Raw genomic sequence first — 288,358 nt, 5'->3', positions numbered from 1 at the left:
TCCGTGACTGGACCTAATGGTCAGGGGTCCCTTTACCTTTACCTTTTAAGGCAAGCTAGAAAGCAGGTTTCAGTGAAATCAACAGAACATCCTTAGAATTTAAAATCTAGGTACTCTAGACTCACATCATTAGAAGTATCTTTTTAGATGCTATTTATATAAAACAGATATTGTCCAACTGTCATTCACCTCTTTTCCTTAGTTATGTTTAAATGCTGAATAAGGCATTTCTGTGCCACATGCCAGTTCTGTGGAGAGGAAGAATGGCTTGGCTCACCAGATGCAAGACATCACCTGGGTACTACTGTAAGCAGCAGCTTCAGATGTTCAGTATCTAATGTAACTCAGCACTTTATAATCACAGTACTGACATGCAGTACTACTGCACCCTTTATTTCTCCAGATAAAGATGGATTTTTCTACTCCTCTGGCATTTGAAAGCAAAGCGTTAAGAGATTTAAGATTTCTAGAAATGTTGAAAGTAGCTAAGGGAAATGCAAATTAAAAAAACAGAGGCTAGAAATGCTTATTTTCATATACAGTGGTACCTCGCTAGACGAATGCCTTGCTAGATGAAAAACTCGCTAGACGAAAGGCATTCGCTAGCGAAAGGCTGTCTCGCAAGACGAATTTTCCTATGGGCTTTTTTTTTTTGGTCAAACCGCTCTTCCCCTGTTGGTGCTTCGCAAGACGAAATTTTCGCTATACAACAGCACTCGCAGAACAAATTAATTTCGTCTTGCGAGGCACCACTGTAACTTTTAATATGTTTTATGTATAACTATGCAAATTAAATTGCAGAGTTTGATATGTTTACTGAACCCAAAGGCACCTAAACATCTTGGGTTTTGTGAAAACAGGGACTCTGGCTTTAATCTCCCCCACCCCAAAATCTTCGGCTGTGCAGGACTTCAACTGTGTTTAGCTTCCCTGCACCCTAATTTCAGCTTGTCATTGTGTTGAAATCACAGTTAATAACAAACTTCGGCTAATTTAACAAACCAGCTTCATAACTTGTGGTTTGAAGTTTGCTAGATGTTCAAGCCAGTTTGCTACAAATCACACGGTCAGGTTAAAGGCCAAAGCCTTCTTGCCTGTCCACTCAAGGAGGTGGTGTGACATGAAAACACTATCACTGTAACCACACAGCTGGGGGAGAGCTAAGAGATTTTGCTTTCTATTTGGACCGATTTGGGATTGTTAAGTCTTCTAGCATGACAAATTGTGTTTGACACTAGCTATGGTGGATTTCAGACAAGCAAAGTTCAAACCAGTGTTTCTAAAACAGGCTCATTTAGACGCATTACGTTGGTATGAACCACATATTTGTCTCCAAATGACACAGAAAACATTAGCTGGCTTAGTGAAGGCTTCTGTGGTCATCTTCCCAGCCACATGGGACAGGGAGAGGAGAGTGCATGTTCCTAAATCATGTCCCACTAAACCAGATATGGGAAACCTTTTGGCCTCCAAATGTCACTGAATTACAACTTTCATCAACCCTGGCCATTCTTGCTAGGGCTGGTTTGAGTTGCAGTTCAGCAACATCTAGAGGACCAAAGATTCCCCACTCCTGCACACTGCAGCACAATATGCAGTCAGCAACTAAGGAAGGAAGGGTATAAGAATAGCCTGGGGTCCCAGTTGCCACTTTCTAAACAACATGACTTTGAGCAAGACTTAGGCTCTTAAATTAGGTGGCATTTTTGTGTTGGTAAAATACGGCATTATTAGTATTTTGCACGTTGCTGACCTAGAAAAAGGTTATGGTATTTTCTTTACGCTTCTGAATCTTGAGGTTGCTCACTTTTGATGCTTCTGTATACAGTATACTGATGTTCAAGAGAAGCCAACTGGGAAACTGGAGATTATCTTGCATAGCAGTCAAGTCATTTCAGTTTGGTTGGCATCCTCCACACCAGAAATGACAGGAATATATCTATTTCACCTTTTAACATATTTAAAAGCCTTGTGTTGGAAGTTGGCAAATTAGAAAGGCTTATACTATGCATAAAAAGCCCTCCAGTAACAGACTACTCACCAAGAATCTTCCAGTGCTTTTAAGACGAGTTCTCCAAAGAGGCGTCACTCAAAAGCACTACGCATGACCAGCCCAAGCAACCTAATTTCCTCCACTGACTCCATTTTGTCTACCCAGTTACATTTAGCCTGGTGCAAAATGCAGCGAGGTTGTGCTCACCCATGCAGTCTGAATTCAAGTACTTAATCTATCCTGGATTTGGTTTCTCTCCTGGCTGCCAGCCTCACACTATGAGCTTGTTTCTATTGCTCCACCCTTTATTCCCCCTTTTCTGCTTTTTCTAGCCTCTGCAAAGTGCACCAGATACAGGGTGATAAGCTATCTTAGTCATACTCAAAGCAGTCTCACTGAAATCGGTGGATTTAAGTAACTGAACCCATTCATTTCAGTGATTCTATTCCTTGTACAACTTAGTTGAGCATCACCACTGCCATGACACAAAGAAAACCCTTCTGTAGAATTATGTACAAAAGTTGTGCACTGCATTAGAAATGTGCTACTTTGATGTAAAATCAATTAGGACTTTGATGAGACCATGTGTGGCCACAAAAATAAAAGTAGTTCTGAGTATTAGAGACTTCTTAACCTGTTCCCAGCACCACGCAGAACAAGCACAAAAAGTCAACAATGAAAGGTCAACGATTGTGTAGATGCCATCCATATGCATGAATGCAGAGCTAAAAATGTTTTCCTTTCAACTCCCCAAGAACCTTTCTACAAGTGGGAAGGGTAAGTGTGCATGTGAGGTGTGTTATGTGCCAAGGAAATACCAACAAAGTGCAAGCACATGTTTGAGACAGAAGATGGGGTGCATGTGAAAATGAAGTGGAATAGTTGTGAAAATTAAGTGGTGAAACAAAAAATGCCAAGATTTTCAGTGTATTAGTCAGATAGCACTGCACACGGCATAATTCAATGATGAGATGGAGATAAGCTAATGGCTTGTCCACCTATGCTGAAGCCACAGCAAGAAAAAACCAGGTAGCCCAACTTGACACAACAGGCACCAATTCCACTTCTGACAGCCAAAGTACATTGCCATTCACATGCAACAAAATGTTTCTTTCTGCAAGCATTTTTACAGCTACAATTCAAATGGAAGGCAGCTGTGCATTGGGGACTCCCAACATCAGTGATAAACAGATCTCACAAATCTGATTATTATTATTTTTGCTTTAATGAACGTAATACATTTTAAGCACTGAAAAAGCAATCTTTCCATCAACTAAACTTGTGAAAATGGTCAGTAAGGACAGGCTGATGGGATGACAGGCTGGACAGCACTAATACTCACAGCATCATCATTTCTATAAGGATTCAGTCTGTTATAAACTGCTTCAATCACACTCCGTCTAAAGCAAGCAAAGGGGGAGAAAAGGGTTTTAAAGATCAGCAATTTCCCAAGGACAATTGTCATTTGAAAACAGATATTGTCAAAATAGAAATACCTTTAAAAAAGAAAAAAGGAAAGGAAACCCTTACATATTTATATATAAAAATGTGTGCCATCTTTCTGCCAACTGACATTCAAGGTAGTTTACCAGAATTCCATAAGACCATCAACTCTCATAACAGAAAACAAGCAGACAGAATAAAAACACATCATTATACAGAAATAGATAAAAGCAGCAGCTCAACTATTTCAGTAGTAGCCAGTTGACTATTAGGAGACCAAACTAGGCAGGAGAAGCACAGCGAAACAAAACAAAACAAACACTACAGCAAATTGAACCAAACTACTAGAACTACTTACCAAAATCCCAAATAAGGAAAGCAACATTTATTTTTAAAGAATTAATCAAGTACCAGAGAATGTCAGCAGAATGAGAGGTCCAAGGACAAAAGCATAGCACCACAACTAGTTATCCGCACCCAGTAGGGCTTGAATTCCCAGCAGCCCCAATACAATTATGCCTCTTGAAAATCCCATGCTCAAGCAACTGAGCATGTCTTGAACCAGGGGTTGAATCCCAGTACAGTACAGATGTGGATAAGAAATTCCCAGTAATACCCATCAGTACAGGAAAATCTGGGGCTTCAGTAAAGGTTCATCCCACAGATGGTTTGGAACTTTACTGCCAAACTAAGATGAACAGAAAGAACCCCGAACAGAGATGTAAGATTTAACACTCTCAATTCATCTCGGGTTCAATGGTAGTCAAAATGTCCTGTATCTCAGTGCCCAATAGCCTAACATCTAAAATTGTCAGAATGAAGAACGATTTGACATTACAGCCTTGATTATATTGTAATAATAGACCTTTTTATTTAATTACATTTTAATCCACTTTTCTACCTAAAGATAAATTCAAGGAAAGTAAGAATTAAAGATTCCTTGAATTTCTTCAAAATCTTAACAGATTAGGTTCAAAGCTACCAAATTACAAAAAAACCTAAAATTGTAACAAGTTCAAAACGGAGCAGACAACAGCATTTAAACTCCATTTTGAGAAGCAGTGTCTAAGGGGAAATGGGAGAGATAGCTGCTTATTGAAAGGCAAACTTCCTTAGGCAGGCCTTCCATGGTCTCAGTACCAGTACAAAAAAGACCCCCACATTTGTGTCCAAACAAACATCTGACAGTGGATGGACAAAGGGCACAATCTCAACAAATGATCTTATGGATGAAATGGCTTCATGTGAGCAGAAGCAATTCTTAAAGATACTCTGGTCCCAAACCATTTAGACGTAAACCAGTGTTTGAATTGACCCTGGAAACAGATTGGCAACTGGTGCTGCTTTATCATCCAAGAAAGACAACTATGAATTTGGTGAAAATGCAATACCATAAAAACCAGCATTATACGTAACAAATAAAAACTAATTTGTTTAAGCCAGTCAAAACATATAAATAAAAATATCTAAACCATTAGAATCAAACAAAGATTTAAAAGTGGCAAATATTTAAGAACTTCAGTTAAAGGATGAGGCCACTCTTAAAAATAGCCTGACCTTTCTTCAGCTGTGATATGACACAGGTTTACTTTTAATTTTAGAATCCACCTCCCAGTCTGCCACAGGGTATCACACATGCCTTCATTTCCATATTTAATATAATTCCAAATTTGAAAGAAAAGGTTAGGGTTAATAGTCGTAATGCCCCTTAAAAAATATTTTGGTGCCCCTCCCTTTTTAAGAGTGGCCTTATTTAAAGAATTTTAAATCAACAGCAGATTTATGCAGGTGTAAACTCACTTGCTTGCCAATTCACCCCCTGGTGGAAGGTTTGGGATGCTCTCAGTTTGTAATGTACGCATGACGTGGACTAAGTCTGGCACTCCTTCGCCCTGCTTCTTTATGATCTCTGGGAATCAGAAGTACTTTCTTTGTAAATTCAGTCCAAATGCAATTGAAAAGATTTCAACATTTGATTTTATCTAAGACAGACTAAGATTTCAAAACCTTTGTCATATTGAGTATTGTATTTACAGTGTCTCAGGTACCATAAGAAAATAAGCAGGATGGAGAAAACAGTTCTACATTGGCATCTTTCCCATGTATTTCCTACAATAAAACTTTTGGAAGCATACAATATATTAATCTGATTAGATCATTATCTAAAAATATCAATGATACTCTCGAAGTAAGGGAGCTTGCTCTAAAAGAGCACTGAGATCTTAGGTGCTTATACTGCCTGAGATGAAAACAAATTAGTTATAAATTGATTTCACAGAAAAATGAAACAACCATTTTCAGTAAATGAAAATGATACACTCCAACAGACCAATTTTAAGAGTTTTATAAACTGAAATATTATAACATGAGTGACGTGATAGGAAACATACTATCTTGAACAAAAATAAGAGTTGTGAAATGACAAAAGATGCACTGCATAGGTAATAATGCTCAAAACTAATTTGCGCAAAAATTAAACCCCATTTTATGAATTGTTAAAATAATCAAGAATCTGATTTCAGCTGCAGCATCCTTTACTTTCAAGCAGTATTTGAACACCAAATATTTGAACACTTCAAACTTCTTAATCCATCTTAAAATCAATTAACAGATAATCTGCATTATTCAGAGAACATCAGGTGCCAAGATTTTAAAATCTCATTAATGTAACAAATCATAGGTCAGATATTCAAAAGTGTTTTAGACCACCAACTTAGGTTGTTTGTTGATTTATAAAATATAACTATTAAAACTGACAATATTAGGATATGAATATTTGCCTTTGAACATGTCACACCACTGGTCCATCTAGCCCAGCAGCAGTCTTCACTGAAAGTGGCTCTTCAAGGTCTCAAGCTCAGGTTTTTTCTACTTTGCTACTTGACAGCATTTAACTGATGACGTTAGAGGGATCAAGCTTGGAAACTTTCACTTGCAAAGATTTCATTTTGCAATCCAATAAACATCCATGATTATAATGGATGCTTTATTAGGCATACAATAGCTTTAATTAAAGTAGCAGTTTGGTATATTGGCCAGCACACTTGAGATTTCATGAAAACACCTGTAAAATGAGCTTGATGAGAAGTGCAGTTTTCTCAAAACTGCATGTAGTATCAACGTAACACCCAAAATAAAATAAGGAATGTCGTGCTACCAAATTTAACTTTTTAGTCTATAACAGTGAGGCACATGCAGACAATATGACACAAGAACACAGCCAGTGGAATAGGAGCACAAAAACAGATTTTCAGTAACCTTTCAGTCCCTGCAAGTTTTAGCTCAATTTGTAGGCTTAATATATAGTAGCCAATAGCAAATAGTCAGGGGGAAAGTCTTGACAGCTGTCAAAGTACATAGATATCAAATTTAATTCCCTATAAATGCTTCTCTTTTTTTTCCTTTTAAAGAAAGATTAGTGAATAGTGGCCAGGATCTGAAGAGCTGCTTAGGCAAAAGCAAGGGGCTTGGCATTAACCCACTGAAACCATCTATTCTCTTCTCCAAGGCCCACATGTCCATCACAAAAGCAGACTGCTTGGGGAGGGGGGGACAAGTTCCCTTGATACCACACTGATAGTTGCACAGTTCTATGGATCCTGGACAGTATTTCAAAGCAAATACTTTTATTTTTGTTTTGGCTAAACATTTTGAAGGTGAAGTACTAAGGCCAGAATCTGTATTTTACCATCAACTATTTAGGACAAAGGCTTCTAATACTGAAACTGAATAAAGAGCAAAGATATCAGATTTATTTTGCCAAGTTCTTTTATTGTGAGTTGTGAACATCTAGTATAGTCTACATCATTCTGATGCTATGTTATGTTTTGTACAAAAATAAAGGGATTAAAATTTATCTGAACTACACAGTTCAATAACCTAAAGCTACAGTACATTTAAAATACATTCTCCACTAAAATACATTTATACTCAATAGAAATATATGTACAATCCACAAATTATTTATGGCACAAATGGAACCAATCTGTTGGCCTTCATCTTGCAATATCTTTTTTGTGTCCATGCATATTGTAGCTTCTCATTAACTTAAAACACTTTCTCAAACTGCAGCACAAGAAGATTAATGAAAGACAGATGAATAGTGTTGACTTCAACTGCTCTTATCTAAAAGGTGGCTGTGGTTTTAGAAGTCTGAGAAACACTGTATTTCTACACGTGGGTGAACATGTTCTTGCATCCAAAGACCTACTTACTTCCGTCTTCTAAATGAGAGAAAATGTCTATACTGAAACATGTGTTTTACTGAAGATATATAGTCTACACTGAGGTGATCACACTCAATTAATTCACTGAAACACAGACATCTAGTTATAATAGTCAACATATACGTATTACAAAACGTATTTCAAAACAGTTTCCCCACCCAATCCTTAAAGTGCTGCATCTGTGCAAGCTCCACAAAAATTAACAAGAGCTTGCACTGATGGAGCAGCTTAAGGATCTTAGTAATGAAAAGCTCATACCAAGAACAAACTCAGTTGGTCTCTAAGGTGCTACTGGAAAGAATTTCCTATTTTGTTTCGAAAAGTTGAGGGTTTTTGTTTTGAAGAGCTGGGCTAGTCCCACAGGGTTGGATCCAGACCTGCTGATCCATGAAATGAAGAGCTCCCTTTCATTTGCAGAAGTGAGTTGGGTCCAGTGGAGGTTCCTACTCAACAAACTGGACACTCCAATGGGCAAAAGGTGGGAAGAAATTTCCATCAGTTACTCCTCCCCCCATGCAGCTCCACGCACTCTATTGTAGTTTTTTTGTGGCATACCAGAATGCCATGGGGAGTGGGGGGAGGTGAAGATCACCTCTATCTTCTTCTGCCTGCAAGAGCATACAGTATATGGAACTGAACTCTGTGCAACTCCAGATCCAACTCATTGTCTGTAATCCTTGAAGTATTTTTTTGAATAAACTTTTCAAATATGTAGTTTATATTGGATGTTGCAGGTGGGATTAGTATTATTTACTACACAATTACAGCTGAAATTGTTTGACATTGATATAAAATAGATTAGAACAGACAGCAGAATTCATAACTGCCATATATGTTTTTCTAAACAAGTCACCAACATAGCTCCTTCGCAAAAAGAAACAAAATTGAATGGTGAAATTAAGTATTTTTCCTAGTGCATTAGGTGAAAAGTACAAGCTCTTAGGCCTGGTCAGGCTGTAAATTAAAATGTGTCCAATCTTATAACTTGATTTACACCATTTCAGTAGCCATATAATGGTAAAACTGTTTTCAGCTACCATTTTTAAAATTTCAATTTGATATGTACAAAGCAAAATTGCTTACAGACAGGCCCGTGCAGAGCTTTTCTGAGGCCTGGGGCTGAAGTCTTGTTAGAATAAAGTTATAAACTCAAACAAAAAAAGCAGTCAGTCCCTTGTGGGGCACCCTGGCCAGCTTAGCTCTCACCCAGTGCCCCCCCCCTTGCATGGGCCTGCTTACAGATCTTCATTATATAGGACAATTTTAAAATTATAACTCAGATTTCACAAACACTAATTTAGGGCATTTTAGGGAGATTGAAGAAACAGGTTATTAAGCACATTTTGAATTATTCAACAGTTACATAGTCATTTTTATTTTCCTGTGAATTTATTCAACCAAGTAGTTCCGTTAGCACAAGAACTGTGCAATAGAACTAGCCCCCACGTCCCCTTCACAGCATGTTCACCCCAACCCTCCAAAACAGTTTGGGAGTCAGTACAGAGGGATGAGTAGGGGGAAGTTCTTTTGTGCAAACGGAAAATCTTACATATGTGGAACTACTTTGTTGGATATTGCACATAACCAGAAGACACCGGGTTGTAATCCAAAACTGTATGAGAGGAAGGCAACTTGTGCCATGGATTATTCCCTCCCACCTCAGTAGCTCCCTATAGCCCCGCCCAAGAGCCTTGCTTGAGGGCTGGAGGACCTATCAAATTTTGTAGGCTGTGTCGTGTCCAGGACAGGAGTATTTGAGGAAGAGGGGAATTGCCTGAAAGCTGATTCCTTTCACTGCAGCTCCATATACAGCCTACCAAAGAGGCTTTCTGGGGGAAGGGGGTACAAGGGGCTGCAGGGGGGAAGAGGTAAAGAGAAAAATACAACTATAGAGTTGGCAGGGGACTCAAAGTTAGTTTATTCAACACTGAAACCCATTACCAGAGAACAATTGCACATGTTGCCTTCCATTCACAGCACACTGAATAGAAACAGGCATGCTTGAAACTTTGACAGTTTCCAGTTCAGAACAGGTCCCAAGAATGCCTAAATTGATCTTTAACACGCCTCAGTTTTTAAAAGTAGGATAGGGAAATAATGCAAAAAATGTAAATGACAACACTGTATTAACTGGCAGCTCCCTTTAAGACTCCTCTTGTGCCAAATCCCCAAACTGCTTTTTGAACTCAGGAAAATTCAAAGAACAATTCAAGAGGGGGACTAAACAGAAAGTATTCAAAATGCTGAGGTATATTCACACTGCCCTTTGGATCGTAGCTATGGCATCTATTCACAAATTAAAGTCTAGCTAATTCCACTTACAAAGAAAGAACTAAGGTCAAGTTTCATTTATGAACATGGATTTTGTTACACACACACTCATCAGTGAAATGGTTTCAGTCATATGGGATAACAAAAAAGCCTATGCATACAAAGTGCTTCCACACTTATAGATGAGGATAAATTATTTTCCTTTCTTGCTGTAGCTCCTTATATCTATCAAATACTGCTTGGATGCCCAAACCTTCCTAAGCAACTTTTCAGGTGGGGCAAAGAGCTGCAGTAGAACAAACTTTTTGCAAATTCTGGTGCAGTTTTGCCACACTTTACTTTGGTTCCCAAGGATGAAAAAGTGTGGACAAACAAGAAAACACAAGTATTATTTTCTGATGCCTCTTCTCATTTGATCTATTAAATATTGATGAACATCTTACTAGGTTATTAGAAACATAACATTCCTTGCCCCCAGTTACCTTCTGAATACTATATATGCCACAATTTGTAACATTCATGGAAAGTGACTCCAAAACATGAATATCAGTGGTCACTAACTGCAATTCTCCCAGTGTAAAGAGAATGTGCTATAATAGGAGCATAATTAAGAATTACATCACTACTACTACGGAGCATTTGAATAAAACTTTCAAGAGTTCAAAGTGCTTCACATTCATAATCTTGCTGTATTTCTTACAACCACCCCATAATATCGTTCAGTATTATGATCCCTCTAGTTAAAATGGAAGGGAAGGGGGTCAAGAGTAGTAAGTTCATGGCCAAAATGAGATTGAATCAGAGACTTCCTAATACGAAGCTCACTCTCCTAGGCACTACATGACACCAATTCTCAGTAAACAAGCCATTGAATCAATTTAAGATGACAAAATATTAAATAAACAACATTTATGCTCAGCACAGTTAAGCGTCAACAGAATAAAAAAAAATAAAGTGCAAGAGATTTTTAAAAACTCATTCATTAATTAATATGGCAGGCGTAAAAATATTTCATGTTAGTGCATGGGACTTATGACTTCAGAGCCTTTAATCACCTTATGTTTAGGTCCATTACACTATATTATTATAATTATTATTATTATTATTACCACCACCACCATAATCAAATTTGTTGGTCACTTTTTTGCCACAGGCACTCAGCAAATTCAGTTTTTAAAAATCTAATTTTTACTTAACTCAACATTCACAATAAAATGGTTTCTTTATTTTGGAAATAAACATATATTACAACTTATAGTTTCAATACATACTTACTAAGTCCTGCTGAACATACTGGAACATCTAAGGAAACATGCACAGTATTGCACTGCACATGTTCAAAGGCACTATAATACAGTGTGAAACACCTTTTAAATTCATGTTTTAACCAGAACCAGTTTTGGACCATATGGCACAAAATTATATGAAACGCAAAATACCAGATTAAATTATCTATGACAGTACTTATTTCAAATTTACTATTACACAAGCATAACAGATATTAATAAACTATTAATTTAAATTTGATCATATTATGATGGCTAACTGTCTTCTCAGCAACCAGGATCAAAAATTGCTTACAGTCTAGAATTATTGCTGGCAAAGAGCCCCATCATAAATGTTATACTCAAATCTTTCTCCAATGTAAGGACACCTATTTTGACAGGACATACTAGACATATCCAAAAAGGCAAGAAAAGTACCTTTATGTGAGGTGTAATGCTGAATGGCACTTAAGAATTAAAGAAAAAGCTTATAGATGCTTAGGACTTAGCTGTTGGGCATTTGTTTAGAAATAAAATTACTTATTTTTTTTTAAAAGAGCCACCTTCTACTCTGCTTTCCAGGAACTTGTCCAGCTCTGCTTCTCTCTTCACTGCCTCTGGTAATACCTTTGGTGCATTTGGGAAACAGATCAATATCACACTCATGTTGTCTCGGCTTCCCTGGAGTGGGAGGGGTAGAGAAAAAGAAAAGAGTTTGATTTTCCAGCATACCGTTCACACAAGTCTGACAACTTTCTTTACATTAATACAATAAAATGCTAGTAATAATAACTTTCACCAATTTCTCATTCCATCACTGAATGTGAGAAAGTATCCATTTGCTTCTATAACTCTTGTTCAACAAAGTCACTTTGTTCAAAGCTTACATGAGTTATTCTGACTCCCCTTTTGGCAAAATACAGATTGCAACTGCAATACTAGTAACACAACAAAGCACACTGTCTCAGTGATAATATTAAAGGCATAGTCTCCAACTTCTTGCATACTTTTTATGAAAGTGAAGGTTAATGAAACAAATGAGGAATGGGTAGTTTAGCTAAGCTACAGAATAGAAAAAGAAACAGTTTTTCAACAAAAGGCCTATTTGGCCTAAACTAGATTAAACATCTGTTGCATGTATCTTTTGGCCTGCTCCCACCAAACCTCCATGATACAAATTTTAAGAAAAGTGTGGTGGTGGAGAAATATTAGTAAGTAAAATTAGAGGTGATGTCCAATTTGACTATATGAGATCAGTGGCTTAAAATAATTTACTAATGCAAATGTTTTTCTTCAAAGAATGTAGAAAGCTGCCTTATATAGTCAGATGATTGGTCCATCTAGCCTAGTATTGTTCACACTGACTGGCAGCAGCTTTCCAGGTTTTCAGATGCTGAGGATTGAACCTTGGATCTTTGGGTTGCAAAATGTTAACTGCCAATGAGCTACAGTCTTTCCCCTACATACAAAATCCAGCAACCTAGTAGCAAAGCAAGTTAGATTTAAGCATGTGTGTTCAATATTGGTCCCAGAGAGTCAAAAGCCAGCTAAAATTGTGACTGACAAGGTACCACTTTCAACACCAACCATATCCATCGTTTTCCAACACTACAACTAATCATACACATTTCAATATATCCCATATAAAACTTCTGGCTACCTTATACAAGCAGGTGTCGACTATCTCATTGCAAACCCTTTCAAGGTCATCAGTGACTTCAAGCCTTGATCTGACAAATTCACAAAGCTCTTCATTTCCCATAACATCCCAGATGCCATCACAGGCCAGTATGATGAACTGATCATCATCTTCTGATCTCTCAATTTCATAAACTTCAGGCTCAGGTGAGACAAGCTGCTCTGTAGGGCCTTTCCCATGGACACATTTGTAATCAAAGTCTCCAAGTGCTCTAGACACAGCGAGGGAGCCATTCACACGCTGAATCATGACTGAACCACCTGCATTCTGTATACGTTCTTTCTCCAGTGGATTATTTGGTTTGTGATCTTGTGTAAAGAAATAAACCTTTCTGTTTCTACAAAGTAATCCTCTAGAATCTCCACAGTTGATAAAATAAGTGTGCTGGGGAGAGATGAGGACTCCCACAGCTGTTGACCCGCTTCTGTCCGCACCATGCTTCTTCTCAGAAAGTAGCCTCATTTGTTCATCAATTTGCAGAAAACCTGTTCTGATTCCTGTCTTTACATTTTCCACGGATGGCGAAGCTCCACGGCCTTTAAAATCATGATTGCTTGTGATGTGATCTAATAAATGCTCGCAGCAGTATTTGGCAACTTGGGATCCAGCGTGTCCATCATACACAGCAAAAAAAGACCACCCGTCAAGTCCATTTGGTAAGCCAATTACAGCTGTATGTGCATCCTCCATCTCAACTCGCCAACCTTGCATGCTACTTAGCCCATAACGTAGTCCATTGCCCTGCCCTTGGGCATTGTGCTTCTCCATCTTTGGCTTATCTAAAAATGCTCCCATGATGTCTTGTTCTTTAAGATCTACAGAGACAAAAAGATCTGTTGTTAAGCTATTTTAAAGACTGTTAACAGTTTAACATGTTGCTTAAAGAAAACACGAACCTGAACTGCAGTGCTTACTATACGAAACAGACAGAATATGTTTAATTAACGTGGGGCTGAACTGTTCAGCTTTTGTGGCTTTGTGAACTTCACTCTTGGGAATAGTTTGTGTATTATTATAAATATTTAAATTGTTACTATGCAAAAGAATGGCTTGCCCTTTATTAATGTGGCTTTTATCAAAACATCTGCAGTAAGTGTAAATAAATCAAACCACATCTCAGACTCTTAAGAAATAAACAACCCTCAGTGGATTCTTGGTTGCACTGTACAGTAATATTTTCAGTCACCCATTTGTATACCAACACACCAAACCCAGATTTCATTAGATCAATCTTGTCATGCATTTGGCCAGTAACCATCATGGAAGCTACCTGGAATGGAACATCCCCAAATGGAAAGCAGCGAGTGTGTGTTTGTGGTTTTGTGCGTGTTTGTGTTTGTATATATATATAGTCATGATGGTGACTATACTGGACCAAAATCAATTCACTGGTTTCAAGACTGTGACATTTTGCCCTGTTCTGGGATTTTTAATGAAAAGCATGCTATGAGACCCCTAAATAAATGAATAAATCCATTTATTGCCCATCTATGGTGAAAAGTAATCTATAAATACTGGGAAATCTACATAAATAATTTTCTCTTATCTTTCAGTGAGTAGATTTCAAGGCTGCTTGTCAATATCCTTCTTAAACTGTGGCACCTGGAACTGGACCAAGGCAGAATAGAGTGGTACTATTACTTCCCTTGATCTGGACACCATACTTTCTGTTGATGCAGCCTAGAATAGCATTAGCTTTTATTGCTGCTGCTTCACACTGTTGACTCATGTTGAACTTGTGGTCTACTAAGAACCCCGAAATCCTTTTAACATGTAAGCCAGGTATCCCTCATCTTTTATTTGTGCAGCTGGTTATTCCTGCCTAATTTGTACTGCTACATCAACAGATGTGCTCCAAGGGGAAAATAAGAGGACAAAATTGACTGAACTGGGCTATGGACATAGTTGTGACTTAAGACTGTAAATCATACTTGCATCTGCTTAGCATCATTAATTTTTATGTTTTTGTTTGAAAGAGCACAGCTTGTACTAATCACAACAGGTAAATGGTAATGGCACACTGTTCCAGTATATCATACATCTTTAAGTGATGTTTTTCTTCACAGATTCTCATTGTTTATTCTACCTGAACCAATTTTAGAAACAAAATCTGTATTCATGCAATAGTTACTTAAGATGCATAGTTATTGAAGAAGTTTTCCAAAGAAATCATCCATCTATTTAAAAAATAATGTATCTTATTCTTAACACATAAAAAATTCTTTAAGCAAACATACAAATTCCACATTATATACAATACCCAAAGTGTTAAAGTGAAATAAAAGTATCCAACTATGCTTCAGTCATCTACAAATGGGGGTGTGCATACAATTTCAACTAACAACTGTACTGGAATGCTTTGAAGCCTCAAAAAATATTCTGAGTAAATTTCACACCTTTTAGAAAAGTAAGAGTTTCGTACAAGATGGCAAAATCTGTAGCTTTCCCCTTAGAAAAAAACTGAATGCAATGCATCAAATATTCAATCAACCAGGCCGCCAAACATCTGCAAAGCCACAATATACAGTACGCTGCATTCAGCCTTAAGATCAGGGATAGGCAACCTAAGGCCCGGGGGCCGCATGCGGCCCAATCACCTTCTCAATCCAGCCCATCGACGGTCCAGGAATCAGCTTGTTTTTACATGAATAGAATGTGTCCTTTTATTTAAAATGCATCTCTGAGTTATTTGTGGGGCATAGGAATCTGTTCATTACTCCCCCAAGAAAATATAGTCTGGCCCACCACATGGTCTGAGGGACGGTGGACCGGCCCACAGGTGAAAAAGGTTGCTAACCCCTGCTTAAGATAATATGTTGTGCATGCCTGGCATGGCATGGTCTCCCACACAGTGGAATATGAATGATCTTTGGATTTAACCATTCTATATAGATTTCAGGCCAGTTGTCTACACAATTAGGAAGTAACCCTGCTTGCTGGACAGATGTAAGAACCAGGGGAATAACTGGCCACAGATCTAGGTTTGGGGATGAGAACATAGAAGAGCCCTGCTGGATCAGAGCAAAGGCCCGTCTAGTCCAACATCCTATTCTCACCGTGTATGTAAAGCCTTTATTGCAACAGGAAACACTGGCTGTAGCACAGTGAGGGTAATTAAGGGACACTATTGTCATAAAGATGGAAGAACAGGAAATAGAAGAGAGAGATGAAGCAGAAATCTTTGGGGACAACAGGTTTAGACAGGGGAAAGAACAAGTACAAGAGCAGGAAATGCTGCCCGAATATGCTGTTTCATGTGTCTTTTTTATTTTATTGCTGCATTAGATCTCAGAGTGATTCTATTTGAAGAATCTTTTGTAAGCAGCTTTGGAGAGCTTCTCAGGGCTATAAAGCAGGATGTAACTACTCTGAATAATGAATATATAATACTAGGAAAATACACATGACTCTTAGACCTGAATTTATCTATTCTGAATTGTGGAGCAAAAAAGTATGTAATTGCTCACAGACTGTTGAAGAATTAATAATAATAATACCCCGCCCCTGGCTGGGTAAAAGATTTTTGACAGGTACTTATCAAGACCCCTTTCTTTTATAACCCTCTGCTTTTTAAGGAGTCAACAAACATATTTTTAATCCCTAAGAACCAAGCCTAGACAAGGCTGATAAAGCAGTGTTTTTCAACCTTTTTTGGGCAAAGGCACACTTGTTTCATGAAAAAAATCACAAGGCACACCACCATTAGAAAATGTTAAAAAATTTAACTCTGTGCCTATATTGACTATATATAAAGTAATTTTTCAATTTTTCCCACGGCACACCAGGCAACATCTCGCGGCACACTAGTGTGCCGCGGAACAGTGGTTGAAAAACACTGTGATAAAGCATCAGAAATTGCAGAATTTTTGGAGATGCATAAGCCACCAAGCCTAGCACTTCACTGTCCAGAGACAAGACTGCAACTTCCAAGCAAAGCATTCACTCAGTATTCCCTCATATCAACTCTTTCTCATACCCAAGATTGAAACATGGCTCCGTAACTAGATCTTGTATATCATAATAGAAGAAGAGTTTGGATTTGATATCCCACTATCACTACCCGAAGGAGTCTCAAAGCGGCTAACATTCTCCTTTCCCTTCCTCCCCCACAACAAACACTCTGTGAGGTGAGCGGGGCTGAGAGACTTCAGAGAAGTGTGACTAGCCCAAGGTCACCCAGCAGCTGCATGTGGAGGAGCGGAGACATGAACCTGGTTCCCCAGATTACAAGTCTACCGCTCTTAACCACTACACCACACAATGGCTAGGAACATGAGCTGTGAACAGTCTCAGTTGAATTATCACCTACCTTAGAAAAGTTTTAAGCACTACCAAAATATGAGATGAGCAATGAATACTTGAAAGAAACCATATAAACATTCATATGACCACTGAACACAAAGGGAAATCTTATAAAAACATGCCTCAATCCCTTATTAGCTGATATATTTATCTGTCTATTAGCTAAACAAGTATGTTGAAACTGTTATTGCATTGCCATTCACTTCCTTCCCAAAAGTCTAAAGTGGTTATCATATGATTGCAATTCCTCCAAATATAAGGGCTGGGATGCAGGTCAAATAATACATGAAGTCAGGAATGCATACATGGCAGTCTCTTTTTATATCATCATGGGATTATTCAAGAATGAAGGCCTTGTGTTTCACAGACCTGCAAGACTCAGGGAGAAAGTCAGGTCTGTGCATACACAAACACACACACTCCTCATTTTGCAACAGGCACCCTGCAATTCTTGGGTGCATCTGCTCTGCTCCCCTGCCCCAAATCACTTACATGTCCTAGTTTCTCCTATGGGTTATATGCTGTACTTATACGTATTCTTTATACAAGATCATGAGGTTCAAGTGGAAACATGAAGCAAACACATAAATGGTCAACACAATCGCACAATTCACTTGTTTCCAGGAGTCACAACTACAACCATGTCCACTGCATATATTTTATGAAAGAGGGGCTTCCATCTGATCTGGTATGGTGTTCCAGAAAAGAATGATGTCATCTAGAGATTTATTTATTTGTAGGATTTTCTCTAACACTTCAATAAATGTTTCTAGTTTACAGGATATGAGTTAGTTGCTGCACTCCTCAGGGTGACTATTCTCGTCTTGGGGCCAAAAATATTTGAATTAGCAAAATGTGGTTTGTGTAAACAAGAATCTGACCCGGTCTGCAGGGCAAACAAACCACAGCTTGCTGTTCAGATTTAACAGAAAACTATGATTTCCCACAAACCAAGAAGCAGCAAATGAAGTGGAACATTGAGGAGTATTCGTTTGTGTGAGCAGAGGGCCTGTTCCGATTAACACAAGGCTAGGGAATCTTTCCTCCTGCGATGGCTGCATCCGTTCAGGCATAAAATTTGTCAGGGGCCACATACCAGTGATGAAAGGGAGTGCCACTCCACAGTCACACACCCGATTCCATCAAGTCATGCTCACATGCAAGCACACCCATTCATTCTCTTTCACACATACCATCTATTCAATTCGCACACCAGCCCCTCACTACAATTTGCACTGAGAAAAAAGCTCCTATTCATTCCAATGGACCCCCCCCCCCCCGGCAACAAGCAGGGGTTGATGCAGATAGAAACCCTTGCTGGGGTAAGAGGGACTTTTACCTTTTGCTCCTTGCTATGGCACAATGTAATCCAACATGGTGCCAACATTCACTCCAATGGATCATTTCTTGACAAAGCAAATTGCAAATACCAATCCTGATCAAAGCCACATCAAGGTGCATAGAGTTAAAGCCCCACTACACCCCATGCCAGAGTCCCAATCCAAATTTGGCCCACTGTGCTCAGTATTTACTACTTTTCTGTGCTGGTTGAGGATGAAAAGAGAGCAGTAGGGATCTCAAGGAATGGAACCACTGTTATGCACTACACCTAGTGTCTCCACAGTATATTGCTTTTTCCAGGGTGGATAAAAATCAAAGATTTTTTTAAAAAATAAAAAAAAAATCTGATTTTTTTTATTTAAATTGGATTTTTTTGATTTAAATCAGATTTTTTAAAATAAAATGCTTTTTGGGGAAAATATATTACCATCCAAAGGTTATTCAATCATGAAATAAAGATTAGTTTTTTAATTATGTAGAATAAAGCTGTATATGTTTAATTTTTTGGTAAATAAATTCCATTAATCCATTCACAATGTCATTTATGCTCTTCCAGAGGTTTTTGTATGATTATTGGGCAGTTTCTCTGCCTACAAGATATTATCACGGATGCTTGGTTTACTTTTGCAGTTCTCAAAACTGAATTTGACTCAGCAGAGATCACATGCCTCTTCTTCACAGCAAAAATGTTATAACATGAACAGAGTTGAGAAAAAGACCGTAATCCTATTGTTCTACAAACCTATGAATACAGAATCAACCCCTTTAGTGTTAAGTTTCAAGAAGTTCAGTGAATAGAATAGAAACAATATTTTTCTGATTGTTTGGAGTGGAATGGATCTAATAAATCTATTTACCGGTAAATTGTTATTATTAAGGTAATGATTATTTTTCTCCTTCCTAAGTACAACAGAAAAGTTGTCCAAATATGAATGATTAACCTATTGAACTGGGGATAAAAAACTAATATGAAAAGTTGTTATTCTATAAATCTTCATCTACTTGCATATTAAAGTTATACCAGCAAGAATTAGTCTTTATGTAGAAAACTGTGATTTAAATCAAGACATACTGACTAGTGATTTAAATCAGTTTGATTTAAATCAAATCCACCTTGCTTTTTACCTTCAACAATAATTTTTCATATTTTATCATAGGTTTTTGAACTTTGTGCATCTAATAGGTTGTATAGTAGTGATACCTTACTATCATGTTTTGTTATATATTGGGGTCAGTTAGTCTACATGTAAGTTAGTCTGAACATTATATATTATCAGCAGCTAACCCAGGGCGGCCCAACTTTTCATACCAAGTGGTTGCAAGAGTCCTTCGGCATGGAACCTGAAGACTGCACACACCTTTTTTTGGGGGGGGGAGGCCGAAATCTGACGCCTTAGGGGGCTTACATTAAAAATATTTATTGTGGGGAAGATAGCAAAGAAACGGAAAAGAGAAGAGTTTCAGAAGGGACGATGTGAACAATAGAGTTATTCAATATTTTTAAGAATCAAAAGAGTTTGTAAACTTATCTCAATACATGTTGCAACAAAATTCTATGGTGATTTCAGAGTGTTTATATGGATTGTTTGTATGTGTATATAATGATATTCACTACTTTAGTATTTTATATAAGTAGGTGGTAAAGTTAAAAATGCTTTCACGAAATTAGCCATTAAACAAGAACTTTACTTCTAGGCAAGGAATGTTTGACCTGTGTAGGGAGGTGGGCTAATATTTTTTGGGCAGACTAGTAACTTTTTTGCCAAGGTGATTTGCAAGGCTAGGGTAAGTCAAAGGCATCATACTGTGCACAAGTCACCTATAGTTCCTGCTCAACTTGACCAAATAGAAATGATATATTAAAGTGCATCACCTCTAATTATCATTAGTACTATCATGAAAATGCATCTAATTCTACTGTTGTGGTAACAAGGTGGACTAAGTGCTTTGGGTCTATGTTCTCAGATCAAAGAACTCCTGTTCCACATATCAGAATAATACTGACTTTCCCAGCAGTTGCCTTCCAGCTAAGAAGTGTACACCAAGTTCTTCACAAGAAAGCGCACATGTACTCTTCCAAAACAATTTGCTGCTTATTTCTGGGTAAATGCCAAACAAGTGGGTACATGACATGAATGAGAAACACTTTCTGGATATATAGCAGTGGGAAAAGCTTCCAAAGTAGCAGAGCGTGTTTTCAGAAACCATGTTTCCCCCATGACAAACCACACAATGTTTCCAAAGTTAACATCTGTTTGTTTATGACAACAGTTCACATGCTCTTTATGTTAGCGCTAAGCATTTCTACTCATACACAAATCTCCAGAAATTATTCCAGAGAGCAGGCCTCTTGAATACAGAAAAATAACTAATGTTTTGCTAATTTATTAGCAATCTCATGATGGATAAAGTACCCAACAAGTACCACCAATGGTGTTGAAATGTATATGACAGAGACCCAAATATTTTCAGTGTTGCACACCATTCTATAAAGTGAAGTGATGACAAATTGTTATAAAGGGTATAGCAATGACTGCATGCATGCTTTCTGGAGGCACCCAACATCAAAAGAATAAATATAGCCCTCTAAAAGCATACTAAGACAGGAAAGCGTAGGAATAGATTGTCAATGTCATCACAGTACAAGATCAACAGGATGTCTTAACAGCTCTGTTCAAGTGCAAAAGTGTAAGTATATAATAAACATCTAGATAAGTGGCAAAAGTTAGATTCTGAACTGGCTAGTAAGTTTTGAAAACTCAGAAATGTCAGTTGACTAAGTGAAGCAAACTTATATATTCCATGTATGTGGTAGTCATGTTTGTAGCCTCTGAAGGAGCAGATAGGCATCTTGGGGATACTTCTGGGTTCATTATCACTTGAGGCTCAGGTGGCCTTGGTGGCATGGAGTGCCTTCTATCAGCTTCAATTGGTGGCCGAGCTTCACCCCTATCTGGACAGGGAAAGCCTAACTTCTGTCATCTATGCTCTGGTAACCTCTAGGTTAGATTACTGCAATGTGTTATACGTGGGGCTGCCTCTAATGACGGTTTGGAAACTAGCTGGTGCAAAATTCAGTGGCCAAGTTGCTCAGCAGGGCAAGTCAAGTTGAGCATATAACGTTCTGGCCCAACTGCATTGGCTGCCAATTAGTGCCAATTTCTGGGCCAAATTCAGAGTGCTGGTTTTGACCTATAAAGCCTTAAATGGCTGAGATTAAAATACCCCCTCTTCCCATTTGAACCAACCTGGACACTGTGATCATCAGCTGAGGCCCTCCTTCACGAGGTCATGAGGGTGGCAACATGAGAGCCAGCCTTTTCTGTGGTGGCTCCCTGCTTGTAAAAGCCTCTCCCCAGGGAGGCTTGCCTGGCATTTTCGTTACATACCGGTATATTTAGGCGCTAGGCAAAAATTGCTTTTTAAATTGTAAACCACTCTGTGATCCTCAGATGAAGGGTGGCATAGAAATTTAGTGAGTAGGTAAGTAGCCTCCCTAGCCTCCAGGGGTGGGGGTGCTATAAATTAATTAATTGATTGACTGACAGTCTGTGTTGGGAAACATATCCTGGTGCTCTATAGATTTTTTTAAAGCAAGGGCTCCAATGTTTTCTTCCTACCTCAAGCATGGAAAGTCCAAGCCATTCACCTTAGGATAGGGGGAACTTAATGTATTCTTATGCTTTGATGGTGTTTCCTGCTTGGCAGGGGATTGGACTGGATGGCCCTTGTGGTCTCTTCCAACTCTATGATTCTTCCCAAAGTTCTGATGGTTTCCTGCCTCTTAGAATGGAAGAAGAATGCTTCCTGCCCTGACATTATCATGTTCCCTTACAGAGTCCTGCACGCTTTCCTAACTGCAGCCCCTTTCTCCCTTTGCTTACAAATAAAAGGGTCTTCAATCATCAACATACCTACTCCCACCAGGGCGCCTAGCAAAGGAATAGAATTTAAATGTGTAGATGCAGATACCAGGGATAAACAAGTGAAGAAGGCCTTCTCTTCGGGATATATGCTTCTTCAAGTTCTCTTCAACATTATGTTGTTTGCTATCTGCATCATAAGGCCTGCTGTCAATTTTAGATCGTCCACCCACTGCATGGGTGACCATCACCTAGATTTTTTTTTTTTTAATTGTATGGTCTGCACAGTAGCACTCCTCTGTTACATCAGCCTGAGCTATCTCTCAGCACATGTCCTGCAGATGTGCCTTTTAACTTCAGACTTTTATTATTGTTTTTTGTCCTAAGCATATTCTTTAACCTGCTCTATTTCTCTAACTTGTCTGAGCTAAATTCATCTTCAGTCCTACCTTTTTTATTCTTAATTTAGTTTAGTTAATTTAGTGAGCACCGGTCCCACCCCTGGGGCAGATCAGACTGAACCCAAGGGGGCGCTAAGTTGTTTTTTCCTGAAAAGGGGGTGGCAGGCCAAATAAGTTTGGGAACCTCTGGTTTAGTTCTTCCTGTATTTATTTTAGCTATTATGACTGTATGTATCATCAACATATCGTAGATCCTCTGTTAAAATTAATTCCCTTCCCTGGAGAATATAGCTTTTAAAGCACATCTTTCAAGGCAAGCATAAATTAGCTCAGGTGATAAGCTATCTCCTTGTCTTATGCCTCTTTTCAAATGTACTGGATTGGTATTCATATGGAGATGATAAGTTGCTGCTGCCTTGTTTGCTATTTCTTGTAGTAGCTGGTTGCATCTGGTATCAATTCTGCAATTTTGTAATGGCCACTGTAATGCCCAGGTTTCAATAGTATCAAAGTCTTTTTCCTAGTCAATGAATCCAACATATATAGGTTTAGTCGTCACATTATTCTATCAATATTTTCATGGTTAATAGGTTATCTGCTGTAGAATATGCTGCCAAACACATAAACTTCATATTTGACTTGCATATAATGGGTTGGATCCAAAGCTACCTTGCATGTCCTTTCATGCAGAATTGGGACATAAAGTCTGTCAACTCTCCCCCTCCTGACTAGTCCACACCCTCTCGTGTTATTGGCAAAGTTTCTTGATTCTCAGCAACAGCTTTTTGTGTAGCTCTGGTGGCCATAATACTGGGTAGAGAAAGTTCCATTGTTAAAGTTTCCAAATTTCAGACAATATCAGAAGTGCCACTAGATTAGCCTGAAGTGGTTTGAATCTATTAACACTTATTTTTAATGTGTGTGTAAGGTGGTGCTGGTTCAATTTAACAAGAATAATGAAGCAAGGTAAAATGTTATCTTTCACTCAGTGTTTGAAACTCCGATTGTTCTAGGCCAGGCATAGGCAAACTCGGCCATTCAGATGTTTTGGGACTACAACTCCCATCATCCCTGACCACTGGTCCTGTTAGCTAGGGATGATGGGAGTTGTAGTCCCAAAACATCTGGACGGCCGAGTTTGCCTATGCCTGTTCTAGGCACATTTTGTGACAGGGAACTTCATTAGCATGAGCAGTTTCTAAGCTCTTGGTACAGTACTGCGCCTAAGATTTCAGATTAAAACTGCAGAGTAGAAGGAAAGAAAGACCTTTTTCTGCTTCCCTACTTCCAGCTACTCTTTTAAGACTGGAGAAGAGGCCCTTTTAACAATATTAGGGGGGTGGGCAGGGAAAGGACAAGACCATGTGAAAAATGAACATAATATTTAGCTGCAGTTCATTCATTTTCAGCTTTGCATTCTTGTTATTAAAAAAAATGGCTGGACATTCCGTTGTTGGGCCCATAACCTAGGTTTAAGGTGCCATTTAGCTTTCATACTTCAGTTTCTAACACAGCTTTCACTAGAGCAGGAGTGAGAAACCTGTTGTCTTCCAGATGTACTTGGACTCCCAACTTCATTTAGCCCCAGCCAACTTGGTCAATCATCAGAAGATGGTGGGAGTTACTGCCTAGCAACATCTGGAGGGCTATAGGTTCCCCATCCCTACATTGGAGTTTAGAGCAGCTAGTTCATCCAATAAGATATTAATCTATGTTAAGACATTTTTAAACAAAATGCTGACATCATATTACTGGTCATGATATAAACAAATTGTGTCTTCTGTTATTGATCCAGAAAGGCATATAATACCAGTCTTTTGTGTACTTAAGTCAGTGCAACTTCTCACATGTGTAACAGTTAAAATATTGCAGTCGTTAACAGTCATCAAGAGGTTTTCCACACCTATCAGCCAATCACCCATTCCCACCACCCTTCTGAGTAATACCCCTCCCCACTCCCTCACTATATTTAAGGGTCTGGTGACTTCTGTTTCAATGTATCTGAAGAAGTGTGCATGCACACGAAAGCTCATACCAAGAACAAACTTAGTTGGTCTCTAAGGTGCTACTGGAAGGAATTTTTTTATTTTTTATTTTGTTTTGACTATGGCAGACCAACACGGCTACCTACCTGTAGTTAAGATATGTGCAGCAATACTTGGATAAAAGCCAAAGTTGCTTATGGAGAAACATGAAAACACATTTACTGAGGTTTGCAAAGCAAACATAAAGGAGATAAAGAAGTAATATATTACTTTACCTAACTTGGCTCAATCTTAGCCAACTGAGGATAGTTTCATAGAATTGTAGAGATGGGAGGGACCCTTATCCAACCCAATGCAAAGCAAGAACCTCATGGCCATCCAATCTCTACTTTAAAATGTCCAATGCTGATATTTGATATTTAACTAAATTGTAGGTGTTGACAGATACTCAAATTCATTTTAATTTATACTACCTTTTTATTTAGACAGCATTTCAATTTCGAACTGATCCTATAAACACGAGGTACTTTCCCCCCCAAAGTTTATTAAACTATAGAGTTCTCTGTTCCAAGGAAATTTTCCTGGGTGACCTTAACTTATCTCTCAGCCTAACATATCTAATTGGCCAGATATGCATCTTATTTATTATTATAAGTACGTTGTTTGGACTCAATATGAGGCAGCTCACAAAAGATCCAAAAACACAAAATGATAATATAAAGATTACAAAAGAAAATATTAAGAACTAAAACAGCAGCAGAATAGACATCCAATCACTAGTTAGCACTAAATAGCCTTCCAAAGGTCAAAGACTCTAAACCAGTGATGGCGAACCCGTGGCACGCGTGCCACAGCTGGCACGCAGAGCTCTCTCTGCCGGCACGCCAGGGGCTGGGAAATGGTGGGGGGCGCCGCTGCGCTGCGCTGCACCGCGCCGCCCCCGTGGCCCGCCTGCGCCCGTCCACTTCTCCAGCTGGCCGGCGGCCCGCCCTCCGGAGGCTGAGGGCGCTGCTGCTGTGCTCATGCGTCCTGCCTCGTTTCTGCCAGCGCAGGCGCAGCAGCAGACAGCAGCAGTTTCCCTCCTTGGCGCCTGTCCCAGTGGTGTTTGGCTGCTGCTGCTGCTGGCTGCTGCTGCGGATTCGACGCGAGCGACGAGGACGAGGTAACGACAGCGACGAGGTTTCCCAGCAGCGGTGCTTGAAGCGAGGAGGAGGAGGAGGAGTAGTCTCGCCCACGGGAGCGCTTGGCATCCCCAGCCTCACCTGCTGTGCCCCGGGACACACTGTGCCCGGCGGCTGCTGCGCTCCGCTCTCCAGAAGCCCCCGACCGGCCCCGCAAGAGCGTTTCCTTGGCTTCTCTCCTGGGAAGAAGCTGCCTGCCCACTTGTCGCTTTTGCCTGCCGCTTTCCAAACTCTCCTCCCACCCCACCCCCTCACCGTAGCGGCTTTTGCATGGGGATCAGGAGGGAGGCTAGCCGGCAAGGGCTCCTGCAAGAAGCGTGCAGGGCGCTCCCTTTCACAGCCAAAACCCGGGGATTCCTTGATTCCTTGCTGACAGCCTGAGGGGAGACAAGGATTAAGGTTTTCTCCGGGGGGGGGGGGGGGAAGCAGGAGCAATCGACAGAATAAATGCCTTTAATGCAATGGCCATACATTTCTTTTTCTCTCCCCAAACACCCTATTTTGGTCTTGTTTGGGTATGGAGCTGCTGCTGAGAGCTTTGCACAAAGAGTGGCGCAAACGGAGACCCCATAAAGGAGAATCGTGTTGAGAATCGTGTTGTTCCTTAAAAAAACAGTGATTGTGCTGGGATCGCTCTACAGAACATCTATATGTCTGTTTTAATGGCTGAGGAGGGGTTGTTCGGTAGAGAGAAGGGTGGCTGCAGTTCAAGGAAAAGGGATTTCCAGCCACTGTTTGGGCTCAGGCCCCATTTCAAAATAAAAGCAAAGGAAGCCCATGCAGGCAAGCCCCCCCCCCCAATGTATTGTGTGGGTCTCCCTTTCCCCTGACTTGTGCGATTAATCTTAGGCACTACTGCCGAGATCTTGTTCTCTTCTTTAATGGCAAGGGGGAAGGAAGCAAGTGTTAAAAACAACAGTAACAGGGAAAGCCAATACAGCTCTACTCAAAAGTAAGCCCCATTAACATCAGCGGGACTTGCTCCCAGGTAAGGATTGCAGCCTAAAGAACCTAGGGTGCTTTTAAAAAAGTGTGTTTTAATATACTGTCATTAACATGGCATTTTATTTTTAAGCTTCAAGTGATTTTTTTCCTTTGAAAACTCTTCTGACTTTTGCATCTAAAACAGAAGTTACATACACCCAAGGCTGTATTCAGAGCTTAGTCATCCGAAAGCAGAGAATTTGATTCTAAAAGAATAGTGTGGCTTGAGAGCATTACCCCCCCCCCAAAAAAAACCACCACCACCTTGAAGGATTGTATTTGCTATTTTCAATACTATTCTTGGAGTGAATGATTCCCTGACTCCCAGTGGCTCAGAGGGGCAGGGAAACCTGGTATATACCAGCCCCACACGTCAGCCTTCAGGTGTTGTTCTGGCATATAATCATTATTACAAGTTGAGTATCCCTTTGTCTAAAATACATGCACATGTAGAGTTTATGTTTTTTTAAATAAAAAACTGTAACATTGAAAACTTTGTTATTGTGTTTTACTTTTAAGATTGCAGATGTCTGGACAACTGTAGGAGTTTTTTCTAACTAAAAACCTCGATATTCAGGTTTAATTGCAGTGTTGGCACTTTGAAATAAAAAAGTTGGTTTTCCGCTGCAGTTTGGGCACTCGGGCTCAAAAAGGTTCGCCATCACTGCTCTAAACCAACCATTAAAACACCAGAGAAATGGCCAAAGACACTGCCCAAAGATAAAGATGTCAGGCCATCAGACTAAAGCAAGAAGCTGCAACAAAAGTGATGATGATGCCAAAGCTAGATAAGTGACTATGTAAGGGCTTCTTAAAGCAACCAATGCTTTGAACTCTGTCCAGATTTAGGCAACAAATGAAGCTGAGCCAAAGTAAGAGCAAAACACTCTATGCAGCTTGCTCTTTGGTGCATTCTGCAACAGCTTCCAGACTAACATTTTACAGTTTGAGTGTTTAAAATTGTTTTTCAAAAATTAATTCTTTGGGATGTATCATATGAACACAGGAAGCTTCCTTATAGAGTCTAATCACTGGTGCATCTAATACAGTACTATCTACAGGTGGCATTTCTTTGAAGTCTGAGAAATAAGGTCTTTGCCAGACCTGCCACCTAAGCATTTTAATAGGAGAATCCAGGGACCTGATGTAGGGTCTTCTACATATGACTCGTCTGCCCTACCAACAAAATGAAGCCTTTCTAAAGATTTATAATGTAGTTTCATAGCATTTAACCAACTTTGGTTTTCTAATATAAATCTATTAGAATTTTATAGAAATATAATCTCACACCTGACAAATAGTCTAGAAGTCTACTAAAATTACTGATTACTAGATTGATGAAGGTACTGAAGTAAATCTAAAATTCTGAGCTCAGTCACTAATCCCCACAAAAAGTAGAAAGTGGACTTGGTTTCCAGTCTCACTAGATTAGGAACCCAGTTCTATACTTCCTTGCTCTACTGGTCAAACTTCATCCCTCCAATGCAGCATGATTCCCTATCTTGATACAGGACTGCTTACAGCAGGCACCCCCAACCTGTGGCCCTCCAGATGTTTTGGCCTACATCTCCCATGATCCCTAGCTAACAGGACCAGTGGTCAGGGGTGATGGGAATTGTAGTCCAAAACATATGGAGGGCCAAATGTTGGGGATGCCTGGCTTACAGGTTAGTGGTTTCTACATTAAGGAACATTTGACCCATTTACCTCACTTTCCCATATCATTTGTTGAAGCTGCTATCACATATATATTGTGTTACACCAAAATGAACAATAACCTACCTCACAAGACTGTTGAGAGTAGTTTTTTTTTAATTTAAATCGGATTTTTTTTATTTAAATCCACCCTGAGCCTTACTGACTAGTGATTTAAATCAGTTTGATTTAAATCAAATCCATCCTGACCATAGGTAGTTACTTAAGCGCACTAGAGAATGTGAGGACTCGTTATAGTAAAACGTGGGGTGGAATTCAATGCAGTGCTAAGTGGAGTATGTGTGCAGGGAGCAAGTACACTTGTGCAACAGTTACAGGTAGGTAGCCGTGTTGGTCTGCCATAGTCAAAACAAAATAAAAAATAAAAAAATTCCTTCCAGTAGCACCTTAGAGACCAACTAAGTTTGTTCTTGCTCATACCAAGAACAAACTTAGTTGGTCTCTAAGGTGCTACTGGAAGGATTTATTTATTTATTTATTTATTTATTTGACTTCTGCAACAGGACTTTCTTCTCTATCCTCCCCCTGCCCACCTCCTAAAGCTGTTCTTGGGATTCCACCAACCCTCCAGAGCAGGCTTAGGGGGCATAGGGGAAGGAGAGGGAAGATAGTTCTGCTGCAGGACTGGACCTTGTTCCACAAAAACAATTTAGTTGAATCCCGCCCAAGATAATTATCACTTAATCCTTAATATATTATATGGAAGAGAAGTCAGTAGGATTTGATTGCCATACAGTTGCTTCATAACAGGGAGTGAAAAGCATACGAGCTTTAACCCAGAATAAGCAAAGGCTCTCATAGGGGTTCCGGCAATAAGCCCAGCTCCAGTGGGTGGAAAGTGGTATGATGAGAGTTCTTAAACTATTTTGCCATGTTTAGTATTAGTGTCTAGCTGTCATCTGCATGTATAAATATTCCACCCATCTGGCTCTTGAAAGAAAGCAGAGACCCAGAGGAAGATTACCTGGCTATGCTATATCCTCACATATTCCCTATATTCTGCCAAACTGTGCTTCTAAGTACAGTGCTCATTTCTACTATTTACACAGCTTTATAAAGGGAAAGAAAATCTGACAGCTCAGCTACTTCCATTAGGGCTCTTCGAGGCTCACTCTTCTGAGGAGTGAAATCTTACCTTCACTCTTAGGGACTGACAACGCCTTCAACAGCACAAGCACTGCAGCACTGTCTGCAGACTAAGGGAAAATATGCTAGGTCACATTTCAATTACTACTGTTATAATGATGTTTAAGAGTCTTTTCAACTTCTTTTTCAACCTGAGAACTCAAAACACATGTGAGGAAAATGTGTGTCTATTAGGTTATGGTAATAAGCAGTGCCTTTTTTCTGGGGGGACGCAGGGGTATGCATACCCCTAAACATTTTGTGAATCTAAGTTTGGCCTCATTGAGGGGCAGTATTTCAATATGAGTAGGAAAATGAGTACCCCTAAGCATGTTTTTTTTTAGAGAAAAAGCACTGGTAATAAGAAACTGTTCTCTCCATGTTCCAATATACATACCTGCTTTAACAAAACACATGTTTGCAGAGTGATTCCTCAATAAGCTGAAGAGATTCAATTCTTGTTTGTAAGGAAATCACAAACTCTAAAACAACTAGTACGTCATAAGATGGGCTATCATCGCACGGAAGTAACTACACAACTTGCTGTTTTCTACAATGAAATCTGAATCCTAAACCCAAAATCTGTGCTTTTAAAAATTATGCCCTTTTATAGAACTTTAAAATGATCTGTATTTTAAACTACAAGCACCAGAAATGTGTATTCTTATCAAATTACTTAAATGGAAGACTGCATAATGGATCCAAAACTTAACAACCAAGTCACAGCTTTTGTGGCTCCCCCCCCCCATCTCTTTATAGCTAAGAAATGTCTCATGAAATCTGGGGGTGAGAAGGCTAAGCAAAATTTACACTGATCAGGAGTCAGGCTACTGTGCCATATATAACTTTATGCCCCTCCCCAACTACTAAAAGCAGAACACAACAAATATACGCAAACCTGCTTATGTTGCATAATATACACACACACAGGCTACAGAATTCATAGTTGCTTGGTGCAGAATCTGGAATATTGTTAGCACAAAATAGACAGAGCCAAAATCATAACAAGCACCATAAATAACTATAGCATCACTGTTCTGTTAAAAAAAAATACTTTGCAGACTTGAAAAAAATATAATAAATTACCTTTTGCATTTCAATGGGCAATAGTACAGCCCTCTGAAAACAACATCTCACACCCACTTCGACTATTCAAAGTATCACAAGAAGTGGCACATTTACATAACCCTTTTTTGTTTGGGTTCATTTCCCTTTCCCACACCTTTTTTCTTCTAAAAGAGACAGCAATAGCTGTGTGTGTGTGTAGGAAGGCAATCATTGAAGCAGACTGCTTCATAAATATTGCATATCTGAAAGTATATACCTAGCAAAGTGGATGATGCAGCAGGGTGGGGCGCTTTATAAATAGACTCATTTATTAAGGGTTCTCTGTGAATGATAGCAGAATGCTTTGCAGGAGGAGGAGAATGTGTGCTTATAACCATTATTAATAAATTCTGGCAGACAGCAAGCTTTTTCGCCCACCACCATCCCTCCAGGGGAAGATACAGACATCCAGCTACGTCATCACCGGATTGGGTTGGCATGAACAATGAACACAGAGGAATCAAATCCCAAACATTTGGCCGCCTTCTACACACACACACACACACACACACACAAACAACTAAAACCTTTCTGTTTCAGATTGCAGTGCTAAATAAATAAGTTCTGCCAAAATCAAATACAGGTAGCCTTCTTCCCTCCCACAAGGAAACGCGTAAAGACTTGCCTGTCAGATTTAGCACCCTGTATATACTAAAGGCTCAGCCTATTAGGGTGTTTAAAATAAACTGAAAAGAGCATGGTTTTGGTTTAGGAATAACAGAATCAGAGTTGGAAGGACCTCTGAGGGCCACCTAGTCCAACCCCCTGCAATGCAGGAATCTTCAGCCCAAAGTGGGGCTCGAACCAATGACTCAGAGAGCAGGGGTCACTTTGCTCTACGAACTGACTTACTTTTAAGGCCTCCCAATTCACACCCACCCACATACATACATATACTAGTAAGGAAAGGGGGGTGGGGTGGAATTAGCTCACCAACACCAGGAGCTGAAGACATTAAGTCTTTCACAGCTACCCTGGTTCCTTTCCCCTCTGCTGCTGCCTTTACCCCCACTCCCAAGCCCCCGTGCAGGATTTCCGACTGTAAGCTCCTTGGGGCAGATCCGTGCACTGATACATCCGATTCCCAGTTTGCGACCGTCTCTGCCCCTCCCCCAACAGCTCGTGTTTTAAAATGCCAGCTGCTGGCGGGGGGGGGGGAGGGTCGCCGGATCTTTTGAGGAGGATTACAACACAGAGAGAGACGCCTCATCCTCCCACGACACGCAGGCCGGGCGCCTCCTCGCCCTTCCTCCCCACTGACTTCCAGGCCCCAAGATCCAGGCGGCGGCGGCGGGCTCCTCCTCCTGCTGGGCCTTTCTCTCTCCCTCCACCCAGGCGCACCCGAGGCCTCCCCGGCCACCCTCGGGGCCTCCACTTACCCTACGGGAGAGGGGGCTCTGAGTGGGCGCTCCGAAGCGGCGCAGGGAGGAGGCCTGGGCCAGACCGGGCCGAGCCGGCGAAAGCGGCCTCTCTCGCCTCAGTTCATTCAGACGGGGCGAGACGATGGCGGCGGCGACTGCGACTGCGGCGAAGGCAGCCGCGGCCGCTGTTTGTGCTGCTGCTGCTCCTCCTCGCTGGCCCTAGCGGGGAGCCGAGCGCTCATCTCGCCCGGCCTCCCCGTCGCCCACCCCACCCCTCCCGCGGCGCACGCGGGTCTCACTCTTCCCCTCGCGGCGGCAACGGCGCCTCACGCGCTTTCCCGTCTTCGCCCCCCAACCACCACCAGCACCCGCCTCAACTCCGCTTCAATTCCCTCAGGCGGGCGGGCAACCGAAGCAAGCAAGCAAGCAAGGGTCGCGCACGCGCAAAGAGAACCACCCAGCGCGCGAGAGCGAGGGAGAGGGAGGAGGACGACGTAAGCGCGGAGCGGAGAAGACGCCGAAAGCGCGAGCTCGCCTCGCCACCGCGCGTGCGCGGGGTGAGTCGGCTGTATAACAAGGCAGGGGAGGCACGCCCGCGCGCGAGAGAGAGGGGGGGGGAAGGAACTCTCCCGCCGGCCTCCTTTGCCTGGCCTGCGTACGTGCCGTGCGTGCGTGCACGCGCAGTTGTTGTCTCCCCCCCTCCCCACTAAACACGCAAGCACGCACGCCGGCTCGAGCTTGCGCTCCCTGAGCGGCCAATGGGCGCGCAATCGCTAGCCTTTCCGCCCGCCTCTCCCCTCCGTCCGTCCAACCCCGCGGCCGCGTCTCCTTGAGTAGCAGCCTTCGACGGTCGTTGGTCGTTTTTCTTTTCCCCTTTCGTACCGCCGGCTGTGGCGCAGCGCGCGGCGAGAGCCCGGATGTTGGGGCTGGCTGAGGAGGGAGGCGAGGTGGAGTTGTTTGCTGAGGCCGGGTGGTTATTACATCACCCTCGTCCCTCAGCGGGCCTTCGCCTTCTCTACGGGCTGAGGGAAGCTTTGGAAATACTGTAGAGAGAAAGCGGCCAGGCGGGCGCAGCCCACCTTGCGCATCACACTCTTCTATTATTAGTAGTATTATATTTGTATTAGTGCTGGTGCTGGTGAAATAAATTTATGGCGCGGGGGGGGGGGGGGGAATAGCAACCGAAACATTTGCTGCTGTTTACATAATACACGCCGATTTCCCGCCCACCATGGATTGAGGGTGCAGCGCGTTCGTCGTGTTTTGTTCGCTAAATGGACATGCTTGTACAAAAAAAACCAACCCCGACAAAACGTTACTGGAGCCTCTTCCACAGCTTCTGGTAGAGAAAAAACAGGAATATTTGTGCCTGGGGTGCGAGTGGAGCTTTAAAACACGGCAGACCTCCACCAGAACAAGCAGCCCTACATGGCAGGTTAGAAATACAAACGGCTGAGGAAAAGGTAAAGTGATTTAGGAGAAAAAGCAGGAGCAGAACCACTGCTCAGGAAGGTAGAATTAATAATAATAATACAGGCATATACTGTACATGTGATAGTATCAGGAGACCCCACTAACTACAAGTGAATTGTATTTTATTTTTTGCCTTAACGTAGGAGAACTAATGTACAGGTACCTCAAATCCAGAGGACCACAAGTGGAGTTTATTTATCTAAAAGATTCACCCCTCACTTTTCCTATAAATAGTAAAAAGTGTGACTAAAGTCATCACTTGAAACAGTTAAAATTGCTAATTACCAAAGTCAGCACAGCATAAATAAAACAACATTCAAAAAGCATCAGCAGGAGACAGAGCGATGCCTACAAATAAGTAGTTCATCTTGAGCCAGCTATTAAATGCAGATGTTAGAAGCCAAAAGCCTTTGAGGAGGGGAGGGTATTTTGTCATCCACCAAAATTTATAGAGGGAACCAAGACAAACTTCCATCAAGAGGGATTTTCAGAACTGTGTATGCAACTATAGACAAGGACTATCTTTTGTTTCAGCCAGTACAGTAATGTCCAAATCTTAATGGCTACCAACCCTAATAGGGCCGGCCCAAGACATTTCGGCGGCTGAGGTGAATGAACCACAAAATGGCATCCCTCCTTGCCGCCAGGGAACAAAGGGTGAGTGAAGATCTACATTGGGATTTGCTGCACTTCTGGATTCTGCTACCTGAGGTGGTCGCTTCACCTTGCCTCTTGGGTGGGCCGGCCCTGCCTGATGCCTGTCTTCTACTTCCACTGGCAGAGGCTGTATGCTTTTGAATAGCAGGTGCTGGAAACTGCAAGAGGAGCGAGTTGCTGCTGCACTCAGGTCCTGCTTGCAGGCTTCCGATATGCATCTGGTTGGCCGCTATAAGAATAGCAGCCTTTGGCTTACAGTGGTATCACAGTACTTTGAATGTTTGGTGTGAACGTGGCCCCAGTGAGTCCCTAATTTGGAGTGAGATTTGAATTGTGGACAAGCTCTGGATGAGTATGTCAACAGAGAACATGAATGAGCTCTTGCACATTTCCTCCAGAGGGAAAGAAGAATGTTGCAACCATAGTCCTAAATTATTGGCAGGACTAGTTATACTAGTATTGCCAAAACATTAAAAAAAACAACCCACAGATCTCCTCTGGTATATGTGTGTGGATGCATATGAAAGAGATTAAGCACTTTTCAATAATGTTGTTTCCTTACCATTAAAACAGCCATGTGTGGCTCTGATCTCAGAAGTCCCCAAGCGCAGAAAGTATTATGGATGTTCCTTTTCTGAATTTGCCTGCTCTGGAGAATTCTTCGAAAGAGGAGGACAGAGTTTTACAACCAACTCTTTGCTATCTTTTAAAGATTGGTGGCTGTTGGGGCTATAAGCTCCATGCTGCAATTGCAATGCCAGCTATGTTGCAGTCAGAAGCAGAGCTAGTCGCTCGGGCACCCAGAGTAGCGCACATGCCAGGGGGCGGGGCGATCCGCCCAGGGGGCAGATTGGTGTGGCGGCGATCCGCCCGGGGGGGAGGCGATCAGCATGGTGGCAATCCGCCCAAGGGGCGATTGGTGCAGCAGCAAACCGCCCAGAGAAGATTTTGTCACCCCCCTCTGGGACGTCACCCAGGTTTAACCACCCCCACCACACATACACCCTTCCTACGCCCCTGGTTGCAGTCATGACAGATACTTCTGCAAACATATCAGATGTATTGGCTAAAATAGGGTGAAATTATTGAGTAGAATGTGGGCAACTGCAACAGGGGAGGCACACTGACATCGTACCCCAAGGCTATGGAACCTCCAGCCTGTGGATCAGCCAGTAAATTGGCCCACAAGGTATTTGCCCCCCTAACCACCTCCACTTGTCACTCATCTGCTGTCATGGGATGGTATAAGCTGATCAGCAAGTGGTCTGTGGTAAGTCCTGCTGGGCGCTCCCATACCCCCACCCTATGTGTCTGCTTTGACAGGTGGTGGGATTGTCCACCTATCAGTCATAGAATCATAGAATTGTAGAGTTGGAAGGGACACCACAGGTCATCTTGTCCAACCCCCTACAATACAGGAATCTCAACTGGATCACAGAATCATTGAATTGTAGAGTTTTAGGAAGTCTTTTAATCTATATCGGTAACTTTTATCTCTAATCTATTTATTATTATTTGTAATTCTTTTCTTTTTTGTAACTGGATGTTAGTTGTGTGTGTAACTTACCTTTTCTTTCGCTTTTTTCTTTTTTTCTCTTTTTGTAATTTTTAAAGTTCAATGTAACACTGTATGTAACTTATCTCCTTTTTTGCCTTTTGTTCTTTTTGTAACTTTTTGAGTTTGAATGCAATATTGTATGGATATTGGATTTTATTTTTAAGCATATTTCAATAAAATTGTTTTTAAATAACAAAAATGAATTGTAGAGTTTTAAGGGGCCTAATTATATCACTTGATATCATCCAGACGTCAGGTGATTGATGGGGCCCCAAACCTGTCAAAATTGGCTCACAGGGTGGGAATAGATAAATATCTGCCCCATTGACTTTCTGCCATATCCTAAACCTCAGGAGTGGGGAACCTCATGCTCTAGAGCAGTGTTTTTCAACCACTGTTCCGTGGCACACTAGTGTGCCGCGAGATGTTGCCTGGTGTGCCGTGGGAAAAATTTGTTTATTTGATTCCTATTCAAGAGAATTACTTTATATATAGTCAATATAGGCACAGAGTTAATTTTTTTAACATTTTCTAATGGTGGTGTGCCTCGTGATTTTTTTCATGAAACAAGTGTGCCTTTGCCCAAAAAAGGTTGAAAAACACTGCTCTAGAGATCAGTACAGCTACCCAGGCCTCTCTTTCTGGCCTTTGGTCCTTTTCCTGGGTCAAGCCTTCTCCGCAAGACCAGTTTCCAGGCTAAACCCCGCACCAGCTCTGCTCCAAACCCTTCCCGAGTCCTTTGGTGTGGAAACAATAGACGTTTGAATTCTGAAAATGCCTCTTGCTTGCCTGGATGTGTGTATGTGAAGCCTCTGGTTTTTGTATTGCTGGAATGTAGCCTACTGTTCAGAACTAATAGTCAAATCTCTTGGTGTGCCCCTTTACCTCTGGCTGTGCCCACCACGGATACGTGACCCTCAGGAAGTTGCCCATACAACAAGAATGTGGCCTCAAGCTGAAAAATGCTCCCTGTCAGTACTATACTCCTTTAGTCCTTGACAAGCTCTGGCAACAGTGCAACTTTACACCAAGCTTAGCTCCAGAAATTTGCCATCCATTGCCTGGAGATTTCCAGTAGGAGTCATTATTATTACATAATTTTCTTCATCGCTTTATATTCAAAACAATCTAAAAGAAAATAAAAACCAAATCCCGTAAAACATAGTTTCAGGACATTAGGCAAAAGAAAGGACAAGGAGCTTAGAAAAGACTACAAAGTAGAGATCAACTACAAAACAAACAAGCCACGTCTCAATATACAATATAAAAATCAAATACATTATAAAGGAATCTCAAAACAATATACAAAGTGTAGGTAAAAATCAAATAGGACACCAAACAGAGCCCAAACACGAAAAGTAAATAAATCTCAAAATGGTATACAGAATAAAAATCAAATACAGTACAAAGTATAAAAAGTTTAAAAATAGCATTATACAGTACAGTACTATTAAATCAGTGACTGTCTCAGAGAATCTAACCAATCACTGTAAAATGAAGACAGCTGACCAGATGCAACATTGGAATTGAAGTAAATACAGTAGTTGCAATTTTTCTCCCTCCCCCCAGTCACTTTCACTGTACAATACCGTAGAAACTGTGTTTTTATACATTTATAATGTTATTATTGTATCCATTTCATTCAGCTCCTAATTTTTTTTATTTTTCTTTTGACATCATTATCAAACGCTCATAGTGTTGAACTTATATTATTCTGTTATTATATTATCCTATATTGTTTTTGTTGTTCAATAAGAAATTTATTTATCTATTTATCTCTTCATCTCTTCTGACAAGAACTTCAGGCCACTGAGGAGGGGGGAAGTGAAGGAATGGCATGTCGGTTACCTTGGTTTGACACTTCTCAGAGGGTTATGAATACTGCATTGTTTATTTCAATGTTGCAAATGATAAGGGAGGAACCGTAGAGATTTAGAGTGAAAGGAGACAATGAATTTACAGTGGTACCTCAGGTTACAGATGCTTCAGGTTACAGACGCTTCAGGTTACAGACTCTGCTAACACAGAAAAAAAACGCTTCAGGTTAAGAACTTTGCTTCAGGATTAGAACAGAAATCGTGCTCTGGCGGCGCAGCAGGAGGAGGAGGTCCCATTAGATAAAGTGGTGCTTCAGGTTAAGAACAGTTTCAGGTTAAGAACAGACCTCCAGAACGAATTAAGTACTTAACCAGAGGTACCACTGTACGAGGTGCTGTTGCAACTCAGCTTGCTTGGAGAACGTGTGCTTGGCTTCCTAGAATGGAGTCTCTTGAGGCATCATCAGGCAAAAGCTGTGGGGTTTTTTTGGGGGGGGGGTGCTTCTTAACAATGTTTGCCTTGCATAGTTGAAATCATTAGGCCAACTGAAAAACACTTAAAGGGCTTGGAACTTCTTATGAAATGGAAGTTTTTAACACAAGAGGCTTGTTGGTAAACCTCTGGAGCCTTAGTGAGACCAGGATTCCACTCTCATCTCACCTGTTTGACTACTGATGGCCACAGTGAGTGAGCTGGCAGCAATTTGGGCCACAACTGACTTGCAGATGTGAGCCAATTGATGTCTGCTGCTGTTCTTGCAGCTTCCAATCACTCATAACACAAATCTGAACATTTGCTGCCGCCAAATGACTTTGCATGTTCTTCATGCTGTCTTTGACTCATGAGCAAATTAAAATATTTTTGAGCCAATGTGTGTGCAAACGAGAATGTTGGAATACACAACTGAGAAATGTTTATAGAAAACTTGAATCTTACAAAAAAATTACTGATTAGAATCTATCTCTAGTTGGTTCCACAGCAGCGCTGCTAAAGGAATTAAAGTAGATGTTCCGCATGGCACTTTAAGATCACAGTATGTTTCAAATCAATGAGGATGGACTATGCAGAAGTTCCCTAGTCCAATCCCAGGCACCTCCAGGCAGTGCTTGGAATAAATGTCTAAATGAGACCATGGAGAGCTGAGAACAGCAAAAGCAAGGTGGTTTCTCCCACTCCAGATAGGTTCATTCTCAGGGCAAGTATGGAGATAACCAGTGAAGCTCACCACAAAATGCTGAACAAATGGTATTTTTATCTAAACAGATGACTATATATATATATATCTCAAACAAAAACTGATCCAAGTGTCAACAGAAACCCTGCCCCGCTCTTGAAGGAGAAGTTACAGTTGTCTTTTAAAAGAGACAGCGGCTCACAGCTCCAGTGTCACATGAGTAGGGTTCCACTTGCATAAGAGGACTTGTCCCTTCCTTCCCCCAGTAGCCCTCTGTGCTCCCTCAAATCTGCAGCAGAGGGTACCTCAATCCTGGCCAGAATGGATCAAACAGAGGACTGCTGGGGGTGGGGTGATAGTTGGAGAGTTGGAAAGGACTCAAAGGATCCTCTAGTCCAACTCTATGCAATGCACAGAAAGACAGCTGGATACAACCCAGTAAGATGACAGCAACACATTAAAATAAAATCTCATGTACTTATGTTATTTTTGTATAAAATGTTTGGGGAGGTGTAGTACTTCTGGTGGGGGACATGTCATCCTCAAGTTTCCAGGCACAATTCAAAGTGCTGGTTTTGACCTAGAAGAAGAAGAAGAAGAAGAAGAAGAAGAAGAAGAAGAAGAAGAGTTTGGATTTGATATCCCGCTTTTCACTACCCGAAGGAGTCTCAAAGCGGCTAACATTCTCCTTTCCCTACCCCCCCCCACAACAAACACTGTGAGGTGAGTGGGGCTGAGAGACTTCAGAGAAGTGTGACTAGCCCAAGGTCACCCAGCAGCTGCATGTGAAGGAGTGGGGAAGCGAACCCGGTTCACCAGATTATGAGTCCACCGCTCTTAACCACTACACCACACTGGCTTAAATGGCTCAGGACTGCAATACTTGCCTCTCTCCATATACCCTGTTTCTCCTAAAATAAGACATAGCCATAAAATAAGCCATAGCAGGATTTCTATGCATTTGCGAAATATAAGCCGTTCCCCAAAAATAAGCCATACCCCGAAAATAAGCCATAGTGACGCGGCACCTCCCATTAAAACAGCCTGGGGAGGCGTGGCTATGCAGCGTACCGATGCGACACGGTTAAAATAAGACATCCCCTGAAAATAAGCCATACTGTGTTTTTTGAGCAAAAAAATATATAAGACGGTGTCTTATTTTAGGAGAAACACGGTACACTGTCCCGGACTCTGCGATCATCATCAGAGGCCCTTATTCGTGTGCCTCCTTGATGTAAGGTATGGAGGGTAGCAACACAAGAACAGGTTTTCTCTGTAGTGGCTCCCTGTTCATGGAATACTCCCTCCAGGGAGGTTTGCCTGGCACCTTCATTATATATATTTTAGGCGCCAGGCAAAAACATTCCTCTTCAACCAGGCCTTTGACAGAATAATATTCTACAACCTTTTAAATTTGTCTGTGGGAAGGTGGTGCTTATTGTTTTGCTGTTTTGCTTTACTTATTTACTTGTTTTTGTCCTGCATTTTATTCTGTGAACTCTCCTGAGATCTTATGACGAAGGGTGGTATATAAATTTAATAAATAAATAACTAAATATTAGTTTGTTGACATTTGGTCCCCACCCTGCACTCAGCGCTCACCTGTGGCTACTAGAAGCTGCCAGCATGTGACAGTGGCTACACCCTGGGAAATCGTCCAAGAATCATTACTTATGTAATCGTTACACACTTCGATGGTATGTACAACCTCTGTATCTTCTAATGCTTGATCATGCTTAATAATGTATGAATTCTATACTTTTTAGTCATGATATAACAGATTTATATTTGTAATTTCTACGTGTCAAATAGGAATCATTGTATTATCAGTTGTCTGTATTTATATTATATAGAACTATTAACAGATGAGGAAGCCCTTTGGGGCAAAACAAGGAAATATCCGGAAACCTTGTTCTGCCTACCCAGCTGCCTGGGCCGGCCGGCCTGTGTCTCTGCCTGGGCCAGCCAGCCTGTGTCTGCTACCTATACTAGCCAACCTCATCAGCTGTATTGTCCGTGACACTCCGGGGACCTTTCCTTAATCACATTTGAGGACTGTGTAATACAAGAATGTATTAAGAAAGGAAGAAATACCTGTATATCTGCATTGGATTTAATTAAATAGGTTCTATATCTATAAGGATTGTATATGGTATACATCATGGACTTGATTCGTATGTTAGGAAGTAACCAGTAAAGAAATTTGTTACAAGCCTCAGGAAAGAGGCCTGAGGCCTGTGACAGCCCCAGCTAGCATGGCCAGTGGTCAAGGGTGATGGAAGATGCAGTCCTGCCACACCTAGAAGGCCACAGGTATCCCAGCCCTGATGCAATGCTTGCTTCCCTTCTCAGCTTCCAAGCCCACACTGCTGTTCAAGGTACTTTTGGTGTGTCTTCTTCTGTCATAGGAGTTACTCACTCACGCCAGTTCCACGCAGGAGAGGAAAGGCATAATGTGTTGGATCAACCCAGAAGCTGAGTACAGCTGGCTTAAACAGGTTCTGTTATCTCTTCTTTCAAGGTCATGCTGACTGTTACTTTAGAATTGCTAGATTCCCTGCCATACCGCCACTTTCTGGCGAGGCAAACATGGAAACTTGTGATACATAGAACATAATCATCATCGCCTACAGACAGCCACCCAATCTAAAACAACTCCTCACCCACAATAATACAACAACAGGACTCAACATGGACACTGGTACCAGAGCCTGCAATAAACCCAGCTGATCACCCATTCCCACCACCCTTCTGAGTAATACCCCTCCCCACTCCCTCACTATATTTAAGGGTCTGGTGACTTCTGTTTCAGTGTACGCTCATACCAAGAACATACTTAGTTGGTCTCTAAGGTGCTACTGGAAGGATTTTTTTTTTTTTACTATGGCAGACCAACATGGCTACCTACCTGTAAATAGAACATAATGAAATTCTCATGATTCCTCTCTCACGCATATATGGCTTGGATGCACAATGTTTTGTGCTCTGCTGCAGAATGCCCAGTAGAGGGCGCACAAGTTAACCAGTGGAACATGACCCCAAAGCCTACAGCATTGGCCAAGACCAGGGATTTGGATCCTATTGTTTGCCAAACCAGTTGCTTGCTCTTCTTTAGGTACTGGGAATTTCTCCTTTGCAGGATTATGCAAGTGTCTGTACCCAGGAAAGGAGGCAACATGCAATAATATGCTTGTGCAAACATACTAGCTTCCCAGAAGGGAAGGGACCCTCCTCCCCCTTATCGCTGTTCTAGGAGTTACCCCATCGTCCCCCCAGAGCCAATGGGTGATGTGGAGGGAAGAGAGGGGTGAAGCCCCATTGCACAGGGCTCCTGCTGACTGGGATTCTTAGGTGAATCCTGAGTGTCAAACTAGGTTTGTGGAGACCTGGGTTAAAAGTGCCACTTAACCTTGTTGCTCACGGGGTGGGGGGCCTCCAGACATCATTTTTATTGTGCATTCATGATGATTTGTGTTCATGGCGGTATCAGGGAAGTTATACTCAGTCCCAGTTTAAATACTCTCTGTGCCTGCAGAATCTTTGGGGTGGGCTTTGTTTCCTGTTGGTAGATGAAGGAGCGTCTGCACCCCCGCCGTTCAGCCCAGACTTCCCTTACTGTGAGAAGTGAGGTTACAGGGAACCAGGCAGAGGGCCTTCTTGGCATTGGTGCCTGCCCTGTGGAACACCCTCCTGTCAGACGTCAGATAAACATCTATCTGACTTTTAGAAGACATCTGAAGGCAGCCCTGTTTTAATGGTTGATGTTTTATTATGATTTTATATTTGTTGGAAACCACCCAGAGTGGCTGGGGCAACCTAGTCAGATGAGTGGGGTACAAATAATTAAATTACTACTACTACTACTACTACTTCCTGTGGAAATCATGAAACCTTTTTGTATCACAGATGTTCCAGGGGCAAGCTGATTTTCCTGCTTTCGTTCATTGCAATACATTATGAACTAAGCTTTAATTAAGGCATAGGAGTTTATGCATTAGGCTGTGGGCTCTAGTTCAGGAAGGATTATGAATGCGGTATCAAATAATTGTTTGCCTTGAAGGTGGCGCAAGACTCTTTTGTTTATGAAACTTGCTGCATGCTTTTATCACATACAGTGGACACTCAGGTTGCGAATGCATGTGCGCATGTGCGAGCACCGAAACCCGGAAGTAACCCGTTTCGGTACTTCCAGGTTCAGTGTGTTTGTATCCTGAAAACATGCAACCCACAGCGAGCGCAACCTGAGGTATGACTGTACTTGGTCGGAGCCAATGTAGATCCTATTCTGAATAGAACCATTAAAATGAATGGACATGACTGCTGTTGCCCTCCGTCTGCCTCAGAAGACAATGAAGGTTACAGCGCCTGCTGTAAGACATGTTTTGTTGCAGGTGGGGCAGGTGAAGGCATCCAGTTTTGCTGCTGTTTAATCCTATTAATTTCAATGGTCTACTGAGTGGAATTCCAATTGCTGCAACAGATTACAATTATGGGAAGCAATATTATCTTAAACCACATTTTTCCCATTGACAAATCTTGGCACACAGATTATTTGGTTCATCAGGAACTCCCAGTAATTTAATACACTTTTTCTCATGCTTTGGAGAGGGGTGGGTAGGATAAAAAAATAATTCAAATGTATCTTTCAAAAAAAAAAAAAGATAACAAACTCATGTTTTTCACAACACCGGGGTGGTTAAATTAGCAAAATCTCAAAAAAGAGAAAATAGTACTCCTGTCAATTCCTTATCCTTTAATGCACTCACGTTATGATGAGCAGTTTATAGTGAGACAAGAGCTTGGGTGGTATTTCAAATTTCTTTGGGAGCAGGGAGCAATAAACACTGAATGAAACCAAAGCAGTAAACTACAGCCAAGACAATTGTGGATGGAAAGCCAGTATTTTGCCTGGACCCACAATAACAAGTTTGGGTAGTTGTGTGAAGTTTGACCATTGGCCTCCAAGAGTAATTTTTCTGCACACTTCTAACTAGATAAACAACCTCCAAGGGTTGTAGTAAGCAACAGGGTTCTGGATGCAACGAATTAAAGATTAACAGTATTTACTTTTAATTTCCAGTGAGAACCTACTGAAAGCAAGCTTGGGGAAAGCAAAGGAACATTTATTCTGTGCAGAGAATTGCCAGTGCTAGAAGGGGCCCAGCAGAAGGATGCTTGTAGATGCAAGTGTCCTTAAAATTGTTGAAAACAACACTGGCATCATCTGACACCACAGACCCTAGAAATTACCAATATATGAACATAGGGTAGTCGCAAAGTTTATTGTGCTAGCCAAAGGCCATTAACATAAGCCATGGGTGGCCATCAACACCTTGTGGTGCCCTTTCTTCATCCTGAATCTTCCAACAGTGGATGCCCACACGCGCTCTGATATTCCGAGATCGAGAAAAACATTTCTGACCGCAAGAGCTGTTCGACAGTGGAACGGTCTCCCTCGAGAGGTGGCAGACTCTCCTTCCTTGGAGATTTTTAAGCAGAGGTTGGATGACCACCTGTCACGGGTGCTTCAGCTGAGATTCCTGCTTTGCAAGGGGGGTTCGGCTAGACAAGAAGATCATCGGGATCTCTTCAAAGTATCTGATTCTACGTTGTGAAAGCCACAGGAGCAGGCCAAGCCGGGCTCCTTCCTTCCCTGGGAAGTTGGAAACCTTCCACGCCGCCACCCTCTGCACAGAATGCCGCGCGCGACGAAGGGGGCGGTAGCCACTTTCTTGGAGAACACCGCGCGCCGCAACTCCACCCCTTCGGGGGAGGCTCACCCCTGCATGGGGCCTCTTCGGCCCCACGGCCCCACCCTGATGGCAGAGAAGGGCGGCCCGCCTCGCCTGGCTCCGTCCCCTCTTGCCTCTTAAGGGCGGCGGCTGCTGCCTGTCGCCCACTCTTTCTCGCCATGGTGTGCTGGGATCTCGTTTGCGCCCTGTCGGCGGGCGGCCTCCTGATCTTCCTGATCATGGAGCTCACCATCTGCCTCCGAACTGACAGAGACCTCACCGTGCGGAAGGCGGAACGGTGGGGCAAGAAGCCGGGTAAGCGGCGGGCCGGGCCCGCGGCGCTCTGTTTCTCTCCCCGGAGCGCGCGTTGCGCTCCTCCTCCTCTTTCTCTCGCTCTCCTTCTTCGCTTCCCCTCTCCGTGTGAGACGTGGCAGGACGTGTCCAAACACTTCTCCATCCCTGAACGCAGAGAGCTGCCCTGTTCGGAGTCAGGGGTAGCCAACGTGGTGCCCTCGAGATGCTCCTCTTGGATGACCTGGATCAGCATGATCAATGGGTAGAGATTTTGCGCGCTGGAGTTGGGCAACATCTGGAGCGCACCAGGATCGCTACCCCAGTCTGCGCCCACTTGCAGCGGCTCTCTGCAGGGAAGCTCTCCAAATGTACCTGTTTTTAAGCTCTGGGTAGCAAAGCACAGGTTTACAAGTTCATGTGTATGCGTGCAATGTGGGCGTGCGTATGTGCAAAGGCGCACCCAGAAGTGTTGCTCCCTTGCAGGCGAGGGAGTGGAGCAGGTTCGGTTTGCAAACTTACCAACTTCCAGCAGCTAGGTATAAACCCTACTACTTAGGGCTGGTGGGAGGTACAGTGGGGAACTAATTTGGCAAAGTTACAGGTAGGTAGCCGTGTTGGTCTGCTGTAGTCGAAACAAAATGAAAAAAAAAATCCTTCCAGTAGCACCTTAGAGATGAACTAAGTATGTTACTGGTATGAGCTTTCGTGTGTGTACACACCAAAGCTCATACCAATAACAAACTTAGTTCGTCTCTAAGGTGCCACTGGAAGGGGAAAAAATTATTTTTCATTTGGCAAACACTGGCCTGCCTACAGCAATTTTCTAGGCATATTTTTTTGAGATTAAGCCTATGCAGTGGGGCAACATGGGTGTGGTCTTTCAGCTGGAAAGCAACTGCAACGTAGCCTAACGGCTATGATAAAAAAAACTGTGGTTTAGTGGTTAAGGGCTAATTAAGACAGTGGCTGTGGGCCACACTTACAGAATAAAAAATTGTTTGCACCACACAGAATTTTTTTAAAACAAGAAACACATTGGAAAACAACAAGAAACAACTCCCAGCGGCACTTGATTTTGAAAAGATATCTATTCATATTCGGCAAATATTTTATATTTTGATACTATACTATGCTACACTGAAATGCTTAGCCTACCATGCAGGGGTGCCGTGAGTATAGAATTAAGAGGGGGAGAACCATGCACATAGCACCTTGAGCTTCTTGGGGGGAAGGTGGGCTATGAACACAATAATTATTTGACCCTAGAGGGAAATGCCTTTATGCACACATCCGCTAACACTGTCCAAGACACCTTTCCTCAGTTGCTGCATTTGCTGCTTTAAAAAAATCTGGACAACCTGCAATCTTGCCTAGCTTGGGCCGAGGTAGCAAATCTTTTCCGCACAGCAACCAGCAACAGATGAAACAATTGGTGCAGCCACAGGATTGGAAAGGGTTTGGTTTCATAGTGTGAGATCGAGTTTTGGGATAGTCCTGTGGGTTTTAGTTTGCCGTCAGGTGAATCATAGAATCACAGAGTAGTAAGGGACCACGAAGGTAATCTGGTCCTATGGGGGCCATCTAGTCCAACACCCTGAGATCCAGGTATATTTTTGCCCAAAGCGGGGCTTGAACCCACAACCCCGAGATTGAGAGTCTCATGCTCTACTGGCTGAGCTATGTGAGTGGTGAAGTGTTTCTGTGAAATCAAACCACCCCATAGCCTGATTCAATACATGGCTTACTCAAAATTAAGCCCCACTGTCCTAAATCAGAAGGCTTTGTGTGTTCATCCTGTGTGTATATACGTGTGTATCTTAAAAACAAAACAAACCATTCCGCAGCAGAGTAGCTGCTCCCACCATGTAGTCCAGGGGGTAGGCGAACTTGGTGTCATCCGGATGTTGCTGAACTCGTAACTCCCATCAGCCCCAACCCACATAGCCAGTTGTCAGGAATGATGGGAATTGTAGTCCAGCTAATATCTGGAGGGTCATTGGTTCCCCAGCTCTGATGCAGTTTGTTCACTGTATTCAGCAACATGGATTTAAAAAGACAGAGTGCAGCAGTGAAAGAGAAATGTCAAAAATTCAGGCGATGGATAACCCTGAATAACTACTGTCCTCCATTCCTGGACTTGGGGTAGAATTCAGAGTAGCCCTAGCAGCCTTTCTCAAACTTGGGTCCTCAGCTGTTGTTGGCTACATCTCCCATCATCCCTGACCACTGGTATTGCTAGCTAAGGATTATGGGAATTGGAGTCCAGCAAAAAGTGGGGACCCAGGTTTGAGAAACACTGCAAGGAGATTGCTTTCTCAACGCAAGCTATTCTGCTTGCTTGATGGAACAATCTCCCCTTTCCTCCCCCAGCTATTTGGGGGGGGTTTCCCCGATCCTCCAGAGCAGATTTGGGGGAGGTAGGAAGGGCATGCAGGGGGAGGAGAGGGGAAAAGCCATGTTGTACTAGTGGGAGTCCTTGTTCCTGTTTTCTGCTAATGGAAATGAGTAGTTGAATCTGGTTTATGGTTACTATTTTAGTCACAACCCCTACCAAAATTGGAATCTACACTCCAGTACTGGAAAGAAAAATGTATGTGGAGCAAACACGTTTTTATTGACCTTTAATCATATTGGTTGTATGTACATTTAAGGGATAATAACCCGTTCCTTTCCAGGAGGGCTAAATAGGTTTAAAGGAAAGGTAAAATATTATATTGCTATTGTGCAGGGTGGATTTGGTTTAAATCAAACTGATGATTTAAATCACTAGTCAGGTGGATTGTGTGTGTTTTAAAGTTATTGAAAAACATACTCAAAAGTAAGTCCTGTTGCATTCAATGTGGGTTACTCAAAGGCAAATGGGGTTAGGATTTTAGCCTAAGGGGAGGAAATCTGGAAATACAGAAAGTGATTGTTGGAGCTAAAGGAACAGCGTATGACAGACGATTTGCAAACATCTGTGAAGGACAAATGCTTGCACGTGTGTTTCTTGGCAGCTGCTGCCATGCTGGAAAATTCTGCTACCATCTTGCACAACTCAGAACCCTCTTAGCTGAATGCAGCTCGTAAATTGCACCCATCCCACGCAGGGGCATTGTAATGGAAAAAATAACTGGGCACTGAAACAAAAAGGTGCAAAAGGAGAACATATACCCCAGTTAACAGTGGCCCATTAAAGTATGCTTCCCGCAGTTAAATTTATTTATTGCCTCCCTTAGTATCCGCTGCCATTTCTGCAGCAATTTGTGTTCTTTGCCTCTACCAGCTTCCTTGACTCTATTCATTAACCTTGCTGGCATCTGTTTGGCTCTGGTGGTAGCTTTCCTGATCTCTGCAACTGATGCGGGGTGGAAAACTGCCGGAGAATAGGGAAATCAGCAAAAAACAACAACAACCTCCCATTTTGTTTGTGGGTGCCTCCATTGGATCAAAAGCCTTTCCGTATCCAATCAAATGCCCCTCATTCAGAGGGGAGAATGTGTTGCCTTGGTATCTGTTACTTGGGCACGTTCCTTCTACATTGGCTCTCGTAACCCATAGCCAACGATGTCCCTCTGATTCTTCTAACCCAGCCTTCCCCAATCTTTCACCCTCCAGATGTTCTGGACTCCGTTCTTATCTGCGCTGAACCAGACAGAGCAGTTGCAGAAACTGCCTCCTTCATAGCTGTCAAGTTTCGGATTTGAAAATAAGGGATCAGCAGTCTCACCTATCCCTATGTCAGTGGTGGGCGGAGCCAGAAGCAAAAGTGGGCGGAGCAGCAATGTAAACTCCAAGCGGGCTCGGGCTCAGAGCGGAGCAAAGAGGAGGGCAGCCATGTGCTCCGCGCGATGGAGCCCCATCGTCTTCTTGTCTGATCCCATCAAAACAGGACAGGAAGCAGCAGCTGCTCAAAGGCAGCCAGTCTCCGCCCGCCAGCTAACCCTATTGGCCGGCTGAGGGGCTCGGTGGCAACGGACAGGGGCTGATGCAGGGGGAGGAATACACCCCCCTGTAAGCACGGGAAACGGCTCCCACTTGCTTTGAGGGCTGAGGCTTTTCTCTCCAAGTAGGCGAGGTCTTCCCACCCAGTCCCTGGCCAGCAGGGGAGGAGCTGCTTCCATTAAAAATGGGAAATTTAAGGGAAATAAAAAATAAGGGAGAGCAGCAGGAAACTGCTTGAAATAAGGGAGAATCCCGGGGAAAACGGGATACTTGACAGCACTGGCCTCCTTACGTGAAGCAGGTGGTTAAAAAGCAGTAGCAACATGCTTGCCTTTATGACGGTTGGATTGTAAATTGCAGACAGATGGAGACAGAGGGAGACTGTGGCCTTCTGGGGGATCAATACCACAGAGGGCTGGGCCACCTAATGTCAGGGCTAGACCCCTGTCCTCTTGCCAAAATAGTCCCCAAATGTAGTGGCATTGGAACTCTCAGATCTGCACTGCAGGCTTACATTGGCCGTGTATCAGTTTTCACTAATACGTTCCACCAAAGGAAATAGGCAATTGTAGTTGGGTGAAGCCCTTCGGCTGCCCTCACCTGGTTTAGCTGGCCAGTCAGAGCCATTCCGAGAGTGTGGCTGCTGTCGCATGGTGACACCTTCTGGGAGCCACAAGTGAGAGCAGAGTGCAAGAGGGGGAACAAAGGGGGACAAATTACCCCAGAAGAGCATGATGTGTCCTCGACCAGAGGTACTTTGTTGTTGTTGTTCAGTCGTTCAGTCGTGTCCGACTCTTCGTGACCCCATGGACCAGAGCACGCCAGGCACGCCTATCCTTCACTGCCTCTCGTAGTTTGGCCAAACTCATGTTAGTAGCTTCGAGAACACTGTCCAACCATCTCATCCTCTGTCGTCCCCTTCTCCTTGTGCCCTCCATCTTTCCCAACATCAGGGTCTTTTCTAGGGAGTCTTCTCTTCTCATGAGGTGGCCAAAGTACTGGAGTCTCAACTTCAGGATCTGTCCTTCTAGTGAGCACTCAGGGCTGATTTCTTTAAGGATGGATAAGTTTGATCTTTTTGCAGTCCGTGGGACTCTCAAGAGTCTCCTCCAGCACCATAATTCAAAAGCATCAATTCTTTGGCGATCAGCCTTCTTGATGGTCCAGCTCTCACTTCCGTACATTACTACTGGGAAAACCATAGCTTTAACTATACGGACCTTTCCAGAGGTACTAGCCTTCTCCTAACACCTCATACACCCCAAACACAAGAACAGGCCATCAGGTACCCTCAAACGTATCCTGAATACCTCTATGTTTCACCTTGAAATTTCTCCGCTGGGGGTCAAGGGCCTTTGTGCAAATAGGATTGCATCTAATCTTAATTGCCCAAAGGCCAGTGAGGATGTCACATGATCACAGCATTTGTTTTGTAAACAGCAGCCCAGACAGGGGAGTAGGGGGGTCAAGAATTAACCCTTTCTCTCCCGGCTACCGTCGCCTCTGTGAATTCTTTCTTTGCCTTTCCAGGGACTTTGGCGGCAATGGAAGCTTCCCTTGAAATGCAAACAGCAGCTTCCGAGAAGCAGTTTTTGTCATGACCAATGCAGGGAGAGAGAACCATGTTTCTCCTCTGAACCCCCTATGATCCCCTCCTGCAGCTGTGTGTGTGTGTGTGTGTGTGTGTGTGTGTGTGTAAGTGAGGGAAATGTGAGCCAACTCCTTGTCTCTTGCACAGTCCATGACTGTGCAAATGGTGTTTCATTTGTTGGCCGCCTTCAGACCTATGTGAAACAATGAGATCCACCCATAATTAAATCAAATAAATCTTTTAATAAGGGGTTAGAGCATGAGACTCTTAATCTCAGGGGTGTGGGTTCGAGCCCCACATTGGGCAAAAGATTCCTGCATTGCAGTGGGTTGGACTAGATGACCCTCGGGGTCCCCTCCAATTCTACAATTCTGTGAACAGGTAAGTGCTCTAGCCCAGTGGCAGAGTACAGGTGAAACTCAAAAAATTAGAATATCGTGGAGAGGTTCATTTCTTTCAGTAATTCAACTTAAAAGGTGAAACTAATATATGAGATAGACTCATGGCATGCAAAGCGAGATATGTCAGGTCTTTATTTGTTATAATTGTGATGATTATGGCATACAGCTGATGAGAACCCCAAATTAACAATTTCAACTTTGGGGTTTTCATCAACTGTATGCCATAATCATCACAATTATAACAAATAAAGGCTTGACATATCTCACTTTGCATGTCTTGAGTCTATCTCATATATTAAACTCCAGTAGCTAATGAAAACAATTGCTTACATAAATGGACTTTTCCACGATACTCTAATTTTTCGAGTTTCACCTGTATGTTTCTCGTCCGAACCCCCTACGATCCCCTCCTGCAGCTGCTCTTTCCATAAACTGAAAAGGGTGCACATTCCATTTATTTATTTATAAAAATATTTGTATACATCTGTGTCGTTTTTTTTTTTTTAAAAAAACCGAAGCAGTTTACAGCAATAGCAACATAAAACTGCACAATAAAAATGCCATTAAATAGTAAAACAACAACAACCAAACATCCATTAACCATTGCAGAAGGATGTAGTATTCACTGACTGCATGGACCTGACAGAATAGAAATATTTTCAGCAGGCATTTAAAAGTTGGCACAGAAGGTTTCTGCTGAATCTCCATTGGCAGGATGTTCCACAGGACTGGGTTCATGACACTAAAGACTCTGTTTCTTGTTGTAAAATGAGCCTCATCAACAGCACTCCTGCAGATGATCTCAGACTGACACAATTTTGCTGAGATTCCTGCATTGGAGGGGGTTGGACTAGATGATCCTCAGAGTCCCTTCCAACTCTATGATTCTGTGAACATCACAGGCAATATTGCTCTTTTTTTTTAAGTGTTTCCTCCATGTAAACCCCCCCCCCCCAAATGTCCTTTTATACCAGAAGGGGACAAGTTTTCCTATAGTCTTCTCTTCAGGGTTGCAGTTTAGGTCACAAGCAGGGGATTGTGTTTGTTTGTGTGTGTGTGTGTGTGTGAGGGAAATGTGAGCCGACTCCTTATCTCTTGCACAGTCCATGACTGTGCAAATGGTGTTTCGTTTGTTGGCCGCCTTCAGACCTATGTGAAACAATGAGATCCACCCATAATTAAATCAAATAAATCTTTTAATGTGGGGTTAGAGCATGAGACTCTTAATCTCAGGGGTGTGGGTTCGAGCCCAACATTGGGCAAAAGATTCCTGCATTGCAGTGGGTTAGACTAGATGACCCTCGGGGTCCCCTCCAATTCTACAATTCTGTGAACAGGTAAGTGCTCTAGCCCAGTGGCAGAGTACAGGTGAAACTCAAAAAATTAGAATATCGTGGAGAAGTTCATTTCTTTCAGTAATTCAACTTAAAAGGTGAAACTAATATATGAGATAGACTCATGGCATGCAAAGCGAGATATGTCAGGCCTTTATTTGTTATAATTGTGATGATCATGGCATACAGCTGATGAGAACCCCAAATTAACAATTTCAACTTTGGGGTTTTCATCAGCTGTACGTCATAATCATCACAATTATAACAAATAAAGGCTTGACATATCTCACTTTGCATGTCTTGAGTCTATCTCATATATTAAACTCCAGTAGCTAATGAAAACAATTGCTTACATAAATGGACTTTTCTACGATATTGTAATTTTTCGAGTTTCACCTGTATGTGTTTTCTCTGCAGAAAGTCCCAGGTTCAATTCCCAGCATCTCCAAGCAGAGCTGGGAAAGAATGGTGTTCGAAGTCCTGGAGTGTTGCTGCCAGTCAGTGTGGGCAATATTATTTATTATTATTTATTAAATTTGTTGGTCACTTAAGTTTGCTCAGAGCAACCCAAAGCAACTTACAACCAACCAACCCACCAACCCAAACCCCTCCAAATACATACATTAAAACCAAGGGGGAAAAGAAAGACATTAACATCCCACTTCTAAAAGGCCACAGAAAGTTAAAGGCCAAAGGCTTGGCTATATAGAGGAATGTAACGGAGGCACCAGGTGAGCTTTCCTGGGGAGAGCATCTCACAAATGGGGAGCTACCACAGAAAAGGCCCCTTCTCATGTTGCCATCCTCACAAACGCATGAAGGAGGCAAGCAAAGAAGAGCCTCAGATTATGAGTATAGGGTCTGGTTTGGTTTACATGAGGACTGGCAATCCTTGAAGTATTGCGGTCCTGAGCTGTTAGATTATCCCTGTCCAGAAAGGGGCAATACTGAGCTCGATGGTCTGTCTCGATATAAGGCAGCATCCTACATAGTACTGACATGAACAATAATAACATGGGCTTCATTCACCTTAGCTCCTGTAGAAGCCTTTGGCACTCATTTCGGCATGCAATAATGTATTTTGGGAAATTATCGCCAGTTGGGCGGGGTATAAATAGTAGAATCATAGAATTGTAGAGTTGGAAGGGACCCCAAGGGTCATCAGGTCCAACCCCCTGCAATGCAGAATCTCAGCTAAATAATAAAATTGTTGTCGTTGTCTTGAGTGGCACATGGGACAGCCAGCTTCACAGGTTCACTGTCATGCATAATAATTTATAGTAATAATTTATTATTTATACCCCGCCCATCTGGCTGGGTTTTCCTAGCCACACCGTTGCGGCTTCCATGATGGGGCGGGGGGAGGAAATGGGTTGTAAATGTGAAATAAAGTAATTTTTCAACGAGAAAAATTCTGTGCCAGTTTGGTTCCATGTGTGTTCCATAATGCTTGGTGTTTCAATAGTGGACAGAGCAAACACCTACATGGCCCCAGTTGCTAAAGAGAAGCCCAGGATGAAGAAAGTGATTTAGCAAGGAATCCCTTTGTTTGCCTTGTGGCTTGCAATTTCTGAGAATTTGGTGAGCACAGAGTTCTTTCTGTTGATGCAGCAAGGGAGATTAGTTTGTGCAGGAACACAGAAGTTTATGTTGTTTGGAGTTGACTTTCTTCCGTTGCCTACAGATAAACTGGATCTTGCTTGGCCAAAACCACCTTATTCATTCATGTATCTATTTGTCTATTGCGGAAACATACCCTGCTTGCTTCCTGGAGATCTCAGGGCAGCTAAGAAGCCACGATACGAAAAACAGCACTTCGACAATAAATTATAAAACATTCTCCAAAGAATGAAATCCCCCTATAAAGAATGAAAAGCTCAAATTGGAAAGCATGTGCGTGCCTGCTAATGAAAAAAAAAGGAGTTTGTGGCATGTTTAAAAGACAAAAAATGTTGCAGTTTAAAACATGGGTAGTCAATGTGTGATGTCCTCAGATGTTCCTGAGCTAAAACTTGCATCATCCCTGACCAGTGGCCATGTTGGCTGAAGGGATTGTAGCCCAGCAACATCAAGTGAGCAGCATATGGGCAACCTCTTGTGGAAGCATTTATGGTGTAGATCAGGGGTAACTGACATAGTGCCCTTCAGATGTTGCTTGACTACAATGCCCATCATCCTTTTGACTGCAACACCCATCATCCTTGGCCATTGGCCCTGCTGGATAGGGCTTGTAGGAGTTGGGAGTCTACACTGGCTACCCCTGGCCTAGATGAAGTAGACAGTAGCCCATGGAAACTGATTTATATATTAAATCTGTTAAGCCACAAGACTCCTTGTTGTTTTTTTTCCTGCAGCCGTCTAGCAAGGGCTGCTCCTAGGGAGTTTGCCCTAAAGAACAAAACTGCCTTAGCAAAAACAAACACTTGCTGCCTGTTGAAATAAACCAGCCTGTACCCGAATCAACCGATTTAAGTTACAAGAAAAGAGATTCCAACCAAACATGAGAAAGGACTTTCTGACAGTAAGAGCTATTTGGCAGTGGAACGGACTGCCACGAGAGATGGTGGGCTCTCCTTCCTTGGAGGTTTTTAAGCAGAGGTTGGGTGGCCATAGGTCCTGGATGCTTTTAGCTGAGATTCCTGCATTGCAGGGGGTTGCATGAGATGACCCTCAGCGTCCCTTCCAACTCTACAAATCTATGATTCTGTGTTACTACCTTCCAACCTCAATATTTTTTAGTATTCTTCCTAGGGATAGTGAGTGCAATGATCTAAATTTGTATCTTCGTATTTGTGTGTGTTCCTTTTTTTATTTAATTGTATTATTTGCCTTTTCTTTCTTTAATATATTGCTTCATTGTGTTGATATTATTTTTAAACAATAACAATTTATTTCTACCCTGCCCATCTGGCTGGGTTTCCCAGCCACTCTGGGAGGCTTTCAAAAGAACATTAAAAACAGAATAAAACATTAAAAACCTGTGTGGTATAGTGGTTAAGAGTGGTAGACTCGTAATCTGGGGAACCAGGTTCGCGTCCCTGCTCCTCCACATGCAGCTGCTGGGTGACCTTAGGCTAGTCACACTTCTCTGAAGTCTCTCAGCCCCACTCACCTCACTTTGTTTGTTGTGGGGGGGGGTAGGGAAAGGAGAATGTTAGCCGCTTTGAGACTCCTTCAGGTAGTGAAAAGCGGGATATCAAATCCAAACTCTTCTTCCCTAAACAGGGCTGCCTTCAGATGTCTTTTAAAAGTAGGATAGTTGTTTATTTTCTTGACATCTGATGGGAGGGCATTCCACAGGGCAGGCGCAACTACAAAGAAGGCCCTCTGCCTGGTTCCCTGTAACCTCACTTCTCGCAGTGAGGGAACCACCAGAAGGCCCTCGGAGCTGGACCTCAGTGTCCAGGCTGAACGATGGCAGTGGAGAAGCTCCTTCAGGTATACTGGGACGAGGCCATTTATATATATTATATATACCTTATATGAATTTTTGTGTGTATGCACCCACCCCCATTTATATATAGGAGTGGGTTGTGTATGCACACAAAACTTCACCAACCAAAGTTGCCCTGATGAAAAGACACCCCCTTAAATTACTGCACCCCTTCCTTCCGACAGAAAAGGAGCTGCCTGGGAAAGTTGTCTGGGTGACGGGATCCTCCAGCGGAATCGGCGAGGAGATGGCTTACCAGCTGGCAAAGATTGGCTCGCCACTTGCGCTCTCGGCGAGAAGGGAGAGCGAGCTGGAGAGAGTGAAAAAGAAGTGCATCGGTAGGATTTCGTTATCCCGAAAGCTTGTCTTTTATTTCTGCCTTTTAGAATATCTGTGCCTGCAATTCCCCCGCTGCAAGTGGGAAACCGTATTTTATGCATCGCAGAGGGTTGGTCTAGATCAGGCATGTCCAACAGGTAGATCGTGATCTACCGGTAGATCACTGGATGTCTGTGGTAGATCACCGGTAGATCAGTGGCTCCCCCCAAAGAAGCTAATTTTTTTTGGCTCCCCTAAAAAAAACTCCGCATATTTGCCCTGCACCCCTAAAATGACCTGAACCACCAAAAACAGGGCTTTCCTTCCTTAAAAAAGCTCAATGGCGCTTTCCTCCTCCTGAAAGAAGCTCAAAAACTTTTATGTGAACCCCAAAAAACAGGACTTTCCTTCCTAAACTGACTTTCCTGCCAGTTTTTAACTCTGTGAGTAGATCGCAATCTCTTGGAAGTTGGCCACCCCTGGTCTAGATGATCTGTGGGGTCCCTTCCAACAGAACTGCCAGTCAAGCAGCAACATAAGTTGTTATGTCAAAGCTGGCCCATGGGCTTTCTCACCCCTGCCCTGGGCCACCGTTTCCTGTACGCCTGTGCATGATAAAAGCACCAAGAGAACCTTGCTTTGCCCATCTTAACGCCCAAGGTTGGTGGGGATGGAAGTTTCCTTCCACGTCCAGATATCTATGACCTAAATCGGTTAGGCACGGGGCTTTTCCCCCAGCTGAAACATGCCGGAGCTCAGTTCCGGCACGTCTCAGGTGGGTGCCATTGAAGCTGAAGAAGGAGGCATTCATTGTGAGTTCCGGCACCTCTTTTTCTAGAAAAATAGCACTCAGTTAGGGTTTTAAACACAAACGCAAGCATATTGAATTGTGCCTGGAAGCAAATTGGCAGCCAGCGCAGATAAGGCCTCCCCTTGAAAATTCTTAGGATTTGCCTGCCCCTGAATATTAATCCAAAATTTGGTGGGCATTCTCATCCCACTTCTCCCCTGAGATATATATATTTTTTGGGTGTGTGTGTGTGAATGCAGCAAGCCTGCAACTTACGCACATTTAACTACTTGTGTACATTCAGCTTTACGCGCTTGGCAATAAAAGAAAAGGGGGGCAGAAATAGGGTGGGCATCCAGGAAAAAAGCCTTCGGCAATCCCACCTCTCTTTGCACCCAATGTGTTTTGACTCTACGCAATTTTGGTTTTAGGCACAATCCGCAGAATGTTACCCCTGTGTAAGTTGGGGGCTTACTGTACTTGAACCCAGAATGGTTTAGCTGCTCTTTTAACTGGCAACCAAATGGTTTAAATGTTCCATCCGTTGAACCCTTGGTGAGCTTGAGCTAAGCAGCGATGCTGCCCAGTTGTTCTGCTGATGCAACACACTCTTTGTTCCTCCCACCCACCTTCCCCCATCATTAAAGCATTGCCAAGTGGGGGAGAGGTTGTCAGCAACTTCTAACAGTGGCATCTTGCCAAAAAACAGGGGTTGTTTCCAAGGTCACAGAGTGATGGGCAGTTTATCTGTGGCAAAGGCAGCCACTTTTGCAAACCAAGCACAGCCCACATCGTATTTGCTCAACAAATGAAGGAAACAAGGTCCATGCCGATTTTGCTTATGGAGAACATTTAGAGATTTAATCATTAACAAGTCCTATTAGATGTTGTCCAGGGCTCCTGGATTCCGGTGTGTAACCGATGGAGAGATCAGGGTCAATTGCACAGACTGCATTTGAACGTCACAGGAGTCATTTTGCTTGGAAAAATACGGGGTCCCTGCATTTGCCTTCATGATTATCCATTAACTATGCAGTTTACAATCATTTCTTCTCTGTGGAGAGGAAGGGGGAGGCTGGCCCTTCAGCAATGTAGAGCATTTTAAAAAATGCAGAGGGTTCCTTCATGTGCCCACCAACCCATTTGCAAACCCTGAAAAAAGCTGCATACAGTTGAGTATGGAAATAAATTGAGAAACATTTGAAGGCTGATTTATGTTTTAAGACTGGGTGGGGGGGAGAGCTTTAATACTAAACACCCAAGGACTCCTTTCCCGCAGAAAACTAAACCAATATACTAAAGTGTATTAATTTAACCAGCGTATCTTTTGCATTCCCAAGTCATGTTACAGCTTTTTGGAATTTGAAAGCTGGAAAATTTAACACGCCTTACGTGTCCTGGTCACCATTTGGGCAGTGCAGAGCTGGTTTGACCAATAATTTAAGGCAGCTCCCAATGTTAGCATGACCTACCAGGGGTCATGTGCAATCTGCATGGTGATTCTGTGCAACACAGGCCATGTGAGCGCCTCTTGCATCCCAAGATCTGTGGGGCTAATGAAACAGAAGAGGAAGGATTGTTTACCACTGTTTCTAAACGGCTCCTCTTCTTCCTTCTTTCCCCGCCCTGGCTTAAAAAAACCCACACACATTTAGAGATCAGCAGCCTAACTGACAAGGATATCCTGATTGTGCCACTTGACTTGACTGACAGGAGTGCCCACGAAGCGGCGACAAAAACTGTCCTGAAGCATTTTGGAAAGGTAAGTCAGGCTTTCCTCGGTGGGTTGCTAGGGAGAGGGAGGAGCACCTGCCTTGGGTGCAGTTTGCAAAGGGGCAGAAAATGGGCATCAAAGGTCATTTGCTATAAAGTGCGGAACAGTTTGGCATCTTCAAGCCAGCTCTTCACGATATATCCGAAATTGGTTTTAAAAGCTGTCATAAGCAGCATGAGGCGGCTGCTGTTCTAGAAACTCGAACCCAAAGCCCCTTTCGGCACATGGAACTAGTCATGCAGTTGGGATCCTGAGTTCGGTTTTAAAATAATAAAAATATTTATATCCGGTATTTATATACCAGAACTTGCAAGCAGTGCACATTAAAGAACTCTGGTGCCTAAGTGTGACAAATCGACTTATGAAAAAAAGAAAGTGACTTTTTGCGGTTAGGAAAGTGACAGGGAAATGCACTGGAAAGTGTGGGATGAACAAATATTTGGGGGTGAAGATGCAGAAATGCCCTGAAGGAAAATGAGGATGTATGCTCACTGCTGTTTTACCTCCCTGCCAAAAAACCAGAACAAATGCTCAGTTAAGTCCAGATACCGTCTAACCTTCATGCAAGCTTTGCGCAAACAAATCAGAATGAATGCTCAATAAATAAGTCTATAAATAAAGCCCCTAGGATTACCTAATTCAACATGCTTATTTTCCTTTTACGGTACTTAGTAAAACAAAGCTGAAAAATTTGCAACTTTGCAATTGGTATCTGTCTTTTGAAATGGGGGATTTCCCACAGAAAAATCAAAGTTTCGGGGGTTTCCCCACCCTGTATCCCTGCAAATGCTTAACTTCTCCTTTGTTCCCAAAGATCGACATCTTGGTGAACAACGGCGGCCGTTCCCAGCGCTCCCTCTATGTAGACACGTCCATCGATGTCTTCAAGGCTATCATGGACCTCAATTACATTGGCACCATCTCCCTAACGAAATATGTCCTGGACCACATGATACAGAGGAAACAGGGGAAGATTGTCACCATCAGCAGTGTGATGGGCATCATGGGAGCTCCCTTGGCCACCGGCTATTGCGCCAGCAAACACGCCCTGCAGGTAAGGGTTCTCTTCCGGCCTCCGACTGCTCACGGTTTGTTTTGGAGACTCTTGCCTCTGCCATGGACTCACTAGGTGGCAAGAGTCTCATTACTCTCTCACAGACTTGGTCCCCCTTCCCCAGTGGCATGCGGTCAGTGGAGTAGCCTAGTCCCCTAAATGTTACCCTGGTACCCCCTTCCCAAAGCCCAGGAAGCTTCTGCCCAGCTTAGGGAGGGAAGTGCAAGGCTAATGCGTGCAACATCATCGTCCCCGCCCCACAATCACCTTTGCAAGCTGGTGCCTCTGGCCCTAACTGGTCCCCTGTGAACATTTCACTGCCCTGTCCCAATCTGTGATAGATGAGCTGACTTATACCAACACAGTACTGTGCACCTTGACTGGCAAAGGGATCTCCAGGGTTTCACACAGGGGTTCTCTCCCAGCCCTACGTCCAAAGATGTTGGGGATTAAATTTGAGACCTTCTACATGCACAGACGCGGGTGGCGCTGTGGGTTAAACCACAGAGCCTAGGGCTTGCTGATCAGAAGGTCATCGGTTCGAATCCCCGCGACGGGGCGAGCTCCCATTGCTCGGTCCCTGCTCCTGCCCACCTAGCAGTTCGAAAGCATGTCAAGATAAATAAGTACCACTCCAGCGGGAAGGTAAACGGCGTTTCCGTGCGCTGCTCTGGTTCGCCAGAAGTGGCTTCGTCATGCTGGCCACATGACGCGGAAGCTGCACGCCAGCTCCCTTGGCCATTAACGCAAGATGAGCACCGCAACCCCAGAGTCAGACACGACCGGACCTAATGGTCAGGGGTCCCTTTACCTTTTTTTACATGCACAGAAGATGCTTTGCCACTGAGCTATGGCCCTTGGTGCACCCTAGTGCAGGTTATCTGAGATTCCTAAGAGATTCTGTCCTGTTTGAGCTTGGGGGAATCATAGAACCATAGAGTTGGAAGAGGCCACAAGGGCCATCCAGTCCAACCCCCTGCCAAGCAGGAAACACCATCAAAGCATTCCTGAAAGAAAGCTGATACTTTTAACTGTTAGGCTCTTGTTGTTTCCCAGGGTTTCTTCAACTCTCTCCGACCTGAGCTCACTGATTATCCCGGGATAAGTATAATTAACATCTGCCCGGGGCCTGTGCAGTCACAGATCATACAAAATGTCTTCACTGAAGATATTGCAAAGGTAAGAAAGGTTGAGATGATTAAAGGACCGTGTTAACTGGGATTAGAAGAGGCCGTGAAATCAAAGAAATATAGTCAAGGGTCATTACTGCTGTGCGCAGAGTTCGATATCATGTAGAGTTGTCACTAAATACTTATAAAGCTAGTTTATTAAGTAGTTTAACCTAGAAGCCTCATTGAATTGAATAGTACTAACCTCTGAGCAGACACAGTTAGGATTGCACCGTAAAAATGTTATTCCTCCATAAGCTAATAACTCACAGCTTATTAATCGAAGCCAGAACAACAAAATCACACAAGGTTCTTCATGAATGGATTCCAGTGTATAGGCAGCTTCAAATAATCCTCCTTGGAAGCACAATGGAAATAAAATATATTTTTTTAAAAGACCCACAGCTTTTCCAACGCGATGCTCTCCAAATACAACTCCATGCTGGGGGGAGTTATGTGTTTTTGTCAGTTGTTCTGTGCGGGGCTGAATTTGGTGTCCCAGCTATGTTTTTATGAGTGGGTTTTGAAAGGCCAAACACAGTAGCCTTCACAGAGGCAACTCTGGTCTGCCGCTTGCACAGATCTTCTTTTGTCTTGCTGGCTATTCTGTAATTCTCTGGCAAGGCCAAAGTCTTATGTAGTCATAGCCCGTAAATCCAAATTGCTCCGGCTGGCCTCTCTTGTCCACTTTTGTTTTTTCTTTAAGCAAGAAACTTTCAAGTTGCAAAGCTGTTTCTTCTTAAAATGCAACGGAGCATCAATCACTGGCAGTGACTGAATTTATGATCAATGTGCCTGAACATTGTCCAGATAATTAAGCCTGAAAGAGTTCATTCCAAGCCTTTTCAGACAATAATATCTCAGCTCAAATAAGCCAGGACATTGTTAAGGTAGCTTTGTGGCTTACTCAAGCTGCTCGTAAGACAGTGATCCAGTTTAGGGGAACAGCTTTTTCTATCAACTCAGGATCACACAATCTAGGCCTCTTTCCTCATAAACCCCTGCCCCCAACTCAGGATAATTCTTCCCATGAACACTGACACCCTTTTTGGCCGTCCAGAACTCTCCCCGGCATTTTGGGCCCAGGTCTCCACACTGCGCCCCCCCCTCCCACTAAGGCAGGGATGGGAACACAGGGATTATGGAAGTTGGAGTACAACAAAGTCTAGGGCACCAGAGGTTCCCCAACCACGTCCTAGGGGTTGCCTTCAAAGATATATGACACACACAGACTTTGTTAGAAAGATGAACAAGCCTTGCTGAGCAAGCACACAGCCTCTTTGTTTACGATGGGAACATAAAAACCAGATCTTTGCTTACTAAGATGAAAGATGGTTTGTTTATAAAGATTTATATTCCACCCCTCACCATTAGCGATCTCATGGCAGGTCAAAACAATTTAAGACACAAAGAAGAAAGCAAAAAAGTACACTTAAAAAATCTTACCAGTCCATCTATTAAACATTACAAAGATAAGATTGTCCAAATGTGGTCACTGTAATAAATTCATTGGGTGTACTGCGAATTCTTGCTTGATTAAAACTCAGCATAAATGGACAAGGGCAAAATGCCACATTTTCTACTCTTAGCACACATAAGCCTTCTGAAAGTGGACTGGCATATTGAACTATGTCCCTTTTATGCTGATATGGTTGTATCGATGCCTCCATCTTGGGGGTAGCACAGGCCATTCCCATCCAGCTCACCTGCCTCCTAGCTCACACCTGGCACAGGTGTGGCAAACCTATTTGGCCTGGCCAGTTAGGTCTTAAACTGTGTGGGGGGGATTATAATTTATCTTAAAAACCATTGTAAATAGTTGTTAGTAGGATTGGAATAGCACTTGCAGTTTAATGGTGAATTTCGGACAAAATGGAGATGTAAAATATTTGGATTATTATAAAAGATGCAGGAGGAAATGACTAACAATAGGACCCACAAAGGGGAGGAGGGAAGTCCAGGAAATTCTTTGGCTTCTTGTTTTTATGTTGTATGTTGGATATGTGATTGTAAAACTGCAATTTGAAAAACCAAATAAATAATAATATTAATAAATCTTACACGGTAAACCACCCTGTGGTCCTCGGGAGATCACACGCTCCCATTTTCTGCAGCTTACTCTCCTACTCTCCTCCCCAACCCCCTGCTCTCCCACCCAGGCAAATGAAAAGGTTGGGGATCAGAGTCACAAAATGAAAACCGACCGTTGTGTTCGACTAACACTGATCAGCATGGCTAACGATATAAAGGAAGCCTGGATCAGCGACCATCCGTACCTGGCAGTCTGTTACCTCTGGCAATACGCACCTACCTGGGCATGGTGGCTGTTGAACCGCTTAGGGAAGAAGCGAATCGAGAATTTCAAGAGAGGAGAGGTACGTCCTTCAAGCAAGAGCTGTTCTTATGTCCCATTATCACTCTAGCCCAGGGTTTTGCAAACTTGGGTCTTCTGCTGTTTTCGGACTACAAGACCCATCATGCCTGGCCACTGGTCCTGCCAGCTAGGGATGATGGGACTTAAGGTCCAGCAACAGCTGGAGAGACCCAAGTTTGGGAAACTCTGCTCTAGCCTATTCAGCCAGAAACAATGTGTTTTGAAGGGCTTTGAAGGCTGAGTGTGGTATATGACCCCGTCTTCATTTGCCCCCTTGCAATGCATTGTCTCAACCCACTTTGTGGGCTGCTTGCTGCTCATCCTCTATATAGGCCAAAGTATTCAGATCAGTCTGTTTTTATTGGAGGGTTTTAAAATGAGAAATGAGCAGGATCCGGTTTCACGCGGTTTGCCAGAGGAGGTGGAAGAAGTAGGATCAGAACAAAAGGCATCCCCTTTCACACCTCTGCCTTTGCAGTATTCATTCAGGTTCCCAGAGTGTATTTTCAAAAGCTGCAGGGGAAGGGAGAGGGGAGGGGCAGGTGATGGCAAGAGCTCTGACCCAACTCTTTGGATCCTTCCTCAAGTTATACTCTCTTAATCCCATGATGCATTAAAGCTTTTAGGCAGCGAAAGTGGTCCGCTTTCCTACAGCCCAGTTGGAGGAGTGTTAAAAAAATATATGTTTTTGTTCTTTGTAACCCACCCATCTCACTGGGTTGCCCCGGACACTCTGGGCGGCTTCCAACAAATATAAAAGCATAACATTTTTAATATTTAATCAAACATTAAAAGCTTCCCTATACAGGGCTGCCTTCAGCTGTCTTCTAAAAACTGTGTATTTATCTCCTTGGCATCTGATGGGAGGGTATTCCACGGGGTGAGTGCCACTGCTGAGAAGGCCCTCTGTCTGGTTCCCTGTAACCTCACTTCTTGCAGTCAGGGAACCACCAGACCCTCGGAAGTAGACCTCAGTGTCCCGGCTGAACAATGGGGGTGGAGATGCCTCTTCAGGTATACAGGGCCTCTCCTTCGGGTATACTTAAGTATACATGAAATTAAGAGCAGTCTGGACTAAGTTGTGCTTTTTGTTCATTGCAGGATGCTGATATTTCTTACTACAAAAAATCTTCTTAAAGGAGCCTTCTGTTCTTCTTTTCACCAATACCAGCATAAGGAGGAGGAAGAGCCCCTGCTTTAAGCACACATTCTTTTTTGAAGATAAGGAATGGCGTTACAATATGTAACCCATACCTGTTCCACTATAGTCTCTTGAATAAAAAATGATTTTATAATGCTTGTTGATACTGTAGTGTGGTTAGCCACCAAAAACCTTTACTACCTGGCCTTCCATGGTGCTATCTTCTGCTGGTACGCTGGGGGGACCATTCAAATCTACACCCCACCCCAGCATCTTCTCATGGCCCGCCTTAATGCCTCGAGTGACTCATTTACTGTTTTTGCATCTTGCTTCATTTCAATACCTCAGGATACAAAAAAGAATGTTAGTATATGCAGGTCTCTCTCTCCAAACAATGCATTCTCAGGAAAACGTTTGTTAGGCGAGCGCTTGCATAAAGTCAGCCACTTCCATTGATTCCTATGGGGAAATTTCTAATGTGTTCCTGACCATCTAATTTTCACCTCAAAATGATTGGGGTGGGGACTGGAAAACCCTCTGAAAGCTTGTGAAAGGCAAATAAGGAAAGGGGGGAGAGCTCTCTATAGTTGTCCAGAACCCCTTCCTGCCTTGTTCTAGTGAAATGGCTGCTATCTACCAACAAAACACAAATAAGTAAGGCTTGTTTAAGACTGCTTATTTGTTTAAACAGGTCTGGCTGTTTAGATATCTCAATCTGCAGTGCGTATAACGAGGTTTGGGTACTAATTCCTCATTTTTGGATGAATTTTCACATAACAAGCATTTGGATAGTGGGACCTGCAGACACACAAAAGGGGCCAAGCTTTTATCTACCACCTCCATTCTCTTACGGAATGCTACTAAGGCAGGTGCTGTGTTCCTAAAGTGGTTTCCCCTATATTTACATTTACAGTGGTACCTCGACTTACGAAGATAATCCGTTCCGAAGGCGCCCTCGTAAGTCAAAATCTTCGTAAGTCGAAGGCGCCATCTCGGAACGGAAAAAAACTTAGCAAGTCGGAAAAAACCGCATTGAAAACCTCGTAAGTCGAGGTATCGTGCCGCCGTTTCCCCTTCGTAACTCGAAAATTTCGGAAGCGGCAGCCATTTTTCCACTTCCGGAACTGATTCGGAAGTCGAAAACGTCAGAAGTTGAGTCGCTCGCAAGTCGAGGTACCACTGTATAAAGAAAAGTACTTTGGCAGCAGTTAGATCTAATGTTGACTTTGAGCCTGGATCTCTCCCACGTGGCGATGAGATCGAAAGCTGCTTCAAATTTAAAAGATTAATTCAAATGAACCTTAAGCATGGCTTGATTATAGTTAGTAAAAACTTGATTATAGTTAGTAAAAACAAAGGTTCACGAGCTTACGGATTGAAGCTGGCTTCTTTCTGCTTTTCATCAAGGCTAGCCATTCAAATGTGGCAAGCTGCTGTTAATTAGAAGCAGAAATTTCAGAACTCCTTCCTGTGGGTGTGCAGGAAGGAAGGGGAAGGAGAGAGATTGCATGAAAGGGGGGGAGGGTGATTTGGGTTGCTTTTGAAGCACTTAGCCTCCTTTGCGCTTTGGCTTTATAAATGAGATACCTAGTAAGTCTCATGCCAAAATGTTAAGTGGAAGAGCAGGATGGGAAGATACTGAAAGTTAAAGGACAATTCAAACTTATGCTAAAACGAAGCAAAACAAGGTCAGAAAGCCTTTTCTACCCAAAGAAAACCCAGGTGTTCATTTCCATGTTCTACAGCAGTCATTGTAAAGCACTCTCGGGCAGGAAATATTACATGAGATTTGTCTTTTCACCTTGCAGGTACAGTTAAAAACCTGGGTTCCAAACCACTCCCTTGCTTATAGGAATTTTGGTCCCAGTGATTTCAGTGTTATCTAGAGATGGGCACATTAGCAGAGCAAGCTTTTCCACTTGCCAGGCGTATTGCACCATGAGACTGTTTGCACCAGAGTAAGAGTATCCAACTTGCTATATTTGAAAAGAACTCGCTGCAGGTTGAACAGATGTATTATTGAGCGTTTCTTCAAGTATCACTTTGACAATGCAAATAAAGCTATACAATATAAACAAGTGATAAAATCCAAGTGTGGTCTTTCAAAATCGGGTGGAAAGCCTTCATCCTATGTACATTTTTGTACTAACCTGTGGTTTCAAAGTATGTAAGCTGTGACCCGCCTGCTAATGCAAGTCACCTGTCAAATTACTGATTTTTCATTAAAAAAGACCTCGCAGAATACATCAGTGAGCTTATTGTCTGCTTTTAAGTCTTCTCCCAGCATCTCCCTCCATCAGCCCAACAGGATCAGAGGTTCAGACATTACTGGGGCTGAAAGGAGACACGTTCATAATACTCCTGCCAAAAAAACCCGGTCTCTTCTGCTGCCACCAACATCTTTGGCAACTTAAGTTTTCCTTGCTGCAAGAGTCAAGAAAATAAATGCAGTTTTTCTTTAGCAAACCGAAGGGCCCAAGTGTCAAGTTCTAGAGCAAAGGTACATGGAGAGGTTCGCAGGAATAAACTGGGTAGCCCAGGGGAGGATCTGCTGCTTGTATGGTCAGGTTCCTCAAGAGGACAGGATGAGCTTGGATACTGTAGCGTTCCTCGTCGTCGTTGGTGGCATAGAGCAGCTCCCAAGAAAGGTTTGCCCACTGCCCTCTAACAGCTTCGCTGTTCAGTTTCCCCACTTGCACTAGGAATTCCTGAAGGGTGAGGACTCTGCTGGTATAAACTCCCTGAAAGACAAGGCACATACTTAGGAAATCAGCACTCTTGTATATTGATTGCTGACAGCAGATTCTGACCCATTAGAGGCTTGTCATTGGAATGGGGAGGAAGGCAGTTTTTCACTAAAATATTCTAGAGTTTAGGGTGGGGGACACTTCAAAGTAGTGTGGGAGATGGTGATGGGGTTGCAGAGTGAAGGACCATAGCTCAATGGTAGAGCATCTGCTTTGCATGCAGAAGGTCGCTTGTTCAACCCCCAAGATCTCCAGGGAGTGTTGGGAATGTCCCGTGTCAAACCCTGGAGAGCCACTTCCAGTTGGTGTATAGGCAGTCCAAACTCTGTATAAAGCATCTAATAATAATAATAATAATAATAATAATAATAATAATAATAATAATTTATACCCCGCCCATCAGGCTGGGGTTCCCCAGCCACTCTGGGCGGCTCCCAATTGAATATTAAAAACAATACAGCATTAAACATTAAAAACTTCCCTAAAGAGGGCTGCCTTCAGGTGTCTTTTAAAAGTAGGGTAGTTGCTTATTTCCTTGACATCTGGTGGGAGGGTGTTCCACGGGGTAGGTGCCATTACCAAGAAGGCCCTCTGCCTGGTTCCCTGTAACCTCACTTGTAGTGAGGGAACCAGCAGAAGGCCCTCAGAGCTGGATCTCTGTGTCCAGGCTGAGTGATGGGGGTGGAGACGCTCCTTCAGGTATACTGGGCAGAGGCCGTTTAAGGCTTTAAAGGTCAGCACCAACACTTAGAATTCTGCTTGGAAACGTACTAGGAGCCAATGCAGGTCTCTCAGGATCAGTGTTATATGGTCCCGGCGGCTACTCCCAGTCACCAGTCTAGCTGCCGCATTCTGGATTAATTGCACTTTCCGAGTCACCTTCACAGGTAACCCCACAAAGAGCACATTGCAGTAGTCTCAAGTGGGAGATAACTAGAGAGAATGCACCACTCTGGCGAGACAGTCCGTGCCAGGTAGGGTCTCAGCCTGCGAACCAGATGGAGCTAGTAGACAGCTGCCCTGGATACAGAATTGACCTGCGCCTCCATGGACAGCTGTGAGTCCAAAATGATTCCCAGGCTGCGCACCTGGTCCTTCAGGGGCACAGTTACCTCATTCAGGACCAGGGAGTCCCCCACACCTGCCTGCCCCCTGTCCCCCAAAAACAGTACTTCTGTCTTGCCAAGATTCAACCCCAATCTGTTAGCCACCATCCATCCTCCAACTGCCTCCAGGCACTCACACAGGACCTTCACTGGTTCTAATTTAAAAGCGAGGTAGAGCTGGGTATCATCTGCATACTGATGAACACCCAGCCCAAACCCCCTGATGATCTCTCCCAGCGGCTTCATGTAGATGTTGAAAAGCATGGGTGAGAGGACAGAACCCTGAGGCACCCCACAAGTGAGAGCCCAGGGGTCTGAAAACTCATCCCCCAACACCACTTTCTCGACATGGCCTGGGAAAAGGGAGGAACCACTGTACAGTCATACCTCGGGTTATGGCCACTTCAGGTTGCGCAATTTCAGGTTGTGCGGCGCACCGAACCGGAAGTAACGGAACGGGTTACTTTCAGGTTTCGGCGCTCGCGCATGCGCAGAAGTGCCAAACTGCGCCGTGCATGCGCAGATGCAGCGGCACGGGTTGCGAACACGCCTCCCGCATGGATCGCATTCACAACCCAAGTGTCCACTGTATAACAGTGCCCCCAGCTTCCAACCCCTCTAGATGGTCCAGAAGGGTGTTATGGTTGATGGTATCAAAGGCCGCTGAGAGATCCAGCATAACTAGGAAACAGCTCTCACCTTTACTCTGAAGCACGCAAAGCAGGTGGACGAATTGATGCGATTTGGGTTTCTAAAAAACTGATGTTGAATCTCGATAAAGCGGAAATACTAAATAGATCTATATCAGACCATAACCCTGTAGCAATTTATATGAATTTTAAAAGACGTACCAAAGGAGAGACGAACGAAGAGTAAGTAAAGCGAAAGCAATTCTGAAGGAATTTTTTGAATTAAACGAGAATCAAGATACAGATAAGAAAATAATTTGGGACACGAGTAAAGATTTCATGAGAGGGTATGGAATACAGCAAATGGGGTTAATTAAGAAAAATAGAGATAATAATATTATGGAAATAAATAAACAAGTAAGAGAAAAAGAAAAAGAATTGGTAAAAAATCAAAAAAGTGAAGAAATGCTTCAGAGTATAAAGAATTTACAATTGCATTTATCAAACTTAATAAATAGAGATGTGGAAAAGAAAATTTTATGGATAGAACAAAGATATTTTGAACAGGCAAATAAACCAGGGAGAATGTTAGCTTGGCTGGTCAGAGAGACAAATAGAAAGAGTGGGAAATAAAATAATATATGGAGAAGAGGAAATTATGGAATTGGAACAAATTAAGGATAGATTTATAAAATATTTTAAAAAAATGTATACAGAGGAGATGACGGATGAGAGAGAAATACAGAATTATTTATTAGAATACAGAATTATTTATTAGAAAATAGATTACCAGAAATAAATGAGATGGAATATGCCACCCTAAATTTGAATATTAAAGTAGAAGAAATTAAGGAGGTAATAAGAAATATGAAGGCTGGAAAAATCACCTGGCCCCGATGGTATATCAGTAATTTATTATAAAAGATTAAAAGAGATAGTGGCTCCCAAACTTAAAATGATTATGGATGAGATAATAGATAAAGGAGAAATCCCAGAATCTTGGCAAGAAGCCTTGATAACTCTCCTTCCTAAACAGGGCGCAGATCCGAAGCTGACTAAAAACTATAGACCAATTTCTCTGCTGAACATAGATTATAATTTTTTTACCGGAGTACTAGCAAATAGGATGAAAACCATCTTAAAAAGAATCATAAAGAAAGACCAGGCCAGTTTTCTACCGGAAAGACAAATAAAAGATAACACTAGGATAATTACTGGTTTATTGGAATACGCTGAAATGAACCAGAGTAAAAAACAATCACAATGCTATTGGTGGATGCTAAAAAGGCATTTGACAGTATTTCGTGGCGCTTCCTGAGGGAGACATTTGAAAATTTGAGAATAGGAAATAGAATAATGAATGGAATTAAAGCTATTTATAAAAAGCAAAAAGCGAGGTTAATTATAAATAATGAAATTACAGAGGAATTTGATATTGAGAGTGGGGTTAGAATAGGATGCCCCCTATCACCACTCTTATTTATTAGAGCTCTGGAAACACTTTTAGGAGCAATAAGAGAAGATAAAGAAATTAGAGGTATAAAGGTAGGAAGCCATTGCTTTAAAACCAAAGCATTTGCAGATGATTTTAAGTTTTACGAGAGACCTCCATGGTTTTAAGTTTTAAGAGAGACCTGGTCTGAACAAAGACATTTAGTCAGACACGACTAAACGACCAAACAACAAAAAGTTCTTTTGCGCTGTTTTTAATAACACTCCTTTAAAAAAAACAATGTTCTTGTGCCTTGCAGCAAAACTCATGCATGAAAAATAGAAAAACCACTTACCATATTAGGGTCATGCCCCAAGGAAAAAAGATATGGCTTTTCTCGTAAAACAGCTTGCTGCCACTTTTCTTCAGACACCAGTCCAATGTACCAGTCGTTCTCATATTCTTCAAGACAGCTTAGCAGCTCTTTGAAACTTTCCACTGGTCCCAGACTTGCTTTGTCAACCAAAAGCTTAACTGTGTATCTGCAAGATAAACCATATAAGGACCAGTGAACCATGTGTAGATCTATAAAGCTACAAAATAATGCCACTCACGTGTGGCTGGAGCCATAGCTAGATTTGCCTAGGATTAATTATGAGCATAACATGCATTAATCGCACAGTAAGGTTATGTCTGCAACTGCTGATTTGGGGAGCAAATTACTTGCATGTAACTCGTTCAGCCATCATGGTTTCCCTAACCTGTCTGGCCAGTAGTTTCTGCAAACGCTCTTTAAACGCTCTTTGGCTAGACTGCACATTAGATGGTAAGAGGGCTACTGGATCAAAACCAATTTTTGAAGAAATATATTACAGCTTTCTATCCAAGCAGCCAGAGGGCGATTGCAGCTGCTCTGCCACACATGGCTTGACCAACTCATTTACTGAATGGTTCTGTTTTAAGTAAAAGAAAAAAGACATCCTTCAGCATGCACTCCATTCTATGACTTTTCCGATTAGCGTTCTTACTCATGGCTTCTTAAAATGTAAAGGCCAGAGCCTCTTGAGAACAGGTCATGAGCCTTATAACAATGCCCCTGTGATTTCAGAGTCCCATCTCACCCACAGAATACTGGAATCTTGTACATTTCTCCAAGAGACACACCCTTGGTTTTTATCTCCAGTGCACAGTCTAGATTTATGCAGTCCATGGCGTCCCCAGTAAAGGTATGCACATTCTTTTAAGGTTTGTTCAAGACTGTATGCACTGACCAGGAAATGTGCACAAGTGTTTCTTCATGGACAGATTATGTGCATTCACTATAACCCATGCTGAACGTGCACAGTGGCAAATTAGTGATTCGGCTCACAATACTATTAATCTCTCTCTCTCTCTCTCTGTATGTTTGTATGTGAATGCACAACTTTATAGTAGGGATGGCTAAAGCCCAGTCTGGGGGCCCAATGCAACCCAAATCAATTTTTTCTGCTCCTCCAAAAACCCCGTTTTTGGAGGTAAAAGAAAAAACAAAGTAACAGCACAGGGAGGGGGCAGTGGAGTCCAGTACCCAATGCAGAAGCAAATCACCCAATCCCCAATCATTGTTTATTGAATTTACATCCTGCTCTTCCTCCCAAAGGAGGCCAGGAAGGCAAACAAGTGATAAACCTTGGAAACAATTGCAATACAGATACCGGGCTGAGTTCAAGGTGTTGCTATTAGTATATAAAGCCCAGCCCTCGTTGGACTGGTCATGTTGTGCGGATGACTGATTATAGTCTTCCAAAGCAACTACTCTATTCCAAACTTTAAAATGGAAAGTGTGATGCTGGAGTGCTTCTTATCTACTTGACAAAAAAGAGGGCAAACTGCAGAAGGTAGAAGCGGAAATCTCTCATAGGAGCTGCAAGGCATGGCCTAATTGAGATACAGAAGGCTGAGAGTGCTGAGCTCTAGAAAGAGGAAAATACAGTTGTTTGGAAGTTAGAAGGACAGACTGCAAGCCCGTGCTTGGAGAAGCATAGGGCTGTAAATATTATGTTTTAATTCATCTATAAGTTTCTGCAAGTAAAGTTTTTGAATGTTAAAGTCTGAACATTTGTTTTAATTTCCAATAAAGGGTGCCAGTCATTTATGATGAGTTTCTTAGCTGCCTTTTTGCTACCCTTACTTCAGCAGTTGCTTGCCACAGTTACCTGAACACTTTCAGGGCCAGCTGAAACAGCTCCTGCTTTGCTACCAGCCAGTCCAAACAGACCGACCAGGGGAGGCCTCCATTGTAGGCTCTGAATATGTGGCCAGGCGAGGGAAGAACATCGTCTAACCCAAACACGGCAATGTAGCAGGACAGGGCACACTTGACGTACAAGTCTTTCAGAGTAGCATCTTTAACGATGTCCTCGAGTAAACTTGAAGGGTTTTCCTTCAAGTGGAAGAAGTCCAGCTGGCGAAGTACAAAATGGTACCAGTCTTCCGGGAACTTCTGCTTCATTCCATAAAGTTTGGCCACAGGTAAGGGTACAGTTCTCCACTCTTCAGGAATGCTTAACAGCTCAGAATAAGAGTTGCTAAACTTAACAGGGGGCAAATCCACGAAGGCCCAGTTCCCCCCAGTGTCTACAGCAGGAAGACCAAGGACAACAGGTTTGTAGAGTTTATTGACACTGGGTGCCTCTGGCAATTCGGTGTCTGTGGTGTGTATTTCGACTGAACCTGGGAGAGAAAAGAAGGGTCTTGGTGTGCTTCCTAGCGATGCCATTTTGGGTCCTTTTTTGCTGGGTTCATCATCAAAAAGGTTGCTGTCGTCAGTCCACTCATCTACTGATTCCACACTGAGGTGGTCATCATTTTTCCAGGAGTCTGGACTTTCTATTGCCTTGCTTAAAACTTCAGGTGGCTCCACTGAAGGCGACTTGTGCCTGGATTTGGGTGTTCTTTCATGTGTTCTGTGTGTTTTTGACTTCTTATAGCAGTATTGGACTAGCACCCATAAGAGGTTTTTCAGAAAATCGTCTTTCAACTGCCTCCGGTTGTCAGGCGAGTCAATAATTCCAGACAAGACGTTCCTGGCATCTGAATAGAGCTTCACAGGAAGAACACAACAAGGTGTTAAAATATTTAAAAAGTCATGGTTGAGGGAGAGGATCTTCCTGTGCTCCTCGTGTTCGAAGGCCATCTCAAACATTTCATCTACTTTGTGAGCTTCAGCGGTATGGCAGGAGGTTTCCTGCAATTCTAACCCCTGAAAATCAAACAGACAAAAAAAAAGGTTAAAATAAAACCCTGATTCAAGGACACAGAGTAATACACTGGCTCAGTTTAGATGGTCATCACAATAATAGTTTTTGCAGGCCCACTTCAAGCCATGGTTTTAAGGGTAAAACTAACAAAAAAATCACCTGATTTGGACATCACAACAAACATATGGATGGAGTAGGGGTGGGGAAACCATGGCGCTCCCAATAATACAACTCCCATCAGCATAGCCAGCATGTCCAAAGGTCAAGAACCGTGGGAATTTAGTGCCACAACATCTGGAGGGCTACAGGTTCCCTCACTATGTAGCCCTTCCCAAGTAGGAAGAAAAGCCCAACTGAGATAAAATGCAAATCCCGCTATCCGAACACAGAGTGTTCTCAGGAAATCATTCGTTGGGCAAGTGCATAATGAGTTGATGATTTCCATGGAAAAATTTGTAATGCGTTCCTGACTATGGAATCTTCACCCTGAAAAAACTGAGGAAACCTTGCAAAAGGCAAACAAGGAAGGAAAAATGCTCTCCCCCTTCCTTCCACCCCGTTTTCTGGCAAAACGGTCACTGCAGACCAGCAAAACACATAAAGCAAGGCTTGTTTAAGGCTGCTTATTTGTTTGCAGTCCTAAATGCAAGTCTGGCTGTTGGGATATCTGTATCTGCAGTGAATAGCTAGGTTTGGGTACCAACTCCTCACGTTTGGATAAGTGACTTTTTGTATAATGAATATCAATAGTTTCTGCCTCAGAAATAGCCTCATTCTTCTATCTTTCTGTTTTTGTTTTGCTTTGAAAAGACAAGTACAGCAGAAAACTCTACATTAGCTAACATCACACAATCTAATCACTGAACATTTACAGGTTGCAGTCAGCTTTAATGGGACACAGAAAGCAATGTCTTACAGCAAGATCATCTGCATGAGTAGATGATCAGCTTTCAGAGCCTGCAAACCTTGCATCATCACCAGTGTTTATTGTCATTAGTTCAACTGTCAAGTTTTTGTGATTAATTCTACTCCTTTTTATACACCTTGGGTAATCTCAGTGGAAAGATGGGGTAAAACACACACAGGCACACAAACAGTGAATTCAGGTGGTGGAGTGCTTATCACTTTGGAACAGAAAGGTGCTAATTCATGGTTTCTACATGGGACTGGTTTAGATCTGCTTTTAAATAACCCACGTGCTCATGATATCCAAACTCAGGGAACTGGTTTCCGTTCTAGTTAGTGAGCAAGTAGCTGAAACCACAGCTTCTTTAAAAATGCAAGCAGATGCGTTCAATCTCCTCCTTGCAAGAAAGGGGGTGGTGAGGGTATGAGCCTGAAGCCCATCCATGAGGCTTGTTCACGTCGTGAGAAACCAAGGTTTCGACCACACCTAAAGGATTGTAATTTAATTTTAAAAAGTGACAAGGACCTGTCAACTTCTAGGACATACATTATGTTGAGTCTCAAAAGAGCTAAATATCCTGGAGGAAGAGAGATTATTATGATAGAGAAGGGGTGAGTGCTGTGAGGTCAAAAGACTCCTACTCTATGAACTACCGGTATATACAGGTGATACTCAAAATATTAGAATATCGTGGAAAAGTACATTTATTTCAGGAATTCAACTTAAAAGGTGAAAGTAACATATGAGATAAACTCATGACATGCAAAGCAAAAGTTGTCAAGCCTTTATTTGTTATAACTGTGATGATTATAGTGTTTTGTTGCTGGTTGTACTCATAAAAACATGTTTCATTCTTTCCCTTGAACTGGGATTGTTTTGGGAGGAGTGGGATGTGGTGGGGTGAGTCTCCCACTAACCCTTCTTTGCCGGGGACGCTCACTTGAGTATAAGCCGGGGGGGGGCTTTTTTAGCATAAAAATGTGCTGAAAAAGTAGGCTTATACTTGAGTATATAGGGCTATGTATGCAACGCCACACACCTCTAAACACTGGAAACAGAGGGGAAGAGCAGTAGAAAGATAGTCAGAAGGCAACACAGCAATATTCAATCTAAAACTTGCTAGCAAGAACAGTTTCCGAGATGCAGAAAGGCTAAGCAGCTTTCTGAATGAATCAAGACACCTTGGGCTGGATTCAGACTTGTCATTCTGGGAGCAGAAGCACAGACACCCACCACAGGCTCCACTTCAGAGCAGCTTTCGCCAAGCTGGTACCCTCCATATGTGCTGGATTGCAACTCCCAGCAGCACCAGGCAGCATTTCGTAGTCCAAAACATGTGGAGCGCAAGTTTTGGGAAGGCTGTGCTACACTAAGAGGGAAAGTAAGGGGGTTTGGGGGCCAGTTTTCCTTCCCACCCACATTGCAGTCCCCAATGCTACTTCCCGGGCTGTTCTGAAGGGGCCCTCAACCCTCCACAGAGGTCCTGCAGAAGGAAGAGGGAAATTGTCACAAGATTCTTCTTCCCTATTTCAAGGGATTGGATAGTCCCGTGAAAAAAGTTCTGCCCCCAGACAGTCTGAATCCATTGCCCACACATGTAGCGTGTTTTCTTTTTTTAACTTTACCCCTCCTTGGGTCACTTTAGCAGATAGTTCGTGCACCGTGAAAATTAGAGCAACTTCTACTGACTGCCAAGGGGGGCGGGGAGCTACTCCTCTGCCACAATGGTACCAGGTAGGCTTAGCAATAGTCACCTTGATATTAAGACAACAATAAGTGAAGCCTCTTTCTAACACAAGGATCCATACCAGTCTGTCTTGGAATCGGCACAGGTAGTGAGATCCAGGTGAGCAGAGCCCTTTTGAAAAAGACACACACACAAAGAATTAATTTTTGCTGCACGATTGCTGAACAGCATTTTGAAAGGGACCCACAAGGGACATCTAGGCCAACTGCCTGCAATGCAGGAATCATGGCAATGGTAGTTATATTCACAGAAAAGTGGGGTTAAAGTAACAAACTAAATACATCAGGCTACATCATAGCCATAATCCTGAAATTGCTTACTGAAGCTCAGCTGTACATGACTGCAGCTATCACACTGACATGCAGAATTTCTACAAAGACACAGCTGCATGAGGTTACTGTTTCCAAAAAAAAAACAAAAAAAAAACCGTACAGTGAGAAAAAAGGACAAACCCTGACCCAAATGGCAATCCTCGAAAATAATGGAGAGATGGGGAAATTGTTGTGTCGACAGCTTACAAACAGATTCTAGCTATGGCCACTTGGAGACGCATGGATGTCGAGAGTTTCTGTTGAGGTTTTCTGCTTTGAATTGGTTGTTTCCATTAGTGGATACAGTAGTGCCGAACGGATCAACAAAATCTCACCTTTAACGATTACAGCAGGCATGTCCAACAGGTAGATTGTGATCTACCGGTAGATTAGTGGCTCCCCCAAAAGAAGCTAAAAAACTTTGGCTCCCCTAAGAAAAAGCTCAACATCTTTGCCCTGCACCCCTAAAATGACCTGAACCACCAAAAATAGGGCTTTCCTTCCTAAAAAAAGCTCAATGTTCCTTTCCTCTTCCCTAAAGAAGCTCAACAACTTTTATGTGAACCCCCAAAACAGGGCTTTCCTTCCTAAAAAAAAAGCTCAACAAAAAGGGGGTAGATCACTGCCAGTTTTTAACTCTGTGAGTAGATCGCAGTCTATTGGAAGTTGGCCACCCCTGGATTACAAGAATGGGCTGCCACACTAATAGCAATTGTTGATGAGAGACTTTTGGTAGACAAAGCTTTTGCAGTCATCCCAGCATGGAAGAGAGGAATCAGCTCTGCACAACTGTTTGTGCACAACTATTATTTGCAACTACACTCTTAAAGAGAACATTACTGAATCGAACCAAACCTATTTTGCCATAGAAGCAAAACTACTTCCCCCACATAACTGCAGGGGTTTGAGATGTGTCAGCTGTCAGCATACCACTGATTACTAAATTATCTCAGCTGGCACAGTTAAAACTACAGAGTTTCAGAATAAAGCAAGTACAATCTAAGAAACCTGCCATTGCATTAGTTAAAATTTAAAATAGCCTTTTCTATCCTGCTGAGCTAATAGAGTGCATTCTCTTGCTAACATTTTTGTAAAGGTTTCCTTAATTGTGCATAGCTGCCAAAACTGATAAAATACGCCTTAACCTTAAAACATAAAGTGATATCCTGCCAAGACATGTCTAGTCAAGGCCTCGCCCATTAAAGACCAGGTAATTTTTTCCTGATAATTAATTTTTAAAATCATTTAAATCCCAAAGGTATACATGCCCTAGCACAGCACTCTCCAATGTGAGCCAAAGAGGTTTCCTACTGCATTTCTTCCCTTACCTTTGAAAATGTCTAACATAGACCCCCCACCCACCCACCCATCAACCCTAGTAACAAAGAATAGTCTTCTTAAATTGCACCTGCTTATTATATCCTTCTACTGATATGAGAAAATCATTTTCCAGATCTGGTAACCACTATGGGATTGAACCATACCCCACATACCCAGAAGCCTCCATTTAGCTGTAGCAGCCTTTAGAGGCCACAGCTGCTACAATCATCTGGAGGCTTCTGGGTATGCAAGGCCCGATTCAAACTGGCCTCATATAGTCAGGTCAGTTTTCAGCACATGATAAAATGTGATCTAATGAGTGACAAAGTTGTTTTGAAGCTTACTTACCCAGGCTACCATTGGACAGTGCTGACTGCAATGCAGTAGTCAAACTTGGAATCATTTGCTGGTAATATATGGTGTCAGGACATATGCAGGCCGTCACACCCACAGGTCCCGGCCAGCTTCGGATGGGTCTTGGAAAGCCAATCAGAAATATTGGGAGACTGAAAAGGGGCAGCAAGGGGGAAGACAGAAGTGCAGACAGCAATATGAGGGTCAGTACAACTGGAAAGAAGACAATGTTGAGTGTAATCAGGGTAGCAGTGGACTTCCGGCGTTGCTTTTTCTCTGTCCATGATGTCAAGAGAACAGTAAGTGCAAACTGCAGTTTTGAAACAAACTGAAACAGTCGATCCCGGATTATTCCGACCTAGCAGGACAGAAATAGCATATCATTTTTTCTTTAAATTGTAGGCTCTTCTACAGCACTTCGTATTGCTAAAGTCGTTGGAATGCCCTCAGAATATTATTATCAAGCTTGAATTGGTTGTCACATGGTTTTCTGACCCTAACTCTGGTTTGAATCAAAATAGGAGTCTATTTGGGAAGGAATGGGGGAGGGCTGAAGGGCAATAGCACGTTTCATAAGAATTATTATTATTATTATTATTATTATTATTATATTACATACCACTTAATCCCAAACAGGCTTCTAAATGTCTTAAAAGAATAAAATGATACAAGTATTAAAATACAATTTTACAAATAAAAACAAACAAACTTCCATACATGTAGTAGTTTGAAAGCCCAAAATGGTCCAGAACATGGCTGCAATGCTAACTGGAGTATGTAGGTCAGATCTAATACCATCTGTCTGGGTTATCAATTTATCTTAAGAGCTACCCTGTATGGCCTGGGACCAGAGTATCTTAACAACCACTCCACACTCACATGAGTCTGCTGCAGTGCCACAACAGAGAAATCTCTGTACGAGGCTTTCTGCTTTCAATTTTTTGGCTTCCAATCCCCATTGGGGGGGGGGAGGCATGAGGCACAGGACCTTTTAAGTGGTGGCACCTGCTACAGAAACTTTCCCTGGCCCAAGTACTGCATGCCTTTTGGTGGGCAGCTAGGACGTAACATTTCGCCAAGAGGCATTTTCAGGTCTGACCTTTTAAAAACAGTTTTTGACCTTGCCACTGTTTGGATACCAACTCTGATTTGTTGTCCTTGACTTGTTTTTTTTTAATTGGCCTTTTAATAATTTGCTTTAATTTCTGCTTACTTGGTTCACCACCTTGGCTATATATATGTAATTAATAGAAAGGAGGAATAGAAATGCTGAAGGAAGCTACAAATAAAATCAGACTTACCAGCAAGAGCCTGATTCCTGTATCAATGCTTCTGTTCCACCAAAGATCAGTATTGAACACCAGCAACTGCACAATTGACACCACCACCATATCCAACAACGCATGCTCTGTATCCTGCCATACCTGGAAGAGTGATTACTTTATTGACTTACAATATGCTCATCTCACTCTCGACCTGAAAAGTTTAATACTTAAAATAAAAAGGGCTATATTCAACGCTAGAGCTCCATCTGTCCAATGGACTTCTGTGTGCACCACAGAACTGTGCCTTCCTCACTTGTATTTTGCAGCCCTCTCGTGCACCCCCAAAATCTGCTCTGGAGACCTAACAGAGAAGATTTTGGAGGTACGTGGAAGCACATGGGGACGAGAGGAAATGGAAGCCTATTAATAGTAATAATTTACCCCATCCATCTGACTGGGTTGCCCCAGCCACTCTGGGCGACTTCCAACATAATATAAAAACACAACTGAACATCAAGCATTAAAAGCTTCCTGATACAGGGCTGCCTTCAGATGTCTTCTAAAACTCAAAGTAGTTATTTCCCCCCTTGAAGCAAAATAGAAAATTCTTTCCAGTAGCACCTTAGAGACCAACTGAGTTTGTTCTTGGTATGAGCTTTCGTGTATCTGAAGAAGTGTGCATGCACATGAAAGCTCATACCAAGAACAAACTCAGTTGGTCTCTAAGGTGCTACTGGAAAGAATTTTCTATTTTGTTTCGACTATGGCAGACCAGCACGGCTACCCACCTGTAACTGGAACATTTCCCCCCTTAACACCCCCTGACATCTAATGGGAGGGTGTTCCACAGGGCAGGTACCACTACCAAGAGGGCCCTTTGCCTGGTTCCCTGTAACTTCTTGCAGTGAGGGAACAGGCAGAAGCCCCTCAGAACTGGACCACTGCTCATGCAGTGTTGGATACAACCCAAAGCACTTATTCCTCTGTTGTTGTTGTTTCGCAGGAGTTTCCCAAATGTTTCAAGTGTCTTTTTAAATTTTTTTAAATGTTGCCTAAAATTTGCTGGTCTTTCCTCTGTTTGCCATTTTTGTCCCATACAGTAATTCTCATATTACAGTGGTGCCCCGCTAGACGAATGCCTCGTTAGACGAAAAACTCGCTAGACGAAAGGCATTCGCTAGCGGAAGGCTGTCTTGCAAGACGAATTTGTCAATGGGCTTCCCCCGTTGGTGCTTCGCAAGACGAAATTTTCGCTATACGACAGCACTCGCAGAACGAATTAGTTTCGTCTTGCGAGGCACCACTGTATTATAGAAGTTTTTAAAAAAGGTAAAGGACTCCTGGATGGTTAAGTCCAGTCAAAGGTGACTATGGGGTTGCAGTGCCCATCTCGCTTTCAGACCAAGGGAGCTGGCGTTTGTCCACAGACAGCTTTCCGGGTCATGCGGCCAACATGACTAAATCGCTTCTGGCGCAATGGATCACCGTGACGGAAACCAGAAATGCCATTTATCTTCCCGTCACAGCAGTACCTATTTATCTACTTGCACTGACGCGCTTTTGAACTGCTAGGTTATAGAAGTACTGCCTTAGGCTAAGAACAACATGTGAAGAGCACCATGTGCTTGTTTTGTGTGACTTGATCTGCTTCCAAGAATCAGGTTTTCAATTAATCTGGAACATTTACTCAGGTCTCGAGGAAAATAAATTGGGATTGGGCAATAGAGCATTGGCAGTCAGATAAACAGCACCCATAATGGAGAGCAAGCTTTTTTTTCGTATCTCTCTCAGAATTCAAAGTTCAGACCATATAATTCCCCCATGTTCTCAACAGCACATACAAAATGGTGATATACATGGGGTGGGTAGGAGAGGGGAGAAGAGAAAGAAAAAAGTAGCAAGAAACTCAGACTTGGTAAGCTGAATTCTGAGCTAGATAATACCATACAAGACCATGGCAATATTCCAGACACAAAATACATCTAGATTTAAACACGGTACATCAAACCAGTAAGCTAGAGTGAAACTTGGCTAATAATAGAAAAAGCTCTTTATAAATAGTGCTCTATTAATGCTTTCCAAGTAGTCAAAATACTTTGCATGCATTATCTCAGTAATCCTTACAAACAACGTTAACACTGGCCAGTCTTTTACCCTCCACAGTACAAGATAGTATCTGCGGCAGAGAACAATCCCTTGTCTAAATCCAAACAATGACCAACAATGACTTAGGTCAATGTTACCTAAGAAATCTTTAACTAGAGATACTTAAATTTAAACTTGGGGCCATGAACATACAAGTCACATTGTCTACCACCAAATTACATGGATCGGAGACATCCCTTATTATGAACGTATATTCCCTTTCAGGAACTGGGAAATGTAATTCTCACATCCATTTGTTATTCTATCTTCCCTAAAAATTAAGTGCTTTTCTTACATGGTGCTTTTTAAAAAAAAAACAAAATACTTAAAAGTTACCATTCTAAAGCCTCTTGAGAATCCAATGGAAACATATACAGATGGAAGATGGTGCAGAGAATTGTCTAGGGAAAGAAACGCTATCATAGCAAATGGAGACACTGAAATTACAAGAGAAAAGAAATTATACACAATGCTTTTCCTTATACAAGAAGTATATACATAAGGGGCATGCTTCAGAACAGAGATTTTGCAACCATGATCTACAGAGTTTTGTCTATTTGGGATTCCCTGAGAAGGTGGAAAGAAGGCAGCAAAACAGAGTTCAACACAGTGCACTTAAATTTATGTATGCAGGTTAAAGTGGAATTATATACTCAATGATTATCAGGCCTTTTAAATTCTTTTATACTGATGTTATGAGGCTCTCAAGCGGCTGACGTTCTCTAGGTGACTCTCACTGGTCCCAAGATCTTATGAAAGGCCCAGATTGGCTTTTATCTCTGGCAAAAATCCTGCGTCTACAGGATACGTTGTTATGTTCTAACCTCTCTTCAAAATTCAGTGGGCAGACGTTCATCCCCCATTAGAAAATGTTTAACTGGGACCTTAGTGTTGTACTAACGGTTTTGACTTTTAATAACTGGTTCTTATTTTGTTTTAATGTCAAGCAATTTTATGTTTCATTTTGTAAGCTGTTTTGAAAATCTTATTGCAAGGGCCATTGACATAATGTCTTTGTCACTTTCTGAAGTCAGTGTAATCCAGTAGCCCTTTTGTATTGGACTGATCTGCCAATTGTTATAGAAGTGATATACTATAATTGCAGAACAAAAAAATTATAGTAAGTTTATTGTTCAGAAAATTTGGGGGGGGGGGGAGATGGGATGTTCTGAAACATTTGAAATCAGTTGCAACATGTAAAATTAGATATCCTGGTCAATTGCCTTTGATATTAAAACCTATTGTTTTTCATTGCTTCATATGTCTTAAACTCTACAGTTCTGTGCTAGATAATGGCCAATTCTATTCCTCTATATTGAAATTCAGTACACCAGCTAAATTGTATGTGTTTTGCATGATTAATTTAGGCAGTGAATCAGATATTATCTCCTAAATGCCTTCTTCTAGACTGGCACTGGGTTGGGGAACCCTTGGTGCTCCAGATATAGTGGGGACTCGCTTCACTCAACATGGCAAATGGTTAAGGATGATGGGAGTTGTAGTCTAGCAACATCTAGAGGGCCACAGGTTTCTCACTCCTGCTTTAGAATCTAAGAATTACCATTAAATTGAAGCTTACTTTTAAGTGAGAACTCAGCAATTCAGTATATTCCACAGAATGTGGCATTTATAAAGGAACACTTACTCAGTAAACCCTCAGATCATTAAGATTTAAATGCCTTGCTCCACTTAATGTGGGTTATTTTGGAATCTACGTGTAGAACATTTCATGGACTTTCTTCAGTCTCCAGCTTATACGTACGTAATACAGAAGGCTGCAGGCTCTCTTACCTACAGTTAGCAAAATCCTTCTGAGCGCACCAATTTTCTTAAGCCTCTTTTGTTTCTCCACAAATACATTCGCAGTCATGACATTATTTGGATAAAACGGGTTTCGCAACATTCCAAACAGGTACACGGCCTGAATCTCTCCAAGAATCCACGTAGCAAGGAGCAATGCTATCAGCAAATAGCTCATAACAGCCTGGAGGCTGGTTTTAGAAAATGCCTGAGGGCCAAGGAAGGAGTGCAACAGGCCAGCTTCCAGGAGAGCCAAAGTCAATGCAGTCAAATAGAAGACAAATTCCCGCCATCCAAACTGGGTCCCACAACAGCCAGATGCATTTGTAAACTTGTTGGAACCTAAGCAGTTGATCACAGTGCACTTGAACGCAAACCCAATCTCTCTTAAGTTAAGACTCAATGCAAATCCAAATCCAGTCATGAAGAGGACGGCACCAAGAGTGCTGGGGATGAAATAAGATGCAACAGCTGTTCCCACAGAAATCAAAAACATTAATAGCAGCCTAGAAAGGGGGAAAAAAAGATTTATTTGGTTAGGAAGAAGTCATAAACGACACCTGGAGAGTTGGGTCTATTTTAATCTTGGGAAGAGCCATAATTCAGTGGCAGAGCATCTGCCTTGCATACAGGTTCAATAACTGGCACCTGCAGATAGAGCTGGGAGAGACTCCCTGTCTGAAACTCTGGACAGTCTCTGCCAGTAAGTGTAGACCAGGCACGTCCAACTTCCAAGAGGCTGTGATCTACTCCCACTATAAAAAACTGGCAGTGATCTACCCATCAAAGTTGTTGAAATCTTTTGGGGGAAGATGAGCCAAAGCTGTTGAGCTTTTTTGGGGGGGGGGGTCAGGGACACACGATCAACCAGGATCGACCAGGGGCACCCCGTGATTGACTGGTTGATCATGATCGACCTGTTGCGACACCCCTGTGTAGACAATACTGAGCTAGATGGAGACCAGAGGGTCTGTATAAGGCAGCTTCACATGTTCATACCTTTCCATTCTACCACAAGCAGATCCAAGGATCAGCTTCTTCATCTATTGTGATTTTCAACAGAATGCTCTTTGTCCTATACACAATGTGATGACAACACAGGATACTGGAAGTCTGAGTTGAGCATCATATTAGTAATTCATCTCCTACGGAGTTTTGCAAACTGTCTAGAGGGTTTGGAAAACTTGCTTTGAAGCCTGTGTGTAGTTTAGGGCAGTGTTTTTCAACCACTGTTCCGTGGCACACTAGTGTGCCGCGAGATGTTGCCTGGTGTGCCGTGTGAAAAATTGAAAAATTCAAGAGAATTACTTTATATATAGTCAATATAGGCACAGAGTTAAATTTTTTAACATTTTCTAATGGTGGTGTGCCTCGTGATTTTTTTCATGAAACAAGTGTGCCTTTGCCCAAAAAAGGTTGAAAAACACTGGTTTAGGGATATAGCTTGGCTTCTGCTGAACTGCATGGTTTGTTTTTTTTAAATAAAGAATATATTGGCACCCAAGAACCTAACAAACTTGTGACAGCATAAATTATCTTAGACTGGAGTTCACTTCAACAGATATGCATAATGTTAACCCAAATTGGCAGATACGGTTGCAGAGGGTGAGGAATTTCAAGGAATGAATTCAGGAGGATGCAAAATGCAGGCCATTTCTTTCAAACCTCACTGTTTACAGCTCCATTAGGATAATGCTTCCTGCATCCGATTAAGAGGACTCTAGTTCATGAAAGGTTAAGCTGTAATACATGTCTTCGCCTTTAAAATGCCACAAAGTAAGTTGTTTTTGCTGCAACAGATTACTACTATTTGTTCAGCGCTTTTACAAAACAATTAAAATGCAGAATTTACCATGCATTTTAAAAAAAACCCATAAAACAGAATGAAACTGAAGAAGAATAAATGTCTATTCTTATGGCAAACTATGATTACCTTGTGTTACTTGACATGGGTGAACCGCCTAGACCGAGCTCCAACACTTGCTCCATTCCCCAGAGAAAAAGGGCATCCAGTGGGGCCAAAATTCCCAGAGTCCACAAAAATGGCAAACACAAAAACACAACGTGCAAAATCTGGTTTGCCAGTTTTAAAGCTGGGACATCAGCAATGAATCTGGACAAAAAGTGGAAATATGTATTATTTCTGGGACAGAAGATAAGGTTTTTTTACATCCAGCCGCATTGCCCCGCCCACCATTTTGCTAAAGAGTTTTTGAGCCCACTTGTGAATTGTTTCAATATACGTAACTAAATACAAATGTTTACAGAAAGATGTTGCACAAGATGGAACAGTAAAAAAGTACTGATTTGTTTAAAATATTATAACCTGGCCTCCATAGCAAAAAAAAAAGGGGGGGGGAGAATCTTCAAAGGCAGTTACTGCTGTAGGCAGCGCATAATTTTTACCTGTGAGTGAGGTCCACTGCGAAGAAGACAAAAATGTAGAAAGGTCTCATCAGAGGAACAATTTCGTAAGTGTCTAGTGCTTGGTAAGTAGCTGTCTCTGAAGCAGTATTGACAATTAAGGAGTACTCCCCAATGCAGACTGTCACCCAACCAAAGACAAAGATCATAACAGTTCCTCCAATGTTACCTCCATACAATGAGGCGATTCTATTAGGTAGAAGGTACCAGGTTCCTAAGCCACATAGCACCCCAGCGAGAAGTGAGTGAAAGATGATGTTAACTTTGTATTTCTTGCCTGGAATAATAAATTTGACTGTCTCTGAGCCCAGACAACTAGAGAACTCCCATTCATCTTCATCCGTTAGGGTACTGTGAGTATGCACTCTTTCCACCGAAGCCGTTTTCTGTCTTGCATACAGGCTTGCTGCCTGGACAGTAACAGCTGCAACTAGCATCAGTCCTCCAGAAACAGCAGCCGTAGAATAGTCTTGCAGAATACTTAGTTGGTAGAGCAGCATCCCCACACCTCCCAGAAGACATGGTAGCAGGAAGAGAAGAATCTGGTTCACGTAGACATAAAGAGGCGCAGGGTGTCCCAATTTAAACCGAGGGCCGCCCAAAACAGTCTGCGGAAAACGTTTCAGGAGGAATTCTTGTTTGTGGTCGTTCAGCAGAGGAACATCTGGGCCCATTCTCATTCACTCAGACATTGAATGAATCTCATTTTCTCTGAAGAGGAAAAGGGACAAAAGGAAATTTTTACTAATAGAGTGCCATTCTAAATATTGATAATAAAACAGCATTTCTCCCAAAAAATAAAGTGAAAGCCCCATTCTAAAAACCAGATTCTCCATAACCCTGATTGGGGCAACTTCAGGTCTAATAACCCCCTCTGGGGGGGACGACCATTGGGCATATTCTAGAGCCAGTGTGGTGTAGTGGTTAAGAGTGGTAGACTTGTAATCTGGTGAACTGGGTTCGCTTCCCCTCCCCTCCACATGCAGCTGCTGGGTGACCTTGGGCTAGTCACACTTCTCTCAGCCTCACTCACCTTACAGAGTGTTTGTTGTGGGGGAGTAAGGGAAAGGATATTGTTAGCTACTTTGAGACTCCTTAGGGTAGTGATAAAGCGGGATATCAAATCCAAACTCTTCTTCTTCTCTTCTACCAGCTTCTAACACCCTGTAGTGCTTCTTCCTCAACCTCCCCTCGCATACACCCCACTGTTTCCTGGGTGTGGCAGCTGTCATAGAATCACAGAGCTGTAGAGTTGGAAGAGATCCCCAAGGGTCATCTACTCAAACCCCCTGTAATGAATGCAGGAATCCTGTCTAAAGCATCCATAACAGATGGCCCCTCCAACCTGTGCTTGAAAAACTCCAAGGAAAGAGAATCTATAAACTCTTGAGGGAGGCCGTTCCACCGTCACATGCTGACAGCTTCTGGGAGCCACAGGTCAGAGTTGAGTGCAGGGTGGGGACCAAAGGTGGACAAACTATCCCAGAAGGAGCACAATGTGTTCCCCTCCGGAAGTACTACCGCTCCCCTAAGTCTGCATACACTCCACTTATGCTGCTCAACCACTTTTATATTTGGAAAAGCTTTAGGTCAGAAATGGGGAACTGGTAGCCCATGGGAAGATGCTAGACTAAAACTTCCATCGTCCCCCAATTATAGAACATGCTGAGTGGAGCTCATGGGATCTGGAGTCCAAAAACACCTGAAGGACCACAGGTTCCCCACCGCTGCTTTAGGGGAACTGTTTTGTATATTTATAAACAACTTTTCATGCATGAATAATTGCATAACTGACATTACTATCCAGCAGGCCATGCAGTATCTGAGGAACAACTTGCAAGTACAGAGTGGTTTCAGTGGGCTCAAGCATGACCACAAATCAAGACAATCTTATGCAGAGGGGAACCTTCTCCCCAGAAGCGTCTCACTACATTAGCTCTCTCCTGGTCAACTGCAACATGACATCTGCTTTTTCTTCTGGTATCTGTGGCCATAGAAGAAGCAGCACTACCCTAGACACTCTTTAAACCTCACCTGCCTTGTGTTGCTTAAGGGCAGCCTGCTTCATTTTAAATTATCTTTTATTACTAGCAAGAAGAAAAAAAGCAGAGTGATTTTTCAAATCTTCCTACTATAATATTTAATATCTTTTAAGTGTTTTGGTAGCCAGCATCCATTATCTTCTGCTTGGGAACCACCACAGGATTCACAAAATAAAGGCATCATTGCCTGTTACAAACTATGGACACAGGCCTTTCTGAATACCATGTACCACTGACAGTCATCTTACCCCACAGATTAGTGGTTTTTATGTCCAGCTGGTCAGTAATAAAATTTAAATTGCTGCATGGAGCTAAACTGTCCTAAGAGAGAACACATAAGAGCAGAAGTGAAGAACTTTAAGATACTGCTGGGCTTCAATAGCCCCGGAAGATCTAGATCCAGGTAGGTAGCCGTGTTGGTCTGATGCAGTCAAGAGATAGATAGATAGATAAAATAAAATTGTCCAGTAGCACCTTAGAGACCAACTGAGTTTGTTCTTGGTATAAGCTTTCGTGTGCATGCACACTTCTTCAGTGTTTCAGTTTATCTGAAGAAGTGTGCATCCACACAAAAACTTATACCAAGAACAAACTTAGTTAGCCCCAGAAGAGGTATTCAGCTTTTCCATCCTAGTTTTTCATGATGCCTTACTACTCTTAGGCTTGCTTAGCAGGGAGAAGAGGGCAACAGAATGGGAGTACAGGCAACCCACCATTTACGCAAGGGTTCTGTTCCGTTCCGAGGCACCATGTGTTTAAGCGAAACTGCATATATTTGAAACACCATTGTAAAAGCCTGCAAACACCCCGCTCAGCCCCCACAGTTCTGGTCCTTTTCTTTTTCGGGGCACTTCCAGGTTCAGTACAATGCACATTTGTGCGGTCACATACATATTGAGCGTGTGTGAATGGAGAGTTGCCTGTAATAGAACACCACACCGGAAAACCCTTGGTGACCTCGTGCCAGGGAAGAAAATTCTGTGGAATCTCCTGTGAAAACGATCTCGGGCGTCCAGGCTAGGAAGGATGCCCAAGTCCTCCTGAGAGAACCAGTGCCAGACTAGATGGACTAAGGCAAGACTTGGTATAAGACGCCTTCCAATATGGGCCCAAGATGTTGGCAAATCAGAAGCACTTCTGGAATGTGTGCTCAGATGACGGGTCCTTGCTGCTGGCGCCATGTGTGCACGCTGTAGCGACTGGCAACAGGGCCTTCAGCATGTTTGCACCAGCATTACGGAAGTCTGTCCCTTGGTTATTAAACAGGGACTTGATATTCTGTGCTTTGTAAGAGGATGATTTTATATTGCGTACGTTTATAATGCTCTTGTTCACTGGCCAGATAGGATTAGGCAATGCTATTTTTCTAGAAAAAGAGGTGCCAGAACTCACCATGAGTTGTTCTTTTATTATGGCAGTTCCCCTGTACACACCTGTGTATGTATGCCTAACAACTTATAAATGAGGACAAAAATAAAGCTTCCTGCTACTACCCAAAGATGCTACTACAGTGGAACCTCGGTTGTCGAATGTAATCCGTTCCAGAAAAACGTTCGATTTCCGAAACATTCGACAACCGAGGAGCAATGGACGGTCGGCAAAATCCATCGAAAAAATGGAGAAATGCATCTCGGAAGCCGTTTGACTTCTGAGGCGTGTTCAAGTAGGGAAGCATTCACTTCTGGGCTGCTGGTGTTCAAAAGCCGAAATGTTCTACTTCAGGAATCACAAGACAGAGAAACCAGTAGGAGAACACTTCAGTCTCCCAGGACATTCTATAAAAGATCTCAAAGTAGCTGTCTTAATACAAAGAAATTTCAGAAATAGACTGGAAAGAGAAGTAGCTGAATTGCAACTAATCACCAAACTTAAAACCATGGAGAAACCTGGTCTGAACAAAGACATTGGATTCTTATCTCATTATACATGACAAAGCTATCTTTAGCCATCTCACCCCTTGCCTTTCCCTGCAAGACTAATTGCAGCCGTTAAGAGTCAACAGGTTTTCCACACCTATCAGCTTATCACCCATTCCCAGCACCCTCTGAGTAATACCCCTCCCCACTCCCTCACTATATTTAAGGATGTGGTGACTTCTGTTTCAGTCAAAACAAAATCGAAAATTCTTTCTAGTAGCACCTTAGAGACCAACTGAGTTTGTTCCTGGTATGAGCTTTCGTGTGCATGCACACTTCTTCAGATACACTGAAGATACACTGTTTCAGTGTATCTGAAGAAGTGTGCATGCACACGAAAGCTCATACCAAGAACAAACTTAGTTGGTCTCTAAGGTGCTACTGGAAAGAAATTTTTATTTTGTTTTGACTACTTCTGAAGCGTTCAACAACCGAGGTCCCACTGTAACTGCACTTGCTTTGACAGCATTTATACTAAGATGTGTCAAGGCCTAATGTGGAAGAGGCAGGTATAATGAAGTCTGGTGCACAGTGCAAGCTAGATCCCATGGCACCACACACTAGCCCTGCTGCAAATACTGGAGAACCAGTCAGTGATTTAATTGCTCCCATTACATTAATAACTGCGTAAGAGTGTATGTCCATATATACAATTGTTCTGTACCAAAAGGTGCAAACCCAGATATTGGAGGGAGCCAGATTATGAACAAAAAGTGGAAGCCTAGCTTTCAATTCCAGCTCAGCATAGGTTCAGTTGAGGTTAAGTGATTGTTTATAAGCTTGAATGTAGGCGTACTTATTAGTTCAATGTTAAAACATCAACTTTCAGTTCCACTTTATAAACTAGAATGTAAACATAACTAAGTGTACACTGAGACACGCAGAAAGGCACATGTGGGAATCACACATATAAAATATAAACTTCCAAGTATGAAAAACAAAAGCCAATTTTCAAGCAAAGAGGCTTCTTGCAGCTCATCTTACAGGTGTCATTTGGGGATGGATGGGGGGCAGTTTATACCAATTCATCAAAAAGATTACAGTGGCTTTAAAAGGGATTCAAATTCACAGGGATTCAAAATCAAACCCTTTACCCACTGCACCACAACTGCCAACTTATCAGGATTTTTTTTTGATGCGGCCTACTTCTGTGCCTGCTTTAGCAGCCTGATTTACAGAAATCTGCAAATACAGAATGTTTCTCTATTCGCTCACCCCCATTCCTTGTGCAACAAACTGGTGTTAAAAAGCACATGGTGCAATTGGCAACCCGAACCAGCAAGTTGAGGCTGAGCCTCTCAAGAGATCTGCACTAAGCATCCCTTCTTGTAACCAAACAGAGGTCAACCCCACAGCAGAAACCAACATACCTGGGGGAGGTTACATTTCAGAGGCTGAAAAGAACTGCAGGCTTGCTGGATGGACGAAACAACCCTTTAAAGAGAATCCGCAGCCTTAAAAAAGAAGAAGGAAAAAACAAGTTATAAAGCGGAGCAATTAACAAGATCCGTTCTCCCGCACCCACCATCACTTGGCAACTGCAGAGGAACTAACAAACACAGAATAGGTTTCTATAGTGAAAGGGTCAAGTTGTCATAGGAAGGCCAGTGACCTTATGCCAAAGCAAAGCAAAGGGGCTGAGCAAGAGCCTGACCCTGGCCGGCAGCAGCATCAGCCCAGGAACTGCATAGCAAAGGCAAGAGGCTGAGCAAGAGCCCAGCCCTGGCTGGCAGCAGCCCAGGAGCCACATAGCAAAAGTAAGGCAAAGGGACTGAGCAAGAGTCTGACCCTGGCTGGCAGCAGCAGCCCAAGAGCCACATACAAAAGCAAAGCAAGGGGTTGAGCAAGAGTTGGACACTGGCTCGCAGCCACAGCAGCCCAGGAGCTGCATAGCAAAGGCAGGAGCTGAGGCAGAGCCAGACCCTGACTGGCAACCGCCTAGGAACCACATACCAAATAAAGGCAAAGGGGCTGAGCCAGAGCCAGACCCTGGCTGGCAGCAACTCCAGCAAGCAGCTGCCCGGGAGCCACATACCGAAGCAAGGCAAAGGGGTTGTGCTTGAGCCAGACTCTGGCTGGCAGCAGCTGCTTTAGCAGCCCAGGAGCTGCATGGCAAAGCAAGAGTGAAACCCTGGCCGGCAGCCACCACCCAGGAGCAGCAACACACGGAGGCAAGGCAGGGGCTGAGCAAGAGCCAGACCCTGGCTGGCAGCAGCAGCACCAGCAAGCACCTCCCTCCCTCTCCCCGCCCGTAAAAAAACCCAAACCAGCCGCTTTTCGGGCGGAGCAGAGGCCGAAAATACAACCACACAGCGAGTCCCGTGGCCAGTTTAAAAAAACATTTATTATTACGGCAAAAGCCTTGCATGCTTAGCCGGGTGGGGAGAAGAAGTCCAAAAGGCGGGAAACCTGACAGGAAGGCGGAGAAAAAGGGAGCCTGTGGAGGAGCTGCTCCTTCTTCGCGCCTTTTTCTCTCTCCCCTTTTCTCCTCAGGGCCGCCGCCGCCATTTTGGCCCCGGGAAAGCGGAGGAAGGGAGGAGGAAGGAGAGCGCGCAAATAGGTCTCCTCTGAGGGTAGGGAGCGGCCGTCGCCGACCCCGCGGGGACCCGCACCTCCTCCTCTTCCCCCCCCCCCCGATATCGATCAAGAGATATCGATCCATCGCCCACTCACCCAGCCGAGGAAGCCCGCCCTTCTCCTTCGCCCTCCCCGGGAGCCTGGGTAGAGGGGAGGGGGGGAGGAAAAGATATTTCTGTTTCTCTCTCTGTTATTTATTTATTTATTTATTTATTTATTTCTCCCTATCTTAATTTTGCTCCTTCCTGGGCTCCTGAGGAGGATGCCGGGCTGGGAAATGGCTTCTTCAGCGGCGATGGCGGCGGCGGCGATGGTCGGCCGTGGCGCCTCCCCTTCCCTCCCCTCCTCTCTCCCTTCCAGGGGGAATCAAAAGCGGGGAAGAAAAGAAAGGAAAATAAAATAAAAAAGGGGCTGCTTTATTAACAACAGGCTCTCTCACCTGGCGAATCTCAAAAGTGCAGATGAAGAAAGCGGGCCGGCAGCTGACAAAACCCTATTATTATTATTATTATTATCATTATCATTATACCGCTTTATATTTTCAAGGGGAATTTATTATTATTATTATTATTACCCCGCCCATCTGGCTGGATCTATACCCTCCAACATTTCTCCTATGAAAATAGGGACGTCCCATTCCATTATTATTATTCATTTCATTTCTATACACCTTTATATTTTTAAGATTATTATAATTAAAATTATTAATAATACATACATACATACATACCCCACACATCTTACTGGGCTGCCCCAGCTACTCTGGGCAGCTTCCAACATATATAAAAGCATAATAAAAAATTAAATAATTTTTTTAAAAAAATCTTCCTGATATAGGATTGCTTTCAGACGCCTCGGGGGTCAGATAACTCCATACCCTCCAACATTTTTCTGATGAAAATAGGGCTGTCCTAATGGAAAGCAGGACATTCATTCCAGGATGAAATCAGAAACCTGTAAATCGGGAACATCCCTGGAAAATACGTCTCCCCAGCCACTCTGGGTGGCTTCCAGCACATATAAAAACATCACCACCATTACAATTTCTATTTCTATTTCTATTTTTAATTTATAAATTTATATTTATATATGTTGGCAGTGATGCTCTTGTGACCCATGTTAGATCATCCCACGACCCAAAGTAGTGGGTCCTGGCCCCTCAGCTGATGTTCACTGCTTTACACTATTATTACTACTATTATTAAAATTGATTTACTGCCCTTTGTCAGAAGACCACAGGGCAGTTTACAACACACAACACAAATGTAACTAATGTCATAGTATAGAAGTCCTTAGTAAAAGGCATGCAGCATGGGTGCTTTATGGGTCATGGTTTGCAGCACATTAAAACATCAAACGAAACAATCAAGAATAAAATGTTACTGAAGAAAGTCAAATACAAAGTATACATTCAAAGCAACCTAATTAACAGGAAACTAAAACATCTTAATCGGGATGCGGGTGGCGCTGTGGGTTAAACCACAGAGCCTAGGGCTTGCCGATCAGAAGGTCGGCGGTTCGAATCCCTGCGACGGGGCGAGCTCCCGTTGCTCAGTCCCTGCTCCTGCCAACCTAGCAGTTCGAAAGCACGTCAAAGTGCAAGTAGATAAATAGGTACTGCTCCAGCGGGAAGGTAAATGGTGTTTCTGTGCACTGCTCTGGTTTGCCAGAAGTGGCTTAGTCATGCTGGCCACATGACCCGGAAGCTGTATGCCGGGCTCCCTCTGCAAGTAAAGCGAGATGAGCGCCGCATTCCCAGAGTCGTTTGCGACTGGACCTAACGGTCAGGGGTCCCTTTACCTTAAAACATCTTAAAGAGACTTCAAAACAAAACATTACACTGGAGGTCAACTGTAGCATACATACCGGTAATTTAATACACACAAAGTTAACAACAACTAAAATCTTAAACATTTCAAAAGAAAACATTGCTAAATGAAGTAAAATATAAAATATATGGTCTCTGGCTTCTTGAGCAGCCTCAGCTTTTGTAGCTGGAGTCAGTGATTCGACAATGAATACCGGTAAGTCAAATTTGGGTATTTGTGTTTGTTTCATAATATTTCATGGACTCAACTGTACAGTTGGAAGGGGACACAAGGGTCATCTAGTCCAGCCCCCTGCAGTGCCAGGAGTCTTTCACCTGATGTGGGTCTTGAACCCATGACCCTGAGATTGAGTTACTGAACAAACTTAATAGTTAAAAATAAAATTATTAAATTTACATAAATATTAAATTTAGCAAATTCAGGCAGTTATACACCACTTTGCTGTTTAAAATAACAGTGCCCTCAAAAACGGTTTACAATAGACCAAAATGAGGGAAAGTTTGAGACTTACAGTAATTAAAATGCCCAATACAGTACTGAAATGCTAGATGCCTTTAGGCAGGGGTCAGCAAACGTTTTCAGCAGGGGGCTGGTCCACTGTCCCTCAGACCTTGTGGGGGGGGGGCGGACTATATTTTGAAAAAATAATAATGAACGAATTCCTATGCCCCACAAATAACCCAGAGATGCATTTTAAATAAAAGCACACATTCTACTCATGTAAAAACACACTGATTCCCGGACCATCCGTGGGCTGATTTAGAAGGCAATTGGGCCAGATCTGGCCTCTGGGCCTTAGTTTGCCTACCCATGCCTTTGGGCTTTAAGGGAGAGTGGGAAACTAGTGGCATTCCAGATGTTGCCATCAACCACAGCCAGGATGGTCAATGGTCAGGAACTGTGGGAGTTGTCATAAGAGTTGGGGAAAGGTTTGGAGCAGGGTGACCGAAATAATCAAGGGGATGGAGCAACCCCCCTATTAGGAAAGGTTGAAGGGTTGGGGCTTTGTAGTTTAGAGGAAAGGCGAGTAAGAGGATAAGTTGACAGAGAAATACTACAAGGGTGCAGAAGTGGAATAGCTCGTTCAGTAGAGCATGGGACCCTTAATCTCAGCATCTTGGGTTCAAATCCCATGTTGGGTGGGAGGTTATTGCATTGCAGGGTGTGGGACTAAATGATACTTGTGGTCCCTTCCAACTCAACAATTCTATGATTCTATAGTAAGATTGTATCCCAAAGCCACAAACTGTAAAAGCCAGCATGTTACCAATTACCAATAAAGTCGCCATTTTTTTCTCTTTTCACCCCTACCCCTTTGACTGGTGCTGGAACTCACAATAAACACCTCCCTTGTTCTCTTAGAATAGCAACGACGTCCACCTGAGAGGTGCTGGAACTGAGTTCTGGTGAGTTCCGGCTGAAAAAAAGACCTGGACTTACAGTTCCCAGAAACCTTTAATAAACGACAGTGCCCAGAATTAATTTAGAAGAAAAATGTGCTTCGGATGTGCTTTAAAGGTACAGTGCGCACACAGCCTTAGTGGCATGGCAGCATATGCCAAAAACTCTATAGTGAAGGTGCCAGGCACACCTCTATGGGGAGGGAGTTCCACAACCTAGGGGCTGCCCCAGAGAACGCCCTATATGTCCTTTGCATTAGCTTCCACTGGATGAGCTTATCAGAGACAAAGCAAGAGAGGCAGCAAAATTACCAGCCCTCCTAACAGACTGTCCACCTATTGTGTCTCTGAATAAATCATGGCTTTTTCCAGTTGTGGGGAGACACACCCATATCAGAATCTGATGGAAGTGTGCTTCTTTCAGGGCAGGGGACTTCTAGACTTTCTAAAGCTTGAATCCTATACAGTACAAACATACTTCCAGGGAAGTATGGGATTACTTCTGAGTAGACATGCTTAAACCTGCACTATAAAGGTAAGCATTTGTGGCTGAAAGATGTATAGGATTTTGATTTTCAAAGTCCTCTGAAGTTTAAGAAGCATTGATTTACTCGTTTCAGGTCAAGGAGGATTATACTGTGAGGTTTCATGCACGAAATGTATAAATAGTTACAATGCTGCAACAAAGACCACTCATAGTAAGTTTTAATTGGGCCGATCTATTGTTTTTTCACTATGGGCTATGATTAGTTTTAAACTACTTCCTATAACTGAAACACTCAAATGAGCTTTTAAATAGGCCTTCATTATTTTCGTCCCTAACTTTACTTAATATGTTTGGACAGATTCTCACAGTTTCCGTTGCTAATACGATTCCCTGCAAATAGAGCAGAAGGTTCAGCAGAACAAAAGAAATGATCTAATTTTAGTAATGGCGCAAGCAAGGACTGTATAATCATGTGCTCTCCTCATCTAGTTTTTGAATGTCGAAGCCTTCTTCCCTCCCTGGATTGAGTTGAATTTGCATAATAAGTGCGCGAGTTGATATTCTTTTTAATCTGGCGTTTTATACAGCTTCTCGCCAAAGGTATAAGGGTTTTTGGGGTGTTGCTTACCTGATTTGAGACATATCCAAACCTTAGTCTAAAACTGGGCAATCATAGGCTAAAGAATCACATTTGATAAACAGCAGGGAGTCATTGTGCAATGCCATTGCACACTCAAATTATTATTATTATTATTATTATTATTATTATTATTATTATTATTATTATTATTCCTTCATTCCTTCATACAGTGCTATTGGTGAAGGCGATCTTTACAAATCTCGGCCTTGGGCAGCTCAGATTAATTTTTAACAGTGAAATCGACTACAGAAAGGGAGGGAGATGAGGTGGCAGCCGTAACAGAGCAAGCTTAATAACTTTCAGACTCCTTCGGAAGGTGGTGGATTCTCCTACACAGGAAGTTTCGAAGCAGAGCTTGGATGGCCATCTGTCATGGGTGCTTTAGTTGAGATTCCTGCATTGCAGGAGGTTGGATTAGATGACCCTGTGTATCCCTTCCACCTCTACAATTCTTTGATACAGCTCCCAGAATTATTTATGGAATAGGGTAAAGTCGCAGCTTACGTGGCAGTTATATAACAGAGAACGGATCTAAAGGCAAAATCGCGTATAGTCGAAACCCTTTGGGTTCAATGGTGAGCAGCATTGCCTAAGTCGCTTTTCCTGGTCTTCTCCCCCTTTCCGCCCCTATTATTTGTTTGTTTTTTTGTTTGTTATTTATTGTTGTTTAGTCGTTTAGTTGTATCCGACTCTTCGTGACCCCATGGACCAGAGCATGCCAGGCACTCCTGTCTTCCACTGCCTCCCGCAGTTTGGTCAGGCTCATGTTGGTAGCTTCGAGAACACTGTCCAACCATCTCGTCCTCTGTTGTCTTTGTCCATGGAGTTTTCTTGGCAGGGATACTGGAGTGGCTTGCCGGTTCATCCTCCAGGTGGATCACGTTTGGTCAAAACTCCACTGTGACCTGTCCCATCTTGACCTGTCCATAGCTTCCCTGAGTTATTCAAGACCCTTCGCCACGACAAGGCAGTGATCCATGAAGGGGTTTTATTTATTTATTTATTTATTTATTTAGCCACGTGCATAAAGTTTAATGCGCACAAATTAAACTTGTGTATGTTGCAGGCTTATTTGCATGTACATACAGAAAGCATTTGTTGATTGCAGACTGCCATTTATTTTCCAAATCCACAGAACACGGAGCTCTTTGGATGGTATACAAATTTAATAAATAATAATAACACCAGAACAAATTTCCCAGCTTTCTCCCTCCCCAGCTTCACTTATTCCTGCTGTATCCCATGTCTGCTAGTGACATGTAATATACTGCATAACAAACCTCCAAAGACAGAGCTTGACACTGGAGGAATCTTAAGGGGTATTAAAACCTGACCACGTTAATCTTCCCATGTGTTCTTCCAAGGCAACACAGGTTTGTTTGTTTTTTAATTAAAAGGAAATGCAGCTGTTTCTAATCAAGACGGCACAGAAAGCTGAAGGGAAGAGCCTGTTGCTATGGGATTTTATTTTATTTAAAAAAATAATGATTATTGTAGCAGATTTGCTCCATTGTTCATTCTTTTTGCAGCGGTGGTTGCCCATCAAAGGTTTGGCTTGAACTGCCTTGCAGTGCCCTCTTGAGGCCAAATGCTGCAACTTCATGGGCAGCTTTGTCCTTTTGTGGCAAGGATGCCCGAGTTTCCTTTCGTTGTCAGGGCTGGACCGGTTTTCATTAAACATCTTATACTAATACAGTATAACTCTCATTATTGCACTCACACATATTCTTCTTGTTAGACAGTGTTTAGACAACCTCTTTCTTCCAAGTTCTTTCCCAACACATCCTTTCCGCGTGGCCTTTTGTTTTAGCCCCTTAAAACTATAGCCTGCATGCACACGAAAGCTCATACCAAGAACAAACTTAGTTGGTCTCTAAGGTGCTACTGGAATTTTTTTATTTTTTATTTTGTTTTGACTATGGCAGACCAACACGGCTACCTACCTGTAACCCCCTTAAAACTAGTTATTAGGAAAATAAGGATGAAAAACATGCAGCTGTCAGGGATTCCAGACTGTTGCTATTTTGTGGGTGGGAACCATGGGATTAACATTTGCTCACATCACCTGACCTCTGCAGACAAATCCAAATGAATACTCAGTAAATAGCCCACGTTGTCTAACCTCCCTGTAAACTTGGGCCGCTCGCCCGAGGACATACTGTTTTTCCTCCTGGCAGACCAGAATACCCAGACAATGGAGAAGGTAGCCAGATTTGTTGAGAGGGCCATGAAATTGAGGGCTGCCAGCTGAATAACAGTGCCCCCTCATAATTAAGATCTCATTTATTCTTGTTTTAATTGTGCCGAATCCCGATTCCCTGTAAACTCTGCAAAAAAAACCCACCCTCTTTATCCAAGAGATCACCTACTTCCACGTGTGCCTGCCTATACTTTGAGATTACAACCAAAAGTCCTTCCTTTCGGTCCCATTGCCATCTGAGTGTGGTGGGTGGCTCTCGGTGGCGCCCCCATTTTTGGAATGCTCTCCCTAGAGAGTTTCGCCTCGCACTCACTCAGATGTCTTTCCAGAACCTGGCAAAACTTATTTATATTTTTATTTTCCCATGGTTTTTACTTTTTTTCATCCAATTTTTTTCAGGTTAGGCTAACATTATATTCAAGATGCCAGCTCAATTTTAGGTATATTTTTTGGGGGGGTGGGTTAAATTGTAAGCCACTCTGATAAGGCGTTTGAAGGGTTGCATATAAATATGACATAGCAACACCGGGACTTAAGCAGCCCAAACAGCAGCATCATCCCACCCACCGACAAGAGGGATGTATCTGCAGGCTTGGGAAACGTTTTGCGCATATATATATATATATATATATATATATATATATGCAAAACCCCTGCCCCTAAAACATCCAAATATCCACATGGACCCCATGATTCTAGGGGGTGCAGATTTTGCAAACCTTTCATAAACCACACCAGATGGTTGTTTCTGCCTCCAGAGCTTGGAAATAACTGCCCCTTTCTGCAAAAATATAACTTTGGGAATAGGTTTGCTGGGATTGGATTGGGGATGGTGACCCCACATCTCTTCCCCAGAGCGAAAAACAACAACACAGCCTCAGGCTTTTTTTCCCCAACCCACTTAGTGTGGTATGGTCCTGCTAGGAGCATTTCAAGGGTCTCAGTCAATGTGACTAAAAGAGCCTTGGAAAAATTCATCAGGCTCTTCTATTACTGGAAATTAGCACCTCTCTTCTTGGGGGGGGGGGCGCAGGGGGGAGTTATTGCTGAGAAACAAACAGGGCAAAGCATAATAAGTGCCAGGTTAAGAATATCACCTTAATCGCAAACATGTTCCCTGCGCCACTTAATACATTCTCTCCTGCCAGCTGTCACTTAAATATCCCTGTAAGGTCAATTGGATAAACCAAATTTTAAAGGCTAAAATCAGACACAAAGCCCCCCGCTGTTGTAATGGTCAAATGATTTGCTGTTTTGTAAGCCCTTGGTTGATTTATATATATCTGCGCACAACACACACACACACACAAAATAGCAAATAAGGGTTGCGGGAAGGAAACCGGAGGAACCCTCGAAGGTGATTTTCAGGCCTGAAAAGTGAAAGGGCTACACAAACAGCAATCAGAGACAATTAAGAAAACTGGGACAAGTGCCTCATTCTTTTCCCCCAACAGCCCCCACATGGGAAATTGCACTGTCCATTTCGCAGCCTTGTTGCATTTCAAATAAGGCCCCCAGCTAAGTCATGGTGGGGTTCCCCCACCACCACCTCTTTAGCCTCTCCAAGTCCAACTCCAATCAAAAGGTATTGCTTAAAATCTTCCTATTATGGCACAAATGAAAGGGGTGATTGTCTATGCTGATGAGTCTAGAAGATTGTCTTGGAAAGAATTGGACAGGTTTTTTTTGTCTCGAGCAGCTCCATTATAGCGTTATTGCAGAAGACTGTCTCTCTCCTGCACTCCCTGAACAAAAAAATAGAATAAGCAAGTAAGTGTTGAATAACAACATTCAGGTTGTGTGTTTGTGTGTGTGTGTGTGTGTGTGTCTTGGTGCTGGCATCCACTATGCAAAAGAAATACTGTGCAGCCTATATTACAGATTCTGTCCCGGAGCAACAGACTTTCCCATGACATACCCATTTACTCTTAAAATTATGAATCACGGCTTCAGAGAACCTGGGACTGTTACCGCACATATGATGGTCTTGCCCCAACAACTAGGGGCTCCTCCAACCTGTTTATTCAGCATTCATCCTGATGTGCTCGCACAAAAGTTATGCAGATATTGAACTATGCATGGTCTTTATTGAGCATTTGTTCCAATTTACTTGTGGCGAGGTTATATGACAAAAAAAAAACATTCATCACGATTTGCCTGGTGTGGGGTGTTAACATGTCTTTGCATTAATCCAGGTGTGCCAACCCCAAGGGGCTGAGGTGTCTTTGGCCCCCTCAAAATCTCTGGGCAAGGGGCCGGGGGCCCCTCAATTTTGAGCGGGTGGAGGAGGCCAGCACTCTGAAGATCCAATGCTCTTGCATTACCCTTTGATGAGACCAGAGAGCCAGACAGGAGAGTGCACTGGGCTCATCAGGAGGGTTGCGCCAGAGTGCTGAAGGTCGAGCACATGTGAGGTCATACATGTGTGACACGCCCCCCCAATGTTGGGTGCAACCCAGCGCCTCTGCATTAATTATTCATTTGCTCCACACTTTTTGATGCATTTCCTCATCAAACTGGAAAAAGTTCATTTAAAAAAGTGAAAACAAAATAAAAAATAAAAAAAATTCCAGTAGCACCTTAGAGACCAACTAAGCTTGTTCTTGGTATGAGCTTTCGTGTGCATGCACACTTCTTCAGATACACTGAAACAGAAGTCACCAGACCCTTATATATAGTGAGAGGGTGGGGAGGGGTATTACTCAGAAGGGTGTTGGGAATGGGTGATTGGCTGATAGGTGTGGAAAACCTGTTGATGACTGTTAACGACTGCAATTGGTCTTACAGGAAAAAGCAAGGGGTGAGATGGCTAAAGATAGCTTTGTCATGTATAATGAGATAAGAATCCAATGTCTTTGTTCAGACCAAGTCTCTCCGTGGTTTTAAGTTTGGTAATTAGTTGCAATTCAGCAACTTCTCTTTCCAGTGTATTTTTTGAAATTCCTTTGTAGTAAGACAGCTACTTTGGGATCTTGTATAGAATGTCCCGGGAGACTGAAGTGTTCTCCTACAGGTTTCTCTGTGATTCCTGATATAAGATTTATGTCCAAAAAAGTGGTGATGGAGTGCTTTAATCCACTTTTAATAAAGTAAGTTGGAGGGTGTGTAACCCCACAAATGAAGTCCCACCTTCAGGTGTCAGAATATATATATATATTTGCCTTTCACTAGCTTTAAGATAGATTTACATCATGTGCTGGAATGTTGAAAATGTCAAAATGTTATAAAAATTAAAGGTTCTCTTTAAACCCCCCCCCCCAAAGACATTGTAAGACTTAGGGGACTGTTCACACAGAGGCCTTTCTTATGTGCAAAGCGCAGAGTCTCTGCATTCAAAGGGAACTTGCAAACACACCCAGCACCCCGAGAGACCACCAGGGTGTGATGAACTGCATGTCAAAGCATGGCACAAGACTGCAAGGAAACAGCAATCTGTTGTTCAAAGTGCTAGTTTCAACCTTTAATGCCTGCGAGGGGAGAGACTTCGTCAGGCAAGGCCTCCTTCCACCTGCCTTGCCCCACCCTCCAGTCTCTGCTTCTCAATTTGTATTGTATTATTTTATGCACTGTGGCTTGCCATTGTTTTATTGATTGTAGTTTAGAAATTATTTATTGTAATTGTTAAGAGTGAATTTCTGTTTAATTTTTATATGCTGGTATTATTCTATTCTATTCCAATGATTGTTGAATGTTACATTTTTTATGTAGGTTGCTTATTTTAAAGTTATGTTTTATTATCACATTTTTTGTATTGCATTGATTGTTTATAAGATGCACATTCCTTGCTTCTGCAGCTTGCAAACCGCCTTGAGTATTGTGAGATAGAAAGACGGTATACAAATTAAAAGTGATGATGATGAGTGATGATAAATTCCTGAGCCCTGGATATCTTAAAGGACCAGCTCCTCCTTTATGGATTCAATCCATGGTACAACTTAGTTTGTGAAACCCCATTCATGACAGTGTTGCTTCAGTGAAGCTACCCTTCCATGGATAGCTCAGCTGGGAGACTCTTAATCTCATGGTCCATGGCTTCAAGCTCCACATTGAGCAATATGATTCCTGGATTGCAGGGGGTTGGACTAGACTCTCATGGTCCTTACTACAATTCTATAATTCTGTGTTTGGGACACTGGTATTAATTAAACCAGGGGAGCCACACACACACACACAAAGGGCTGAGGGCACATTTGGGAAAAAAAATTGGGCACTACAAAATGCCCATTTCACAGCAAGGGACACTGAGGCTCAACATCCACCCAACTTTAAACACCTACACTTCCCAGAACAACAACAAAAACTTCAAGTATACAAAAAAGGCACCTAGAGCAGCATCCCATTCTCACAGACAACTGGAAGAAGCCAGTAGTGAACGGAGAGTAAGACAAATAAGTCCTATTGAATTCAACCAGGCTTACTCCCAGGTAACCTGGGTTGGGACTGCAGCTGTATTATACATTCTAGCTGCCACATTTAGCTGGCTTTCAAAGCAGAGGGTTGCCCTTGCATAACCATGAGCTCCAGTAGTCTTTGCGCAACTTCCAGTCTTCCCTTGAGTAATGCAGCGGATCTATTTTTGGACTTGCACTGAGATGCAAAAGGATCTGGAAATTCCATTAATCTTCCATGCCTCCAGCTTCACCCAAAGCTCAAAGGGAACGAACCTTTGCAGTTGCCTTTATCTTTTTGATAGGTATTAAACTATTTAAGGATTCCAGTCTCAACACTTCTGCAGAACCATTGCTGTTTCCTCACTCTCTCACACACAGGCACATTGTTAATTCCCAAAACATCACCAAACCTCTGAGAGCTGATGCAAATGTCTTTTTAGAATGGGAGAGAGCCACTGTTATGATGCCAAGCCCAACCCGTCTGCTGTCCTGAGGAAGACTAAGATGAGGAAGAGAAAGAGGGTGTTTCATTTGGGGTAGGACCTTCAGCAGCTCCTCCTGGGCCTTCCCATTCTGAGGACGTAGACGTTCTGCCTTCCTCAGACTCTAAGGATGATCTGTCACCTCACAGAAGCAAAGGGTTACAGAACAGAGGCAACATACCGTATCTGTTTCTCTACCACAGAGAGCTACAGCTAGCTCAGCTTACTGGGAGCTCTCTGTGGTCCTGAAAGGGCCTGTCTGACTCTGAACACACCTTGCCAAGTCCAGCTACACAGTACTACAGACTCTTGAGCCTGGCTTGACCTGATGTTATAGAATCATAGAAAGTAGAGTTGGAAGTGATCCTGAGGGTCATCTAGTCCAACCCCTGCAATGCAGAAATCTCAACCAGATCTTGCATGACAGATCTTGCAAAACCTCCAAGGAAGGAGAACTCACCACCACATGTCTTACTTTCAGAAAGTTCTTCCTGATGTTTAGTTGGAATCTCCTTTCTTGTAACTTGAATCCGTTTGTTCGGGTCCCACCCTCCAGAGAAGGAGAAAACAAGCTTGCTCCATCCTCCATGTGGCAGCAATTCAGATATTTGAAGATGGCTATCATATCTCCTCTCGGTCTTCTCTTTTCCAGGCTAAACATACCCATTCCCCTCAACCATTCCTCATAAGGCTTGGTTACCAGACCCTTGATCATCTTGGTCGCCCTCTTCTGCACATATTCCAGCTTGTCAATATCCTTCTTAAATTGTGGTGCCCAGAACTGGACACAGTATTCCAGGAGTGGTCTGACCAAGGCAGAATAGAGCAGTACTATTACTTCCCTTAACCTGGACACTATACTTCCATTGATGCAGCCTAGAATAGTATTAACTTTTTTGCTGCTGCATCACACTGTTGACTCATGTTAAGCTTGTGATCTACAAATACCCCTGGATCCTTTTCACAGGTACTACTAGCAAGCCAGGTGTCCCCCATCTTATATTTGTGCAGCTGGTTCTTCCCGCTTAAGTGTAGAACCTTCCCTAAGTAAGTCTGCTACCAATTCCTCTACAAGTCATGAACCCCAGCAGAACAGGACACCCACTTCATTCTTACATCCACAATGTTTCAATTTTAGAGCAAGGAAGAAGCAGCACAAGATCCTGAAACTAGCCCCTGGAATGTCAAAGATGCACTTCTGAAGGGACACCCGACTCCTCCGAGCATCTAGAGCCCTCCACAGAGCTTCCACAGGTCAAGTTCCCAGAGCCCTAAATAGCCAATGTGGTGGTTATAGGGTATTGGACAAGGACCTGGGAGACCAGGGTTCAAATCCCCACTTAGCCATGAATCCCTTGGGCCAGTCCCTGCCTCTCAGTCTAACTCACCTCGCAGGGTTGTTGTGGGGATTAAATGAGGAAGGGAGAACTCATTGGAGAGAGAAAAATGTGTGATATAAATGCAATAGATAAACCCCGCTGCCTAGAAGGAGACAATTGCTGCATGAAAATGGCCTTTAATTGGGATGTTGCACCACTTAGAAGGTGGGGCTTCCCAAAGCCAGTTTTGATGCCCCAAATTGACCATGGAGGAAAGGATACAACAAAAGGCAAGTATGGGGAGACATGCCAGAGGCGCGGAAAGTTATTCATTTTTTTTAAAGATCGTTTATTTATCTTTTGTACATTATATAACAAAACTATACAATATATATTTCATAAACCAATAAGAAAAAAATGTAACATATACGTTCCATTTACAAATAAAAATAAAAGCTTTGTAAACAAGAGAGAAAAACGTCTGTTAGCTTGGTTATTGTTCTTAATTGTTATCCAATCCCTAGCTAATATTCGATTCTATTCCCTTATAAATTTTTACAATGGGATCTATCATAATTTAAATTATATAGACCAAACATAACATATCATTTGAGAAAACATATGTAAACCATCATAAAAAAATAAAAGAAAAAATAAATAAAGTTACCCTCACCTCCCACCCACCCCAAATTTTAGATAACCCGTACCAACACATATTCCACACCCATTCGACTTCCTGTCAAACCCAACCGTATAACTCACTCTTACTTGCGAGTGTATATCAATATGTCTACCTATCTTCACATACATTTTATTTCACGACGATATCAACCAGTACCAAATTTTCACTTCGTAACCTTCCTTCCCCCCCCCCCCGGTTATTGAAAAGCTGACATAACTATCCGTCCCTTACTATATTTCTGAACATATATATTCCACAACAGAGGACATTCAATGGAGGTGAATGGAGTGTGGAGGAAGACAAAGGAGGTCATTCTTCACACAGGCATGGCTGTGGATCTCCCCATTACCAGGCAGAATGGTGGCCGCCCACTTGGACAGCTTTAAAGGGCATTTAGGCAAAATTAGGGATGCGGGTGGCGCTGTGGTCTAAACCCCCGAGCCTCTTGGGCATGCCAATCGGAAGATCAGCGGTGCAAATCCCTATGGTGAGGTGAGCTCCCATTGCTCTGTCCCAGCTCCTGCCAACGAAGAAGAAGAAGAGTTTGGATTTGATATCCCACTTTATCACTACCCGAAGGAGTCTCAAAGCGGCTAACATTCTCCTTTCCCTTCCTCCCCCACAACAAACACTCTGTGAGGTGAGTGGGGCTGAGAGACTTCAGAGAAGTGTGACTAGCCTAAGGTCACCCAGCAGCTGCATGTGGAGGAGCGGAGACACGAACCCGGTTCCCCAGATTACAAGTCTACCACTCTGAACCACTACACCACACTGGCTCACCTAACCTAGCAGTTCAAAACCACACCAGTGCAAATAGATACTGTAAATAGGTACCACTGTGGCGGGAAGGTAAACTGTGTTTACGTGTGCTCTGGTTTCCGGCACAGTGTTCCCTTGCACCAGAAGCGTTTTAGTCTTGCTGGCCACATGACCCGGAAAGCTGTCTGTGGACAAACACTGGCTCCCTCGGCCTGACAGCGAGATGAGTGCTGCAATCCCATAGTCGCCTTTGACTGGACCGTCCAGGGGTCCTTTACCTTACCTTTACCTTAGGCGAAATTATGCAGGATAAGAAACCGCCATCCTGTGGCACCACCAATAACATGGGTGCTCCTTTTCAGACATCTCGCTGAAGGCACCACTATGGGTGTGACTGAGTGGGTATTGGGTAGAGACCTTCGTTTATGCATCAATGGAAAAAGTGACTCACCATATGTTTCTCAGCCCCTAGACACAAAGGCAAGAGGTCACCTTAATTGTCTTCCTACCGCATCTAGAAATTTTCCCCAGCAACTGGTTGTATATGTAGACTACATTTCTCATCTCCAAGCTTAGCAAAATACCTTGGTGTTAAAATGAAGGAACAACCCCCCCACCCATCCAAATAATTACATATACATAAGGTGTTTTTTGGTTCTTTCTAGAAGAGAAAGTAATGAGGGAAGACATTAAAGGCATCAAGATGGCAGTAGAATTAATGCAAAGAGGTTTTGGGGAGATTTGTTGGGTCTTTCCATTTGTCTTAACAGTCCAATTATGTACCACATAGCAGTCCGTATAACCGTCGTACGATGGAATTATCTTGCAATCAGGTTGCCCACAAAGACCCCAAGAGGATGAGAGGTTTTATTTTATTTCTCTACTCCCCCCCTCCTTTAAATCTCCTTAGATTTAAGAAGGTTTTGGGCAACCAAATTAATTGTTTTTTGGGGGGGTGGAATCCTCCTTTACGGATCACGCAGAGGATCAAGAGAGAGAGAGAGAGAGAAAACATGCCTTCTGTAGCTCCGCGAGTCAGATGTTCTTTTGGAGTTACAGTGATTTTCGCTTTTAATTCCTCATCTCGCCGACATGCATCCTGAAAGAATAATGAGGGCTGCGTTGGTGGGTTTTAATGCTCTTCTCTGCCAGTGTACTTTAGGAAATCTTTGCACTGCAGCTGCGATAAGGGCTGGGCTCTTGAGTGTCAGGTGGACTTTGAAAAGAACTGCAGTGAGCTGTAAGCAAACAGGAGAGCTCCTGTTCAGCTAATACACCCAGTTTTCGAGGCACAATACAGAACTGGTCTTCTATCTATTTCTATAACTATTTATATAAACCATGCAGTAAAAGCCACATTGAACTTTTAAAATCGGCTTACGAAACAGCAACTATCGTCGAAAGATGTTTATTACTTATTATTCATCATTATTTCTATTCATGGCAGTTTTCGCCCTTACCAGTTCCCAGAGCAGCACACTGCAAGCATAACACAAGCCTTTTAAATGGAGATTCTTATCCTAATTTGTATCTGCATTGGATTTGAAACCACCACCCCCGTACAAAATTGTCGTTATATGTGGAGTTGTTTTTAATTGTTTCTGTATTTATAGAGTGGCTTTTATGTATGGGTTGGGTTTTTTTTCACTTGGATTTTTCTTTCGAAATCCCCCCCCCCATTAATTCTAATTTTCCTGTGAGATATTCTGTGGGAAGCCATTCACAAATGGAATCTAGCTAACTAACCATCAGTTTGGAAAGCCAACATCAACTGGGGGAAACATTGAAACAGGTTAAAAACCAATATGCTGATTAAAGATGAGTGAATCTGCCAATTTTGGTTTCCTTCAGCGTCTCATTTTTCCAATCTAGAGTTCAGTTCTCCATATTTCCATTTGCTGGTCCCCCATCCCCCCGCAAAGTCCTCATCATGAAAATCTGCCATTTTAGTGTGAATTTCTCTCAATATACACGGCATGCAATTTTGCTTCATATGCGCATTTCTGCGAAGCAATTCTCCCTAATATAATGCAGTCTTGTATATTATTTTCACTAATAAATGCATTTTCGCACATGTGTTTTACCCTATTATATGTACCTCTGTACACATAACTTGGCTGGGGGACTGCACTGCAAGATTTGGAAAAGTGCACACGGTTCATTTCACATACCGTATAAGAAATTGCATATCAGGTAGGCTCACCTTCAAATACAACCTGAATCGAGATACTACCCCATCCTTCCCTGTGATGCATGTAGAGCCTAAACCGGGCAGCTTGAAAGGCAGCGCAGAACAGGAGGTTCTGCTGCCATCCCAAGGGACAAACTAGATGCTTTGCGGGGCAACCAAATTTTATTTGGCCCTGTTCATGACTGAAGAGTGAGTCTCTCTGCATATTCCTTTTCTCTTTCTTTTTGTATCAGAAGGGCAGCTTTTTGTTTAAGCAAGCCTACTGAGACATGTAATTTTATTGCTATGAAACTGTTGATTTTATCTGTATTTTGATAATTTAATTGTCTGCTGTTTTTTAAACCTGTTAAAATACTATTTTTAAAAAAACCAAAACAAAACCAGGGATACTGTATACTGTTACATAACTGCTTAGAGGTATTGGGTGGGTATCCAGCTAACATCAGTGCAAGGATTTGGATTTGCACAATGGAGTATCCCACTCAGTGCTATTTTTCAAGAAAAAGAGGTGTTGTGAACACCCCCCTCATTCTCTTAAAATGGCAGTGGCACCCACCTGAGCACCATTTTTGCTCTAGCTGAAAAAAGACCCTGGTTCCATTCCACTTCCTCCTGCGCTGCCCCTAAGTCTGTTCTAGGGGGTTTCCCCGACCCTCCAGAGCTGGGGTTTTTTGGGGGGGTGGGCATGGGACACATGCTAAATTAATAAGGGACTGTAATCAGGAGAAGGGGGAACAAAAGCACAAAAGTGGTCTTAGAATTATTGCAAAGAAGTCTAGGGAAGTTTCACTGGGTCTTGTGTCCAGTTCAGTCCCACACACCAATGATCACAAGAGGAGTACGGTGGGGTTATATTGCAACCAGGTTAAGTGCAAACACACTAAGAAGTTGAGAGGTTTTATTTTGCCATCGACACAGAGACCCTTCACACATGAACAAACAGTGCGCATATATTTAAAATAGCAAGCGGGAAGATTAATAAGGTCTCCGTCAGAGGGTAGTTCCACAAATTGGAAGCCACCACCGGGAAGGCCCTGGTGCTAGAAAGTGCAGACCCTCTCTCTCAACAGAGGAATCCATACAAAAGGGTCGCATCTCTAGACCACAGTTGTTATTATTATTATTTATTAACTTTGTATACCACCCTATCCCCACGTGTCTCAGGGTGGTTACAACATAAAATGACAAACACAACATACATAATAAAAACAAAAACAACCCAGTAACACACACACACCCAGCACTATTAAAAGGGCATTGGATGTCAGTCAGGGGGGAAAAAGTAAGGGTAAAGGACCCCTGACAGTTAAGTCTAGTCGTGAACGACTCTGGGGTTGCGGTGCTCATCTCACTTTACAGGCCGAGGGAGCCAGCGTTTGTCCACAGACATTTTTTCCAGGTCATGTGGCCAGCATGACTAAGCCGCAACTGGCACAATGGAACACCGAAACCAGAGCAGCACACAGAAACGCAGTTCACCTTTCCGCCGGAGCGGTACCTATTTATCTACAGTACTTGCACTTTTTGGCGTGGTTTCAAACTGCTAGGTTGGCAGGAGCTGGGACCGAGCAACAGGAGCTCACCCCATTGCGGGGATTCGAACCGCTGACCTTCTGATTTGCAAGCCCAAGAGGCTCAGTGGTTTAGACAAAGGCCTGGTTAAAGAGGAAAGTTTTTGCCCGGTGCCTAAAGTTGTATAATGAAGGCGCCAGGCGAGCCTCCCTGGGGAGAGCATTCCACAAACAGGGGGCCACTGCAGAAAAGCCTCGTTCTCGTGTTGCTACCCTCTGCGTCTCTCTTGGAGGAGAAACACAAAGGAGGCTTGCAAAGTTCTGGCTCCCAAAGGGAATTGTGCTCACAAGGGAGAAGACGGCTTACTCTGGAGCACAGTCCGGGAGAAACATCTCCTGCACAGCCCTTTCGGAAACAAACTCGTGCAGGAGGCCTCCTTTCCGGATCATGTCCTTTGCCTGCAGCCCCGTGAACCCTGTCGCAACCCTCCTGCTGGCAACAGCAACGCCGAGCACGCCGCTTATGCGGCTGAAAGATTTCATTTCTGCGGAAGCGGCATTGCCTAATAATCCCAGGGTTTTTAAAGCTCCGCAGGTGGAAAACAGGGGGCCATAAAAATTGGGTTATTTATTCCAGGGAAGGGATAAAGGAAGCCATTCGAAATAATGCTGGTTAGGATCTCTCTCTCTTTTTTAAAAAAGAAAGGAGACAATCCCTTCCAAAGTGAATTAAACCGCAAACTATGCCAATTTTGATTTCTAGCCTCGCCAGCCACCCCACACATTCATTTGGCTCCTGCTTGAAGGCCCTCCATTCTGATGTTTTGAGCCTCTCTTTATAGTCTCCAGCTTCTTTTTCACCTTCCTCCTCACAGTTTAACACAGATGTCTCGGCCCAGCCTATTGTTCCAATTGTCAGTAGTTTAAAAAGCCTCTGCAGTATTTTACTCTTTCCATTGTATCTCTGCTTCCCTGAGTGCTCTGCTCAACAGCGTATTACTTGTCTTGGCTGCGTTTTCTAAACCCATTTATGCCCCTCTCTTTCTCTCTCTCCCCCCCTCCCCTTCTCTAGACACTTGTTCATCAGGGAGCTTAAATTGACTTCTCTCCCATTTTGTTTCCTTAACTAAAAATGCACCATTAAGGCTGATTGAAGTCTTTTGAAAACACTTCATGAAAAATGAAAGGACCCTAAGAAATGAGGCTACCCGTGTTTGCAAATACCTGTTTTTCAGACAAATTGGTGGGAAGAAATCTGAAAGAATCGGGAACTTAACAACGCCATTGATAGGTGTTTATGCGCTCTCCTTATTTTCGCACAAATTGGAAAACCGGGTGTGAAAACATCATTTTCGGAAATGTGAAAAATTGGGGGGCACTCAGCAAGTTTCTTTAAATAAAAACACATCGGCTTGGGGAGGAGGTGGGTGACACCCAGAACAAATACTTGTATTGTTTCCCTAGAACACACACACACACACACACACCATATGGCATTTAATAAAAACATGTATTCAGCATTTAAATATTATCCTTGTCTTATCATCAAGGTAAGTTTTGAAACAAGAGCAACATATAATTATCAGGTATTTGAATCAGAGTTTTAGTTAATATTTTCTGTTAAAAGCAAAACATTTCCATCTGGAGGAAATTGTGTAATAGGAAGCAATTTAGCACATACTAAATATATTAGTGGATTGCGGTTTGGGCTTACATTTGTTAAGAATTGTTACTTTGCTGTATGGGCTACGGCTGATATGTTATGATAGATGTCACAAATTTATAAGGAAATGTCTGAAATTGTTTATTTTGGATATTTTACCCCACCAGCACTATGGAACGTGCCCTTTCCTGTGGAAAAGAGAACGATATTTCTTTTGCCTTTTTCGCTGGGTTGTGTTTTTCTCATTGTTCAGCTCTCCACATTTGTAGAAATTCATCAGCGTTTCAGTGCAAATTTAGTTTAATATAGACATTTTGTATGCAATTTTTCATTTTTTTTGTACATTTGCTGCTCATGAATTTTTATGCATATTTTACCCTAGTACACACATCACTTGGATAGAGAAATGCATTGCAAAATTTGGAGAAGTGCAAGTTTCGAAGTATGAATGAGATTCAGTTTGTGTATTGTAAAGTAAAAGTGAGGCTGGTTTTGCCTTTAAATATGAACTGAATCTAATTTATCCTTATTCTGTACTTTTTGGTAGGGTTGACTTATATACTCAGGTTCTTAAATGAGACTGCATTTTTGTACCATTTAAGATGGTAGCTTGTTTGGCAGTCGATTTTGGTTAAGAAGTGGGATATAAACATAGCAAATAAATACTCACATTTGGGGGATCTCTTGACAAGCACTTTAGATATTTTTACCGGCAAGTGCTATAACTTTCTCTTTTCCTCTTGCCCTTAAAAAAATACATCCTCAGCAGCCTGATATTAAATGTCAACCTGTACCATATATTGAAACAAATACACGTGATTGTAATCGTCTTGTAGACTTCTTAATTTATGTGGGCTGTTACATGCTTAAAACTGGTTTTCCTCCATCGAGTTTAAATGCAGTAATGTTCTTTAAAAATATAAAATTATTAAAAACAAAAATATTAGAATGCCTGAGAAACTGTGGCGTGAATCAAGCCATATGAGGAGCGGTTGAAGGAGTTGGGTATGCTTAGCTTGGAAAAGAGGAGACTGAGAGGAGATATGGTAGCCATCTTCAAATATTTGAAGGGCTGCCACATGGAAGAGGGAACAAGCTTGTTTTCTCCTGCTCTGGAGGATAGGACTCAAACCAATGGCTTCAAGTCACAAGAAAGGAGATTCCGACTAAACATCTGGAAAACCTTTCTGACAGTGAGAGCTGTTTGACGGTGGAACGGTCTCCTTCAGAAGGTGGTGGACTCTCCTTCCTTGGAGGTTTTTCAGCAGAGGTTGGATAGCCACCTGTCATGGATGCTTCAGCTGAGATTCCTGCATTGCAGGGGGTTGGACTAAATGACCCCTGGGACCCCTTTCCAACTCTACAATTCTACGATTCTATGAACCAGCTGCTTTAGAAATGCACACTTGGCTTTTGCCAGGGATGGAGGAACCTGCAATGTCAGTTTCTCATTTTTCCAGTCATAAGTTTGCTTCTTCACATTTCCACATCAATCTGCAATTTATTTATTTTTTTAAAAAAGTTCTTTTGACAATTCATCAGCACTCCAGTGAGGATTTCGCCTAATACAGCTATTTTTGCACACAATTTCTCCCAACACACACATTTTTGCAAATAATTTCCCCCAAATACAATGCACTTTGGTATGTTATTTTCAATGATCTGTGGGTTTATAGGCACACTTTATGCGTTTTTGTACACATTACCTGGCTGGAGAAATGCATTGCAAAATTCAGAGAATTGTGCCTATCAAAATGTAGCAGTTTCACATTGCTTTGGAAAGTGTGAATCGGGGAGATTCACCTTTAAATGCAAAATGAATTGAATTTCCCCCGCATTCCTACTTTCAACCAAATGGGTCCTCAAGACAAATTGGCAATAAATAATTATGCATTTGTGAAGCTAGGAAACAGAAAATCCCGATGGCGTCTTTCCTCCTTAAAGCTCAAGGCAACCCAATGTTTTTTGGTGCTCCAGATACGGTATCACTGAAGAAGAGGAAAATCCACTTGTAAGCCATCTGACACAAGAGAGGAGGAGGCTAATTCTGGTCAGCGGAGAGATTTGTAATGGAAATCTCTACCCGGCATATGGAAAAATGCCTCTTGCTGCAAAAGGAGGAAAATATCAGAAGGGATTATGCAAAGCTTAAAAGCATGCAAGTGCTTCCAAGGGATGAATGATTAAATTGAAAATGGCAGCCAGTTCATGAAGAAAACTGATGTTGCACTGTCTGAAAAACAAGGGACTGATCTGCATCAGAGGCTAGGTGAGGTTAGGTGGGTAGCTGGGTGGGTCCTTTTGGTGTTGGCCCCCTTCTCCTGTTCTTCTCCAAGGAGGTGGCAACACTTCTCTCAGACAGAAAATGCAAGGCCTTCAGCGTAGTGTCACTGGTCATAGCATTGGGCTCAGCTCAAATCCCCAACTCAGCCTTGAAGCTCAGTAGCCTGACCTGGAAATCATCCATCAGGCCTTGGCATGTGTCTGTGGTCTGTTAAGATTAGTGAGCGCTTCCCTTAGGCCTACTAAAAAAGCAAATGACACTTACGCTATAGGAGAATTTGCAGAGCGTGGAAGTTGACGTTTCAGCTGGGCAAATGTTGCATCTTGATTCCCACCCTCCGTCCCTCCACTTCCTGTTCTGTGATTTCTCTTGACCCCTGCAAGAGCCAATTGCACAGGGAGGAGGTGGAGGAGAGCCTCCATTGCACAAGCAGAAGTCCTTGTGCAGGGCTTCTTTGGACAGGGTTGGTTAGGCGAATCCCACCCAGAGATTCTGGGATGGCAATCCTGTCCAGTGCTATTTTTCTAGAAAAAGAGGTGCTGGAACTCACCACGAACAACTTCCTCGTTCTCTTAGAATAGCAATGGCGTCCACCTGAGAGGTGCCGGAACTGAGTTCCACCAAGTTCCTGCTGAAAAAGAAAGCCCTGGTCCTGTCCATGAGGCAGACTGAAGCTGTCACCTTGGGCAACGGAATCCAAGGGGCACCTCTGTGGGCACCTCCACCGCCCTAGAAGCGAGGAAAAGTTCCGGAAGCTTCTGGCGAGATTTTGTGAGAACCCTCATGCGACCTTCACAACACCCTGATAAGCAAGGCACACTTCCTCACATACTGGGGTCTCAGGAAAGGTTGTGTGAGAGCACTGGAGGCCTCCACGTGATTTCTTGGGGCTCTTGCACAATCTCAACCCCAGTAAGCTTTGGTAGAGGTGCCAAGGGCATCTGTGCAGGGCAGCACTTTCCTGTTTCACCACAGTGGTGAAATGGAACTGATGGCTCTTGGATTCTGGGAAATGTCCATTCTTTCAGGCAGTAGAGGCACGCCACAGAAGAGGACCTGGCTTCCATCGACAGCATCTCCATAGCAAGTGATGGCAAAGCTCCTTCTCTGCCTGAGACCCTCAAAACTTTCTGCTAGTCAGAATACTGGGCTACATGAACAGCTTGCTCTGACCTGGTATACGCCAGTCTCCCGTGTCTCTGACTCCATCCAATTCGCTGAAGACTGTGCAAATAACAACTGACTCATTATTCTGCAGCGTGTCTTCTGCTGCGGGGTTTACATAGCTGCCATGGCAGCAATGGCGACAAGTAGGCACAAATGTCATTGCAGCTGTGGATCAGCACAGTGTGCTTGCATTATTACAGGGACGCGGGTGGCGCTGTGGTCTAAACCACTGAGCCTCTTGGGCTTGCTGATCGGAAGGTCGGCGGTTCGAATCCCCGCGACGGGGTGAGCTCCCGTTTGTTCTGTCCCAGCTCCTGTCAACCTAGCAAGCTGAAAGCACACTGGTGCAAGTAGATAAATAGGTACTGCTGTGGCAGGAAGGTAAAGTATGTTTCTGTGCGCTCTGGCTTCCATTACGGTGTTTCTGTTGTGCGAGAAGCGGTTTAGTCATGCTGGCCACATGACCCGGAAAGCTGTCTGTGGACAAACGCCGGATCCCTTGGCCTGAAAGTGAAATGAGCACTGCAACCCCATAGTCGCCTTTGACTGGACTTAGCTGTCCAGGGGTCCTTTACCTTTTACCTATTACGAACACAAAAAAGCTACCGGTACTGGCAATGCATGTACGGTTGCTTCTGCAGGGTTGAGGCTCAACGAGACAGAGGTTTGGGTGAACCAGTGTCTCGCCAGTTATCCATGTTGTGTAAATGACTCTGAGCTGCATTTTACATGGCGCTGCCCTTGTAGACTGCTTGGAAATCGATGGCACAATTATTATTTTTTTAGTTTCCAAAATATTTTTTGTTGCTGGTGGCGCATCAGGCCAGCATAGCTACCCCTCTGAAAGTTTTGGGTTGTGTCTAACCAAGTTCTACTCAAAGCAGAACCACTGAAATGACTGAACCTAACTTAGTCATGTCCATCAATTTCACTGGGTCTACTCAAGAGTATGACTAATGTTTTAATCAATTTGTGGTTTTATTTTTCATAGATTATAAGACACACTGTGAAGTCTCTCGGATTGAAGAGTAGGCCACTAAGCAGCAGAATAAATGAAAATAGGCTAGGGGACTAAAATGGCAAGGGGAACTTTTAGATTAAGGGATTCAAAGTGGCCATTACCCACCTTGCCTGCTACTCTAGGGCTTATTGATTGCAAACATTAATTTTCCAAATTACAATTTCTGACTGGGGGGGGGGCGGGGATCTGTTTCCCTTCCACCCCCCCAGCTTTTGCAGAGAAACACGTACCTTCTTTCAATATTTACAGAAATGCTTAAAATAAAACAAATAGCCAACTCAGCTTTTGTAGCTGGAGTCATTCCAGACAGATGGGAAAAGGCCTGCAAGGCTGGGAGCAGGTTTTCCAGGACTCACGAACAAGATGGCCTCCTGTACTCACCATTCAATAGTGAGTCCCATTGGGTTCACTGGGGCTTGCTCTCGGGTAAATGGTAAATGACTGCATGTTCAATTGAATGACAGATTTAGGCATGTGGCTAAAATCATCTCAATATTTTTAACTGTTTGTAATATAAACGAAACGAAAACAAACATATAGTATTTTTCTTCTGAAAGGTTGTTAGCACAAAACAGTAGGTCATCCTCAACACACTTGCTCAGCTGTGACAAGTTGATTGAAAACAGAATTTCCAAGGCTTTATTAGACTGATGCTTTACAAAAAAGGTTTGCTTTTTCACGGCTGCATCTAAAAAAAAAATATCGGTTTGACCAGGAAGAACACTGCAAAGCTGAAATAACTAAAATCCATGAGTTGGTTTTTGTAAACTGGATATTAGGACAACTTTCTTTCAGCAAAGGGGGAAGGGAGAAGGGAACTTCCAACCAAACAAAACAAATTAATTAAGCATTTAAGACCCTGGGTTTTACAAATTGAAGCATTCCAACTCCACTGGTAAAGTTCTTCTGTAATACTTTTTCTTTTTAAATAGAATGCATGAAATATCTTCCAAGCCAAAACTGTCTTTATTATTTGAGGGAATGTAGAAAAGTGGGGCATTTGCCTTTAAGAGTTTCTCCCGTTAATGGAAGGGGAAAGAGCAGTGAGATCAACAAGCAAAGTAGCTAAGTACACTGAGGTCATTTGAAAGCTATGAGTTCTATAGCAGCGGTACAAGACAAACCTGTCAGCTTCCATCCCATTAAACAAGCTATGAGCCATGTGTTAGGCACGGCGTGATTATGGGCAAATCTCGACCGAGCTACACCCAAGTGTCTGCTTCTCTATAAATTATTCAAATCCTTTTATGCAAATAATGTTTCAAGGAAGCAACGGGGATCTGTAATGGCCGGGAGAGAAACATCCATTTAGAAGAATTAAAGACTGGGCAAAAGGTACAGCATTTTTATAGGCCAAGGCTTCTGAAAACTCTGCAGAATCGATACATTCTGAAAGGTTTGCAGCAGGACACAGGAGTGTACACGAAGTTACAGGTTTTGCTGTCCTCCTCTCCCTTTATCCAAGAGGAAACAAAAGATTGATGCGAGCAGACATCATCCTACTGGTTTTTGAAGTCTGGGAGGAAGAGGTTTGTTTGTGTGTGTGTGTTTCTCACACACAAATGCACTACAGCTATATCCAGGAAGTTTGGATAGATGGGCTTTTGTTTGTGCCGCCGTGAAAAACAAACCGTACCCTTTTCTGAAAAAGTACACCATTCGAATTTCGGAAGAGGGACGCATTGCAACAGCCACACACACCCTGTAATTGTTATCTTATTTTTTTAAAATATATATATATACTTGGAAAAATATACTAAATAGGACTTAAAACGAGAAGGCAGACCCCAAACAGCAAGAGGATTTGAATCAAGAGCTGAAAGCAGAGTGCTAGAAGCAGACCAGGCAAACAGAGCTTCACACACAAAATAATCACATCATCTGGAGGAAGCATTCCCCTGTATGTTCTTCCCTGTCACATCGTATCTGCAGATATTGCTTCGTTCCAAGTCCATACTTTCTGGAAATGGGAAAAACAACAACGAAACCATGTGCAAGTGTGAATGCAGAGGTAGGCACTCGCGGGGAAGAATTGTGCCAGCGGCCAGTAGGTGCGTAACCCCTTCCATAGCTGTCAATTCTTTTCCTGCAGATGCACCCCCCCCCCACTTGACTTCTGTTTCCAGAGTCCAGGAGAGAATTAGCCAGCACGGGATACCCTCCACCTCCCTACCAATTCCCTCCCGCAGTTACCCAGTATCTCTGAACCAAGGTTGGGGACCGCATCTTCTCCTTGTGGTCAGCATCTTGTTCCACTCTGAAGGCACTTTGGTATGACTTGTTTACTGAGCGTTCATCCTGAATGGTTTGCAGGGAGGTTAGAGGATGCGGGCTACCTGATGAGGATTCATTCTGATTTCTGTGCGGGGAGGTTAGATGATGATGCATCAAAGCAAGGGCTATATACCCAGTGCTTTTTTTTCTGGAAAAAGAGGTGCCAGAACTCACCATGAACACCTCCCTCATTCTCTTATAATGGCGCCCACCTGAGAGGTACCGGAACTGAGAGCCATCAGTTTCATGGAGTTTATTTCAGTTTTAATAAAAACAGTCAGTCATCAGGTGTGTCTGTGTGGGTGCTCCCCCCCCCCCCAGGCCCAGGCTATATATACTGTATGCACACCCTAAATCACACCTGATAGGCTAGTTCAAACTTACCTTCTGTAGCCGGATTGGACAGCTCCAATGGACGATCATATTACTACAGTACGTTCTAAAATCCTAGGATTTAAAGCTCCAGACATAAGTTTTTCTTGCTGGGAGAAGTCTGATCTTTTGGGACAGCGGGTTTGTTGTGCAAGAACTCCTAGTCAACTATAATCGTGTGACCAGGGGGTACTGCATGCGTGGCATAAATGGTTGGGTGTTTTTGCACACAAAAACACATTTTTGTTTCCCCCTGGCTAGTAGGTTTCCTTGAATAACAGTCTTCCAAAAGGTCTTATTTAAGCACTTTCTCTCCAAGTCGCAAGGGCTCCCCCCCCCCATCGACTTTGGGTATAATAATTTCTCCCTTATTTCAGGCAATGAAGATCAAACCTATAGATGGCATTCAGGGCTCTAGAAGAAAATAATCTCTGCAAGGAAGGCTGACATACATACATCTTTAATAAAATTATGACAAAAATGATCATGGCAGGATCATTCTGCCTTGTGTGTCTTGTTAAGTCTGAAATGAAGGCGCTTCCATACTGCAGTTTATTGTTGACTCTGTGCTGACCACAAATGCTTTCTTCTTCTTCTTTTTGCAGCATTCATGTGACATTTTCCTCATCAAAATGCCACCCCATATCCCCACCTTTACTGTTTTTACTGTTTTTGTGAGGGTGGGTTTTTGTGGGTTTCTTTTTAAAAAAAACACAAATTGGATTCCTCGCCGAAACGGTGAATTCCGATTAAATAGGGAAATAATATGGGATGACATTTTGAGGAGGGCGCCTCCATTTGGGCAGTGCAATGAAATGCTCACGCGCGAGAAAATGCAAGTCCGTGATAAAACCCTGGAAGATCAAAATTGTGAGCACCCTCCAACTTTTAATAAGTAAGTGCCAAATGTCAGCAGCTTTTTGATTCCTTCTAATCTTGGAGAAGACAAAATAAGCCTACCGTAATAATTTCCAATTTGGGAAGAATATGTATCAAATCATACATTTTAAAAAAAGTTGTTGCACCATTCAAATGGAGAATGCTGTCACTAGTCTTTTAAAAGTGCGAAGTTTTGCACACTTTTTCCTCGCAGGTATTAAATAAGAAACATTTCAGCCACAGTGAGGGGAAGTCTGGTAAATGCCCCCCCCCCCCGGGATCCCTGGCTGGATCGCAAACACTCCAGCAGTGGTATCGGGTATGGCTGCACACAGCTTTAACATTTTCTGACGCACCAAATCAGCTTGGCTGGTTGGTTTGCTCCCTCAAGGATGCTCTACCGATGTCTCCTTTTAAAAGAGCACCCCAACACTCAGCACCCATAGCCTCACGAGGGGTAGCAGCTCCAAAGAACCCAACGCAACCTCTAGCCCATCAGCAATTGGGTAGTGCAGGGAAGGACAACCATTGCTCTCTCCTCCTGGTATCGCTGGACCAAAATTCCCATAATCCCTGAACATTCAGCCATGCTGGCTGGGGCTGATGTGAGATGGAGTCTATAATCTGGAGGGCTGCAGGTTCCCTGCCCCGAAGACAGAGGGTCAGCTGGTTAATGGCCACAAAACGGGGCTCTTCAACCACCACCCCCCATTTCAGATGGCCATGCACATTCCATACACTCTCCTACTATGTGCCAGTGCCATTTCCAATGTGGCAACCCCAACATTTGCCAGCTTCTATGGTTCCACTGTGTTGCCGTGCTGTGCCCCCCTTGTGAGGACTACCACACCTGATTCCCCCCCCCAAAATATATATGCAAGGAACACCTTTCTTCAGTTCCACTGGAAGAGCACTTCTTGTTTTTCTTTTGCAGAATGCCAGAGGGTTTAAAGTGTTTGGGGGAAGTTATGTTTGGAGCTCGGTTGGCAGAGCATGAGACTTTTAATCTCAGAGTTGTGGGTTTGAGCTCCACATTGGGCAAAAGATTCCTGCTTTGCTGGGGGTTGGACTTAGAAGACAGCCCTGTTTAGGGAAGCTTTCAATGTCTGACGTTTTATCATTTTTTAAATGATTATTTTCATTAATTCTGTTGGGAGCCGCCCAGAGTGTCTGGGGAAACCCAGCCAAATGGGTAGGATATAAATAAATTATTATTATTATTATTATTAGACCCTTGGGGTCCCTTCCAACTCTATAATCACCAACTCACATTTTCAGCTCTCCGAATATATTATTTTCATTCATCACTTGTTACAGGGACAGTCTCCCATATGAATTCCATATCCTGAGCCGACATATTTTAGGAATGGATGTCAACATCAATTTATTCCTTGCTATTATCTTTTCTCCAAAGCCACCCCTGCCAACAATACTTCCATCAGAAAACCCTTATGCGACCGTAACAGTTACATCTTATACTCAACCCCCAGCACCATAAGGTCAGGTTAAGGGGACGAATGCTAGTATGGTTATCAATCCACAATCCGTCAACAGTTATGTATTAAATCTGGAATAAACATGGGCCCCCTATGGAGCCGCATCTTTTCCATTGATAGCTAAGGCACACCCCTGATTTGCAGTGCAACAGTGCTGAGGCTAAAACTATACATGGAGGTCAATTGTGTGATTGTTTTCATAAAGGTATAAATTCCAAATCGGCCTGGGCAGAGGAGTCAAAGTGTCAGAGGAGCTGTTAAATGTGTTGTTTGCCCATCTCCTCAAGATGTTTCTCTGGGGAGTGAAAATATAGGGGAGAAAACATAGTTTCCAGTAGGGGGAAGCATGGTGCAGCGGTACCGCTCACCTGACCTCCTGACCCCTGAGTCACTGCTGCTTATCAGGACGGAGAAGGGTGAAGCGCCAGGGAGGTTGGCTCAGTGCAAACAGGCCAGCAGGAGCACGGGATTAGCTCTATCTACATCACACTGACGTTCCTGCGACTTCTCTGTCTCTGGGTAAGCAGCAGCAACGCAGCTATTGGGAGGTCAGGTGAGCTTCACCACTCCCATCCCGCCATCGTCTGCTGTTGGTTATTTTCTGACACAGGTGGAAAAGCAGGCTGGGGAGGGAAGCGCTTTTGAGCAGACAAATGAGAGAAAGGGAGAGGGTTAAGCAGCCCCTCTCCCTGCCATTCTTCCAGCTGTTATTGGCCTCCCCGAAGGCTGCTTTGCATTCCAGTTGTTGTTTTTTTAAGGGTAGAACTGATTGCACTACCAATAGTCACATGTTAACTGGAGCCTAAGCGTCCCATTTGGTCCACAGTATCCTATTCAGTCCTGGATCTGGGGGGAAAAATCAGGCATGCTTCATCAACCTTAAGAAACTTAAATCAGTTCATTCATTTCAGTCTCTGATTGAAGATATAAAATGTGAAATTATGGAACAAATTCTCCTGGGGTGTAACTCAAATTGGGAAAGCAAACATCTGGATACAAATGTAAATCAGTGTCAAAACTAGTGTTCGTTCCTCTTGCAGCTATTTACAATTTGTTCGATCCTGGAAGTGCAACTGCACCGTTTCTGAAAGGAAAAGAAAGGAAGTCAAATGAGAAGGGTTATATTAATTCAAAACAGGGATGCTACAGGACTTTCTGTGACACAGGTGATGAACAGGTGATTTTATTTATTTGGTACATAAAAGGTAAAGGTAAAGGGACCCCTGACCATTAGGTCCAGTCGTGAACAACTCTGGGGTTGTGGTGCTCATCTCGCTTTACTGGCTGAGGGAGCCGGCGTTTGTCCACAGACAGCTTCCGGGTCACGTGGCCAGCATGACTAATCCGCTTCTGGCGAACCAGAGCAGTGCACGGAAACGCCGTTTACCTTCCCACCAGAGTGGTACCTATTCATGTACTTGCACTTTGACATACTTTCGAACTGCTAGGTTGGCAAGCACAGGGACCGAGCAATGGGAGCTCACCTTGTCCCAGGGATTCGAACCCCCAACCTTCTGATCGGCAAGCCCTAGGCTCTGTGGTTTAACCCACAGTGCCACCCGCATATTTGGTACATACTATTTCACTAATCTTGTGTAACTGAAGGCAGTGTATGCAAGGCTCTGACCAGACCCTCCTAAACCTCTTTAGCTTATGGAAGGTGGCTACATTGTGCACCCTCCAATAGAAATAGGCAAATCTGACTTTTTTGGATTCCCTCCATTTCTCATTTTTCTAATCTTAAACTCTGTTCTTCACATTTCCATAACAATCAGTGATTTAAAATGAAATCCTTGTGAAAATTCACCATTTTCGTGCAAACTTCTAATAATCTCATTTTGGTATGCAGTTTTGTCTAATCTGCACATATAATATACAGAGCAATTACCCCTCATATATTTTTTACACACTGGTTGCTTGGAGAACTCCCATCACAAAACCTGGAGAAATGCAAATTTCAAGGGATATCTGTTTGAGTTCACATATCGATTTGAGATAAATTAGATAATTCATCATTAAAACTCGAACAAAACTAAATATCTTCCCCACCACGAATCTCATACTATGTCCTAGGTTTCCAGAACTGATTGCTTACAAGATAATTCTTGCCATCTACCCATTAAATTTTTATTCTCCCATCTAAGCAACACAGCTGAACAACAACAACAAAAATCAACGATGCCAAGGGCCGAATTAACTAAGAATTCACTTCATTCCTATCATGTATGGAGGAAAAAAGGCGGAACCCAGAGCCACTTTTAACATCTCATATCAATGACCCGAGTGCAAAAATATGGAATTGACACAGTGCCAGATCAATGTGGTGGTTAGAGTTTCAAATCGGCACTTAGCCATGGCGTTCATTGGGCAACCTTTGGCTAGTTGCCCTCTCTCAGTCTTACCAACCTCACAGGGTTGTTGTGAGCCTAAAAGGGGAGGAAAAGAACCGCACATATCACACTAAGCCCTTAGAGTAGGGCTTGACTGCAGCCCCATCACCCCTGACCATTGGCCAGGCTGACTGAGGTTGATGGGAGTCACACACCATTTGGAGGGCCACAGGAACAGGAGCCTTCTCCCATGGGCTGAGGTCCCTTTAGCCCCCCCCCCAAATATTTGAGGGAGCTGGCCGCCCTCAAAGTTGATGGGCATTTCCATTCAGATGGTGTGCATGTGATCGATTATGTGGACTGTGGCTTACCTGCCCCCCCCATATTTTATTCAAGTCTGCACCCCTGGCCACAGGTTAGGCAACCTTAACTTAGGAGGACAGGTGCGATACAACCACTAAAACCCAGGCAAAAAATGAAGAGCTATCCTTGGCTCTTTAGAAGTCTTCTTCCCCTGCTGATACATGTATTCTGCATTTGGTCCTTTATTTTCAGCCAGAGGAGTGACATACGGGAGTCTGCAAAACGTAGCTCACACCAAGAGAAAGATTACAGGTGGGTAGCCGTGTTGGTCTGCCATAGTCAAAACAAAATAAAATAAAAAATTCTTTCCAGTAGCACCTTAGAGACCAACTAAGTTTGTTCTTGGTATGAGCTTTCGTGTGCATGCACACTTGAGAAAGACTGTGTGATCAGTCGCATACCTGCACTCTCCTTGCTGGTGTGGCAGGTTTATGTGGTTCGAGAAGGGCCGCTCTGTGGTGCCCCGTGGGCTGGAAGGTTGGCCGAGGCAGCTCTGACTTGCCTGATGGCGACCTCCGCATGAATGCTCCGAGGGTTACACACGCCCTGTGTGGCGTTCTTGGATTTCTTACCTGAAAGCGGAACTGTAAAATCGGCACTTTTCAAACTTAGGGACGCCATTGTTTTACACCAGAGGTTGGCAACCTAAGGCCCATGGGCTGGAAGCAGCCCATGAGGGTCGCTTAACCAGCCCATGAGTCGCACCTGAACCGAGCCGCCCACTCGCCGAGTCCCTGCGCGCTGCACTAAATCGGCGTGGCATGGCGTGGTGTAGGGACTCTCTTTTACAGCTCCAGAAATTGCTTCTGTGCATGCCCAGACACTGGAAATTGCGTCTGTGCATGTCTGCGGCGCCGGAAATCGCATCTGCGCTTGCCCAGACGCCGGAAATCGCTTCTGCACAGGCACGAATTTTGGGGTCTGGGCATGTGCAGGAGTCACGTTGTGCCGGCCCGGCCCACGGAGGATTTCCACAGGAGTGATCCGGCCCTTGCCCAGTAAGCCTTGCCGACCCTGTTTTACACCAAGGGAGAGGAGTCAAGTTTGTTAAAGGGAAAACAATACTGCAGGCAGCTAACTGAACCAGGCTGCTTCTTTGGGCGATTCTGCCTTTAGGTGATGTTTAGCTTGGGACTGGTCCCTTGCGCTGGAACTCAACTTGACCTCGACATTGCAGCGCATCGTTAAAACTGCGGAACTCCTTCCCACAGGAGGCCGGGATGGCCCCCAACTGGGATGGCTTTAAAAGGGGATTAGACAAATTTATGGTAAGGAAAATGTAAAGGACCCCTGGACGGTTAAGTCCAGTCAAAGGTGGCTATGGGGTTGCGGTGCTCATCTTGCTTTCAGGCAAAGGGAGCCGGCGTTTGTCCACAGACACCTTTCCGGGTCATGTGGCCAGCAGGACTAAACCGCTACTGGTGCAACAGAACACCGTGATGGAAACCAGAGTGCACAGAAACGCCGTTTACCTTCCCGCCGCAGTGGTACCTATTTATCTACCTGCACTGGTGTGCTTTCGAATTGCTAGGTTGGCAGGAGCTGGGACGGAGCAATGGCAGATCACCCCATTGCGGGGATTTGAACCGCCGACCTTCCGAACGGCAAGCCCAAGAGGCTCAGTGGTTTAGACCACAGCGCCACCCGTGTCCCTACAAATTCATGGAGGAGAGGGCTATCGATGGCCCTGATGGCTTTGCTCTGCCTCCGCAGTTGGAGGCAGCAATGCTTCTGAATGCCAGTTGCTGGGAACCACAGGGAGAATTTTTCTTGTGCTCTAATCCTGCTTGAAGGATTCTGGTTGTCCACTGCGAAAAGAGGATGCTGGACTAGATGGTCCATGGGCCTGATCCAGCAGGCTCTTTTCATGTTCTTACGTTCATCTAGACTCCCCATGACATTTCTGGGGGTGCTTATGTACAGTGGTGCCTCGCAAGACGAAATTAATTCGTTCTGCGAGTCGTTTCGTATTGCGAAAAATTCGTCTTGCGAAGCACGACCATAGGAATGCATATGAATTTAATTCCCATTGGAATTCCATTGAAATTTTCGTCTTGCGAAGCACGACCATAGAAAAATTCGTCTTGCGAGTCACCTAAAAATCGCAAAACCCTTTCGTCTAGCGAGTTTTTCGTTGTGCGAGGCATTCGTCTTGCGAGGTACCACTGTATTGGGTCAGAGACCTGTTGGGGACCCTGTTGTGCCATCTTAAACCAGCCAAGTGGAAGACCTGAGACTTAACCCAGAGAAAAATAGAGAGCACCATGGCCGATTTACACTCACCTTTGACGGACTCACTCCCAACCAGCTCGTCCACAGAATGAGGGACGATAAAGTCGCCCCCATACAAATAGTTGATACCCGCATTCAGGTTCACGTTGGCTATCTTCAGGGGACAAGGTTTGGGGAAAGTAGTTTGCAGCACGGGGAATCCATAGTCTATTGGAGAGTTGGCAAGAGGAAAGACCTACATGGTGAGACATCAGGGGTATTAGTAAGTCTCATCTCTCAGGCTCGGAAATGCCGCAAAGAAATAGGGAGGGAAAGTTACTTACCCCCCAACTACTATGGTCATGCGGCCCCCCCCAAAAAAAGTTAATCCCCTGGGCTAAAAAGGGTTCCTCAGTCCTGCTCTCATTTCAAAGCAGGATACATTTCCATTCTCCTTAGAAAAATATTCTACTATGTGCGAGACTGCCTTACAATTCAGACGTTTCCTCCCAGTGTCCAGTCTGAGGCTGTGACAATTTTATTGCTGCTGGTTAGCGCACTCACCCATTTTCCCCAAGCTCTCAGTCCATAGAGATCTGCCTTGACTCCATTTCCCCCCCTTTCACAATTCAATACTGCCTGCAAAACTACAATCCCCATCAGGCTTTGCTCCCCTCCTCTCTCACAAGATTCCACCACCAAGGGTCAAGGGCTATGTGTTTGCCTCAGTGCCCTCTGTAAAAATAAAAAATAAAAGCACGTTTCTGCCTTTCCCTGTTGGATTTTCCTGCAAGGTTCAGTGGATTATGTTGCCTTTGCTTTAGCATGAGCTGAAGCCTAACTTAGTCATGCTCGTTAATGTTAGTGGGTCTACTCTTGAATAAAACATGGTTGCATTGTCAATCCCCAAGTTTCCATCACGCCCTGCCTTTTTTTGTGAAAGATCACAGGGTGGAATTAAATGTCACATTACGACGAACATCCCACTTGCGCAAGCATTTTTGCTTGCCAGACAATTCCCCCTCTTCCCGGACCGTGTGCTGTTTTGCAGGCTCCCCCAGCACAGGTTTTTTTTCTTTGGCGGGGAGGAAGGAGGACGAGGCCCCATTGTGCAAATGGAAGTCCTTATGCAGGGCTTTTGCTGATGGGCCTCTTAAAGCGAATCCCACCTTTAGACCGTGACCAAAACACCAATGAATTTTAAAATAGCTAAACCCAGTTGAAATACGAGCCCTAAGAACCGGGCAGGAGATTTGAGAACTGGTGCACCCCCCCTCCCCCAGGTGAGCTCCCCCCCAGGATCACATAAAATTGGTTTGCAATATGAGCTGAGCTATATTTCCCTCCAAGGAGGAAGTAGATTGGCCCATTTCTAAACGTGCTCCGCTAATAATTTCTGGGTGCTGCCTCTGCAAGCAGCAAAGCAAGGAGATGAATGGGGTCCTTCTGAGCAGGAGGGGCCCTGTTGCATGCAGTTGGGTGCTGCCTCCCCTGTCCTGGTAAGGGAAGCAAGGGTGAGCCACAATTTTTTTTTAATGCTCCCCCTTTCCATTGAGCCAAGCTAGACTAGTCACCTACAGCTTGCTTCTGGGCCTGAGCCCAAGAAACTACAGGTGCATCCCTTTCAGAAACTGTCGCCAGTTTACGTTGATTGTGTTTAACACCAGTGCTTCCTTCTCCGCCTTCGGCTGCAGGGTTTAAAATTCGTTCCCACTCTTGCCGATACCGTTTTTATGTGCTTCTTAATATTCGACACACAGAAGCACCGCCTGTCCGTAACTCATACAGGTAGGGCTGAAGGAATGAGGAAAATACAACAGGCCCCATAGAATCAGGAGTGGGGAGGGGGAGCCCCACTCTACAGAACCTTGGTTCCAGGAGCAGTTTGGTGGGACTGGAATACAGTCATCCCATGGTTAGCTGTCGAACAAATCGGTTCCTGGGCGCCACAAACCCAGAAGCGAGTGTTCCGGTTTGCGAACGTTTTTCGGAAACCGAACGTCCGTTTCGGCTGTTCGCGTTGTTTTCGGGGCCAATCAGAAGCTGTTGGATTTCGAACGCTTTGGAAGTTGAACGGACTTCCAGAACGGGTTGAGTTTGAGAACCAAGGTACCACGGTACCAGCTAGGACTTCAACCCAAGGCTTGAATTGGATATGGACTTGGCAATATCCTGTAGGCAGGCAAAGCTTGCAGGGGGTGGAGCAAAAGACCGATACTATCCCACGTGACGCCACCATGTCCCGCCCCCTTTTACCAGCCCAACTTCTCCAGGCGATGCCATAAACTAGGGGTGTCTCTGACTTATAAAAGAGTCAGGCAGGCCCAGGAAATGCATCCGGCAGTAAAAATTTGCCGTCAGGGAAAGATTCCAATCTAGGCTTGCCGTACCATTGGATTGATTCAGGGGATCTTGGGAACAATCTGTACGTTATTTGGCTCAACCATTATAGCGTTTTTACCCTCATGTAAAAGTTTGGGTGGGGGCTAATGTTTTGGTTTTCTGCTCCCATTTCCAAAACGTTTCCGGAGCACCTTGGAAGAAAACAAGGCGCTAATGAAGATGCTTTCTTCTCCTGTGCGAAATTTCCTGCGACATTTAACACCAAAAACGTATTTTTCAAAGAGAAAACGACAGAAGATCTTGCTTCTCAACTTTCTAACAAGCACTTAGGAAAGAACAGCTTTGATGTCGCGAAGGAAACCGAGAAATCGTTTGTTGTTCCACTTCGGTGGCCTAATGAGATAATGCCTCAGTTCTGTTCTAGCTAACGAGGCAGAGCATCTTCACTGAAGCTTTCTGAGAAATCCCTCTCTCCTAAGAGAGGGGAGGCCTTAGCACTCTTTCGGCAGCTGCACTAATACGGCCATGTTTTTTATTTTTAAGTGATGTCCAACGTATAAAAAGCATAGGTCAGTTTGGAAATAAAGGCATTTACAACGTGCTTCAACTCGCTTCACAGCACTTAGAAGCCTTGTATACAAAGCACCACATCTTCAAACAGCAAAACACACACACACACACACCAGTGTTCATTTTTGCAAGGCAACCCGCCGAGCTCTTGGCTCTACAAAGAGGCAGGTGCTGCTTCTGATACTGTAAACATGGCAAAGATGTCGCCTAATGTGTTTGTCGGACTGGGGGCTTGGGGCATCATAAACTGAGCGAGTTTTCACGCAGGCTGGAGCAGCCTTCACCAACCGGGTGCCCTCCAGATGTTCTGGACTACAACTCCCATCAGCTCCAGCCAGATTTGGGAGTCGTGGTTGAAAACATTTGAGTGCACCAGGTTGGCGAAAGCTGGGCTAGAGACTGCGGGTGGTGGACGCTCCTAAATTACACCCCTAAATTTTAAAAGGCTATCAATAGTGTTGTAGTCAAATGACGTATGCACAAACATGTATTGCGGAATGGTACTCCTCCTACAAAGGAATGCTAGAATCACAGAACTGTAGAGTTGGAAAGGACCCCAAGGCTTATCTAGTCCAATCCCGTGCAATGAAGGAAGAGGGGTGTGAGGCCATTAAGCTCAGAGTCTAAAATAAGGGTGGGAGCCTGTGGTCTTGCAGGTGTCAATGGGCTCCAACTCCCACCAACCCCCAGCCAGCACGGTCAATGCGCGGGGGTAACATGAGGGGGGGTTGTAGCTCAGCACCATCTGCAAGGCCACAGGTTCCCCATTGCTGGTCTGAAATTAACTGCTTGCATATATACAACTTCTTGCGTACACACACATGCACACCCATAGAAGCTCTGGAAGCGCATTGCAGCGTACACAGGGACGGACAGTAATTAAATTGCATGCACTTCCTGACGCACGTATTGGAATCACAGCAGTTTAAAAATCTGGTGTGGTCTTGTTTACGTTACACAAGCATACAAACCTCCCGCAGGCAAGTGTGAGGATCTGACCTTACACCAAAAGCAGCAAGGAGAAGATTGTACCGCACATCATTCAGTCTTACCTCTCAAAGACTCACTCGACCGTTCACATAAACCAGTCCGCCATCCTCCTTCTTCCTCCTTCATCCCTCCTCTGCCATCCTCCTTCATCCTCCTTCTTCCGAACCCCGTCCTTTGCCCAGCCACATCCAATTCATCCTCACAAAAACTCTGCCAGAAATCACTTATTGGCTGTACCCATCTATATGTCAAGTAAGGTCGATGTGTGGTAGTGAGAGCTGGACCATAAAGAAGGCTCATCGCCAAAGAATTGATGCTTTTGAATTATGGTGCTGGAGGAGACTCTTGAGAGTCCCACGGACCACAAGAAGATCAAACCTATCAATTCTGAAGGAAATCAGCCCTGAGTGCTCACTGGAAGGACAGATCCTGAAGCTGAGGCTCCAATACTTTGGCCACCTCATGAGAAGAGAAGACTCCCTGGAAAAGACCCTGATGTTGGGAAAGATGGAGGGCACAAGGAGAAGGGGATAACAGAGGACAAGATGGTTGGACAGTGTTCTCGAAGCTACCAACATGAGTCTAGCCAAACTGCGGGAGGCAGTGGAAGGCAGGAGTGCCTGGCGTGCTCTGGTCCATGGGGTCACAAAGAGTCGGACACGACTAAACAACTAAACAACAACAACAAGGTCAGTGGGGACTAATTTGACTGTCCCCCGATAACTAGGGTGGCAGCGGGGATGGTTCACCCAGAATAAAAAGTGAATCGCAAGCATACGTTCAATGTCGTTTGCTGCTGCAGGAAAGTGTTTTTTAAAAAGAAATAAAGAGGGGAATGAACTGACTTTGCAAGTCCCGTCAGAAAGTGTTATTTTTGTTCTCTGGGTGCACAAGGATTATCGTTCTGGGTAGGTAACAGGACCCGGCAGGAGTATATGCCACCTTTGGAACTTAACGGTAGCTCAAGGTAGCTGTGCCCCTGTGTGGAACTAAAAAGCCCTCATTACTGAACTGTCATGGATACCAGCACCCAAACATGGCTGCCCCTGAATGTGACCCAAAAACATGCTGGTTATTTAAAAAGGATGGAAGAGGAAAAGAAGACACAAAAGGCAATTTCTGAGCTGACAGAATCACATCTGCCTCGGTCCTCCCCAAAATGGTAAGAGGCCTAAGCAGATCTTAATTATAATAACTGTGCTTTACTTGCTGTTCTAGCAAATGGACTTCAGCCCTTGCCCTCTCTTCTGGAGTGACTGTTACTCCATCCAGCACCTGAAGGTTGGGTAAGTGGAATACAAGGAGCGGGCGGTGGCAAATCTTGCGGGACACCTGGGATGTGGAGAGGAAAGAAGACAGTGGTGAAACCCAGGTGTTAAATCAAGTGCATTTTGCTCACATCCCTTCCAGAGTTTCAGGTTCGGGTTTAGGCCCTAGAATTAGCTAACAGATGTAACATAACACAGCGAAGACAGGTGTAACACAACACAGCGAAGACAGATATAACACAACACAGTGAAGACAGATGTAACATAATTTACAGTAAGTACCCATGGAGGGAAATCTTGTTTCTAAATTTGCTATATGCGCACGCATATGTCCAAGACAAACTCAGGATCTGCTTTCAGTCTTGTCCCTCCCATTGTGCTTTCTAAAAGGCATCATTTTAGAAGAGGAACATATACAATTTAATGACTACTGTCTTGCACTCAAAACATTTCCAGGCTTTCTCATTGATATATTTACTATCAAATGGTATATGACCTGCTTGGGCATACCAAAACACACAAAAAAACCCACTGTACTTAACATCATGAAAATGAGTTCCGAATATTCCAGAATGAGATCGTAGAATAACAGAACTGTAGAGTTGGAAGGTACCCCAAGGGTTATCTAGCCCAACCCCCTGCAATGCAGGTATCACAACTAAAGCATGCCAGGCCTCTTTGTGAGCACTTCAGTCTTAATGCAGCACCCTGTAAAGCACTTACTAAATAGATTGTGCATAATTAATGGGATGAAGGTAAACCTCAGCTTTACTCACCGGATTTCCGTATATCGAGAGCTCTTTAATGCATGGAAGACAATCGAGCTTTTCAAGTTCTGACAACTCCTGTCCCAAGATTAAAAAGGTTGTATTCAAGAGCCATTGAAAGCTTGTCTGCGGAATGCAAGCACTGACAGTCTTATGCAGGAATCTTCATGCAGCTTTGCTATGGAGTCCTTCGGGGATCACTTTGGGCAGGAATGGGGACCCTGTGCCCCTACAACTGCAACTGCCATCAGCCCTAGCCAGCCTGGGGAATGGCCAGGGATGATGGGAGTAGTGGTCCAAAATCTGGAGGGCTGCAGATTTCCCAGTCCTATTCCAGTCTATTCAAATCATGACTGCTAATTCCCACTTGACCATTTGTTGGCTCAATTGTTTCTTGACTGATCCTAAGAGATAGCGGCACAAGATCCATTGCAAATAGGGATGGGGCAGAAATTTATTTCAGTCCCCATTTAAAGGCAAGCCTACCCAATTCGCCCTTCCCAAAACAGTAAGTCAATCGAAATACAACCATCCTTTCAAATCTGCACTTCTCCAGATTTTTGCAGTGCAGTTCTCCAGCCAAGTGTACCAAAAAAAAATGCATATACCAAGGTAAAGTATGCAATGCAATGCTCACATAACATTTCATTGCATTAGGGAAAATTCATTTGCAAAAAACCGTGTGTTCTAGGCAAAGCTGGATACAAATATGTGATCATTAGGAGGAATTTGCTGATGAATCTTCCAAGAGGACTTTTTAAAACACGAATTTGCAAACTGATGCGGAAATTGGAGAACTGTACTTTGCAAAAATGAGAAATGGACAGAAATCAAAATGGATAGATTTTCTCTTTCCTATTCTTAACGGCAACAAGACAAGCTGAGTGCAGAATTCAGCACGAGAAACTTTTGCATCCAGCCTTCTCCAAGCTGGTGCCCCCCAGCTGTTTTGGACTGCAGTGCCTAAACATCTGGAGGGCACCAGGTTGGGGTAGGCTTGCTCTGCTCTCTCCCATCAGATCCACTGTACCTGAATTCTATTGAGGCCAAGGAAAAGCTTCTGCAGCTTCACCAAGCAATGCAAATTGTTCAGTTCTCTCAGGCGGTTCTCCTCCAGGTGAAGCGCCACCAGGGAGCTCTGCTTAGCAAACGAATTCTCATGGATTGCTTTGAGTCGGTTATGATCCAGCACCAATTCCTGTAGAAGCTGCAGGCCGTCAAGCCCCTCGATCTGGCTGATCTCGTTGCCTGCAATGGCAAGAGCAAAGGATGTGGAGTGTAACAAAAGCAGACAAGTACAACACTTCCTGTTTGCCCAGAGTGGACACACAGGGGGATGTTGCTACAGCCAGGAGGACTTCCTGCATGTGACCAGGTGGATGGGCGTGACCCTGTAAAAAGGGCCAGTCACACAGCCATTTTCCTCTTGCTCTGTTGACCTCTTCAGCTCTTGATGCTGTTCTCTTGATGTATTTTGCTGTCTGCTGGCTTTTAGCCAGCAGCACATGGGCTCATATCCCTACATGGGATGAACCCACTCTCTTTCCCGTAACTACAAGCTAAAGGCTGCCTTCAGGGAACCTACTGTGAACTGAATGTAAGTAAACTTATTGTTATACCTTTAAAGAAGACTGTTGTGTCTTTGTTCTTTTTAAGAGGGAACAAAGGGGATTTACCAGGATCAAACCCCATCTGGACAAGCCAGATTGGATTGCTTAAGTAAAGAGATTCAAATGAATCTACCAACTAGCTTCCTGCTATATACTGAGGAATATACTCTGCTACTGACTCACTAGCGTGAGTGAGGAAGAATAATATTTAATCAATATATCCTCTTCTATTATCCACAACATTCCCACAAAGGTGTGTGTTGTGGGGGAGGAGGAACACAATTGACAATTTAAGGCAAAATGTGGTCCAGGGACACAGGCAAACTTACTTTTAAAATAGTGACAGCCTTTTGATTAGGGACGTGGAGGAATGCATTTTAAACGGATTTATAAATGGAATTTGGCAGTTTCAACCTGACTGAGCATTGCCTGCACAAATTGCATTTTGTACTGAGCGCATTCATGTCTGAGCTGTTCATGCATTGTTGGTGGGTCTGTGTGTTTGTTTGCAGATACAAAATCATGCCCCAAAATTATGTGCATTATACATACATGTATAGAAGAATCAAGTCCCATGCCGTACAATATTTCTGCAGCATAATTTTGTATGCATATTAATAACACAATGCATTTTTATAGTTGTTGAATGCATTGTGGTATGCAGCGGTTTGCGCATGCGCAAACTCTGCAGAATGCTTCTGTGCGCCGCACGCGCTCCGGGTTGCACTTCCGGGTTACCGGAGTTCATAACCTGAAAAGTACGTAACCCGGAGCGTACGTAACCCGAGGTACGACTGTACTACAAGCTGAGTCTGCAACCAAATGTTGCTGTGCTCCAACTCAGGATTCCAGCCCAACCCTCAGACCTTTTTACAGACTTCTCTTCCACCCCCCCCCCCAAAAGATATCATATGAATACCTTACAATGACTGTTTATACTACTGTTGTTACTTACCCTGTAAGAACAGAAACTTCAGGTTTTTTAGCCTGCTAATCTGCAGCAAAGCCAAACTGGCAATCCCATTGTAGCCCAGATGGAGGACCTCCAAGCTTTCCATTATCGGAGACAAGCTGTCATTGCCCGCCACGTCCCTGAAACAACAAGGGGACCATGTCAGGGGTCAGAGCACAGCCACCAACTGCCAAGAAAGGAATTTACATACAGCTCCCCCCCCAACCCCACTGCACAGAGTTTTGCTAGAGCTTTGAAGCAGGGGTGGGCGAGGACACCCCGTTGCTGTTAAAACAGCGGTGCTGGAACCCCCACCATGGACTTCGGGGCATTAACATGGAAATCCACTCTTCCCCCAGCAAAATGCCTGACAGGAGGAAAAGTGGAACAGCTGGAAACCGCTGCTTGCTTCTATTTAGTAAAAGTTTTATGACGACCCCTTGGCAACGGCCCTTTGCTGCCAGGGCAAAGTGGAGCAAGGCATCAGAATGAAATACTTCTGCCGCTCTGCATAGGAAAAGTCAGGGCCCGGCCAAATGGAGGTTTCTTCCGAGGTTTTGGCACACTTCCACTTTACGGGTCTGGCATGCCAGCTTAGGTTAAGGGGGCATTTCAGACATTACACAGCAGAGCACAATTCACAAGTGTTGGTGCTGACCTTTAAAGCCCTAAACGGCCTCGGTCCAGTATACCTGAAGGAGCGTCTCCACCCCCATCGATCTGAGGTCCAGCTCCAAGGGCGTTCAGGCGGTTCCCTCACTGCAAGAAGCCAAGCTACAGGGAACCAGGCAGAGGGCCTTCTTGGTAGTGGCGCCCGCCCTGTGGAATGCCCTCCCACCAGATGTCAAAGAGAACAACAACTACCAGACTTTTAGAAGACATCTGAAGGCAGCCCTGTTAGGGAAGCTTTTAATGTTTAATAGACTATTGTATTTTAATGTTTTGTTGGAAGCCACCCAGAGTGGCTGGGGAAGCCCAGCCAGATGGGTGGGGTATAAATAAATTATTATTAATTATTATTATTATTATTATTATCACTATTATTATTATTACCCAGGAGTGTGTTCCTGGGTGCATTATCAGCAAGAAGCTAGAGCCATCCCTGGCCCCTTGACAGGCGTACCTGGAAAACCCACACATTTGTTTGCAAACTCACCGGTCATATTCCTACATCGTATCTTCAGATACAGAAGTGTGCATGCACACGAAAGCTCATACCAAGAACAAACTCAGTTGGTCTCTAAGGTGCTACTGGACAGAATTTTTGATTTTGTTTCGACTATGGCAGACCAACACGGCTACCCACCCGTATTTTTTAGGTGCATTGTAACAAAAGTTGGGTGCCAACACCCGCTCTCTGCCAAGTGGTGGCAAGAGACTATGAGGTTCCAGGCACTCACCCAGGGATTTTCTTCCATTGGAGATCTGAAGATGTAGCGGGGACTGTCCTAGCTTTAAGAAATATGGTTTATTCACCCATTTACACCTTCAGTCTGCATGGAAGGAGTCCAAATCACGCCCCTTAAGAGGTGCCACCCGAGGCGGCCGCCTCACCCTGCCTCATGGGCGGACTGCCTGTGCTCTGAAGCACAAAGAGCAAACACTTCCGGTGGCCATTGCTATGAGAATACTCATACACAGAAGAGGCCTGAGATGATTACTGAAAGCAGGCTGAAAGGGAGGACTTAATTGCCTTAAGAAGGAAAGGTCGTACTGATACCCCGCGAATCAGACAGTGGAATTAAGCAGTTTTTAATTAATTAAAGGGTTCAAGGACTTAATACCCCGACTGATAAGCCTGATTAAGTTCTTTCGGAGATATCAGACCTGCAAAACCCACACGTATCTTTTGCCAGATGTTTCTGAGAAAAGCACAAAAGCCTCACCATACACCTGGACCAAACTGACCGAGGAGAAGGCTGGACAAAGCAGTCTGATTTTCATAGATTAAGCAGATATAAGGGGCTCAGGCGTCTGGAACAAAAGGCTGAGATGCAAGGGAGATACCATTTGATTCTCTTCATGCCCCTGCCAGGAACTTGCCCACAGTATCTCAAGGCCTTCGTTTACCAGTCTGGGTCGTTCACACACCAGTTCCCCTCCTCTGCACCCCCACCAGAACGTGTCCCAGAAAAGGCTCCAAATGGAGCTGTTGACTAGGAGGACCCCTGGTGTCTGATTTGGGTAGCAGCCAGCCTCCACTGCAAATGCGTAGAACTGGTTCTCCCTCCAGAGACCAATCTCCTGAAGGGGAAGCATCATCCACCTGGGTTTCACAAAGCAACGGTGCTTCTAGATCGGTCTCAGAACACCCGTCCGTCTTCAGCAGCTCCTGCTGGACTTATCTACGACATACCTGTTGCCTTTGGAAGATCCTTGCTGTCCGTAGCCGCTGGATGTCACTTTCTGGTACAGCAGCTGCCTGTTGGTTAAGTGATTTGAAGCCTTCTGCCTAGGAAGGATCGACTCGATGTGATTGTAGTTGAGGCAGAGGACCTGCATAAAAAAGGGATTCGGAGGATATCAGGTGAATTCAGTTTGGCTGTAATTGACCCTCTGCATTAGGTTGGACCAGATGACCTTTGGGATCTCTTCCAACTTTATAGTTTTCTATGATTCTCTGACCTACGGTGGGGCAAGTAGTGCAAACAGGGAATAAAGACAGATCCACAGTTCTGACCTGCTTAGTCCTAGGATGTCGTGGACTGGTTAGATCCAGAAGAATGGTTGGAGTGAATCATAGAATCATAGAGTTGGAAGAGACCCCAAGGGCCATCCAGTCCAACCCCCTGCCAAGCAATTTTGTTGTTGTTGTTCAGTCGTTCAGTCGTGTCCGACTCTTCGTGACCCCATGGACCAGAGTACGCCAGGCACGCCTATCCTTCACTGCCTCTCGCAGTTTGGCCAAACTCATGTTAGTAGCTTCAAGAACACTGTCCAACCATCTCATCCTCTGTCGTCCCCTTCTCCTTGTGCCCTCCATCTTTCCCAACATCAGGGTCTTTTCTAGGGATTCTTCTCTTCTCATGAGGTGGCCAAAGTACTGGAGCCTCAACTTCAGGATCTGTCCTTCTAGTGAGTAATCAGGGCTGATTTCTTTGAGAATGGATAGGTTTGATCTTCTTGCAGTCCACGGGACTCTCAAGAGTCTCCTCCAGCACCATAATTCAAAAGCATCAATTCTACGGCGATCAGCCTTCTTTATGGTCCAGCTCTCACTTCCGTACATTACTACTGGGAAAACCATAGCTTTAACTATACGGACTTTTGTCGGCAAGGTGATGTCTTTGCTTTTTAAGATGCTGTCTAGGTTTGTCATTGCTTTTCTCCCAAGAAGCAGGCGTCTTCTGATTTCGTGACTGCTGTCACCATCTGCAGTGATCATGGAACCCAAGAAAGTGAAATCTCTCACTGCCTCCATTTCTTCCCCTTCTATTTGCCAGGAGGTGATGGAACCAGTGGCCATGATCTTAGTTTTTTTGATGTTGAGCTTCAGACCATATTTTGCGCTCTCTTCTTTCACCCTCATTAAAAGGTTCTTCAATTCTTCCTCACTTTCTGCCATCAAGGTAGTATCATCAGCATATCTGAGGTTGTTGATATTTTTTCCGGCAATCCATCAAAGCATTCCTGACAGGTGGCTGTCAAGCCTCCGCTTAAAGACCTCCAAAGAAGGAGACTCCACCACACTCCTTGGCAGCAAATTCCACTGTAGAACAGCTCTTACTGTCAGGAAGTTCTTCCTAATGTTTAGGTGGAATCTTCTTTCTTGTAGTTTGAATCCATTGCCCCGTTTCCGCTTCTCTGGAGCAGCAGAAAACAACCTTTCTCCCTCCTCTATATGACATCCTTTGATATATTTGAACATGGCTATCATATCACCCCTTAACCTTCTCTTCTCCAGGCTAAACATACCCAGCTTCCTAAGCCGTTCCTCATAAGGCATCGTTTCCAGGCCTTTGACCATTTTGGTTGCCCTCCTCTGGACACGTTCCAGCTTGTCAGTATCCTTCTTGAACTGTGGTGCCCAGAACTGGACACAGTATTCCAGGTGAGGTCTGACCAGAGCGGAATACAGTGGTACTATTACTTCCCTTGATCTAGATGCTATACTCCTATTGATGCAGTCCAGAATTGCATTGGCTTTTTTAGCTGCTGCATCACACTTTTGACTCATGTCAAGTTTATGGTCTACCAAGAGTGACCAGCTGGGGAACCCCCAAGGGAAGAAGGCTCAGAACCTGGGGAATGGTGGTGGGACAATGATGAGGGGGCAGAGGTCTCCCAGAACCAGAAGAGGCAGGGAAAGGGTGGAGAAGAGACATGCAGGCACCGTCTCCAATTGCTTGGGGGAAATCATGGAGTGGAGGGGACTTGGTAAAGGTAAAGGACTCCTGGACGGTTAAGTCCAGTTGAATTTGACTATAGAGTGTGGCCCTCATCTCCGCTTGCAGGCCGAGGGAGCTGGTGTTTGTCCACAGACAGCATGACTAACACCGTGACAGAAGCCAGAGCACACGGAAAAGCTTTCCAGGTCATGTGACCAGCAGGACTAAACCGCTTCTGGCGCAAGGGAACACTGTGACGGAAACCAGAGTGCACGTAATGACCGTTCCCCACATCAAATGGGGTGCGCATTTTGCGTGGTCGCGCGCAGCCCCCTTAGATCCCAGAGCACCACCTGGCAGTTCGGACTGGCACCACCTTCCCGGGCAGGATACCTGTGGTCTCCATCTACCCCAGTCAGCCGCCAATCCCGCCTGGGGAGGTGTTGCCAGGGGGATTGGCCAGGTGGGAGGAGGGACCACACAGTACACAATAGAGGGTGTAGCTTACCTGAGAAGCAGCAGTCGGCTCCAGAGCTTCTCCCACCCTCCACTCCCTCAATTAACGCTTACTTTGCAGGTTAACCTCTTTTCCACAGTCAAACAGGTACGCAGGTGCTCCTATGTTGAAGGGCCGGAAAGGAATTTCCCTGCATTGGCAGGTTTCGCCTTTCCTGTAGCAATTCGTCACAACTTTGGCGGTTGCAGGCCTTGGGCGGAATCCTTTAGTTATCTTCCTAAATGGGGGGGGGGGCGTGGGGCAGTGACTCCATGCCCCCAGTGCAGCGGCGATAACAGGGTTCCCGTTAAAGGGGCTTGGGGGGAGGCATTGGCCATACGCCCAGAGGTTGTCATTGCCCTCCCCCTCCAGCGGCGGCGAACTGGGGGGAGGGCTCTCTGCTTGAAAACATGTTCTCCAGACTTAGCCCAATCCCTACACATGCTGGATAACCCTGAAGTTACCCAGACCCCCGGTTGGGGGGCTGGGAAGGATAAGCGCCCAATGCCTGAGCCAAGGTCTTCCTACATCTGAATCTTAATAAAATTGTGGCCAATTTTAATCCCATAGCACACTGTCTTGTGTCATTATTCCACTCGGGGGCTGCATGGGGTTTGGGGGACTCCGCCTGGCCACGCAAACACAGTTTACCTTCCCGCCGCAGTGGTACCTATTTATCTATTTGCACTGGTATCCTTTTGAACTGCTAGGTTGGCAGGAACTGGGACAGAGCAACGGGAACTCACTCCATTGCGCGGATTCGAACTGCTGACTTTACGATCAGCAAGCTCAAGAGGCTCGGTGGTTTAGACCACAGCGCCACCCGCATCCCTGCGGAGGGAACTTAGGCAGCTGTGAGGAGGCAGGGACCTTCAGTCTCAGCAACTGCTTCATTAGGCCTGGCACTCCTATGCCGACCACATTTTGACTAATAAAGAGTTAACTTGCACAGTGTGATTGACTGCTGCCTCGCTCCTGACGCCAGCCTCTTGAACAGGGATAGGAAACCTGTGGCCCTCTGTATCCAACTCCCATGATCGCTGACCGCTGGTCCAGGCTGGCTGGAGGTGATGGGACTTGTGAATCAAATAACATTTGCAGGGCTGCAGGTTCCCCATACCTTCTCCAGAACTTCTGAGGCTACTACCACTGACTGCTACTATCCTTGACATTGCAAAGCAATGTATGAACTCCATAGCATTCACCCTCACGATAATCTCAGGCGGAGGAGAGAAAGAAGACTGAGACGGAGGACTGGAAACTGGGGCATAGTTGTAGTAAATGGTGGTAATTTTTTTTAAAGTAAGTCTGAAGTAGCCCACCAGGGTCAGCTATATCTGCACTCTATTCCCTGTAAACAACAGGGGAAGAATAGGAAGCATGGGCGACTCACCTTGATGTTAGGGAGGTAGACCAGGCCACTGAAAGAGGTGAGGTTGTTGTTCTGCAAATTCACACTGGTGATGTTCTTAAACTGGTCTGCTGGCACAAGATCCACCATTCTGAGTCAGACAAAGGAAAGAAAGAAAGAAAGAAGACATTTTGAGAGGGCTGGTGGTAAATAAAACTTGATGCCGTTTCCCACCCTGAGGCATACTCTAAGGAAGCACCGACAGAGCTTTTCTTTCCCTTTTCAAAGCAAATGGAAAACATTTTGAGAATTATAGGGACAGAACTACTTAAATCGTATAGAAATTTATTTATGTGTGCTGCTACAGCAGCGAGAATGTTGTTGTTGTTTAGTCGTTTAGTCGTGTCCGACTCTTTGTGACCCCATGGACCAGAGCACGCCAGGCACTCCTGTCTTCCTTTAAAAAATAAAAATAATCTTTATTGATTTTAATTACACATTTAAAAATAAGATTTACAGTCTCAGCCATACGAATAAGAGAAATAAGTAGAGAAAAAAGAAAAATAAAAAGGTACAAAAAGCAAAAAGAAAATTTAGTAAAAAAAAAGGGGGGGGGAGGATAAAATTGGTTTACATAACCAAACTTCTCACATACACTGCCTCCCGCAGTTTGGTCAGACTCATGTTGGTAGCTTCGAGAACACTGTCCAACCATCTTGTCCTCTGTCGTCCCCTTTACTCACCCCCAAATGGAAAGAAGCATAAGTCACAACAAAGGAAGAATGGATACAAAAACTTATGGAATATGCAGAAATGGCAAAACTTACCGGAAGAATAAGAAATCAAGATAACAAACTTTTTTTAAAAATAAAATAATGGAAATGGTTTATTGAATATTTACAGATAAATTGCAAACAGATAAAAACATTAGCAGGATTATTGTAATAACCTGCAGTTTTAACCAAGAGTATATATTTAAAATGGATAAACAAGTGAGCAAATTAAATGAATTCGGATATGCAGAAGATATAAAAAACAACAATAACTTTAAGGAACCACAGAAAGAGGGGGAAGGAAGTCAAGTTTTGAAATGTTAAAATGACTGTAATATTAAGGAAATGTATAAACCTGAAAAGTATAAATAAAAATTAAAAGAAAGAGAGAGGGGGGGAACATTGGTCTAGGAACATTACTCCAGGTCAGACCAATTGGTCCAGCTAGCTCCATATTGTCTTCTCTGACCGGCAGCAGCAGCCGCTCTCCAGAAGCTCAGACAGAGGCTTTCCATGTCTTCTGCTCATTATCTATTTAACTGGAGATGGTGGGGATGGAAACTGGGACCTTCTGTGTGCAAAGGCTGTGCTCTGCCATTGAGCTACACCCCCTCTCCATGCATACAAGCAGTGGCATAGCAAGGTCAGGTGGTACCCGGTGCGGAAAATTTCTCCGCCACATTGAATTTTTAAATAATTTTTTTGCCTGCAAAAATGGTTTGACTTTATTTCATATTTGGGGGAAGAAGGGAGCCAGGGTTGTTGAGCTTTTTTTGCGGAGATCTTGCACGCCTTGTGACGAGGAGTCTACGGACCGTTTTGAGAGCAGGAAGCCTGTACGTGCCAAAGCCACAGTGTCTCTCACAGACGTTGAGTGCCGCACAGCATTTTGTCACCCCCCTCAGAAGAAGAAGAAGAAGAAGAAGAAGAAGAAGAGTTTGGATTTGATAGCCTAGGGCTTGCTGATCAGAAGGTTGGTGGTTTGAATCCCCGTGACGGGGTGAGCTCCCATTGCTCAGTCCCAGCTCCTGCCCACCTAGCAGTTCAAAAGCACGTCAAAGTGCAAGTAGATAAATAGGTACCACTCCAGCGGGAAGGTAAACGGCATTTCCGTGCGCAGCTCTGGTTCGCCAGAAGCGGCTTAGTCATGCTGGCCACATGACCCGGAAGCTGTACGCCGGCTCCCTTGGCCAGTAATGCGAGATGAGCGCCGCAACCCCAGAGTCGGACATGATTGGACTTAATGGTCAGGAGTCCCTTTACCTTTACCTTTAAGGAGTCTCCAAGCGGCTAACATTCTCCTTTCCCTTCCTCCCCCGCAACAAACACTCTGTGAGGTGAGTGGGGCTGAGAGACTTCAGAGAAGTGTGACTAGACCAAGGTCACCCAGCAGCTGCATGTGGAGGAGCGGAGACACGAACCCGGTTCACCAGATTACGAGCCTACCGCTCTTAACCACTACACCACACTGGCTCTCAAGTAACACACGGGGCGGATTGCACCCACCTTGCTCCGCCCCTGCATGCAAGTCCAGCTTATACCAGTCCCAACCACTGCATGTTTCATACACACACAAATAAAGGCACCAGCCCTTTCATTAAAAGCAGCCAGCTCCCAAAAGCCTGGGGGAATAAGAAGGTCTTCTTCACATGCCAGTGGAAGGACAGCAAGGAGGGAGCCAGTCTGGCTTCTCTAGGGAGTTTCCCATCCCTAGCCAGGCATGATGGAAGCTGTACTCTTTAAAGGGATTCAGGGACAATTAGTGGTAAGCACCGAAGTGTGGTTTTAGGAACTCTGCTGACAAAAAGAGCTGGGCAGCTGCCTACAGTCCTTGTCACATGTTAAAATTATTACTGACCTGATCATAGAGGCCGTCCAATTTAATTCTTGCATTTTGCTGAAGTTGGAATGTCCCAGTCTTTCCGCAACCATATCCGCATTAAGTTTGCCCCCAAATAAATCTTTAGCGTTTTCAGTTTCAGCTGCTTCCTGCATTGAGGACATTAATTTTTTTTTAAAAAAAACCGAGAGCCGAAATGAAAGTTGGAAGATTGAAGCTGGATGTTGGAAGATTCAGGACAGAGATAAGAATAAGAATAAATTTTTATTTATACCCCGCCCTCCCCAGCCAAGACTGGGCTCAGGGCGGCTAACACGAAATATAAATACAGTAAAAACATTAAAAACAAAACAAAACACATCAGCAGTATTATTATTATTGTTGTTGTTGTAGTTGTTATTAATGTGCCATTTGCTAGGGCTGCCATCTGTCTGGGTTTATGTTCTGGGGGTTTGTGTAAAAAAGCTCAACAACATTTGGGTTTTCCTAAAATAAACTCAACAATTTTGGGGGTGTCCTGGTTTTCCCTTTTTGAAATACGGCAACCCTACATTCGCCCCAAGGTCCCAATATTCAACACAATGTTCAATAAAGCACAACATTCAACATTGATTCTGTATTCTCTGCTTGGGGCTGGCTGCCTTCTTTGCTTATAAGACATAAAAGCTTTATACATAGCCTTTATGTAGAAAAGGAGCTCACCACTGCAGTGCCATCCAAGGCTTTCAGAGATGGGATATGGAAAATTACAAAGAGGCGGTAGTTATCCTGCTTCCAAACGATCAGGTTTCCATACATGTCCAGGATGACCAGATTGTTTAAACCCTGGAAAAGGAAGCTGGTGTTATCAAGTGCCTAGTTCTCCCACTTTCCACCATTCCACTGTGTGAACCCTACCAGGAAGGAGTTGGATGCTCCAAGCTTAGACCGCATGGCTTAAGCAAGCCATCTTTGTGTTTCTATACAATTTAGAAACTCTCACCATGTTAGAAACTAAGACTTACTACCTGTGTTTTCTTACTGCTGTATGGAAAAGCACATGAATCTGACCTTTGAAGAGTCTGTAAGTAAACCACTTTTAACCTACCAACGTGTGATTTCTTTCCATGGTAAGGGAAGTAAGGGTAACTTTGGAAGCAACTTAGAAGGGGATATCTTATAGGTATAACAGCTTATATTTCCACGCGTTACTTTGCTGTATATTTTGTGGTTTTAAATCTCTACTAGGGATCTCTCACCAAAGAGCATTTGTCCCAAACCTGGATCGAGGCATCCAGAGAATTCTATTTTTGTAACACTACCATATTTTATCTTTAACCAAATACCAAAAACAAGAATTTCAAAGAATAGCTGTATTTCCATTCAAGGGGTAACAGACTCAGTGGTGCACAATCCCTTCTCTTTGGCATGACGCTACACACTCACAAGAGTTTCATTCAGGTAGGTAGCCGTGTTGGTCTGACGCAGTCAATATATATAAAAAAATTGTCTAGTAGCACCTTAGAGACCAACTAAGTTTGTTCTGGGTATAAGCTTTCATGTGCATGCATACTTTTTGAGATACACTGAAACAGAAGTCACCAGACCCTTATATATAGTGGGAGGGTGGGATGGGGTTTTTCTCAGGAAGGCAGTAGGAGATGGATGATTGAAGAAGAAGAGGAGTTTGGATTTGTTATCCCGCTTTATCACTACCCGAAGGAGTCTCAAAGCGGCTAACATTCCCCTTTCCCTTCCTCCCCCACAACAAACACTCTGTGAGGTGAGTGGGGCTGAGAGACTTCAGAGAAGTGTGTCTAGCCGAAGGTCACCCAGCAGCTGCATGTGGAGGAGCGGAGACGCAAACCCGGTTCATCAGATTACAAGTCTACCACTCTTAACCACTACACCACACTGGCTCTCATTTTGACTTTCATTCACGTTTTTAAAGTGGCGATGTCCCCCCCTTTACCTTCAGCTGATATATTTCTTGGTTGGAGGAAACGTAGTTGTTGCTTATGTAGAGTTCAATGAGCGCATAGGCTTTTTGCAAGCCCGCCAAGGAAGTGATCCGGTTGTTCTCCAGAGAGAGATAATGGAGGTGAGTCAAGTTATCAAAAATATTCCTCTCCAGGCTGGTGAGGTGGTTGTTGTTGGCGCTCAGCCTCATGAGCTTGCAGAGCTTCGAAATGCCTGGGGAAGGGGGAAGCGAGAACATTTCTGACGAGAGCAGTGACACAAGGGAGAGAGTTTTCTCCGTGGCTGCTCCCATATTGTGGAACTCCCTCCCTTAACAACAACAACAACAACAACAACAACAACAACAACAACGAAGGCCGAGTCCTTCCTGTTCAGACAGGTCTGTGAAAACCGAAGTGCTGATCACTGGGCTGCAGTCAAGGCGAACTATCTTAACTGAAGGTTCTAAATGTATTTTGGTGTATTTTAACTCTTTGGCCACCTCGTAAGAAGAGAAGACTCCCTGGAAAAGACCCTGATGCTGGGAAAGATGGAGGGCACAAGGAGAAGGGGACGACAGAGGATGAGATAGTTGGACAGGGTTCTCGAAGCAACTGGCATGAGTCTGACCAAACTGCAGGAGGCAGTGGAAGACAGGAGTGCCTGGTATGCTCTGGTCCATGGGGTCACGAAGAGTCGGACATGACTGAACGACAACAACAAACTCTTCCTAGAAATGTAGAGTCGGAAGGGGACCCAAAGGTCATCTAGCACAACTCCCTGCAAGGCAAGAATCTCAACTAGCCAGAACTATTGCTCAGTTTTTCACTATTACTTTGCATTTGAGAACAATGTTTTGTAGATGTTGGAAGCCACCTTGAATCCCGGCTTGGGGGAAAGGTGGTACAGTCGTACCTTGGAAGTCGAACGCCTTGTGAGAGATGAACCTTTTTGGCTCCCGAATGCCGCAAAGTGATTGTTCCGGTTTGCGAATGTTCTTTGGAAACTGAACGTCTGTCACGGCTTCCATGGCTTTCGATTGGCTGCAGGGCCAATCGGAAGCAGTGCCTTGGTTCCCAAACGTTTTGGAAGTCAAGTGGAGTTCTGGAACGGATTCCGTTCGACTTCGAGGTACCACTGTATATTTAAGTACGGTACATTAAGTAACTAAATAAACCAACGACAACAATAATTTCTCAAGAGGAATAAAATAAAATAAAATAAAAAATTCCTTCCAGTAGCACCCAACTAAGTTTGTTCTTGGTATGAGCTTTCGTGTGCATTCTCAAGAGGAGACAGAGAAGCAAAGCAAAGGGACAAAACTGTCTGCCTCCATCTGCATATTAAGTAAATAAATAAAAAATAGAGATAATAAGGATAATAAAAATGCTTGCTGAGGTCACACGGATGATGTTGTGGCACATTCTAGTGACACAACTGGCAACCCAACTGAGCAATAGGCGTGGCTTCCGCAAACTGACCAATCACATCGCAGGGAGCTCGGTTCTGGAAGCTTCTCATAGTTTTCAGCAAATCCAAGAAAAGTTAAGATTTTATAATTTAAAAATAAGATGAAAAAAGGTGTGCTTTTGTAATTTTGCAAAATATACTCGTTAACCGCACGAAAGGTACACCCTGGTGTTAATTTTTTAAAATTTAACTTCCTAGTTTTAAAACGACTAAAGGTTTTGACAGATTTCTCAGAGCATTTGTGGCCAAAAGAAAGTAATTTAAAACAACTGTTGTTCCCGGGAACAACATGTTCACATGTGGCGGGGGTGTAAATATGTACAATTTTTCTAGCAAAGGGTGTTTAAGGAGATAACTGGAGAAATCACTGGGTTAAAGCTGACCGTAAGTCCAGAGGTAGCATTATTATCAGTTTACGATGGGGTGAAAGGTTCGCAGGCTATGAAGGACCTGCTCACAGATTTATTGACAGCTGCACGAATTATCTTACACATCACTTGGGAAGACAGGCGAACTAATATCCGTGTACTGGATGAAGCAAAGATCACCAGTGTTGAAGCAATGATTCTTCAACATCAACTTCGTTGGTCTGGTCATGTTGTGCGGAGGCCTGATTATCGTCTCCCAAGGCAACTACTCTATTCCGAACTTAAAAATGGAAAGCGTAATGCTGGTGGTCAACAAAAGAGGTTTAAAGATTGTCTCAAGGCAAATCTAAAAAAATGTAGTATAAACACTGACAACTGGGAAACACTGGCCTGCGAGCGCTCCAGTTGGAGAACAGCCTTTATCAAAGGTGTCATGGGCTTTGAAGACACTTGAACTCAGGACGCAAGGGAGAAATGTGCTAAGAGGAAGGCACGCTTGGCAAATCCACACCATGATCAACTCCCGCCCGGGAACCAATGTCTCCACTGTGGAAGGACGTGTGGGTCCAGAATTGGCCTCCACAGTCACTTACGGACTCATTGTTAAAACTGTGTTTATGGAAGACAATCTTACTCGGCTACGAGGGATGGCCAAAGAAGAAGTATAGCTAGGAAGTGGAAGGGGCAAGCAGAATATAAAATGGAAGAATGGTATAAAGAGGTGTGTGGGATATAGCTATTAACGATAAATTAACTTGTGCCATTAAGGTAAGGCGGGGGAATACACAGGAGAAATGATTTTGAGGAGATATGGAGGGTGTTTGTAGAATTTGTACTGTTAAAATGGAAAGGGGTCAAACCGTGGCAAGAATGTTGAAATTTTGGGAGGTTGGATGGTTACAATGGAATGGTCTCAGTGGTGGTGTGCACATTTTTATTCTTGTTTATGTATGATTATTACTTTTAAAATAATAATAATAATAATAATAATAATAATAATAATAATAATAATAATAATATCAACTGTTGTTGATACACATCATTCTGAATCTGTGAGACAGAGACAGAGGATGGTGACGGGTGGCTGTCCTACCCAACCCCCCAACATAAATCCTGGCTACGCCCATGGACCCAGAAACGATTCAGAAGCCAGTGCCGTTGAATATCAAGGGCCCTGAACTGAAAGTGCTCTGCACCAGCTGCACTTTCTGAGCGCCGCTTCTCATGTGACGCCCGTCTCCTCCAGGAAATGGCAAAGCTCTTGCAAAAGCTGCCGCTGTGCAGAAGTGCTCCTGGCCCCTTCCTCCTCCCTGGGAGCAGAGCCAAGTCCAGGAACGCCCAAAGCTGTGGACATTCGGAACGGAGCTTGCAAAATACCTTACCCTCGAGGGTTGTGATGCAGTTTCCATCTACCGTGAGCTCCTCCAGATTTTGGCACGTATCCAGTCCTTCTATTTTAGTGAGATTGTTGTTGCTAAAGGATGCCCACCGCAAATTCTCAAGTTTGTCCAAGCCACTGATTCTGCTGAGATGTTGCCCGTCAAGGTCTAACACTGTGATCTGTTGGGGCAGAGGGAGGGTGTGTGTGAGAAGAAAACACAATCCTCACTGTATAACTATGCTGAATCAATGAATTCGGGATTTTAGGTATGAGAGTCATTAGTGCACATGATGTTTGGTGCACAGTGTATCCTACACTGAATGACAGGCAGGAGCATACTGTATTTTATCTCGTTGAATTTCACCAAGTCTTTTCTTTTTGTATAAAGTGACTAACAACCGTAATAAATAATAATAATGATAATAATAATCACTATTTCTATATTTCAGTTTCTGTGAGCGCATGTACATTGGGTGCTGCATTTTTTAACAACAATGTGCAGAGGCTTAATACCTGCCTAAATTCCGACTGATCGCCAACATTTTAAAATTTCTTATTGACACTTTAAAAAAAGGATAAACCATAAAATGCAGTCCTGCTGTGCTGATTTATATCTCATTACTTGCCTTCATCCTCACAATAATGTGGGAATCTAGCTTCTCGGGATTCCCATTTTACAGAGGTGGAGACTAAGGAAGTGGGTTCCAAAAGATTCTCCAGTGGACAGGTAACTGAGGTGTGTTCTGGACCCATCTCTCTGAAACCCAGTAACTACCTCCCCGAGAACCCCCAGAGGTTTCTCTTTTCGCCTCTTGTTGCAATGCATATATGTTTTCAGCAAAAACGCGTCCTTCCCTCCCGATACGAATCACCTTTGGCACTGATGTCACACAGTGTAATGTTGACACCATGGGCTGAAACGTCCGCCTCTCTTGGCAGCGTCTGTGAATGCGCTTCCCTTAATGTACAAAGAGCAGAACGCTATGCTCATCTGCCCAAATGTGTTCTCCTCTAGCTATGCTATGCGCCACGCAACAAATCGAACTGACAGAGGAGCTTTTAACCTTTTCTACATGGCAAATTAACATGATTCTGGATGATGGGCCGCAACACAGACTGTGACAGGTCGAGGTGCCCGAGGATCTCCATGGACTGGCCTTGTCCAACGGCCTTATTTTGTGGAACGGACTACGAACGGTGGGTGGTCATTTAGGAGGGAGAATGAGAACTGTGCCCACGTGCACTAGGTTGAAAGGAGCTGGACCTGAGGTTTGTCCGGAGAGCTTGGGAAATGGTTGCCTATCAGTCAGCTTGATGGACCGTTAGCCTGACAGGTTAGAGGAAGGCGGCTCCATCACAACCACAAACTGGTTACTCTTGAGACACCGATGGAGCCACGGAAGGGTTGTCGGAACAGTCTGCTTTTATCTTATCTGTCTAACGCAAACTTTTCCGTTCCACCTGCTTCGTTCCAAAAATTCATTCCCAGTGCCCACCTACCCTTATTCAGAATGGTGGTTTCCACAAACCACTAAGGCAAGATAGTGACCCAATAAAATTCCAAAAAAGTAACAGCTAATTGCACACTTTCTTAATTAAAACTAGTTTATTTAATTCAACAAAGCCATAGTTGTCAACAGGGGCATTCCTAGCCCCTTGGCTGCCCGGGGCAGGAAGCCAAGAGGCACCCCTGGGGGGCACCATGATGCACGAACACGCTGCGACGCCCCGCCCCCAGGGGATACCGGGCGGGGGCTTTGGGAGCCTCTGCGGGCTGCAGAGAGTCCCGAAGCCGCTGCTGTAGCACAAAGGGGTGCCAGGCTGCGGCTTCGGGACTCTCTGCAGCCCGCAGAGATTCCCGAAGCCGCCGCCGGGCCCCCTCGGGGGAGCGCAAGTGGGGCAGGGAGAGGGGTGGGTCAGCGAAGAGGGGTGTCACCCCTCTTCGCTGGCCCACCCCTCTCCTTGCCCCGGCTCCGCAAGCCAGCCAGCGGCGTGAAAAGCCGCTGGAGGGTGGGGGCTATTTTCGGCGCTGCCGGGGCAGAGCCGCAGGGGCGGCCAGCGAGGGGGGATGACACCCTGACTCGCTGGCGGCCCCTGCAGCTCCACCCCGGCAGTGCCGAAAATAGCCTTAAAATAATTTAAAAATAAATAAATAAATAAAAAAGTAAGGGGGGGGAAAGCCCAGTGGTCGGGGCCGCCCCGATGTGTCACGCTCAGCAGGGGCGCTGCCCGGGGGCCCCCGCCCCCTCCGCGACGCCCCTGGCTGTCAACTTTTTCCTTTTTCTAAGGGAAATTCCCTTATTCCGAATAGGATTCCTCGCAAGAAAAGGGAAGAAGAAGAGTAGAAGAAGAGTTTGGATTTGATATCCCGCTTTTTACTACCCGAAGGAGTCTCAAAGCGGCTAACATTCTCCTTTCCCTTCCTCCCCCACAACAAACACTCTGTGAGGTGAGTGGGGCTGAGAGACTTCAGAGAAGTGTGACTAGCCCAAGGTCACCCAGCAGCTGCATGTGGAGGAGTGCAGACACGAACCCGGTTCCCCAGATTACGAGTCTGCCGCTCTTAACCACTACACCAAACTTGAAAGCTATGAACAAAGCTTTATGAACTGACAGTCTTCTACACCTGTCAGTCTTCCACACCTCCAGCGGCCTCCTTGCATCCAGCATCCCCCTAGATCCTCCTACTGACCCCCCCCCGGGGGGCAGTACTCCCCACTTTGGGAGCCACAGCGTTAAAGAGACCCATCTATCTTTTTCTCCTATGGAGTGGAGGGGAATCTGGTTGTAAGAGGCTTCTGTGGTAGAGTCCTCTGGAGTTAGAGAATGGCAATGGGAGTGGCACAGCAGGCCCCAGAAGTGGTGGATCTGCTCACAAAATTTCAGGAGATTTGATTTTACGAGCTCATGGTATTTGATAAGGTTTTCCCCTTACCTGAGAAAGCCAGTTGTTCTGAAACACGTCCACTCTGTTCTTGCTAATCTGGGTTAGGATCACGGCCTGAGGAAGGATGCTCAGTATGCGAAGCCTGTCTTGGTCTGTCCGAGAATTCTCCACCAGAGACGCCTGGAGGAACGAAACCACCAGAATGAAGGCAAACAGCAAACGAACGTGCACCGTCGCAACCCAATCGAATCACCCTTGGAGACATTTTTTTAAAGCAAATGTGTGTGAGAGCGGGGATCTCCCAACCTTGCTAGAGCAGGCTCATTTCGCTCATTTCTGGGTAGGCCAAGCATACTTTCTAAAATGCCTGCAAGGTGGATGAATAAACTCACTGGTGGAGAGACTGTCAGCTTAACAGGAAACCAACTCTGCCTACCTCGAGGGCTGGGGAACCTGTGGCTCTTCCAGCTGTCATTGGACTGAAACTCCCATCATCCCTCGCCCTTGGCCCATGCTGGCTGGGACTGATGGGAGATGGGGTCCAATAGCATGCGGAGACTTCCCAACCCAACCGAACTGACCATTGTTCTGACTTCTCCCCCGCTCTGTTTATGGACCCTCTCTAAAACAAAAAGCTGTTCCTGCAGTCTGTGGGTCTGCAGCTCAGAGTATGTGGTGACTGTGGAAATCCTGGCGGACATACGCACAGGACCCAAATGGATCTCCTGCTGCATATCCTTCGAGCATTCCCTCTTGGGAATGCCCACAAAATAAAGTCTGGTCAGAACTGAGTAGACGCTTCCAGACATAATGCTAAATCCTGGCAAATGAGCCGCCCTAGCTGCTAGAGGGCCTTGAAAAATTGTGTCCCGGGCTTCTTCGACTCCTCTACCAATGTACTATCTGAAACTCAAAGGGCACATGCGTTGTCAGGCGTGAAATATATTGGCATTATTTCCAGTTCTGCTACCCCACTCAGGGCTGTCTTTACGCGTGGGTGCAAGGTGTGCGGGGCACCTGAGTGCCGAATTCTGGGGGCTGCTAGGTGCCCGCTGCTGAAGCTGCCTAAGCTCTCAACTATCTACCTGTTATGAAATAATAAATAATTTGATCAAGCTAGGAAAACAAAATACATATATACCTAGGTATTACCGAAACGTATACCTAACGTTTCACTAAAGGACTTCCGACTTTGTGCGCTTATTTACCAAACATGCGCCTCTGTGCCAGTGGTGGCACCTGTCATTCACAAAGGCAGCACTTGTCAGACTCAACGATGGCGCTTGTTATTCACAACGGCGCCGTGCACGTGAAATTTGGGGGTGCTGGGCGGATCTCTGCACCCCGGCGGTGCATATGCTAAAGACACGCTGACCCCACTACACCTTGCTCCCCTCCCTCCAAAGATTTGCCCATGAGGAGATGCCCCACTCGGGCCGAGAACTCTTGCTTGCCGCTGCCTTAAACGAGCAAACAAACCCGGGCTGTCTAACCTGCGTGATTTTCGAGTTGGCCATGAACTGGATGGCAGCTGCTGCCTCATCCTCGGTGATCAGTATTCCGTCGAGGTGGGTCAGAGCCCTCAGCTGGCCAATCACACTCAAGCGTACGGAGGCTGGCTGGTGGGGGGAGGGGAGGAGGGAGAAAAACAAGGGTGGGATTACCTTTCTCTTGGATGGAAGCATTTGGTGGGGTGGGATGTATCTTCAATGAAGCAGTCAAGTACACCATTTTCCTGTTTCCTAGAGTGGACACACAGGAGAATGTGGCTCCAGACAGGGAGGACTTCCTGTCACACCTGTTCTGGAGCCTCCTCCCCTTGTGTGTGACCAGGTAGATGGGTGTGAGCCTAGCAGACCCAGTAAAAGGGCTAGCCATGCAGCCATCTCCCCTTTTTCCATTTCCTCCTTTCAAACTTCTCTCTTGGACCTCATCTTCTGGCTCATCCTTACAGAGGATGGAAACCACAAGGCAGAAAGTCTGAGGCCCAGCTCAGACTTCTTTTCTCTACAAATGTAACTGTAAGCACAAGATAAAGCCTGCCTTCAGAGCACTGCTGTGAACTGAATGTAAGTAAACTTTACTCTTGCTTTTAAAGAAGCCTGTTGTGTTATTATTTTAAGAGGGAAATAAAAGGGGAAACTTACCAGGAACAATCCAGTCTGGACAAGCCAGATTGGATGGCTTAATTTAAATGATTCTAACGAATCCATCAACTTGCTTCCAGCAATCTGCAAGGGAATGTGCTCTGCTGCTTGCTCACTAGCGTGAGTGAGGAGGGATAATATTTAATCAATGTATCCTCTCCTACTTGCCTCAATGTTCCTGCAGGTGGCAGTTCCTACCCCAAAGTGCCAGTTACCCCAGGGAAATTGTGTTTACCGAGGTGTAGGAGAGGAGGAAAAATGCAACGCCGTTTGCTTTTTATTGAGAAGCTACCAGATTCAGTCCTGCCTTACGGTTATATTGCTTTTAGTTTTTTCATTAGTTCTTAATGAAACGAGGCAACTGAATGGGCAGCAAGTGAAAGGAACGGCAAATGAAATTCAGCACGGCTTTCTCTACCGCACTGCTATGGCAGGAGGGGAGAGCAGCTTCTGCAACAGCATCATATCCAACACAGAAGTAGCTGCAGGATGTGGGGAACATCTGGCAACACCTGCAGACCAGAGGCTCCCCATCGCTGCCATCCTATAACAGCACTCACAGCAGAAACAGGGAATCGTCCTGGAAGCATTAACAAAGAGCAGTGGTAATGGGGCTTACTTGAAAGGTAGCACTGAAGTAAAAAAAAAAAAAGACCCCTAGTCTTGTGTTTTTTCCCCGTTACAAGTTCAGGAGGAGATATACCTTATGCCATGGGTTATGGCGGATATCGAGACTGAGCACCATGGGGGTATGTTTCCGTAAGACGCCAATCTCCTCCCCGTGCTTCTTCAGCTGGTTCCAGCTCAAGTCCAAATACTTCAATTTGTTTAGGCCTCTGATGCCCTCCAGGGTGATCACGTGGTTATGGCTGGCGTCAAAATATTCCAGGTTCGGCTGCAGCGGAAGTAAGAAGTGTGAGGATGGCTTGAAAAGCAAGCAGCTAAGAAACTAATTCGTTTGCAGAACAATGTGCATGGTATTGGGTGGTTTGACAGTGGAACTGTCTGTCAGTTTGCATTTCTCGGTGCAGAAAGTATTGACCTGATGTGTAGAGAACTTTCCTATTCTACTTAATTCAAGAGGGTTCTGGAAGCTTCTGTGTGTGAAAGAAACAAGCAGGAGGTTCCTGATGTTTGGGTTATTCCTTCAGAGAAGCTGAGTACAGCTGGCTTAAACTGGTTCTGTTATCTCTTCTGTCAAGGTCACACTGACTATAATAATAAGGTCAGAAGGAGCCTGGGTTTCACTTTCTCTTTCTATCTCTTTTCCTTCTGGTGTGGTGTTCTGTACATAGTATATTAAGGTTTAGACTTATTATAAAGTTATTGCAAATTTAAGTTATGTCTGCTGCAACTGGATTTCTAATGGACAGGGCCAATCCTGAATGTGACCATTGTGCTCATTTGCCTTCAGTAGCAGTAAAGCTTTGCTGGATGAAATACAATTGCCTCAGGTCTATTTCTTGGGAATCCTGCAACATGTTTAAGTTTTTACTCTGCTAACTATACATCGGAGTTCTGCTCTGGATCAATATTGAGTAGAATTTCATGCCACGATCTCCCTCGGAAAGGGGTAGACTCTCTTTCCTTGGAGGTTTTTAAGCAGAGGTTGGATGGCCATCTGTCATGGATGCTTTAGCTGAGATTCCTGCATTGCAGGGGGTTGGACTAGATGGCCCTTGGGGGTACCTTCCAACTCTTCAATTCTATGATCCATGAAGTCACATAAAAGGTTTTAAGCAGATAAATATTATATCCAATGATGTCCAAAGACTTGCGTTTCCCCATGAAAAGCTCCCTTCACTCCAGGGCTTTTTCACTTTGTGCCTTAAATCCAATCTTAAATTTAATTTTTACGAACATACCCACCTAATGAGAAAAAATATAGTTGCATTACTCTTACCAAGTGGTAAACGTCATCTAAACAGGTGAATTCGTTAAAACTAACGATGAGTTTGCGAAGCCCGGTGAGCTTGGAGATGTCTCGGAGTTTGCTCAGCCTGTTTCCATGCAGATTCAGAATCTACGTTGAAAGAGAAGAGGGGATTGGAAGGATCTTCTGCATGCAAGGCAGCTGATACCCTGCCCCTGAGCCACAACAACACCCACCTGGAGGGTATCAGATTGGGATTATGGGGTTGGGCTTCTGCATTGCTCTGCTGAATTGGTCCTTTTGCTTTCTTAAAAAAAAGAAAAAGAAAAAAGCCAAGCTCTGCCCCTTTCCAATATAATTGGGACATAACACCGGTCCTGAAAGACCTACATGGGCTCCCAGTATGTATCTGAGCACAATTCAAAGTGTTGGTGCTGACCTTTAAAGCCCTAAACGGCCTCAGTCCAGTATACCTGAAGGAGCGTCTCCACCCCCATCATTCTGCCCGGACAATGAGGTCCAGTGCCGAGGGTCTTCTGGCGGTTCCCTCATGACAAGAAGCCAAGTTACAGGGAACCAGGCAGAGGGCCTTCTCAGTAGTGGCACCCGCCCTGTGGAACGCCCTCCCACCAGATGTCAAACAGAAAGACAACTACCAGACTTTTAGAGGACATCTGAAGGCAGCCCTGTTTAGGGAGGCTTTTAATGTTGAATAGATTATTGCATTTTAATGTTCTGTTGGAAGCCCGCCCAGAGTGGCTGGGGAAACACCAGCCAGATGGGCGGGGTATAAATAAATTATTATTATTATTATTATTATTATTATTATTATTATTTGGCCCTAAAAGCCTTGCTGGAAAAACTCTCCCCTCTTCACCATTGCAATGGAGAGGCAGTGTGGCCTAGTGGCTAGAACGGGAGGCCAGGGGTTCGTATCCCCACTAAGCTAGTCACAATGTCTTGGCATGACCTACCTCCCAGGGATGTCGTGAGGATACAATGGAGGCCGGGGGGGCGCGGGGGGCAGAGAACCACACATGCTGGTTTGAGGAAATGTGAGATATAAACGCAAAAATACGTTAAAAGACGATGAAGCTACATGTTCTCTTCTCCTTCCACCTCCACTGCCAGGTGTGGTTCTTCAATCTGACTCCCTACCTCCATCCATCTGTGAAATTCTTACCTGTCTAGAGAGGTGCAAGGAGACTGTGGTGGTTTTTAAATTTATTGTTCTTATTCCTCAGTGGGGTGGGGGAAAGAATTTTGTACCCAGTATAAAATTAGAAGTGCACAAGGTAAAAAAATAAAGATGTGCAAATAGCAACAATGATTCAGATACACTCCTGTAAAAAAAAAAGAGAGACATACCTACAAAATTATAAGCTTACAAGGTGTATAAGTGGTGTGGCAAGCAGGGGCGTAGCAAGGTAATTTTTTTGTCACACCCCCCCCAGAGGCATGGGAAGGTCAGGTGGTACCCGGTGCGGAAAAATTCTTGTCAACCCCCCCATTGATTCCCCCCCCCCCAAAAAATGGTTTTACGTTATTTCATATTTTCTTACATAGGAATAATAACAAGTAATAATAATAATAAAACTTTTATTTATATCCCGCCCTCCCCGGCCGCAGTCGGGCTCAGGGTGGCTAACATCAGATACATAACAATGGTATAAAATCAAACAATAATTAAATTACCTCCTAAAAACATCTCAAAATCAAATTAAAGTCTAATTCGATGGCTTTCCACAGGGTTAGGGTTGGGAACAGTAAGTGCTCCACTGAACTGAAATTTCAGTTCAGCCAAGTGAACAGCTATTTTGGTGGAGGAGGGTCAAGATATTAACTGATATGCATGAAATTTATATAATCCCTAGTTTAGTAAGATAAGACCTTCGGAGCAGGCATTTTAAAAAAAATCAATTCCCCCCCCCCAAAAAATTTGTTCCTTGATAATTTGTCACCCCCTCCAATATGGAACATGGGGTGGCCCGCCACCCCCTGCTACGCCCCTGGTGGCAAGGCAAAAAGAAAAAAGTCCCCCCAACTTCAGGGAACGGGAAGAGTTTGCAGTCTCCTTTGGAAACAGCACCGTGTGGCTTCGATTCTGCAAGAACACCGTGTAACAGAAGCTGCTCACCATTATCTGACTGTAGATGTTGGCCTTGGCTACCGCCAACACCGTCTTTTCATCCAGGCAGACTATTTTGGGCTTGGGCTTAATGATAGGCTTCATGCTTAGAACCTCGTCGTCGCGTTGCAAATCCCGAGAGAGCACAAATCCCGCAGAGTTTCTCCTTCCTTCCTCCCCGGTCACGTTGCTGAGAGACGAGAACAGAGGCTCCACTTTGACCTAGGCAGAAGACCCAGAGGTTTCCCTTTTTGCCACAGCTTGTTACCACGTTTCCTTTGGTTAACTAAACAGAATATACAAATGAGCTAACAGAGAGTCATAAAGATGCTTCGGTGCAACACTCAGCACGGGGGGGGTGGGGGGGGGAAGCCTGTCATTCTCCAAGCGTCGTTGGGCTATAGCTTTCATCATCCAACATCTTGGGGGGGGGGCCAAAGGCTCCCAGCTCCTGACTTAGCAGGACCCCCCCCTATAAAAAAGCCTGGATCTGCTGTTCACTGGAATTGACTCTTTGCAAATTAGCTTGGGGTCCAACCGCTGAAGTGAGGGTGAGCCCCTTTAATTAAAGGCAGAGCTTGCTAACTGAGAAAGAGGTGGCCATGCATAGGTGGCGGAATGAGTGTGTACTATCTGTCAATTTCAGTTTTGTAGACTTGGAAGGGACCCCCAGCGGTCATCTAGTCCAACCCCCTGCAATGCAGGAATCTCGACTCAAGCATCCCTGACAGATGGCCATCCAACCTCTGCTTAACAACCTCTAAAGGAGGAGAGTCCACCACCTACTGAAGGAGCCTGTTCCACAGTCAAACGGCTCTTACTGCTGTCTGGCGTGCATGTATGTTGCATGGCCCCTTTAATTGCAGGGGTAAGCTGCCAAGCCTATACCACAGCTAGCATTGCCACTGTGGCTGCAGGAGTGGCAGCAACAGCAAGCAGTCCATTCCTTGTGGGACAGATCTGCTGCCCCTGTAGATCCTAGTGCCTGAGGCAGCCAGGTGACCTTGCCTCATGGGCGGGCCGGCCCTGACTAAATGGCAGCAGCTCCTCAGGATGCATGATAACTCTGAAGGTAAAAGGTAAAAATAGTAAAGGACCCCTGGACAGTTAAGTCCAGTCCAAGGTGACTATGGTGTGTGGTGCTCATCTCGCTTCAGGACAGGGGAACCAGCGTTTGTCCACAGAAAGCTTTCCGGGTCATGTAGCCAGCATGACTAGGCCGCTTCTGGCACAACAGAACACCATGACAGAAACCAGAGTGCAGGGAAATGCCATTTCCCTTCCCGCCACACCGGTACCTATTTATCTACTTGCACTGGTGTGCTTTCGAACTGCTAGGTTGGCAGGAGCTGGGACAGAGAAACGGGAGCTCACTCCGTCGCGGGGATTCGAACCGCCGACCTTCTGATCGGCAAGCCCAGGCACATTTTCAAAGGGGATCTCTACACTAGCCCCTCCACGCTGAACGCATTGCTAGGGAGCAGGAAGCGCATACCAATGTGATGTACTCAAACTCCACGATGTACTCCGGCAGAACCAGCTCGTGATCGAACACAAACCACTCGCACTGGCGCAGGTTGCAGTCGCAGTTCTTGTAGTCCAGGGAAGAGCAGACTTCTGAGGCTAAAAGGCAAGAGGAGGAATGGCGGATTCTCTTACGGATTCCCACCCCTCCGTATAATGGTTACTGAAACTTTGAAACTGTAAGAACAGGAGACATTTCCAGAAGGAAAATAAGAAAGAGAGGAGAGGAGAAGTGCCTGCTGGATCAGGCCAATGGCCCATCTCGTCCAGCATCCTCTTCTCACAGTGGCCAACCAGGTGCCCATGGGAAACCCACAAGAAAAGGACCTGAGCACTCCTGCAATTGGTATTCAGAAGCATTGCTGTGTTCAGCTCCACCATAACTAGCAGCCATCAATAGTCCTCTGCACCACACGACAGTGAAGGTTTAGGACCAGAGCTTTTCTCCACTCAGACGAGCTTGGTGGACGACCCCCATTTGCCCCTGCACAGCATGTGCAGAAACCACCTTCTTATTGTTTCTTAGATTCATATGCCGCCCTTAATCGTAAGATCTCAGGACGGTTCACCGGATAAAAGACAAGGTGAAAACGAGGAAGTCGTTAAAAACAAAGCAGCGAAAACAATAACCCACCCATCTCCCTTCCTGCAGAAACATTTTAAAAGGCTGTAGAGTGTTAATCAGCCAAAGGCCTGGTTGAAGAGGAACGTTTCTGCCTGGCGCCTAAAGGTGTATAATGAAGGTACCAGGCGAGTCTCCCTGGGGAGAGGATCCCACAAACAGGGAGCCACTGCAGAGAAGGCCTGTTCTCCCATTGAAAGTAATAACAAAACCACTGCACATCGGCTGAAATAATAATAATAATAATAATACCAAAGATACTGTAATGAAAAATCAAACAATGGAACCAAATACACTTATATACATGTAACGTATATGACCAAAATCAATACAAAAGAACCATTCAGCTTGAGATGTATTCAAACAGCTCAGTGCCAACATAAGTTTTCAAAAGTTCACTAGGACAGAAAAACAAAGCTGTCGGTAGTGGGATGGAGTCCATCTTGAATCCTTTCACAGAGGGGCACCTGAGAAGAAGGAAGAAGACCTGCCTTCCGGATTACAACAGGTTTCGCAAAGGGAGCTTCATCAGTTCTTCAAGTATATATGATTAATCAAACGTACAAATGATGTTCTCCCATTGCCCATTGGATCTGCCTTGTCCGTTTAATCCATCGGAGCCTGTCTTCACATGCAGGGGACGTCCCTATCTCACTGAGGATTTAAGACCAGCCGAAGCCGTTTCCCCGGGTGTGGCTGCTGTCCCATGCTGACAGCTTCTGGGAGCCACAGGTGAGAGCTCAGTGCAGGGCGGGGACCAAAGATGGAAAAACTACACAACGTGTCTCCCACCAGAGGTACTACCCCTCCCTTAACACACCCCACACCCCATCCCACGTATGTTTTCGAGAAAAATAGAATCGTAGAGTCCAGGACAACCCCTGCGATACAGAAATATGCAGCTGCCCCGTGTGGGGATCGAACCTACAACCTTGGTGTCATCAGCACCGGGCTCTAGGCAACCTAGCTATCCAGGCTGCCCCAGGAGGGTCAGCGCTTGTCACAAGATCCCTGATGGAACAGGACAAAGGCCCATCTAGTCCAGCAGCCCGTTCTAACATTCACCAGCCAAATAATGCCCATGGGAAGCGTGCAAGAGAGGCCCAGGCACAACAGCCCTTTCGCCCCGCTTCGGATTCCCAGCGGCTCGTATTCAGAGGCGTATCTCCTCCGACAGCGGTGGCAGAACGTCGCCACCATCGCTGTGAGCCACACCGTCCCAAGCACAGGTGTGGCGCTAACTTCCATCTTCCCGCTCTCTCTGTACTAGGGCAGATCACAGCTTTTGGTGCACACCAAAGCAGAAAAAGGTTTCAAATAAATGCAGAGGCTTCATGTGCGTGGCTGGAGCTCCCTCTAGCGGCTATTCGCTGCCTTGCTATTTTCTTCTGGTAGCATTGGGTGTGCGGAAATATCTGCTCTCTCCTGAGCTTTTTTCTAGGCCCTCTCTTGCCCTCTGCACCGGAGTCCTCGGGCAAATTCTTTGCGGGGTGTGGGTGTGTGTCCAAATAGCTTACAAAAGCTTTCCAAATAACTTAGAACTAATTGGGACGTATCTGAAACAGACTGAATGGTCAAAACACATCTATAACCAGTCGTTCCGCAAGAACTGGGAATCTTAGAATTGTAGAGTGGGAAGTGACACCGCCAGTCATCTGGTCCAACCCCCTGCAATGCAAGAATCTCTGCTAAATAACCCCTGGCAGATGACCATACACCTGGTTTACTGGTAGTAAATGTGAAAAGGACTACAAGCTTAACATAGAATCATAGAATACTAGAGTTGGAAGAGACCACAAGGGCCATCCAGTCCAACCCCCTGCCAAGCAGGAAACACCATCAAAGCATTCCTGACAGATGGCTGTCAAGCCTCCGCTTCAAGACCTCCAAAGAAGGAGACTCCACCACACTCCTTGGCAGCAAATTCCACTGTCCAACAGCTCTTACTGTCAGGAAGTTCTTCCTAATGTTTAGGTGGAATTTTCTTTCTTGTAGTTTGAATCCATTGCCCCGTGTCCGCTTCTCTGGAGCAGCAGAAAACAACCTTTCTCCCTCCTCTATAGGACATCCTTTTATATATTTGAACATGGCTATCATATCACCCCTTAACCTCCTCTTCTCCAGGCTAAACATACCCAGCTCCCTAAGCCGTTCCTCATAAGGCATCGTTTTCAGGCCTTTGACCATTTTGGTTGCCCTCCTCTGGACACGTTCCAGCTTGTCAGTATCCTTCTTGAACTGTGGTGCCCAGATCATGAGTCAACAATGTGATGCAGCAGCAAAGAAAGCTAATGCTATCCTAGGCTGCATCCACGGAAGTCTAGTGTCCAGATCAAGGGAAGTAATAGTCCCACTCTATTCTGTCTTGGTCAGACCAAGCCTAGAATACTGTGTCCAATTCAGGGAACCACAATTTAGGAAGGATGTTGACAAGCTGGAACTTGTGCAGAGGACGGCAGCCAAGATGATCAAGGGTCTGGAAACCAAGCCTTATGAGGAATGGTCGAAGGAGCTGGGTATGTTTAGCCTGGAAAAGAGGAGGCTGAGAGGAGATACGACAGCCATCTTCAAATATCTCAAGGGTTGTCACATGCAAGAGGGAGCAAGCTTTTTTTCTCCTGCTCTGGAGGGGAGGATCCAAAGCAATGGATTCAAGTTATAAGAAAGGAAAAACCTTCTGACAGTAAGAGCTGTTCACCAGTGGAACAGACTCCTCCGGGAAGTGGTGGATTCTCCTTCCATGGAGGTTTTAAAGTAGAGGTTGGGTGGCTATCTGCCCTGGATGGTTTAGTTGAGATTCCTGCATTGCAGGGGGTTGGGCCCGATGACCTCTGGGGGTCCCTTAATTCTATGATCTCCTTACTTGTACTACTGTGCAGTGTCCTTTTATACATGTTTGGCTGTTGGGGTACATTACACTTAGGTGGTTATATATTGTCGATTCCATATAGGGACCTTTATTGGGTACTGTTACATTTTAAAAAATAATAATAAGAATCCCAGGATCAAATTTCCCCAATGAAATCCCAGGAGTACGATATGACCAACTCCAGTTGGAGACACTAACTTACACTTGGGTTTCTCTTGCTGATCTGCAGCCCCACTGCTGGCTGGAGTACAGGGGGTGTTCTGGGAGGATTTGCCAGACCTGTAGACAGAATTGGCGTTGGGATAGCTGGCCTGGACGATTGGCTCTCCGTCATGAGCCGGGGTGCTGTGCCCAAGGAAGACTTTTGCAACGATGAGTTTCCCTGAGAAAGGAGAAGAGAAGAGAACGTCTCGCTTACAAGAACACAAGGCACCGAAACCCCAGAGGAGAGTCCCAAACGACTGAAGCAACATGAACCGAGCCACACACACAATGGGTGACCGATCTTGTCCGGATCTGCCCACGCATTAAGAAGAAGAAGAAGTAGTGTTTGGATTTGATATCCCGCTTTATCACTACCCGAAGGAGTCTCAAAGCAGCTAACATTCTCCTTTCCCTTCCTCCCCCACAACAGATACTCTGTGAGGTGAGTGGGGCTGAGAGACTTCAAAGAAGTGTGACTAGCCCAAGGTCACCCAGCAGCTGCATGTTGGAGGAGCGGGGAAGCGAATCCGGTTCACCAGATTACGAGTCTACCGCTCTTAACCACTACACCACGCTGGCTCTCATTCCCCTGGGTGCCATCCAAACAGAGGTGAAGTGGGTGTCAATATTTTCCTTTGGAGGTGCCCTGACTCACTGTCCTACAAAATGCCGAATTTCCCCCCTTGCAGAACACGTTTTTGCATGTCATTCTCACTAAAATGTGTGTATTTTTTGTGTACTTTAAAAATAAATAGGTGATTTGCCCACCACTCTGAAAGCCTTTTCAGCTGAACAAGAGGGATTAAAAACGGCTTGTATAAATAGCTAGCTAGCTAACTAACTAACTAAACAAATAAATAATATACCCATTTTTGTATTCATTCATTGGAAAACTGCGTAGCAGCCTTTGATGGATGTATGGATTCTGAAGCAGATTTTGAAGCACTGGTATGAGAAGGGTGAATTTAGTATAATCACAGAATCGCAGAAGTTGGAAGGGTACTCTTGAGGATCATCCAGTCCAACCCTCTGCAATGCAGGACTATGCAGCTGCCCCATACAGCGATCGAACCTGCAACCTTGGCATGATCAGCACCACGCCAGTCTAACCAGCTGAGCTACAGGTCTGCATTAAAAAAAAACTCCAGACTGAATGAATTTCTTCTTTGTCTCCAGTGCAAGCTGCTTTCCTCTCTGACAGTTCCTCACCTTGTCACAGCAATATTATTTGGATTCCAGTCTCATCTACGACTGATGGAGGACACCGACTCCAGAATCTGACTTCGAAATGGACCCCACTTCCACTAGCAGAAAGCATGGCCTCAAAACTTCACACCCTGCTGGACCACCCCGCTAGCACCCAAGGCTCTGTCCCTCTCGCCACAACCTGCTGCATTTATTGCAAGGCCTCTGCGGCTTTTCCATCTGAAAAGGCTTTTTTATGTGACGAGGGCTCTAAAAATTATTCACGAGTGCTTAGAGCAACCTCTCTATATTTACCACGCCTGAATGTATCCTCGGAGTCCCCCTTGCTTCTTGCTTGCTTTTGCAAATATTCAATTCTTGGACATTCGCAGATACTGAGACTGTTGGAGAGCTGAACGCCTCCTTCGCTTCCAGGCTGCAAAGAGCAACAAAGCAAGTCTGAGCAGGCAGATCAGATTGACCCTTAAATGCTCTCCCAACATTAAACTTACAACAAAACCCTTCCTTCCCATAGAAAGCTACCGTATTTTTCGCTCCATAAGACGCACTTTTTCCTCCTAAAAAGTAAGGGGAAATATCTGTGCGCCTTATGGAGTGAATGGTGGTCCCTGGAGCTGAATTGCCCAGGGGCCAAAAGAGGATCATGCTTTTTATTTTACAAAGAGAAAAGGGGGTGTTGAAAGGACCCCGCTCAGCAGCTGAGCAGCAAGAGATCGGGGGAGAGATAAGAGTCCCGGCTCCCTTTCAGCCCTGCCCTCCATTGTTGAATGTGCTGCAGAGGGAGGTTGTTTGTTTCCCCAGCAACATGTGACTGGCTGATTGGACTATCTGTCTGGAAACTGTAGAAAAGGCTCCCTTTCCTTTAGAAGCTGCAGAAATGTGAGTTGAACCCCATAAAAATGGGGATTTTCCTCTTTGCTTTTCCCCCTTTGCAAAAGGAGCTTTGCTTTTCCCCCTTTGCAAAAAAAAGCTGCAAAATTTTTAGCTGATCCTCAAAAAACCAGAGCTTTTCCCTTTGCAAAAAAAGCTGCAAAACGTTTAGCTGATCCTCAAAAAAAAAACCCAGGGCTTTTAGAAGAGGAAAACCAGAAAAATATTTTTTTTTCCTTGTTTCCTCCCCTAAAAACGAGGTGCGCCCTATGGAGCGAAAAATACGGTACCATGCTAAGCAAAACATTTCCAGCTCAGCTCTCCCTTGTCTCTGTTGGCTATTTTTCTGAGTCACGCAGAGTGACGAAGCGGTTTCACCCTCGAAGTAGATGAAGTAGACTCCACACTCAAGACTTTGAAGACGACTCTTTGCTTGCAGGATGGCAACTATTGCAAGCAGTACCATACATATGTACTAAGTCCAATGCAATGTGTTTCACTCTCTTGAGCCCAAAAGAGGGTCTTCTTGCTTCTAAAACTCCTTTGAAGCAATCCATAAATTGTAGCTTGTCTGTCCTCTCCAACTCCTCTGGGCGGCGGGTTCTTAAGAGTCTCCACAGTTGGAAAAACAACGGCAAGTCCCAACCTTCCTACCACTAACTAAGACACAGACATGCTCACTTTCGAAAGTGAGTTAACAAAGGCAACGATTCAGCGTTACTGCGACCTTAAATTGGAGTCACAAGATTTTGCAGCCGTTACACTCCATTCCATTGCATGGGTTTTCTTTCCCCCTAGTCCAATTTATTATTTGCAAACTACATTTTCTAATGAATACAGTATAAATACTAATAGCATTCTAGAAAATGAGAACATCAGGCTGGGCTAGCCCAGGACACTTTGCCACTTCAGACGAGACAGAAAATGCCAGACCCCTGTCACGGCTGCTGCCAACCTCCTCTTCAACCAGGGGGCGTCCGAGAGTGAAGGAGACAGCCACATTGGCAGTGATTGGCGGCAGAGGAGGCCGGATCTGCTGCCTGAGGTAACCACCTCACCTTGCCTCCTGAGTAGGCCAGCACTGACTTCCGTGGAGGCACTGGAGGAGTAAGAAAAGTGCGGGGGGAGTGCATCGCCCCCGGCAATGCAATCCTGGTGGGGTGCCATCATGGCTGTCCCCCCGCCCACGCTGAGTGCCACGCCCCCAGGATGCGCACCATGCCCCGCCCCCGCCTGCTCTCCGCCCCGCCCCCATGCCAGAGCATGAAGCTCCGCCACTGAGCGGAGGCGTTTTGTTTCTCTTTTTTTTTTAAGAAATAAAAAGTAGACTCCAATCATAAGGTTTCCTTGCTTGCACGATGAAGTGATAAAGTCTGTAGAAGGCTGTACAGTGGTACCTCGGGTTACATACGCTTCAGGTTACATACTCTGCTAACCCAGAAATAATGCTTCAGGATAAGAACAGAAATCGAGCTCTGGCGGCACAGCGGCAGCGGGAGGCCCCATTAGCTAAAGTGGTGCTTCAGGTTAGGAACAGTTTCAGGTTAAGAACGGACCTCCGGAACGAATTAAGTACGTAACCAGAGGTACCACTGTACTACGGAACTTTTCTGAAGATGAAGACGCTAATTCAGACCAAACGCTCTGAAGCCAGAGAGACACAAGAGGTCTCAATTTAAACTTCCGGTTACCAAGAAGACCAAACTTTGATTAAAAAAATGGGGAAAGAATTATAATTTATCTTGGAGACCACTGTAAGCAGATGCAAACATTAGCAGGATTGCAATTAACACTTGTAATGTAGCAAGCACTACGGAGACAGTGATGTTATATAAAATATAGATTATTGGAAAAGATGCAGTAGAAAAGGTTTAGTTAAAAGGACCCATGGAGGGGAGGTGGGAAGTCCAGAGATTCGGAGGAATCTGTAAATGTGGATGTGAATGCGCAGGGTATAAATAATAAGTTGTTGTTTTTGTTTTCGTTGTTATATACTTGTAATACCAAATAAAAACTATTTCAAAAAACAAAAATAAAAATAAACTTCTGGTTACCTTTTTTACTTCCTGGAAGCCGTCCTCTAGGATTTGGACCAACTGCTGTTTCTTCAAGGGTACGTCTGGGGGAGATACATAGAAGAGATATTCCAGCATCTTCCTGTAGTTTCTAGATTGGGAAGGTGGGAATAAGAGGGGGGGGGGAGAACACCTCTAGTACTGGGCACAAGAATGCTCAGGGGCATTAAATGTCTCAGGGTAGCGGGCACACCATATATATTTGCATACGATTTGCATATGAAATGAATGCTTTGGGGAAATTAACAAAGAAGGTGGATGGTGTCCCAGGAGCATTGCACTTGCAACCAACATACTTTTTGAAAACAAAGTTTTAAAAGAGAGGGGCAAAGAGGCATGAGATATGGAGCTTGCTGCTAAAGCCCCTGCTCATGAAACAATCTCCCCCACTCTCCTGTCTCCAACTGTGGTCTAAACCAGTGAGCCTCTTGGGCTTGCCGATCGGAAGGTCGGCGGTTCGAATCCCCGCGACAGGGTGTGCTCCCGTTGCTTTGTCCCAGCTCCTGCCAACCTAGCAGTTCGAAAGCATACCAGCGCAAGTAGATAAATAAGTACAGCAGCGGTGGGAAGGTAAACGGCGCTTCCATGCGCTCTGGTTTCCGTCACGGTGTCCCGCTGCGCCAGTAGCGGGTTAGTCATGCTGGCCACATGACCGGGGAAAGCTGTCTGCAGACAAATGCCGGCTCCCTCGGCCTGAGAAGCGAGATGAGTGCCGCAACCCCAGAGTTACCTCTGACTGGACTTAACCCTCCAGGGGTCCTTTACCTACCCTCTCCCTTGTTTGTTCCCAGCTTCTGGTACTCAAAGGTTTATTGCATCTGAAGCTGGAGGTGCTGCCTGCTAAGTTACCATGGCCAATAGTGTCTGGCGAAACACTCCTTCTCTTGTGGGAGTGCCGTGGTATGTTGAAACCCGACATGTGACAGAGCATCAACACCGTGGGTGTTTATAAAGAAAAACAGCTTTGGCAAGGGACTGTTTTGAGCAGGAAATTCGCATGCGGGGCTGCTTACTCCTTTACCTGCATGCCATCTTTCCAATCAAAATCCCCCTCCCCACAGTGGCTGCCTCATGCACAGGGTTCAAGATGCAGCATAGAATCATGGAATTGCAGAGTTGCAAATGACCCTTAGGGTCACCCAGTCCAACCCCCTGCAATGCAGGAATCTCCGCTAAGGCATCCCTGACAAATTACCATTTGTCTCATACGCACTTTTTGACCTTCTGCTCTAGGAGAAGCCAAGTTACAGGGAACCAGGCAGAGGGCCTTCTCGGTAGTGGCACCCGCCCTGTGGAACACCCTCCCACCACATGTCAAAGAGAAAACCAACTACCAGACTTTTAGGAGACATCTGAAAGCAGCCCTGTTTAATAGATTGTTGTATTTTAACATTCTGTTGGAAGCCGCCCAGAGTGGCTGGGGAAACTCAGCCAGATGGGTGGGGTATAAATAAATAAATTATTATTATTATTATTATTATTATTATTATTATTATTATTGTAAGGACGTTCAGTGGTTGCTCATGAGGAATCAGCCAAACGCAGAGCTTCTAAAACTAAGTTCTTTATTGTGCAAATATTTACAGTGGAACAAAAGTTCAAACGTCCATCTCATCCCTCTGCAGAGTCCAGGAACGAACCCTTCTGGTTCTTTGTCCAGCAAAAGAGGCGCGGGATTCTGAATCCCCGCCTCCCCCTTCCACGTCTTTCCTGTCTGCGACCTCAGAGCGTGGGAAACTGTCCCTGTTCTCCGCTCTCCCTGTGGTACTCAGGCTCTGAGATCTGCTCACAGCCCCTGCGCCGACTTCCTGCCTCCAACTCCCCCTCCCCACTGGAGGAATGGTCGCTTCCTCCTGAGGAGGGGGATGACGAGCTGGTGAACAACGGAGGAGGTTCCCTGTACTGCAAACGATCCTGGGATGCTGCCTGCCGTGGGGAGGGGGGTTTCCTGACAATATTATTATTATTATTATTATTATTATTATTATTATTATTATTATTATTATTATTATTATTATCATTATCATTATCCAAGTCTTCAGTCTGACTTGGAGGTCTATAGCAGACCCCCACAGGAAGGTCACTGTTGTTTCTCTCTCCTACAATTTTTACCCATATGCTCTCAATCTGCCTTCCGTGCTCCAAGTCGTGGGTCTCTTCGCAAGCGTGCACATCCTTTACATAGGATGCTATTTTCCCCCTCCCTTCGCGTTTGGTCTATTCCTTTTGAACAGGTTATTGCCCCCCCCTCCAAATTCCTGCCTTCTGGTCTGCTCCCCCCTGAGCCCTCCCTCAACCTGGTACCATAGCGCTTCAACCAAAGAGCACCTGGTCAAGAAGAAGCTCACAGGTTTTAATTCCAGTATCTTGGGGGCGTCACACGTAAATCCTTCAGAACGTTTCAGTAGCCAATCCAGCTATCCGTCGTGAGGTTGAACTTGCCCTTAACTCACTTGTTCAGTACATTAGCTGCACGTCAAGGATCTTCCACAAAAATGGATCGCTGGCTTTTTATTTGAACCCACAGCTCCCTCAATTAACTCCCCCCCCCCCCCCGCCGCCGCCTCAGCCCATGGATGTAGCCAGGATTTTTGTGGGGGGGGGCAGGTCTTTTGTTAGGAGGCGCAGAACTTCTGTTTGCTATGTATTTTTTTTACTGATTTGCATCGCCTTGCCAATACCCATGCCTCAGCCCAACACTAAAGAACAGCTACACCACAGATCATTCATCAAATAACATTTTACTTGACTGAGCACAGGCAGTGGCGGACCCAGGGGTCTCAAATTTCAGCGGGGCCCTGTGTAACACCAAAATCTGCCCCCATACCTCTCCTCTTCCATTCTGCATCATATTAATGGTCCCCCCCCCCAAGACTCCACACCCAGTGCGACCGAACCGGCTGCAATGCGCTGAATCCGTCTGTGCCACAGGTGCGCAGGAAGTTACCTTATCCCGAATCTGGCGATTGTTTACTTGCCTACATTGCCTGGCAGAAATTCTCAAGGGTTTCGGGCAGAGGACAAACCCTGCCTCACCTGGAGATGCTGGGAATTGAACCTGCGAACTTCTGCATGCAAGGCAGAGGCTGTATCCCTGAGCCTTTTTGGTGATGGGCCCATTTTGATCACAAAGAGCAGTGCTAAATCAGTGGAGAACATCCCCTGTCAGTCCAACTCAGGAGTAGACCAATTGAAAGCAACAAACAAATCCATCGGCTTTAGTAGGTCTACTCTGCGTAAGCAAGTGCGCGTCTGATAGTTGATGGCATCCCTGCGGGTTGTTTATGCTACTCATTTTGTGACGTGGTGCTGTAATACGGTTCCATCTTTAGTATCTAGTTTCCTCTTTGTTCCCTTACTATGGTGAGGAAATAAGACGCGCGCTGTGAGTTTTGCACATTCCCTGTCCCCATTTGTCATGTGCAAGTCCCTCCTCCTTTCCTTGGTTCGCTTTAAACCAAGGCAGGACATTAATTTGTGGTGTAACATTAACGCTAACCAGATTTTCCCAAAGGATGCAAACCAACTTTGAACTCCGGTTTAAAAACTTTGGTTATAACAAGGGCACCTCACATTTGGCCAGAATTCGCTATCTTGCTGTCTTACTCATCTATAATTTTGGGCAACCAAAATGGTCAAAGGCCTGGAAACGATGCCTTATGAGGAACAGCTTAGGGAGCTGGGTATGTTTAGTCTGGAGAAGAGAAGGTTAAGGGGTGATATGATAGCCATGTTCAAATATATAAAAGGATGTCATATAGAGGAGGGTGAAAGGTTGTTTTCTGCTGCTCCAGAGAAGCGGACACGGAGCAATGGATTCAAACTACAAGAAAGAAGATTCCACCTAAACATTAGGAAGAACTTCCTGACAGTGAGAGCTGTTCGACAGTGGAATTTGCTACCAAGGAGTGTGGTGGAGTCTCCTTCTTTGGAGGTCTTTAAGCAGAGGCTTGACAGCCATCTGTCAGGAATGCTTTGATGGTGTTTCCTGCTTGGCAGGGGGTTGGACTGGATGGCCCTTGGGGTCTCTTCCAACTCTATGATTCTATGATTCTAAAAGATAAAGAAAAACCCACTTACATTAACTCATTTAAATCTTCTTTGTCCAAAAAGTGCTGAAACTTCTCTTCAAATTTCAGCCTCAGAATCCGGTTGTGCACCCTAATGACGCGATTCACTTTCACTCCTGTGATGCCATGGGTTTTGAAGTCCAAGGCGCAAAATCGGGATAGAATCAATTCATAGCAGGAATTAAACCTGTGTTTAAGAAAACAGAGGACCTTGATGCTGTTGACGGCTGAGGTAAGTGCATCTATTGTGCACTATAATACAAATATTTAAAAATGTCAGTTTGTATGTCAGTGGATGGCAAAACAGAAGAAAGACTTGTGCACAATAAGCCAATTGCAACGGAACAGAAAATACTGGATGAAATTGCAAATTGACGTTGGAACACATTGAGGCACATTAGTGAACGGTTTTGATGACTGAATTATGTGTTGTTTTGTGATATGCTGTAATTGTGCTGCATTTTGATGTATCTTGATTTATTTTGATAAATTTCTGATAGTCGTTTTAAGAGGCTTCGTAGGAAGCCATTTCACAAACAGAAATAAAAATGAATGAATGAAGAATGTGGGCTTTGTGTTTCATTTTGTCTATTCCTCCCATCTGTAGCAGAATTGTTTTTTGAGTGTTTCTAAATGTTTGAATTCCTTTGTCTTCTCTGTGTGTACTTACGAGACTTCTGTGGAAATATGAAGAGGTGTTAAGAACTAACCTTTTAAAAATAAATACAGTATCTCAAAATAGCTGTACCAGGCATCGCTGGGGGAGCCCTCTTCAAAACGGGTGTTTCCCACTGTTTCGAGTTCAGTCAGCAAAAACTGGACAGCCAAACTACTGGCTTTCTTCTTCTTCTTGACTTCTCCCTGATAAACCGCTTCAACTCTGCAACAAAAGGAGCAGGATCTGTCTTGGTTGGAAGGACCACAATAAATACCAGCTGGTCCTAAAAGATCTACATTGGCTCCTGGTATGTTTCTGAGCACCATTCAAAGTGTTGATGCTGACCTTTAAAGCCCTAAATGGCTTTGGCCCTGTATACCGGAAGGAGCGTCTCCACCCACATCCTCCAGCCCAGTACACTGGGATCCAGCTCCGAGGGCCTTCTGGCAGTTCCCTCACTGCGAGAAGTGAGGTTACAGGGAACCAGGCAGAGGGCCTTCTCGGTAGTGGCACCGGCCCTGTGGAACACCCTCCCATCAGCATAGCTGTCAACCTTTCCCTTTTTTTGCGGGAAATAATAATAATAATAATAATAATAATAATAATAATAATAATAATAATAATTTATTATTTGTACCCCGCCCATCTGGCTGGGTCTCCCCAGCCACTCTGGGCGGCTTCCACCAAACATTAAAATACATTTAAAATATCACAGTTTAAAAACTTCCCTAAACAGGGCTGCCTTCAGGAATTTTCTGAATGTCAGGTAGTTGTTTATTCCCTTGACCTCTGATGGGAGGGCGTTCCACAGGGCGGGCGCCACTACCGAGAAGGCCCTCTGCCTGGTTCCCTGTAGTTTTGCTTCTCGCAGTGAGGGAACCGACAGAAGGCCCTTGGCGCTGGATCTCAGTGTCCGGGCTGAATGATGGGGCTGGAGACGCTCCTTCAGGTATACAGGACCGAGGCCGTTTAGGGCTTTAAAGGTCAGCACCAACACTTTGAATTGTGCTCGGAAACGTACTGGGAGCCAATGTAGATCTCTCAGGACCGGTATTATAGCATTGGGAAACAGCAGGGAGGGTTGACAGCTATGTATATAGCAGTGGGGAACAGCAGGGAGGGTTGACAGCTATGCCCATCAGATGTCAAGGAAGTAAACAACTATCTGACTTTTAGAAGACATCTGAAGGGAGCTCTGTATAGGGAAGTTTTTAATGTTTGTTTGTTAGTTGTGTTTTTAGAGGACACACAAGTTTGCCTAATGCTAGGAGCCTTCTCATATGAGGCACCCTCCAGAGGCAAGAAAAGTAAAGGAGGAGCTGAGGGAGGATTAAAGGGGAAGAGAAACCCCACCGTGCATGTCACCCCAGGTGTAGGCAGTGAGCACAAGACCTCCAAACCCAAAGCCTACTCAAACAGCAGCACCCGTGAACATTTCCTGAAACGCACGTACTCCTCTAGCTTTTTGCTCCAGAAATTCACTCTTCTTTTGAGGGCGTCCAATTTATGCAGAAACCACTGCTCAAGGCTCGATTCCTCTGGGGTCTCATCCGGGCTCTCCGCTTCCTCGTCGGATTTTTCGCAGCCTAGGTTTTGGCTCGAAATAGCTTTGCTCGCCTGTATCTTGCCGGAGGCCTGCAGGTCCACCAGTTCACGTTCCAGCTGTTGGGAAAGGAAACGATGAAAAGAAGGTGCAATCTTTAGGGCTGCACTATGCTTTATGTTAAGCATGCCTTTTGTTTTATTTAAAAGCATACAAAGCACTGAACACTTGGGTGTTGTTGTTTTCTTTCAGAAGCAGCAACTGCACATTGGCATCAATCCAGATTGGGACCAAAACACACAGGAAGTGCTTAAACTTCCGGTCTCCACAAAATTCTCCCATTGAAAAGTCTGCTCTTCTTTTTTCTCTGAAACAAGCAGTACCTTTGAGAGCAAATAGCAAACAGGAGGGGGATGGGGGGGAGTGTTAGAAGGAAAGAGTTAACACTGCCTCCTCCTTGCATTGTGGTCTTCTTCTGGAAGAAGAAGAAGAAGAAGAAGAAGAAGAGTTTGGATTTGATATCCCGCTTTATCACTTCCCAGGAGGAGTCTCAAAGCAGCTAACATTCTTCCTTTCCCTTCCTCCCCCACAACAAACACTCTGTGAGGTGAGTGGGGCTGAGAGACTTCAGAGAAGTGTGACTAGCCCAAGGTCACCCAGCTGTGGAGGAGAGGAGACGCGAACCCGGTTCACCAGATTACGAGTCTACCGCTCTTAACCACTACACCACACTGGCTCTGGACTGCCCCCCCCCCCCCGCTGTTTTTTTCCAGAACTATCAGGTGGCCAACGCTAAGCATGCTTTTTAAAAATAAAGTGTGCTTAACATAATGTGGCCTTTGATTTCCCAAGTCCAAAGACTGAGCAGCTATCAGAAGAACCACAAAGCCCATCTCTTTGAGATGGCCTTTCGTATTTGAGAAAAGGTGGGGAAATTTCAGTGGACTGGCTCAAATGTTCATTCTGGGGTGGGTGGGTAATCCTGCCCTAACAACTAGGCAGGAACTGACAGGGTCAGAGAGCCAACTGGAGACAAAATCTGTGCTCACACTCCCGTTTACTGTGCAGTCAACTGTATTTCCAGTGCCAGGTTTTCAATCTCACAACATGACCCAAAACTTTGTAGATACTGTTTGATACTAGTTTCAGAACTGCAAAAAATGCTAATGATCTCCTTTATATATATAAAAAGAAAAACCAGAGGCATATCTCCTGGGAGTTAACAGTACAGATTTGGATATTCCACAAAAAATGAAGGGTATCTTTTTTATACACTGCAGGGACAGCCAGCAAAAGTTCTCATTGCGGCAAAGTGGAAGAGTATTGAAATTCCCTCTATACATGAATGGACCCAAAAGCTGACAGAATATGCCGAATCAGATGGTCTATCACAAAAAAATAAAGAATAAACCAAAACGGGAATTTGTTTCAGAATGGGAGGTTTTCAAATAATATTTTAAATATAATTACAGTAGTTTAAACTCTGTTGCAGCGTTCGAGGACATATGTCAAGTTAGACATAAGAGTTAAGATATATTAAGAAAATGTTAAAATATGATAAAAGTGTGTATTGGCAATAAATGATACGAAATTGAATTAAGCAATAGACGGGAGGTCGGGTCTATAATGTTAAGACCAACTTATGTTTTATTGTTTGTTATGTTTTATTGCTTGTTAGGAAAGTTTTGTGTTTATTGTTATTCTTGTGTGCAATTCTGTATCTGTGTTTTCTTTCTTTTTTGTTGTTGTATCAATTAAAAAAAAAAAGATACTGGTTTCTCAAACCAGCTTCACACCACTTGGAGTCCTAAAATTTCTAACCAGTGCAAACAGTTTTGCACAGGTTAAAGGCACCCCCTGCTCTGTCACTTCTCCCTGGGGTTGCACACAAACAGAAAACTTAACTGAAGCCATGCTGACCTGAACGGGGTGGGGTGGGGGGAGGTCTGTGAAATGCATGGCTGGGGTGCAGGGGGGAGACAACGCCCCTTCCCTCTAAGGTGGAAATGTGAGCACACCTAAAATCCAAGCTCATGGCAGCTAAAACCCCCAGTCCCAGGGCCCAACCCAAACGCACTTGGCTGATGCTGCCAACGGCTTTGCTTACATTTTTGATGTTGTAGCTGAAATGCTTTATGCGGTCTTCCGGCAGCTTCTGCAGCTTGTGCTTCCTCTCCTTTAGCTTCTCGAGCTCCTCATTAAGCTGCCGCTGGGCGCTCTTGATGCGCATGTTGTAGAACATGACCTTTTTCATCACCATGGTCTTCGAAAGACAAAAGGGAAACCAAACGGGGGAATGTGGAGGGAACAGTCATCGCGCAATGTCACAAAAACCACCCATGGCAACCAAGATGGTCAAGGGTCTGGGAACCAAGCCTTGTGAGGAACGGTTGAGGGAGTTGGGTACGTTTAGCTTGGAGACGAGACTGAGATGAGATAGGACAGCCATCTTCAAATTCTTAAAGGGCTGTCCCATGGAAGATGGAGCAAGCTTGTTTTCTCCTGCTCTGGAGTCTAGGAGACTCAAACCAATGGATTCAAGTTATGAGAAAGGAGTCTCCACTGACCTCTGCCAGCTCCTTGATTTGTTTGGAGGATACATCGTATGTGTCGAGCCTCTGAAGCTGAGGGATGTGATACAGGACGTGCGTCGCATAATTGCAAAGAAGGCAAACTGGGTTGGGGTCATACTGGGGGTCGTTCAGGCAGAGATCGACTAAACGAGGCAGCCTTGCCAAATTGGTTATTTCCTGTTGAGAAAAGCGGGGACAAACAAGTTTGTATCCCTCCCAGCGCATCGCATTTCCTGAGATGTTCTGGGCGAGATCCAACTGTGTCGACTCACAGAAATCTGCTTCTCACGCCATCTAACACTTCCAGCCCCACAAAATCTGCTCAGCGGTGGTGGAGCATAGGGTGTCGCAGGAGGGAAGAGAAGTCTTTGCACTTCGTCAGAATGAGTTGGATCTCACCCCCCTGCGTTTTATCTGCCAGAGAAATCTTGAAGGGGCAAGAGGATTTGGGGGGGGTGTGTGTGTGACTTCAGCACCAAGGTGGATAAAAATCAGTTGTTTTTTAAAAAACAAATCAATAAAATTGGATTTTTTAAAAAAATTAAATTGAATTTTTAAAATAAAATGCTTTTGGGGGGGAAATCTTTCCAAAGATAGTTTTATATTTACCGTAAGTTACATTATAGTCCAAATGCTATTCATCAGGAAATAAAGATTTGATAAAGTTTTTCGCGTGTGCTAAAACTCAGTCTGTTTTTTTTAAAAAAAATTGTTTAACCACATCAGTTAATAAATACGGAAACATATACTAAAATGTTATTGCTTTAGTTAAACAAACTGTTTAAATTGTTATGAAGGATTATTTTTCTCCTTCCAATAAAGCAAAGAAGTTGTCCAAATATAAACAGTTAACTTATTATACCTCACAATAATTTCATAATTATCAGTCCATGCATTTCTAATAGTCTAACCAAATCAGTGATTTTTGATATAACTGTAAAAACTACTCTGAAAATTTATTATTCCAAAAATGAAACCTTCATCTGGTTGTAAATATTAAGATTACACCAGCAAGAATGAGTCTTTCTGGGGGGGGGGGTGATTTAAATCAAGTCTTACTGACTAGTGATTTAAATCATGATTCAAATCAATTTGATTTAAATCAAATCCACCCTGTTCAGCATTAAGCCTTTTAAACCAACTTTGACTGCTGGACCCACTCTTGGTCTACTCTGCTCAATCTGCTGGAGCCTGTCTTCACATGCAGGGGAAATCCCTAATTCACTGAGGGTTTGAGATCCATCAGCTCCCCTCACCTTAGATAGGCAGCCGGTTAGAGCCATTTCCTGGCGTGTGGCCACCGTCGCATGCTGACAGCTTCTAGGAGCCACAGGTGAGACCTCAGCGCAGGGTAGCTTTATAGTGGCCATGGCAAACTTAACATTAGCAACCTTGACGGTACCCAATTGCCTTTAAATGTTTTACTCAAAATATTTGTAGATTTTTTTTTAATGGCCAAAATATCTTTTGGATTTTAGTTTAAATTTTATTTTTTTAAACATGTTGACGTTTGGTCCCCTGGGCTCTTTCGGGAGGAAGGGGCAGGAGGATAGAAATGGCACACATGCAGTAAGTACATAAATAAATAAACTAAGTGGGTAGGGATTTAGCTTGAGCACCATGAGCCCCGGAAGGGAGAATCCAGCACAGACCTTAAAGGATGATATTCGGTTGCCGGACAGGTTTAATTTTTCTATATTTGCACTGGGATCCAAGCGATATCCTAAAAAGAAAACAACAGAAGAAAATAACAACGTGTGACAGGGCTTGTTCCTGTTCCAACACTCTCTTCTTAGCTGCATTCCAAGGACTCCTGGCCAACTGTAATACGGGCAGATCTACACCATCCATTTAAAGCACATTCAACACCCATGGAATCCTGGGAACCGTAGTCTGTCAAGGATGCTGGGCACTGTAGCTTCGCGAGCGTGGAACTACAGTTCCCAGGATTCTTTGGGAGAAGAGAGGCACTTTAGCTGTAGGGTCTGCCCTACGGAAGGGCCTGTGCTGATGCGCTGAAACAACACCTAACAGGTACATGCCTAATGCATGTGTGACTGTCGCATCCTGCTCTGAGAACAGTAGCTGTGTTTGCCCGTGTCGCCGCAAATACGAGTCCTGTCACACATTAAAGACTCACAAATTATTACATAAGTTTTCGTGGACCAGAATCCTCTTTATTGGATTTTTAAAAATTCATTTATTTATTGAATTCATATACAGTACCGCCCTATACCTGCAGGTCTCAGGGTGGTTCGCAGGATGGATTTAAGTGCACTCCTTAGTACCTGCAGCCAAGGATCACACCACATTGCCATATAAAGTGGACTCTCATCCACAAAATGTCTTATGCCATAAGGCAGTTGTGAGTCTTCAAGGAGCCACCAAAACCAGGGCAGGACAACCCACAGACATTTCCAAAGCCTTGACAGGTGCAAAGCAGAAGGAGTGGGAAGTATCCAACTTTCTTCTCATATCCCATTATTTCCACTGGGAAGGAGAATGCACCAGCTTCTCATTCTTTTAAGGCAGTGTAGGGAGCTGGATGTTGTTCAACTAAAACTCCCATCATCTGCTCAATTTGACTAGAGCCAATGAGAGACAGGAGTCCAGCAATGTTTGCTAAGAAGAATTTAGAAGAGTATTGAAGGTAAAGGGACCCCTGACCATTGGGTCCAGTCGCGGACAACTCTGGGGTTGCGGCGCTCATCTCGCTTTACTGGCCGAGGGAGCCGGCGCACAGCTTCCGGGTCATGTGGCCAGCATGACTAAGCCGCTTTCTGGCGAACCAGAGCTGCGCACGGAAACGCCGTTTACCTTCCCGCCAGAGCAGTACCTATTTATCTACTTGCACTGCGTGCTTTCAAACTGCTAGGTTGGCAGGAGCAGGGACCAAGCAACGGGAGCCCACCCCATCGCGGGAATTCGAACCGCCGACCTTCTGATCGGCAAGCCCACTATAACAAAGAAAGGCACATGCGTTCCATCTTTAGCCTGAGCAGCAAACGATGGTGCAGAAACCGCTGAGTGGGCTTTGGAGAGTCCCCAGTCTCTTCTTGCCTTTGCCTCAATGGTTCTAGAGCACAGCAGCTTTCCTCTTCTCTCCCAGTATCATTTACAAAACTGCCCAGATTCCCACTTGTCCTCTATACTTTCCGCAACTACGTATATGGAATTTTGAAAACAGCTGTGCAGAAACGTGTCTCGACATTTTAAAAAGCATCACCTACCAATCTTGCCAATTAAATTCCCCGCGAGATTGACATCCTTCAACTTCTGCAGCGTACTCAGCCCCTGTAAACATTTGTAAGGAACAGACCTCAGGGTCACAGAATACCTCAAAGCTTTAATAAATATAGGGTTATTCCTGTCGGGAGACAGTGCTGATCACAGAATGATGAGGTTTTTAATCAATCAAGTTTAGTTCTTCAGACATGACATGTGCCAACTTACGTTAGCAGAACAAACGCTTTTGGAAATGTTAACATCAAATTGCACATCTAATATGCCGTGATAAATAAATTCTGTGGCACTTCTAAAAGTAGCAAGTGGGCTCCAGCCCAGAAAAGCTTATCGATAAAAAAATCTCTTAAGTCTTTACGGTGCCACATGACCCTTTGATAACAACTTTCAGAGGGACAACAAAGAGTCTAGGTGTTTCTCTACCTCTTCACTAGTGCTCTTGGGCTTAAATGTAGTCTAATGGCTTTCCTTAAAAAATTCCTGGGTGTGAGAATCCTCAGTTATAGGCCCATAGTCTCCCCCTGCTACTGAACCACAGTTCACTGGGTTTTCTGGAAAGACAGAATGACAATTTTAAAAATCAGCTGAAGGGCACAATCGTATATACCGGTATGTCTACCCAGAAGTAAAGGTAAAGGACCCCTGGACGGTTACAGGTAAGTCCAGTCAAAGTCGACTATGAGGTTGCAGCGCTCATATCGCTTTTCGTTTGTCCACAGCTTTCTGGGTCATGTGGCCAGCAGGACTAAACTGCTTCTGGTGCAACAGAAACACCAAGATGGAAACCAGAGCACACGGAAACACTGTTTACCTTCCCGCCACAGTGGTACCTATTTATCTACTTGCACTGGTGTGCTTTCGAACTGCTAGGTTGGCAGGAGCTAGGACAGAGCAACGGGAGCTCAGGGATTGGATCCGCCGACCTCAGAAGTAAGCACCATTCAGCTGAATGGGATTTACTCCAAGGTAACTGTGTATGTGATTATATTGCATTTATATTACACCTTGCATTTATATGGCACCTTTTCTTCCATCATGGAACCCAAGGCAATCTAATTGTGCTTCATGGAAAGCCACTAATCCAAAGCACAAACCAGACCTAGGACTCCTTAGCTTAAGCAAACTGGTGCCCCCATGTGCCTTCAGACCGTACCCTGAGAGTCTGTAAACTACATGGCTGCAATCTGAATAAGCCTCCCTAAGTGAAAAACATTATCTTGGGGTGTGCTCCCCCCCCCCCACTGACTGAACACAGACCATGGATTTGTCCACTCCCGAGCCCCCAAGAATTGCCAACAAGATTGAGATTTGTAAAATACACATGTCCAAGTTTCTGGCTCTGGTAAGCAGGTCTGGTATTATTTCAAAAACCTGGAAAGCTTGTCTGACCCAGAGATGACAGTGGGGAAAAACGAGGCAAAGCCTCTCTCAAGAGTAAAAAGGTAAAGGACCCCTGACAGTTAAGTCCAGTCGCAGACAACTCTGGGGTTGCGGCGCTCATCTCGCTTTACAGGCCAAGGGAGCCGGCGTTTGCCTGCAGACAGTTTTTTCCGGGTCAGGTGGCCAGCATGACTGGCGCAATGTAACACCGAGACCAGAGCAGTACATGGAAACGCTGTTTACCTTCCTGCCGGAGCAGTACCTATTTATCTACTCACACTTTTGGCGTGCTTTCGAACTGCTAGGTTGACAGGAGCAGTTGGGAACTCACCCCGTCACGGGGATTCAAACCGCCGACCTTCTGATCGGCAAGAGGCTCAGTAGTTTTTGACTGTTCTGTGTCTAGCCAAGATTGCATTGTTATGCAAGGACCTTATGCAGCTGTCACACACATTGCTCAGCAAGTTCCAGATCATTTAGCACACCTACAATTGAAATGAAGCTTCTCAACACTACCTGGGCAAACAGGACACAGGAGATGAATGTTGGCTGGGCCATCCCTGAATTGAATTTACTGGATTTATATCCCTTCTTTTCACCCAAGGAGCTTAAAACGGTGTGCATTAGGGCTAGGCGATTTCTCGATAAATCATTCAAAACCGGTTTGAAGTCCATATCATGATATTAATTTCGTAATTTTTGACCTGGAAATATATGGTGTGGGCGGGTTGGTGGGTGTGCTATGCAAATATCACAATGTGGGGGAAACCGTGAAGCCAACCAAAGCCTCTACAGAGCTCCATCCTTATATCAGACATTGGGATATATCAGTATATCACGATGTTTAGCTGGTGATATATCGCAAAGTTGAAAAGCACATATAGCCCAGCCCTGCACTTTGCCTCTATGTAATTCCATCCTTATTTCAGACATTGTGATATATCGATATATCACGATGTTCAGCTGGTGATATATCGTGGTGTTGAAAACCAGGTATCGCCCAGCCCTAGTGTGCGGGGTTCCTTCCTTTCTCATTTAATCCTTACAACCCTGTGAGGAAGGTCTAGAGGCAGTGAGTGGCCCAAGGTCACTCAGTGAGCTTCATGGCTGAGTGGGGATTTGAACAATGGTCTCCCTGGTCCTAGTCCAAACTCTAAACGTTCTACTGCACTGGCTCCCAAGGACACCTATTTGAAGGTGCTTGTGGCATCACTGTGATAACATGCACAAATTGTCCTGCCCCAACCAGAAGAGTCAGACAGGAATTAATGGCCAAAACAAACAAACAAAACCCCAAGCTCACCTCTATTTCTCTAATCTGGTTCCCATTAAGCCAAACAACTTCCAGCTTTGTCAGCTTCTCCAGATTCTCAATAGTTGAAATCATGTTGCAGTAGAGGTAAAGCTTTTGCAACAAAGCACATCTTTGCAAACCATCAATCTTCTGAAAAAAAGGGAGCGTGCGCATAGCTGTCAAGTTTCGGATTTGAAAATAAGGGATCAGCAGTCTCACCTATCCTGGGGACAGTCACATGTCAGTGGTGGGCGGAGCCAGAAGCAAAAGTGGGCGGAGCATCAATGTAAACTCCAAGCGGCCTCGGGCTCGGAGCGGAGCAAAGAGGAGGGCAGCCAGCAAAGAGGAGGGCAGCCATGTGCTCCACGCGATGGAGCCCCATCGTCTTTTTGTCTGATCCCATCAAAACAGGACAGGAAGCAGCAGCTGCTCAAAGGCAGCCAGGCTCCGCCCACCAGCTAACCCTATTGGCCGGCTGAGGGGCTCGGCAGCAACGGATAGGGGCTGATGCAGGGGGAGAAATACACCCCCCTGTAAGCATGGGAAACGGCTCCCACTTGCTTTGAGGGCTGAGGCTTTTCTCTCCAAGTAGGTGAGGTCTTCCCACCCAGTCCCTGGCCAGCAGGGGAGGAGCTGCTTCCATTAAAAACGGGAAATTTAAGGGAAATAAAAAATAAGGGAGAGCACCAGGAAACTGCTTGAAATAAGGGAGAATCCCGGGGGAAACGGAATACTTGACAGCACTGAGCGTGCGTCATTCTTAAGCACCAACCAAAAAAGGGGGGGGAAAGTGCACACTTGAGTAAAATTACCTTGTCAGGGGAAATCCCACCAATCGCAGGCCCACAAAAGATGTTCCAGCCAGCCAATCAGACATGTTCTTTTCCAGGAAACTCAGTTCCCTTACCCTTTTCACCCCCTCAGCCCACCCCCTGCACACACTCCTGGACTTCAAAACGAGAGGGAAAGCCAGCGGGTGAAGGGCCCATCCACACTTCCTTGCCCACTGGAAAATAAAAGGCTAAAATAAAAGCCTATTAAGCCCACTTACTGTCAAGCAGCATTCGGCCACCCATAGCTCTTTAAGTACCAGGCAGTACTGCAGATCAGAAATCTCTTGGATGGCCTGTCTGACGAGAACCAGCCTCGTTAAATTGGGGAAATGTGACAGGCCTACTATTCTGGGGTAGCCGGAGAAAAACATCTCCAGGCTCCTCACCGAAGATCCCTCTAGGTCAATTCTGTCATAAGACAGTCCATTACAGGTACACTGGAAGAAGAGAGATAGAGACAACCACTGTTACTGACCTCCTTCTACATGATGTTTAGTCAAGCACATGCCAAAATGTGTCATTGCTGTCTTTGGCTATGTTTCTAGCACCAACTTTCTTCTGATCACAACAAACTTACAACAGCTACTCAGTAACTGAGGGCAGGAAGCTCCGAAGCCATCTAGCTTTCTGGTCTTTTATGCTAGGATTGGCCACGGGCAGCCCAACCTGGCCTTCACATATCAGAATATCATGGTGAGATCTACAGACGAAGGGCAGTTTACAAATGAATTAAATAATATAATGTGATCACAAATGACCTCCCACCGCTCTTAAGCATCTCAGCCACTTTTCTCCCAAAGCGGAGACAATCAGAAGGCTTAGCAGCCCCTTAATTGTGTGAGCAACAAGTGAGGTTCTGCCATCTTTCTCCCATGATGCTCCTCAGCTGTTCACAAACCTTGTGTGTCAGACGGATAGAGTCCAGTGGGAATTAGCAGCCAAGGCTGAATTTAACCCAAACTACTGTTGTGCTTAATTCTAGGGGAGCCATTTGTGAGGACCTTTCGCACCTTCCTTGGAGACCACAAACACACACACACACACACACAAAATTTCCCATGTGATGGGCCATCCCAACAGCACAATGTAAGAGGACCTCTGGTAAAGCAGTTCACACAGGGCTGGTGTTAGTGCAAATCAAAGTTTACACTGTTTATAAGAGTGGGCAGTATTGAGTGGATATCACAGGCAGTTTCTGTCAAATTGGCTCTCTGCCTTTTAGGTACAATTTTTTGGGCGTGTGCTGCCACCTACTGAACACAAATAAACATCCATAGGAAGGAGCATCCTGGTTCCCCAGCTTGTGACTTCCTGCCCACAGATTGTCTTGCCAGAGTGGTGCATGCTTTAGTTAACTCCCGCTTGGACTACTGCAATGCGCTCTACATGGGGCTACCTTTGAAGGTGACTTGGAAACTATATCTAATCCAGAATGCAGCAGCTGGACTGGTGACTGGGAGTGGCCGCCAGGACCATATATAACACCAGTCCTAAAGAATCTTCACTGGCTCCTGGCATGTTTCCGAGCACAATTCAAAGTGTTGGTGCTGGCCTTTGAAGTCCTAAATGGCCTCGGCCCAGTATACCTGAAGGAGCATCTCCACCCCCAGCACTTAGCCTGGACACTGAGGTCCTATTCGGAGGGTCTTCTGCTGGTTCCCTCACTGCAAGAAGCCAAGTTACAGGGAACCAGGCAGGGGGCCTTCTCGGTAGTGGCACCCGCCCTGTGGAACACCCTCCCACCAGATGTCAAAGAGAACAACAACTACCAGACTTTTAGGAGACACCTGAAAGCAGCCCTGTTTAGGGAAGCTTTTAATGTTTAATAGATTATTGTATTTTAATATTCTGTTGGAAGCCGCCCAGAGTGGCTGGAGAAACCCAGCCAGATGGGCGGGGTATAAATAAATTATTATTCTTATTCTTATTCTTATTCTTATTCTTATTCTTATTATTAAGGCTGATCGCCGAAGAAGCAAAGTTACAGGGAACCAGGCAGAGGGCCTTCTCGGTAGTGGCACCTTCCCTGTGGATGTCAAGGAGATAAAGAACTATACAACTTTTAGAAGACATCTGTATCAGGAAGTTTTAGTTAGTTTTTTTTTTTTTAAAATAAAAATGCTTTATTTTAATGTTTCAAATTATAATACATACACATATTTCCGACAAAACATACACAACCTACATACATTTTTCAACATCTTAAAAACCAAACACTCCATCATACTTTCCTTATCTTCATCACACTTAGTTTGAGCCAAAAGGGCACTTCTAATGTTTCTTAGATGAAGGTCAAAGTACCCTAGACCTCAATCACATTCAGAAAAAAAACACAGTCAAATAAAATATGATCAACTATACAATCAATTACAATAATAAATCAAAGAGTTACCAGCTCTTTAACTATTTCTTCGGAAGGAGTCTGGTTTTGATTATCACTTTGGATCATCTTCTGAGCATTGCAGCTTAATGGTCATAGCACAGGATCTAGACAAGAGAACAGCAAAATAATTATCTGCTGAGAAACCGGACACATAAATGTCAAAGCCACTGATCTTAGAATAAACGGGAAAGACAGTGATCAATAATGTTAACTTCCAGAGACATCACCTTGATAGGCCCACATGAAACAGTCTACAGAACCAAGAGAAAAATTATGTATTTCAGGTTTGGGAAAGCCTGTTTCTTTAGATAACACAAAAGTGAGGACATGGGGGAGAATCTCATCTCCCCTCCTGTCCCATCCGATTTTGTGCCAGTTCACATGTTCTCAGTTCCAGTTCCAGAAGCTGGCAAAGCCTGTGAGTCAAAGACAGTGGGGAATCAGTGTGGAAGAATAATTGGGAGGGGAACGGAACGGTTGTGGCTCAAATGTCCACAAGTCCTGTGGTTCTGCTTCACCTGGGTGCACCCAGGGGATGGGGGATGATCTCCAGGCATCCTGCATGTGTCAGAGAGGACCAAGCAGCTACCTTTATACATGCAGGGAGCTCTGTTCATGTGGAGAGTTGATTCCCAGCTTTCCCATCCCCAGGGTGGTGAGGGAGGTGGTAGAGGGGGAGGAGGGGGAGGGGAAGGACCATGTGGTATATATTGCCACACCACTCCTATTTACATCTGGAGAGAGGAGCTTCTGGGGCTTCCTGCAGGCCCCCAAAAGATGAACCATTTCCACTGGATCTCCTGGTATTTCTACATTTAGTTGGAAAGAGCTGCAGGGACACTAAAATTGGATCAGGCAGAGGTAGGAGGGGGCGGTGTTAACCTTTCTGCCCTATTCTATTTCCTCAGTCTAAGGTCACATATGCACCATACATTTAAAGCACATGGCTCCCTCCTCCATTTTTTTTAATATTAAGCCATATAAACAATAGTTAAATGAATAGGAATAGGAATAGGAATAATTTATTATTGGCCAAGTACATTTTCCAACATACTTGGAATTTGTTTCGGCTACATTGCAATGTAAACATACAGACACTGTTCCTCTCACAATACAAAGAAGCAAAGAAACCCCGCCCATATTTTACCTCCCCTTAAGCTATACAACTACGAATTTAACAATTTAATGGCACAAGGGAAAAAACTATTCTTGTGCCTGGCCGATTTTGTATATGAAGTCCTGTAGCGACGTCCAGATGGAAGTAAATCAAGCAGATGATGACCGGGATGTAAAGGATCTGCTACAATTCTCTCTGCTCTCTTCCTAACTCGGGTAGCATAAATTGTCTCTATTGAAGGCAAGCTAACACCAATTACCCTTTCTGCAATTCTTACAGCTCGTTGGAGCTTTTTCTTGTCTCTCTTGGAGGCTGTACCATACCAAGCTGTTATAGAATTACAGAGAACAGTTTCAATGATGCCTCTGTAGAATTGGATCAACACCTCCTGGGACAATTTAAATTTCCTTAGTTGACGCAGGAAATACAGCCTCTGGTGGACCTTTTTAATAATACTATTGATGTTGCTTGACCAATTTAAGTTATAAGAAATTATAGAGCCCAGGAACTTAAAGGACTCTACTATTACAACCATGTTACCAAGAATGGAAAATGGTGGCAGGATACGCAGGACTCCATAGCAACTCCCAACCTCTGGAATTCTCCACCTCATAAAGTGCACCTGTCTCTTCCATTGCTGTATTTTGATGATCAGACTTTTTCATACATTCCCCCCCAAAAACTAGGCTATTATGTGTACCCTCCCCACTGTTAAATATTTATGTGTGTGTGCATATACGGAGATTTTGATTATTTGCATTGTGTTTTACTGTTTTTTGATTATATTCCAAGTATTCACAACTTCGGGGACCATGGGGAACAAAAAGCAGCATAAGAATAAATAATGATTTAATGAAAAACAGGAGAGAATTCAAACACACGGGGTTGGACTAGATGACCCTTGGGCTCCCTTCCAGTTCTACAATTCTCTGACTCTACGGTGTCAGATACACCTCTTCGGGGAGGGAGTTGCACAGCTTAGGAGCTGCCACAGAGAAGGCCCTATATTTCCTTCCAGTTTGCTTCCAGTGGATTTGAAGACACTGTTAAACACACATAGCACAGCGTCCAAGGATGTGAGATGCAAAATTCCTCACTGAAATGTCACACACAAAAACACCTGGTGACCTCAGGCACACAACTATTTCCCCTTGCCCCCCCCCTCCACCAAAGAAATCTGCAATACAGAAATAACAGTGACACACCCAAAAGGCTGTATGTTATCACTATTATTAATAATGCTAAAATTTGCAGTACATGGCAAACCTGGAAAGAACTTTAAAACAACAATATTCCAAAAGAACTCCCATTAAACAATCCAAAACAAAGGAGCATTCCTTAACAATATATTATGATTCCACACCTACAATCACTGACACGGGTCACAATCTCCATTCATTCCGTCCCCTTCCGCTTGCTTCCAGCCAACTCAAACCTGAGGGTTTTGTTTTATATTTTATAAGGCCGTTACAAATTCCTTTAAGCAGCAAACTAAATCCCATCTTGGCTGTGAGCACAGTTGCAACCATGGAAAGGCAGCGATAGAAATAAAATGAGGTATGGACGCAGGTGTGGAAATCCGGTTTCAGGGGACACTAAAAAAAAAAAAAATGCCCCCAAAGTGCAGCAAAAATGCCCACCTTCTTTTCTACAACAGCTGCAATCCTAACCCCACTTACCCAGGAGTAACATCCACTGAAATCAAAAGGGCTTGCCTCGGAGTAGACATTTTAAAGTTTATTTTACTTATTTATTACATCTGTATGCTGCCCTTCATCGGAAGTTCACAACACGTAAAGAAAACAGAAAATACGCAACACAGCAAAAGCAAAACAAGCCAGTAACCCCACATGGCCAGGACTGTGCTGCAGCACCTCAGTTTTGTTTTGGTTTTTTTTTTTAAGAAACAGTGGGTTAAAGCGGGGTAACTAATCCGGGGTAAGAAATTTCATGCATGCTCTCCTAAGTTGCGGCGAGAAGCAACCCCTCTTTGCATAGGGCAAGGAACAGGATGTGCAATGCAGCTACCCCATGGGAAGGGGAAATAGAAACAGGGTTAACAGCGAGGTCAGTCCCTTCCCTCTCTCGGGCGGGGTGCCAGATATGGGGGAGGGAGGAGGTGCAAGGCAGTTGCTTAGCAACGGCAGGTAACCCACTCCTCCTCCCTGGCAGCAGCTCAACCTACCTGGAGCCCAGAGAGATGCTGGCTGAAGCGAGGCCGGGCTGTGTATAGTGAGCGGGCCCTGCCGTCGCCTAGGCAACACTCCTCCTCTCTCCCCGCCCGCTGCCTAGCAGCAGCCAACCAGCGTCGAGAGGGAGGCAGGGGCGTGTGTGGCGTCACGGGATTCCACGCGCAGACTGGAAGGAATGAATGGAGCGGCGGGGAGGAGCTTCCATTCAACCTCGCTCGCCGCTCTCGCCCGAAAGGGCGCGGTCTTACCTGAGTCTTGCGGGACAGGTGTTCCGGGGCGGGTGGGTTTGAAGGTCTGGAGCAGGTTCATTAAGAGGGAAAGGCAGGCAAGGTTGCAATGGGGGTTGTTTGCTTTGTTTTTGCTCCCAGGTAAAATAATAATAATAATTTATTATATCTTTATTTGTTTATACACCGTCTCCCTCCCCCAAAAAAGCGGGACTCAAGGCGGCTTCCAAGCAAAAGCAAGACTCGCTAAAAACAGACATAAAAACGAAAAAACAAGCATGCATTAATAGAATTAAAACTGCATACATTGATAAAATCTCAGGCTGCAGCCTCAGGCAATTTCCCCCCATTTTATTTTTGTGGCAAAAAATGGGTTATTAAGAATAAACCACAAAACTCAAAGTGGTTTACAAAGAGGATGAAGATATGCTACTATGCCTAGATTAAAAATATGAAGTATACAATATAAAATATAAATATAATAATTTAGTAAATATAGAATCAATAATGTAAGTGAGGAGATATTTGGAATGCAAGATCTTACAGATACTGTATTAGAAGGAAGTCAAGTTGGAGGGGGAGGGAAGTAAATGAGTGAAAATTAATCAATGGAGTTAGAAGGTATTAGAAATGAAGGGGAAATGGGAATTGGTGGTGGGACAAAGGGATAAGAATGTGAAATGAGTAATACAATGCATTGTACGGATATAAGGTGTAATATGTAATGTAATAGATTGTAATACAAAATTAATTTTTAAAAAACTGCATACATCTATAAAATCTTAGGCAGCCTCAGGCAATTTTTCCCCATTTTATTTTTGTGGCAAAACAATTGGTTATTAAGAATAAACCACAAAACTCAAAAGTGATTTACAAAGAGGATAAAGTGATAAGAACAGAAGCCAGCACTGGCGTCCTTCACCAGCCTTGCACCTTCTTCCATACTGCCTCGGACAGTCACCGATAGCCTTATTTTCCTCCATGATTTTGTGTCGTCCTCTTTTACAGGCGCCCATGTTGGTGCTTATCACCGCCTGCCATGGGAGCAAATTCCATTGTTAAAATACTTCTTCACACAGCACATAATTAATTCTGTCTGTCCTGAATATTGCAGCATCCTGCTTCATAGGAAGACCCTGAATTGTAGTACAGTTGTACCGTGGTGGTTCTCAAACGCCTTGGTACTCAAACAGCTTGGAACCCAAACACTGAAAACCCAGAAGTAAGTTACAGATAGGTAGCCGTGTTGGTCTGCCATATTCAAAACAAAATAAAAAATAAAACAATTCCTTCCAGTAGCCCCTTAGAGACCAACTAAGTTTGTTCTTAGTATGAGCTTGCATGCACACGAAAGCTCATACCAAGAACAAACTTAGTTGGTCTCTAAGGCACTACTGGAAGGAATTTTTTATTTTATTTTTTTTGACCAGAAGTAAGTGTTATGGTTTGCAAACATTTTTGGGAAGCCAAACGTGCTCCATTTTGAGTGTTATGTTTCCTATTTGAGTGCTATACTTCCTTTTTGAGTGTTATGTTGAGTTCTGTCTGTTTTTGCTATTTATTTTGCGTTTTTGTTTTTGCAGCTTTTGTTTTTGTGACTGTGTGGAACCCAGTTCAGCTACTGATTGATTGTGTGACTGCAGTACATAATTTATTGCTTTCATTTTATGGATCAGTGATCTCGTTAGATAGTGAAATTCATGTTAAATTGCTGTTTTAGGGGTTGTTTTTAAAAGTCTGGAACGGATCAATCCATGTTGCATTAATTTCTATGGGAAAGCGCGCCTTGGTTTTGGAACGCTTTGGTTTTGGAACAGACTTCCGGAACGGATTAAGTTTGAGAGTCAAGGTACCACTGTATTATGAAGAAGAAAAATGTCTCTCTAGCCACTTTATTCACACTATGCATCATTTTACACACCTCTATCATGTCCCCTTTTATACATCTCTCTTCCCCGCCCCCCAATTAAAAGGTCCCAACCGCTGCAACCTTTCCTCACTTCATCCCCTTGATCGATTTTGGTTGCCCCTCGAGGCAAGTTCTGGTCACTTAGCTGTGAGCATGTCCTGCTTAAGTTGGTAGGGTTTACTCTTGAGTAAGTGTGCATGGTTTTGGGCTGGTGGGAGTTGCTTTCCAAAATATCTGGAGGGCACCAGCTTGGGGAAGGCTGCTCAGGCAAAAACGACAGGCTCATCAGGAGTTCTTCCTCCCTTTAGATGTGAGAAGCAAAGCTAACCTGCACATTGCCTGGCAGTACTTTTACACATCACCAGATGTCACTGTTATTCACATATTGCATCTCCTGTCCATTTTCGTGATTTGCTTTGCAAGTTCCTCTATCCCTCCCTTATCAGTAAATCCTTTATTGTGCTCGTACTAAATTAGAGGTGCACAATTAATGCTTTGTAACCTTAGAAACGTATAGGGGACCTGTCCACTTTGCACCTGGTCATTCCTGGGGCGTCGCTGTGCTAGCATCGTGCTGGCCTGGGGCTGATGGGAGTTGAGGTCCAAAATAAGTGGAGGGCACCAGGTTGGCAAAGGTTGGTGCAGATGAATGAGACAATGGTGGGAATCAACATGTTCCATACAGTTTAGGCTTACCCGTTACACGGGGTTGGACTAGATGACCCTTGGGATCCTTTCCAATGCTACAATTCTTTTAAAATTTACTTTAAACGGAGTTTTATTAAAGCTTTATCATAATACCATATGATAAAAGAGACTGATCTTAATAAAAACAAGGAATGAAACAGAACAGAAAACACCAAGAGAAAAGGGGGGAAAATAGAAGAAAATAATAAAATAAAAATGAAAGGGATTTCTGATTTTTCCATCTGTCGGCTACATAAAAGAAATTATTCAAAATATTCACTCTAGAATGACACCCAACTGTTCTACTTTTTGTTAGGCAATATTTTCCCAAATAGATTAATTCGATTTTCCTTTTTATACCAAAAATCCAAATGGGGTTACAATTCTATGATTCTATGGTGCATCCCATCTTGGGCAAAGGTAATTTGGGGTTAGTTTTCGTAATACTATTTTATCTCAGAATTGTTTTCCGCAGCTAAAAAAGAACAAACCTATGATAAAGTAAAATACAGAAATTCTGCTATATATCCTTTGAAACCCTTTCATGTATCCTGGGGGTACGTGCACCACACTTCGGGGAGCAGTGCCGTAACAAATTAGTCTGAACTGAAAAAAATCAATCAGATTTCTTAGAATAAATCAAGGTGCAAATCAGCCACTGATTTTGCTTCTTGGGCCTGCTGTTAAGAGCATGCAAATTTAAAACACAGCTCAGTGTTATACAGGGGCTCTGAAACACAGTGGAACAGTGTCAGAAGAAAACAGCAGTAAGACCATTTTGAAAGAGAGAAAAGAGGGAGGCAAGCCCTTCCAGCATTATTAATGCCCACTTCCATCAATGGGAGATACTACATCCATTATGTTCCACTCTGCATTGGTCCTGAGAAGAAGCAAGCTCATGACTATAATTTAGTTTAGGTCTCCATTTCAGGGATGCTACCAGTGCAGCTGTTTCAAAACAAGACTTAGGTTGATCCCAAATGGCCACTGCATTTTGAGCCAGTTGAAGTTTCTGGTTCGTCTACAAGGGAAGCCCCATGCAGAGCGCATTGCAATAACCCAGTTCAGTGACCCACGCACTCCCTTTTTGCCCTGCACAGCTGACCACAGGAACCAAATGCAAACTCTCTTGCTTCTTGTTACAGGTAGGTAGCTGTGTTGGTCTGCCATAGTCAAAACAAAATAAAAATTCCTTCCAGTAGCACCTTAGAGACCAACTAAGTTTGTTCTTGGTATGAGCTTTCGTGTGCATGCACACTTCTTCAGATACACTGAAACAGAAGTCACCAGACCCTTATATATAGTGAGAGAGTGGGGAGGGGTATTACTCAGAAGGGTGGTGGGAATGGGTGATTGGCTGATAGGTGTGGGAAACCTGTTGGCGACAGTTAACGACTGCTTTTGTTGTTGTTCAGTCGTTCAGTCGTGTCCGACTCTTCATGACCCCATGGACCAGAGCACGCCAGGCACGCCTATCCTCCACTGCCTCTCGCAGTTTGGCCAAACTCATGCCAGTCGCTTCGAGAACACTGTCCAACCATCTCGTCCTCTGTCGTCCCCTTCTCCTTGCACCCTCCATCTTTCCCAACATCAGGGTCTTTTCCAGGGAGTCTTCTCTTCTCATGAGGTGGCCAAAGTACTGGAGTCTCAATTTCAGGATCTGCTACTGGAAGGAACTTCAGGATCTGCTACTGGAAGGAATTTTTTTTTAATTTTTAATTTTGTTTTCTCTTGCTTCTTGACATAGATATTCAGGTCCTGTGAGCCAGTGCACTAGCTGCAAAAAGGTTTGCTTTGTTATTGTTGTTTTTAATTTTGTCTGTACATTTATTAAACAAATTAAAAGGGTCAAGGTAAGGAGGTCAGGGCAGCTTCCCTTAAAAATGCACGGCTTGGAAAATATTTGGGCCATCTTATTTCCTCCCTGTTCAGAGTTCCCTTTGGCAGTTCTCGATCTCTTTTGAAGATGAAACAACAAAAATAGGCTGCCTAGTGTGGAACTCTGCAATCAGGTTTCTCAGACGAAACAGAATCTTAATTGACTTGTCTGTGCAGGGAAGGAAGATCCAGCTATAACCAGGCCTCCTCGGAGCGGCTTTCTTCCTGCTATCATGGTATCCACTAACACCGTTTACGGTAAAAGGTTGCTGCAAGATGGCTGCAGAGTGGTCTGCAGAATTGATTGCTTTTTGGCTGGGCTACAAAATCGGTACACAGTGGGGGAAGAAGGCAGATGGAGTAGGAAGTTCGGGAGCTCGAATGGAAAACTTGCCCAAAGCAACATTTTGAAACAATCGGGCAATTTATCCAGAGACTTCTGACCCCCCCCCCCCCGTTTGGAACTGACCACAGGGAACCTGTTGCATTCCAGATGTTGTTGAATGCCATCTCCCAATAGCCCCGCCAAGCATGGCTGATGGTCAAGGATGATGGGAGTTGTAGTTCAGCAATATCTAGAGGGCCAACAAATGTGGTTCCTTAACAGCCAAAATAGCCAAGTACATTCGCAAATAAATATTCTGTTTCCAGCACCAGCCTAGGCATTCCTCTGCCGTTTATTTGCAACATCTAATATCCAAAGGTATACTGCCTCTGTACATGGATGTTCCATGTAGCTACTCATCGTTAATAGTTATTGACAAGCTCATCCTCCACAAATGTGTTGAATCCCTTTTAAAAGCCACCTCAGCTGGCGGCCAAATAATTTTGAGAGGTTAAAAAAAAAAGTTTGATTCTTAGAATTGGAAATCACAGAAGACCCCAACAAAGGAAGATTGGACCAACAAATTAAATGAATATTTAACCTCGGCTAAATTAACAGCGGCAATAAGAAATTAGTCTAATCAAAAGTTAAAAAATGAATGGAAATATTATGAAGAGTATCTGGCAAAATACTGCTCAAAAAACAATATGCTAGTGTGCCTAGATTAAAATGTCAAGTATATAAAGTAGTGTTTAAAGGAAGGTAAAATAGTATCCCATAAAGGGGGGGGGAGGATAAGATGAAGGATAAGATGAAGTAAGGAATGCAAGTTGACAACAATGTAAAGAGTAAAGGAAATTGAGTTGGAGGTGGAGGGAAGCGATAAGGGTGAAGGGAAAAGGGTGGGTGAAGATATGTATATTTCTTTTTTATCGTTATTATCTATATTTATATGTGATGTAAATGTGGATTGTAATGAATGAGGAATGGAAATTAAAATAATTTTTTTTTTAAAGTTTGGGCTAAAGAAACTTCTCAGAGCAGTTTTTCACATAAACAAAGAGTTCCTTTTGCTGTGCCCTCCTCTTGTTCATCATCATTTCCCTCCAGGGGGCTGGACTAGATGACCCTTGAGGTTCCCTTCCAACTCTACAATTTTACGATTCGGTGATTCTCCCAGATTGCTCATCATTCCCTCCTAGCTCCCTTTCCCTTTCTGCACTCTTGGGTGGAATCGACGCACATATTTTAAAAATGCTGTGAAAATGCTTTAAAAAAAAACATTTTGAAAAATACATGGAATTTGGCATAGCTCACTTTCGCCATCTAGTGTCACGTTTGTATAATGCACCTCCCAACACATTTAAAGCGTTTTATTTGCAGCTGTGTAGCTGAGTCCTTGGTCACTCAGTTTCTATGCAGCTTCTTGGGTACTAGTCTGAGCTTTGAGACAGAGTGCCACTCTTGCAACTTCCTCCTTCTCCTCTTCAAGGAAGCGAAAAAGTAAACCAACCTCAGCAACCCCTTGACAAATGGGGCAAGCAAGCCTAGAGGTGGGCTCAGAGGCTTCGCATGTGCCAGGAGATGTTCTCAAGGGCCCCCTTGAGCCCACAAGTACCATGTTGGTGACGGAAGGACTGCAGTTACACCTATCCTGCTGTTCCTCTCAGGAATTTGGATCAGCCTTGGTCCGCTCTGCCATCCAGACAGCTTAGATGACCTTACCTGCTTTAGAACAGGGCAATGTGACTTTGAAGCAACTATTTAATGACCTACCTCACGGGAAGCAATAGAAACAGCTCCCTTAAAATAACTTGAGAAGGAGCTAACGTAGCACAATGCCAAGCTCTTATTAAATAAATGATCTCCGGTCTGGCACATTCATTCCCCTTGCAGTAGGATATGCAATCTAATCCCAAACGACAGGATGATTGGTGTAAATGGCTTAATTATTTGTTGCCTTTTGTTTTGCCTGGCTGAGACACCAAACCATATTGCACTGCCAGAACGTTGGTTTTGCTACCAGTTCTGTGAGTGGGAGGAGTATCCGGACAATCTCATGTCTAGGTCCAATTCACATCCTTTTTTGTTTTTTTGAAATGTGAATTCTACATAAAGGGAACAGTAGCCAAAATGACCAGACAAGTGTGCAATGGGCTTGGCATTCATGTGGCAGCCAAAGCAAAAATCCAGGCAACAATGCTGTTGTTTTTTCTGGAGAACAAACAACTTCCTCATCTGAACAAACATGAATTGATTTTTTTTTAAAAAGCAAAATTTCATAAGCTGCTGCCCAGATTGCTTTTCCACCAACCAACCCCTCCCCACCCCCTTCTGCTCTTTGCCTCACAAAGTCTCCCTCCATCTGCATTGCTTCAAAAGCAAATCACTGCCATCATTTCATCTGCATGCTTGCGTTCACATAGTTAAACCATGTTCAACATGCTCAGCAAAATTACACTATTTGCTTTAACTCTTACAAAAATGTAACAAAATGTAAATGAACAGAAAATGAATGAAAACACCTCGGTAAATGTATAATAAACATTACAAGTCAAAACAAGGTCTTATGGTAAAAATACAAAAATATAATCCGAATAATAGCAAAAAAGAATGCATCTCCAAAACTGAATATTGACTCCAACAAAACCCCTAAACAACACCCCACCCCATAGGCTCTAGACATCCCGAGCAGGAGGTCTTAATCTCAGGGGGATAGTGTGGGGGTGGGGGGTGGGGGTGGCCCCAGGAACACAATATTGAGGTGTGTTGGTGCAAAAACTGAGTCCTGTTTATACAGAAAATAAAATCTCTGCACTCCTCCTATAATTTTGAAGGAAAAGGTCACCAATCCACTTTAAATTCTTTGACTGCAACGCTTCAGCAGCCAGCCATTTCTTCACGGGGGAGTATTGATTCCTTTATTGGAAATGGAACCTGACACTGTATACTCAGAAGTAAGTCCCACTATATTCAATGGAGCTTACTCACAGGTAAATGGGTAAGACTGGGCAGCCTTACACTGCAATCCTAAGCATTTTTACCCAGAAGCAAGTCCTGCTGAGTTCAGTATGATTTATTCTCTTGTATGTTCCTGATCATTCTCAGAGTTTCCAATATATTTTTATTCTGATTATATCCTGCCTTTTTTCTGACAGGGACTCAAGGAAGATTACAGCTGAAATCTTATTTCATTCCATTTATCTGTGGAAGGCGTTGCACACGATCCCTTACCTCACACATTTTTTTTCTTTACAACTATCCCGTGAGGTAGGTTAAGCAGAGAGGTTGCAATTGGCTCAACGTGTCTCTTTTTTCATCTGAGAAATGTTGGAGGGTATGTTCCCTTGCTGCAAGAAGTGAAGTTACAGGGAACCAGGCAGAGGGCCTTCTCAGCAGTGGCGTCCTCCATGCAGAACATCCTCCCATCAGATGTCAAGGAGTTTTAAGAACTACACAACTTTTAGAAGACATCTGACAGCAGCCCTGCATCGGGAAGTTTTTAATGTTTGACGTTTTATTATGGTTTTATATTTTGCTGGAAATATGGTCTGAAGCTCAACATCAAAAAAACTAAGATCATGGCCACTGGTCCCATCACCTCCTGGCAAATAGAAGGGGAAGAAATGGAGGCAGTGAGAGATTTCACTTTCTTGGGTTCCATGATCACTGCAGATGGTGACAGCAGTCACGAAATTAGAAGACGCCTGCTTCTTGGGAGAAAAGCAATGACAAACCTAGACAGCATCTTAAAAAGCAAAGACATCACCTTGCCGACAAAGGTCTGTATAGTTAAAGCTATGGTTTTCCCAGTAGTAATGTACGGAAGTGAGAGCTGGACCATAAAGAAGGCTGATCGCCGAAGAATTGATGCTTTTGAATTATGGTGCTGGAGGAGACTCTTGAGAGTCCCATGGACTGCAAGAAGATCAAACCTATCCATTCTCAAGGAAATCGGCCCTGAGTGCTCACTAGAAGGACAGATCCTGAAGTTGAGGCTCCAGTACTTTGGCCACCTCATGAGAAGAGAAGACTCCCTAGAAAAGACCCTGATGTTGGGAAAGATGGAGGGCACAAGGAGAAGGGGACGACAGAGGACGAGATGGTTGGACAGTGTTCTCGAAGCTACTAACATGAGTTTGGCCAAACTGCGAGAGGCAGTGAAGGATAGGCGTGCCTGGCGTGCTCTGGTCCATGGGGTCACAAAGAGTCGGACACGACTGAACGACTGAACAACAACAACAACAATTTTGCTGGAAGCTACCCAGAGTGGCTGGGGAAATCCAGCCAAATCGGCGGGGTATAAATGCAACAACAATAACAACAACAATGTAAGGCAGCTTCCTTCAACAGAGAGTCACTAGCAGTGAAATTGAGTTGATGCAGAACACTAGCATCAGAATTAGACCATAGCACAATGGCAGAGCACATGTTTAGCATGCAGAATGTCCCAGGTTCAATCCTGGACACCTCCAGGCAGGGCTAGGAAAGACCCTGTCTAAAATTTTGCATAGCTACCAAATCGGTATATTGAGCTAAGTGGAACAACGGTCAGCATAAGGCCACTTCTTTCAGTTTTGGGGAAGGAGTTCCTGCATACCTTTTAAATGTTTCTAAAAAAAGACAATTTCGAAACTATGCTCTGTCTGGTTTGACAATTATGAATGCTGGCATCTGTCTGTCTCTGAAGACAATGGAGGAGTGTGCCTTTGGGGGTGAAGTCAAACTGCTGGAAGGTTGCAGGCGCAGCATCTGCTGTGGCTGTAGAGACTGATGCGGGAGAGACATGTTTCGTTGCAGGTGGGGCAGATGAACCAATTCACTACTAAGATGGAAATAAGTGCCAAACTTGTGCTGTATGCCACTACAGTTCTGGAATTGGTTTTCACAACGCAGAATTTAACAGCTTGGGGAAAGTCATGAAAGTGCAATAATCTGCCCTGGGCATGCCACCTACAATGGAGTAAATCCGCCTTTAACAAGCTACTATTGCCTCAAGAGAGTGTTGTTGAACAACCAAGCAAACAAGCATAAGAACCACCCAAGAAGAGCCTGCTGGATCCGGCCAACGTCCCATCTAGCAATCCAGCATCCTGTTTTCCCAGATGCCCCACTGGGAAACCAGCAAGCTGGACTGGAGCGCGAGACGACCTCTCCCCAACTGTGGTTTCCAGAAACGCGCATCCAGAGGAGCACTGCTGCCTCCTCCAACCGTGGGGGCAAAGCACACACCGCCACCATAAACCGGGAGCTCCCACCTCCTTGGAACTTGCCAGCCCTCTTTTAAGGACACCCAAGTTTGGTGGCCATCACTGCTCGGATCTGGAGGCACCCCCTTTTCTTTTGCGCGCGTGCGTGCGCCTTTTTCCCGGCCTCCTCCTTGCCTTCCTGTTCCTCCATTTTCCTCCTTTAACTCGTCGCAGGTATTGCTCAGGGAGTGGAAGCAGTTAAAGGGGCCAGGCAGGCAGGCAGGCAGGCTGCTCCCCCCCCCCTCCAGCCGCCCTGTGATATGCCAAGCACAGGGTGACGCAAAGGCTGGCAGACGCCAGCTCCACAAGCCATTTGCACCTGCGTAAGAGGAACAAGCGGAGCCTGAGCAGCAGCCGCAGCCACCGAGGCGGCACCTCGCGCTGCAGCCGCCCCGAGAGAGGCTCCCCGCGGCCGCCGCCCTTTCCTCCCTCCTTCCGCCGCCGCCGCCTCCTTTCCTCGCCCATCCTCCGACCCACGGAGAGAGCCCAGCCGGGATGTCTTCGCCGCCGGGTCGCCCCAGCTTCTCCGGGGAGCACTGGGTTGGCGACGGCGCCGAGGACGAGAGCGCGGCCGCCAGAGCTCCGGCGAGGCGCGGCGATGGCGAAGGCGCAGGGGCAGCGGCGTTCGGCTTCTCCAAGGAACCTCCGCCCGTTTCCATGGCGACTGCATCCACAGGTAAAAAAAAAGGAAAGGAAAAAGGCGAGGTACCCAGAGAGATGCTCCACAAAGGGCCTTCGCCACGTTGCGGCGCGCCTCTCGCGGCAGCTCTGGCCGCCCGGAGGTGGACCTGGCCGGATTCCTGGGGGGGTTCCAAGGGCGGTGGGAAATAAAGGCCCTGGAATGAAATGAAAGGGGCCATTGGAGATGGAAAAGGGACCCGGCTTCCTTCCAAAGTTCCACAAGGCTCTTTGGGGTTCATCCTTATATGCACTCTTTGGCCTGTTCTGTGGAGTTTCCGTGCGTGGCTATGGCATTTCAGCCAGAAATGTAATGGGTGGCATTTCTCTCTCTCTCTCCCCCCCCCCCCCCAATCCTTCATATACACACCCTCGACTGTATGTAAATCCTCTGGCCGGGCAGAAGTCATTCCCCAGACCTTTGGGTCAGCTTGCATCATAATCTGCCCCTTAGTCTCTCTCTAATAAATTCCAGCGCCCAGCCTTGATTAATTTGTCTGAGAGGCTCGTTGAAGAGGGCCTTTGGGACACTCCCCTCTCCCTTGAGGTGAAGGCACATCTGGTTTTAAATGCTCTTCGATGATGCTCTTAATGTTTTTCGATGCTCTTAATTTTTAAAAACGTGTTTCCATTTCCATTTTAGTTGTACTGTTTTTGCTACTGTTTTGGACCTCTTCTGGAGGAAGAGCAAGATAGAAAACTAACGAAATGAAATAAACATTGGTTTGCTTTTACAGTAGATGCAAGCCAGTACTTTCACTTTCAACCAGCTAATCCCTCACTCCCCCTTTTTTATGGTAGGCTGGAGATAGTACTGTAGTTATTTTCAGGACTCTCTCTGTGTGTGCCCACACTGTTTGTGGAATAGAAGAAGCTTCAGCTTCTGAGATAATAGTTTTGGGGGCGGGTGGAGGTTGGAAAGAAAGGATTTTTCCATCCCTTCATCTCCTGCGACTGAAGAGGTTGCCTGCTCTAGTTTTAATTCCCACCTGCCAAGGAACGGATCCGTGTCCCCATTATGCAATCTTGCAGTATTAAACTTGTGTGGAACAAGTTGGGGAGTGGGAGTGGATGGGAGAAAATATGGGTCCCAGTTATGCAACAGGACACCCGTTGCTGTCTGTAGCAGGAGCAGCTGCAATGTTGCTGGGCTGGGCTCTCCTCCCTCTCTGATCTCCTGTGCAGGATACTGTCCAGGGTTATTTGCAGCTTGCTGTGCTGTATGTGTGTGTCTGGCGCAGGCACAACACATTATTTTTGAACAGTTCCCACCACCACACACATTGACTTTGCTGTGTCTGTTCTTTTGTTGTGAAATAGAACCTAAATGCCTTTGCGTCGACACGGGTAAATGTTCAGCCTTTTGAGTAGGCTGCCAAACCAACCTGCTTTTTTGTGTGCCATGGATTTAGAGTTAATAATGTTTTCGTTTTCAGACCTTTTCACTGGTAAAGAAGTGGCTTTGCATGGGAAAAGAGAGGCAAATGTTGAGGAATACACGGTGCGTGTGTGAGTGCAAAAGGGGAAGGATAGATTTCCCTGAAAGTTATAATTTCAAGAGGGGGACACCCACACCCACACCCACTCCCAAGAAATCTGCTGCGTTGTCCCTTGTGGCAAGAAAGCTGAGCCAGTCTCAAGGGACAGACATTCTCAGGAACAAAAGAAGAGTAGTTTTTCTAATGCAACCATCCATTTCTAGTATTTTTTTTTAATCTATTGCCTAATTTAAAAACGAGTGCATTTATCCATCTCATTCAAACTTTCTAAATGGATTGCAGGAAATCAGTAGTTAAACTGATCAGGAAATCAGTAGTTAAACAAGGCTGGGAAGGGGGCACTGGAAAGAGATTTCTTTTACTTTACTTTTGGAATCCTCTCCAAAAGCTCTCCCTCCCTCCTCCCCCCTTTTTTTTGAAAGAAAGAAAAGCAACGCCTTTGCTTTTATGCTGTCTGAATCTGGAAGCCTGAGAAGAAAGAGGCAGGGCTTGGTGATTTTCTGATGCTTCCTTCATGCGGCTGGACCAGAGTTCAAAAGAGCTGACGAAAGCATAATGGCTTGATTGTTCGTTGTGTTGGTTTCTTATTTAATAATGAGGGGGGGGGGTGTTTGTGGGAGATGGGGATAGGGATGTTATTTCCCAAATGCAGCAGTACACGGTTACCATTGCATCTGAAAACACACCCTCCCACCTTTCCCATTTGCTTGAAAACTAAGTACCACTGAAACCGGCAAGGGCTACATTAGAATCAGGGTGTTGCCTTGTTCCACTCCCACTGCTCTCTTATTGATTCGGCAGTTCGAAATACGCAGATGAAAACTCCTGTTGCTGGAGGAAGTGCTTGTGTTTACCTTTCCTTTAGTCCATGAAATAAATGGCTTTTTTTGGCACTGTTTCAAATGCAGCCGGTAGTATCATATTGTGAACTTTCGGTGCTTTGAAAACGGGTTGGGTCTGCTGTTCACAAAGTGATCTGCTGCATCCCTTGCTCACGTGCGTGACTGAACCCCCAAAGCATGTTTATTGGGAAGTAAGTCGCGCAGACTTCAGTGATGCTTGCTTTCCAGTTCAAGGTTGCAGCCTTAATAAAATAGATTATTTAACTGGGGGTGGGGGGGTGGGGAGAGAGAATCGGCGGAGCTGATTGTTCAAGAAGTTATTTTGTGTAATATAGCAGATAGAATGGCCGTTAATGCAAAAGGAATGCGCTGCCTGTATATTTTGTATGCTATCATTTTGGCTGTTCTGCATTTAGGTATAAAGTGTGCTGTGTACATGAAATGCTTGGCATCAAAGATCCAGCCCCCTGGTGCACCTGCATGGGGCTGCATCCGAAATTGGCACCCCCTGGGATGCCGGATCTCCTTCATGCCTGCTGTAGCATCTAAGAGCGCTCCCTGTGCGCATGCAATATCATCATCATTATTATGCATGTGGTTCTGTGTGAGTGATTGCTGCTTACAGAGGTCCAAGGAACTCTTCTTGTAAAATTCTCACCGTTGCTATTAGGCTGCATCCGACTAAGTCATATTCAAAAGTAGACCCGGTCGAAATCAGTGGACTGAAGTTAGTCATGGCTTGGGTACAACTTGGCATCATTTGTCGATTTATTTGCTGCTTGATGCCCAAGTAGACTTCTAAGTGGTCTTCAAAGTATAAAAACTAGTGATACAAAATAGTAGCATCCACTATCCGCCTTGGTTGTTCCATCAGTAGGGCATGCGACTCTTTAATCTCAGGGTTGTGGGTTCGAGTCCCACTTTGGGCAAAAGATTCCTGTATTGCAGGGGCTTGAACTAGATGACCCTTCTGCTTCCCTTCCAACTCTGCAATTCTATGATTTGTTAGGGCCTTGTGCTATAATAGATTTGTTAGTCTTTAAGGCACCACAAGACTTTTCCTTGTCACGAGGCAGAACATTTTAAGGCTGCGGTCCTGGGAGTGAGTACCATTAAATTCAATGGGGCTTACTTCTGAGTAGGTATGTATGGGATTCCACTGTATGGTTACTTTATGGACTCTGGGGCTCTCCCTTCCTGGGGTCCTGTACCTTTTAAACCAGACAGCCTTTCAGATGGAGGATGCTGTCAAATATTCTGACAGCCCTCCAGTGCAGCCTTGCAGGAAGCCAGTGACTGGTACTAAATTTGCATATATTTGCATAAATCAGCACATGCAATTTGGTATATGCACTGCTTCGATTTTGCCAATGTGTGTACTTACCGAAATTCATTAGGAGTAAAATGGGTTTATGTGAGGATGGGGAACGGCAAGCAGTGCAGCGTTAGACTCGCCACCCCCCCCCCGGTCCCCCACTGCACATTTATTCTACTCCTATCCTGAGCTCTGTGATGGGCACTGCGTCGCAAACCAGAGGGAACATTTGATTTAATGCGTAGGCACTTAAATATTTCAGTCGAGAATCTGAGCTGTGAAAAGTCGGGAGAGTTCACACCTGTTCCTTCCGTATGGCCCATTGCAAAAATGGTTAAGACTGCATCTCATCCTAGCAGCCGTCAAATTTAAACGGGTAGCAAAACATCACAGCTTCCGTCTGATGCCTGGCCCTTTTCTCAGAGAGTGGCAGTTCTGCTTGCAAAAACTATTATTATTAATAATAATATAATGAAATTTTTTTTTTGTTTGGTGGGAAGGCGAAGAATTAGAAGCAGTCTCAAGCAGATGCCATAAATTCATGAAGATTATTCACCAGCAAGAGCGATGCTGGAGCGCTTTCTCTGTGTTCATGCCACCCAGCACACCATCTGGACCTGGATCCTGTTATTTATTTTTATACGGGGTTGGTTAAAAACAACATTGCCATAAATATTAATGCTGTTCCCTGGAATTCACTTCCTGGCGTAAATTCGTAAGGGCTTCCAGCGTCTCTGGATTGGCACATCCAAGGATTTCCACAACCATCTTGGTTTCTGAACAGCAACAGAACTTTATTCAGCTTTTTGCAACTTTTATAACAGGCAGCAAAGAACACGTTCCTGGAGTCAAAACAAACAACAACAACAATTTTCTTATTTATATGCCGCCCATCTGACTTGGTTGGTCCAGCCACTCTGGGCGGCGGCCAGCAAAATATAAAAAAAATAGTGAAACATCACACATAAAAAATTTCCCCATACAGGTCTACCTTCAGATGTCTTCTAAAAGTCAGGTAGTTGTTTATTTCCTTGACATCTGATGGGAGGGCGTTCCACAGGGAGGGTGCCACTACCGAGAAGGCCCTCTGCCTGGTTTCCTGTAACTTCACTTCTCGTAGGTAGGGAACCACCAGAAGACCCTTGGAGCTGGACCTCAGTGCCCGTCATTGCGAGATGATGATGATGATGATGACAGAGAAACCAGTAGGAGAACACTTCAGTCTCCCAGGACATTCTATACAAGATCTCAAAGTAGCTGTATTAATACAAAGGAATTTCAGAAGTAGACTAGAAAGAGAAGTTGCTGTATTGCAACTCATTACCAAACTTAAAACCACGGAGAGACCTGGTCTGAACAAAGACATTGGGTTCTTATTTCATTATACATGACAAAGCTATCTTTAGCCATCTTACCCCTTGCCTTTTCATGTAAGACCAATTGCAGTTGTTAATTGTCAACAGGTTTCCCACACCTATCAGCCAATCCCCCATTCCCACCACCCTTCTGAGTAATACCCCTCCCCACCCTCTCACTATATATAAGGGTCTGGGGACTTCTGTTTCAGTGTATCTGAAGAAGTGTGCATGCACACGAAAGTTCATACCAAGAACAAACTTAGTTGGTCTCTAAGGTGCTACTGGAAGGATTTTTTTATTTTGTTTTGATGATGATGATATATTTAATGTACATACTGCCTTATACCCGGAGGTCTCGGGGTGGTTTACAGAATAATTTCAAAATAAAGAACCACAAAATACATACCGGTAATCAAAATAAAAACAGCAACCCAATACCTCCCAAAACCACATTTTAAATATGCAGCAGTTAATTTGCTACCGTGTGATGATGAAAGTGTGGATCATATCCCATAATATGAACAAGCCCTTCTTCCCCCCCTTTTTTGAAAGTCATCTCTCTTTACTATTTTTTTAAAATAATTTTTATAAAGTTTTCATTTTACAATATATAAATACGTCCTCCTTTTTCATTATTTTGATTATTGAGCAGTATATTTGTTGTTGTTCAGTTGTTCAGTCGTGTCTGACTCTTCGTGACCCCATGGACCAGAGCATGCCAGGCACTCCTGTCTTCCACTGCCTCCCACAGTTTGGTCAGACTCATGTTGGTAGCTTCGAGAACACTGTTCAACCATCTCGTCCTCTGTCGTCCCCTTTTCCTTGTGCCCTCCATCTTTCCCAACATCAGGGTCTTTTCCAGGGAGTCTTCTCTTCTCATGAGGTGGCCAAAGTATTGAAGCCTCAGCTTCAGGATCTGTCAGGGCTGATTTCCTTCAGAATGGAGAGGTTTGATCTTGCAGTCCATGGGACTCTCAAGAGTCTCCTCCAGCACCATAATTCAAAAGCATCAATTCTTCAGTGATCAGTCTTCTTTATGGTCCAGCTCTCACTTCCATACATCACTACTGGGAAAACCATAGCTTTAACTATACGGGCCTTTGTCGGCAAGGTGATGTCTCTGCTTTTTAAGATGCTCTCTAGGTTTGTCATTGCTTTTCTCCCAAGAAGCAGGCGTCTTCTAATTTCGTGGCTGCTGTCACCATCTGCAGTGAGCGGTATATAATTCCTGTTAAATAAATAAATCGTGCCGGAAACCAGTCTAGTTAACAATTTTAGCTGTTGGATGTTGTACGTTGTTTTAAGTGCTCTGGTTTTAATTGTTCTTATCTGTTGCATTTTATCTTAAGCCTCTCTTTCAGAGACTTCTCACCCATAAGGCGACTTACAGACATAATAAATAATATGACTAAATAATTTTGACCCCTGTCGTAGGAAATCCCACGAGTCCCTCTCCTGGCTGTAGAAATACCGCCATGCTTGAAATGGCAAAATTGACTGGAAAGCTCGGGAACCAAGAAGACAAAAAACTTTAATAAAGAATGGGATTTTAAAAAATAACTTATCTAGGAGACCACTGTTGGCAGATGAAGCCATTAGCAGGTTTCTAATAACACTTGTAGCAAATACAATATGGAGAGGAGATATAATATGGATTATGAAAAAATACGCAGTTGAAAAGGTTGACAATAGGACCCATGGAGGGGTGGGTGGGAAATGTCGAGATTCATAGAAATCTTTAAATGGGGATATGTATTTTGTCTTGTTATAATACTACACTTTTAAAATCAAATAAAAATTATCCCCCCCCCCAAAATAAAATGCTTAATTGAATAACTAAGCATTTCTTACCTGTTGCAACACCCAAAACCTGAAACGTCCGCCTCTCTCAGTTTAATGAGAAGCTTTTGCTGTGCTCAACCGTGCAACCTAGGGCATGTTTACTCAGAAGTAAGCCCCACTGAATTCTAACTTGGTGTGCCCAGGACCTTAGAGAGCCCAGGGCTTTTCATGTTACTGATGCTCTGGGCCTGCAAACCACTGCAGACAATCTCCATGGGGACTTAAGCTATAGCTCGTGTTCCCTCCCACTCCGGCCCATGTAGGAAGGCTTAATTTATCATTTTACAACAATACCGTTATTATCCACACAGCCCCTCCAGAGATTCCTTAATCCTGGCTCAATAGCAAGCTGCTGTATCTGCGGCAGCTCTGTAAAATTCAGTATGGCAAAGGAAGGCCCCATAGAACACTGACTTTCTGTGCAGAAATTTCCAGGTTCAATCCCCGTCATCGCCAGGCAGCGCTGGAAAATCGTCCGGTCTGAACCCCTAAAGACCCTCTCCCAGTTGCTGTTGGCGGTATGGAACTAGATAATTATTTATTAAAATGGTTTATCCCCCTTTCTCCGTAGAGCTCAGGAAAGTTCAAAGCATTTAATTATTTTTTTTAAAATACATTTCTTTACCATGTTTCCCACCAAGAAGCTCAAGGTGGTGTTGTACATGGTTTTCCTCCTCCCCAGTTAATCCTCACAACAATCCTGTGAGGTAGGTTGGGCTTAAGAGATGGCGGCTGGCCCAAGGTCACCCAATGAGCTTCATGGCTGAGTTGGGATTCGAACCGTGGTCTCCCAGTCATAGTCCGACACTCTGTCCATTAGGCCACATTGGCTCTCATAAAAATACAAGGTAAAAATACAAAATACGTAATTTTATAGAAATTTATTTATGTACTAGCTGACCCGGCCGCGCCCTGCTGCGGCTGATTTTGTGTAATAATAATAATAATAATAATAATAATATTTATTATTTGTACCCCGCCCATCTGGCTGGATTTCCCAGTGTAATGGAAGGAGTTCTGTCGGCTCCCTGTCCTCGGCTCCTCTTGCATGAGAAGCGGCTGCGCCTCAGCCTCCCTGTGTGGGAACGGGCAGAGCTCCGTAGGGGAGGCGGAGAGGCAAGCTCAGCCTGGACTCCACAGGGGGAGGTGAGTGGGGAGGAGAAGGGGAAGCGGCTTCTGCCTCCGCCGCCCACTGGGCCTATCCTGCCCTCTCAGCCCGGCCCTCCACCAGCCCCGGCCCCTTCCCGCCCCTCCAGCCCAGCGATGGAGGTTTTTTTGTCCGCAAAGGTTGCGCAGGTTCTGTGACGCTGCCGGGCGATCTGGCTTTCTATAGGATGGTGTTGGAGTCTTCAGTGCCTTTGCTGGTGACGTGTAATAGGGGCGCCATTTTTTTGGCGTTTATTCTTTATTTTAGGTATGTCAGGTGTGGGTTTTTGTTTTGTTTTTTGAAATTTTATTATCCCATGTTATTCCCTGCTGGTCATGGAATGCTGTGTCCTAATTTGATGCTATTTGGTCCAGCGGTTACGGAGCAAGCTGGTAACCGCCGCGCACGCAATGGGAGTATATATATATATATATATATATATATATATACCGTGTTTCTCCTAAAATAAGACACCGTCTTATATTTTTTTTTTCGCTCAACAAAACACAGTATGGCTTATTTTCAGGGGATGTCTTATTTTAACCGCGTCGCATCGGTACGCTGCATAGCCACGCCTCTCCAGGCTGTTTTAATGGGAGGTACCACGTCACTATGGCTTATTTTCGGGGTATGGCTTATTTTTGGGGAACGGCTTATATTTCGCAAATGCATAGAAATCCTGCTATGGCTTATTTTATGGCTATGTCTTATTTTAGGAGAAACAGGGTATATATATATATATGCTACTATAGCAGCAAGAATGCTACTTGCCCCAAAGTGGAAATTAGCAGAAGTCCCAGCAAAGGAAGTAGGGATACAAAAACTTATGGAACACGCAGAAATGGCAAAACTTACTGGAAGCATAAGAAACCAGGATAAAAAACTTTCTATAAAAGAATGGAAATGGTTTATTGAATATTTACAGATAAATTGCAACCAGATAAAAACATTAGCAGGATTATTGTAACAACCTGCAGTTTCATAAGAGTATACATTTAAAGAAGATAATTAAATGAATTTGGATATGCAGAAGATATTAAATAATAAATTTAAGGAACTGCAGGAAGGGGGGGGGAAGGAAGTCAAACTTGGAAATGTTAAATCGGTTGTAAAACTAATGAAATGTATAAACTTGAAAAGTATGAATAAAAGCTTTTAAAAAGACACAAAAAGATAGTGGAACCTTGGTTCTCGAACTTAATCCGTTCTGGGAGTCCGTTCAACTCCTGAAACCGTTCGAAAACCAAGGTGCGGCTTCCGATTGGCTGCAGGAGCTTCCAAAAAACATTCGCAAACCAGAACACTCCCTTCTGGGTTTGCGGCGTTTGGGAGCCGATTTGCTCAGGAGCCAAGCCGTTTGACTATTAAGGTACCACTGTACATGATAAAATAGATGGAACGATGGCATTCCTTGTTTCCTGGGCTCCCATGAAAGGGCTTCCTATTAGACCGCAGAAATAATAGGCTTTATTTGTCTTTTTTTGGTAACTTCCTTTTGCATCATGCTGTGCTGTCTAATCTAACTTGATCAGTTTCCAAGATCTGTGACCTATCAAGAAAATGTATTCCAGCAATGGATGGTTAGGTTTGAGTTGAATGCAAGGTGAATCTGAATGTATCATGTTTAGGGAAGTTTTTAATGTTTGAAGTTTAATTGTGTTTTTAATGTTCCGTTGGAAGCTGCCCAGAGTGGGCGGAGTAGAAATTAATAATAATGATAACAATAATCGTATTTTTTCGTGTATAAGACTAGGTTTTCCCCTTAAAAATAATGTCAAAAATTAGGGGGCGTCTTATATGGAATTGGTTCTGTTTCGTCTCGGGACCAGATACGCTCCCACAGGATTTTGCTTTGCAGTTTATTTCTGGCAGCCAAAACTATGCAAGCAAGAGACGGGGTTGATAATATCTGGGAGGCTAGCACTGTGGCCAGGCTTACTTTTCAGATCTGTGAGAAGATCAGCCTTTGGAGTTTGGATAACTTTCTCATTGTATGGTTCTGAGAATCCCTCCTTTTGTGAGCAGGTGGAGAAATGGCTGCAGCCCAAGGGCCGCATTCCATTTATGTGCGAGCTTCTCAGGGCCGCATGGCAGTGGTGGGCGGGGCCAGAGGCAAAAGTGGGTTTTTTGCCTTTTGGAGCGGTAGAGTGGTTTCTGCACTCCTCTCTGTCCAGGCAAATAAAAGGTTTATACAGCACAGACCTGGGAATAGCTGCCTCAACGCTGAATTGGTGTGCGTATATTTCCACAGCTGTAGAAGCTGCTTTAAATGTTATCTTTGACAATAGAGAGTTAACTCTCTGCTGTCCTTTGTGTGTGCCTTCCTTTGGCTGGCAAGCGCCCTTGACAGTGTGGAAGAAAATGGCAGAAATCATAGAATCATAGAATTGTGGAGTTGGAAGGGACCCGAAGGGTCATCTAGTCCAGCCCCCTGCAATACAGGAATCTTAACTAAAGCATCCAGGACAGATGACCATCCAAACTCTGTTTAAAAGCCTCCAATGCAGTCCACAACCTCCTGAGGGAGATCATTCCATTGTTGGAACAACTCTTACTATAAGAAAGTTATTCCTGATGTTTAAGTCGAAATCTCCCTTCTTGTAACTTGAAGCTATTGGTTCAGGTCCTACCTTCCGGTGCAGAGAAAAAACAAGCTTGGCATCTGTCAGGAAGCCCCCCTCGCCGCAGCGGGAAGCGATCCCGGGGCGTCTGCAGTACAGGGAACCCCCGTCTCCGTTGAGCAGTTCGTCATCCTCCTCGAGTGGAGGAAGCGATCGCTCTTCCAGTGGGGAGGGGGAGATGGAGGCAGCAGGGGCTGTGGCAGGGATGGAGAGCCTCAGCACCAAGCGGGGAGAGGGGGAGAGGAACCCTTTCCGTCGCCCCGTTTGGACAGAGAGGAAGGGCGTACAAGGGGGAGGCGGGGGTTCAGGATCCCGCGCCTTTTATGCTGGACAAAGAACCGGAAATGGACATTCCCGGACTCTGCAGAGGGATGAGCTGGACGTCTTTACTGTAAATATCTGCACAATAAAGAACTTAGTGTTTAGAAGTTCTGCGTTTGGCTGATTTCTCATGAGCAACCACTGAAACTCCTTACAGCATCCCTTGAGATGTTTGAAGATAGCTCTCACATCTCCTCTCATTCTCCTCTTTTCCTGGCCAAACATACCCAATTATTTCAACTGTTCCTCATCAGGCTTGGCTTCCAAACCCCTGGTTGTCTTGGTCACCCTCCTCTGCACATGGACATGTTCATATCTCCTCTCAGTCTCCCCATTTAGCGTCTTATTGGGCACTAGAGCGAGAGTGGGGAACCCTTTTCATCTGGGGGCAACAGTTCCTAATGGACAGCTTTCCAGGGGCCACATACTAGTGGTGGGCGGAACGAGGAATATAAATGTTTACCTTTGTACAGTAGACTAGTTTCTCTGCTCACTCACAAACCCATCTCTGTGCTCCATCTATCTACCCACCCACCCATCCAAGCAAGCAAGAGGCATTATCAGGGTTTAGGGACACATTCCAGGCAGGCAAAAGCAGTCAATGAGGGATTGTGGCGTGGGGAGAGTCCCAAGGGCCAGATCAAGGTGCTTTGAGGGCTGCAATTGGCTCCCAGGCCTGAGTTCCCCCACACCTGATCTAGTGCTTACAAGCTTCGACAGCCTGTTGTATGAAGAATCAAAGAACCAGTTCCCAAGGCAGACGACAGAAGCAGAGAAGAAATTGCTCCCAGCCTTTGGTTTTATGTGGGGAGGGTTGCTACTCACGGCAGCAAAGGATGCAGAGGCAGATGTAGGAGACCGGCAGGGACCTTGCGAAGCTGAATTAACAATTCCCTGTTATCCAGGTCAGCAGCCCCAGTCCCCTTGTCTGCCAAGATTATCTGCCAGGATAATCTTTGCAGCGCCTCTGTGCAGGGGTGGGAGGAAAGAGACACTGTGGGGGCTCAAAGCACACAGAGGAATAATTGCATCCTCAGCCAGCAGCCGTAGCCATCAAGTTTGGTAGGCGGACCTCCTGAGTAGAGGAATCGGAAGCAAAGGAGGATGGGATACTTGGACCTTTTAATATTTGCACAGAATTTGAAAAGATGCATCTTCTCCCCCTGACATATGTCAAGCTGCACCTGCAGAAATGCACCACTGTTAAGTACGCAGAATTCTTTTCCATCCAATTATCATATACGTGGATTGTTAGTATCTTGATAGATCTGCCCATCCTCAATGAAACACTGGGGGATGGTTTGTTTTTGTGTAACATGAATGAACACTGTGGTCATCACCCTGTCTTTCCCTCTCTCTTTGCATGGACTGCTCTAAAGTTATATTCTCCTTTCATAGAAACTGTGGTTTGCCATTACACCTGAAATCAGAATACTGTGGTTTGCGTGAGTTATAAAAACCTGGATTGCAGACCAGGGTCTGCTCTTCATTAAGCTTTATTTTACTGCTATTATCACTTCTTGCCTCTTACAACAGACATTACACTCACCCATACTTAATATTGCTGCTTCTACTTTCATAGAAACCATGGTTTGCCATTACATCTGACATCAACAAGCTGGTTTGTGTGAGCCACTTGAACCGGAATTGAATTGCCACCCTTTCTCCAACCTTCCTCTACCCCACCTTTGACCTTGCAGTGGATCTGTGGGAAGGAAGTTTAATCCTCCGATTTATTGACCCAACGGACATATTAATGATGGCCGTAGTAATTGCTGTTTCTCGGATGCTCCTTCTCAGTGTGCACTTATGCACCTGCCCAGCAGCTAATATGCTCGCCTGATAGTAGATGGCACAGGAAAGGGGGGAAGATCAGCAATGGCAGGGGACATGTGGAATGGCACTTGGAAAGATAGCTAGCTTCCTGTGCCTTTGCTTGCAATAGTGAGCTAGATGCATCGGCGGTCTGACCCAGTATAAGACAATAGGTTTCCAATGGGCTGCTCCAGATTCATGGTTGTTTTCTGTGTGTGGTTGTATTCTGCAACGTGTTGCTCATGCAAGAAATGGTGGAGTTACACTGGATTATCCATAACCGTTCCACTTTATTTGTCGTTCTGCAATGCTTCTCTAGCTTTACATCGTCATTGCCATCTGGAGAGGAACTCTTGTGCACCAAAAGTGGGAGAAATCCCCCTCCTCCAAACATTTGTTGCATGGAAAGTTACAGGATTTCAGCAAGAAGTTCTGGGGTGTGTACCAGTTTGACACAAAGCTGTATGTCTCCCTCGGGAGCTTGTGGACTCTCCTTCCTTGGAGGTTTTGAAGCAGAGGTTGGATGGCCATCTGTCATGGATGCTTTAGCTGAGATTCATCCGCATTGCAGGGGGTTGGACTAGATGACCCTCGGGGTCGCTTCAGCACCAGGTAAAGGACTTTCTTTTCACCCAAACCTATTAAATAACTCACATAGTCTGAGCCTCTCAGTTTGTAAATATGAGAGGCTTTGAGACTGCTGTGATTCCTGTTTGCTTGTATTTAGGTTGGGTTTCAATTTTATGGCCCGTTCTGCATTTTAATTAGTTGTTTGTACCAATTTGTCATAAGCTGCTCAGAGGACTTTGTGTCATGAGCTGGCGCACAGACCTAGTTAATAAACAAATAAAGCAATACAATATTGCTTAAGTATGCCACAGCATACCTACATGGGATGCAAACTCGGAATGAGCTCCAGTGAGCACATTGCCCTTCTGTGTGAGATTTGATTCACTGCAGCTCATCAGACTTCCTCACTCAGACTTCTCCAATTGCCTTAAAATGTTTTAATGGAGACTTAATGTTATCTTGTTTTGCTTTCTTCCGAGCTTGTAAAACCAAACGGCTCATGAAAATGTAAGATACTAAGAAATAATACCCAGCATTATCTCTCTTCCCCCCCCTTTCTAGAGCTAACACCCCCATAGAACCAGTTACAGGTGGGTAGCCGTGCTGGTCTGAGTAATACCCCTCTCCACTCCCTCACTATATTTAAGGGTCTGGTGACTTCTGTTTCAGTGTATCTGAAGAAGTGTGCATGCACACGAAAGCTCATACCAGGAACAAACTCAGTTGGTCTCTAAGGTGCTACTAGAAAGAATTTTCGATTTTGTTTTGACCCCCATAGAAGTTATTTTCAGTATCTGCTCCAGTAATATATTTACCCAACAGTGCTGTTCCATGTACAGCAATGAACTGACAGGCAAGTACAGTCATACCTTGGGTTACGGCCGCTTCAGGTTGTGTGATTTTGGGTTGCGCACCGCGCTGAACCCGGAAGTAACGGAACGGGTTACTTCCGGGTTTTGACACTCGTGGATTTGTAACTGGCTGACTGACCGAACCCAAAGGGTGCTCATTAACGACTCCTCTTCATCCTGGAGAGAAGTGACTAGTGGGGTGCCACAGGGTTCTGTCTTGGGCCCAGTCTTATTCAACATCTTTATCAGTGACTTGGATGAAGGGCTTGAGGGCATCCTGATCAAGTTTGCAGATGACACCAAATTGGGAGGGGTGGCACCTGGCTTGAGAGCAGTACATGTGAAAAGGATCTAGGAGTCTTGGTAGACCACAAACTTGACATGAGTCAACAGTGTGATGCAGCAGCTAAAAAAGCCAATGCAATTCTGGGCTGCATCAATAGGAGTATAGCATCTAGATCAAGGGAAGTAATAGTACCACTGTATTCCTCTCTGGTCAGACCTCACCTGGAATACTGTGTCCAGTTCTGGGCACCACAGTTCAAGAAGGATACTGACAAGCTGGAACGTGTCCAGAGGAGGGCAACCAAAATGGTCAAAGGCCTGGAAACGGCTTAGGGAGCTGGGTATGTTTAGCCTGGAGAAGAGAAGGTTAAGGGGTGATGTGATAGCCATGTTCAAATATATAAAAGGATGTCATATAGAGGAGGGAGAAAGGTTGTTTTCTGCTGCTCCAGAGAAGCGGACACGGGGCAATGGATTCAAACTACAAGAAAGAAGATTCCACCTAAACATTAGGAAGAACTTCCTGACAGTAAGAGCTGTTCGACAATGGAATTTGCTGCCAAGGAGTGTGGTGGAGTCTCCTTCTTTGGAGGTCTTGAAGCGGAGGCTTGACAGCCATCTGTCAGGAATGCTTTGATGGTGTTTCCTGCTTGGCAGGGGATTGGACTGGATGGCCCTTGTGGTCTCTTCCAACTCTTCCAACAGTTAAAGGCCTAGTTATAGAGGCAAGTTTTTGCGTGGCGCCTGACCTACCAGGGAGTGGAAGAGCGTGAATGCCATCCTGTGATATGGATAGATAGATTATAGATAGATAGATGATAATGCAGTCATAGTGTGGGAGCACTCACAATGTGCCCTCTATGTTGTGGCTGTGTACGCGGTTTCATTTATGTCCCAACTCCTTACAGCAGGAATAGGGAACGATTTCATCCTAGCAGCCCAGATCTTTACCTACCCTGACCCCACAGGCCAGTTTTGAACTAGAAAAGTTGACCCACAAGGGATTCCTTTCCGGGAACAGTGTGGCAAGCCGCACCAAGCACAATTGGAAGTCCCTGCTCAAAAACTCTGACACCAGCTGAGGTGAGATGATTGATGGGTGAGTGTGGGGTATTTTTTTTGGGGGGGGGGGAGAACTGCCTTTCGGTCCAAATTGGACCCCCTGGCAGAGCACTCTGAAACCACTTACAGCCATTCTTGAACTTTGGTGCCCTTCCTGTTGCAACAGAAACCGACCAACACACACGTCTAATGTTAAACTCTGGAGGTGATATTCCTCAGACGGCAGCCTCTCCATCATAGCCAGCTCTGCTCGGATGAGATCGGCCTTCTCAGCTCTGCTGTGGGGCTCTCAGCATGGTGACAAAGCTGTTGCTCGGGAATCGATGAAGCTCTCGTCAATCACGATTCTGTGTCTGGTGTTGCAGCATGTTGCCGTGCTGGTGAGGCAGCTCCCGTCTGAGCTGCCTGCGCACTGCTGCGATTCAGTATTGCCATTTTCACTTCGGCTGCCAAGAAGCGAAGGGAGGCCAAGTCCAAGGGCAACAGAATTGAGTCCAAGGTTGGGCAAAGGGCAGAACTTCTTGTTCCAAATCGCATTAAGAAACTGCAACTAATCCAGAATGGGGCACTTAGACTGGTGACTGGGAGTGGCCACTGGGGCCATGTTACACCGGTCCTAAAGGATCTACGCTGGCTCCCAGTACATTTCCGAGCACAATTCAGAGTGTTGGTGCTGACCTTTAAAGCCCTAAATGGCCTCGGCACTGTGTACCTGAAGGAGCTTCTCTACTCCTATCATTTAGCCTGGACACTGAGATCCAGCGCCGAGGGCCTTCTGGCGGTTCCCACACTGTGAGGTTACAGGGAACCAGGCAGAGGGCCTTCCCGGTAGTGGCGCCCTCCCTGTGGAATGCCCTCCCATCAGATGACAAACAGATAAAGAACTACACAGCTTCTAGAAGACATCTGAAGGCAGCGGCTGTATTGGGAAGTTTTCAACATTTGACGTTTTATTGTGTTTATTATATTCTGCTGGAAGCCGCCCAGAGTGACTGGGGAAACCCAGCCAGATGGGGTATAAATAATAAAATTATTATTATTTAATATTTAATATTATTATTTATTCTTATTAAGAGGGAAGGGGGGTTATTGGGTTCTTTTTTATTTTGATTATATGTTTCGTGTTTTCATATTGTGATTTTATGTTGAGAACCGCCCTGAGACCTCCGGGTATAGGGCAGTGGGTACAAATTTTAATCATCATCATCATCATCATCATCATCAGTTGCCGCCAGCAATGGCTTCGTGTGTCACGTTCCTCCATTCCCTCCGGATGTTGGATTTCAGCTCCAATCATCTCTGATCATTGGTCATTCTGGCTGGGGCTGATGGGACGACGTCTGGAAGACACCAGTGCTCTCCTCAGCCGAGCAGTTTAAAGACGCGGAGAGAGGAACAAGAGCTTGTTTCTCTCCCTTCGCTGGTATGAGGGACCAACTGCTTCAGCAGTATATTGCTGGTGATACCACTGCGACTCCTGAGTCCCTTTGCCTCCAGCACACGGTTGTACCTTGTTTCTTGATATATCAATATATCACCCAGGCCTATCAGGGAGGATGGGAGTTGTAGTCTAGTAAAATCTGGAGGCCACAATATTGGGAAAGAGCAGTGCAGGGATTGGGGAAGAGGGGATGGAGATGTCATGGGTAAATGAGATATTAAAATATTCAGGAAATAAGTTATTGTTGTTCAGTCGTTCAGTCGTGTCCGACTCTTTGTGACCCCATGGACCAGAGCACACCAGGCACCCCTATACTCCACTGCCTCCCGCAGTTTGGCCAAACAAATGCTAGTTGCTTACCTATTTATCTACTTGCACTTTGAGGTGCTTTCAAACTGCTAGGAGCTGGGACCCACCAACGGGACCCTCACCCTGTTGCAGGGATTCGAACCGCCGACCTTCCGATCGGCAAGCCCTAGGCTCCGTGGTTCAGTGGTTTAGACCACAGAGCCACCTGCGTCCCTTAAAAACTTCCCATGTTGTTGTTGTTGTTTAGTCATGTCCGACTCTTCGTGACCCCATGGACCAGAGCAAGCCAGGCACTCCTGTCTTCCACTGCCTCCCGCAGTTTGGCCAAACTCATGCTAGTTGCTTCGAGAACACTGTCTAACCATCTCATCCTCTGTCGTCCCCTTCTCCTTGTGTCCTCCATCTTTCCCAACATCAGGGTCTTTTCCAGGGAGTCTTCTCTTCTCATAAGGTGGCCAAAGTACTGGAGCCTCAACTTCAGGGTCTGCCCTTCCAGTGAGCACTCAGGGCTGATTTCTTTAAGGATCGAAACAAAATAGAAAATTCTTTCCAGTAGCACCTTAGAGACCAACTGAGTTTGTTCTTGGTATGAGCTTTCGTGTGCATGCACACTTCTTCAGATACGAAGAATCTTTAAGGATGGATGAGTTTGATCTTCTTGCAGTCCATGGGACTCTCAAGAGTTAAAATTAGTTAGCCTGTTAATTAATGTATTTGTTTCAACCAGAGATAACTGTCACAAAAGGATCATTGCAAATCTAGCAAGGGATTAAAAACATGCACAAATTAATCTTAATGTTAATTAAAAAACCAAAAACAAAGCACTTTCCTGACCACTTATACCAGGTGCGATACGGGCAGTGCTATTTTTCCTTTAAAAATCTGCAGAAGCCACTGCTATGGTACCGGTAACCGATTTTTTCCGCATCAGGCCAGATCCTTGGAAAGTCTGTAAGCCCCAGTAGGCTATTACGAAACTCTCTCCCATGTGGTCCCTTAGCATAGCCAGCTGTTTTCATACTAATCAGCTTTAAGATGCTAAACAGTTGGGGTGAGATAATGTGGAATGGTGGGGAAGGGTCTGTTACATTGGGCTTATAAATCCTATCATGGACCATCAGGGTAAATAAAACTGATACCCCATTGCTCTCTGGCGGAATATAACTGCTATCCAGAATTAGCTAGGGGGATAGATAGATAGATAGGTTTATGTGTGTATATATGGGAGCTATATCAATATCGATATATCTATATCTGAATCTGGGCATTGTTGTCGTCGTCCTTAGTAGGTCCTTGGAAGCATTTCCCCCTCGCTAATCCTATTGATTTACTCTTCACTAAATATAATCTGCAGTGTTGTTTATTTGCTCAAAATAGAATTCTTCTGAGCATCAGAGTCCCCCGAGGAATGCAGGACGAAAGTGGGGAGGAGGGAGAGTCCATATTAATCATAAATAAAACATAAAACATAATGTTTAGCATTGTAATAGGGAAATCGCATACCGGTAAATGTTTTAAGGATGATGTTTTCAGGATCCTTGGCAATGGAATACTGGCTAGGGTTTGGTTTTTATTTATTTTTTTAAGTTCAGTGTTACGTTACACAATGGGGTGTTCTCTCCTCTAACACCCCCTCCCCAAAATGCCAGAGCACCCTTGCTTCGGAGTAGCCTAGTGGGCCTTTTGTTCTCAGAACTTGCTTCATCGCAGGATCCCCCTATGGGCTTCTCCTTCCTTCTTGTGCTCTGAATGGTTCCTTCTCTTCTCCTCTTCTGCTTTGGTCAGGCCACACATGAAATACTGTGTCCAGTTCTGGGCGCCACAATTTAAGAAGGATATTGACAAGCTGGAATGTGTGCAGACGAACGGTCGAGGGAGCTGGGTATGTTTAGCCTGGAAAAGAGGAGACTGCGAGGAGATACGATAGCCACCTTCAAATACCTTAAGAGCTGCCACAAGAAGGATGGAGCAAGCTTGTTTTCTCCTGCTCTGAAGGGGTAGGACTCGAACCAGTGGCTTCAAGTTACAAGAAAGGAGATTCCGACTGCACATCAGGAAGAACTTTCTGACAGTAAGAGCTGTTTGGCAGTGGAACAGACTCCCACAAGAGGTGGTGGTATTCCGTGAAATGCTATTAACAGATCAACTGAAAAGAAAGCTAAACAGCACAACCACGAGAGAAGTCATGCGATAAGATTCACAGAAAACTACAGCACTCACAATCCACAGAACGGTAGCAGCAACATTAACAAACTAGCAACCCAGAGCCAGGGGCGTTGCTAGGGGGGTGCGGTGGGGGAGGTACGCCCCGAGTGGCAGGTGTGACAAGCGGTGGGTGGGGGTGACAAGCGGCGGCCCCTCCCACCACTCCCCACGCTGCCGGTCACCCTGGGAGCAGCAGCGCTGCATGGACGGGGTGCTCCCTCGGCCGTGCGCTGTTGCTCCCGGGGCGACGGAGCAAGCGGCGGCGCATGGGGGTGACAAGCGGCAGCCCGTCCCGCCATTCCGAAGCGCTGCCGCTCCCTCTGTCACCCCAGGAGCAACAGCGCACGGCCGAGGAAGCACCCCGTCCGTGCAGCGCTGCTGCTCCCGGGGTGACCGGCAGCGTGGGGAGTGGCAGGAGGGGCCGCCGCTTGTCACCCCCACGTGCTGCCGCTGGCTCAGTCGCCCTGGGAGCAGCAGCGTCGGACCACCGCTTCCACAGCCTCCTTTTGAGCCGTAGAGCTTAAAAGCGGGCTCTTCGGCTTAAAAGGGGGCTGCAGAAGCGGCGGCGGCACTCCCGGAACCGCCCCGGGGGCGGGGCATCGTGACATCACAATGTGCCGTCACGACGCCCCGCCCCCGGGGGCGGTTCCTTTGCCGCCCCGGGTGCCGCGGAGCCTAGCTCCGCCACTGCCCAGAGCAAACTAAGAACTGTTGAATCCACACACACACATGTGCTCTCTCTCTCTCTCTCCATCCCATAACTCATAATCTTCCACTCAGTTCATCAGAAGACACATACAAGCAGTGGCAATTTTAAGTGTGTCTGCTTGATGTGCACTCTCTCTCTCTCTCTCTCTCTCTCTCTCTCTCTCTCTCTCTCTCATATAGCTACAGACCCAGAAGTGGCCCCAAAATGGGGCATCATGCATGGGGTTCATGCGCACTCCGCCATCATGCACAGGGGCCAGGAGTGCGACCCCTGCGCGTATGGGGAGCTGCCTGTGCACGTAATGCCCCTGGCGGCACCTCCGTTCAGAAGACTCCTAGGGCTGGAAGGTGGGGCAAGGCAGGTGGGAAAAGCCATTGCCTGGTGGCCAGCGTTAAATCTCGCTCTCCTTATGTTCCCAGCCACTCCAGTCCAGTGTCCTGTTTGCACAGTAGCCAACCACATGCCTGTGAATGCAACAGTGCCGTCTCCACTTAAGAGATCCCCGGCAAGCACTACAGTGGGAAATTCAGCTTCTGATGGGGGTTGGGGGCAGAAGATAGCCACCATGGCTCCTAGCCACTCGTCCGCGAATTTGTCCCTTCTGCCACCGCATCTTACGGAAAACTAATTCCATAGCACCATTATCTCTGGGATTTATTTACCGGTGCGCTGATTAATCAATTAAATAACCCTTGCACATTCTCGGACACAGCGCCGGCGCTTTTTCAGATAGTCAAGGAGGTGGGAGAGGCAGTCGCTCGGCGGCGGCGGAGGGCATGCTTTGCATGCGGAATGTCCTAAAGTTCGTTCCCTGGCATCTCCTGTTTTAAAACATCTCGGGTGGCGAGTAATGTGAACAATTAATCTCTGCCCGAAACCCTGGAGAGAGGCTGTCAGACAGAGCAGACTGTACCGGGAAAGCTGAGCAATTAGTCTGAGCTGGCATGAGACGGTTTCCTATGTATCGGGCATAATAATAGCCTCGGCGGAGCGCTGTTGCTAGGGCTGACCAGTGCTGCTTCCCTCCATCCTACTGGGAGAAGAGGAGGCACTGGTGGCAGACCAAATCTGCTCTTTTAGCCTAGGTTTTTATTTAACAGGGATCTCAGCTTGGGGGGGGGGCAGCAGAATCAGGCAGAACAAATGAGAAAGGGGAGCGCTTCCTTTCCAAACCGTGCAATTCCTTCCCTCCCCCTCATAGGAGCATTAAAGAACTGTAGAGTTGGAGTTACAGGTGGGTAGCCGTGTTGGTCTGCCATAGTCGAAACAAAATAGAAAATTCTTTCCAGTAGCACCTTAGAGACCAACTGAGTCTGTTCTTGGTATGAGCTTTCGTGTGCATGCACACTTCTTCAGATACACTGAAACAGAAGTCACCGGATCCTTAAATATAGTGAGGGAGTAGGGAGGGGTATTACTCAGAAGGGTGGTGGGAATGGGTGATCAGCTGATAGGTGTGGAAAACCTGTTGAGGACTCTTAACGGCTGCAATTAGCCTTGCAGGGAAAGGCAAGGGGTGAGATGGCTAAAGATAGCTTTGTTATGTACTGTATAATGAGATAAGAATCCAGTGTCTTTGTTCAGACCAGGTTTCTCCATGGTTTTAAGTTTGGTGATTAGTTGCAATTCAGCCACTTCTCTTTCCAGTCTATTTCTGAAATTTCTTTGTATTAAGACAGCTACTTTGAGATCTTTTATAGAATGTCCTGTAGAGTTGGAAGGGATCCTGAGAGTCGTCTGTTCCACCCCCTGCATTGCAGGAATCTCAGCTACAGCTTCCATGACAGATACCCACCCAGCCTCTGCTTAAAAACCTCCCAAGGAAGGGGTAGAGAGTCCACCGCCTTCCGAGGGAGTCCGTTCCACTGTCAAACAGCTCAGAAAGTTTTTTTCCTGATATTTAGTCAGAATCTCCTTCCTTGTAACTTGAATCCATTGGTTCTGAGCTGCCCTCCAGAGCAGAAGAAAACAAGCTTGCTCTGTTTTCCATGCAGCAGTCTTTCAGGTATTTGAAGATGGCTATCGTATCACTTTTCAGTTACAGGTAGGTAGCCGTGTTGGTCTGCCATAGTCAACACATAATAAAATAAAAAATTCCTTCCAGTAGCACCTTAGAGACCAACTAAGTTTGTTCTTGGTATGAGCTTTCGTGTGGTATCTGAAGAAGGTATCTGAAGAAGTGTGCATGCACACGAAAGCTCATATCAAGAACAAACTTACTGTAGTTGGTTTCTAAGGTGCTACTGGAAGGAATTTTTTATGATATCACTTTTCTTCTAGAAAAAGAGGGTGCTGGAGCTTTTTTTTAGGGGAGATCTGAACATGATCCAGCTTTTCAATATCCTTTGCAGCCCAGACACAGTACTCCTGGTGGGGTCTGATTGGAAGTGGTTTGCTTGCAAAGGAACAAACAGAAGCTCGATTTTAAGCTCCCCTTTCTTTCTTTTGTAGCCAAAGGATGTCAGATGCATGCAAGGAGCTCAAGGGCTGTGTGCATGGTTCTCCCCCCTCCCCATTTAATCCCTAAAGCAAACAACAACCTTGTGAAGGTAGGGTTAGGCTGAGAGGCAGCGACTGGCCTAAGGCCACCCAGTGAGCTGCTTGGCCTAGGGGGGGATTCGAACCCTGGTCTCCCGACCCCTAGCCCAACACTCTAACCACTACGCCACACTGGCTCTCATGTATATCCAGATATGCCTGCTGCTGTTCCTTCTGTAATGCGTCCCTGTCTGTCAGTCTGTCTCTTTTCAAGCACAGTTTCCCCCTTAAAAAAAGCCAAAACCAAAACAAGCTCTTTTGTGCTTTATTTGGCTCACTGTGCCCTGTATATCATTTTGCACAGTTTTGGCAGCCACCATCCTCCCTGACCTGCCACACGCGGCGATTAATCTGCATCTGACCTTTCTTTTAATCTGCAAATTGGGAATCTGTTCCACGCAGCCCTTCATTACGAAACAAAATAATAAAAAATAATAAGATGAGAGCCGCCCCCCTCCCCCAGAATAATCTCACTAGCTTGCTGGGAAGGGAGGTGAAAGCGTGAATCCGGGCAGGCACTCGGAGAGGAGAGGAGCCGAGGAGAAAGGGTGGCTGTTCTCAATTCTGTGTACGAACCCCTTTTATCTGTCTGCTTGTTTATAAAATTCCTAGCCCAAGGCAACCAACACCCAAGGAGGGGAGGGATGTAGGTTAGGGTTGCCAGATTTCAAAAAGTGAAAATCCAGACAAAAAAGTTTAAGTTCTAAAGCTATTATAATTATTATTATTATTATTAATGAGAGCCAGTGTGGTGTAGTGGTTAAGAGCGGTAGACTCTGGTGAACTGGGTTTGTGTCTCCGCTCCTCCACATGCAGCTGCTGGGTGACCTTGGGCAAGTCACACTTCTCTGAAGTCTCTCAGCTCCACTCACCTCACAGAGTGTTTGTTGTGGGGGAGGAAGGGAAAGGAGAATGTTAGCCACTTTGAGACTCCTTTGGGTAGTAATAAAGTGGGATATCAAATCCAAACTCCTCCTCCTCCTCCTCCTCTTCTTCTTCTTTTTCTTCTTCTTGAAATTCACCAAAAAACCGACACTTCCGACATGGGCTGCCATATTCCTGGGTTCCCCCCGAACATTGTAACCACTTTTTGGAAATTCCACCCGATGGATTAATCCCGGACGTATGGCAGCCCTACCATAGGTAGCTCAGTGTTAGGGCATCTGCTTTGCATTCAGAAGGCCCCCGATTCCTGCATTGTTGACGGTTGGACTAGTTGACCTTTGGGGATCCCCTCCAGCTCTACAGTTCTATGATTCTAACTCCTGGCATTTCCAGTTAGGGCTAGGAAAGACTCCCTTTTCTGAAACCCTGGAGAGCCCCTTACTCCGTATAAATGATCGTCCCCTCTATTTGTATATTCCTGGTTAAACGATACAATCAAAAATAAATTTAAGGGCATATTTAGAACATTAAAATAATAATAAAACATAAGAACGTCTCAAAATGTGACAGATCAATCCAGAAACCCACGAATTCTGATGTGCAGGTTTGCAGAAACTTGCAGCAGACCAGAGCTGCGGAAAGTGTTGATTGGCTAGCACCAATCATGTACTGCGAAAATTTGGTATGCACGTCATCTTGGGGCAGGGAGAGTGATCCTGATCTCTTAGGTACAACGTGGAATGGATTCCCTTGCAAAGTGATGGACTCTCCTTCCTTGGAGCTTTTAAAGCAGAGATTAGATGGCCATCTGTCATGGATGCTTTAGCTGAGATCCCTGCATTGCATGGGGTTGTACCTTCTCCTGGAGTGAATTGCCTTTTTTAATTCATTTATTTAAACCTTTCCCCCCTGTAAAATCCCCCTCTTAAAAAAAAAAGTATCCGAATGAGGCTTTCAGATGCCAGCAGTATGTCAGTCTCTGCCTCCCAGGCGTGCAGTTCAAAAAGACATGGCACAAAAGGAAGAAAGGTTTGGAGGGGAGGAGTGGGGAAACAAACTCACGCACTGCTCCTTAATTAAACAGTCCTTGTAATGGCCAGCTGGAATGGAAAGATTTTGAGGGGAGGAAGAGCCAGAAACCACTACTCTCCCAGCATATTCTGCATTGATGTGAGGCACTTCAATATTATTATTACTACTACTTTTTATTTATACCCCACCCATCTGGCTGGGTTTCCCCAGCCACTCTGGCCAGCCCCCAACAGAATATTAAAAACACGATAAAACACCAAACAATAAAAACCTCCCTAAAAAGGTAAAGGTAAAGGACCCCTGACCGTTAAGTCCAGTCGGGAATGACTCTGGGGTTGCAGCTCTCATCTCGCTTTACTGGCCGAGGGAGCTGGCGTTTGTCCGCAGACAGTTTTTCCGGGTCATGTGGCTAGCATGACTAAGCCGCTTCTGGCGAAACCAGAGCAGTGCACAGAAATGCCGTTTACCTTCCCGCCAGAGCTGTACCTATTTATCTACTTGCCCTTTGAGGTGCTTTCAAACTGCTAGGAGCTGGGACCCACCAACGCTACCCTCACCCTGTTGCAGGGATTCGAACCGCCGACCTTCCGATCGGCAAGCCCTAGGCTCAGTGGTTCAGTGGTTTAGACCACAGAGCCACCCGCGTCCATTAAAAACCTCCCTTGTTGTTGTTTAGTCGTGTCCGACTCTTCGTGACCCCATGGACCAGAGTACGCCAGGCACTCCTGTCTTCCACTGCCTTTGGAAGTTTGGTCAAACTCATGTTGGTAGCTTCGAAAACACTGTCCAACCATCTCGTCCTCTGTCGTCCCCTTCTCCTTGTTCCTTCCATCTTCCCCAACATCAGGGTCTTTTCCAGGGAGTCTTCCCTTCTCATGAGGTGGCCAAAGTACTGGAGCCTCAACTTCAGGATCTGTCCTTCCAGTGAGCACTCAGGGCTGATTTCTTTAAGGATGGATAGGTTTGATCTTCTTGCAGTCCATGGGACTCTCAAGAGTCTCCTCCAGCACCATAATTCAAAAGTATCAATTCTTCAGCGATCAGCCTTCTTGATGGTCCAGCTCTCACTTCCATACATCACTACTGGCGAAACCATAGCTTTAACTATACGGACCTTTGTCGGCGAGGTGATGTCTCTGCTTTTAAGATGACGTCCAGGTTTGTCATAGCTTTTCCCTAAACGGGGCCAATGCCAACCTGCTCTGTGCTTAGACTGCGTTGGCTAAGCAGCTTCCGAACTGTGGATGTAAAATTCTGGTTAGGTTGGGAAGCTGCACAGCCACCCCAAAGGGTAGTGTCGCTGCTGACACATCCCTTAACTGCCCTAAGGTGAGAGTGGGGGAATTCGAACTCTCTCCAGGGAAAAGAGGTACTGCAGGGAACGGACGTGCAGTCTTGTGGCTCGCTCCTGCGCTCTGAACCGCGCATAAAGGAGGCTCGTTAGGTCTGCCACAGGCCATATACTCCAGAGACAGATTTGCCAGAGCGGCGTCGGTAGAAACCTGCGTTTCTCAAAGCATATTCTCCAGTCTGAACACAAGAGATACCAGAGGAAGCAAAAAGGGAAAACAAAAACCTTGACAAGCTTCTGGCGCATGAGTGGATGTTCTGCAGGAACGGAGAAAATTAAGTTTATTGGGCTGTTGGGGGGTGCGGGGTGGGGAATGTGCACATTCTGTTGCCAGGAGAGCACTTTTCTGTAGGTGAAGGGTTCAGTGAAGTGTGGGCTCCATTTACCCGTCAGAAGAGATCAGCTTGACAGAGCGATCTGCTCAAGGAAGGTTGGAGGGACAACACAGTCTTGCCAGCCAGTTGCCGTTATAGCTTGTGCAATATTTATGCCCCTATTCCCGTAAGAGGCAAGGTTTCTTATTGTTTTCTTCTTGTTTTTCGTTTTGTCCGTGGGAATAAATATAACTCCTCTTTTATATTGCCTCTCAATCTGTTCCCTTTTATAGTTGGGAGATTTCTTATTGTTGCCCGAATAAAAACAGCTGACACCTCGGTGAAAAGTTATATCCCCTTTTTAAACGCACCAGGACAAAATAGCCATCCTTGGGGAATTGCACAAGGGCGGCAGGAGAGGGTGTGTTGGAATCTCTCTGCGCAGCCCTGAATCATGCTCTTCCTGCTGTCGAAGTGGGTGGCTACGTCAAACAAGCTCACTTTTTAAACAGCAAGAATCTAGGCCTCAGGAATGAGGAGAATAATCTGGGGGGAAAACAACAACTCCCAGCAGCTAACCAGTTTCTGATAAGGATTTAGGGCCAAATATGTACAAGGATGAAATTGACTTTGGGCTTTTTTTGCGGGGTGCAAAAATCTCCAACCTCCATTTTGATGCCCCAAACCTGCTCCTGTCAATGCAAGCTCAGGAAGGGATGGTGGTTGAAGCTGCCTAAAGCAGTGAGGAATCATAAAATTGTAGAGTTGGAAGGGACCCCTGAGGGTCATCCAGTCCAACCCCCTGCGAGGCAGGAATCTCAACTAAAGCACCCATGACAGATGGAAGAAGAAGACGAATGGAATGTAGAAAGTCCAGAGGTAGAGAAATGAGATTATACCGCATCTTTCGAATATGTCAGCAATAGAATTTTAGGATCACAGACCAATTTTAGTCTTTTTAGGGTTTTATTAGGGATGAATGGATCTCTCAGATTTGGTTTTTCTCCGTTTGTTGCTTTTCCAACCTTAGATTCAGTTCTCCAGCAGTTCTCCACAGCAATTTGCCTCAAGGAAAAACCCTCATGAAAATTTAGTGTGACCCCCCCCCCCCCGGATAAGTACACTTTTGTATACAACTTTGACATTTTTTCCAAGCGATTTCCCTGTATATGATGCAGTTTTGGGTGTTGATTTCACCAATACATGCCTATTTTAATACAGACTTTTGCACACTCATTGATTTGAGAACTGCATTGCAAACATTCAGAGAGACGGGAATTCTCAAGGATAAATCTGTGTTGGTTTGTGTATTGGTTAAAAAAATGCAGATTAGGAAGTTCCTTATTAAAATGCAAACAAAATGGAATTTCTTCTCCAATAATATATTTTGCCTGTATTCAGAACCCGTTTATACTGTTGCATCTGTACCAGCAATGATTAAATCCCTCTTCTTCCTCTTCACATTTCCAACACTCATCATCAATCTTTCAATAGATATTGGATTTCTCACCACTGAGAAATGTATTTTTTTGTTAATCTATGTATCTGTCTCTCTTTGAGTGTGTGTACATGTTATACGTTACTCTTGTGGAAATTTGTAGGGGAGAATCTGTGGGTTAGGGGAAATTTGCCATTTCTCCTTTTTTAGTGCTCTCTCCAGCCACCTTTTCGTTAACATCAAAAGGGACAAATAAGTTGGGAGTAGGAACCAATATTTCTTGCAGGTTGGGGATAAGAAACCAGTAATTGCAAAAGTTGAAGGAATTCCTCTTTTATATGCCAGCAGCAGGTAGATTGGTCTACTGGAAAACCAGCAAATTAGCGAAAGAAAGGTCAATAAAATGATGAGGCGGTCTCCCTGTTTAAGAAAATGTTTTAAAGAAAGGTGTGAAAAAGTAATTTATTTGAAGAGAGGTGGGAATAGTTTAGCTGTTGCTGAGATTCCAGTTGTGGTGGTTTTAAGCAAAGGCATATTTTCTTTTCTTTAATATTGTTGGCATCTGCCTGTCTCGAGACACAATGGAGTGCCTTTTTCTGCATGTTCTAGGCAGGGCTGTCTTAAGCATATGTGGCGACGGGGTGCAAAGATCCACCTGGCGCCCCCCCCCACTTTTGCTCAGTCCCAGGCACACAGGAGGGCGGCGCCGACTGGCTGCCTCAGCGTCTCACTGGCTTGGTTGCCCCCGAACCCGCGGCACAGAGCCTCCCGCAGCAGAAGAGCCCACCGCAGTGCTCCGGCTGATGGGCGAGCTCTTCCCCAGACTCAACTCTCAGGCCCTGGACTCTCGGCCTGGCGCCCCTGAGAGCCCGGCGCCCCAGCACCCCGCACCCATAGCTCCTATGGGTAAGATGGCCCTGGTTCTAGGAGATTGGGGTGGGGGGAGAGGGAGCTAATTGCAGCAGGAGGGGAAACACTCTGGCTTCTTCCACATCCTGCCTCTTTGCCTCCTGGGGCCACCCATTCCTGCTTCTGCTTCTGCTTCTGAGTCTGGACTGCTCTCTGCCACAGCCTCTTCCTGCTCACTAAACCCTGTCGCCTCTTCTTCTGCTTCTGACACCTCCTCTTCCCAGTCTTCTCCCTCCGACCACTTGTCGTCGTCGTCGTCCCACCACCACTCCCTGGGCTCTGAGCCGTCTTTCCTTGGGGGTTCCGCGGCTGTTGCCTCCCACCACTCGTCTGCATCCATGTCCATGACAGAAGCCTGCAATGGATCGATTATTCCATCTTGTCTGTCCTGGAGATGCCGGGAATTGAACCTGAGGCCTTCTGCATTCAAAGCAGATGCTCTACTCCTGGGATGCAGCCACTTCATATCAATTGACAGGAACAAAGCACAGGAGTCTCCAGCCCTTGGGTGGATGTATTTACCTGTAGACTCTTCCTCCCTCTCTGGAGCCTCTTATTATTTTATTTTATTTGTTAATTAGATTTATCCATTGCTTTATCTTGCCCAGGGCAGCACAGAGAGACTGAAGGGGCTGTACAACAGGAGAGACAGCTCCAAAAGCGAATTAGAGCTCCAAAAACCACAGACTGTTTTTCCTAGAGCAGCCTGCAGTAGTACAGTACTTACCCTCTCATTTCCTTTACCTCCTGCTCAGATCAAGGGAAGTAATAGTACTGCTCTGTTCTGCCTTGGTCAGACCACACCTGGAATACTGAGTCCAGTTTTGGGTGCCCACAATTTAAGAAGGATGTTTGCAAGCTGCAAAGTGTGCAGAGGAGGGCAACCAAGATGATCAAGTGTCTGGAAACCAAGCCTTATGAGGAATGGTTGAAGGAGCTGGGTATGTTTAGCTTCGAAAAGAGGTGACTGAGAGGAGATATGATTTTGTTGTTGTTGTTCAGTCGTTCAGTCGTGTCCGACTCTTTGTGACCCCATGGACCAGAGCACGCCAGGCACGCCCATCTTTCACTGCCTCCCGCAGTTTGGTCAAACTCATGCTAGTTGCTTTGAGAACACTGTCCAACCATCTCGTCCTCTGTCGTCCCCTTCTCCTTGTGCCCTTCATCTTTCCCAACACCAGGGTATTTTCTAGGGAGTCTTCTCTTCTCATGAGGTGGCCAAAGTATTGGAGCCTCAGCTTCAAGATCTGTCCTTCCAGTGAGCACTCAGGGCTGATTTCCTTCAGAATGGATAGGTTTGATCTTCTTGCAGTCCATGGGACTCTCAAGTATCTCCTCCAGCACCATAATTCAAAAGCATCAATTCTTCGGCGATCAGCCTTCTTTATGGTCCAGCTCTCACTTCCATACATCACTACTGGGGAAACCATAGCTTTAACTTACTGGACCTTTGTCAGCAAGGTGATGTCTCTGCTTTTTAAGATGCTCGAAACAAAATAGAAAATTCTTTCCAGTAGCACCTTAGAGACCAACTGAGTTTGTTCTTGGTATGAGCTTTCGTGTGCATGCACACTTCTTCAGATACTGTCTAGGTTTGTCGTGTGCATGCACACTTCTTCAGATGCTGTCTAGGTTTGTCATTGCTTTCCTCCCAAGAAGCAGGCGTCTTTTAATTTCGTGACTGCTGTCACCTTCTTCAAATATCTTAAGGGCTGTCACATGGAAGAGGAAGCAAGCTTGTTTTCTCCTGCTCTGGAAGGTAGGACTTGAACCCATGGCTTCAAGTTGCAAGAAAGGAGATTCCGGCCAAACATCAGGGAGAAGTTTCTGACTGTAGGAGCTGTTCAGCAGCGGAACGGACTCCCTTAGGAGGTGGTGGAGACTCCTTCCTTGGAGGTTTTTAAACAGAGGTTGGATGGACATGTGACAAGGATGCTTCAGCTGAGATTCCTGCATTGCAGGGGGTTGGACTAGATGACCCTTGGGGTCCCTTCCAGCTCTACGATCCTATGATTCTTGAGACGTGAACGCATATTTCTCTGGTTTGTGCTCATCTGTGGATTCTGCATGGCAGGTGATGTATAAATAGCTCCAAAGGGGCTGGAAACTCATGCGTTCTTTTCAGAGCATAAAACTGAGTCACTTGAAAGCCACCTACCATAGGATACTTAAAAGAGCCTCTTAATTACCACGAGCCCAAAATTCATCACTAAGGAGGAGGCAGGGCTTTCAGGCGTTGAGCTCCTGGGTGCTGGTTTCAAATGGCGGAACGGCAAGCGCGTAGCCGACAGAGAGGCTTTTTCCTTCTCCTTCTGGGGCAGGGAGAGGAGGGGATCCTCGATGGAGTAGATCAATTCCTGCAACATATTCACACTCAGCACGTACTGACTTTGCTTGCCTTCGCAGAAGAACGAAGGGCATAAAATAGTAATTAGGCTTGCGTGCGTTTACATGGCACAACTCTCAATTGCTCAGAGAGTGGTCCATGTATGAAGCTGAGAGAAGGTGTGTCCCCCCCCCCCGAGGCTGCTTAATGTGTTTCTGTGCAAGGTGGGACTTGGGGGGGGGCACTCCCAGGATTTCCTCTTTATTGTGCCAGTTACAGTTCTTTATTGTGCGTTTGTGTTGGTTTGTGCTAATGATTTACACCACCACATTTTCAGCAGAACTCAAATGGGACATTGTTTATAGAGTACTTTATACCCAGTTTGCACTAGAAACTGGGCTTTTAGTGTTGCAGCTCCAGCCCCCTGGAATGCATTGCCAGCCGAAATCAGGCGGGTGCAACCAGGCTCCCTACTGAAGAAGTTTCCCCCTGAAGTGTGACTCTGCCATTTATGAAATAGAGGACGAGATGGTTGGACAGTGTTCTCGAAGCTACCAACATGAGTCTGACCAAACTGCGGGAGGCAGTGGAAGACAGGAATGCCTGGTGTGCTCTGGTCCATGGGGTCACAAAGAGTCGGACACGACTAAACAACTAAAAAACAACAATTGTAGAGTTGGAAGGGAACCAAGGGTTATCTAGTCAAATGCAGGAATCGCAGCTAAGGAGTGGCTGGGGAAGCCCAGCCAGATGGGCAGGGTATTAATAATAATAATAATAATAATTAATAATAATAATATTAATAATAATTATCCAAACTCCTTTTTACAAATCTCCAATGAAGGAGAGCCCACTACTTTCTCGTTTGTTTTTAGAGTTATATTTTATCTTATACTTTGATTGTCTCCAGCTGTGAAGTGGCTTATAAATAGGATAAATAATCTACTGTAGGATAAATAATCTACTGTATATTTTGGGAAGTTTGACGGTTTGGTGTATTTTGTTATGTTTGATATTTATTATTAGGTTTAGGTTTATTCTGTGTTGTTGTCTGTTTTGTTTTGCTTTGCTTTTATTGTATGAATGTTATAATTTTCAATAAAGAATCTATATTTAAAAAGAAAAGAAAAAGAACAGTGTCAGGTTAAGAACGGACCTCCGGAACGAATTAAGTTCTTAACCCGAGGTACCGCTGTAGTCTGGCAGGGAGAGAGCCCTTTATCGCTGCACACACACACACACACCCCGGTCATCTTTGCTGGGGTGCCCAAAGCTTTATGGTTTGAATTCCAAGACTCGCCTCCCACTCGGAATCGTGTTGCCCATGTTTTGTTAGCACCTGATCTTGGTGGGGAGAGCGAGCAAGAAAATAAAGGAAAATATATGAGGGAAATCACAGAACGGCCCATTTGAAACAACAGCAGCACTTCTGACCAAAGGCCTTTTCTGGGGATTATTGTTGCACATCTATTTTAGTTACATAATCGCTCTTTGCAATGTGGGCTCTTAAATGATTAATTATAGTGGGGAGGGGTGAGAGAGAGAGTGAGAGAGATTTGGGAAAAGAGATGACTACACTGAAGTCTGTTTGCTCAGCGAACCGCCGTGTGTTTTATTAGGCAATGGCTGCTTGCTCTGCCAGCCCTTTGCTGGGAGGCAGGCAGGCAGGCGGTGAAATGTGCCATGCAGAAGAAAAAGGTGGAGATGGGGGGAAATGGCTTCCTTCCCCCATTAACAGCAAAAGGTAGTGGATTTCAAACTTGAGAGAGATCCTGTTCATTACTGGGTGACCTTGGGGCAACTATGTGGCCTGCTTCAGAGGGTTCCATGGAACCATAGAATCGTTGGAAAGGGACCCAGGGGTCATCTAGTCCAACCCTCTGCAATGCAGATTATCTCAACTCAAGGCATCCCTGACGGATGGCCATCCAACCTCTGCTTAAAAACCTCCCAAGGAAGGAGGGTCCGCCACCTCCCGAGGGAGTCTGTTCCACTGCCGAACAGATCTTACTGTCAGACAGTTCTTCCTTACCGTCTGAAATGCCACGGCACACGAGGGAAAGCGGGCAGGTAAGGAAGAGGAAGAAGCAAAACTCAGGCACCAGTTTCTAAACAGTTGTTCCTACAATGACCAGCTGGCCCAGCTCGGGGGCAGGAGGTGCCTGGCGGAACACAAAACCAGACAGTAAAATTGTAAGAAGTTAGAAACAAGTTAAAAGCAGAGAGAGAGAGAGAGAGAGAGAGAGAGAGAGAGAGCGCTTCAGTTGTGACTGTTGTGGGATGCGTGTGTGCTCTTAATTGCCTGCCTAGGCCTGGCGGAACAGAAATGCTTTCAGCAGGTGTTAAAAAGCTTTGAAATTATACAATAATAATAACTAGGGATCCATTGCAGGAGTGAGTGCAGATCTCCCATGTGCTGCCTTCCAACTAGAGCTGCTATTTTCGGCGCATATACATGGTCAACTGATTTGGAGTGCTCCAGTATCTTCTCTTGGGGTGATTTAAGTCATGTTTCCCATGAATTTGCGTTGTATGTAAAAGAACTTGCACACTGTTCTCTTGAAACCTTGCATTTTCGGTGCTCCTAAATGCTTAGCTTATTTTTTATGGTGGCGAAAAAGCTCCCCTTTCATGCTCATTGAGCGACCCTAAGATTCCACACGTCTTTCCACAGTTGGGACATAGGTTTCTGGGCTAGAAATTGATCACGGTGAGGGTTTGCCAACCATACCTTCCTCTTAGCACATTTCTCCCTTTCGTCATGAGTTTGAGCGTCTTCAAAGCCCATGACACCTTTGGTAAAGGCTGTTCTCCTGTTGCTAGCAGGCCAGTGTTTCCCAGTTGTCGGTGTTTATACTACATTTTTAAAGATTTGCCTTGAGAGCGTCTTTAAACCTCTTTTGTTGTCTACAGTAAAACCTCAGTTGTCGAACGTAATCCGTTCCGGAAGCCCGTTTGGCTTCTGAAACATTTGACAATCGAGGCGCGGGTTCTGATTGGTTGCAAGAGCGTCTTGCACTCAAGCAGAAGTTTGGGTTCCGAAAAATGTTCAAAAAACCAGAGCATTTACTTCCGTTTTTTTGGCGTTCGGGAGCTGAAACGTTCCAAAACAGCCGTTCGAGAACCGAGGTTTGACTGTACCAGTATTTCGCTTTCCATTCTTAAGTTGGAAAATGCCAATCACTTTTCCTACCTGTTACAGGTGGGTAGCCGTGTTGGTCTGCCATAGTCGAAACAAAATAGAAAATTCTTTCCAGTAGCACCTTAGAGACCAACTGAGTTTGTTCTTGGTATGAGCTTTCTGAAGAAGTGTGCATGCACACGAAAGCTCATACCAAGAACAAACTCAGTTGGTCTCTAAGGTGCTACTGGAAAGAATTTTCTATTTTGTTTTCCTACCTGGGCAGTTATATTGTGACAAGGGCTGACATTGGTGCCAAAGTCCAGCATCGTCTAAGGAAAAGGTAACAGGACTTTGACTCCTGCGACCACAGACCCCCAGACCCTCTTGGCTGGATGCAACCAGAGCAGATGTAAAGAATCCCTTCCGTGTTCTTCGTTTGGGATTACCTTTTCCTTCTGCTGCTTTGCGTTTCTTCTGTGGGTTTTTGCCCGAGAGGCTAGAACCTGCACAGAACCTCGTGGCGGATTGCAGAGCCATGCCCGCAGCGCTAAGGGCTTCCCCTTTTCCTTGGCTTCCTTCGAGACACATTTCGCAGTAGCTGAGTGAGCAGCAGGCCCTCATTATGGCAGGGCACATTTTTGACAACACAGCAATAGCTCCCAGCGCTTGCAAGAAGGAGCTCATTAAAACAGTATGGGATTGAGCCAGTTAGGAGCATGGGATTGAGTCAGCAGGCATTAACAGGAGGCTGTTAACAATTCCGATTTGGAAAATAATCATTTAGCACGGAAGTTTGCAATCAAATCTGATACTTAAGTATGGTGGGGGTTTGTTAAACATCCAGCAGGCTATCTGTTTACATAGACAGCTTCTAGGGGGCTCTGATGCACTGAAGGTGATCTCCTGCAGATTAAAGAAACAGCGTCCAGAATGTGTGTCTGTATTTTATCAAAGGACTGCAATATGAAGGTTGCCACCCTGTACCCCGGGAGAAAGGCCCACTGGGACTTGAGTCTGTGTATGGGGCTGCATTGCCATTTAATCAATCATCCATCAGAGCAAGGGGTAAAAACTAATGATCGATGAAAAAGATGCCCCCAGTTAATAGGGTACCATATTTTGTTTAAAAGGAAGTCGCAAAATGATTTCCAAAAGCCTGTTGGTAGCAGAGCAAGCTGGAAAGTGTGCGGAGGAGGGCAACCAAGATGATCAAGGGCCTGGAATCCAAGCCTGATGAGGAACGGTTGAGGGAATCGGGTTTGTTTCCCTGCTGGAGGAAGAGAGGAGCAAATTGGGAGAGCTCAAGCTTGTGTACAGACTAATTTGCTTAACCGTGTTTTATGGTTTAGTGCCGCATTCAGATGTGGCCAACGCTTTTGAAAAAGCATTTGATTTTGTTGCGGGAAAACTGTAAAACAGTCTCTTTTACGAACAGAATGCCTTTTCTACAATCACCTGCTGCAACACACACGTTCGTTATTTAAAAACACTTTTATTCATGTGAAGGTTTACTGAATGGGTTAATAATTCTAATCAGCTGAGCTTTCTTTAGCTGGTTGAGAGCCATATATACCGTATATAATCTTGCAAACACCTAGCGATGGTCGCCTGTGGTGAGTAATAGTCGCCACCAGGCAGATATCTTCTACAAGAGCTGCTTCGCTTTTCACTTTTCTGTGTGCCATAATTAAAGTAACGTCATAGCCCGCCTTCCTCAAATACTAATGCTTTGTGCTGTTGTGTATTTATTTGGAGGATTTTCATCCTGCCTTTCAATCGATGATCCTCAAGGTGGCTTACAGTAAGTAGTGACCAGTCGGTCTCTCCCACACATGCGTGAGCCCCAAATCCACACACACAGCCTAGTAGCCCCACTGGAGGAAGCCATTGTGATGTCCTCCAAAAGTTGTTGAACTGAAACTCCCATCAGCCCCTGCCAGAATGGCCAGTGATCAGGGATGATGAGAATTGTTCCGATGCAGCTGGAGCGGTGAGGTCCTCTGACCAATGGACAATGGATGGTGGGTCTTTATTATCCTTCGAGGCTCAAAAGTAGAAGTCCCTTAGGGCTTGCAAAACCTGCTTTCGTTGTCCCAGACATCCGTGCTTGTGCGAAAAGCCCTGTTGGTTTGCTTTTTTCTTCACCCCAGCCCCCAGCCCCAGCCCCCTGGAGTGCTGCTTTCCTTTGTGCCGATGAGAATTGCAGCGACGCAGCTTGCAAATAAGCCAGCGGTGATGTGGGGAGCTTGGCACGCTGCAGCGCCAGGGAAAATGCAGAGTCGATGTTTGCTGTGCAACTTTCTCCTCCCGCCTGTGGGTGCTGTTTGGAGAGAGGCTCCTTTCGGCGTCTGCGTGGGGATGCTGTTGCCATCCGAACGGGAGGCCTGGCGGAACAGAGACAAAGAGATGCACTAGCAGAGGCGGGAACTAGAATGTGTCTGGGGTGGGGAGGGGAGGTGTGCTGTTAAAATTATTGTTACAGGAGGACTTTGGGATTGGCAGGGAGACTCTTTGGCCGGTGAGTTCCTTCCATGCACATTAACAAGCAATACATTACAAAGGGGGGGGGGAGAGAGACCTTTGAAGCTGAGAGGGCAACTTTTTGGTTTCCCAGGGGTTTCCTGCCGCGCTGTCTGCTGTTCAGCACAATCCTTGCAATCCCGCAGCCAAGACGAAGAGCTGCCTTTGTGCCGAACTGGGCAGCGTCAAAACTCCTCCCACCGCAGAATGTCGCCCTTGGATAGCGGGTTTTGAGTATCACAAATGAGTGTGTGTGTGTGAGAGAGAGAGAGAGAGAAAGAGAGAGAGAGAGAATAAATATTTTCAGCAATGTTTGTATTTCTATGCACAATTGAGACATTTTTGTATACAGGTGGTCATTTGGAGAACTGCATCATTGCAAATTTCAGAGAGATTCGGATCATTGTGTTCCGGTTTGTGGAGAAGAAGCCTGAACTAGGTAGTTTCTCAAATGCAAAGAAAATCACAATAATAAACTGCATTATTCCCAATAGAAAAGTAAATCAAATTCTGCCCCCATCCCTACCAGGAATTATTATAAGCCTCGCCCATATGATCTAAAATGGATTATTTCCTGATTGAAGGAAATTTATTAGCCAGTGGGCAGGCTTCGTTCATTTTCAGATGAAGCGGGATGGCAAACTCTTGGTTCCATGCAATGATTTGAAACCCAGAGATAGATAGACTTCTTACTGCAGTGCAGGAGGTGCATCTGTTCACTTCGAAATGAACCTCCCTGAGCTTCCTGCTTTATTAATCATAAAATGGCTTGGGAGGCCTCTTTGCAAACACTCTGTGTACCTTCTCCTCCTCGGGCACTCAGTTCACGTTCATTCATCCTTGGCACCGTGCTGGTAAAAACACTTAATTCATGGCCATATTCGCCTCCCTTTGCTTTGAAGCTCAAAGAGCATGTTGTTTAATCAATAAATGAGAAAGTGGAGGAGAGGAGGGAGAGGAGAGATCAGGCATTATTTCCAAACGGGGCCCGTGGTCTTGATCCTGTGCCTCTTCGCAATTGATGTTTGTGCGTCTGTGTGTTGCTCAAGCAGGATGAGGGAGAGGGAAGGGTTGCAGCCACAAGCTGCACCTAAAGCAGCAATATGCAGGTATACTGCTCTTGAGCATGGATGTTCCATTCAGGTGTCATGGCCATAGCTGTCAACCCTCCCTGCTGTTCGCCACTGCTATATACATAGCTGTCAACCCTCGCTGCTGTTTACCAGTGCTATAATAAGGGAATTTCCTGCAAAAAAGGGAAAGGTTGACAGCTATGGTCATGGCTAACAGCTATTGCTAGCCTTCTCCTCCATGAATCTGCCCAGTCCTCTTTCAAAGCTACCCAAAAGCCCCGCTGGCAGCCACCACAACCTTCGGTAGCAAATTCTGTTAAGTGCAAAGACTGGTTCTTTGTATGACCTTCCCATTAGCATCTGGTTGCTGATTTTGTTCTTATATGTGGGGGCTTGTGTGGGGTTTTTTTTTAAAGAAAAGCATGGATTACTAATACATAAATAAAATAAATATCTGGTAACAAACTCAGTTCCCCACGTGCACATCCTTAGGTGGCCGAAACAGCGCTACCTGTGCACAGGAAGGAGATAACAGCAGGCTTGAGGTGTGTGGGGTGGCAACAGAAAACCAAGAGGGGGAATGGAATGGAGTGTTTTAGAAGAGGACTTGGCTGGCTGGAACGGAAACGGTCTACACTGCAACATTTTGTTGCAGTCCCCAACTGTGTTCTTTTTTGAGCGATAAACTGAGGCAGATTCGGCTGCTCAATAAAACCTGACTGGCTAAAAAGGAGGTGAGCAGATGCCAAGGTTGAGAGAACTCTTCTTCCTTTAGCACCACTGTGGAAGAGAGAATTTCAGCCGCTGCCACTTCTCTCACCTCCTGTGTGACTAGTTGCACAGGTCCAGACCCCTCTCCTGCCAGCTACATCAGTCCTGCCCCCTTAGTATCTCGATCACCTGCCTTAAGATCTCTATCCATCCAGGAAGCTTGAAATACTGGAAGGATGTTTTCACATTTTAGGGCATGGGTAGGTAAACTATGGCCCGGAGGCTGGATGCGGCCCAATCGCCTTCTAAATCCATCCTGAGGACAGTCCGGGAATCAGCATGTTTTTACATGAGTAGAATATGTGCTTTTATTTAAAATGCATCTCTGGGTTATTTGTGAGGCATAGGAATTCGTTCACCCCCCCCCCCAAATATAGTCTGGCCCCCCACAAGGTCTGAGGGACAGTGGACTGGCCCCCTGCCAAAAAAGTTGGCTGATCCCTGTTTTAGGGTGTTTCATTCCCTTTCTGTGACACACAACCCCAAAGACGGATTTGACTAATTAGTACTTCTGACACTTCCAGTAGATCCTGAACAGATCTGGACACTTGAGAGAGGAAGCAAAGAATTGATCTATTGCAGGCTTCCTCCTCCATATTAGATTGTGGCTGCAAACAGCATCTGTGTAGAAGATTCTGCTGGTCACAGGCATCTCTGCCAGCCCCTCTCTGGGGCCCAAGACAGATTATCTCCCTTTAAAGAACATGCCCACTGTTCACTGCTTTATTCCTCAGTTCCTCCATCAATGTGTGCCCCTCCACACCATCTAAAACCCTGGAGAGCCACTGCCAGCCAGTGCAGACAGTGCTGAGCTAGATGGACCAATTGGTCTGACTTGGGACCATGAGTTCGAGCCCCATGTTGAGCAAAAACATTCCTGCATTGCAAGGGGTTGGACTAGACCAGGCACCCCCAAACCCAGCCCTCCAAATGTTATAGGACTACAACTCCCATCACCCCTAGCTAACAGGACCAGTGGTCAGGGATGATGGGAGTTGTAGTCCCAAAACACCTAGAGGGCCGTGTTTGGGGATGCCTGGACTGGACGAATCCTGATGGTCCCTTCCAGCTCTGTGATTCTGTGCCCTCCGTTCATTTCAGTTTGCTGCTGCTGCTCTGAATTTTAGCCAAATTGTCCCTGCCCATCTGTTTAGGATTAAGGATGACAATAGAGCAGAGTGTTAATAAATGAAATGGAGTAGCATGCCTTGAAAATAGCAATTAAAACAAATAATGCAGCCAGGAAATATTGTACTTTCTTCAGCACAGGGGGGAGTGGTGGTTGATTCTTACAAAATAGCAGTCTTGATAACCGTCATATTTCATGAGCGTCCCTCCTCTGTGCAATAGAATTTTTTTTTTAAAGCAAGAAAACAAAAAGGTTATAATTCTTTACTGGATCTGCTCCAACCCTGGCATTCTTCTGGACGAAGGTCATTTCTTGATGCAAGGTCACTTATATTTATTCATGGTTGTCGGAGCATCTCTCCCTATTTCATTGGCGGAACTATTACCAAGCTGACTTTATTTTATTGCAATAGCCGCCCGCTTGGCTTGTGATGTGATAGGCAAAGCCAGGTTCTTGCTAGAGAAAGCAACACAGCAGGAGGAAAACACCATGGATTCCTCCCTGCTTCCCTACTGGGACCTGAGCTTTGTTTTCTAGGTCACTGATGGCTGAGCTCGACACATTCCTTCCCTTCTACGTTTGCGAGCAGATGAGGCAGCTCTCGGTATGTCACCGGAGTGCATCGCCCGCTCATGGCAATCTGCTAGGACGGGGCACAGCTAATGCTTTTGCAGGAGGTTCCTGGTACTCCAGACCTCACAGGGAGGGGAAGACGAGGGAAGTCTAGCGCAGAGCCACAGAGAGCACCTTCAAAGAGGGGGCTGTCCTCTGACATAAATGCATAAAAGAGCCCTAGACCATCTAGAGAGGGAAGCCTGCAAAGAGGGCATGAAGAAGGAGGAGAAGGAGAAGAAGAAGAGGAGGAGGAGGAGGAGGAGTTTGGATTTGATATCCCGCTTTATCACCACCCGAAGGAGTCTCCAAGCGGCTAACATTCTCCTTTCCCTTCCTCCCTCACAACTGGATGGCCCTTGTGGTCTCTTCCAACTCTATGATTCTATGAAAGGCATGGCAGCGTTTTAGACTGACTGTGGGTAGTTACCTTGGTGACTTTGACCCACCTGAGACTCTGGACCTCAGCTCTGCTTCTCTTTTCATTTCTTGACCTTGTGACTTCTCAGAACCTATTATTATTATTATTATTACTACCCCACCCATCTGACGAGGTTGCCCCAGTCACTCTGGGTGGCTTCTAGCATATATAAAAACATAAACAAGGCTCCCTTCAGATGCCTTCTAAAGGTTATACAGTTACTCATTTTCTTGATCTCTGACGGGGAGGGTGTTCCACAGGGAGGGTGCTACCACTGAGAAGGCCCTCTGCCTGGTTCCCTGTAGCTTCACTTCTCGCAGTGAGGAAACCCGCCAGAAGGCCCTTGGAGGTGGACTTCTGTGACTGGGCTGAATGATGGGGGTGGAGACGCTCCTTCAGGTTATACAAGGCCCAGCGATCCCATTGAAGTCCAGCGCCTATTCTGCAGGTGAGGCAGGGCTGTAGCTCAGTGGTAGAACATCTGCTTTGGTCCCCTATCTGGAAATGGCTTGGTATACAGCAGCATATGAAGCTGACTTATATTGAGGACCACTGTTCCCTCTGGTTCAGTATTGCCTGTTGTGATATTATTACAAACCGAGCTGCAAGAAGCAAGGTCACTTGACTGTGAGTCATGTATTCACCCTGTGGGAAAGCCACTGGTCATACCGGTACTAGCCTTCCCACACATGTGATGTCATTGTAATGTACTGTTGTATCTTTACTTTCTGTTCTGGCTCAGAGATGCTGGACGTATTATGCACAGCTCTGAATATCTGAGCTGGCACGCAGAGACATACTCTGCACTTTATCTACAATAAAGTAGGTTTTAGCCTTAAAGGCTTGTGTGTGTTGTTCTTGACGCTGGGAACAATCACATATTACTGATGTGCCCCTGGACTCGAGTAGCCAGGAAGGCACAGAGGCTTCGTTCCTGCCTGGGGGTCAGTCTAACAACTTGCCCCCCTGGGAAGTCTCATAACATTGCCTACACTGGTTGGCAGCAGCTCTCCAGGATTTTCATAGAGTTGTAGAGTTGGAAGGGACTCTTGAGGTTCCTCTATTCCAACCCCCTGCAATGCAGGAATCTCAGCTAAAGCATCAATGACAGATGGCCATCCAACCTCTGCTTAAAAACTCTGAGGAAGGAGAGTCCACAACCTCATTCTTTCATATGTGGTGAACTTGTAAAAGGGTAAAAGAGTATTGGGAAATGATCCATAAAGAATTGGAAAAAAACAACATTTAAAAATCCTTTCTGTTGGGGATAATTCAGACTGAAATTCCCAGGTGTCAATAAAGGTTATTTACGTATGCTACTACTGCGGCCCATGTTTTGTTAGCCCAGAAATGGAAAATGAGCGAGGTCCCAACCAAAGAAGAATGGCAATTTAAGCTGATGGAATATGCGCAGCTTTGCAGACTTAACATACAGAATAAGAGAACAAGATGAACATACACTTAGAGAAGATTGGAAAATGTTTATTGAGTATATGGGGGGGGGGGGAATTTCCCTCTGAATTATTCCCAACAGAAAAAAATTGTGCACACTTGAAAACGTTGCCAGCATTAAGATAAATTCAACAGTGTAAATAAGTTTTGATGGATGTAATAATGGAATACTGAATGGTTTAATTTATGTAAAATATGCAAGGATTTATGATACGCAGAATGAACCATGGAAAGAGAAGAAGGGAATTCATTGATATTTTTAGGATGTTTAAATGAGTATACTAAATTGTAAAACAGGAAGTTTAATAAAAATGAGAGAGGGAGGGAGACGGTTCCACTGTCGAAACAGCTCGTACTGTCAGAGATTAAGATTCTCATGCTCTACTGACTGAGCTGTTTAGACAGGAGAATTCCCAGCCTTACCTGGAAATGCTGGGGTTTGTACCTGGGACCTTCTGCCTGCAAAACAGATTCTCAACCAGCTATAGCTCCCAGACTATTCTAAAGGGTCTCTCAGCCCTCTGGAACAAATTTTGGGAGGAGGTTGCTCCTGTGAAATCTCCCATTCCAATCTCTGAGAGAAGATTCCTTCCTTTCTTATTTTGATTTCCAGCCTCCCTAGCCTAATTTCCTTTCTTTGGCTGCATTCCTGACGGCGCGGGCTTCCACCTTCTGAGACAGTGACTAATTCCCTTCCTTCATTTATATCCCTTCCTTCATTTATATTGGCACCTTCGGGGCATTATGAACTGTGCTCTCATTGCCCTGGAGTCTTTCCCCAGCGTTGCATAAGTGAATCTGCCCGAGTGTGTCCCTCTGTGGCTTATTCTCACACAATTGTACTATGTTAAGTGTATGCGTGTGGTTTTTCTATCTCGGTAGTCTTTTTATACTTGTGCAGCACACTTTGGGATTGATAATAGCTCCTGCATCAAGGTGCGCCCATCACCAAGAACCCCTCCGCAGCCCTCCTTGCTGCACTGCTGACCCCAAATCTTTGCACCCCCCCTCCAAATGCTGCAAATGCAATTGCATGTTCCAAACTAAGCTGAGTCAGGCATCCCAGCATACACATCTATATACTGTATCTATATTTATATAAAATTGTATACAGTCAAACCTTGGTTCTCAAACGGCGCTGTTTTCGAACGTTTCGGCTCCCATACGCCAAAAAACCAGAAGTAAATGTTCTGGTTTCCAAACGTTTTTCGGAACCCGGAACGTCCGACGCGGCTTCTGCTTCAGTGCAAGAAGCTCTTGCAACCAATCGGAAGCCGTGCCCCGGTTGTGAAAACGTTTCAGAAGTCGGAACGGTCTTCTGGAACGGGTTATGTTCGAAGGCCGAGGTTTGACTGTACCACTCTATACCCACAGGTCTCAGTGCAGTTCACAAGATAAAATCGCAACATAAAAGCACAGAATGCACAACAACAACAACAACAACAACAACAACAACAATCCAATAATCCTCCCAACACATTTTAAAAGGGCATTGGATGTCAATCAGTCAAAGGCCTGGTTAAAGAGGAATGTTTCTGCCTAGCACCTTAAAGGTGTATAATGAAGGTGCCAGGCAAACCTCCCTGGGGAGACCATCCCACAAACAGGGAGCCACTGCAGAAAAGACCTGTTCTCTTGTTGCCACTGTCCGGATCTCTCATGGAAGAGGCACATGAAGAAGGAGGGCCTTAGTAGATTATCTCAGGTGCCCGGATAGTGGGGAAGCTCCCACACACACCTGAGGGCCGCATTCATTTCTTGGCAGCTCCCCAAGGGCCGCTGCTAGTGGTGTGAAGAACCAGAGGTGCAAGCGAGTGGAGCAACAAATGCCAGTTTTCCAGCAAGCTGGTTTCTACGCATACCCCTCTCTGCCCTCCATCTTGAGGGAGGGACATTGGCAGAATTCGAGCCAGGCAAAAATACTCTTGGTGCAAAGTGGTGTCATTGAGTGGTATGGCCTGGAGAGAATTTGAGAGCCTCATTTGGCTCCCAAACCCGAGGTTCCCCACGACTGACCGAGCACACTTAAAATAAAATACCTGAGCTGTGGAATTGCATGCTTTGTCTGCAATAATTGTGCTCACGTTACTAACCTGCGATCTCCAAATTCCGTTAGCATCGGTAATAGCAGTTCTTTGTTCATCCTCATGCCCCACACAATCCTTTCCCTCCTCTTTGGCGGGGTGGTGGTGATTCTATGCATGGTAGCGATTCGGCTTACATTGGTGTGCAAAGGGGAGGTGTGGACAGCTGTATTCTCTGGCCACTGCGCTAAGCTGAGCATTCTAAAAATAGGAGCCCCAAGTGGCAACAAATTTAGTATCTAGGCCAAAAACTCTTGCCGACTGCTTCGTATTTTAATTGCCTCCTCACAACCTGCAGTGGCCCAAATTGTTGCAATGTTGCAGCTAATTGCGTACGTGCCAAATTGCTCCTCGCGCTCGCTCGTGTGTTTAGGTGGCCTCATCCACTACAGCGGGTAGCCACTTAAAACCTTATCATTCATGAATTTGCCTTAACCTCTTTTAGGGTTGCCAACTTGAATAAAATATTGCGGGGGGTGGGGCGGGTCAGGTAAGCCCTGTTTGACATAATCAATCACAAGATGCAGAGCACCCCCCTCCCAATTTGACAATGTCCATCAACTTTTTTTGGGTGGGGGGAGAAGACCTAACGCATGGCAGCGTTGCAGACTGACTGTGGGTGGTCCCCTTGGTGACTGACCCACCTGAGACTCTGGGCCTCAGCTCTGCTTCTCTTTTCGTTTCTTGACCTCGTGACTTCTCACAACCTATTATTATTATTATTATTATTATTATTATTATTATTATTATTATTACCCCACCCATCTGACGAGGTTGCTCCAGTCACTCTGGGCGGCTCCTAGCATATATAAAAACATAAACCAGGCTCCCTTCAGGTGCCTTCTAAAGGTTATACAGTTACTCATTTCCTTGATCTCTGATGGGGAGGGCGTTTCACAGGGAGGGTGCTACCACCGAGAAGGCCCTCTGCCTGGTTCCCTGTAGCTTCACTTCTCGCAGTGAGGAAGCCGCCAGAAGGCCCTTGGAGGTGGACCTCTGTGACTGGGCTGAATGATGGGGGTGGAGATGCTCCTTCAGGTTATACAGGGCCCAGCAATCCCATTGTAGTCCAGCGCCTATTCTGCAGGTGAGACAGGGCTGTAGCTCAGTGGTAGAACATCTGCTTGGTTTTTCCAGTCTGGACTAGAAGTGTCCCCTGTCTGGAAATGTCCTGGAGCGTTCCTGGCAGTCAGTGTGGACAGTACTGAGCTTGATGCACTAATGACCTGGCTTGGTATACAGCAGCATATGAAGCTGTCTTATATTGAGGACCACTGGTCCTTCTGACTCAGTATTGCCTACACTGGTTGGCAGCAGCTCTCCAGGATTTTCATAGAATCGTAGCGTTCCTTTCCTACTCAAATGCAGAAATGAAGAAAATGTTCCTTTCCTACTCAAATGCAGATTTTGCTATTTGATTTGTAGCTGCCTGTATCCATGGAGCTTAATCAAATCAACCCCCTTTCACATCATTATTACAAGATCATTCATTGTTGGTGTTTTGGACTTGGACTGAGGCTACTGCTGTTCAGCCTCTGTAATCAGTAGCCTTGGCCAAGCTAGTTTTTCTCAGACTCGGTTCTTACCTGTGAAATGGGCACAAGAGTGGCCTAACTGTGTAAGCCTGTGTTGCAGTCAAAGCAACAAAGTTTCTCATGGCACTCGAAAGGCTGACAAATTTATCAAGGCGTGAGCTTCCTTGCATCTGACTCTAGTGCGCAAAAGCTACAGTTGCAACGAATGTCATAGTTGGGTCTTCAAGGTGTCACGTGACTTCTTGCTCTTTCTGCCTCAGAAAGTGGTTGTGAGTATTCAGAAAGTGGTTGTGAGTATCTGTGGTGAAATATAATCCCTGATAGAGAGGCAATGCACAGTAAGACACCAAACATTAAAAACTTCCCTATGCAGGGCTGCCTTCAGATGTCTTCTAAAAATTAAATAGTTGTTTATTTCCTTGACATCTACTGGGAGGGTGCCACCACCGAGAAGGCCCTCTGCCTGGTTCCCTGTAACCTCACAGTGAGGGAACCGCCATTAGGCCCTCAGAACTGGGCTCCTTCAGGTATGCAGGGTCAAAGCCATTTAGGGCTTATCATCATCCTCATTCTCCTCATTCTCATTATGGAACAAGACATCCCTATTTTCATTGGATAAATGTTAGAGAGTATGCATTTCATTGGATGCTAAGGCTAGACGCCCACTCTTTTCCATTCTGAAAATAGGAGAGGTGCAAAGAGTTTCTCTCTCTGAACAAATTTGGCATTGGCTCTACTAGGATCCTTTCCCCATTAAATAAATATAATAATAAAAGGAATGGCATATCTGCATCATCTTGTGGTTGGTTCTGTCTCTTTTCCTGTGGATGTGGCAGCCATTTTGTGTCCTTCTGCACCCCACAGCAGCCTTTTTGTGACAGGCACCCATGACACTTCCTCAAAACTCCAAAGGTGTCCATTGGTCCATAAATGTTGGTGACACCTGTCCAGGTGAGGGGCTGAAGGTGAAACTAGGACTGGCGCAAGAAAAGTCTGCCTTAGAGCTGTGGAGTGGTGCCTTTTAGAGAATAAAAGAGTTACCATTAACCCACGGCAGCCTCTGGCCTCCATTAAATATCATTTATGGCAGAATACGGCAAGGAAATTTCTCTGCTCTCCTTTTTAAAAACGTTTACGGCTTCACATTTTAATAAAATTAGTTTTTAATCTGTGATATTTTAATGTATCTTAATATTTGTTGGAAGCTGCCCAGAGTGACTGGGGAGACCCAGCCAGATGGGTGGGGTACAAATAATAAATTATTATTATTATTATTATTATTATTATTATTATTATTATTATTATTATTATAAAAGGTAAGAGAGGAGCACTTTGGAGGATGGGATTGGGAGCAAGCTGGCCAGGTCTCCTCTCTTATCCCAGTCCCCCAAAAGATTGGACTTCTGTGATAAAGAGAGTGAAAGAGAAAAGCACCAGAAAATGTGGTATAACACCTGCTTTGGCACAATGCTGTCTAACCTCCCCGAAAACATAGGAGAACAAATGTACATTAAATACCCAGCACTGTCTCATCGGGATGAATATACAGGTTGTCCAGAAGCTCCTCGAGTTGGCAGCAGGGTGGATTGAAATAAATAAAAAATCTGATTTAAATTTTAAAAAAAATCGGATTTTTTTTATTTAAATCAGATTTTTTTGATTTAAATCAGATTTTTTTTAAAAAAATTAAATCCACCCTGAGCCTTACTGACTAGTGATTTAAATCATCAAATCCACCCTGGTTGGCAGCCTGCTTGTTGTCAACTCAGAGGGAAGAGAGATGTGTTCAAGGCCCAGGTCTTCTAGCCGCTGATTCTCAGTGGTCTCAGTCCCATGGATTTCAATGAGACATACAGTATGTGCCAGGATTTCTAGCAGTGAAGGTTTGCATGCCACACACTGATTCAGCTAAGTTTTACTCAGAATAGACCTGTTGAAATTGGTGGACCTAAAACATAGTCTGCAATACCTAACCCCACTCACCTGGGAGTAAGCCCCACTGAATTCAGTGGGACTTACTTGTGAATAGAAGTGATTAGGCTTGCAGCCGTAAGTCACGTCCATGAATTTCAGTGGGTCTTCTGTGGGTAAAACCACCTGTTTTCCCTGACTCTCCCTATTTTTATTTATTTATTTATTTATTTGCTTATTTGCTTATTTGTACTGACGTGTTTACAGTATATAGGATCAAAGAATTGTATAGGTGGAAGGGAACCAGAGGGTCATCTAGTCCAACCCCCTGCAATGCAGGAATCTCTTTATTTTAATGATCATATTTTCTGTTTTTAGCTTGTTCTATGTTATCTGTAATAAATCTAAACAACAACAGCAACAACAACAACAACAACAACAATGTTTGCCCCAAGGAGATCTGAAGGTGGATTACTCTTAAGATTTAGTGTCAGGAGTATAACGTATTCCTGGACACAGCAGAGTTAACCGCAGACTTTTCTGGAAGCTTCTGGCTGTTGTGTAATTAACTGGACAGCACAACGCAGGAACCAGCAACTCCTTGGATAACTATATACAGTATTTATTGAAGCAACTAGTACCCATAAGTTACTATTTACAGACTATACAAATAAAAGAAACAAAACATAAAATCTTTCCTCTCTGTCTCTCTCTCTACACTGACCACTTTCTCCTTACTAACACTAACACTAACACTAACACTAACACTAACCACAAGCTCTCACACAGAGCTCACTCTTTAGGAACTCATTGACCAATCACAGGTCGTTGCTAAGGGTCTAGAGAGAGAGCAGATCTGGGCTTTCTGCCAACTGGTAATTGCTTGAAGATAGACAGCTGAATTTCTGCATGTAGGCAATTTGAAATCTCTAACAATTACTATATATATATATATATATATATATAATCATTCAAATATTGCCCTGAGCTTTTTAATCCTGTTTTCCTTTCTGCCCACAACAATTCTTGCAGACTACCTCAGGGTTTGAAGCAGCATTGAATTAAATGCATGTGTGCAAATCCTCGTAACGGACCCTGGAATCCTGGTTCGCAGCAAGTTTTATGAATATTGCCACCACAGCTTCACTGCTTCCCTCTTCAGCCGACTCTGTAATGCTTTAAGATTCCCACTCCTGAGGGGAAAGGAACTCGTTAAAGCCTCCATTTCAAAACAGGCAATCGTTCTCGTGTTATTACCGCGTCCATTTATTTTCTTTTATTTGCAGCAGCCTGTTAAAAATCTGCACTTTGCTCGTAGCAAAGGATGTGGCGCGGCTGTGGGAATCTATTTTGCTTCTCAGGCGTGATGGCAAGCTGTTGCCCCTGACCTATTTTAATAACAAACACTCCTGGAAATTACAGGCTCCGGTGAAAAGCTTTAGTGAATAACTGCCACGCTGTCCAAGACGCTCTGTGAAAGACCGATTGTTGTTTTGGTGCAGACGCTCTATATTTGAGGGTGCGTGGTAGACCGTGACCATGGCTATGCATGCTCTTGTGTTTTTAAGAGGAAATAGTAACACTTGCATTTCGATGCCCATGTAATGCAGATCCTGTGCCAAGAAAAGGCACATTCTGCAATGCGAATTCTACATGGGGTGGGCTGCCCTTGAGAATGGTTTGGACGCTTTGACCGGTGCTGAGTGAGCCGAGCGTAGCAGGAAGTTGGCATGTGTATAATAATAATAATAATAATAATAATAATAATAATAATAATAATAATTTTATTTATACCCTGCCCATCTGGCTGGGTTTCTCCAGCCACTCTGGGTGGCTTCCAACAAAATATTAAAATACAGTAGTGCGACCTGGAGGGAGGGGAGGCGAGGTGTTTGTAAAGAGGCTGAAAAGTTGTAAAAAACAACAACCCAAAACCCACCCCTCATGGCAGGGCCGGATTTAGGTTTGATGAGGTCTGATTTTCCGGGTCAATTTCGCCATTTCGGCGTAGTCCATCATCTTCATCAACCATTTGTCTCCAGTCAGGACTTTATCTTCTTTCCATCTCTGGGCCGGTAGCATCCACACTGCTGTCGTTGCGTACATAAATAATCGTTTCTGCTCCTTTGGTATCTCTGCACCTAAAATACCTAATGAAAAAGCCTCAGGTTTTTCCTGTGAAAATGCCTCTTGACCCTTCAAATAGAGGACTTCTCCAGAGGATACTGCCCTCTGTAAAACTGGACATATGGTCATCTTACACACAAACACACATACACCCCAGGAATGCTAGGAGTCATAGTTTGGCAAAAGGTGTCTACATTTTTTCCTCTTACAGATCCTTCTCCTCACTCCTAACAGAACTGAAATTGCTAGGATGCCCTTGGAGCTACGGAGTGGCTATTATAATAGCTGTTTGTAGTGTAGGTGCAACTTTTGTCCCTGCTGTTGCTCCGAGGAAAAGCTGTAAATCCGTCATCTTATGAAGGCAGACAGTTGCCGATAGGTGTTAAAAATCAAGGTGAAGCGGTTGATGGATTCTACCTCCAGCTCTGGCAAAACACCGAATTTACTTTCATTCCTGCTTGCAAATAAAACAGGGAGTCTCACCCACGCAACTTCTTTCGAGATAAGAACCTTCAGAGAGATAGCTGAATATCCCCGAGGCACACAGTGCCCTTGCTACTGACAGCGTTGTTATTATCCATATGACAAATATCTTATGCTATGCTATTTTTCTAAACCACTAGCTCCCTCCTCTCTGCTGCCACCGCCCCCAGCGCCTATCTATTCCCCATGCCTATTCAGAAGGTGTGTCGGTTCGGTTTCCTACAAAGCCCGAAGCCTTGTTATCGAGGCGATGAGCTGTTTTCTGAGTTTGCAGCTAGAGTGACTCGTGGCATCCTGGGAATCTAAACCCGTGCTTTCAAAACAGCAACCACAAGCTGTGACTGCAGTCTAGGGGCAGAGTGTCGCATCGGCACAACTGAGGCTTGCTGTCGCTGGCTCCGGGACAGCTTTCTTTGCAAAGCCACTTAGTTGTGCGTGTGCTTTCTTTGCTGGCAGTTCATGCTTCTAGCTCTCATGGAGGGGATCAGCAATTTGAGAACAGTTTCCGGGTGAGTTGCTGTGTTAATCTCTTGCAGGAAAAGGAACCTTGTGGTAGCTTAACTCTGATGCACAATGTGTTATCTTGAGCTCTTCAGCACGGACAGCATGTCCTTTGCCACAGAGCAATGCTCCCTGCCCTCTAAAGCAAAGGAGGAGCTTAAGCAGAGAACCTGTGTACATACAGTCATACAGTCACCTAAGGGACCGCCTCTCTTGGTATGTCCCGTGTAGGACCTTAAGGTCCTCAAATAATAATCTCTTGGAGGTCCCGAGCAACAAAGATGCTAGGTTGGCCTCAACTAGGGCCAGGGCCTTCTCAGTATTGGCCCCGACTTGGTGGAACAGTCTATTACAAGAGTCCAGGGCCCTGCGGGATTTGGCATCTTTCCGCAGGGCCTGCAAGACGGAGCTGTTCCACCTGGCCTTTGGGTTGGTTTCTGTGTGATACTTATGCTTCATTCTTTTATTGGTGGGTTATTTGAAAATTGAGACTGCAGTTTTAATATTGAATTTTTAAATTTGTATTTAAATCTGTTATTTTAAATTGATTGTGTTTATGTTTTTGCTGTGATTTTAATTAGTGTTAGCCGCCCTGAGCCCGGTTTTTGGCTGGGAAGGGCGGGGTATAAATAAAAATTTATTATTATTATTATTATACCTCAGGTTACGGCCACTTCAGGTTACGTGTTTTTGGGTTGCACAACGCGCTGAACCTGGAAGTACTAGAATGGTTTACTTCTGGGTTTTGGCGCTCGCGCATGCACAGAAGCGCCGAATTTGCGACCCGCGCGTGCACAGATGTGGCGCTGCGGGTTGCGAACGTGCCTCCCGAGCGTCCACTGTATATATTTTGGCAGTATCTACACACCTGGTTTGGCCCTTACATATGGGGAGCAGCTTAAAGGGTCGAAGAAACTTATGCAATCATTTGACTTTGAGGACTGACATCTCCTTCCCCTCCTGCCTGGCTGTCTGCTGAAGAAGAAAGCCTGCAGGCCCTCCGTGAGCCAGCTGTTTGTGTGGGGTGATTGCTGAATCACAGTCTGTAATCTCCGCTGGTAATCCTGGCGCCTTATTTTTGTCCTTGATTGGGATGGGCTCTGACTGTGCAGCCAGAAAATGCTGTTGTTGCTGCTGCTTCCAAGACAGGGTACTTCATTTGCAAAATAGTGAAACAGAGATCACTTAAAAATAGCGGTCTGCTTCATTGGAACGATTTATTTAGGCGTGTGGGGCGCTTTGTGTGAATGGCATTGGGCTGGTGTCATGGGCTGGTTGGACGCAGAGAGGTGGTGGGAGGAACCAGCTGGGAAACCCCCAAGGGAAGAAGGCTCAGAGCCCGTGGGGTGGTAGTTGGACAACAGTGAGTGGTCAGAGGGAGAAGACTGGGAAGAGGAGGTGTCAGAAGCTGAAGAGGTAACAGGGCTGAGTGAGCAGGAAGAGGCTGTGGCAGAGAGAAGTCCGGAATCAGAGGAAGAAGCTGAAGCAGGAGAGGAGGGTGGCCAAGAGATAGAGATGAGTTTGGCCGGTGAAGAGTTGTGGTGATTTCCCCTCCTGCTGCGATGAGCTCCCCTTCCCATCTGTCTCCCAGAACCAGGAGAGGCATGGAAAGGGTGGAGGGAGATGTTGGTGGCACCCAGTTCCCACTTGCTTGGGGGGGGACCCCGGAGAGGAGGGGACTTAGGCAGCTGTGGGGTTGCAAGGACTTTCAGCCTCAGCAACTGCTTCATGGGGGCAAGACCTGCCGCATGCATGCACCCCACTCTCCTTTCTTCAGGCTCGTCAGTTCAGAACAATTCCCAGATTTAAAATCTCAATGTGGTTATCATTTTCGCATGTCGGGGCCTGTTTGTACCCTGGCTGCTACGACAGAGAGCTCTCTGCTGAGGCAAGCATTTCAGGCAGGTGTATGAATAGTGCATACCTGCACTGGTTCCCCCCCCCCCCCCACTTCCAACCATTGAGCCAAGACTAAGAGCACCATCTACTGGGGTACAGCAGCATGTAAATTTGATTTCTTTCTTAAGCTCAATAAACTGCTTGCATTTTCTAACCCAGTACTGTATTCATCGGCCTGGTACCCTCCAGAGTTTTTGAACTCCTGGGAGCCCCAGCCATGGAAGATGGGACTTTGACTTTGGGGAGATTTGGTGCAGCTGGGGTAGGCAAGGGGGCTGAATGCGCAGTCTCCAGTAGCCAAAATACGCATGGCTCAGAAAGAAAGACTTGGTAGCCATGCAGGAGGTTAGTTGTCCACCATTGGTCTGTAGGCATGAGCTTTGTTCCTGTGCATCCTAGTTCTACCAACTCCTTATACAGCCCTGCCAATGTGCTGAGCAGGGTTATCAAAGGAGATCTTTCTGTCTTGAGTTTTCTAAAAAGCTCTGCCTTGTGGCAGTGATGCTGCCACAAAGAGAGAGAAAGAGTACTTGTAGTTCGACATGTGGGGGAACCAGGTTGTGGAGGCCACCATAGAGCGCGATGAACAAAGATTTAACCCTCAGACTCCCATGAGCTAAGTGGATGCCTTCTTGAGAACATCAGCTCTTTTCTGGTTAGTTGGTTTTGGCATGGCCTTCCCCTGTGTATATATACCAGCATGGAGATTATTGGAAATGATGGGCATGCTGACATGTTTCGTGGGAATTATCAGCATGCTGGTGGTGTGAGCCTCCTGATTCTTCCTGCTTTGCTCCTTCCCTGGTGCAAGTGGAAGAAACAAACCAAGAAGCCGCAATTGAGCTCGGTTGCCTGTTACCTGGGATCCTGCTTTGCTGCTCCCTAACAAGCCAGAAGGGACACGGGTGGCGCTGTGGGTTAAACCACAGAGCCTAGGGCTTGCTGATCAGAAGGTTGGCGGTTCGAATCCCCATGACGGGGTGAGCTCCCATTGCTCGGTCCCAGCTCCTGCCCACCTAGCAGTTCGAAAGCACGTCAAAGTGCAAGTAGATAAATAGGTACCACTCTGGCGGGAAGGTAAACGGCGTTTCCATGCGCTGCTCTGGTTCGCCAGAAGCGGCTTTGTCATGCTGGCCACACCCGGAAGCTGTACACCGGCTCCCTCGGCCAGTAACGCGAGATGAGTGCTGCAACCCCAGAGTCGGACACGACTGGACCTAATGGTCAGGGGTCCCTTTACCTAACAAGCCAGAATCGTTAGCTAGCCTTCAACCATGGTTTATTGTTAGCTTTTGAATCCTGGCATTTTAAGGCACGACAGATGAGAATCCTGGCTTGGCACATCACAGGAAATCAAGCTTTAAGTGAGGTTTCTCCCACTCGCACAAGGGGAGGAGTGATGGGGAAGCCATCATGCACCGTGGACCAGCATGCTGTTCAGTAAACCATGGTAAGACAGCAACTTTGGCTGGCCATGATGTTCAAACACATCCATTAACATGATGGTGAAGGGTTAGTCTTTACATATTTTTTTTGTATTGTAAAAAAAAGATGTTTTAAAATGTTCAAAAGTACTTTCCCAAAAAACCCAGAGTCCTTTCTGTTGGGGATAATTCAGACTGAAATTCCCAGGTGTCAGAAAAGTTTATTTATGTATGCTACAACTGCGGCCCGTGTTTTGTTAGCCCCAAAATGGAAAACGAGCGAGGTCTCAACCAAAGAAAAATGGCAACTTAAGTTGACAGAATATGCACAACTCGCAGACTTAACATATAGAATAAGCGAACAAGAAGAACATACATTTAAAGAAGATTGGAAAACGTTTATTGAATATATGGGAAATAATTGTGTCCAGCTGAAAACGCTGGCAGCGTTAAGATAAATTCAACAGTGCAAATAAGTTTTGATGGATGCAGTAATGGAAAACCGATTAGTATAGTTTTTGTAAAATATGCAGGGATTTATGATATGTAAAATGAACCACAGAAAGAGAAGAAGGGAAGTCACTGATATCTTAAGGATGTAAAAATGAGTATTTTAAATTGTAAAACAGAAAATTTAATAAAAATTATAAATACACACACACACACACGGTTATTCTTTACAGGGAGGATAGCAGGTTCCCCTCTCACACACACACTAAACCTTATTTCTGTGTTTGTTTTAGGAGGCATGGCGGCTTCTCACTTCTATGATTACAGTTCTTCCAAGACATCAGAAAGGGGCAATGGCTCCCTTTACACTTCCCTGATTTCTGATGACTTCTATGCATCTCAGGATTCCTCTTACTTCACCGGCAACCTGCCCAAAGCGGGCAGCCAGGTTACGACTTCAGACAGCACGGAAGGATTTCACACCCAGGACGGGACCGCGTTCGAGTCCCGTGGCCTGTTTAGCTCCGATTCGGGGATAGAGATGACCCCGGCAGAATCCAGCGACGTCACCAAAACCTTTGCTGATCCCATGGAGCAGATGAAGTCGGACGCTTATAAATACATGGACATCAGTCGATCGGAAGAGATCAAATGTCAAGAGAGGTGTGACACAGGCCTGGGAGATGTGGGGCCTCCGAGCTTGAGTAATAAATGCCTGGAGGATACTGCTGGACCTAAAGGGACAGTTTTTGAGAGAAAACCTGGGGCCAAAGAGCCAGGCTTATTTGAGGGGTCAACTTTTCCATCCGAGACGTTTGGGGACCAGCAACGCCACCCCACGGTAACAGCGCCCGTCAAGATTACGCTGACTGAGATAGAAACCTTAGAGGGGCCTGTTGCGAAGGAGAAAACCCCAGAAAAGCAAGAGGCAGGCCTCAAACCAAGCCACGAAGTGGTTCCCACGGTGACGGTGTCCGAGCCAGAAGATGATAGCCCAGGCTCTATTACACCACCTTCTTCAGGGACAGGTAAAGACTGCTTGTACTCGGCAGCATGGATATAAATGCATCTTTCTGTGGGGATTATTTGTTACGGTGTGAAGCATTTGTGGCCCGTGTGGCTCTGTGGTATAAAGGTGAAACTCGAAAAATTAGAATATCGTGGAAAGGTTCATTTCTTTCAGTAATTCAACTTAAAAGGTGAAACCTAATATATGAGATAGACTCATGACATGCAGAGTGAGATATGTCAAGCCTTTATTTGTTATAATTATGATGATTATGGCGTACAGCTGATGAGAACCCCAAATTAACAGTTTCAACTTTGGGGTTTTCATCAGCTGTACGCCATAATCATCACAATTATAACAAGCAAAGGCTTGACATACCTCGCTCTGCATGTCATGAGTCTATCTCATATATTAAACTCCAGTAGCTAATGAAAACAATTGCTTACATAAATGCACTTTTCCACGATATTCTAATTTTTTGAGTTTCACCTGTATAAATTAAGCACTGATCCCCATGTGGGAGTTTTTTCTGGGGCTGAAGTTTGCATGGAATTAAGACCATTTGCATCGCTGTCACAGATGCTTCTGAGTGGGCTGTGAGGACTCAGGCGTGAGAACTAAAGGGTCTTGAGAATGCCCCTCTGGCCTTCCCTTCGGGCTTTGGCGAGAGGTGGGCGATATCTGGTTTTCAACATCATGATATATCACCAGCTAAACACCACGATATATCACGGTGTCCGAAATAAGGAAGGAGCTACGCAGAGGCAAACAGTAGGGCTGGGCAATATCTGGTTTTCAGCCTTGTGATATATCACCAGCTGAACATCACGACCCATCACAGTGTCTGAAATAAGGATGGAGTTACGTGGAGGCATGGGCTGCCTTCCTGGTTTTCCCTGCATCGTGGTTTTGGCCGGCGCCCTGCTCTTGTGATTCGCTGCTTCCTGCGTGAGGTAAGGGAGAGCTGAGTCGGCAGGGTTTATGGGGGCTGCAGGAATCGAGAGAAGCCTTGGCTGGCTTCACGGTTTTCCCCACAGTGTGATTTTTGCATAACACACACACACACACACACACACCATGATTCATGATATATATTGCCAGATCAAAAATTATGAACCTGATATCACGATATATTAATATATCGTGCAGCCCTAGATTCGATGTAGCGTTCTCTTTGATGGAGGACACTAATTGGCAGTTGGCAGCATCAAGAAACTCAACCGGTGCATGGCTTGAATCACAGCCACCTTCTGGTACTCGGGACTGAAGCCTGCCTGGTTTGGCAGCATTGTTCAATTTCTTGTTAAAATTACAGTGGTACCCCGGGTTACAGTACGTAACCCGAAAAGGATGTAACCCGAACAATTCATTCTGCGCATGTGCAGACCGAAAAAACCGTGAAAAACGCTCTGTGCATGCACAAATTGCGCGCGCCGGGTTGTGCTTCCGGGTTAGCGGAGTTCGTAACCCGAAAAGTACGCAACCCGAAGCGTACCTAACCCAAGGTACGACTGTATATGCCGCCCTTCATCCAAAGATTTCAGGGCAGTTCACAACATTAAAAAACAGGATAAGAGCACAAAATAAATAGTTAAAACAAAACAGAGATTTTGGGGCAGAGAGATGCTTTTGTATCCCAATGGCCTGGTGTTCCTTTGGGACTACAACAGCCTCCCTGAGTGCTTGCTTCTACACACGCATTAATACCTGCGGAATTGTACATCGGCAAGCTGTAACAAAGGCAGGGTGAACGTCCAGTGCTCTCTCCTGTGTCAAGATTGCTCTGGACTTCTTACAGCTCCGAAGCAGGGAAGAATCAAACTCTGGTTGCATCCATACCATACCTTTATAGGCATTTTAACAGTTGTGGCTTACGAGTGCTGTAAAGATTCTTGGGAACTGTAATTTGTAAGGGGGCTGGGAACTGGGCTTGGGTTGTTGTTGATGTTGTTGTTACTTCAATATGTATTTTGTGGTTTTATATTCTGATTTTATCCTGTGATCCGCCCTGAGACCTGTGGGTATAGGGCAGCATATAAATTCTAACAGCAGCAGGAACAACAACAACAACAACAACAACAACAGTGTTGTTGTTGTTGTTACCATGACTTTTTTTCAGCTGGAACTCACCGCAACTGAGTTCTGGCACCTCTCAGGTGAGCGCCATTGCCATCATAAGAGAATCATAGTATCATAGAATCTTAGAGTTGGAAGAGACCACAAGGGCCATCCAGTCCAACCCCCTGCCAAGCAGGAAACACCACCAAAGCATTCCTGACAGATGGCTGTCAAGCCTTCGCTTAAAGACCTCCAAAGAAGGAGACTCCACCACACTCCTTGGCAGCAAATTCCACTGTCGGACAGCTCTCACTGTCAGGAAGTTCTTCCTAATGTTTAGGTGGAATCTTCTTTCTTGTAGTTTGAATCCATTGCCCCGTGTCCGCTTCTCCGGAGCAGCAGAAAACAACCTTCCTCCCTCCTCTATATGACATCCTTTGATATATTTGAACATGGCTATCATGTCACCCCTTAACCTTCTCTTCTCCAGGCTAAACATACCCAGCTCCCTAAGCCGTTCTTCATAAGGCATCGTTTCCAGGCCTTTGACCATTTTGGTTGCCCTCCTCTGGACACCTTCCAGCTTGTCAGTATCCTTCTTGAACTGTGGTGCCCAGAACTGGACACAGTATTCCAGGTGCGGTGTTCATATTGAGTTCCAGCACCTCTTTTTCTAGAAAATAACACTGATTATTATTAAATTTATATACTGCCCTATACCCACAGTAGCTCTGTGAGGGGGTTCTCCTAACAACTCCCAACATGCTCAACAAACTACAGTTCCCAGGATTATTTGGTGGGCGGAACCTTTAAATATATGGTACAGATGGGATCTGTATCACATGTCATTAGAGATGCATGAACATTAGCTGAAAAACTATTGGCATCCTTGGGTCGTTGTTTTTAAGTGCTTCCTTTGAGTACTTGCAAAAGCTCAAAGAGATTTTGCAAGCATGGGGGAAATGGTTGCTCGCCCTGTTAGCTGTTTTCAAAGTTGTTATCTTCAACTCTGCCTGTTCAAGCAGAGTTTGTCCATGGATTTGAGCAGGCACACCATGAAGGTCCAAAAATGGCTAGAATGAAGCAAACAGCCACCCCCATCACTGAAGACCCCTTGGGTCAAGAAGTGAGTTCACCTGCAGTGAAAACAAAATAAAAAATAAATTCCTTCCAGTAGCACCTTAGAGACCAACTAAGTTTGTTCTTGGTATGAGCTTTCATGTGCATGCACACTTCTTCAGATACACTGAAACAGAAGTCACCAGACCCTTATATATAGTGAGGGAGTGGGGAGGGGTATTACTCAGAAGGGTGGTGGGAATGGGTCATTGGCTGATAGGTGTGGAAAACCTGTTGACGACTGTTAACGACTGCAATTGGTCTTACAGGAAAAAGCAAGGGGTGAGATGGCTAAAAATAGCTTTGTCGTGTACTGTATAATGAGATAAGAATCCAATGTCTTTGTTCAGACCAGGTCTCTCCATGGTTTTAAGTTTGGTAATTAGTTGCAATTCAGCAACTTCTCTTTCCAGTCTATTTCTGAAATTCCTTTGTAGTAAGACAGCTACTTTGAGATCTTGTATAGAATGTCCTGGGAGACTGAAGTGTTCTCCTACTGGTTTCTCTGTCTTGTGATTCCTGATATCAGATTTATGTCCATTTATCCTTTGGTGTAGGGTTTGACCTGTTTGTCCAATATAGAGAGCTGAAGGGCACTGTTGGCATTTGATTGCATACTCACCTGCAGTGAGTTCACCACTGAAGGACTTTGCCGGGCGGGCGGGCGGGGGGCCTCCAGCAGCCTTAGGGGTGGAGGAAGAGGAGGTTTAGGGTTTGAGAAGAATCGAGGCAAAACGGCCTGCTTGTGGAGTGCTGTGCCCACCTCAGTTGTCTCACAGATTCAAGCACCCTTCTTTGAATGCTTCTCTCCCCATCTCTAAACGTAATGCATTTTTGAAGCCCTGCTTCCTACTTGCAATATTGTCGGAATGAACAGTCGTTCTTATCTACACACAAAACAAGCTGCTTTATCATTTGAGCGCAGCTGTGTTGGCTGGGCATGACAAGAGCTGTAGTCCAAAACATTTGGAAGGCACCAGATTGAGGAAATGCTCAAACTTCTCCAGCACAGATTTCTTCTCAATAATATTTATCAGGTGCTCTTTGCTTCCTGAAGGGACAAAATACGATTTTTGCTAACGTTTTCTCCTTCTCTTTCCCTCTTTTATTCTGTCTTGTTTTCTCCCCTCCCCTCCCACCACCCGGTTATCTCCTCTGAAACCCCAGAAGCTTCTGGCGCAGAGGCCCAAGGTAAGGGGAGCCTGTCTGAAGATGAGCTCATCAGTGCCATTAAAGAAGCAAAGGGCTTTTCCCACGAACACCCAGAAGGCCAGAGGTCCCCAGCTGTAGCGCCAGACAAGCAAGGTCCTAAAAAGAAGGTTCCGGAATTTGCAGCCGGCGGCCCTCCTGGAGACAACGAAGGGAGCAGCGCCGAGTCTGGCGACTCCGAGATAGAGCTGGTCTCAGAAGACCCGCTGGCCGCTGAGGAGGTTCTCCACTCCAATTACATGACCTTCAGTCACGCCGGGGGCCCACCTCCCTCCCCGGCTTCTCCTTCAATACAGTACAGCATCCTGAGAGAGGAGCGCGAGGCCGAACTGGACAGCGAGCTCATCATCGAGTCGTGCGACGCCTCGTCGGCCTCTGAGGAGAGCCCGAAGCGGGAGAACGACTCGCCCCTGATGAAGCCCGTCATTATGGACATCATCCAAGAGGAGAGCCACTCCAGGAACGAGAACAGGGCTTCAAATTACAACGTAAGCAACTTGAAGGAGAGCAGGATGAACAGGGAGAATCTCGCAGACTCTGCCGCCTACCTGAAGTGCTCCTTCACCTCGCCCAAAGCGAACCCTGACCCAACGCTTGCTTCGGCTGCTAGCGCCGAAGAGACAAAGGACAAAGTAGCAGAGAAGAAATCAGCCGAGGCGGCAGCAGCTGTTGCCGCAAACAAACCATCGTCCAAAGACCCGGCGGCAAGGAGTCCCTGGCCTTCCCCTCCGCTCCCGTTTCTAAATAAGCAGAAAGGTAATTTTATATGTCCGTTTGTTCATCCTCTAAATGAATGCACGTTGGCCAGAATATGAACCGGGCTGGTGGAAGCTAGCTTTGTTGGTACGCTCAGTGGCATAGCATGTTTTGCCAGTGTCCAGGGCTGTACAGAAAGGGTGGGTGAGAGGGGAACGGATGGAGTATGCACACACATTCAACTGCCTAATGGTGTCTGCATCACCCAGGAGATCGCAGCCACAGAGATGAGAAAAGAAGAGCTGTTCTATTGTCTGGAGAGGTCAATTCCTGGTTTGGGTGGAGAAGCCGTTTTCAATGGAGCCCAGCAATGGAAGTGTGCAGCCGTATTGAGGCAGCACAGGGTGCTAAAATGTTTTGCCCCTAACAATTTTGCACCTGGGGCAACTGCCCCTGTGCTCCCTGCCCCACGCTATGCTACTGAGTACACTGGCCCTCACTAGTGGGTTGTGGCCTGATCCAAGGTGGGTTGCAATAGGAGCATCACTACCATTCTGCTGTTGTATGATAAAAGATTAAGAAATCAGTTCCTGAAGGTATATTTGGGTTAAAAGTGTGTCATGGGTGTGACAGGTTGGAGCTACCCATGTAGCAGAAACAGGAGGAATTAGAAGTCTTGTCTTTCATTGTCTTACCTTCAAGGTAAGTACATTCATGTGTTGGGAGAAGTTCTTAAACAGAGTTGATTACAACTGAGATGAACTATGGGTGTTGTCTTCAATGTGGTCTGTATCCAAGCTCCTTTTGTCGTTGGTTTGGCCACTTGCCTTTGCAGCATAAAAACAATCCACTTAGCACGTGTTCTCAGATACTTTCAGACATCCCCATGCTTACCACAAATGGTGTTCCCTTTCGGAAAATTGCCTCTTAATATTATTAGCTAAATGCACAAACTGCCACGTTGCATAATCTGCTGCATTAACGGAAAGACAGCCCTGCGGGATCAGGCCATTGGCTCATCAAACCCAGCATCCTGTTCTCACAGTGGCCAACCAGGTGTCTGTTGAGAATCCACAAGCAGAACAAAAGTGCCATAGCTCTCTCCTGGCCTCTGATTCCTTCAGGCGACACTGGAGATCGTACATAACCATTGCAGTTGGTAGCCATTGATAGCCTGTTGCTCAACTCATGCACGGGAAGATTCAACCTTTCCTTGCTCAGGACAGTCCTCCCCAGCATGCATGTAGATGGGTGGTGAAAACTTCCTTCCCACATGGGCCAAAAGTGCACTTCTGTTGAATTTCTGCTGCGCATATCTTGTTTCTCTTGGCTTCTGTTTAAATCGAAAGCTATGAAATGTACCAAACCCACAAAGAAAATTGTTCAGAGTTGGCTGGTCCATGAACAGTGATTTTTTAATAATAATAATAATAATAACAGTAGCAGCTGCGATAGATTTCCCTGGAGGTTTTGTTCATTATTTCCTAATATACTCTGGGAGCTTTTCCTGTTATCGGCAGTACCATTTGTCAGCTTTTCTTGATACATAGCCAAAATGAAAACCATTATGTTTGCCCATAAAAAGAGAAAAATAGAGCTAAATTCGCTCCTGTTGTAAACTACTTCAAGCTTCGTTGGATAGTTTCAGCTTTGGCCAATTTACTAGTCAGGAGCACTGAGTAATACTTACCTAGCTATCTGCCCTATTCATCTCTTAAAATCCTACTGTTCCTCTATTGAACTCAAGACAGTACAGTTAGGAGTTCCCTCATTTTATCATGCCAGCCTAAGTTGTAAGATAGGATAGGCTGTAAGAGAGGGTGGCTGGCCCAAGGACACCTGGGAGAGTTTATGCCAAGTTTGGGACTTGGACATGTTAGGAACCGTAGTTCTGGTAAGGGAGAGTGGTTTTATGGAACAGAGAATCTTCAGAACTCTCACTAAACTACAGTTCCCAGAATTCTTTGGGGGCCAAGGCAGCCATGGCAGAGTGGTTCAAAACCAAGGCAGTTTGAACTTTTCTCCAAACAATATGAATGACATTTTATGTGGCCTCCACAGTATAGGCCGAAAGGGTATCAGCATAATGGTAGTGAATACAGTGGTGTCAGTTTGTGGCATTATCTATATGGGCATTCTTGAGTCAGGTTAACAATTAATTATTTTCAAAAAATATCTTGACGGGCGAGGGTGAAGCCAGAGGTAAACCCTGGTGAGACAAGAGGCATATCTTTCCTTCTCCTTCCCTCTCTCTCTGTGTGTATTTGTGTCTTGTTTTGCATCTTCAAAGTTTAATCTGAATTTAATAATGGCTTGCTCAAGTCTTGGGAACAGGGTTGCCAACTCTCAGATATTTAATCAGCCTGTTTACTATCGAGTGTTCTGTTATTCAGCAAATAGATGCATTAAAATGCCCAGCAGTTGGCACTCCTGTTCTTGAGGCCTAAGCAAGCCATCTCAAATCCAGATTTTTGCAAGTGCAAAACAGAATGTGAGCTATGACACCGCTGATGTCCTCATTTGGGAAGGTTGTATCGCACAGAGCTTTGAAAGCTGCCTCTGTTTTTCTGACTGCTGCTCATCGTCTTCTTTTTTCCTCCCGGCCACTTTGCAGTGTGACCTTATTATGAGTTTTGCTTCCGCAGGCCCCGAAACGTGATTGCGAGATGGAAACAGATCTGAGATTTGCAGCAGAGCTAGTTCTTTCTTTTGAGCATTTGTTGCCATCCAGTGGCAATGATGAAAAGCACAGAACTGAACTCTCATACTGTCTAAAACTCTGTTCTTATTTTCTTATTGCTATCATTTGTATATTGCTTTATATTTTTTAAGAAAATAATAATCTCAAAGTCGTTTACAACCTGCATTAAAACATGAAACCCAAACAATCCAGAATAAAACATTCGTGAAGGAAGTCAAATATAAAGTATACATTCAAAGCAACATAATGAACACAAAACTCAAATATCATCTTATAAATTTCAAAATAAAATACTGCACAGGAGGTCAACTACAGGCAGTGGGCCTTCTTGGTCGTGGCACCCTCCCTGTGGAACACCCCCCCTTCAGATGTCAAGGAGATAAAGAACTATGCAACTTTTAGAAGACATCTGAAGGTGGCCCTGTATCAGGAAGTTTTTAATGTTTGATGTTTGATTATGTTTTAATGTATGCTGTAAGTTGCCCAGAGTGGCTGGGAAACCCAGCCAAATGGGTGGGGTATAGTAATAATAATAATAATAATAATAATAATAATAATAATACATGCACATTCAATGCAGCAATTTTAACCAAAAAAAATCTTAAACATTTCAAAAGACAACATTGCTAAAGAAAGTCAAATATAGAATGTACATTTTAAAACAGTATAATTGGCAAGAGACAAAAAACTATAATCTTAAGCATAGAATATGTCTGCTGCTGTTGCTGCCAATGGTTCATGGCAGGTGGCGGCTGTAGAAGCTCAGGCTCAATGACCTTGGTCTGCGCTAAGAGGCAACCAAGATGCTATCTGGCCTCTTCAGTAGCCTTAGCTTTTGTAGATGGAGTCAGTCCGAACCCCGCTAGGTGGGGAAAGGTCTGCAAGGCAGGGAATAGGTTTTCAGGACTCACAGCCAGTGTTGTATTAGAGAAGTGTACATATGTCAGTTAAGAAGCAGAGCTATTCCTTTATCATAATAACCTATATTCTGGATTCTCAAAAATGAGTTTCGCTGGAACAGGGCATCTCAAAGTAGATATTTCCATGGGCAAATGGTTTTGGCTGTTGTTCTGAGGCAATGCACTAAAGTCTTGCATAGTTTTGACTGGTTCAGATCTCACAGCCAAACCATGGTTTAGCCTCCAGGACTTACACTCTCCCCAGTCCTCCCTTTCCATATTCTAATTCTCTTCCTTGCTTCTTTTGTACAATGCACAAAGAATATGGTAGTTAGGCTGGAAACCTTAATTCAGAATCCAGTTCGAACCAGAGAGAGAGAGAGAGAGAGAGAGTGTCAAGGCACAAAATAGTACGGGGGAATAAATATGGAGAACTTGGATATTTTGCTTCAGAGATGTACCTCTGCGAGGGTACATCTAACACTTTGCAGCACCCTTAAGAAACTACAGTCCCCAGGATTCCTTTGGGGAAGCCATGACTGTTTAAAATGGCATGATGATGCTTTAAATGTACGGCACAGATGCGGTCTGTGTTGCTGCTAGCATTGTGATAGATTGATCTGGATTGTGATAGGTCAATCGGTGTGGGCATTGTGATTGGCTGATCTGTACTGGGGTCTGGGTTGTGATAGATTGATTTTTGTCGGCCTGGTATGATGAGTGGATATATTGCTTGCTGTCAAGAGCTTTGCTAACACATAGAATAGCTCGGCTTTGCTGTAGATGAGCAAAAAAATAATAATTTGTGGCTTCTGCCTTCATGGCCCAGCCCATTTATCAGACATCTATCTTTTGTTGAATCATAGAATTGTAGAGTTGGGAGGGACCCTGAGGGTCATACAGTCCAACCCCCTGCAATGCAGGAATCCCAACTAAAGCATCCATGACAGATGGCCCTCCAACATCTGCTACTCCTTTCTTGTAACTTGAAGCCACAAGTTCGAGTCCTACCTTCCACAGCCGGAGAAAACAACCTTGCTTTCATGAGTTGTCATCCTTAAGCTACACCCTGGCTGTGCCTGCAATAACCAAATTGGACTTACTTTGGGGAAAACGTTTGTTATTCCACCCCCCACCCCCAGAAAGAGTGCCTGTAGCCCATGTAAAGTATAATATCACTAGTGTACCCACTTTGTTTGCTTGACAGAGACTCTGGGCTTTTTAGCAGCAGCACAATTGACAGGAATTCAACTGGTGCAGTTTCCCCAGGATGGAGAAGCAACGGGAAATGCTGTTCCTGATGAATATCTGCCTGCCATTCAGCTGTTAAAAGTACAGGTCCTCTGTCAGGCAAAAGTGAACAATGGCGACTGCCATCTGAGGTCTGTTAGCCCCTCTGCAAACAAACAAGGGGTGGGGGACAAAAAACAACAGCTGCCACAAATGGAAAATGGAAAAGGACCAACATGTTCTATTGCTTGGGAAATTTCTCCTTATTGGTAATTCCTTTTAAAATATTTTTCTTTCCTGCACCTTCTATTAACTAGCATTTTCCTGAAGGCAAACAACACAATTACACAAACAAAAAAGATAAAACATACAATTGAAAAATAAAAAAACGCAAAAAAAAGATTCAAAACCAGAGGCGGCAGCACTGCACAGCAGTTTAGAAAGGAAAAAAAAAAACCAACAATCAGAAAGAAGAGATGTTTTGTTTATTGCCATATTATCCTGGCAGAATCTGGCAGAAGAGGAACAACTCCGCTTTTCACAAGATATAAAAAACGCAGGGTTGAAGGACACATTGGCACCAGTTTGAAATACTACACTTCTCCAAGGCCATTTTAAACAAAAGGCACACTCAGGTGTGGTCCGTCGCAGTTCCCTGAAAAGTGTACCTGCATGCAAACATCTGTTGATCACGTCGGCGCCTTAATTTTTAGGTATACCTTAACAACCGCAAACAAAGATCTAGGGTGGCCATATTTTGAAAGGCGTAAAAGAGGACACATTTGCCAACTTCTACTTTTAACTATGAATCACTATGACGACCCTCATTTTGCATACCCATGAAAAGGAGGATGTGTCCTGGAAAAAGAGGACATATGGCAACCCCAACGCAAACAAAAGCTTGAGAACATCAGACAACCCTGCCTTAAACCCTGGGTATCTGCTGCCGGTCATTGTAGAAACAATACTGATCTGGTTGTATGAAGTACGATGCGACTCAATAAAAAGCAACTGCCTTGTGTTTCTGAAACTTGGGGAGGTGCTTAAAAAGGGGTGGAGGCATGTAGAGAATTTGCCCAAATCCAGACATACTACTTTCCTGAGCTTTATGATTAGGATATCAGGTCTGAGTCTGGAGAGTGAGGGGAAGAGCTGGTTTGCTTTGCAGCATTCAGACGTGATTCTTACCCATTTCTTTTATCTTTTATTTGCTCACAACGGTGTGCAATGAGCTCATGCATCTTTTCCCCCAGGGGGAATCCTCGAGAGCCACCCCACCCCAAATCTTATTTCTCTTCTTTCCACTCACTGTTACTATTTACTGGTATTAAATTTCTGGCCCGCACTTTCTCCCAAAGGAGCCTAGGAGGGCAAACAGTGGAGCAAAACATTAAAAAAAAAAGATTGAAAACATTCAAGAACCCATAACCTCGGAATAGAGATATTGGAAAAGCAAAGCTTGTATATATGCCTGTTTATAGATACGTAGCTTGCCTACCTAGGGGTTGCTGCTGTTACCATGGAGAAGCGGAATTTTGAAGCTTCACGGTGCAGCCTGTTTTGCAGAGGTTGCCTGGGAGTTCGGTTTTTTTTTTCCAGGAGTGGCTTTGTTTGCTACAATCGTGCCTGAACAATACCAGCATCTCTCCTGACAAATAAAAAATTTGTGGGGTGCAGAATGGGATGTTTTGCTAGGATATTTGAGCAAACACGTAAGGCTGGATTCCGTCGTCGTCTGCGTGTTTTCTAAGTAGGCTGGCTTTGTAATCGGCAGCAAAGCTGTAACCGAGCTCAGAGCAGAAGGGATGCTTAGCTGAGTATTTTGGAGCCATCTGGCTGCAAGCCGCTCCTGCATTCTGGCCCCATCTGGTTTATAGCACTTGAATAACTATAGCGGAGAGAAGGAGCCCCCTCTTTGTTTGAGGTGGTTTTGCAAAGCTTTTGCCTTCAAAGGAAACCATTTCCAGGTCAACCTGGCTGCTGAGGAACCCCTGGGCTTCTCACACATTGATCCTGTGCGTTGCAGAAAATTCGGGGAGCGTTGGGTCAGCAGCACTGCCCACATTGTCATGCTAAGGCCTCATGCGCTGTTGCCCCACAAATGCACCAAAGGGCCCACTCAGTACTGTAGATGTACCCCTGGAGGGGAAAATGGCAGTAGTGGGCATGCCGGCTCTCAGAGGAAACATATGTTCAAATATATCAAAGGATGTCATATAGAGGAGGGAGAAAGGTTGTTTTCTGCTGCTCCAGAGGAGCGGACACGGGGCAATGGATTCAAACTACAAGAAAGAAGATTCCACCTAAACATTAGGAAGAACTTCCTGACAGTGAGAGCTGTTCGACAGTGGAATTTGCTGCCAAGGAGTGTGGTGGAGTCTCCTTCTTTGGAGGTCTTTAAGCGGAGGCTTGACAGCCATCTGTCAGGAATGCTTTGATGGTGGCAGGGGGTTGGACTGGATGGCCCTTGGGATCTCTTCCAACTCTATGATTCTATGATTCTATATCAATCTCTACTGTTCTTCTCAAGGATGGAGTTGCCATTATGTTAGGGGCTCCCACAGAGCAAGTGTGGTGTAGTGGTTAAGAGCGGTAGACTCATAATCTGGTGGACCAGGTTCGCGTCTCCGCTCCTCCACATGCAGCTCCCGGGTGACCTTGGGCTAGTCACACTTCTCTGAAGTCTCTCAGCCCCACTCACCTCACAGAGTGTTTGTTGTGGGGGAGGGAGGGAGGGAAAGGAGAATGTTAGCCTCTTTGAGACTCCTTCGGGTAGTAATAAAGCGGGGTATCAAATCCAAACTCCTCCTCCTCCTCCTCCTCCTCCTCCTTCTCTTCTTCTTCTTCTTCTTCACCACAGTTTGAAAGCCACCATGCTAAATATTGTGACTTGGTTCTCAGACAAGTCTATGATGTGACGCCTTAACACAGGTCTCAGGCTGCTGTAAGACCGTAACAGATTGGGGAACTGGCCCTAAACTAACAAAATGGATTTCAGTAGGGAGAAATGTCAGGTTTTGTGCTTAGGCAGGAAGAACCTGCTGCACAACTAGAAGATGGGGAACACCTGGACTGCGAGTAGTACATGCGAAAAGAATCTGGGGGTCTTAATGGACCTCAAGCTTAACGTGAGTCAGCGCTGTGATGCAGTGGCCAAAAAGGCTAATGCTATTCAAGGCTGCATCAGCAGAAGTCTATAGCAGGGGTCAGCAACCTTTTTCAGCCGTGGGCCAGTCCATCATCCCTCAGACCTTGTGGGGAGCCGGACTATATTTTTTTTTGGGGGGGGGGGATGAACGAATTCCTAGGCCCCACAAATAACCCAGAGATGCATTTTAAATAAAAGCACACATTCTACTCATGTAAAAACATGCTGATTCCCAGACTGTCAGCAGGACAGATTGAGAAGGCGATTGGGCCGGATCCGGCCCATGGGCCTTAGGTTGCCTACCCCTGGTCTATAGTGCCCAAGTCAAGGGAAGTCATAGTATCACTCTTTTCTTCCCTTGTCAGACCATATCTGGAATGCTGTGCCCAGTTCTGAGCATCACAGTTTAAGAACGATATTGACAAGCTGGGAGGTGTGCAGAGGAGGGCAACCAAGATGATTAAGGGTCTGGAAGCCAAGCGTTCCTTATGAGGAACGGTTGAGGGAGTTTGGTATATTTAACCTGGGAAAGAGGAGACTGAGAGGAGATGTGATAGCAACTTCAAATATCTAAAGGGCTGTCTCATGGTGGTGTTTTCTACTGCTCCGGAGGGTAGGATCCAGGCAAATGGCTGCAAGTTGCAAGAAAGGAGTTTCTGACTAAGCATCAGGAAGAGCTTTCTGATGGTAAGAGCTGTTCAACAGTGGAACGGTCTCCATCAGGAGGTGGTGGACTCTCATTCTTTCGAGGTTTTGACTTAGAGTCCTCAATCTCACCCCCTTGAAGAAAGAGGATCCTATCCCAGTGTCATAGCTTCGCCATCAGGACTATGTCTCCAGCTCATGCACCTCCTCTGACCCCCTCCCTCCTCCCTTTCTACCCTCTGACCCCTTCCCTCCAGGTTTGAGGGAACCTTCAGCAAAGGGATCCCTGGCGGACCACCTTCTCCAAATGGTCACGATGATTAATTGCATTGATATCCCACCCTTTTCTCCAGGGAGCTATATGTGGCATGCCTAGCTCTCCTCCTCTCCATTTGATCACAACAACCCTGTGAGGTAGGTTAGGCTAAGAGGCAGTGACGGGTCCAAGGTCACTCATTGAGCTTGACAGCTGGGTGGAAATTTGAACCTTGGTCTCCCTGGTCTTAGTCTCTAAAACTACACCACATTGGCTCAGGAACAACTGGCATGCATGGACCAAACCTACGCGTCTCTGTATTGGTTGTGGACAGTCAGTTTTGAATGCCGGCACTCTAACCTGGAACTCAGGGTGGCATAAGCCAAGTTGAGAGTGGTTCTGAGCATATGCAGAGTGCCTTCCCTCTCAGCCAGACCCTACAACACCTGGGACTTGACTGTGGAGGTGGCAGGAGTCAGTTGTGAAGTCCAGGAAGGCGCATCTATCACAACATCAGTACAGTCACACTTGCCACAGTTGGGGATTGAAGTGGCAGGTGTCTCTCCAGCTTGAGCTACAGGGGAAGGTGCTGATATCTCTTAAAAGAACATATTTGTTCCCTGGGCATTGTTTTCCTGTTTAGCAACCCTTAGCCACAAAGCACACACTTCAGTCCATCTTTAAAAGGGATGAAAGTAATTTTTCCTGCATCGCTGTGTGTCTTCGAGGAACAATTGCACTTAAAATATATCCTTGCAAACCGGAGATCTCGCGTTTGTCCCTGCTGGCATTCAGGCTGATGTGTGACAAAGCATCACGCTTTATCTGATGTCGCTGTAGGGCAGCTCATTTATTCGTTTTGAAAGTAATGTCGGCTGCCAGTTTCTACTGCAGCTTCACTCCTAAACAATCTGTCTCCCCCTTTCTCATGATTAAGAGACACGTCACCTGATATAGATCAACCAGGAAGCCCAAGGAGAAGAGGGACAACGAATAGCTCCAGTTAATGCCATGATTGCCATCATACGCACCCTATTAGAGATGGGATGGGGTGGTGGTGGTTGAGTGTTCATGTGTGTAAATGTATGCGCATGAACACTAAGGCACCATGTAGTGTAAATCTGGTGATGGAAGTTTCATTTGAATTGTTGGTAATGTGTGACAGTTGTGTTTTTCTGATACATAACAGCTGCTTGGCTTTTGAACCGGTGCAGTACAGATTATTGGAGAGTAAATGAAAGCAGCAAGCCCCGAAGAGCCTTCAGCAATGTTTAATTGTGTACCAGCAAGTGAGACAAGGCATGTGATGTCCCCAGTTTCATCTCTGAGACCACTTGCAGTTTACAGCAAGGATGGGGAATAGCCCTCATGATGTTGCTTGATAGACTAGATCAGGGTTCCCCAAACTTGGGTTTCCAGCTATTGTTGGACTACAATTCCCATCACCGCTAGCTAGCAGGACCAGTGGTCAGGGATGATGGGAACTGTAGTCCAAAGACAACTGGATACCCAAATTTTGGAAACCCTGGACTAGATTATTCTTGTGGCCCCATCCAACTGTACGATTATATGATTCTGTGACTACAAATCCATCATCCGTAACCATTTGCCCATCTGACAACAATTGGTTCCCCATACCAGCCCTAGTTTAAGGAAAAGGTCATGCTACAATCAACCTGTTAGTCTTTAAGGTGCCACAGGATTCCGTGCTGTTTTGATTTGTTTCTTATACAGTGGTGCCCCGCTAGACGAAAATAATTCGTTCTGCAAAAATTTTCGTCTAGCGGGTTTTTCGTCTTGCGGAGCGGCAATGACAGTCGCACTCCGCAAAACGGAAAAAAAAGACGAACATTTTTCGTCTTGCGAGGCAGCCCCATAGACTTTTTCGTCTAGCAGGGCAGCCTTCTGCTAGACGAATGCCTTCGTCTAGCGAGTTTTTCGTCTAGCGAGGCATTCGTCTAGCAGGGCACCACTGTATTTGTATCTTTTCCTTCTTCTGCTATGGAGACCAAGGCAGCAGACTTGTTTTCCTAGGTCAGGCATGGCCAAACTTGGCCCTCCGGCTGTTTTGGGACTACAACTCCCATCATCCCTAGCTAACAGCACCAGTGGTCATGGATGATGGAAATTGTAGTCCCAAAACATCTGGAGGTCCTAGGTGGTCACCCACTCAGGTAGTGACCAGACCCAAACCTGGAAGTTCTGTTGAGGGGGACATGAGATGGGACCTTCTCTGTGCCTGCACCTAATTCACAGAGGCCAGCAAGGCCTTATGAGGAAGTCCACCGATCCCCCACCCCTCGTTTAGCAGGGTTTCTTACTGGTAGATGTACTTCATAATTTTCAACCCCCTTTTTTGCTAGTATGTGAATAAATTGACAAGTATTTTGGGTTGCCGACCAAGTTTGCTTACTATCTCATGGTAGGTTTGGCCTAGGATATAAAAGTTGTACCACAGAGGCAGCAAAGAGGCAAAACATATTGTGTGATATATTTGTGTGTGTAGAGAGACAAGTGCATTTCATACCCTGGTGAGCTGATCAATAAGTTTGCTGGTTGAGCTGACACAATAGAAATAAGACCAGCTAGTGAACTGGAAATGAATTTGAATGTGCTCAATCTCTTGGTTAAGCTACATGGAGATGGCTGTCTTCTGTTTACCTCTGAGCAAGGGTTAGGGAGAGAAACTGAATTCAGGTTTCATTTAAAGGTGACCCTACGTAATTTGCACTTTCTGAAACAACACACAAACCAAAAGACAGCCATCTTTCTAAATTCACATGTCTTTGAATTTTGCAGTGAAGTTTCCAGCCATGTAATAGGTATGAAACTGGGTATTCTGGGCTAAAGTGTCCATTAAAAAATGCATATATTCGAGTAAATAACATGCAGAATTCATTGTTTTGGGGAAAATTGCTTTGCAAAAATATTAGGCAGAAATGCATGTGAATGTGTATATTAGCAAAAATTTATTCTGAAACACTGATGAATTTCCATGATAATTTTTTTTATCGCAAACTGGTGTGGAAGTGCAGAGAGCTGAGCATAAGACTGTAAAAGTGGAAAGCTGAGAGAAACACAGATGGACAGATTTGCTGCATGGAGCTGTTGTTTTCCTTGTGACCTGGACACTTCGCTTCAGTTTATGCATCCTAAGAGTCCATTAGCTTTTTAAGCGGTGCTCTTGGTTTTGAGGCAGCATGGAGGAAAGGTCAGCCCAAAGGCAAGGCAGGAACCCTGGAACACGCTCAAAACCTCCACTTATCTCCACAAACCTGCCCCTAATTGGATTGTTTTGAAGAGTGACTGGGAAAAATTCATATAGTGCTTGTAAAAAGGAAGGAAGGAAGGAAATCGATACGAATGCAGTAATCCTGGTAGCCAATTACTTTAGGTGGTTTGAAAGCAATCCAGCCTCCATTTTTTTCTGATTAACAGGATACCTGGCCAAACAGACTCAGTATTATTTACTTTGTATATCCACCACTAAATGCTTGCTTATACTATGTGTGCTTTTCAGTTTACAATTTTCAGTTTATGCTTTTAGCTTATTCCAAATAGCACCAGAAACGTCACATAGCCGTTTGATTCTGCCACACCCATTCCGCACCTTTGCTGATTTGAGTGAAAGGGGCTTTTTGCACTTGCAGGTAAGGAAAGCCCTCTCGTGTTCAGTGAGCATTTGGGGGGGGGAAAATATTGGGGGCTGGGGTTTGTTTTTATCCCCATGTCTTCATTTCAAGGTCCAAACAGAACATTCACCTGTTCAACTGTACACACATAGCTTCCGCACTGACAATCTGAGAACAACCCTTTTGAGCGTTTAGACCAATTCATGGGTGATAAGACTGTCAAAGACCACTAGCTTAAATACCTTAAGTTAAGTACTGTACTGGAAGTCTAGCTCTTAGCATCCATCTGCCTTGAGAGACAATGGATTGTGCCTCTAGGGAGAAGTCAAACTGCTGCATTAACGAAGTGATCTCCCTGGGGCAAAAGCCTGCGCAGTGTGAGTGGAGGTTCTGGGCCGCCCAGATGACTGCCCTCTTGGCCTTGCTGATGTGATCCAAAGGAAAGCAGAGCAATACGCTTGGCCCCAGCTTGGCTGCAGGAGTTGCCGGAAGGAGGCATACAAGGCCCCATCCCACCATCTTTGGGACTCCACTCCGGATTTGTGTCAGGTTTACTCCTTAATCTTTTCTTCTGCCAGTGTGGTGTAGTGGCTAAGAGCGGTAGACTCGTAATCTGGTGAACCGGGTTCGCGTCTCCGCTCCTCCACAGGCAGCTGCTGGGTGACCTCAGGCTAGTCACACTTCACTGAAGTCTCTCAGCCCCACTCACCTCACAGAGTGTTTGCTGTGGGGGAGGGAGGGAGGGAAAGGAGAATGTTAGCCGCTTTGAGACTCCTTCGGGTAGTGATAAAGTGGGATATCAAATCCAAACTCTTATTCTTTTCTTCTTCTCCCGAAGATATCCTGTAAAGCAGCGGAGGTTTAGAATCAAGAGTTTTCCTTCCTTCCTTCTAGATTGGTTACCTTACCAGGTAGGATGAGCCCCACCTGCCCCTCACTTCCCTCTACAGCAGGGATGTCCAACCAGTAGGTCGTGATCTACCGGTAGATCCCTAGCTGATCCTGGTAGATCATGGGATCCTTATCGTGTACAAAAAGTTATGGGGGAAAGGCTAAAAAGCTCCTCCCCAAAAAGCTCAGCAACTCTGGGCACTTCCCTCCTAAAGAAAGCTCAACAATTCTGGGCAATCAACCCTCCTCCTCCCTCCAATGTCAGTGGGTAGATCACTGCCAGTTTTTTTATACTGGGAGTAGATCACAGTCTCTTGGGAGTTGGATGTGCCTGCTCTACAGCATATGCAGAAACCGCCTTCTTGACCGTTGGACCTACTCTTGGTCTCATCCACTCAATCCACCGGAGCCTGTCTTCGCGTGCAGGGGAAATCCCTAATTCACTGATGATTTGAGATTCACCAGCTACCCTCACCTGGTTTAGCTGGCCAGTCGAAGCTGTTTCCTGGGGTGTGGCTACTGTCACATGCTGACAGCTTCTAGAAGCCACAGGTGAGAAGTGAGTGCAGGTTGGGGACCAAAGGTGGACAAATTACCCCAGAAGGAGCACCATGTGTCCCCTACCAGAGGTACTACCTCTCCCCTAACACCATACCAAGTTCTGGCTTCCACTCCTTAGCATTACAGTTTCATTTGTCACCCACTGCAGTTCTCTGACTCACGTTAGGCCCTTGCATCTACACAATGTGATGACTTAGAAAACTCCATATGGTAGCCTTCCAAACGATTCAGGTCATTACACCAAAATAACCCAGTTACTCAACTGAAACTTCAATGTTATTAATCATCTGAAACGTACTCTGTAGCAAGGTATCCTCGCCCCACCCCACCCCCAAAATACATGCATAGATGCCTTTAGACATGTAACTCCAATTTCTCCCAGAATCTTTTTTTTTCAATGCCCTAGTTTGCATTCCATTTCACACATCCTTTTAAACGCCAGTTCTGCTGCTTAATCTCATTTCAAAACTTCTCTTCGCTGAATTCTGTGAGCTGCTTATCAGACCATAAGCCTAATCTACCATTTGTAATTAATTTTTTTTTTCTCCTATGCTTCCTTCTGCAACTTGGGCCGTTAGATAATGGCTTCTTCTCCAAGGTCATTTCATCAGCGCAAAGAAAAACAGACGTGACCCTCTAATATTAGGAAACACCCCCCCTTCCTTTTCTTATTGTTTTTCTTTCTTTGCTACACAGCTACCCTGTTTCTCCTAAAATAAGACATAGCCATAAAATAAGCCATAGCAGGATTTCTATGCATTTGCGAAATATAAGCCGTTCCCCGAAAATAAGCCATAGTGACGCAGCACCTCCCATTAAAACAGCCTGGAGAGGCGTGGCTATGCAGCGTACCGATGCGATGCGGTTAAAATAAGACATCCCCTGAAAATAAGCCATACTGTGTTTTGTTGAGGGGGAAAAAATATAAGACGGTGTCTTATTTTAGGAGAAACACGGTACTGTTGAGCTGCTTTGATTTTCTTTCTTTCCCCAACCTGGTGCTGCCCTGATGTTCCTGGTCGACAAATCCCATGATCACTGCTCATGCTGACTACAACTGATGGTAACTGTAGTCCAAACAGAGATGCAAAATTTCCGAAAATTTTGAAGCTTGGAAAAAACCCGTTTTTTCCTGGGTTTTTTCGGGGAAAGACGGAAATTTTCAGAAAAATTTGAAAAAAATGCTACATTAGCACTTCTTTTTTCTTTTGCAGATTGAAAGTCATTCTGTTACTTTAGAAACATAAAATATAACTATGGAAAATTTTAATGGGCACAAAATTATCACAACTAGCATATTAAAAATATAGTGTATCCAAACAATTATTACAAACAGAATTTACTTTTAAAATAATATTTATTTGTATTTGTAACAAATGGAGCAACAATCTCCTGAGCTGTTTAAAGCATCTGAAACGCACCAGCTTGGGAAGGCTGCTCTGAACCATTGCCTTCCCCCACTGCATTGCGGCTTGTAATGAATCAGATCTAAGTTAGGGGATGTTCAGAAACCCACGGTGTTTTAGGAGTTAATGGGCACCCCAGTTTGAGTGGCAGATACCCCTTGGGAGGTGGGACCTTCCGCTCTTTAAAAGGAGGGAGCAGCCGTTAGTGTGAGGAGAGAGTGGTGACTGGAAGAAGGAGGGTGTGGGGCCAGGTTAGGTTTACGTTAGGTTAGGTTAGGATCGTTGAAGATGTGTATATGTTGCTGAAAGAAAGAGTTTACACTGTTATGAAACTAAGCTTATGAACCATCACTGAAACCGTTATGTTCTGTAAGAAATAAAGACCTCTTATTGTTGAGCTAAGAAAATATCGTCGTTCATTTGGTCCAGCGCGTTATATAGGCTCTTGAGGAGGTGAACTCAGGGAAAGGACAAAACTGACCTGCAGGGTGATAGTTCGTGTCTTGGAGTTCCCTCAGGAGGGGCTAGCGGGCGGAAACCCTGGTATTGCCACAGAGTGGCTAAGAGGGCTTAGCTAACTGGTATAGTGAGGGGATCTAATGAAAGAGAGACCCCGAACTGTAGGCAAAGGAGAGGTTAACCCCTGAAGCCCTGAGCAGAGGATATAACCGGCCACGGCCGCTGGACAGGAAAACTCCTGTTACTAAGAAATTCCCAGATTATTAATAAAAGGGAAGTGAAATAACAGACGGACCTCAGAGGGACAGGTGGGGTGCATGGTAATTTTACCCAGAACACCTGATTAAAAATTCACTTAGTAACGAGGGGAGAGTCTGAAGTGGAGGTTCGTCGCACGGCTACACCTTGTCAATGGCCGTGGGTTGCAGTAGTGGTCCAAATTGTCTTTTTGTAGGGAACCAGCCCTCTGGAAAATACTCTGCCTGAATCATTTCATGGAATCATTCTAAGGGTGCTTCCAGAACAACCTATTTATTGAGCATTCAGCCTGGTCAGTTTGCAAGGAAATTAAACAACGTGAATGAGCATTCGTCGTGGTTTGTTTACGGGCAGGTTAGATGATGTTGTGTCAAATAATAATAATAATAATATATTATTTGTACCCCGCCCATCTGGCTGGGTCTCCCCAGCCACTCTGGGCGGCTTCCAACAAATATTAAAATACATTAAAATATCACAGATTAAAAACTTCCCTAAAAGTCAAAGCAAGTGTTACCCAGTGCAGTTTCCCATATGTGCCCTTGTTGCAAAAATTCTGATCTTTTGGGGAAGCTCAAAACCTCCCAGTCGGCTAGAATTGTTCCGCCTGAATTTGCCAGTATGTAACTGAATTGCATCCCCTAAAATTTCAGCGGCGTGAAAGCGTGCTAAAGGCCCCAAATCATGATGTTGTATTTGTGTAGAACATCCTTCCCAGTGACCATGTCAGGGACTGGTTGGATGCTGAGGAATGGCGGGAGAAACCATTTGGGGAAACCCAAAGGGAAGAGGGCTCAGAGCCAGGGGAGTGGTGGTGGAACAATGAGGAGTGGTCAAAGGGAAAAGAGGACACCTGTGACTTATCTGTGTGGGAATGTTTAGGAGTGTGGATGAGTATATATTATTTATATATCTCAATCCCAGCTTGTGTGAGCAAGCTCCAAACTTAGCAGAGTTTACATTCCCTTTTAAAACACAGCAGAAAAACGTTTGCATAGGCTTGCTTAAGCCAGCTATATTCCTGGTATATTCCCCTTGTTCCCTCTTAAAAGTAGAAAGACACAATACTGATTATAAGATATAAAAGGAGTTTACTTACAGACATCCATGAGTTACAGTACATGCTTCAAGGAGGCAGACAAACTTAGATAAATGTATTTACATGCAGTGAAGCTGCTTCCATGAGGGAACAGGCTTCACCTCTGCTTCTCTCAGCTGCAGGCTGAGAGAGAGCATGCTGCTTCTTCAAAGGATGAGGCAAAATGGAGAGTCTTCTTTGGGATGTTGTTCCCAGGTAAGACCACACCTACTTCTGGTTCCTGTAACTCAGTCCAGGTAAACAGGAAGTTAAGCCTGGAGGACTGAGTTACCTTCATGTCCTCTCTAGGAGTGTTGTGTTTGGCTGCTCTGTGCTTACATCCCACAAACCCCTTCTCAGACGAACACAACATACAAACATATACAACTTTATTCAACCACCCAGAGTCCCAGCTTGACACGTAGATTCTGGAAACTCTCTCTTGGGAGGGGCTTCGTCAGGATGTCCGCAGCCATCTCATTGGTGCAGCAGTACGACAGTTCCACAAGTCCATCCTGGACTGCCTGACGTATATAATGGTACCTCACACCTATATGTTTTGTCCTGGCAAGGAACTTTTCACTCTGAGTCAGTTTTATGCAACTCTGATTGTCCTCCAGCAAACTGACAGCTTGCTTTCTCACCAAACCAAAGTCCTTGATGAGTTCATCGAGCCAGGCAATCTCTCGGCACGCTTCCGATGCAGAAATATATTCAGCTTCTGTGGAAGATAATGCTACACAGTTCTGTTTATAACTGCCCCACACAACAGGTCCATCCCCAAACATAAAAACATGACCACTTGTTGATTTATAATCAGCATTATCCCCAGCCCAATCTGCATCAGTGTACCCCACCAACTTAGGGTCACTGACAGCTGGCAACCTTAATTTACAGTTCACCGTACCCTTCAGATAACGCACCACCCTCTTCACACCAGCCCAATCATGCTCAGTGGGAGAACTCACTTTCCTGCTAAGAATCCCCACTGCATTGGCTATGTCAGGTCTACATGTGGTAACTAAATACAAAAGTTTACCAATTACCGACCTATATTCACTGTTATCTGGCAACAGCTTCGAATCCTGCTGATTCTTCAGGAAGTCTGTGGCCATGGGCGTTGCAACTGTGTTTGCATCTTGCAACTGCATGCATTCAATCAGTTCATTTATTTTCTGCCGCTGGCTGAGAAGAAATGATCCGTCTTCTTCTCTTTCCACTTGGATTCCTAGGTAGTACTTGACGTCTCCTAGTTCTTTGACTCCCACCTCTTTGCTGAGGTGTTTCACAATTTGCACATAGTCTCTGTTATTAGATGTTGCGATAATCAAGTCATCAACGAAAGCCAATATATAAGAAAATTGTCCATTACTTGACTTACTGTACAAGCACTTGTCAGCGTTTCCTTGCTTGTATCCAAGTTGCACCAGCATACTGTGCAATTTCTGATTCCAAGCTCTAGCAGCCTGCCTTAATCCATAAAGTCCTTTTTCTAATTTGCAGACTAGATGAGCCTCATTCGGTTTTATAAAACCCTTAGGCTGTTTCATATAAATCTGTTCTGTAATCTCGCCATGCAAAAACGCAGTCGAAATATCGATGTGACGCACGTCCATTTGCTTAGAGGCTGCTATGCTCAAAAGCATTCTTACGCTACTGTATCTTACAGTTGGTGCAAACGTTTCATCATAATCTTCACCATATTTCTGCGAAAATCCTTGTGCTACTAGCCTTGCTTTGTAGCGTTGCACTTCCCCTTCTGACCCCTTCTTAACCTTGAAAACCCACTTGCAGCCAATGGCTTTCTTACCCGGAGGTAGTTCTGTGAGGGTCCAAGTCTTGTTTTGATGCAGTGCATCCATCTCCTCCTGCGCGGCCTTCTTCCAGAGACTAGCTTCTGCAGTTGGCATCCGCTGAATCTCTTCCCATGTGGAAGGTTCCTGTGGTGACGCCGACCCTGCAAGGTAGGACAACCTTACCGGTGGAACACCTCTGTTGGTTCTGGATGAGCGTCTGACCTCTGGTTCTGGTTCCTGAACCGCATCAGCTTCTTCATCATCCTCCAACGCTGGCATGTCCCCTTCTGGATCCTCTTCGTCTCTGGAGCCGCCAGGATTCTGGTCCTCTGCGTCTTCTGGTGCATCACCTGTAGGGGGCGCTATGACACTAGAAGGCAGATTAGTACTTTGTGGGGTTACAGAAGGAAAGTGTATAAGTTCTTGAGTCCATTCTGACTCCTTGGAACAGTCAATGACAGTCTTCCTTGTGTCAACCTTTGCATGCTCATCAAAATAGATTGCATGTTGTGCGCTGACCTTACCAGTTCGTAAGTCCATCACTCTGTATCCTTTTCCTCCAGAGGCGTACCCAACCAGGATACCTGCCTGTGCTCTGGAGTCTAGCTTGTGTCTGTGTTCCTTGGGCACGTGATAGTAACACAGACTACCAAACACACGTATGTGTGACAAATTAGGCGTTCTTCCATGCCAAAGTTCAAATGGTGTGCGCTCTGCCCCCTTGGTGGGCAATCTATTCTGGAGATAAACGGCTGTATGGGCTGCATTTCCCCATAGTCTTTGGGGCAAGGATGCTTCCTTTAGCATGCATCTTGTCATTTCCATAATGGATCTGAATTTCCTTTCGGCTATCGAATTCTGTTGTGGGGTATATGCGACTGTGGTTACATGTATGATACCTTCCTTGGACATGAGATCTTGCATTTCACGTGAGCAGTACTCACCTCCATTGTCACTCATCAACACACCTGGAGCTCTCTGGAACTTGTTCTTGACCATGGCAATGTAGTCTCTGAACATTTCTACTGTCTCACATTTCTCTCTGATGAAATATGCAACACAATATCTCGAAAAATCATCAAGAAATATCAATATATATTTGTTGTTTCCAAGTGATGGAACATTGATTGGTCCACATAGATCTGAATGCACAATGTCCAAAACTTTAGTACTTCTTTGCTCTGCACAACGTGGAAAAGAAGGTTTTACAGCCTTTTCAGTTATACAACTTATGCATTTTGTTGGAGCCTGGTTGTTGCTCCCTTTTACCTGCAAACCTCTTACAAGATCCTTCTTTTGTAGATCCAGAATGACGTTTCTGTCTCTGTGTCCCAATCTTCGGTGCCACAGCGTTAAATCTGCTTCATCCTTCTGGCTGGAATGGGCGACTTTTGCAGACTGCTTTTCTGAAACATTAAGCTCATAAACCCCATTTGTTAGTCTGGCTTCAGCATACACTTCACCATCTTTGGTTACACTACATTGTCCATTCTCAAATGTGATCTTGAAGCCTTTCTTGTCCAAAGCGGACACACTGAGTAAATTGCAGTTCAATTCTGGCACATACTGAACATCAGACACTCTGGTTCTAAAAGACTCATTATCTACATTGAATTCCAAATGCACAGAACCTGCACCTTCCGACTTCAAAATGCGGCCATCAGCTATTTCGATCTCAGATTCTTGATCATTTAATTCATTAAAATATTCTTTTAAAAAACAGTAATGGGAGCTCGCTCCAGAATCTAAAATCCACGTATTATGCACATTTTCATAATTCTGGACAGCTAAACTCCTCTCTTGTAACAGCATGGAGCACTTAAATCTTTCCTTCCTTTCTGCCTTTTGCTGAAAGGTCTGGGAATTCTTTGCTTTAGAAGCATAATTACAGTCACTTCTCCTAGAGTTGCGTTCTTGAGAATCCAAGCTTTCTCTGCATTCCTCTCTTAAGTGGCTGATTAATTCATTAAAAGTCAGATCTTTTGTGTGATCCATTAGGCTTCTAAATGAAGAAAATGCTGGTCCTAGCGATGCTAGCAAGAAAGTCACCTTAGTCACTTCATTAAGAGCTTCAGGAGTGAGAGCAATTCTTTGCACAATCTCTGAAAAACTCTTAACATGTTCTGTGAACTGCTCTCTGGAGTTCATCTTTAACTTGAGCAATTTATCTAGCAAATGCCTGTAGGAGTTCTGTGTAGATGCTCCATAAATCCGCTCAATGTCTTTTAAAATCTGGGATGCATCATCCTCAATGTTTATTAAGGATAGATGCTCATCGCGAAGTGCACTTAAAATTATGTGCTTGGCTTCGCTATTCTTCCTTTCCCAGGCTTCAATTTTGGCTAAATCTTCTTCTTTATCTCCTGTAGGCTTTTCATCTTTTATAGCCTGCAGAACGTTCCTTGCACTCAGATATACCATTAAGCGTTGCTTCCAGTGCACAAAATTATGGTCGTTCAGCAGCATATAGTTTGGCCTTGCTTCACTAACAAAAGCTACACTAGCCATCTTAAAATTCAAAAAGTTGAAAAAATTTCAAAAATCCAAAAATTTGTCAAAAATTCCAAAAATCAAAACCTCAAAAATGCTCAAAAATACAAAAAACTCAAATAAATCTTCACTGCCTCTGAGTACTGTAAACTCTGAGGGAGGGGAGGGGGATTAATCCCTTTTCAGCACAGTAACAAAAGAACAAAGACAAAGACATGTGCTCACCAGGAAATGCTTTCAAAAAAAAATCTAACTCAACTCAAAAACACAATCCAATGCAATCCTGCAAAAATACACAAAAATATGCAATACTGGGGCCAATAACCCTTTGTGGGAATGTTTAGGAGTGTGGATGAGTATATATTATTTATATATCTCAATCCCAGCTTGTGTGAGCAAGCTCCAAACTTAGCAGAGTTTACATTCCCTTTTAAAACACAGCAGAAAAACGTTTGCATAGGCTTGCTTAAGCCAGCTATATTCCTGGTATATTCCCCTTGTTCCCTCTTAAAAGTAGAAAGACACAATACTGATTATAAGATATAAAAGGAGTTTACTTACAGACATCCATGAGTTACAGTACATGCTTCAAGGAGGCAGACAAACTTAGATAAATGTATTTACATGCAGTGAAGCTGCTTCCATGAGGGAACAGGCTTCACCTCTGCTTCTCTCAGCTGCAGGCTGAGAGAGAGCATGCTGCTTCTTCAAAGGATGAGGCAAAATGGAGAGTCTTCTTTGGGATGTTGTTCCCAGGTAAGACCACACCTACTTCTGGTTCCTGTAACTCAGTCCAGGTAAACAGGAAGTTAAGCCTGGAGGACTGAGTTACCTTCATGTCCTCTCTAGGAGTGTTGTGTTTGGCTGCTCTGTGCTTACATCCCACAATCTGTACATAACAGCTAAATCAAAAGGGGTGTGTGTGTGTGTGTGTGAAACTCTTTGCTGACAACACTGGACGTGTGCTTGATGGGAACTTGAGATGGGAACCTGCAGCTTTCCAGATGTTGCTGGACTACAACTCCCATCATCCCTGGTTCCTCACCCCTGCTCTATTCAGTAAGGAGATAGAGTCTGTGAAACCCACCACTCGAGCAAAAGAAGGAGCGATGAACAGTACAGGTTTCCATTTGGGGAGAAAATGCGTCTGGAGCTCCACTAGACCAGATTCCTTGTTCCCTGCAGATAGGAAGGCTCCCTGCCTGCTGTTAGCGCTCCTCTATTCACTTTAAGGAAGAGATGGCTTTGCTCATAACCAAGGGATGCTGAAGGAGGGGGTGCCCACTCCAGCGAAGTAAACAGAGAGGCCCACTAGCACAAGGTCTCTGAATCTAAGACATTTTGTTCCATCTCTGAATCTAAGACATTTTGTGGCCTGGAATAAAAGAAAAGCTCCTTAAAAGAGGGGGACGCCTTCCGAGTGGATGCGCATGACACCCATCTGAACTCTTGATTAATTTCCAGCCATGTTTCCATGGAAGCAGAAGAGGGAATTGACAAGTGATGGCTGCAGTTCTGAGCTTGTTTTTGGTGTGGCTGGCTGATGCGGCTTCTGATTATTCCAAGCAGAACTTTGTTTTAGAATTGAATGAAACACACTGCTAAAATCCATCAATGTCATTCTAAGTTTTATTATTATTATTATTATTATTATTATTATTATTATTATTATTATTTTCAGCTCAACCCAACCCACCACATTTACAGGAGTGGCACTTTAGGAGTCCCCTCTTGTCTGCTTTCAGGAAAAGGAGTTTTATTCTTTTGCTGGCTGCCTGGTCAAGGAGGATGCAACACAGGAAATGGCAGAGGGCAAAAAGCTACGTATTAGGGCCAGTGCTTTGAGAAAAATGTTGCAGAGCTGCTGTCACGGTGTCTGATAAATTTCTGCCCCACCAAAAATTTATCTAAGAGCTGTTCAACAGGTCTACCTCGGGAGGTGGTGGGCCCTCCTTCCTTGGAGGTTTTTAAGTAGAGGTCAGATCGCCATCTGTCATGGATGCTTGAGCTCTGATTCCTGCATGGCAGAGGTTGGGCTAGATGATGTCATGATCCAGCATCTTGTTGTTGTTGTTCAGTCGTTCAGTCGTGTCCGACTCTTCCTGACCCCGTGGACCAGAGCACGCCAGGCACCCCTATCCTCCACTGCCTCTCGCAGTTTGGCCAAACTCATGTTAGTAGCTTCGAGAACACTGTCCAACCATCTCATCCTCTGTCGTCCCCTTCTCCTTGTGCCCTCCATCTTTCCCAACCTCAGGGTCTTTTCTAGGGAGTCTTCTCTTCTCAGGAGGTGGCCAAAGTACTGGAGCCTCAACTTCAGGATCTGTCCTTCTAGTGAGCACTCAGGGCTCATTTCTTTGAAAATGGATAGGTTTGATCTTCTTGCAGTCCATGGGACTCTCAAGAGTATCCAGCATCTAGAAGCAGAAATCAACAATAGGAACAAATGTATGCCCAGTGCCCAGCAGAGGTGCCAGGGTTCCACAAGATTGGTGTGTGTGTGTGCATGGTGCGCACTGCATGTGAGTGATGTCATGTGCATCATGAGTTGCACACATGCGGCTGAGCGCTCTGGAGGAGCCGGCCACTGGACCTGCAACATGCATTGCGTGTTGTACGTGTGACGACACGCACGTGCAATATGCTCAGGAACAGCTGCATTTTAGTTGGGACATTAATCCAGGGGGTGCAGATCAGGCCCTCCCCCCTCAATGTGGCAAAGAGCTGGGTGGGGGCAGGGGCAACATGACAGTGACTACACCGCTTTGTTCTGAACCTCAAGCAGTTGGCCCAGGATCTTGCTGAGAATACCACTGTATTCCGCTCTGGTCAGACCTCACCTGGAATACTGTGTCCAGTTCTGGGCACCCCAGTTCAAGAAGGGTACTGACAAGCTGGAACGTGTCCAGAGGAGGGCAACCAAAATGGTCAAAGGCCTGGAAACGATGCCTTATGAGGAACGGCTTAGGGAGCTGGGTATGTTTAGCCTGGAGAAGAGAAGGTTAAGGGGTGATATGATAGCCATGTTCAAATATAGAAAAGGATGTCATATGGAAGAGGGAGAAAGGTTGTTTTCTGCTGCTCCAGAGAAGCGGACACGGGGCAGTGGATTCAAAGTGCAAGAAAGAAGATTCCACCTAAACATTAGGAAGAACTTCCTAACAGTAAGAGCTGTTGGACAGTGGAATTTGCTGCCAAGGAGTGTGGTGGAGTCTCCTTCTTTGGAGGTCTTTAAGCGGAGGCTTGACAGCCATCTGTCAGGAATGCTTTGATGGTGTTTCTTGCTTGGCAGGGGGTTGGAGTGGATGGCCCTTGTGGTCTCTTCCAACTCTAGGATTCTATGAGAGAACTTGGGTGTTTTGCTTTGGCTGCAGGAGTGCTGTCCGTGGTCCTGAACTCACACCATGGACTCTCTCCAAGGTGTTGGTGCAACCAGGAACCTTAGCTCTCCCCTTGCTGGGGCCACCATCCTTCTCCTTGGTGTTGGGCATCCCCATCAATTTCAACACACAAGTGCACAAACAAAACTAGTCTGGTAACCCTACTTGTGTAGATTTTATTATGTCAAGTATGGGTGTATTAATCTGCCTTTGCATCACTAATTCTCTTTTACTTATGGAAGAGTTATTGTTATTGCATCCTCCTAGGCATAATAGCAAAAGTATTTCACAGAGAAAAATAGTATTGGGCTGGGGAAGTCAATAGCTGCCCAGAGTGGCTAGGGCAACCCAGTCAGATGGGCAGGGGTACAAATAATAAAATTATTGTTGTTATTAAAATTATTATTGACTAGGTTTACTTCAAGGTTGACTAGGTTTATGACATCTTCCTTACATCATCATCATCATCATCATTAATATTATTTCATTATCCTGCAAACCAGGGGTCAGAAAACCTTTTCAGCCATGGGTCAGTCCACTGTCCCTCAGACCTTGGGGGGGCCGGACTATATTTTGAAAAATATATATGAACAAATTCCTGTGCGCCACAAATAACCCAGAGATGCATTTTAAATAAAAGCACACATTCTCCTCATGTAAAAACACCAGGCAGGCCCCACAAATAACCCAGAGATGCATTTTAAATAAAAGCACACATTCTACTCATGTAAAAACACGCTGATTCCTGGACCGTCCGCGGGCCGGATTGAGAAGGCGATTGGGCCGCATCCGGCCCCCGGGCCTTAGTTTGGGGATCCCTGCTGCAAACAATAAATGTCGAGGAAAACGTCTCCAACATTAAGTAGCTCTCAATGTGCCCCCCATTGACTTTTTCCAATGCATTAGGCCTGCTGTTCCCAAGAGATTGGCCTTGTAGAGCCCAATGACTCTATGCAGGATGTTTGGCGAAGTGGCTCTTTGAGGGATTTACAAGAAGAAGTAGATTGATGCCTCCCTTTAGAATGCTGAAGAAATCAAGTGCTGCCCCAGATTATCCCATCCACCCAGCAGCCACTCGCCCGTCCTGATCTTAACAAAATTGCCCCTAAATACTAATTGCTGAGCTGTTTGCTCCGGGTGAGCATTCCTAAAAGAATGGTTAATTACCATAATCCAGATTCAGTGGCAGAGATTAAAACAAAACAAAACCCCACAGCTCCAGATCCTACACTGGGCTGATTATAAGGCAGTGGACAGAGTTTTCAGATGCAGACCTAAGAAAGCCTGTCCCTTTGAGTAGTGCACTTAATGGATGGCCTTGAGCGGTGGCTCCGCTGTTGTTTACCCTCGACAAATGACCTTCTCCGCATGGTGACTGCGATGGCAAAAAAAAAAAAAAACCAACACCAAGCGAAGGCTTTGCAAATGATTTTGTGCATGTAAATTATTCAGCGCTGCTCACACACTTACAGGGTCAAAGTTATAAACCATTTGCTAAGTGCTGGACTGCTTTTACATTACAGACCAGCCTTGTAAATAAGACCATGAAAGTCAGTAGCCTGCCCACCCCCCACAAAAGGCTTCCTTTTTTAGGTAAAGGTAAAGGGACCCCTGACCATTAGGTCCAGTCGTGTCCGACTCTGGGGTTGCGGCGCTCATCTCACTTTACTGGCCGAGGGAGCCGGCGTACAGCTTCTGGGTTATGTGGCCAGCATGACTAAGCCACTTCTGGCAAACCAGAGCAGCGCACGGAAACGCCGTTTACCTTCCCACCGGAGCGGTACCTATTTATCTACTTGCACTTTTGATGTGCTTTCGAACTGCTAGGTGGGCAGGAGCAGGGACCGAGCAACGGGAGCTCTGCTGGATTGTGAAATGGAGTGTTCCACAATCTATAGCGTATACCAGGGTCCGGCACGCTATCACTGCGTTGCTTTGCTTTTAATGCCTGGCAACCCCTGGCTATTAGCAGAGTTCAAAGCCACAGCGAAAGCTTGTGTGTAACTGCCAAGGCAGCCCAGTAATAACTCACTGAAGCGTTGTCTTCTTAACGAGCTAACTTTATTTACAAAAACAATAAATCTTCTCCCGGAGTGCTCAGTTCCATGACTGCTCCGGTCGGTGAAAACGAAACCAAAAAATACAGCTCACACAGACAAAGACAAAAGCCCGTATGTGAACTGCCCACACAGTGACCAGTGCGTCACAGCAGAGCACTTAACTCTTCAGGCTCTGATACTCTCCACACCCCCTCTCGCGCTGGTTCACTGTGGAAAACATCAGTACATCAACTTATACAAGAGATAACCCTTTACAGAACTCCTCATGTCTTTGAAAGGTTAACGGTTTTGTGAAACCATCAGCTAAATTTTCAGTACTCGGACAATAACTGAGTTTCACCAATCCTGATTGAACACTTTGGCACACATTTTTAAACCTGATATCCAGATGCTTTGTTCTGGCCTTAAATTGCGCTGACTCCGCCAATTTTAGACAAGGTTGATTGTCTTCCCAGATGACAATGGGTAAATCACAAACACCGTAGATTTCTTGTACTAAACATTTATAGAACTCTACCTCTCTGCACAAATCGGATAGAGCACTAAACTCAGCTTCGGTGGAGGAGAGTGCGATTAGACTCTGTTTTTTCGACCTCCAACCGATCAGAGAATTTCCAAATTTTACTACTGAACCAGATACAGATTTCCGGTCTTCTAGATTGGCCCAATCGCTGTCTGTGTAGCACGTAAGTTTTGGCTCACCCTGTGCTGACAGCTTGAGGCGGAAATCTTTAGTGTCGTGCAGGTATCTTAACACTCTTTTTATACCGTTCCAGGCATGGACACTAGGTTCTGAAGCTTCTCTGCTCAGCAAATTGACTGCGAAAGCTATGTCTGGTCGAGTCCACTGGGACAAGTATAACAAACTTCCCAAAGCAGACTGAAAGACTTCGGGGCTTTCAAAAACGGCTTTATCCCCGACTTGGGAATCTTTTATGAAACTTGCTTCCATGGGTGTTCTAGCACCCTTGCAGTCAGACATCCTAAATTTTTCTAGAATCTGCTCAATTTTGCCTTCCTGGCTGAGCATGAAACTACCATCTTCAATCCTGTCAACCTGTACTCCTAGGTAATTTTTCACAGGTCCTAGGTTTTTGTGTTTAAAGTATTTGCCCAACTCTTTAGCAAATTTTTGCACCTGTTTCTGGCTCCTTGCCAGAAATATGATGTCATCTACAAAAACTAACAGTAGCTCCTGTTGCTCCTGAGAGCCCTTCAGATATAGGCAGCTATCCGCCAAGCTTTTCTGGAAACCCATTTTTTCCAAGACATCATTGAGATACAAATTCCAATTTCTGGCCGATTGCCGCAGACCATAAATTGACTTGTGGAGTTTCCACACTAGATTTGTACCTTCCTCTTCAAAACCTGGTGGTGGCAACATATACAACTCTTCTTCCAAATTTGCATTTAGATAGGCCACATCTATATCAAAATGCTGCACAGTGAAACCTCTTTGAGCAGCTGATGCTAGAAGCATGCGAAGAGATTCACTGCGAGAAGTGGGAGCATAAACTTCTGTAAAATGCAACCCCTTCTGCTGTGTGAAACCCCTTGCGACTAGCCTTGCCTTATATTGTGGTTCACCAGATATTGTGGGTTT

General features: G+C 44.7%; 5 protein-coding genes across 7 annotated transcripts in view; 2 read left to right on the top strand and 3 right to left on the bottom strand.

The window, feature by feature from the left end:
• Window positions 1-32,562, bottom strand: part of PPM1A (protein phosphatase, Mg2+/Mn2+ dependent 1A) — a 33,970-nt gene extending 1,408 nt beyond the window's left edge. The window contains exons 1-5 of one of the 2 annotated variants that reach the window (XM_033172579.1): window positions 32,282-32,562; window positions 12,859-13,712; window positions 11,762-11,879; window positions 5,237-5,345; window positions 3,336-3,393 (exon numbers count right to left, since the gene is read on the bottom strand). In XM_033172579.1, coding sequence (XP_033028470.1) covers window positions 3,336-3,393; window positions 5,237-5,345; window positions 11,762-11,879; window positions 12,859-13,692 — 1,119 coding nt within the window. In that variant the 5' untranslated portion in view covers window positions 13,693-13,712; window positions 32,282-32,562. The remainder of the gene's footprint in view (window positions 1-3,335; window positions 3,394-5,236; window positions 5,346-11,761; window positions 11,880-12,858; window positions 13,713-32,281) is intronic. The other variant, XM_033172657.1, reaches the window with a different exon arrangement.
• A 12,277-nt stretch (window positions 32,563-44,839) lies between these two features.
• DHRS7 (dehydrogenase/reductase 7) lies at window positions 44,840-64,431 on the top strand. Its single transcript, XM_033172474.1, has 7 exons — window positions 44,840-44,990; window positions 55,838-55,990; window positions 58,416-58,522; window positions 59,349-59,588; window positions 60,645-60,767; window positions 62,917-63,132; window positions 64,233-64,431. The coding sequence occupies exons 1-7, from the start codon at window positions 44,855-44,857 to the stop codon at window positions 64,266-64,268; spliced, it is 1,011 nt and encodes a 336-aa protein (XP_033028365.1). The 5' UTR covers window positions 44,840-44,854; the 3' UTR covers window positions 64,269-64,431.
• Window positions 64,432-66,231: 1,800 nt separating this feature from the next.
• PCNX4 (pecanex 4) lies at window positions 66,232-92,369 on the bottom strand. 2 transcript variants are annotated; one of them, XM_033172267.1, is made up of 12 exons: window positions 92,330-92,369; window positions 91,027-91,110; window positions 85,681-86,409; window positions 85,208-85,387; window positions 83,266-83,780; window positions 81,811-81,911; window positions 79,366-79,488; window positions 78,059-78,422; window positions 76,087-76,190; window positions 72,382-73,427; window positions 70,542-70,728; window positions 66,232-67,013 (listed from the first exon to the last, which is right to left on the bottom strand). In XM_033172267.1, exons 3-12 carry the CDS (start codon window positions 86,376-86,378, stop codon window positions 66,762-66,764), a joined length of 3,570 nt encoding a protein of 1,189 aa, XP_033028158.1. In that variant the 5' UTR covers window positions 86,379-86,409; window positions 91,027-91,110; window positions 92,330-92,369; the 3' UTR covers window positions 66,232-66,761. The 2 variants fall into 2 exon arrangements, with proteins under 2 accessions (XP_033028158.1, XP_033028241.1); XM_033172350.1 differs by lacking the exons at window positions 85,208-85,387; window positions 85,681-86,409; window positions 91,027-91,110; window positions 92,330-92,369 and having other exon boundaries at window positions 78,059-78,216; window positions 83,266-83,354.
• A 31,993-nt stretch (window positions 92,370-124,362) lies between these two features.
• On the bottom strand, window positions 124,363-188,363 carry LRRC9 (leucine rich repeat containing 9). The gene is given in 32 exon segments (XM_033172138.1): window positions 124,363-124,557; window positions 126,257-126,440; window positions 131,294-131,419; window positions 132,132-132,200; window positions 133,153-133,370; window positions 134,688-134,824; window positions 137,041-137,180; window positions 140,902-141,010; window positions 143,491-143,621; window positions 144,175-144,297; window positions 145,424-145,644; window positions 148,631-148,808; window positions 151,565-151,696; window positions 153,010-153,135; window positions 154,367-154,558; window positions 155,567-155,686; window positions 157,674-157,886; window positions 159,160-159,281; window positions 162,882-163,061; window positions 164,384-164,504; window positions 167,014-167,125; window positions 171,115-171,291; window positions 171,853-171,984; window positions 173,216-173,424; window positions 175,413-175,568; window positions 175,873-176,055; window positions 177,531-177,601; window positions 179,109-179,172; window positions 181,805-181,945; window positions 182,847-183,065; window positions 185,021-185,115; window positions 188,314-188,363. Coding segments are annotated over 31 exon segments (4,518 nt in total). The 5' UTR covers window positions 185,078-185,115; window positions 188,314-188,363; the 3' UTR covers window positions 124,363-124,402.
• Window positions 188,364-198,746: 10,383 nt separating this feature from the next.
• Window positions 198,747-261,012, top strand: LOC117060475 (reticulon-1-like). Its single transcript, XM_033172718.1, has 4 exons — window positions 198,747-199,271; window positions 254,068-254,802; window positions 259,128-259,925; window positions 260,990-261,012. Exons 1-4 carry the CDS (start codon window positions 199,091-199,093, stop codon window positions 261,010-261,012), a joined length of 1,737 nt encoding a protein of 578 aa, XP_033028609.1. The 5' UTR covers window positions 198,747-199,090.
• Window positions 261,013-288,358: the final 27,346 nt, after the last annotated feature.

This window comes from Lacerta agilis, chromosome 1 (assembly GCF_009819535.1).
Source record: "Lacerta agilis isolate rLacAgi1 chromosome 1, rLacAgi1.pri, whole genome shotgun sequence".
Taxonomy (NCBI): domain Eukaryota; kingdom Metazoa; phylum Chordata; class Lepidosauria; order Squamata; family Lacertidae; genus Lacerta; species Lacerta agilis.
Note: the sequence above shows the minus strand (reverse complement) of the source record. Positions and strands in the feature narration are given on the sequence as shown.

Excerpts from the sequence above, each read along its gene's own strand:
- DHRS7 (XM_033172474.1), top strand. The coding sequence starts at position 44,855 with ATGGTGTGCTGGGATCTCGTTTGCGCCCTGTCGGCGGGCGGCCTCCTG. Across the intron at positions 44,991-55,837 it reads ACGGTGGGGCAAGAAGCCGG|AAAAGGAGCTGCCTGGGAAA; the intron begins GTAAGCGGCGGG and ends TCCTTCCGACAG. Across the intron at positions 55,991-58,415 it reads AGTGAAAAAGAAGTGCATCG|AGATCAGCAGCCTAACTGAC; the intron begins GTAGGATTTCGT and ends ACACACATTTAG.
- PCNX4 (XM_033172267.1), bottom strand. The coding sequence starts at position 86,378 with ATGAGAATGGGCCCAGATGTTCCTCTGCTGAACGACCACAAACAAGAA. Across the intron at positions 83,781-85,207 it reads CCCATGTCAAGTAACACAAG|GCTGCTATTAATGTTTTTGA; the intron begins GTAATCATAGTT and ends CCCCCTTTCTAG. Across the intron at positions 76,191-78,058 it reads ACTGTCCAATGGTAGCCTGG|GGCTCTGCTCACCTGGATCT; the intron begins GTAAGTAAGCTT and ends CTTTTTCAAAAG.
- LOC117060475 (XM_033172718.1), top strand. The coding sequence starts at position 199,091 with ATGTCTTCGCCGCCGGGTCGCCCCAGCTTCTCCGGGGAGCACTGGGTT. Across the intron at positions 254,803-259,127 it reads ACCACCTTCTTCAGGGACAG|AAGCTTCTGGCGCAGAGGCC; the intron begins GTAAAGACTGCT and ends CTGAAACCCCAG. Across the intron at positions 259,926-260,989 it reads GTTTCTAAATAAGCAGAAAG|GCGACACTGGAGATCGTACA; the intron begins GTAATTTTATAT and ends TGATTCCTTCAG.